Source organism: Vulpes lagopus, chromosome 8, assembly GCF_018345385.1.
Source record: "Vulpes lagopus strain Blue_001 chromosome 8, ASM1834538v1, whole genome shotgun sequence".
Classification (NCBI taxonomy): Eukaryota; Metazoa; Chordata; class Mammalia; order Carnivora; family Canidae; genus Vulpes; species Vulpes lagopus.
This window is the reverse complement of record NC_054831.1, coordinates 36,246,116-36,489,908: the sequence shown is the minus strand read 5'-3', so window position 1 is coordinate 36,489,908 and position 243,793 is coordinate 36,246,116. Positions and strand designations below refer to the sequence as shown.

General features: G+C 40.6%; 2 protein-coding genes and 1 pseudogene across 4 annotated transcripts; 2 read left to right on the top strand and 1 right to left on the bottom strand.

Moving 5' to 3' along the window:
* The first annotated feature begins 689 nt into the window (after positions 1-689).
* On the top strand, positions 690-13,469 carry LOC121497197 (complement C1q and tumor necrosis factor-related protein 9A). Its single transcript, XM_041766487.1, has 4 exons — positions 690-897; positions 6,183-6,369; positions 10,943-11,005; positions 12,371-13,469. Exons 2-4 carry the CDS (start codon positions 6,204-6,206, stop codon positions 13,141-13,143), a joined length of 1,002 nt encoding a protein of 333 aa, XP_041622421.1. The 5' UTR covers positions 690-897; positions 6,183-6,203; the 3' UTR covers positions 13,144-13,469.
* On the bottom strand, positions 6,891-8,511 carry LOC121497196 (annotated as a pseudogene).
* Positions 13,470-19,714: 6,245 nt separating the features above from the next.
* LOC121497195 (mitochondrial intermediate peptidase) lies at positions 19,715-195,314 on the top strand. 3 transcript variants are annotated; one of them, XM_041766485.1, is made up of 19 exons: positions 19,715-20,040; positions 23,003-23,176; positions 27,098-27,186; positions 30,081-30,167; positions 38,229-38,292; positions 42,713-42,814; positions 43,557-43,713; positions 49,022-49,070; positions 51,039-51,099; positions 55,288-55,340; positions 90,813-90,966; positions 92,620-92,697; positions 93,336-93,540; positions 95,113-95,222; positions 116,950-117,024; positions 119,800-119,919; positions 167,627-167,748; positions 170,849-170,922; positions 195,064-195,314. In XM_041766485.1, exons 1-19 carry the CDS (start codon positions 19,852-19,854, stop codon positions 195,159-195,161), a joined length of 2,061 nt encoding a protein of 686 aa, XP_041622419.1. In that variant the 5' UTR covers positions 19,715-19,851; the 3' UTR covers positions 195,162-195,314. The 3 variants fall into 3 exon arrangements, with proteins under 3 accessions (XP_041622419.1, XP_041622417.1, XP_041622418.1); XM_041766483.1 differs by having other exon boundaries at positions 42,632-42,814; XM_041766484.1 differs by lacking the exon at positions 195,064-195,314 and adding an exon at positions 173,860-174,721 and having other exon boundaries at positions 42,632-42,814.
* Positions 195,315-243,793: the final 48,479 nt, after the last annotated feature.

The window sequence follows — 243,793 nt, the reverse complement described above, 5'->3', positions numbered from 1 at the left end:
TTGGCCTGCAGTGCAGATGAGGATGTTGAGGCCTGGCCAGGAGAGAGCATGTTGCCTCTGTTCCCTGGGACTCGCCCTCCGCCCGCGTTCCCCATTCTCCATGTGGCCTCTGCAGGCCACCTAGGTTCTCCGAGTCCGTTCTCAGCACCTCGGAAAACCAGCGTTGAGGAGTCTGTCCTCCTGATGCTATTTTCAAGTTAGAGACCCATGTTCATAGACTCTGATTGGGAAAAATTAAAAATGAATGATTACATAGCATCGAAGAAATAGTTGCACCATGTTTCTCTCAGTGGCAGGTGGCGTGTGTGTGTGTGTGTGTGTGTGTGTGTGTGTGTGTGTGTGAGAGAGAGAGAGAGAGAGAGAGAGAGAGTGTGATGAGAACAGCATGACATTCTAACATACACAGTGTCTAAGACCAAAGGACCTACTCAGAAGCCTGAGACATCTAGTTAAACGATGCCAGTTCCAACGGTCTGGAATTCAAATAATCTGTTGGACTTCGGTTTAGTCCTGTTGGCCCATAATTCGCCCAAGGTCAGCAGGGGAGCTGCTCCAGCAAAGGCGTGAGCATCACTTTACGGAAAGACGTCGGCTGTGCGGATTCCTTGGAGAGTGTACCTGATTTCTGTCCCTTTAGTCACAAGGACAGGGAGGGGGGTAAGGAGCTAAGTTTTCTGCACTGGTCCTGGGAGAAGATGCTACCTGACTCCTGTGTGGCTGCAATTTTTGAAGCTCTTCCAAGACATCTTGTGCCTTACTCTGCTCCCTCCCCTTCCTGCTGTTTTGCAGACAGGCCCACTAGGGAATTGTACGGCAGGAAGGCGTGATTTTATTTAGTTAGCCCTTGATTCCTGGTGTGTGCAGCACCTGGGTGCAGCCTGCAGCCCTGGGGGTCAGGTAAGTGCATTAGGAAACGATTTCTTGACATTCAACCTAAGGCATCGGAGTCCTAAAACAGCTCGTAAGTTCTTGGTGTGCGATGACCCTGCTTAATTATTTGCAAAATAGGCAGAGTCTACAGAGTTTGGGTGGGGAAAGGAACAAGCTGGTCTCACAATTCATTCTTGAGGAAGAGAGTGGACAGGAGAGAAGAGCAGATTTTGAAGTTCTTCTGCCAGAACATTGCAGACTGGCTGGGAGGAGGGATGACGCTATAGAACAAATTGTAAGAAGAGCAGACTTTCCTAGAGAGCTTTCTAGAGAAGCCTGCCGATTATCTGGCACAAATTTCAGTGTGTACATTTTTATATTTATGGCTATACTGATTTACATGGTGTAGCTTAGAAACAAGCCCCTCCACATATGTTGAAGAAGAAATACGTGAAGTGTACAATGTATGGGACATGTGGAAGAAAATGTATTTAATGAGGAAAAGTCTTGATTTTTATATTCTTAAATTGTTGAATCTGGGAGGGATGTTAGGGGTTTTTTCATCCTTTGAGTTTGATGCACTGATGCAGAGGCTCAGAGGCTGGGAGATCCATCACGGATTGCTCAGCTGGCCTCTGGCAGGTCTTTTATTAAATTAGGTGACCTCAAGGGATGCCTGGGGTCTCAGTGGTCAAGCATCTGCCTTCCGCTCAGGTTGGGATCCTGAGGTCCTGGGATTGAGTCCCACATCGGGCTCCCCACAGGGAGCCTGCTTCTCCCTCTGCCTACGTCTCTGCCTCTCTGTGTCTCTCATGAATAAATAAATAAAGTCTTTAAAAACAATTAGGTAACCTTTTATCAAGAAATTTAGTGAAGGAGAAATACAGGTTAACATAGGAGAAGCAACCCAGAAATCGGAAGTTAACTGAGTCAGGACCTATTGTGTGTGTCTGGGTGGGTGGGGGGTCCTATAAAACAGTAACTCCAAAGCCCCTTGCAGTCTTGTGCCTCTGCTCCTGACGTGCCAGTGTGTCTGGTTGATGAGATCACAGCAGAAGGCCAGGGTCCTTCACCTCGGGAACTTGACGTTTAGCAGAGGGATTGCATCTATTCTCTCTGATTCATAGGCTTAGATGGATCTGTCTGAGGCAGTGATATTTTCAGTTTTTTAATATCCAGGGAGGGCTCGGCAACTCTGACAGTTGGGCTATGTGTCACAAACCTCTCTCACTTTGGATGAGAGCGTACCCCTTTGACACAGAAGCCTTGTGTTAACCAAGACGTGGGCTTAGTAGTAGGGAAAAGAGACCCCAAATAAACACGTTTGTAGCAGACTTCCCTCTCTCTCTCTTTCTTTTTTATGATTTTATTTATTTACTTGAGAGAGAGAGAGAGAGAGAGAGGGAATGCACAAGCAGAGGGAATGGCAGAGGGACAGGAGAAACAGGCTCCCCCAGGTGAGCAGGAAGCTGGACTTGGGGCTCGATCCCAGGACCCTGGGATCACGACCTGAGCTGAAGGCAGACACTTAACCGACTGAGCTACCGAGGTGCCCCTATACTTCTCTCTCATGTCAGGGATGGGCTGATGGGCAGGTCTAATCTGTGCTGGCATCAGAGACCAGAATTTTTCTATCCCCAAAGTGTTGCTCACCTTCAAGGAGTCCTAGATGTCTCAGCCATGCTCACTCCAGCCACAGGAAGGGAAGGTGCCCAGGGAGAGTACAGCCCTTCCCTTCGAGGCTGTGGTCCTTGCACAGATCCCTCTTGTTCACTTCCCACTGGCCAGAATCTAGTTTCATTGTATTATCTGGGCTGCTGCAAGGGAGACTGGGAAGTGTCCACTGCGGGCAGCCACCTGCCACCTAAAATTTCTATTACTGGGAGCAAAGAGAGGAGATGATAAAGAAACTAGTAATCTCCACCAAAGACATTGACATGGATTAAAATTAAAACCCAGTCACTTTCCCAAAGTGATGCTTTGCACACTTTTGGAAATATCCTGGAGCCAGGATATTTCTATCAAAAGTTCTTTTTCTCTCTTTCTTTTAAAATCATTCAACAAATATTTGCCTGCGACGCACTGAAAATAAGTGAGTGAAAAGATGCAGCTGCTATCTTCAAAATGCTTTAAGTCTAGGGTGGCGCCTCATAAGTGACCCCCAGCCTAGGTGCAGTGTGGATGACAGATCGGGGGTGGCGGTGATCCAGTGAAGAGAGAAGGAGGGAGGAGGGAAGGATGGGAGATGGGAGTTCCTAGCTCCTGTGCATTCTGGAGAAACACCAGACATAGGAACGAAGAGTTGAGTGTATCAACTAATGAGCCATGAAACTAATGAACTGAGGAGCCAGTCCATGGCTTTGTGAGACCACAAATGTAACTTTTAATTTTTATAAATAACATATTCATATGTTTACTATATGCATTCCCTGTGCAAACCCTCATGTCCCTCTTCTTAATTTTCTTATTCGAGACAGTGCCACAACTTATTTCACTACTTATTTGGGAGCAAAGCATATTCGGTGATTCAAAATCATTTATTAAAGGTTGTCTATGTGCTAGGCATGAAGTATATGCAAGGACACTAAACTAGAGAAAGAAATTACGGAAGGATACATGCTTGCTTCGATCTTAGTTCTTATCTAGCTGGAGGGCAGAAGGGAGTTCATCCTAATTTGACACCTTTATGATCCTGTGATCTTTGTGTTATTGGAAAAATTGTAATATATATTTAAAAAAAATTAAAACGGAAAGATCTAAACCTCTCAGAGGTTGGTCTATGCCATTTAGATTTGACTACTACTAGTCATTTCTGAGTTAAACAAAAGAGGATGATGTAGATTATTTATGGAATTTGGCTCTAAGAAAACAACTCAATTTCCTGAAATGGTGCAAGTCTGTGACTTCAAAGGGAAACATCTGTATTTCCTTTTCCAAAAATATTTTATTTGCATCCAACTGGACCATGTGATATTTAGAAGCTTCCATAAGATGGCGATCTAATCCTTTGGGTGACAAGTCTGCTGGGTTTAAAAAATACATATCTAAAAAAAAAATACATATCTACAAATACTGTAATAGACACTGTAAAGAAAAGCATTTTTTAAGAAGGAAAAACTCCCATCATTCCATCATTCTAAAGCAACCAAGTCACTTGGATATACTTGCTTCTAGCTTTTGGCACTATGCATCCATAATGACAGGCACATTCAAAATGTGCACATTTTAGTCTACTTTTTACAGATTCAACACAACATATACCTTTTACATATTTCTATGTGACCTACATAATTATTTAAGTGGTTACATAATCTACTTTTGAACCGCTTATTGTTGTACATTATGTAATACGCACTTTTTCACTATTATGATAATGCTGTGGTTAATACCTTTGGCACACAAATTTGGGATTATTAAGAAGAATTTTCAGGATGAGATCACTGGGTTTAAGATGCCTTTTCTCTTTAACTTTCCAAAGGGCTGTGCAGACGTCTGTTGTCCTCAGCACTGTATGAGACTCTGGGTTCTGACATGTTTCACTAGCGTCATGTTATTTTTTTAACATCCTAAGATACCTGCCACCACACATTCATCTCATTTAACACATATTTATTCAACACCCTCTTCCAGGGATCCCTGGGTGGCGCAGCGGTTGGGCGCCTGCCTTTGGCCCAGGGCGCGGTCCTGGAGACCCGGGATCGAATCCCACGTCAGGCTCCCGGTGCATGGAGCCTGCTTCTCCCTCTGCCTGTGTCTCTGCCTCTCTCTCTCTCTCTCTCTCTCTCTCTCTCTCTGTATGACTATCATAAAAAACAATAAAAGATAATGTTAAAAAAAAAAAAACACCCTCTTCCAGGCTTAATATTGAGTACTAAGAATACAATGAGGAGGAAAATACAGTCAGATGAAGAGTCAGACTTTTACCCATCCAGGGACATGAACACATGTAACCCCCAATTACGGCACCACAAGAGAGAGGGACGCGGTGGCCCTTCCTGGGGTGACTCAATGTAGTCAAGAAAGTCCCATGAGTCTCGTGTGCACACTGCCCTAGGGTCTTACCCGTGTGTTCTCTTTGTCTAGAGCACTTGACCTAATTAGCTGCTCTGCTCCTTCAGATCTGATTGCAAACCTCATCATCCAGCATTGCCTTCACTCCTCATGGGGCTGGAAAGCAGACCAAAAACTTGAGAGGGGACTTGAAAGTGTACTTTACAAACTGTGTGCCCCATGTGTGTGTATGTGTGTGCGTGTGCCCTTCGTAGTGCTCTCCTGTAGAAATAAAACCTTAAGGAATATACATGTGATCATACCAGGACTGCTTGGAACCCTTTACTATTTTTCTTTCCATTTTATTCTTTTTATTGTGGTAAAATATACATTACATACAATTTACCATTTTAGCCACTTTTAAGTGTCCAGTTCAAGGGCATTATGTACATTCACATTGTTCAGTGTCCCCACCATCTACTTCCAGAAATTTTTCATCTTCCCAAACTGTCTCCATTGACCAGTAGCTCCCACTCCCACTGTCCCAGCCACTGGCCACCCCCATTTTACAGAAACCCTGTAAGGGTGACGACTCTGGGGACCTCATGCGAGTGGAATTGTACAATAGTGGTCCTTTTGTGTCTGGCTCATTTCACTTAGCATGAAGTCTTTAAGGTTCATCCATGTTGTGGTAAGTTTCAGGATTTCCTCCCTTTTTAAAGGCTGAGTCATATTCCATTGTATGTATGTGCCACGTTTTGTTCAACCATCCATGCGTCAGCGAACATGTGGGTCATTTCCACCTTCAGGCTGCTGTGAATAAGGCTGCCATGAACATAGGTGTACCAGTATCTGCTGGAGTCTCCACTTGAGATTCTTGCATCTATATCCAGAAATGGGATCGCTGGATCAAATGTGAATTGTTTGCTTTACTACTGAAAATGTGCTTTCAGGCACACTGACCAAATGTGGTTTTTACAGCAGCCCTGGGAGATAAGTATTAATCTCTTCTTTGTCTCTGAAAAGCGGTTTACCCAAAGTAGAGTGATAAATGGAAGTTTCTGACCTGGGACTTGGCTTCCTTCTTGATCACTCACCATCAAGAGTGGACCCAGTCACATGTTTCCTTCCAAGAGCAATGGCCTTCTGACTGCAAGCAGCTCTGTTGGCTACCCGCTTCGCCCTCACCCCCCATCTGTCCTGACTGTTCTGTCCAAGGCTGAGCAGGGGTGGGTGTGGGTCCCGTGACAAGGAATGGAGGCTATGTCTTGTGACCCCAGAAACAAAGCCTTCCCCTTCTGGTCTGTGTTTCCCTCTTACAGTTCAACTGCGCCGTCTGAACCATGAGGATCTGGTTGCTCCTGCTTGCCGCTGGAATCTGCATGGGAAATGTGAAGTCCCAGGACACGTGCAGGCAAGGGCACCCTGGCATTCCTGGGAATCCTGGTCACAATGGTTTGCCCGGGAGAGATGGACGAGATGGAGCAAAGGGTGACAAGGGAGAGGCAGGTACTTGCCAGCTAGTGGCCTTCCGGTGCCCTTCCATTTATACCTCCATTCCTCTTAGATCATTCATTCATTCATTCATCACCAGTGTAGTCATTGTCTGCCTGCTTCCCCCCTTCATTTGTGCATCCATTGCCCAGAAAGCAGTGGTGGAGAGCCTGCTCCAGGTCAGATTCTGGGGTATGTGGTGCAGGCCAAGACCAACAGGGCCCCCCTTCATGGATGTTCTTTTTTTTTATGCAGAAATTACTTCTATTATGTTAGAATATTCCTTAATGGGTTGGCAATTATTCATGTGAAGGAGAGTTCAGAAAACAGATTTATGACTGTATTAGCCTTGTCCTTGATTAGAGATTTATGAATTATACAAAAAATATTATTCCCCAGAGAAGATTACTCTAGAAGTAGTAGTAGAGAAGGTCTAAGAGGCTGTGAACTTGGAAGAGCATCTCCTTGCTTGTCTGGCTGTTTCAGTTGGACCACAAGACTTCGGTACAAGGATGGACATGTTTTCTCTGTTGAATTTAAAGCTTTACAACAGTTCAAATGCTCTTTCCTGCATGCAACAGGTCAAAGGCTTTGTTAATTTGGTCAAAAGACAGACTGTGAGTCACAAATTCATCAACTTTTATCTTTTTGGACATATATTCAGACACCAACTTTGGGATACTTTCCACACTCTTCCATCCTTCAAAGGCAGTGCCTTTCCATACACACCCTGTTACCAGCTGAAATGGATGAGTGGCGATTTCTTCACCTGAAGCACCTACTCCAACTATGACGCTGACACCCCAGCCTTTGGGCAGGCCTCTAGCACTGCTCTCATGACTTTCACATTACTAACACTCAAAGGAATAGTCCACTCCCTCGTCAGTCATTTCAATGAGCACTTCCTGGTTGGGTTAACTGAAGTCCTGGGGGTTGATACATTCAGAGGCTCCAAACTTTGGCCCTTGAGAATTTATCTTTATTGATGTCCACACCAATGATCCGGGATGGACCAGCCACCTTACAGCCCATGATAGTCGCCAGTCCAACTCCTCCTAGGCCAAAGATGGCACAAGTAGAGCCAGGCTCCACCTTGGCAGTGTTCAGAGCAGCACCATAACCAGTTGAAATGCCACAACCGAGAAGGCAGACTTTATCCAAAGGTGCTAAAGGATCCATTTTAGCAACAGAGATATCGGCCACAACTGTATATTCAGAAAATGAGCTGGTTCTCATATAATGTAAAATTGTCTTTCCTTTGCAAGTAAGTCTGCTAGTACCATCTGGCATTAATCCTTTCCCCTGTGTAACTCTTATCTTCTGGCAAAGGTTTGTTTTAGGATTTAGACAAAATTTGCATTCTCCACACTGTGGGATGTAAAGTGGGATGACAGTGTCACCTGCCTTCAGCTGAGCAACCCCTTCACCAACACTTTCCACAATTCCAGCACCTTCATGTTCCAGTATCACTGGAAAACTCCCTTCAGGATGCCCCACTCAGGGTGTAGGCATCAGTGTGGCAAACTGCAGTGGCAATAATCTTAATTTGAACTTCATGGGCCTTTGGGGGTGCCACCTCTACCTTTTCTTAGAGAGAGGCTTTCCTGCCTCCCAGGCAACTGCAGCCTTGCACTTGATAACCTGGTTCGCCATGTCCTCTCTGCTCCGGGTCAGTGAGGGGGGGACATCCAGGGTGGATCTTTCATGGATGTTCTTATCTAGACGGGACAACTGTTAGCCATCACCTCTGTTATTAAAGGCCATCTTCAGAAGTATATGATGTTGTAGATCCTTCTGCCTCAGATGGCAGATACGATGGGTCTTTGGAACATGGGGCCTATAGAGAAATCTGGTTGCTAAATATTTAGCTGAGAGCACCCAGCTACAGTGCAGGGAAGAGTTAATGCCTTGCCACACAGTGAGGCAGGTGATGCAGAATTACAGAGTATACAAAAGTAGATGATAGTACAGCCACAAGCTGTACTTGGGTGTGTGTGTCCTGTGCTGGAATCTGCCTTGGGGCTTGAAGATTTGGGGACAGGATCTAGTCTCTGGGAAAGAGATTTGCAAAAGTCGGAGTATATGAGTGGTTTCCATAACACCTACTGATGGGTCTGGTTCTTGAACGGGGTTCTTGAGTCTGGCTCTGACCATAGGGTCTTATACCTGAGACATAAGCAGACTGATCTACATGGTGCAGGGAGAAAAAAATCAAAACTACTATTGACATTTTATTTCTTTTTAAAAAATATTTATTTGAGAGAGAGAGCAAGTGAGCATGAGTCAGGGTAGGGAGGGAGGTGGGAGAGAGAGAGAGAATCTCAAGCCGACTCCGGCTGAGCTGAGTGCAGAGCCCAACATGGGGCTTGATCCCAGGACCCTGAGATCACAACTTGTGCTGAAATCAACAGTCAAACACTTACTGGACTGAGCCATCCAGGCGCCCCTACTATTGACATTTAAAAAAATAATTTAGATGAAGAAAAAAATTGAGCTTTAAAAATATTTAATATATGACTTGGCGTGGATAGCCTTGTTTGGTCTCTTTGCAGATGGACATGTGCCATTTGAGGCCTGAAGTGGGTCCTGTGGGAGGAGTGTGAGCTCTCACAGGCTCACTGTCCATCACTGTGCTGTGGCGTACCGTGATTACATGTGCCCAGCCAAGGGATTTTCAAATTGTCCTATCGAACCATCACAGACAGGTGCCTGAAACCCTTCTGCAGAGGAATTGAAGACTTAAGGTCGACTTGACAATGCAAACATTAAAGAACCAACAAAAATAGCAGAGCTGTCATCTATCTCTCAGTGTGAATTCTTCTACCGTATGTGAGTGGGAGATAACGATGATGAACTAGTTAGCTCTGACAGGAAGCTTGACAGAAACCTGGAGACTTTTAAGACTTTGGCCCTATGAATTTACATTTACACTCATTAAAATGAACCTCATCCTATGTGTAAACTGTGCCATGAGGTATCAGTTATTAATAGAAACGCTCCCATTAATGAGACGTTCCAGGACTCTGTGTGGAACGTGAACACAAACCACTGTTACTTTTCCTAAACAATACATTATAGTATGAAAACCTCACTAAGCTTAATGATGAACATTTAGAAGCCTTTTTGATATTTCATAATTATATCATAGGATTAGACATTCCTCTGGCTGGACTAAAAATGGTTGAAATAGGGGTGCCTGGGTGGCTCAGTCAGTTAAGCATCTGCCTTCAATAAGCTCAGGTCATGATCCCAGGGTCCTGAGATCGAGTCCTGCATTGGGTTCCCTGCTCAGCAGGGAGTCTGCTTCACCCTCTCTGTCTGCCACTCCCCCCACTGCTCGTGCTGTCTTGCTTTCTCTCTCTCTCAAAAAAAAATCTTTTAAAAATTATTGAGATAATACACAGGAAGCAACATCAGGATGGACTAAAATTAAGGCTTTGCCAGCAAATGCTGTTGGCATATGGATTTTTAAAAAGTCTTTGCTAAGATCTGGAGAAACAAGTATTAGAACAAATTACTTAAGGGAAGTCTACTCTACAGATGAATGAAAGTCCAGGTGTTTCCCTGCTTGTGGCATTTGGTGTCCCAAGGGGGTTGTGGGGTGGGCTGGATGCAGCAGATGGTCACCAACCATCTCTCCAAACACTCCCCTGCAAATCTGCTCTGTGGAGTCTCCAATGCGTAACATCTCCAGTGAGTCTGTGTCACTTTTTGGTGTTAGGCCGATCTCATTTCTGGGTAGTAAGAAGCCCAGTCCCAGTGAAAGACAGAGCCTCACTCTTAATGAAATCCATTCCCCTACTCTCCCACTGGGACCACAGTGCATGTGCATGTGTGTGCGTGTGCACCTGTGTGTGCATATGTGTGCATACATGCATAGGATACACTTGTGTCTTCATGATGCCCTCATCTTTTGATTCTACTCTTCTTCCTTACAGCAAGGACTGCCTTTGACTATAGATGTGTTGACTTAGGACATGGAAGCTGGAGCCCAGGGTAGCCTGTTCTGAGCTCCAAAGTCATGTGTGGTAGGCAAAACCTCACTCATCCGATGTTCCCAATGGGGTCTGCCATGCCAGCTTGATCAGCAACACTTACCACCGCTTTAAGGTGCTGGAGATCCTTCCAGAATCCTTCCTTCCATCTCAAGTAGTGCCCGGTAACCCCAGTCATCTTGTTTTCATAGGAGGTTAGTGAACTCTATGCAAGAGTGATAGAAAAGGAGAATCGAGAAAGCCACTCCGTGCCTCCAACAATCTGTCACTACACAAGTTCCTCTCACAAGAGAAGGGTGTAATTGTGACCATCTGTGCACACACTCCCTCCCTTCCGGTCCTGCCTTCCTAGAACTGGGTGCTTAGGAAGTCTACCCAACTCATTTCAAAATTCGCTTCTTTTACACCACTCAGCACCCCTGCCGCTCGCTCACATCTGCCTCTCTCTAACTGCACTTCTGTGAGGGGCATGTGTGTATCAGAGCCAAACACACTCCCAGTACTCTCCAATCTACACCCCTGCCTGAGACCAATGTCTAGGAAATGCAGAATTGGAATTTTAACTCTTGTCTGTTTTCTTCTCTACTATCTAGGAGAACCAGGACATCCTGGTGGCCCAGGGAAAGATGGAATGAATGGAGAGAAAGGAGAGCGAGGTTAGAAACTGTGTTCCATATTACCATGCTCTAATTCTGAGTCATTGGTGACTTAATAACCAAGGACTAGTCCTTTGCTAGGTTCTGAGAACAATCCAGCAATAAGGGCAACACGGCTCTTGTTCTCTAAGAAGCTCAAGATTCTTTTTCTGTAAAGGGCCAGATCACAAGTAATTTCAGCTTCACAGGCTCTACGGTCTCTGTCACAACTGTAGAGAAAACCAGCCACAGATGCTACCTAAGTGGGGCTGTGTTCCAGTGAAACTCTATGAAAACGAAAATCTGAATTTTGTGTAATTTTTACGTATTGCCGAATATTATTTGCGACATTTAAAAATGCAAACCATTTTTAGTTTGTGGGCCATAAAAATGAGTGGGAGGCTGGATTTGGCTTACGGGCCATAGTTTGCTGAGCCTGGTTTAGTGGATGAACATTGAGGAGTACCATTAAATTTTGACTCAGTGCTTCTGGCAACACTGCATGGAGGAGGTGGTGATAGAATTGGGTCCTGAAGGTAAGGCGAGCTCTGGACGTTGTGACTGAGGGGGAGACTGAATGGTCACAATAGCAAACACAAAAAATGTTCATTTTGTGCTAGATTGTTCTAAGTGCTTTTCATGCATTGACTCAATACGACAGCCTAGAAATGAGGTAGTAATTATTATACCAATTTCACAGATGAGGAAAGAGAGGTGTAGGTAGCTAATCAGCTGCCTAATGTCCCATTGTGCTTATGTGGAGGAGACAGGCTTGAACCCTGGCTTTTAACCCCAGACTTCGTGCTCATAACCACTGGAAAGCATGGAGAATGTACGCACAGCGACCATCAGCATGATCTAGTTGGTACAACGGACAGCCTCAAGCAGACAGCAGAGAGCAATGACTGCCACACTATATGAAGACTTTACTCTGTGTTCACTCCCATGAGGAGTTTTTTAGGGAATGTCACAGACCCAGGGCTGAGAGTCAGCTAACTAAAAGCAGCCTGAGCTCATCTGCCTTTGATTGTTCTTCCCTATTCCAAAGACATGTTCTCGAGGATCAGCATTGTTTAGTGGTCAGAGAGTAGACTGTGATGGCAAAGAGCTATAATTTCTAATGTGAGCCCCAACACTAGCACAGTAGGGTCAGAAGGTGTTTCTCAGGCACACACGTGTGTGGGCATGTGTGCGTGTGCTTGTGTGTACACTGTGCACTCAATTTAGGAGTAAATTAATATTCAATGTTCAGACTCCGAGCATCTCCTGAACCTGGGCATTGCTTTATCCCATCCATATGCTCAATAATGCAAAAGTCAAAGTTGGTTTTACAAGGTGCTGTTTCACAAATTATCTTATTCCTTTATTCTTTCTTTTTCCATGCAGGAGCAGATGGAAAAGTTGAAGCCAAAGGCATCAAAGGCAATCAAGGCTCACGAGGACCCCCAGGGAAACATGGGCCAAAGGGACTTGTTGGTCCCATGGGAGAGAAAGGCCTCAGGGGAGAGACTGGCCCCCAAGGGCAAAAGGGGGATAAAGGTGGTGTGGGGCCCAGCGGTCCAGAAGGGCTAAAGGGCAGCACTGGGCCTTCGGGCCCAATGGGTCTACCTGGTCCCATGGGCCCCATTGGAAAGCCTGGCCCCAAGGGAGATGCTGGGCCCTTGGGGCCCCAGGGAGAGCCAGGAGTCCGGGGAATGAGAGGCTGGAAAGGTGACCGGGGTGAGAAAGGGAAAATTGGCGAGACTCCAGTCTTGCCCAAGAGTGCTTTCACCGTGGGCCTCACGGTCCTGAGCAAGTTTCCTACTTCAGATGTTCCTATTAAATTTGATAAGATCCTGTACAATGAGTTTAATCATTATGATGTAGCCACAGGGAAGTTCACTTGCCACGTTGCTGGGGTCTATTACTTCACCTACCACATCACTGTTTTCTCCAGGAATGTTCAGGTATCTTTGGTCAAGAATGGGGTGAAAATACTGCACACCAAAGACAGTTACATGAGCTCTGAGGACCAGGCCTCGGGTGGCATCGTGCTGCCGCTGAAGCTGGGGGACGAGGTGTGGATGCAGGTGACAGGAGGGGAGAGGTTTAATGGCTTATTTGCGGATGAGGATGATGACACAACTTTCACAGGCTTTCTTCTGTTCAGCAGCCAGTGACAGGGAGGCCTGTTGGGGTCTGCCTCCCTGGCCACTCCGAGCTGGCTTGGTGAATGTGTTCTCAGATGATTCCACTCTATGAATTGTTCTCATTACTGTAATAATTGTAAAGAGGCAACAATAGGAAAGTTATTCCTAAAGCTGATTTTTTTGTGACTTACATTGTTGTTTCCAAGGGTTTAAAAATGCTTGCAGTGGGGTGGTTGGCTGGCTCAGTCAGTAAAGCATGTGGCTCTGGATCTCAGGGTTGGGAGTTTGAGCCCCATGTTGGGTGTAGAGATTTCTTAAAAATAAAATCTTGGGGTGCCTGGATGGCTCAGTTGGTAGAGCATGCAACTCTTGACTGGGGGGTCCTGAGTCCGAGCCCCACATTGGATGCAGAGATTTCTTTTAAAAAATGCAATAAAATCATAAAAAAAATAAATCAAATCTTTAAAAAACATTTGCGTTATTTATTATAATTTATTTGTGATTTTTTTCTCATTTCCCTTATCTGAAGAAATCTTTGCATGTATGTTCCTTGTGGGACTAGTGTTCTGATGGCATTCTAGCGCTTGAAGGAGCCATATCAGGACTTGGCCCTCATCTGAATTTCTGACGACTCTGGGACACAGAAAGGGGAAATTGTTCAAATGTTCATTCCATTTAGTGGGTAATAAAAGTTGCAAGCAGGTGACAACGAGACGTCCTAGAAAGCTGCAGGGTACTTTGCTCATCATGCTACTTAGGTTTTAATCACCATTCAGTCTGACAAGTAGTTGTTTCTGAGACCCTTTGCCAGACTTGATCTGTGCTAGTTTCCTGGGACAAAAAGTATACACACTGGGGACTTTAAGACAACACAAAGTGTTGTCTGCCGGTGCTGGAGGCTAGAAGTCTAAAATCAAGGTGTCAGCATCACCCAGCCTCCCTCTGAAGTCTCTGAGGACAGTTCTACCTTGCTGCTTCCAGCTCCAGTGGACCCAGGCATCTCTGGCTTGTGGAAGCATCCAGGCCATACCGCCATCCTCACATGGCCGTCTTCCCTCTGTGTCTGCCTGTATGCAAACATCCATCTTCTGATAAGGACACCAGTCATTTGGAATAGGGGCCACCCTAATCCAATATGATCTCATCTTAACCTGATGACATCTGCAAAGACCCTGTGTCCAAATAAAGTCACATTCATAGAAACCCAGGGTTAGGACTTTGACAAATCTGTTTGGGAGACAGTTCATCCTATAACAGACTGCTCTGGTCCTCCAAAATTCGTGATCCTCCCCAGTGCCAAATCCCACATCCCCTAAAGTCTTAACAATGTCAGCATCAATGCTAACTCTAAGAATCTCACGTAAAATCTCTCCAGCTCAAAGTCCCCAATCTCGTCATCTAAATCCTTTATGTCAGCTACAGGTAAGATCTATTATGTAACACATCCTGGGGCAAAATCTCCCTCTGTGAACCTGTGAAACCAGACACATTCTCTGCTTCCAAAATACAATGGTGGGGAAGGCACAGGATAGGCAGTCCCATTCCAAAATGGAGAAAAAGGAAGGAAAAAAAGGGTCCCAAACGAGTCCAAAACCCATCAGGGAGAATTCCATTAGATTTTTTTTCACTATTTATCTTACAAAAATTTTTTTAAAAAGATTTTATTTATTTATTCATGAGAGAGAGAGAGAGAGAGAGAGAGAGAGAGAGAGGCAGAGACACAGGCAGAGGGAGAAGTCGACTCCTTGCAGGGAGGCCTGACTGGGACTAGATCCCGAGACTCCAGGATCACGTCTCCGGCCAAAGGCAGGCACAGAACCACTGAGCCACCCAGGGATCCCCTATCTTACAAAATTTTTAAATGAGTTACACAGAAGGAAGAGGTACCTGGACAGAGACATCAAACAGAGTTACGGTGGAAACCAGAGGATGGAGATGAATATACCAAGAAATCTGGGAGGTGAAAAGAAACTTGCCTTTTGGGCCACAGAGGATATTTCTTGTTCAGAAATACCTCTCATCTGGTAAAAAGCATCCTGGTGTGCACTCTCAGACAAGTCTTTCAAGTTGTGTAGACACTGGAGATTCAGGCCTGGCTAATAATAAGAATAGTACCTTCTTCTGGCCATAGTGACTATTTCCAAAATGGTGACGGATCCAATCAGAGCCAATGAGATGCAAACTGCAACTTTGGAAGGCCTGTGGGGGTGGGGGTGGGAGGTGGGGAAAGAAGACAAGATCTTCTTCAGGTGAAGCTAGAACTTCAGCTGGCAGCCATTTAGCTAATCTGGAGAGCCCCCAAACAAAATCAAACAAGGCTGGAGAAGACCCAGTTCCCATGGCATTGTTTAGAGCCCTAAATCCAGCTGTTCCTGAAGACAGAGATACTAGAGATATTCCTGAACTATTGTGTCACTTGAGCCAGAATGATGCAGGGTTTTTGTTGTTATTGTCATTGTTACTACTGCTCTTGTCTAAAAGAATATTAAGTAGTCTAAGGCCCAAGGAGAGGGAAAGCACGATTGTAGTGGAAAATGCCCAAGACTAAGAGTAGAGATGTATGAGTTGTGGTTCCAGCCATGACAAAAGAATTTGAAGTGGATACGTTATTTAGCTTTTCTGTGCTCTAGTCTATCATACAGTAGTGCTGGAATGGAATAACTTCATATGGTCCCACACCTCTAAAATTCTGGAAGTATCACATATGCCTAAGTTAACTCAATATACTTTTCTATGAGTTAAAAGCAACTAATAAAGAAGCAGAAGGATGCAAGCTCAATGCATATTCAAGCTATGCTATTTTCCAAATCACAGTCTGGGGCCAGTTTGCCTGACAGGGGCGCCTCTAGAAATTGGGACTTAGAGCCATTCTTTCCGTACGCCAACGGAGTCAACACTGACGTGATGATATCTTTGTTCCCTGGGAAAAATGGGATTTTTCTGAATTACAATTATGAGCAGCACTGCTGTAAATGAAATATTGAAAAATTACTCAATGGTTATGGAAAATTCTGGAAATGTACAGAAATACTTTGCTTGCAGGCATTTTAATGGCCTTCCTTAGTTTGTTTCTTCTAGAACAGAGCCAGGACTGGGGTGAAGCAAGTGAGGCCCCCAGGGTGCAGCAGAGAAGGAGAGGCTCCCTTCCAGGTGCTGACATTGCAGGCACATGACCCGGACACTGAGGGTCCTCTTCAATTTTACATCCCAACCCTAATGTCTCCCTTGCTGCCCTACTTCCGCTCAGCTGTAGTGTGACTGATCACTCTATTTATTGAGCCACAGTGGCCTCATTTTTTTGCTTCTGTGGCTTTCTCAAATTGTAATAATCTAAGCTATTTCTCCCCAGTGTAAAGCCTGGTTTTGTTATGGACTGAACAGTACAAACTCCTTTCTACTTAGGAATACAACTTTATAGGTTGAGATAGACATAAAGAAAAAACACATTTATGATGCTACATAGGATAGAAGCTTTTCTGAAATTATTTTTTTAGGTCAAATACAGAAGATGAGATATAAAACATATCTTAAAGGATTTCAAGAAGATGAAGTTGACTGGCAGGGGTGGAGCGTGTCTAATCTGCCACTTGGGGGTATTGTTCATTGGTTGTCTACGAACCTGGACTGCAGTTTTTATTTTTATTTATTTTTAATATATTTTATTTAAATTCAATTTGCCAACATATAGTATAACACCCAATGCTCATCTCCTTAGTGCCCAACACCCAGTTACCCCATTCCCCCTTCTGCAACCCTTTGTTTGTGGACTGCAGTTTTTAAAAGTCTAACTATGCCAAGTCTCTCTGAAACACCAGAAACCTTGGTAATTTAGGATAAGTCATCAACCCCTGAGGACACTTTTAGGCTTAAATGTTGCATTACAATGGTTAGGTATCCTTGTATGACAACCATTCTGGGCTAAAGGAAGGCTCTCAGATTTGAAACACCTTTTAAGAAAATACGACAAAAAAAAAAAAAAAAAAAAAGAAAGAAAATACGACAAAGTAAGCATTTTTGTCAAATATTTTGATGAAATTTCTTTTTTACATGTCACATCTGACATCTTTGTAAGGGTCTGCTATATAGGCATTAGGTCTATCATGTGGGACAGCTGCCCTAAGACCCAGCCAGTGACCAAGAATATGATATTACCATGGAAGTGGGGATTTGGGGATTTTAAATCATTTTAAATCTTTGATTAAAGAATCAGTAGAGGGGCACCTGGGTGGCACAGTCAGTTAAGCATCTACTTTCAACTCAGGTCATGATCCCAGGGTCCTGGGATCGAGCCCCATACCCAGACATTGGGCTCTCTGCTCAGTGGGGAGCCTGCTTCTTCCTCTCCCTGTGCCATTTGCCTTTCTTGTGCTCCCTGGCTCTGTCTCTCTGGCAAATAAATAAAATCTTTAAAAACAAACATACAAAAATTAGTAGACATAGGAAACAAACTGAAGGTTGCTGAAGGGGAGGAGGATGGAGGGATGGGGTAACTAGGTGATGGGCATTGAGGGCATGTGATGATGTAACGAGCACTGGGTGTTATGTGCAACTGATGAATCACTAAATTCAGTATAAAATGAAATCACAACTTATCATACAATCAATTAGGTTTTTTCTCCCTTCCAGGCTATACTGAAAACAAACTTTTTTGCTGTGTGTGTGGAGGGTGGAAAGGAAGGAGGGAGGCGGGATTAGAAGCTATCTATAGAAAGCATGTACCACTCCTGGCTTTAACTTCTGACTCTCTGGAACTTTCCAGAAGGTTCTTAGGACTCCTCAAACCCAACAGGCAATGTTAAAATGAACATAGATTTACTCTAAGCCCAAATACTCTGGTGAGATAAAGCTCTGGAATGACTTAAAAAAGGAGTTTAAGAAAACGTGACTATGCGTTGCCTGGGAACAAAAATGTTCACTTGGGTTATTTGCTCCTCTGCACAAGTCACACTTCTGGCACCCAAGGCAAAGGAATCAACCTTCTGGGGTCACAGAAGACCACAGCCATCAATACCCTCTGCACTCATACTGATTTAACAGAATCACTTGGTCTAGTTCCTGCATAAAACCGAGGTGGAGAAGGGCAGCTGGGTGGCTCAGCAGGTTAAGCATGGGACTCTTGATCTCAGCTCAGGTCTTGATCTCAGGGTTGTGAGTTGGGACCTGCATTGGGCTCCACTGTGGATGTGGAGCCTGCTTTATAAGAACAAAACAAAAACTGAGGTGGAGAACAGTATTTGGAGGACAGTAGCCAGCCTCCCTCTTGCTTACTTCCTTAGTGTATGTGTGTTATGTGTGTGGGGGGTGGTCTTCTCAGAACCCACACACCTGGCTTCTCTTCTGCAGAAGGGTCAATTCTCAAGGGGCCCATCCCATATGGGTTTGCCATTCAGCAGCACCCCGTTCACCCTGAGAGACCAAGAAGCCGCAGGTGCGTGGAATGAGAGCGCCAGGCAAAATGTGAGGGTCACTGTGGCAGCCTCATGTCCCCTCTGTCCCTTCTCCAACTACTGATTTTCTTCCCTCTCCACCTACAGAACCTCTCAAAAGAAACACCTTACTGTGACCAAACCCTTTCACTTAACCTGCATGCACTTCAGGGAGGTAAAGGAGCAGGCGCCTTGCAAGAGTCCCTCTCTGCACAGGAGGATGCTGAAGCGGAGCAAGGCTGAGCCTCCCTCCCCGAGGAGAACCCCACCCCCCACCCCACTCCAGCTGTGGCTGCTTCCCGTTCATCTAGGGGGATGAGGCCCCACCCTTTTCCACACTCGCCATCTGAAGCCCCAAATCACAATTTCCTCTTCGCCTTCTGCCCCCCAATGTTTTTTTTTTTTTTTTTTAAAGATTCTATTTATTTATTCATGAGAGACAGAGAGAGAGACATAGGCAGAGGGAGGAGAGGACTCCCTGAGAGAGGCTGATGTGGGACTCGATCCCTGGACTCTGGGGTCACGACCTGAGCTGAAGACAGACGCTCAAGCACTGAGCCACCCAGGCACCCCCTGCCCCCAAACCCTCTCACTCCCTCGTGGTTGAGTGAAGTTTGGTGCAATCCTCCCTCTGCAAATGTATATTGTCGATTATCATCACAAATTGTACAAGGCAGGGGTCCCTGGGTGGCTCCGCGGTTTGGCGCCCGCCTTCAGCCCAGGGCGCGATCCTGGAGTCTCAGGATCGAGTCCCGCGTCGGGCTCCCTGCATGGAGCCTGCTTCTCCCTCCTCCTGTGTCTCTGCCTCTATCTCTCTCTCATAAATAAAAACAAATAAATCTTTAAAACAAAAAGAAAAACATGTACAAGGCGCAGCCGATGGAGGCTCGCTGCAGGTAAGTCAGTGGGCGCCGCACGCCCGCACAGCGCAGGACCCCTGCAGAGCAGGAGCGTCGCCCGCGCGGGCGGGCGGCAGGCGCTCGGGTAGTTCACGGAGCCGCGGGGGCGCCCGCAGGAGCTCACCTGCAGCCGCAGCCACACGGCCCGCCCGCTCCGGTCACGTGGGGAGCAGGGGCACCCTCGGCCGTTCCTCACTCCGGGCACGCGGGGGCGCACGACCGCGGCGCTCGGCGGCCGGGCGGCGGGGCCACGCTCTTGCCCTCTGGACGCCGACGTGCTCCCGCGAGGGACCGCGAGCCCCGACCGGAAGCGCCGGCGTCCGCTGCCGCCGCGTGGGCCGCTGCCTTGGAAACGCGGCGCGCGCGCTCGCGGCGGGGCTGAGGCTCAGGGGCGGGCCTGCGGCGGGGTCAGGATGCTGTGCGCGCGGAGGCTGCGAGGGCTCGGGCCCGCGGCGGCGGCTGGGTGGCGGGGGCGGCCGGGCCCGGGCGGCCTGGGGGCTGGGCGCCGGGCCCGAGCGGTCAGCACCAGCTGGTCCCCGGTGGGCGCCGCCTTCAACGTCAAGCCCCAGGGCCGCCGCCTGGACCTGCTCGGCGAGCGCCGGGTGAGCGGTGCGGGAGGGGCTCCCCGCGTGGCCGGCGGGGTCGGGCGGGTGGTTTGGCGTGGGAAGGGCCGGGCAGCGAACCACCTCGGACGGCAGGGGCCCGGGCGCGCTCTCGGCGACCCTGCGGCTCAGCTGCTCCTGCGGGGCGGGCGGCCTTCGGGGTGCGGCCCGAGCTGCGCCCGGGACCCGTCTCCTCGGCGCCGCCGCTGCGCTCCCCGCGTCAGTTCCTCCTGTTGGAGGCGGCGCGTCCGGCCGGGAGGGGAGGGTCCTGCCCCCGCCCCCGCCCCCGCCCCGCCCTCGCTCCGAGCGGCCCCCGCCGCCGCGCACCTGTGCCCTGGGGGGGGGGGGGGGGGGGCTCGCCCTGGACCTCGCGGTGGCATCCGGGAGGCCTGTGATGACTCGGTTCTTTGATTCTCGAAATAGGGTCCTTAATGTTTTGCCAAGCTTTGGGCTCTTGTTATAAAACACAGAACTTTTTTTTTGTTTGTTTGTTTGTTTTTTAAGATTTTATTTATTTATTCATAGAGACACAGAGAGAGAGGCAGAGACACAGGCAGAGGGAGAAGCAGGCTCCATGCAGGGAGCCCGACGTGGGACTCGATCCAGGGTCTCCAGGATCGCGCCCTGGGCTGCAGGCGGCGCCAAACCGCTGCGCCACTGGGGATGCCCTGTTTTTTTTTTTTTTTTTAAGATTGTATTCCTGAGAGACAGGCAGAGACCCAGGCAGAGGGAGAAGTAGGCTCCCCTGCGGCGGACCCGATGCGGGCCGATAACAGGACCCCGCGACGGCGCCCTGAGCCACCCAGGCACGCAGGCGCAGAAGTGGTGAGAACAGTGATTTCCTGCCCTGCAGTGGCGTTGATGGCGTTGACCACCTTGATTGCCCCCCCCCCCTCCCTGGGAAGTCACTGGCCGAATTCTTCATTCGGTTCCCATTTATTTCTGTGCCCACACACCCAGCGTGCTGTCTGGCATTCCCTAGGCGCTCGGTGTGGACTGAGTGACTGAAGTAAAGGTGGCAGGAAGGCAGGCTTCGAAGGGACTTGCCTGGTGCCTGTTCTCCTTTGCATTTGTGGATTTTACCCACTTGAGGTTATTACTTTTATTTTTGCCTTTTTAATTTCTCGCTTATTTCTAACACTGCCCCTCTTATAAGCAGTCTTGGACATGGTCACACCATTAGAGCCTAATGATGTGTTTTCTTATTTGAGCTCTGTCATTAGCTTTGTTTTAAAAAATACTTTCATACGGAATTGGCTCCACCAACTCCCATACGGTTAAATAACATAGTATGGTTTTGACATAATTGCTGTGAGGAGGAGAGCAACTATCTATAGGTACTGAGTAGAAGGATGAAAGAGTAAGCTTGATTATGGACGGATGAAATATAGCTAATTTTAGCTTTATTTTTTTTTCTTTTGCTTATCATGATTTTAGACACTGGTATCAGATATGTGAATTGTTTTTGATTAAACAAGAACAACAAACACCCCTAAAGGTTTATGTAATTTTTTGTCATTACTGTAACTAGTAGTCTGAGGTGTAGAATTCCCCAGAGCAGTATAGGCATGTGTGCTGGGAAATGAAAAACAGCCTGTACTTGAATCAAATTAAATCAGTGGAAAGAATCTAATTTATTTTTGGTCCCGATTCTGCTCTGCCTGCAGTGTCTTTTTTTTCTTCAACTTCTTAATCATTTTGGCAAGAGTTTAATTTCATGCATCCCTTCTTGCAGAAACGGTGGGCCTTCTTAGTCCTGAAAATTGTATCTCTTGCTAATTTAGAAAATCAACATGTTAGTCATCTCCAAAGTTAATCTACGGGATTAAGCACTGGACCCTTTAATTTGTTTCATTCATGAGTTTCTCCATGTGGTAGGCACTATGCTGGGCAGCTAGTTTAAATGATGAACAGGATTCCTACCTCTAGGATCTTCTGCCTTCTCAGGAGAGAAGACTTTCAAACAGATAAATTGCAATACAGAAGTAGGGAGAAAGTGTGGGATTTAGAGATGTATGAAGCAAGCTCAAGTTCTTTCTTTCCCACCATTAATGACCTCAAACATGTTTTTGTTTTTTTTAAACTGTTTTCTCATCTGTAAATGGAGGATGGTGTTTCCTACACTAGGGTTATGTGATTTAAATGAGAGGACCTATATAAAGCACATAGTTCACTTCTTACATGCAGTAAATGCATAGTAAATGCTTCGTGTTTTTTACCTGCCTTCTTGAGGGTTAGTGATTTTTGTGTTTATCAGTATATTAAAATATTTTTGGGAACATATAAAATTTGCTGCTTTCCACCTAAGAGTTGGTTTTAACATGTTTATGAAATCTTTCAGAAATATCTGTGTGCTCAAAAATCAGCTCATCCTCCCTACCTTATAGTTGTGGAATACTTGGTACTGTGAACTGGACCTGACTGGATGGCCAGCAGCATCCCTAAAAGACATTATATATACTTTCTAACCTGGTACTTGTATCCATGCTGTGAGATATGTATTGTCATCCTCATTGTGCCTGATGGGAAAATTAAGCCCAGGAGGAGAGAGAACTTGGCCAACCAAGATCACACAACTCTTGGTGATTATAGCTACCATCTATTAAATGCTTTCTGTGTGCCCCACACTGTTAAAATGTTTTTCAAACATGTATCATCTCATTTAATCATTTTAACCACTTGATGAGGTAGGTTCTATAATAGTGGCTGAGCTGGATTTTGAACCTATACCATTCTGTTTTTGTTTTTTATGAAATAATTAAAAAGGAAAGACCAATTCCGTCCTTAAAATATTTGTAGTCTAATTTATGTGGAACAGTGTGGGGAATGTGAACGTGGTGTCTGTGATCACAGGTATTACATGATATACCAATGAAAACCAAGATTTCCTTTATGAAAAGAGGACTTAATATGAAAAAATCCTATTCTTCATTACAAATTGGAAATGTTCTCTGGATTGCAGGGTCTTTTTGGAGTTCCCGAGCTCAGTGCACCAGAAGGATTTCGGATTGCACAAGAAAATGCCCTGAGAAAGGCAGACTTGCTGGTGGAGCGCGTGTGTTCCATGCCGCCTGGGCCCCAGACCGTGCTCATTTTTGACGAGCTCTCCGATTCCTTGTGCAGAGTGGCTGACTTGGTAAGATGCTTGATGTGAGCCTTGAAGCTACCTCTCTGTCAAGCTGTTAAAATTTGAGTAAAGTTTATTAGGTTTACTGTTACAGACTATAGAGCTCAGAGCATCTGATGCTCACTTTGGCATGTATACTAACAACATCTGACCTATTTGAGAGCTGTTGAGTATAATTTGTTATAGTGGGAGTAAGTCATTAGGTATGGGAAAAATGTATAGGAAAAGGTGATATGTAGAATCTGTACTTTAATATGTATAGTTAAAAAAATACATATGTGATATATAATAAAAGAATGACTACTCACTCATTTGGCAAAGAGTCTTCATTTGACAAAGATTCTTCATTCATGAAAACTTCTACCAGAATTTTAATATGACATTTACCTGTACATTTATAATAAATCTTAAGAAAAGCCACTGCTTATAAACCTTTTCAGGAATGTCTTTTTCCAATGAAAACTGTTTGGATATGAACCTGTATTATAGACTTTCTTTTTTCACATTTTGAAACTGGAATAGACAACGTACATAGGGTCTTTTCGTTAAGAAGCCCATTGTCGACGTAGAAGGCATGATTTTTTTTAGCTGCCCAAAAGAGCCACCTTTGCTTTAGTCATGTCAGTGAAGGAATTTTTGTAGTGCACATAATCCAAAATTGTGGACCCTCTTGATCTTGTCTATTTGGTATGGGACTGTATATCTTCACACTCATTCAATATTGAGTCCCCACCATGTGCCAAGCACTCTTCTAGGCATTGGGAATGAAGTCATGACAGGTGCAATCTCTGACCTCATGGAGTTTATATATTTTTTTTTTTTAAAGATTTTTTATTTATTTATTCACAGAGACAGAGAGAGAGAGAGAGAGAGGCAGAGACACAGGCAGAGGGAGAAGCAGGCATCATATAGAGAGCCTGACGTGGGACTCGATCCAGGGTCTCCAGGGTCACGCCCTGGGCTGCAGGCGGCGCTAAACCGCTGCGCCACCGGGGCTGCCTGGAGTTTATATTCTGATGTTAACTTTTTTTTTATTTTTTTAGATCTTATGAGGCACTAGATTCTGGTAAGAGGTTTGTTTGGATTAACTAAATTAACCTTCTTAGTATATCTCCCATTTTCAGATGAGGAAAGAAAGGCTGTAAGAGGTTAAGTGATATACCTAGTCAGTAAATGGTGGAACTGAGCTCAGAGTCCAGGCATTTTGGCTGAAGAATTCATGTCCTCACCTGCTGTTCTGTACCTTTTACAGGCTGGCTGGCTGCTTAGGTCAGATGAATAGGCCATCTGTACCTGGAGAGGTTAGAAAGTCAGCATCCCCATCTTTTTAAAAAGTATTTATTTATTTTTAAAATGATCCTACTGTATAATTGACTCCTTTTGGGGGATGATACAGTTCTATGAATTTTAACTCATGTATTCATGTGGCCACCACCACAATTAAGGTACAGAACTATTCCATTGCCCCAGAAAAGCCCCTGTACAGTCAGACCCAGCTCTCCCTTCTTAGCTCTGGCAACTACCCATCTGTTCTCCATCCCTATAGTTTGTCTCTTCTAAAACATCAGGTAAACAGAATCATTTGCCCTTTGGGAATGACTTCTTTCACCTAGCATAACACCTCCCCATCTTTTTTTTTCCCCCGTTTGGAACATTCTTCCCCTCCCATACACCTGAATTGAGCAGAAATACCTTTTAGATGGTCATACTGTCACTGTGGGCGCCCCCATTTTAAGAGAAATTTATTTTTTAAGATTTTATTTATTTATTTGAGACAGAGCATGAGAGAGCACGAACTAGTGGGAGGTATGGGCAGAGGGAGAGGAAGAGGAAGAAGCGGGCTTTCTGCTCAGTGGGGCTCCATCCCAGGACCCTTGAGTTATGACCTGAGCTGAAGGCAGATGCTTAACTGACTGAGCCCCCCCAAGCAACCCCCACCCTATTTTAAGGAAACTGATAGTGTTTTAAAGGGTTTTTCCCAAGAGTGAAGTGAGGTGTGTTGCAGACTCCTTTTTGTCACTTCTTGGTTTTATAGGATCTTAGTTTTGTTCTGAAGTGTGCAGGTACTGAACACTGAACGACTGAGGACACGGGACATGCACTGCCCGAGGATGCCTCATACCTTTGCTTACTTGTGTCACTGAAATCTGAAAAGGAAAATATTTGTCAGGGAGTTTCACTTACGTGCAGTCAAGTATTGACTTTGTTGGTGGTTTATTTGTTGTCTTAGCCTCCATTTTAATTAAGTAGTGTTCTAGGATTTTTTTTTTTCCTTACATTTTTGCTTTTTGCTCCTCTCTAAAGAGATTTTAACTCTGCCCCATAGCTTGTCCTATTTTGGAAGTTTTTAGTATTTATGAGGTATAGTAAAATCTCATTTAAAAAGTTCTAAATGTGATCTCTATGTGGAAATCTTTGGGTAAAAAATTCAAAGAACCGTTTTCCTTCTGAATTTTTAAGACTTTACCTGCCAGTAAGATCAATACTGTAATAAGGCAAGGGCTTCATAAACTGTTATTTCCCACCAAATGATCATTTGGTTTTGCTTTCTTTTTCTTTTTTAATACAATTGCTATCACTATTTATAAAGAATTTTTTGAAAAGATTTTATTCATTCATTTGAGAGACAGAGTGAGAGAGCAGGGGTGCTCAGTGGGGGGAGGGGCAGAGGGAGAGGGAGAAGCAGAACCCACGTGGGGTTCTTTTTTTTTTAAATATTTTTAAAAATTTATTCACGAGAGACACAGAGAGACACAGAGAGAGAAAGGCAGAGACACAGGCAGAGGGAGAAGCAGGCTCCATGCAGGGAGCCTCACGTGGGGCTCGATCCCGGGACTCCAGAATCATGTCCTGGGTCGGAGGCAGGCGCTAAACCGCTGAGCCACCCAGGGATCCCCTCCCACGTGGGGTTCTATCTGAGGATCCCGACATTATAACCTGAGCTGAAGGCAGACCCTTCACCGACTAAACCACCCAGGCGCCCCACAAATGAATTTTAAAATATATGCCAGCATTTTGAAATAAATATTGATTGTAAATTCTGCAACATGTACATTAGTAATTTATACAAATTGTAAATTTTACATGGCTCATTTTTCAAGTACTAATGTCATTGTTATATCAAATGTATAAAACTGTGGATTTAAATGTTTTTATATTAAAAATGTTTAATAAAATTAGGAAATTTTATCTTGTGGTGATTTTATTTCATATTATAGTCACACATGTTTTCTTGAAGACTGAAGAATGTGTAGTTCCCTTGGGTTTTTCTTTTGCAGTATGCTACAATTAACATGAAAACTAAAATCTAGCTTTACATAATTTCATTAAAAGAGTAAAAATAATTCTAGCTCAGCGTAATGCTTAAGTCAGGATAGCAGCCACTGCACCACTATTAGTCATGAGTCATTTAAGCTGAGACTGGGAATTCATATTTATTAAAAGGCCTATAAAGAGAGAATGTGCCTTTGTTTTCTGTACAAAGGCTAGAATGTAGTTAAATCAGTCTTGAAACTATGCTGTCAGTTGAAAAAAAGCCTCTATAGTTGTTCTCTGGAGCCAGGTTGACATGTGAAGACCATATTGCCAACAGTTTTAGAATATTTGAAATAAAATTCTGCTTTTTTGGACTGTAGAATTAGGAGGAATTCACTTGGTGTTTATTTTTGAAGGAGAAAGACTTCTAAAATAAAGTTAGTGCAAGTATTTTCTTTGGAATGAAACCCACTCGATTCTAAGGAATAACAGAATTAATAAATGTTCAGAAAGTAGCTGCTTTGCCCTTCTAGTTTAGGAAAATTTCAGTAATGGAAATGCCTATGTCAAGCCAAATGGCACACTTGAAAGCACAGGTTTTCATTTTTACCCTCAGATCTTGGAAGAAAGCTTTCCATCAAATTCCCTCTTGGTTTTGTCTTTCTTCTTTATTAGGCCGATTTTGTGAAAATTGCTCACCCTGAGCCCGCATTCAGAGAGGCGGCGGAAGAAGCTTGTAGAAGTATTGGCACCATGGTAGAAAAGTATGTTCTGTTCCCTTTCATTACAATCTTGGGTGATGTGGTTTTGTTGATTTTTGCTTTAGGAAATTTGTCTCTAGGGCTCCTCCCTGCAGGTTAGGGGATGGTGTGCTACCCTGCACAGTGCCCAGGGTGCTGGGGACGAGGGGGGCCCTGGGGCAGGCCACTGTGGTCTCCTTGGCACCAGCACTGTGACTGGCTATTCATCAGCTTACTTATCTGTTCTTTTCCTTGTCTGCAAGTGAAGTAATAATGTGATTTGCCTCTTAGATGTACTGTGAGGAAAATGAGATAATAAAGTGCTTCTGGTGGTATCAGGCATGTAGCAAACATCCACTCTCATTATTATTTACATTAAGTAAGAGTTATTTATTTATTTATTTATTTATTTATTTAATTATTTATAGTAAGAGTTTTTTAGTATCTCAGTGGCAAGTTGGAATTTCTTGATTATCCTATAATGAAACTGCTATTGCATTGATGGCTGTGGGCTCTAGGTAAGAGGCCAACACTGTCTCTGCAAAGTAGCCTTGTGGTCCCTTGAATCTGGGGTGGGGAGGTTGTCTAAGGAGATCATAAAACTGTCTGGGAGGGCTGAGGCAGGCTGGGGCTTTGATGAAATGAGTTATTTTCAAGCAATCTTGGGGTTGATTTAAATATTTTAAGCCTTTACCAAGAGCTTGAAAGTGCTTGTGAAAATGACTTTGAGGTGGACAGTGCCATATTCAAAGGCACTTAAGTGCATGAGGCCATGCCAGACACTGTCGAAAGCGAGTGAGCATGGCAGGGGCTCGCTGGGCATGAACATACCACTGGAAAACATCGGAGGGCTTTTTCACAAGCCAGAAGTTGGAGGAGGTGTGTGGTGACAGAGTGCGGTGGCTTCTCTGGTTTTGACCTGATGCTTCAGGAGGTGCTACTGCTGCTTCACCCCCACTGAGCATCATTTGCTCTCTTTGGGACAATACATGTACGTTCTCTTGGAGCCATTGAAAATCTACTCGTTGACTGAGATAAAACAGGTCCCTGCACACTCCAGACACTGAGCATGAGGAAGGGACTGCAATTGTGGCCTCCTTGGGAGGGACAGCACTGCCCAGGGAGGAGCCCCAAGAAATGAGTATGAGCTGCTGGGGTGCCTGCCTGAGGCACCTTGAACACTGTATCGGGCCTGAGCTGAGATACAGCTCTGGTCTGATGCATGTGGGTTCTTAATTTTGCAGCAGGACAACAAGGAGACCATAATTGGTAGCAAATGGTTGTCAAGAGTATCTGTGCAAGGTCTTCACTTCATCCTGGAGAGTGTTTCAGTTCTCTCCTTCTTTGCCACACCACCGGCTGCCCTGAGGCCCGTCGAGGGCCTGCAAGTGGGTCAGGGCACAGAACTAATGGCCTTCACCCGTGCTTTGCTCTTGGTTCTCCCTGAGCACCAGGACTCCTTTTCCTCTTGAGTCTAACTGAATCATGCCTTAACTACTGGAGTTGATCTTTGAGAAATAGGATGATTTCAGGTGTGTGTGTAGAATTGATTTGTTCCCCAGTAGTGGAAATAAAAGCCTAAGGTTAGGTGTGTTTGTTTATAGTTGATGCCAGCCATAGACTAAAATAGAGAGTTTATCTCAGGATCTTATGACATAAAACATAATGCGGGAGATGTGCTGAAACTTCTGAAGAGGATACAGCACAGGCCGTGTCAGAATGCCTGTCCTTTTGACATGTATGTAGTAGCTTGTTGAATGAGCCATCCTGGAGGTGGTGGGGGCCCACATTGATTTTCTTCCAGTTTCCTGGGATTGCTGCCTGGGTGCAGGAGAGGTGGTGTGCCTGCCCTTCTTGTTGAACATTTTCCCACTGGTGGTGACTGCCTCAGTGCCCTTGGTCTTTGGGGTGGTCCACGAGAGCCATAGCAACAGAAACTCTTCAATTTCTACAGAGCTGTAGGTTTTTGACTCATTAGGGAACCTGGCCATCCTTGAGTTCCTGAGTCAGAATGGGCAGACAGTTCTTACAGCCTCCCTTCCCTGGAGATCTACTGGGCAGGGATCACATTATGTCTGAAACCAAGTCACTATTTAGTTCCGAGAGTGGCAGGGCTTTCTGGCATCCAGGAAAGAAGAAAGAACTCAGGACCTGGTAGTGGGACTGTGGCTTGGGTTGAGGGCAGTACTCAGTTGGGGGGCTGAGAGCAGGCTGGCAAGGCCACTTAATCATAACTACTATTTCTTCATTCATGGCGGGAGCATCTCATTTAACCCTCAGGGTGACCTGCAGTCTAACAAGCTGGAGGAGTTCAAATCTTTGCCCGAGGTCACCAAGTAGTAGTAGGGCTGGTGTTGTAACTCTAGTGTGTGGCCCTGAAGCCTGCGTCCTTGAGCTTTCCTCACTGTGTGGCCATGTGAGCCTGCCACTGTGGCCCAGGTGGGCAAAGGTCACCCATGTTCTAGGCTCTTCACTTTGGAACTGCACAATCTTTGTGTTCATGCTTCCTCCCATCTTCATTCCCTTTTTATTAAACAAACAAATGGCCATCAGCATGTTGCTCTGAATGAATTCTCAGTGGCAGTAGGCTCAGATCACTCAGCTCACCAGCTACTAAATTCCTCCCCCTCGCCTCTCTCCTGTCTGCTTTTCTAGTTCCAGCTGTTGACCGTGGCTTTACATTTATCCTTTTACCTTTCACAACACTTAGTACCCTGACACTTTGCTTGAGGGACTGCCTGTTTCTGTACTAACTGTGGTTTGTACTATTTCTATACTAAATAAAGAAACAAAACAAAACCCCAAACCTTTGGCCTGTGGGCGTGTGTATGCTAGGATGTGACACCGTTCTCTTAATGTAAAGTTAAATAGAAGATGCTAGAAGATTGTTTAATTTTTTTCATTTGTAATTTTTCTAGGTTGAACACAAATGTGGAATTATATCAGAGTTTGCAAAAATTGCTAGCTGATAAAAAACTTGTGGAGTCCCTCGATCCAGAAACCAGGTACTTATTCCTTTGCATTAATTATGGTTGTGACTATTGAGGCAGATTGGAAGGACAACTAGTGTCACTGTACTCACAGCCCCCTCTGCAGTATTGCTCCCAGGTCACTATATGACTCTGGCACTTTCTTTAGGACTTCACTCAAATGGTGTCTCCTCCTTCTCTGCTTGTTTTTTCTTCTCAGTCCTTATTTCCAGCATTATCTGTTTGCTAATTTGATTACATCTCTCTTCCTCTTGGAGGGCAGGCATTGGGTCTATTTTGTTCAGGGCTGCATCCCAGCACCTGCAGCAGTTCCTGGCCTGTAGTAGGGGCTTCACAATGGAATGACTTCCTATTCGCAGTTGGCAATCACACTTAGCTTCATGTTTGAAGTTCTATAATTGATACCACCAGAAGATAGAAGCAATTTGATTTTATTGACTGGTTGGATGTCATGATCCTTGAAATGGTTTCCTTTGGTTTATTCAATTGCATTTATTATGATCTGAATTGAAAAAGCTGAATTTCTAAGTCAGTGCATAAAAATATTTCATGTAGGATTTTGGATACCATGTTTCTTTGCTCAAGCTTATTTATTTATAATGATTTTATAAGTTTGTCACTAACCCACCTATATATTACTTGTCTTGTAGCACAGAGGTTAATATTTTTTCTTACCTGTTTGTATTTGCTCATCTACTTTGTATTTTATGGGACACTTACTTCTTTTCATTCCTCAGTCTCCCTCTTGCTTCCTTCTCCCCTATCTCTGTTATGTGGCTTATGACTCCCATGTGAAGCCCTGTTCTGCAGGGATCAGTTGATATGGGATCTCACTGTTAATCTGATACACAAGCACCATGCCATAGAAATCATACAATGAGGCTGTCTTTGGGGGATTATTTTCACCTGACTTCTAGTATGCAGGTATAGGTTTGATCTTAGTTCACTACATTGATCCTGAGCCTCAGGATACTAGGAAAGCTGGTTATACCGTCAGAATAGTTTGTCTTTATCATACTTAACACTGTCTTTGAGCTTAACACTGTCTTTGAGCTTAACACTGTCTTTGTTAACAGAACAAGTCAAAGTTGAATGCCTGCTCATTGTGCTGGATTTATACTCAATTGGTATGGGCATTGAGTAGAGATAGCAGGTTATTCATAACCTGACTTTGCTAATGATCAACTTTTCTATATTTAACAGAAAAAGTATAGTGGACTGGAAGACTATTTAGGTGCAAAGAACTTGTTCTAACAGAATATATCCTCATTTCTAGATGTTACTAAAAACACCAACAGGATCTTTAAAGTGACAAAATGATGACTACCTTGGAAAAAATGAGCAAGGGAGAGTATCAGTATTCTAGAAAGGAGACTTGGAAGTAGAGGAAAGCAAGAATTTAAAGTAATAATTATTGAAATATCATGGCACTTGTGTATCATCGAGTGTTGGCTAGCACTCAGAGAGGACCTTGTGTGCAGTAAGGTATGAGACAAGAATTATAAATTGTACATATAAGCCAGAGAATTATAGATTTAATAAATTATCTTGTCATAACAAGTTACTATATAAAAGAAATGATTTAAATTGAGTAGTAGATCATCATCTTATTCTTTGATAAATTCCTTGAAATACTAGTTCTATGAGCTATTCAAAAGTATTCCCAGAAGGGTTCCATTAGTTAAGTTTGGCCTGCATTTATGTATGGTCTCCTCTTGAAGAGTTTTAGTTTATTAGAGTCTGTGAGAAGCCCAACCATAAAGAAACCTGTTTTACTTGGGTTTTTCCAAAACCATTAAGAGCTTTCTTATATGCAAGGAACATAATCTCATCATCTTCAGAAAATATAATGGAGGGAAAACCCCAGTCACAAGAGCAACAGAAGCTGTAATATACCTTGAAATAAACTCAGGAATGCAAAGCATGCAGAACCTCAACACCCACACATAAGTTTAAATATGAGAGACAATTAAGTGGAGAAACTTACATTGTCTTAGATAAGAAGAAAGCTCAGTGATGTTTTCTACTAGGTCCATAAGTTCAGTGAAATACAATCTATAAAGAACATATTTCTGTTTTACTTTAAATGATTTTGAAGTCATAGACAATAAATGTGGCTGAAAAGACAGGAAAAAACTGGTGAGAAAAGTACTAAAAAGGGATTTGTACCAGATAGTAAGACATATTACAAAAATGCTATATTTAAAAGTCTTGTACTTAAACCAGCATAGTCAATTAGATCAATGGAAGAAGAGAGAAATTCAGTCACGAATATATATAAGACTCTATTTAGTATATGATAAAAGTGTCATTTAGTATCAGTAGGGTTTTCAGTAGATGATGTTAGGCCAGATTCCCTGCTATTCGGAGAAAATAGTAGATTACTTAAAGTTATAAATCTTTTTAAAAAAGGAAATCATAAAAGTATTGAAAATCTTGGAATATGGGAAGTCTGTCTTCTCATGATAACAAAGTCTGACCACAAAAGATTGATTTGATTATCTGAAAACTGCAAACTTTGGTACATCGAAACTTTTCCACATTCACAGTCAGAATACAGAATACAGAATACTGGGACAAATGTTACACAATAAAGGGTTAATATCTTTACTGTGTTAAGAGTCCTTACAGATTACTAAAAATCAACAAACGTGTATTTCCTTTTAGAAAATTAGATAAAGGATTTTTTTTTTTTGTGAAACTCTCCTTTCACAAAATAAGGAATAGCAACAGATGGGCAAGAAATCTGGAACAGGGCAGCCCGGGTGGCTCAGCAGTTTAGTGCCGCCTTCAGCTCAGGGCCTGATCCTGGAGTCCTGGGATCGAGTTCCACATCGGGCTCCCTGTATGGAGCCTGCTTCTCCCTCTGCCTGTGTCTGCCTCTCCCTCTCCCTCTCCCTCTCTCTCCCTCTCTCTCTCTCTCTCTCTCTCTCTCTCTCTCATGAATAAATAATAAAATATTTAAAAAGAAAAAAAAGAAACCTGGAACAGTGTAATAAGTGTGATACATGTAATCAATGTGAAGCAGTGGCTGCACATGTGGCCTGTACTATTAGACTACTTTGGTTGGATATTAGCTCCTTGGCTCTCCAGGTCTTGTTTTCTCCTCTGTAAGAAAAGAGTTAAAAAGTACTTCATAGGATTTTTATGAAGTTTAAATGAAATAATGAAAGTAAAATGCTTTGACAGTGACTGGCACATAATAGTCATTCAAAGAACAGGACCCTGCCATCCTTAAAGAACAAAGAGCCCATCACTTAACCAAGTTGAAACAGAGCAAGGGTAGTTTGAATGGCTTAGGATAATGGGTCCTGTCTAGTTAAGTGCAAATTGATAAATATTTATGGAGGACACCTTTTTGATCAGTTTCGTTTCTTGGAATGTGTTCTCAGGAAACAAGAATAAAGAGATGTATGTAACAGGGACTTTTATCATAGCATGAATTACAGGAATGGGAAAAATGAAAATATTTTTAGTCCATAAGACCAAATATTACAAACATTAAAAGCCATGTTTCTGAAGAGTATTTAAAGAGATAGGGGCGCCTGGGTGGCTCAGTCATTTGGACGTCTGCCTTCGCTTTGGGTCATGATCCCAGGGTCCTCAGATGGAGCCCGCATTGGGCTTTTTTCCTGCTCAACAGGGAGTCTGCTTCTCCCTCTCCCCTGCTGACCTTCCCTCCAACTTGTGGTCTTGTTCACTCTCTTAAATAAATAAATTGAAAAAAAATTTTTAAAAAGAAATGTTCAATGTTTGTGGTTTAATTTTAAGAGAAAAAGCAAGATAAAAGTCTGTTACTTGGCTCCCAGTTATTTTAAATAAGTAGTATAACATACTCAAGTAGATTGGATGGAAGCCAAGGGAGGGTCTTTATTGTTGTTGATGTTAGCCACAACTACATTTTCACCGAGACAGTGTCTTTATGAGACTGCAGATGCTGTCTCTGCTTCTCAGGATGCGGTCCTGTTGCGTGTCCCCCACCAGTCCACCTGGCCCTCCTCCATCAAGTGGAGTTGGTGTGAGGGAATTAAGTGCCTCTTACATCCATTCAGAAACTCTGCAAACATTTTTCAAGTATCTACTATATGCTAGGCACTGTGCTAACTTCTCTAACTTTATGTTATTTAATTTCACATGTTCTGCATAGCCTTAAAAAATAAAAATAAACAGATTGGAGGGAAATATAAGAATTTTAGTGGTGGTTATCTTTTGTGAGATTAGTGATTTTCCTTTTTCCCTACATTTCTACACAAAGCTGTTATACAATGAACTTATATAATATAAACTTGCTTTATACATTCTCATCCCCGTTTATCAATGCCTGTTGTTTTTTTTCCCCTCTTAATAAATCAAACAAAATACTGTTGCTAGAAGAGACAGAGTGGAATGTGTTTTAGGTTGACTGTTCAGGATGGGAGATCACTGTGAGGTAGAGATAATGGGGATATTTTAGGGGCTTTGCATTATTTAAGAAAGAAGGTAAGTGACTAAATTATTAATGCGGTCTATTGAATTTTCAGAAATTTAGAAGAACTTTAATTCTGTCCATTCAAGGTATACTGGCACAATAATCAAGAAGATAAATATACCCTTTATGAAAAGTCAGAGAAAGCCAGGAGAGTAGATCAAATATTTGGATAACTTAATTCCAGAAAACTAGTAGTTTAAAAAAATTATTGACAGAAAGAGGTGTTACATTTGAAATTGGTTCCAAGCATGTAGCAGGATTAAAGAGAAAGAAAATGATTCTCATTAGCCAAGAAACTCAGCTTCCAGCATAGCATCAAAGAATTTAATATTCTAAGTAGCTGCTACTAGTTGGAAGAAAAACTGAAAATCTCATGCAGTAGAGCCTTTGAAAAATTGTCTAAGTGCACACTGTTTTATGTTTTTAATTATTGGAATTTGGATGGAGTTGAAATAAGTAATTATCGTGGTGGTGTTCTCAGGTTTGTACTCTATGAATAAAGGAATAAGCTCCTACATGTAAAGCTAGTCATAATTATTTTTCATGTTCTGCAGTACATATATTGACTTTTTAAAACATTGGTTGAAGTTATTCTTTGTTCCCTCTTTGCTTATTATACTTAAATTCCTTATAAAGCATTTACAACCCAAGCATTACAATTCATGACTTTCTTTTTTTTTTTTTTTCATGACTATCATACGGCTCCAGTACAACCTTTTTAAAACATTCTATGTTCTCCCTATGTTTTTTTTTTAAATTAAGTTTGGTAAGTGGAAATCATAAATGCTATTGGAGTCCATAGTAGAGGCCCCTAATTTGGTTAGTAGTGAAGGACAGCCTTCAGAGACCTCGCAGTGGAGGACAGGTGTTTCATGAGGTGCTAGGTTGATCACGCCAAGGGATTCTGACCTTGAGAAAGGTCATCCGTAGGGATGCAGGACTGGAGGAAGGTGATGCAGTAGGGCTAGCTACAGTATATCAGGGGAAGGAGGACTGCTGCCTGAACTAGGACAGTGGTATTAGGAAGGAGAGAAGGGGTTATTTTATTTTATTTTATTTATTTTATTTTTTTACAGAAAATAACATTTTTATTGTGGGTGGCTAAAATGCACAGAAGAAATGTCATAACTTTAAATAATTAGTAATAGGAAAGAAAAATATGTGAGGAACATTCAACTGAAGTTAATTGAAAATAAAAGTAATACTTCAATTTTTCTGTGAACTTTAAACTAAAGCACTTCTGAATTTTAAAAGAGAAAAGACAAAAAGAAGAAAAATGCAAATAAGCATTAGGAAACAGACAAATGATAAATAAACCCAAGTGTTGACTCTTTGGAAAAATGAGTAAAATGAAGAAGTCGGTAGATAATATAATTTAAAAGTTGTTGAAAGTTACAAATCCAAAATTTGAGATAAGATTACAGATGTAACAGGGAAAGTTAAAAATATAGAAGGAATTATGTTAACCCTAGTCTGTGGAAATAAATTTGAAAACTTCATAAAAACAGATAATTTTCTAAATAACAAGGTACATATGCAGAACTATTTTGATAATTTTTTTTTGCATGAAAGGACAGTGATGAGTATGTGTTTCTGAAGAGTTTCCTCTGTGGGTCTCAATGCATTCTATAGTATTCAGATTAAATCGGTGAAAATGCATATAGATAATATATGGCAGTGTGTCTATATTGGTCTAGGTAGACACACTGCCGCTTATCAGCAGGTGAGAGAAGTCGGTATGGAAGCTACTCAGACACAAACACTGTGCCAGGCACTGAAGAGTCAGTCATTAGAAGGCAGAAACCAATACCCCAGTCTCCAGAGGGGCTCACAGCGTAGTGTTGAGGAGAAGCATCCAGTATACACACAGACACACACAGACACACACACACACACACACACACACACACACACACACAAAGAGAACTGCATTGCACTGTAGGGAATTAGAAGTACAGGGCTCTAAGAACATTTTATAACGGGCCTTCTCATTAGGAAGGTGGTCTAGCCAAAACATCTAAGCTGGATTTTCTTGAGAGGACTTACTGTCCTTGAAGCACACCACCTGCATGGAGGGGATGGCATGACTGGAAGGCCCTTGACAGGAAAGAAAGTGTATTTATTAAAGGATGAAAAGGTGTCTGGAGGGTCTGATGCCCAGAAGGGGTTAATTTGGTTGATTGCCCTATTTCTTTCTAATCCTTTTCCCCCTCACCACCAAATAAATAGCTACCATTTACTGTGTAATTTTCATATCGCTAAGAAAGTGATGTGTGATTACTTCTTTCTTACAGGTTAGTAATACTAGCATAAGCTCTATAAGATACACTCTTGTTTCCTGATCCCCTGATACATATTTATCAGTCAGATTTACTTAAGAGTGATATTACACTCTTATTTTTTGGACATCAGGGACCAAGTTTTTCCACTCTAATGTACTGTGTGTACCGGTCCATGCTTTCGTGGCACAGCATGATGACATCTTGTTTCCAGCACACACATAATTCTCTTCCATTTAGGATATGGTATGAATTCAACATTTTAATTCCTCTGGTGTCTAATGGGAAGTAAAATATATCATATTAGCTTATAACTAAAAAGGGAGAAATGTCCTTCTAAATATAAGATATTACAGGAGAAAATTAATGAAAAATTGCCCCTTACTTTAGATACTATCCAAGATACTTTCTATTCCACTATTGTTTTTTTTATTGTTCTGATGAAATTGTTACATCAGGGAAAGGGTAGGAAAATTAGGGCTTGCTCTTAAGTTTGCAGATGCATTCAGTGATTATTAAAAATGCTCCTCTCCATAGTGCAAACTAGTACTAGTTCTGGAGATGGTGAGGAACCTTCCCTCACAAGTCTTAAGCCAATTTAGCACAAGGTGAATGGAAGCTGATAAGTGAGGAGCCTGCCTGATGGTCTCTCTTAGAACTCCCCAAATACTTTATTTGTATCCATGTTAGGAAATTTACTTTATCTTTACCTTGTATTCATTCATTCAAAAAGTATTTATCCCTTTATGGGACCATGCCTTATGAAACATTCATGTCTTTACCCACAAGCATCTTAGAGTATAGTTCTGTTAAATATACACGCTAGATATAAAGTATATTATAGTTATATGTATACAGGCTTATCTAGTTGCAATTGGAAATCATGTGTGTGTCCCATGAGTATTTATTTGGTGGGTTGCATAAAGTATGTGACAAATATTTTTGAAGGAAAAGCAGTGGATAATTGAAAGGATGTCCATCTCTTCTAGAAAAAAAACAGAGCAGCAGATAAATTTGGCCTATTCGAGTAATCATCATTCCCTTGGTTCAATTTAAGGCTTATTATACCACTAGCATGATGTATATGATGCCAAATCATCCATAGGAGAGCTTAAATGCCCGGTCAGTCAGCTGGGTATTTTGCCTGATTTCTAAGATGTTAATTCCTGGTTTCAAACAAATTTATCTGTATGTGTGCATGCATGTATGCATGTGTGTATGTAAACATTTGGCTTTTGGGGAGTTTGGTTGAAAAAGTCCAATTTATTTAACAAGAAAGTGATTTTATTTATTATTATTATATGTTATAACCTGGGTTCTTATTTACAGGCGAGTGGCTGAACTGTTTATGTTTGATTTTGAAATCAGTGGAATCCATCTAGACAAAGAAAAGGTGAATCTTTCCTCTCTGCTTTTTTATGCTCATTTTACTAATATCTGGTTGGTATCTTTATTGCTACAGTCCTTGTACATTGCTTAAATATGCAAATCACAGAAACTTTAGGTTGTTTGTGTTATGAAGTTTTTTTATTAGTTATATTTGAATGTAGCACTCTCTGGAAATTTGTCCATTATGCATGATAGTTGAGAATTATGAAATTACACGAGACAGTTGAGGTGTTTGAAGTGTTATGGCATCCTAGATGGGCAGGAAAGAGAGGCAAGTGAACAGGAAAGCTGAGAATGCTGAAGATTGAGGTCTGGGAGTGGAAGCACAGGGATTATCGCTGAGACCTTTACATGTGTGTGTTCATATTGTACGTGTCTTTGACAGATTCATGTGGTTTTGTTCTGGAAGCAGGAAGCAGGGGTTCTACAATGTTTACCCTGGAACAGGAGGGACCTTAGACATTGTTCAGACCCCTCCTTTCACAAATAAGGAAATAGGACAAAATGATTTGTTCAAGTTCCCATCCTTTGTTTCCAAAATGTCTCACCCTGGCTGTTTCTCTTTCTAGAACACAGCATCCTAAGAAAATGAGTGCCTCATTTCTATATTAAGCTCAGGGCTGGGAGAGTGGGGTGACTGAGCACCACTGAAAGATCTTCCTGCTCCATAGTTATCTCCTCTACTTGCCTGCAGTCTGTTATGGTTATGCTTTTTTTTTTTTTCATAGGTATGTTTCTCCTAATAAATAGAGCATAAAGCCGTTTACTTATGAATAGAGATTAGTTTGTCAGAGTACTTTGGAAAGTCGAGGTCAGGGTCTTGGGAATATGCAGCACCTACAATAGGTAATACCATTTTGCTTAGTGCTGGGTTTGAGTAATGCTGGGGCCACTTGCACACCTGTGTGTTTTTGTGGCTTTAAGGGCTCAACACAAGACTCCTAACTTCAACCCTGAGCTGAGACATGCCGCCCAGCAGTCCCCATGGCTAATAGGCTCTACTGTAAATGTATGTTGTTTAAAATTGACACATTGGCTTCTTTTCAAGCCAGTTCTTTAGTACTACTTCTCTGCATAATAAATCCACTAGTTTCTGTTTCACTCAAATAAAAATTTGGGGTCAGTTCATATTTTTTAAATTCCCTATACTTTCATGTCCTAATCAGTGACAGAGTCCTTGGATTGTTTCTGTAGAGCTCCTACGTCTGTCTGCATCCCCAAAACAACTCACCCTGAAGCTTATCACCATGTACCTGGCCTGTCCTAAAGGTCTTTGTCTTCCTGTCTCTCATTATAATTAATAGTGATTAAGCATTTGCTATTTGAAGCATGAATTCTCATCAGAGCTTCATAATAGCTGTGAGGTTGTTTGAGTATTGCTATCATTCCTGTGTTGTAGACGAGGAACCAAGGCACCTAGCATTTATGTGACAACGTCACAGAGCTCAGACTCCAGAGCCTGCTCAGCTCTCCCTGCTCAGGTTTTCTGCTGGTCAGTCCAACCTCTCTGTGAACATTGGTGTGATTTCCTTAAAGTATTGATTCAATCATTACTCTCCTGCCCAGAACCTCTCAGTCACTTTCTGTTGCCTATAGCAGCTAATATGTAACAGAACAAACATGGTGATGCACTCCTAGCTGTTCCTTGGCTCCCCTGTAACTCATTACACTGTGCCTTCTCTCTGTGGCCCTGATGTGGCTCTTCCTTCTCCTCTGTCTGCCCACCAGGCCTGCCTACCTTAAACACCTGCTCATCTTCAGACACTGTGTCTGTGAAGCTTTTATCAATCCCCCACCTGGAGTTTTGTTTTCGTCTGAATTCCCTTTTGACTTCTTTCATGCATGTGGCATTTATCTTTAAGTGCCTGTTACTGAAGCTGTTCCTATTGCATTATTTAGCTAAATTATGGGATTCTTAAGGACCAAGAATGCCAGTCATGTTTTTCCAGTTTTGGCCTCAGCAAATGCTGAATGACTGTATGATGAATCATAATAATTCTAGCTAATACTAAGTTTGATATTCAGAAGGAAGATAGTGGAGAATAGTAGACTTGCTAGTAGAGAATCTAGGTGAATAGTCTTGTTATTTTATATAATCCTCAGGAAAGATGTTTTTGAAACTTTACTCAAAGGTATTATGTGTCAAGTCAAGGTCTATTTCACCAGCATTGAACCTGCTGCTTTTACTTCTTGAGTGTTCTTAAAAGGATAGCTGCCCTTCCTGGCATGTCACTCCCTGGAACCCACGAACCTTAAAGATGCAAGTAAAGTAAACCTGCTGAACTCCTCTCTCGTAACCTCTGTGTCTGTTCTCCAAGGTGCTCCACTAGGACAGGATAAAAGGAGACATGTTACGCTTTTTGAAAGAAACCCACCAACATAATGTACAAATTATAAAGGCCTGTATATTCTTTCTGTATTCTTCCTAGGTTATCTTTTATTTAATTTTTAAGGTTTCTTATGAATATAACTTAAAAGTTTAAAATTGATGGAGGTATATGTTTTTTAGCAGTCATTTGTTAAATAACACAATTGCATAGAATTCTTAGAGTATCAAATCTTTACCTCAGAATGATGGAATGCTATGCCTAGAAAATTGGTGAATGCAGGAAGTAACCCAGTTTTTAATTTTCTGGGGATTTTTAAAATTCTTTGAAATAGTTTTATGACTTTTTTTTTTCCCATTAGTAAAGGCTTTGGGGAATATTTTTGGAAAGTAGTGCAATTTCCAAATCTTTCACCTTTTTGGTTATTCTGCTGGTGGCCATTAGGTGGCGATAGATGGCCATAATAGAGACAAAATCGGTAAAGAGAAACTTGGACTGTAAAGACATTGGAGTATCTGAAAACTAATTTTTTTCCATGAAGTTTGATTTCTCTATATTGTGATTTTTTTTAAAGTAGGCTCCACACCAAGTGTGGAGCCCCACATGGGACCTAACGTGGCCCCCATATGGGGCTTGAACTCAAAACCCCGAGATCAAGATCTGAGCTGAAATCAAGAGTCTGATACTTAACCCATGGAGCCACCCATGTGCCCCTATCTTGTAAAATTTTTGGTGGTTAACATATACTTGATTTTCCCCCAACATCTTATCAAGCATATGTCGGCATCTTAAATACCTTTTTAAAAATTGTTAATGCTGCTTAACCATTTTTAAGGGTCATACTACAATTAGAATGTGTTGAAGGCTAGTGACCACCATCCCAGAAAGAGGTGCATCTGATTTCACCAGGTGCCCATCTAGTTTTCTAGTAATAACAACTGCAGATTCCTCCTTGTCCTCCAGTAGATGGGATTGATTACATGAATCAGTTTATGTTTTTTCCAAAACATCTGTGGGCTCTCCCTTTGATAATACATCTTTTCTCAGGAAATTGTATGTCCTAAAGGTGTGACTGCAAGAAAAAGCCCACATGGGTGTGCCAACGCCATCCACATCCTCTCCCGTGAGTTGGCGGGGTGACGGGTACCGGGCACGGAGCTGGAAGACAGGGCCTGCCCTGTGGGCTCTGTCTGGCTCTCTTCCCACTGTGCTGCTGTCCTTCTGTAGCTGCTCAAGTGTGTGCACACTACAGGGCAGCCCCCTCTGGGTGTTCACTGTGCTCCTGTGAAGACTTGCAAAAATTCCTTTCCTTTCCCTCTACTTTTTTATCTCATCATTTAGGACTGAGTATATTTTCAAATTTTCCCTTCCAATACTTGCTTTTTTTCTTAAATATTTTATTCATTTATTTGACAGAAAGAGAGAGAGTAAGAGCACAAGCAGGGAGAGTGGCAGGCAGAGGGAGAGGAAGAAGCAGACTCACCGTCAGGCAGGGAGCCCGAGGTGGCTCTGGATCCCAGGATCATGACTTGAGCCGAAGGCAGACACTTGACTGACTGAGCCACCCAGGCACCCCTACTTGCTCTTTTTAGTCTACAACTACTTATATCGATACTTCAACTACCTACTGTACTCCAATTCATTTAACTAAGAGGTTATTTTGGGGATTAGAGAAGAATTCTGTACTTCCAAATGTCGTTAATTTCAAAGATTAGTTATATAAAAGATTATAGGTATAAAATAGAACCCTGGAATTTATGTAAATCTCAAAGCATAGAAATACCATAAAAACTGTTAGGATATTAAGAATCTATCAAAAATAGATTTATACTATTTATAGGATATTATTATATGTTTTATAGATAATATATAAACAACATAGTATTCCTTTTATTTAGTATCTCAATTAATTTAACCATATATGTTGCTTTACCATCTTTATAGATGGTCTGTTAAATCAGTTGTGAAATATTACTTTAAATGCCTTTAAATAACTTTTACTCCCTCTGCATCTAGCGTAAAAGAGCAGTGGACCTGAATGTTAAAATCTTGGATTTGAGTAATACATTTCTCATGGGAACTAACTTTCCCAACAAGGTTGAGAAGTATCTCTTACCAGAACACATTCATCGTAACTTTGTAGTCACTGGAAATCATGTCATAATTGATGGTCTACATGCAGATGCTCCAGATGACTTGGTACGTGCATTCCACTCTCTTCATAGTTCGGCTTCTGTCTGTATGTTGCTCCTGTTTTAACTCAAAATTCAGTGATAATGTCATCATACCTTTAAAAATACTTGAGTGTTACTAAGGCCTAAAATTTGACTGTGAGATTATTACTTCTGCTAATACTTTGAATGATGAAAATGGTTTATTCATGTCTCATAAAGAGCTCATTACTTTTTTAAAGATTTTATTTATTTATTAATGATAGACACAGAGAGAGAGAGAAAGAGAGAGAGGCAGAGACACAGGCAGAGGGAGAAGCAGGCTCCATGCAAGGAGCCTGATGTAGGACTTGATCCCGGGTCTCCAGGATCAGGCCCTGGGCTGAAGGTGGCGCTAAACCGCTGAGCCACACGGGCTGCCCAAAGAACTCATTTTTAAAGTATGATAGATAATAATTGACATTTGAGACTACTTAGATTCTTAATACCTGTAGTTTTAATCTGATTATGGCACATGCATTGGGTGAATGTTTGTTCCACCATAGCCTATAACAGAGAACTCCAGTCAAGGATGTGTTTATATCCCATACTACAGAAGCTTTGTAGTATGGATCAAAAAGCTTTATTCATCCTGTATAAAACCTGACTTTATTTTTAAAGCAATGATCACCTATACAATAGAGAAGTGAGAGTTAGCCTATATTGTCATTGCATGGGCCTTTGTGTCATGACACTTCTTATACCTTCTACCATTTACATTTTAAATATAGGTTCGAGAAGCTGCTTACAAAATTTTTCTTTATCCCAATGCCGGTCAGTTGAAATGTTTGGAAGAGTTGCTCAGCCACAGAGACCTTCTGGCCAAGTTAGTGGGATATTCCACATATTCCCACAGAGCCCTCCAAGGAACAATAGCCAAAAATCCAGGTAATCTTGTTCACCTACCCAACTTTTCAGGGTAAAATAAGATTTTTGCAAAACTGAACTTCTGATTTTAAATAGCTGTAAATTAGTGTTCTCTTTTTAATATACTCAGAGACCCATTTATTGAGATTTTCTACATCTTTATATAAAACTGACTTCTAAATAGAGCAAATAATTTGACATATATTCTCTCCAACCATGGTAATTTATGTCTTGTGCATGTTGAGAGTAAGTCATACTTAAATTTTCATTGATGCTGATTTCAATTATTTTCATTTTATTTATTTATTTATTTATTTATTTATTTATTTATTTATTTATTTATTTATATTATTTTCATTATAACTCAGCTAGTTTCTGTGGTCAGCCTAACCAACTTGGTTAGAATTAGTGTGAAAGAGGAGGAAAGATCAGTGTATGTGCTGAAGGCAAGGTTGAATATAGGCTAGTGCTATAAAAACATATAGTTCTATAAACCTCCTTTTTAGAGAGAAGAGTACGAAATGGGAGGATTTGTGTTGGGGAAAAAGCAACCTAGGGTTTGTGAGAGTCTTGCCTTGTGTTCTGTTGAGTTCTTTCTGATTTGTAATGTATCAAAGAAAACCTTACACAATAGTACTAATAATGTAAGTGTCTCTAGTGGGTTTTCTCAGAGTCAGGAGTAGAGTAGCTGTGATGGTGGCATTGTCCTATTCAAGATACCTTTTAGAGGTTGAATCTCTAAGCCTTGGTGATGGGTTGAGAGGGAGGAGGAGATGGTGTGCTGGGTACCCTTGGTTTCTGGTTGTGCATCTGGGCTGGCGTGCCCTTTGTGGACAGAGGGAATACTAGAAGTGAATTTTTTTTTTTTTTAAAGTGATTTTTTTTTTTAATTTTTATTTATTTATGATAGTCACAGAGAGAGAGAGTCAGAGACACAGGCAGAGGGAGAAGCAGGCTCCATGCACCGGGAGCCCGATGTGGGATTCGATCCCGGGTCTCCAGGATTGCGCCCTGGGCCAAAGGCAGGCGCCAAACTGCTGCGCCACCCAGGGATTCCTAGAAGTGAATTCTGCGTGGGAGGAAGATCACATTGTTCATTCTGTTCTGTCTTTATTCATTCCATGCATATCCCTTCTCACTCTAGTATGTCCCCATCTTCTCCAAAGCGTTCTTCAGAAACATCCATTTCCTTCACCTGTCAACGCTCTCTGCAAAATCATGGGCTCATCACACTCATTCCTTTCCTTATGTTGTTCCCTGCATGGGCAACAGCTCCCACCTCCCAGTCTGTTAAATCTTATATGGTTTTTCATTGCTCAGCTCAAAACCTACCTCTTTCACAAAGCCTTTTCACTTCCCCGAGACACCGTTGTTTGTCTCTGAACCCCTTATGTGCATACAATTTGTTTTCACCCCGTTTAACTCCTAAATAGATCTTATGTCATTTTTGTATGTTTTTCTGTAGTCATTGTTGTCACCAGATTGTTACAATACTTTATTATTATTATCTGTATCATTGATCCGTGAATGATGCAGGGCTGTGGACATCCCTGCAACCCTGCACAATCTAAAATTCACATGTAACTTTTGACTCCCCCAAAACTTAACTATGAATATCCCACTGTCGACTGGAAGCCTTACTGATAACAAAGGGTCAATTAACCCATATTTCGTATGTTGTATGTATTATATACTGTATTCTTACAATAAAGTTAGCTAGAAAAAAACATGTTATTAGGAAAAACATAAGAAAGAGAAAATACATTTATAGTACTGTACCATATTTTTCGAAAATACCTTTGTATAAGTGGACCTGCACAGTTCGAACCTTGATGTTCAAGGATCAACTGTAATAATAGTAAGATACTTACTCTGGGCCATTGGCCATTATTTCATTTAATTACTGCACAGCTGTGTGAGGTAGATGTTTGTATCCTTCAAGGTTAGTTATAGTGCTAAAAAGTGGCAGAGCTGAAACCTAAACCCATGCTCTAAACTTATGGTCTTCATAAGCTGTTTGAGACTTAACAGATAATATAAAAGACATCATCTTCAGTCTTTGTTTTCATCCGTTGATTCAATATTTACTGAGTGCCCACTACATGTTGGTGATTATCCCAGGCCCTAGATATAAATCTGTGTAAGACATGAAAATTTCTGCTCTTGTGCTGTTTATATTTCTATAAGGGAGATAAGAACAAAATATATAGGTAAGGATCACAGTATGATATTAGTTACTACAAGTTGTGGAGAGAACTGAACAGGTTAGGGGATAAGGAGCATGAGCATGTGGGGGTGGTGCTGGATTTTATTTTATTTTTTTTAAAGATTTATTTATTTATTTATTTATTTATTTATTTATTTATTTATTTATGATAGACATAGAGAGAGGCAGAGACACAGGAGGAGAGGGAAGCAGGCTTCATGCAGGAGCCTGAAGTGGGACTCGATCCCAGGTCTCCAGGATCAGGCCCTGGGCTGCAGGCAGCACTAAACTGCTGCGCCACTGGGGCTGCCCTGGTGCTGGATTTTAAACTGACTTGCCAGAGAGGGGCTTGCTGAAGATGAGGCATGTGCACGTTGATTTGGAGGAAGTGCAGAAATAAGCCTATGGCTCACTAGGGAAAGAAAGTTCCAGATGGACACACAGTGAGTGCAGCGGGCCCTACATAGGTTGACCTGGTTTGAGGAAAAACACAAAGGGCAAAGCGGTGGACAGAGTGAGTGAGGGGAGTGGTAAGAGGCAGAGGCAGATAAGGAGGGGCTGTGTTCAGCAGGGCTTTTCCTCGAGTGAGGTGGCAAGTCGTTGAGGGATTTTGAGCAGAGAAGGAAGGTGACATGACTTAAATTTTGATGGCAGGTCATGTGCTGCTGACTCTGAGATAGACTGCAGAGAGACAGGGGTGGAGGAGAGGCCATGTAGAAGCTGTTTTGTAGTAATTATGAGAAGGATGGTAGCTTGACCAAAATGGTGGCAAAGGAGGTTGTGGGAATATGTCTGATTCTGGATATGCAGCATTTTGAAGGGGAAACCAAGGCTTTTAACCTGGTCAACTGAAAAGACATAGTGAGTTCCTGTTAACTAAAATGGGGAGGACTGGAGGCTTGGTTTGGTTCAAGTTAAGTTGAGATACCAATTGGTGTTCACATGGTGATACTGAGTAGGCAGTTAGATATGTATCTGTGGAATTGAGGAGAGAGCTCTGAGCCACAGATATAAATCTGGGTCTTTATTTATTTATTTAAAGATTATTTATTTTAGAGAGAGCGTGTGGGTGGGGGAAGCACAGGGAGAGGGAGAGAATCTCAAGCAGACTCCCTGTTGAGCATGGAGCCGTGAGCCAAATGAGCCAAACTCTCATGAGCCAAAATCAAGAGTCAGACACTTAACCAACTGAGCCACCCAGGAGCCACCCAAGTTTTGAGATTGTATGAGATCTCAAAGGGAGTGAATGCATCTAAGGAAGAAGAGAAGTCTGGGAAATGGGGTCTGGTGCCCTCCAGGTTTAAGAGGTCAGAAATCTGAGGAAAAACCAGTAGTGGCCGCCAAGAACGAGCATCAGTGAGAGGAGAAAAATGAACAGAGGAGGTGCTCCTGGAAACCACATGAAGAAGTGTCTTAAGGAGGGAGTGATCAGCTGACTCAAATGCTGAGGGCAGGTGCAGTCTGAAGAAGGCTGAGGATTGACCACTGAGGTGAGCAGTGTGGATTGGAGGTCACTGGACCTGCTGCAGCTAATGCCAGATGTCATCGCTCACTAGAGGGTTAGTATGGTCATATTTCGGAGTTAGGCTATTGTGCATAGAGTCACATTGGATGTGACTTGTGTCCTTAAGGAATTTAAAATTTACTTGGTGAGATCAGTTATATAAATATAAAGATAAATAATTGTATAGGTCAATGCCTTTTCAGTGTCAAAACAATGCTGTAGGATTTGAGGAGTGGGGGAAGTTTGTCAGATGCTCATGTGGTTGTCAAGGGTTTCGTGAGGGAAGTGAAACTAGAAATTGGAGGTGAGGGAATGGTGAGCTTTCAGCAAGAGGCAGAAGGAGGGCAGGACGGAAGCAAGGTTTTAAGGTGGCCATTCCTGCAACAGGTGAATTAGGAAATAATTCTCCAGTGAGGCATTTATCTTCAAACTCATTCTTTTTAATATGACAATTTTTCAGGTAGATGAATTGAGGTAGATTTTTCATGTACAAAATAGCTAGAAAAACAAAAATGGGTGAAAGTGAATAAAAAATGTTTAGAAATAAAAAGCATGCATAGACTTACTTGAGAATACTTTTCTATGCAGCTGGTATGGTGTCCTGAAATAAGGTTTCATTTTTAATGAAATAACCGTTTTTTTCTTAAAGGTCTAATACCATTTTATATGGTACATGAGGCACTGTTTTCAGGATTACTGTGTACGAGGCTTGTTAAGGATCAACAGTGGCAGGAAACCCCATGGCTTCTTGGTTTAGGTTAACCTCCATTCTTTTCTCAGGCTTGTATTTTACTCAGAAAGAAGATAAATTGGAGATGGCAGGAAACTTAAAACCATATACAAGATCATCTGGAAAATATAAAAACAGTGTTTGTGGCAAACTCTAAAATACATGTGAAAGCTCTCTATACATAAATCAATGGCAAAAAGTGGTAAATTCAAAAATACACATGAAAAATTCCCTATCATGGAAAATAATCGTTGCTGTACTATGTTGCCTTTATGAGTTTGTAACAAATATATAATGACTAGATGGCTGAAATATTTAAGTACTTAAAATCCTAGCAGAGCTTAAATTTCTAATGTTCTAATTTTGGCATATTTTCTTTTGGTATTGATCCTGAATCGATTATTCTGCAGCTATATGTGAAAAATAAAAATAGTTGTCCAGAAAAAAACCTGATTTCTAAAATATAATTTTCAGTGAATCATGCTTCTAAATTGTACTGATATTTATAAATAAATCAAAATCCAGCTATCTGTTTTTAAAACTCAGGAAAAATTAGAAAGCTCTAAAAAACTTATTTTTCTCTTACACATATGAGTAGATAGAAACACACTGAAATTTTGACTCCCCATTCATTCCTCATTTTGGAGGATAATGGAAGGCTTTGGATTATTACTATATTTGTTTAATTCGTTTTCTGTTAAATTGATCATCATCATCTGGAATTATTTATTATATGACTAGTATATGTTAGCAGCCCTGGGACCTTTTGAAAATGATCACTTAATGGCATTGTAGTGCATAGATTATAACCATTACATCCCAACTTTAACAGGTATGTTCATTTTATTTTATGTAATTAAAGATATTTTCTTTTGGATTTCATTTTTAGAGACTGTCATGCAGTTCCTTGAGAAGCTATCAGACAGACTTTCTGAAAGGTTAGTTTTTTTATTCTACTCTTTAGAGTGTGTATCATGTAGTTTTTTTTATAAAATAAGACTTGATTTATAAAAAATTAGGAGGTAGAAGTATGGGAATATTGGGTCAGATCTGTGGACTAGTCAAGAGATTGGATTAACTGTGAGGAAGATTTAGCAAGCACACAGCTGTCTTTCTAAGGTGATAATCTTGAAAACTGAGGCTGACCCCTCTGATTAACTACTTCATTGCCATTGGAACCCCTCATTGATGTGTAATTAAAACATTTGGTGGTATGAGTTGAAAATATATTCTGTCTCCCTTTCTGATATTTCCCACTCATTTTTTCTCCTTTCCCATTTATTCCCTTTCACTATTTTTTATGTTTCCCCAAATGAATGAGACCATATAATGTTTGTCCTTCTCCGATTGGCTTATTTCAGTCAGTATAATACCCTCCAGTTCCATCCACGCCGAAGCAAATGGTGGGTATTTATCGTTTCTAATTGCTGAGTAATATTCCATTGTATACATAGACCACAGCTTCTTTATCCATTCATCTTTCGATGGACACCGAGGCTCCTTCCACAGTTTGGCTATGCCTTTCCATCTTTGATAGAATTTCTTGTCTTCCACTGGTGCTTTCTAGTCCTTTGCTGAGAGGCCACATTCCAGTAGCCTTCAGATACCTAGGATTCCAGGAAGAGACATGTCATGGTTGTCTCATAAAGCTGTCTAAATTTTCATTTGCCTTTTTGACTATACTAGCATGTTAAATTTTAGCTCAGATTTCCATTTTATTTTATTATAAACTCATGCCTTTATCCCAATCCTCTCTAATTTGGATTATATCTATATACTCTAAGCTTTTCTTTTAATCTGGTGAACCATTGTAGCTTTGATTTAATGAAGAGGCAGTGTTAATTATGTGGTTAGTTGAGAATTTACTTTTTTTTATTAGTTAAGTGTTAGTATTCTTTCTTCCCTTGTATGTAACAATAGATTATATTTTGAGCAAGCATGCCATCAGATTTTTACAGGTGTATATAGGAGTTAATTCTAATAAAAAAATTCACATTCTATTGACATTAAGCACATATTTGATTATTGCCCAGCTAGAGGTTTTCTGTAGGAGAAAAATTATGAAAAGTAACCTCTCTTTATATTTTTGTATATAATTATATATTTTATATAATCTCCATATTTTTTTTAAAAAGGTAATTTGTTAGTCTCTTACCTTTTTAACGTATAGCAAAGAGCGGTGATTTAAAGTTTGCTGGTTGGGATCCCTGGGTGGCGCAGCGGTTTGGCACCTGCCTTTGGCCCGGGGTGCGATCCTGGAGATCCGGGATCGAGTCCCACGTTGGGATCCGGGATCGAGTCCTACGTCGGGCTTCCGGTGCATGGAGCCTGCTTCTCCCTCTGCCTGTGTCTCTGCCTCTCTCTCTCTCTCTGTGACTATCATAAATAAATAAAAATTTAAAAAAAATTTAAAAAAAAATAAAGTTTGCTGGTTGTAACCTTTACATGTATCTGTAACATTGCTAATTTTTCCAAGCTTTAATACTTTCAAGTCCTGTATCTATCTGCTAGGATGTTTTCAAAGACAAATTGTGATAATTTACTGATGCTATATTGCTGCCCCTTCTAACACAGGTAAAATTTGGACTAATACTGCTTTACATTTGCATTACAAATTACTTCTGATTTTATCATGAATACTGGGGAAAGTTACATAAGAAAACTAGTTCTTTTTTAAAAAATTTTTTATTTTATTTAAATTCAATGAAGTAGCATATAGTGTATTACTAGGTTCAGAGGTAGAGTTTAGCGATTCATCAGTTGTATATAACACTCCCTGCTCATTACATCAAGTACCCTCCTTAATGCCCATCACCCAGTTACCCTATTTCCCCAGAGAACTAGTTGTTTAATAATGTAATTATTAAAATTTTCTCCTAACAATGAATGATAAACCTATTTTACAGAACTATAAAAGACTTTGAGATGATACGAAGGATGAAAATGAAACTAAATCCTCAAAATTCTGTAAGTGACAATTTTGGAATATTTTGATTATAATTTAAACAGTCTATCAGCTGAAGTCCTTATTTTTTGACTCTAGAACTCTTGTGATATATTAAAGGTGTGTGTATTCTTGTTTCTGATCCTTGGTCTTGGTTCTGAATCTTGGGTTTGGTGAATAAAGTATTGAAATACTTGATCCATATGTCTGAGTTTGACATTTTCAGGAAATCCAGTATTTTTGTTGGTTAGTTGACATTAATGCACACATATGCTCATACACATATACACACCTATAAATGTATATTAACAACATATGTTAATATACAGTCACACGAAGGCTGCTTCCATTCTACCGAAAGTGGCCTTCTTAGTTTGAAGCAGCCTTTGAGGAAGCTCAGTGGAGGATTGATCTGGCACGTGGCAATTTAACCATCAATGTTAACATTGCAGTTTACTTTTTTATTTGCTAATTTATGGAGCTCAACTAAATAGATCAATATTGACTTCAAAGTATACCCCAACTTAACACACTTAAGTGTTGTTTTTAATCATAAGGTTAAATGGTCACTTGGTCTTACTGTACAGGCTTAAATGTCCTTATGTTCAGAAGCTGCCCAAGTGATGCCATGCCCTGAAAAGTGATGGGATTCCAGGTACGAGGACCCTGGTTCTCACTTGGTTCAAGGACACAGCAGGGTTGCTGGTTGCATCATTTTCCTGCAAGTGCCATTGTTGGCAATTCTTGGTTTGGTGCTGCTGCCAGGGCCAAAATCATAGAGAACATTTAGGGGAAATGAGCCTTGCAGATTTAGAAATTATTTACCAATTTCTCAGATATAGCTACTAAGAAATAGATTAATCTTATCAAATTCACCAATTTCTGGAATAGCATGTCAACTTGTTAATTTATGGTAGGAGCTGTCTAGCAAAGTAGGATTAATCATCTGCATATTTTGGCATGGTAGGTAGGTCCACTTAGGAAACTAGATACAGATTAGAATTTATTTTGGTGAACATAGAAACAGAAAAGATAAGGTATGTTGTCAAAAGCTAATTCATTAAAAGCTAATATGGAACTATCCTCTCTAGACGTTTTGTATACCTTACCGATACAGGTTATTTTGCAGATATTTGTGAAATGCCTCATTTTCTCCTGAATTCCCTGTTTTCACCTTGCTACCATAGCCAGAACCTGCACTCACTCTAGGCCAGTGATTCACAAAGTGTGTTCTCTGTACCAGAAGCTGTAGCATCAACTGGAACTTGTTAGAAATAGAGATTCTTGAGCCCTACATGAGACCCATTGCATCTCTAGCCTTATAATCCTTGTTTTGACAAGCCCTTCAGGTTATTTATCCCCCACCCTCCCATCAGTTACTAAATCCTATATATTCTTCCTTCCTGAGAGCTCTGTGTTCTTGTCTCTCCATGCCCATTGCCGCGGTGCTGGTTGAGGTCATTGTTACTTCTCACCCAGATTATCATTGTAGTTGCCAAACTGATTTTCAAGCCTTTTGTTCTGGCTCCTGATTTGGACTACTTAGCAATGTGCCTAGTTCAGGGTTAGACATAAGGTAGGTACTTAGCACTTAATTGAAATAGGGATGAATGAATGAATGAATGAATGACTTGTCACCAGAGGGATTTTGCCAAAAGGCAGATCAGATCTTGTCACTTTTTTTTTTTTAAATATTTTAATTATTCATTCATGAGGGACACACACACACACACACACACACACACACACACACACAGAGGCAGAGACACAGATAGAGGGAGAAGCAGGCTCCATGCAGGGAGCCCGATGTGGGACTCGATCCCAGGACTCCAGGATCACGCCCTGGGCCAAAGGCAGGTGCTAAACTGCTGAGCCACCCAAGGATCCCCCAAGATTTTGCCACTTTTTAAAGATATTTTAGTGGCTTGTGTTAATTCTCAGATTTACTTTCCTGTTTCTTAGCTTTCCCACCAAGCCTTTCCACATTTTGTTTCTACCTGTTTCTCCAGCCTTGTCTTCTGCTGCCCTTTAAGCTGTGTCTCTTGTTCCCTACTAAGTAATGCCTGTGTGATGCTCTTGTGCTTCTTAAAAACTACTTACCACTTTGTTTCTTTGCTTGTCTTTGCTTTTCTTTCTTTTGTTTTAAAATTCTGACTGGTATTTATGTGCCCACAACTGTGGTAGGTAGCATGCAGTCATTTACAAACTTTGTACACAGGAATGCCTTTCCCTCTTTCTCATCTGGATTCAATGTGCCTGGTCTTCAAAACTCAGCTCAGGCTTTATCTCCTCCAGTACCCTTCTCATGGGCTCTGTTTCACATGGTACAACATCACAGGCATAACCTACTGTACTCTGATTGTGGAGTCTAGACCATTACCGGCTCCTTGGTACAGGGATCAGGTCTTACTGGGTTTTATTTCCCTAGAGCCTGCACTCTCTGGTATGTAGCAGGTCGTAAATGATCATCTGTTGGAGGAAATGTGTCCCAGGAACTGAACACTTGGGGGCCATAGTTCCAGGGATGCTGGGAGAAGGATAGTAAGCCTAGAAGTATCTTACATTGGCTACATTCCATGGTCATGGAATAAAATATAAAAAAGAACACCTTGCTATTTGAGGACATGATGTCTGACCTGAAAATTTAAAGGATAAATCAAAGGATAAAAGAAGCCAACATTCATGGAGTTTTTACTCAATGCCAGGTATTCTGTTTAATAGTCCAAGTGCATTAAGAAATGGTATTTGGAAGATGCTGTTGATTCGTTCAGCAAATAACTATTGAGGCACTACTGTGTACCAGGCAGTATTCAAGCTGAGGATATAATAGGAAAAATGCGAACAAACAAAGTCCCTGTCCTCAAGAAGCTTACATTCTAGGGGAGGAAAGCAGATAGTAAGTACATGAAAGAAAGAAATACGTGCCATGTTGTATGGTGATAAGGGCAATAGGGGAAAATAATGCAGAGCAACAAGGATGGAGGTTGCTGTTCTGTAGGGATTGGTCAGGGAAGACTTCTCAAGACACTTGAGCAGAGGGATCCCTGGATGTCTCAGCGGTTTGGTGCCTGCCTTTGGCCCAGGGCGTGGTCCTGGAGTCCCTGGATCGGGTCCCACATTGGGCTCCCTGCATGGAGCCTGCTTCTTTCTCTGCCTTTGTTTCAGCCTCTCTCTCTCTCTCTCTGTGTCTCTCATGAATAAATAAAATCTTAAAAAAAAAAAGAAAGACACTTGAGCAGAGACTTGGAAGAGATGAGGTAGTGCCCCACAGAGTAACTCGGGGCAGAGCTTTCTCCACAGAGAGCGCACCTGCCCCTTGTGGTCAAGGAATAGGGAGGGGACCAGTTTGGCCAGACTGGAGCTCGGGAGGGTGGAAGTGGCAGGAGATGGGCTTGGGGTACAGAGGGGTGAGATCAGATGGTATAGAAGGAAAACAGGAAAGCATTGACGAGCAGAAATACTTTTTCCATGTTGTACAGTAGTGTGGATTGAAAGCTTGAGCCCAGGCATTCTGACTTCACAGCCTGGGCTTTTAGTCACTCCTGTCACCTGGACAATTTGTGGGGAGGAGGATCTTTCAGGTATTCAAGCTTTTCTTCCCTTCAGTATTCTGTACCAGTTGTCAAAACCAACTTCTGTGACAGTGCTCCTTCTTCTTCTTTTTCTTTTTCTTCTTTTTTCTTTTCTTTTCTTTTCTTTTCTTTTCTTTCTTTTCTTTCTTTTTTTTTTTTTGTGACAGTGCTTCTTTATGACATATTTTCTTTGGCAAGATTAGAGGTAATTCTCCCTTCATTACACTTGAAATTGTTGCTTTCACTTTGGCAATCCACCCTAAGCTGCCTGCTTAGATTTAGAAAGAACTTTAATCTTATCTTTAGAACCCTAATCTTACCTGCAGCATGTTTTATGGATTGATATGTGGGTTGCATTTTGGGAAAAGTTTTGACATGGCTATTTTAATCTATTAATGTTGACTTTTATGTTTACTTTTTGCATTATTTACCTTTTCCCCAAATTCTGGGATTATGTTTCATTTATACCTTGTACTCCTTGATTATGGGGAAGTCAAAATAAAGAGGTATTTCATGAATATTCAGGATTTTTATAAAACTTTTCTGATAACAGGTTTACATTTTATAAGCTGTCTAACTTGTTGGTAAAAACTGTGGCATAGTCAATAACTTTCATAGCAACGAATTTTTCCATTGTAGGAATTAATGCCTTGGGATCCCCCTTACTACAGTGGTGTGATTCGTGCAGAAAGGTAAGGTTTTTTTGGAGAAATCTTCATATATGAGAAGGAAGAAAAAAGCTAACCTTTATTGAGCACCTTGCGCATTAAGTATGCAACTAGTCTACTCACTCAGTTGCCTGCATTTTAAGCCTGTATGCTCTCAAGTCCAGGCCTCGTGCTGGCATGGTCAGCATTTGCCCACATGTTTTTTATCTGGATTAAAATCGTGCATAGGATCATGCTCTATCCCCTCCTCATACCCCCGCAGCCTGTTCTATGGCTCATATCATTTCCTTGTTTAAAACTTTTAAATATCTCCCTGTGGGGTCTGGAATCTGGCTTCTTCCTGTGTGTACCTTCCAGGTTCTTTTACTACAATGAGCATTTTGGGGGCTGAGACTCTACTCGAACCCTGATTTTCTCTCATTTCTGGCCCAGGATGGGTGCTCAGCAAATATATGTTGAACCAATAGAGGAATAAAGTAGTGCTTGGGATGGGGCTGTGTGATTTTTCTTATGTTTCCTCATTTTTGTTTGAATATATTGTGGGCACTTTCTTGGCATATCTGGAAGGATATATGTGAAATAAGGATTTAGGACAGTTAACTTGATGTAAGTACTCCTTTGGTTTCCATATTCTCCTGTGTTTATTCTGTTATGGGCAAACTAGTAGGAATGCTTTTTTTCCTGAAATATCCTCTAGTTCTGTCATTTTTATATTTGCATGTAAACCCAAGAAATATGGAGGCCTGTTCAAAGTGAATAAATTTAGAAATGTTTGTGTCCCAAGCAACTATATGTATGCAATAGAAATAAAAAAAAAAAACAAACTTCCAATTCTACACTTCAACAGATCTTTAACATTTTTTCTCTTATAGTTCCTTTTTGAGATCCTCAGCTTTAACCCAGAGTTAGATTGATTTAGGTAATAGAAGAAAATAAAAGCTTTGTGCCTTTTTCTTCATAAAGCATGTTGGTATATATCATGATAATATGCTTATTTGATTGGTATTTAACTTTGAAATCTTTTTGTTACTATGCATTATTTAAACATGAAGTAAAGGGTAGTACATATCTCACTGAAATTAGGCTTTTTGTTTATTTTAATGATTTTTTTTTTTTTTGATATTTGTTATAAAAGCAGAAAGCAGTAACTTTTGGTGTTCTTTTCTGCACTGGTAGGAGGAGAGGTGCCCTGAGATCAGTGTCTTGAAGAGTTTACCCACTTAATATTCATTCATTTTCCTCTTTGGCTTCTCTGTGTCATCTCTGTTCCTTAGACTAATCTTACAAAGCATATTGTCTCCTGATATTTTTTCAGCTGTTTTTTATACATATATCCCAAATTCAGCATGAGCCACCTTTTCTATGGAAGCACATAAACCATTACTCAAAATCTGTAAATCATTTGGTTACAATAAACAGTGAGTGCTTAGAATATATGATAGGTTAATGTAATTACTTCACAAATGTGTTTGATGGCTGCAAAACCCCAGACTTTGCTCCCTATCATTACATAAAACAAATGATTTCTCTCTTCAAACTTTTTCAAAGCAAGATTTGACTTGGTTGCTTGGCCAACCAAGATGTAGCATAAGGGAACACTAAAATTTTATGAATGCCTTCCATATCAAAAAAGGGTTTTAAAAACTTTTGACATTGGAAAGTAATGTAAAATAGATGAATTTGTTTCTTTCTGATTTTTGCTACTGTGATTTTTATGTGGTATTCCTCTGTTTTATGTCACCCATGAATGTCTTAGCCTTATATTTAAGTGATATTCTTGTCATTTAGTCTTATTTTGAAAGTGTAGGATGCCCAAACGGTAGTTCTGTGAAAATTATATATGAATATTTGAAGACTTGGAAAGCTATACTCAATTGTAAAGTATATGCATTAATTAGGAGTATGGGATCCCTGAGAAGTTTGGGAGTAATCCTAAATAAAAGACCTTGACTAAAGGATAGTGACTTTCTCTTCTCCATTTCTATCAAAGTTCAATATTGCAAAGATTGCAAAATCTTCATGTTGCTGACTGACTCTGGAGTTGGTACTTAGAGATCACTGAGGTCTGTCCCCTGTGCACAAGCCACAGAGACAGGGTCTTGCTGTCCACACAGGCCAATGGAAAGAGTGGGAACACCCGAGGTAGGGTGGCAGTGTGATCTGGAGCATGTTCCCCAAGGTCTGGGGGGCCTTAGGGGGAGCTCTGGCTCAACCACTAATGAGCTATACACCATCTTTGGAAAGTTACTTGTCCTCTCTGAAGCCTCTCAGCAAGGGTATCTATAAAATGGGGGTTATAATAGTCCCTCCTTCATAGGACTAAATGAGTTAGTAGTGAAATAATATTATTATATGGAACTGGACTTCTCTGGACACTGTTCCAGAAGATGATCTACTCTAAGAGATGCTTTTTAAGTGTTCTCTAAAATCTTTTGGGATCCCTGGGTGGCGCAGTGGTTTAGCGCCTGCCTTTGGCCCAGGGTGCGATCCTGGGGACCCGGGATCAAGTCCCACATCGGGCTTCCGGTGCATGGAGCCTGCTTCTCCCTCTGCCTGTGTCTCTGCCTCTCTCTCTCTCTCTCTGTGTCTGTCATAAATTTAAAAAAAAAAATTAAAATCTTTTGAAGGAGTGGTCACTTCTCCCTGAAGCTTTCTCTAAACACTTATCTAAAGTATGATGAATGTATTGAGTTAGTTGTAGAATGCTTATCAGAGAAGCTTTTAATGATGGAGAGAGAACACGGCCAGAGAGGTCCACTTTGCCTGTGCTTCCCAGACCATTACTGTGTCCAGCGGGGAGGAGGACTGTGCTTGGCTGGCAGGACAGCTTGTTTCTGGTCCTTTTTCTCTTCAAGGTCATGGGATAACTACTGCTTTCAAAATAGAATTGGAGCCGTCATTCATGGTTTCTAGGATCTGGTCATAGCCCACTTTTCTTTAACAACAAATGCATGCACACCCACAGTTATTTGTTGGGTATGACCTATCCTTCTGTTTTTTTTGTTTTGTTTTGTTTTTTTCTACCATGCCTCTTCCTTTACAGCTTTCCTCAGCTGGACTAGGGTCTCTGTCCCAAGTCAGATCCCTTTCTGTCTCAGGCAGAGCCTGTCTGGTGGCTACTAGTGTTCACCTTGCCTTTTTTTGCTGTCCTACTTGAGAAATTTTGCCAGAAGTCCACCAGACATCCAGGTCTGCTACAGCCACTGTAGTTCCTGCCACCACTGTGCTTACAGCCACATGTGGCACACTTGATCTTTAACAATGTGTTCTGTTGGTCTTATGTGTTAGACATGTCTCATCAACCAGACCTTAAAGCTCTTAAGAAAAAAGTGTGACTTGTTTCTTCTATTTGCAGTAAATTGTGGAATACACACTCTGGACTCAGTAAATACATATTGGTTGATAGCCACTGTTCAAGACTGTATCTAAACCAGTAATTGGGGAGACGAACTGGGGGTGGTGGAAGGGGAGGAGGTGGAACTAGGGATGGGGGTGACTGGGTGGCGGGCACTGAGGTAGGCACTTGACGGGATGAGCACTGGGTGTTATTCTGTATGTTGGCAAATTGAACACCAATGAAACATAAATTTATTATTAAAAAAAAAAGAAAAAGGGGAAAACAATAAACCAGTAATTGAAAACCTTATTAAAAACAATCCAGTGATTCTCTCCCTCTCTCTCTCTCTCCCTCTCTCTCTCTCTCTCTCTTTTAAAGAGGATATCATATTTTGGTGAATGGCTGTTTTCATCTGTCAGATTTATTGAAAGCAGGGTGACCCTCGGGAGGCCTTCATAATACTCTTTTGTTGACAAAGGTTTTTACCAGGCTTGTTGGCTCTTAGAGTTAAGGAATCACCAGGTATTCCAGGAACACAATGTAACCTGCCTGGTTACACCAGGGGCTTTAGTTAATTTACTTCAGGTTTCAATACTAGGTCATTTGTTAGGCTATTAACTCAGTAAAAGCACCAAGCAAAGGGATACATAAATGCTTCAGATGAGACTGTAAGAAGTGAGGGTTTTAAACATCTATTTTAAGGTGCTTAAAAGGCAAATGACTGCATTTTGGTTTGAGGTTTCAATAATCTTGATTGACAAGAGTTGGCCGAGAAGCACAGGTAATGGATGACAAAAGAAAATGAAAATATAATAGTTTGGGTTTGAGGTTAGAAGGGAGCAAAGTGAAGACTGCTAAATCCTTGTTAAATTCCTCTGCTTTCAAGTAAAGACTTAAATATGTGTTTTGACACGAAACAAAAAATAGAAGGGGCTTTCCTTGATTTGAGTTTTTCTTCAAGTTAACCCCAGGGACCCTTTTTTAATTTTTTTTTTGCTTTTATGTTCAGATGCATTTTAAGTTTCTTAAATGTTCGCCTAAAGAAGGAAAGAACCTCTTAGAAGTAAGATAAGAAACAAATGTGTTTTAAAACCACCAAAAGTCAATCCTGGGAGATAGTGGCATGAGTGATCGATAGACATCTTAAAGAGCACAGAAAAATCTTAATTTTTTTTCTTCAAGTTTTAGTGTCCGCAGTTGGAGTCCGCATGTAAGAGGAGAAGTAATTCTTTAAATTATGAAAAGTATATATTCAGTTGTTTTGTTTAAAATGAAATGTGATTTTTGATTAGGCAGTCCATTTGTGTGAATCCAAAAGTCAGAACAACATTAAAAAGTACTCAGTGAGAAATTTTGGTGTCACCCCCATCCCTGCTCATGGCATTCCCCCTTGCTTTGTCCCCTATAGAGGTAATCATTTTAAAGTTGTTTAATGTGTCCTTGGTGTTTGATTTTTAATGCTCAGTGAATTTTTTCTTTTCTGCTAATAGTGAGTTTCAGTGAATCATGCTTCATTAATTTTTTTTTTAAATTTTTATTTATTTATGATAGTCACACAGAGAGAGAGAGAGAGGCAGAGACATAGGCAGAGGGAGAAGCAGGCTCCATGCACTGGGAGCCCGACGTGGGATTCGATCCCGGGTCTCCAGGATCGCGCCCTGGGCCAAAGGCAGGCGCCAAACCGCTGCACCACTCAGGGATCCCCATGCTTCATTAATTTTGATGCAATTTTATATAAGGGTATTATTGGGAAGGAGAATTCAGTATCACTTGTTCCTTGCTAAGGTATATCCTCAAAAAAAAAAGAAAAAAAAAGTTCAAGAGCATTCACATAATGAGATAAGAATGTTTTATGTTTTAAACTCTTTAGAAAACCCTGGATTTTCATGGACAGCTGACACTGGTGTTCAAGATAATAAAGACTTATTTGATGTGTGAAGTTGTATGGTTTATTGGCTAGTGTATGTGCAGTGAGCTGGGTGCTGTCAGTGTTTAAAAAAGGATGCTTTATTATGAAAACTTTCAAATAAGTGAAGATATAAAGAATAATGTAGGTTACCTGCATATATTTATTTTCCAGATTGAGTAACTATTAAAACTGTGCTGGATTTGCTTCATTTCTATCTTTTGTTTTCTTTTCTTTTCTTTTTTCTTCCTTCTTGTGACTAAAGCAGGCCCTACACCTCATGTCCTTTCACTTTGACGTTTTATTACGGCTCTGTCAGGAATATGGGTATTTTCTTACAGCAGTCCCAGCACAATACAGGAAGGTTCACAGCGGCCCATTGGCATCATCTGGTACTCAGTCTGTATTCCTGTGTCCTTGATAGTGTCAGGTCCGTCTTCTCCCAGGCAGTTTGTTGGAACCAGACAAGGCCTGCACATTTCCTTTGGTTTGTCTCCTGATTCTTACTCTAGAGCACATCTGCGCCCCTCCTGCCCCCACCTCACCTCCCACCTTCTTCATGTTACTAACTGGCTATAGACACCAGGTTACTTTCCTTTTTTTTTTTTTTTTTTTTTTTTTTTTAATTAACTTTTATTGGTGTTTAATTTACCAACATACAGAAAAACACCCAGTGCTCATCCCGTCAAGTGTCCACCTCAGTGCCCGTCACCCATTCCCCTCCAACACCCGCCCTCCTCCCCTTCCACCACCCCTAGTTCGTTTCCCCGAGTTAGGAGTCTTTATGTTCTGTCTCCCTTCCTGATATTTCCCAACATTTCTTTTCCCTTCCTTTATATTCCCTTTCACTATTATTCATATTCCCCAAATGAATGAGAACATACACTGTTTGTCCTTCTCCGATTGACTTATTTCACTCAGCATAATACCCTCCAGTTCCATCCACGTTGAAGCAAATGGTGGGTATTTGTCGTTTCTAATTGCTGAGTAATATTCCATTGTATACATAAACCACATCTTCTTTATCCATTCATCTTTCGATGGACACCGAGGCTCCTTCCACAGTTTGGCTATTGTGGCCATTGCTGATAGAAACATCGGGGTGCAGGTGTCCCGACGTTTCATTGCATCTGAATCTTTGGGGTAAATCCCCAACAGTGCAATTGCTGGGTCGTAGGGCAGGTCTATTTTTAACTCTTTGAGGAACCTCCACACAGTTTTCCAGAGTGGCTGCACCAGTTCACATTCCCACCAACAGTGTAAGAGGGTTCCCTTTTCTCCGCATCCTCTCCAACATTTGTTGTTTCCTGCCTTGTTAATTTTCCCCATTCTCACTGGTGTGAGGTGGTATCTCATTGTGGTTTTGATTTGTATTTCCCTGATGGCAAGTGATGCAGAGCATTTTCTCATGTGCATGTTGGCCATGTCCATGTCTTCCTCTGTGAGATTTCTCTTCATGTCTTTTGCCCATTTCATGATTGGATTGTTTGTTTCTTTGGTGTTGAGTTTAATAAGTTCTTTATAGATTTTGGAAACTAGCCCTTTATCTGATATGTCATTTGCAAATATCTTCTCCCATTCTGTAGGTTGTCTTTTAGTTTTGTTGACTGTATCCTTTGCTGTGCAAAAGCTTCTTATCTTGATGAAGTCCCAATAGTTCATTTTTGCTTTTGTTTCTTTTGCCTTCGTGGATGTATCTTGCAAGAAGTTACTGTGGCCAAGTTCAAAAAGGGTGTTGCCTGTGTTCTCCTCTAGGATTTTGATGGAATCTTGTCTCACATTTAGATCTCTCATCCATTTTGAGTTTATCTTTGTGTATGGTGAAAGAGAGTGGTCCAGTTTCATTCTTCTGCATGTGGATGTCCAATTTTCCCAGCACCATTTATTGAAGAGACTGTCTTTCTTCCAATGGATAGTCTTTCCTCCTTTATCGAATATTAGATGGCCGTACATTTCAGGGTCCACTTCTGGGTTCTCTATTCTGTTCCATTGATCTATGTGTCTGTTTTTGTGCCAGTACCACACTGTCTTGATGACCACAGCTTTGTAATACAACCTGAAATCTGGCATTGTGATGCCCCCAGCTAAGGTTTTCTTTTTTAAAATTCCCCTGGCTATTCGGGGTCTTTTCTGATTCCACACAAATCTTAAAATAATTTGTTCTAACTCTCTGAAGAAAGTCCATGGTATTTTGATAGGGATTGCATTAAACGTATAAATTGCCCTGGGTAACATTGACATTTTTACAATATTAATTCTGCCAATCCATGAGCATGGAATATTTTTCCATCTCTTTGTGTCTTCCTCAATTTCTTTCAGAAGTGTTCTATAGTTTTTAGGGTATAGATCTTTTACCTCTTTGGTTAGGTTTATTCCTAGGTATCTTATGCTTTTGGGTGCAATTGTAAATGGGATTGACTCCTTAATTTCTCTTTCTTCAGTCTCATTGTTAGTGTATAGAAATGCCATTGATTTCTGGGCATTGATTTTGTATCCTGCCACGCTACCAAATTGCTGTATGAGTTCTAGCAATCTTGGGGTGGAGGCTTTTGGGTTTTCTATGTAGAGTATCATGTCATCGGCGAAGAGGGAGAGTTTGACTTCTTCTTTGCCAATTTGAATGCCTTTAATGTCTTTTTGTTGTCTGATTGCTGAGGCGAGGACTTCCAGAACTATGTTGAACAGCAGTGGTGAGAGTGGACATCCCTGTCTTGTTCCTGATCTTAGGGGAAAGGCTCCCAGTGCTTCCCCATTGAGAATGATATTTGCTGTGGGCTTTTCGTAGATGGCTTTTAAGATGTCGAGGAAAGTTCCCTCTATCCCAACACTCTGAAGGGTTTTGATCAGGAATGGATGCTGTATTTTGTCAAATGCTTTCTCTGCATCTAATGAGAGTATCATATGGTTCTTGGTTTTTCTCTTGCTGATATGATGAATCACATTGATGGTTTTACGAGTGTTGAACCAGCCTTGTGTCCCAGGGATAAATCCTACTTGGTCATGGTGAATAATTTTCTTAATGTGTTGTTGGATCCTATTGGCTAGTATCTTGTTGAGAATTTTTGCATCCATGTTCATCAGGGATATTGGTCTGTAATTCTCCTTTTTGGTGGGGTCTTTGTCTGGTTTCGGAATTAAGGTGATGCTGGCCTCATAGAACGAATTTGGAAGTACTCCATCTCTTTCTATCTTTCCAAACAGCTTTAGTAGAATAGGTATGATTTCTTCTTTAAACGTTTGATAGAATTCCCCTGGGAAGCCATCTGGCCCTGGACTCTTGTGTCTTGGGAGGTTTTTGATGACTGCTTCAATTTCCTCCCTGGTTATTGGCCTGTTCAGGTTTTCTATTTCTTCCTGCTCCAGTTTTGGTAGTTTGTGGCTTTCCAGGAATGCGTCCATTTCTTCTAGATTTCCTAATTTATTGGCGTACAGCTGTTCATAATATGTTTTTAAAATCGTTTGTATTTCCTTGGTGTTGGTAGTGATGTCCCCTTTCTCATTCATGATTTTATTAATTTGAGTCTTCTCTCTCTTCTTTTTAATAAGGTTGGCTAATGGTTTATCTATCTTATTAATTCTTTCAAAGAACCAACTCCTGGTTCTGTTGATCTGTTCCACAGTTCTTTTGGTCTCGATATCATTGAGTTCTGCTCGAATTTTAATTAACTCTCTTCTTCTGCTGGGGGTGGGGTCTATTTGTTGCTTTTTCTCTAGTTCCTTTATGTGTAAGGTGAGCTTTTGAATTTGAGATCTTTCCAGTTTTTGAATGTATGCTTGTATTGCGATGTATTTCCCCCTCAGGACTGCTTTTGCTGCATCCCAAAGATTTTGAACGGTTGTATCTTCATTTTCATTAGTTTCCATGAATCTTTTTAATTCTTCCTTAATTTCCTGGTTGACCTTTTCATCTTTTAGCAGGATGGTCCTTAACCTCCACGTGTTTGTGGTCCTTCCATATTTCTTGTTGTGATTAAGTTCTAATTTCAAGGCATTATGGTCTGAGAATATACAGGGGACTATCCCGATCTTTTGGTATCGGTTCAGACCCGATTTGTGACCCAGTATGTGGTCTATTCTGGAGAAAGTTCCATGTGCACTTGAGAAGAATGTGTATTCAGTTGAGTTTGGATGTAAAGTTCTGTAGATATCTGTGAAATCCATCTGGTCCAGTGTATCATTTAAAGCTCTCGTTTCTTTGGAGATATTGTGCTTAGAAGACCTATCCAGGGTAGAAAGAGCTAGATTGAAGTCACCAAGTATAAGTGTATTATTATCAAGGTATTTCTTGAGTTTGGTTATTAATTGGTTTAAATATTTGGCAGCTCCCACATTCGGGGCATATATATTGAGGATTGTTAAGTCCTCTTGTTGGATAGATCCTTTGAGTATGAGACAGTGTCCCTCTTCATCTCTCACTATAGTCTTCGGGGTAAATTTTAATTTATCTGATATAAGGATGGCAACCCCTGCTTTCTTTTGAGGACCATTTGAATGGTAAATGGTTCTCCAACCTTTTATTTTCAGGTTGTAGGTGTCCTTCTGTCTAAAATGAGTCTCTTGTAGACAGCAAATAGATGGGTCCTGCTTTTTTATCCAGTCTGAAACCCTGCGCCTTTTGATGGGGTCATTAAGCCCGTTCACATTCAGAGTTACTATTGATAGATATGAGTTTAGTGTCATCATATCTATTCAGTCCTTGTTTTTGTGGATTGTTCCACTGAACTTCTTCTTAAAGGGGAATTTTAAGAGTCCCCCTTAAAATTTCTTGCAGAGCTGGTTTGGAGGTTACATATTCTTTCAGTTCCTGCCTGTCTTGGAAGCTCTTTATCTCTCCTTCCATTTTGAATGAAAGCCTTGCGGGGTAAAGTATTCTTGGTTGCATGTTCTTTTCATTTAGGACCCTGAATATATCCTGCCAGCCCTTTCTGGCCTGCCAGGTCTCTGTGGAGAGGTCTGCTGTTACCCTAATATTCCTCCCCATAAAAGTCAGGGACTTTTTTTCTCTTGCTGCTTTAAGGATCTTCTCCTTATCTTTGGAATTTGCAAGCTTCACTATTAAATGTCGAGGTGTTGAACGGTTTTTGTTGATTTTAGGGGGGGATCTCTCTATTTCCTGGATCTGAATGCCTGTTTCCCTTCCCAGATTCGGAAAGTTTTCAGCTAGGATTTGTTTAAATACATATTCTGGCCCTCTGTCCCTTTCCGCGCCCTCGGGAACCCCAATTAAACGTAGGTTTTTCTTCCTCAGGCTATCATTTATTTCCCTTAATCTATCCTCATGGTCTTTTAATTGCCTGTCTCTTTTTTCCTCAGTTTCCCTCTTTGCCATCAACTTGTCTTCTATGTCACTCACTCGTTCTTCCACCTCGTCAAGCCTCGTCGTTAGGACTTCTAGCTTGGATTGCATCTCATTTAATTGATTTTTAATTTCTGCCTGATTAGATCTAAATTCTGCAGTCATGAAGTCTCTTGAGTCCTTTATGGTTTTTTCTAGAGCCACCAGTAGCTGTAAAATAGTGCTTCTGAATTGGCTTTCTGACATTGAATTGTAATCCATATTTTGTAACTCTGTGGGAGAGTGGGCTGTTTCTGATTCTTTTTTTTGAGGGGTTTTCCTTCTAGTCATTTTGCTCAGTGCAGAGTGGCCAAAAACAAGTTGTATTGGGAAAAGGAGAAAAAGAGAGAGAAGGAAAGAAAAGAGAAAAAGAAAAAAGAGAAAGAAGAAAAAAATAGGGGAAAAAGAGAAGAAAAAGAAAGAAAAAGAAAGAAAGGAGAAAAAAGAAAAAAGGGGGGGTGGGGGAAGCAATCAGAAATCAAGAAGAAAGAGAGAAAAAAAAGCACAAAACAAAACAAAAAAAAAAAAAAACAAAAACAAAAACAAAAAAAAAACAAAAAACAAAAAAAACCACGGGGGAGTATCTTCCGATTCTGTGTAGTTTAAGTCCCTTGACTTCCCTTGGAACTGGTCCGTCTCGCTGGTCTTCTGGGGGAGGGGCCTGCTGTGCTGATTCTCAGGTGTTGGCACTTGGGGGAGCTGCTCTGCCCCTGCCTGGTGCAGGGCTCGGTGGGGGTTGTTGACCCCGTGAGGCCCCGGGAGGAAGCCACAGTGGCGGGGGCAGCTCTGGGACCCTGGATCCAGCCCCCGCAGTAGCTCCGGGGCTCTCCTTCTGCAGGGCCTGGGGGCTCCGGGGCGGGGCCGCTGATCTGCTCAGTTCCAGGCAGGAGCGTCCTTGCTGTCCTGGGCCCTCCCGGCCTCTGCCTGTCCCGGGGGAGGCCGGATCCTGGGCTGTGTCCCGGCGCCCTGTGCTCCGGGGCCTGCGCTGTTGGATTCGCGCTCCCGGCCGCAGCCCCCTCCGCGGAGCCGCCGCCCGAGCCTCTCCGAGCTGTTCCCGGAGCCGCGCAGCCCCCTCCGCGCGGAGCTTCTTCCTCTGCGCGAGCCGCCGCCGCTGAGCTGTTCCCGGAGCCGCGCAGCCCCCTCCGCGCGGAGCTTCTTCCTCCGCCCGAGCCGCCGCCGCTGAGCTGTTCCCGGAGCCCCGCAGCCCCCTCCGCGGAGCCGCCGCCCGAGCCCCTCCGAGCTGCTCCGGGTCCCGCCGAGTGCTGCAGCCCTTAGGGAGCTCGGCGCATCTCCCGGGGCGCAGTTCCTCTGTCACTGTCCCAGGGAGCCCGAGGGCGTCCCCGCCTTTCTGGGGATCCTGCTCCAATTCCCCGGGAGGCCTTTCCGCCGGGAAGGTTGGTGCAGCTCCTGCTCCTCCGGGACGGGGCTCTCCTGTCCTGGGGACACTCGCCCCGGCCTCAGCCCGGCTCCTCGCGGGGCCCCTCCCCCTCGGAGGCCTTTTGTTTCTTTATTTCTTTTTCCCCGTCTTCCTACCTTGATAGAAGCGCGAACTCTTCTCACTGGAGCGTTCCAGCTGGTCTCTCTTTAAATCTCAGGCCGAATTCGTAGGTTTTCAGGATGATTGGATGGTTTTCTAGGTAATTTGCTGAGGACAGGTGACCTGGAGACCCTACTCCTCCGCCATCTTGCTCCTCCCCCCTCCCAGGTTACTTTCCCTACAGGTTTCTTAAACTTCTGGACCTATGTGATTGCTTTCTTGTGGTGTCATTTTGCTGCTTCTTACAGTCTGGGTGCTATACATCCCCCACTATTTTTGGGTATTTTGTCTTACTACTGCATCGTAGGTGTGACTAATTTTATATGTTGATATAATTTAGGAATCTGAATGAGAGACTTATGAGTAGAGGTCTCACTGCCATCCTTAAATTTAGCTTCAGCCTCTTTGATGGGGAGGGGGCATAATATCCAGATTGGTACCCCAGCAGGTAAAGTGATCATCCTTTTTTACATCAGGCATGCTGCTTCACTTTCCCACTTCGCTAGGGTCATGATAAAATTGTACTTTGTTTCTTCACTTATTAACTTTAGTTTTGATTTATGTTGAGTACAGTTTCCAGTGAACTAGGTATAGTTAATTGGCACCATTGAGGAACATTGTTCTCTGATTACCAGGAAGTTTGGCTGCAGAACTTTTCTTGCCTTTAGCCTCAGAAGGCAAGATAGAAACAACCAAACTGGCAATGGCTGATTCTTTATAAACCAGAGAGGGCGAATGATCTTTTTTTTTTTCAGTACAATCCAATTACCTGAAAGGTAAACCAATTTTAGTATGTTCACTTCTTTTACTACCTTCCCTTTGTTTAACTCAATGAAACAGTAGCTCTCCCTATGGCTTTCAAGACTAAACATTTTAAAATCCCATCACCTTAAAATCATGCTGAGACAGTCATCCCTGGTGCCAAAAACATTCTTATTTCATTTTCTCTTGATCAAGTTAGAAATAGTTTGCCTGACAGCATTGTCACCTACTCTGCTCCTGTTCAGCGTGTGTTTCCCCCAGTCCACATGTCCCTCTGGCAGGCTGGCTGGCTTCTGCCACCCTGAACCTCCCCAAGGTTTGCCATTTGGTGCAAAGCTTCTCTCACACCCACCTTATCCTCCTGACTAGCACAGGGGAGGACTGAAGCCCATGTTTACCTGCAGTTTCAACCTGGATTCACTGAATCTATTTAATTGTGTCTCTATGTTTTCATGAAGTTCACTGCCAAGATGCGTTTAGAAATAATGTCCAAGTTCTCTCTTTAATCCCAGCTGCATCAGAGATTGAAATATAAGTCTGACTCATAGATTGTGCTTCGTAAGTGCAATGATACATTGACTCTTTTTGTTGTTTTTAAAGACCTCAAATTACAACAAAGAATTCTTCAGTTGAGAATCTCTGACTAATCTTTTTGTACTTGTTGCAGTGATAATCAGTGTCTCTGATGGGGATTTTGAAACATTGCTAAATTCTATGGCTCCTAATCAGAAAGACCCAATTTTTTTTTTATTTTTTACTATTTTACCATGCCGATCACAGTAAGTTCTAGTTCTTTGAAAATTGTGAATTTGTAAACCCATAGGTAAGCATATTTTTAAACAGAACAAATAACAGAGCATTCATTTGTTGAGCTTCACTTAGTAGCCAGGGTAGATAACAGTAATTTCCTTCCTATTTCTTTCTGAGGGAGAAGAATAACAGGATTCCAGACATATCTTATTTCTGGATTCAAACCAGTGGAACATCTTTAACTGTAAATAGTAGTAAAACTCTCTTGTAAAACTATAAAAGAGTTTGAGGTGATGAAAGGGATGGGCAATGAAACCAGATCCTCAAAGTGCACTTCGGTTTTACTCTGTTTCTACTGGGTTGTGGCTCTGAGGCCATAAGGTTTTCCATGCTGCTTGTAGCACTTTTCTGCCATTCTGGGACTCTTTAGATGACAGAGGAGGGATTTTGCAGACGGAGATGCTGTGAGCAGGTATTCACGGGCACACCAGTAGCTCTCGTGCTGTGGCTGCCAGCTGTGACTTGGATGAACACTGGCATGGCATCGAGTGCCTCAGTGACCTGTGGCCACTGCCACATCCTACGTGTGATTTCACACTGTGTTGCAGGTGTCAGCTGAGAGCATGAAAGGCAGGGGCCCACACGGTTGGGGGATTGATATTTTGTAGGGATGTGCCTCGAGGTGCCTCAGGTCTGACTTATAGCTGCTGGAAGTCCCTTTACCTCTTCATTTCTTTTGCAGCTTTGCTAGACTTTTTCCCCTTCTGGCTGTTCTTTGGGAGGGAATCGCCTCCCACCTGTGGGAGTCACAGAGGGTGTGGAGCAGCATGCAGGTGCTATGAGCTCTCTTCTTGCTGTCTTGAGGTGGCTGAGTCAGCTCCAAGGGGATCTTGGCTTGATCGAGCTTGTGTGCCCTGTTTGCTGGAATGCCCGTGAGCCTTTGCGGGTGCTGTTTCTCCTCCTAGAATGCACTTCCCCCTCCACCAGGGAACTCCTCTTTCAACATCCACCCCAGAGGCCACCTCCGTCTTGAACTTCTCCGCGATCCTTACATGTTTATCCTTAACCCTTTGGTGCGCACAGTTAACCATAGTCTCGTCTTTGTTCTTAAGCCGCTTGTATGTTCACCTGATGCCCCTTGTCACTTGCAGTGATGTTTTATGGTCACGGTGCCTGACTATCTTGAGTTATCGGGCACTCGATATTAATGAATGTTCACTGCATTGCCTCAGTCTCCTTGCCAAAGTGTGGCTGTAGCTTCTGCAGTGCCTACTTTTCTGCAGGCACCTTGCCAGCACCTTGGCAGGCATTGTCTGAGTGTTGGAGGAGCCTGGGAAGTATTATCCTCATTTCCTTGGTTAGGAGATTGAGGCCCCTGAAAGCCAAGTAACTTGCCCAAAGCACAGAATCAGTGAAAGAGAGATCCAAGATCTTAACTTCAGGGCTCTTTCTCCTACACTGCCTTGGATTCCCACAAACCTGTCTGGGCCTCAGTTTCCTCGAGTAAAATTAAGTGATAGTTCATGCTCTACCTGGCTCATAGAATTATGTAAGGAATATGGGAGACTTGTGGTGTGAAAGGGCTCTGCAAATTGTAAAGCAATATGCAAATGTAAGATAATATCCAAACTATCACAGGGATTGCTTCATCAGTTATTCTTTCTTAATATATCATCAATCTCTTCCTTTCTGTTAACTTCTTTCTCTATGTCTGCCAAGTTGCTAGGATATCTCCCGTCTTTTTTTTTTTTTTTAATATTTATTTATTATTTATTTATTTATTTATTTATTTGAGAGAGAAAAGGCAGGAGGAGCATGCATGCAGGAAGGGGAGGGGAAGAGGGAAAGAATCTTCCTCCCTGGCTGTGCATGGAGCCTGACCCAGGGCTTGATCTCCCCCCTCAGATCATGACCTGAGCTGAAACCAAGACTCTGATGCTTAATGGACTGAGCCACCCAGGAGCCCCTCCCACATCTTAAAATACAAATAATCAGCTTACCTCTCCCATGACCCTTGGAAAGACGGTAGTCCTCATTTCTCTGCCAGACCTCCCCTGACAGTGGTCCACACTAGATGTTTCCTTTTTCTAACAGCCATAGTCTGAATCTTAGTCCTGTCCATCTGTCAGACTGGTCTTCCCGAGTTATTCAGCAGCCTGCCAGTCATCACTGTTCAGTAACTGGTTTTAGCCCTCAGCACCCCCTAACCTCTGCAGTTTGTGAGATCGCTGACTGGTTCCTGTTTCCCCAAATTCTTTCTTCAGTACATACTCTCAACTCCCTCTCCTTTTCTTTCTCACCACCCTCTCATTTGTTTCTCTTTCCTCTTCTCTAAATTGGCAGCCTTAGGAATGCCCTCAGGGTTCTGACACCCCGGTATGATCAGGAGGTCCTTTCCTCTTGCAGTGGTTTGGGAAATAAAAGGAAGAGTGAAAGATACAGTGTCATCTTCCTTTAGTTCTTGAACTTGTAGCAAGTCCTTGGGGAAAAGACTTATGTACTAAGGTACTAAACAGAATCATGTCTTCAGTTTTCTTGTACGGGATCATTTTTTCTCAACTCCCATACCATTACCATCCTGTTAGAAAGAAAGCCTTATTAGCCCTTTTACTTACTATATGTTATAACTGCAGGGAGATTACTTTTCTTCCTGTAAATCTTCATGTAAATCCGGTAACATGGGGCTAAATATTATCTTGCAAGATTGTTTTTGCTCTTGAATGAGATACATATAAAGGGCTTAATTAACCTAGTGTCAGAGTGAGTGTTACCATTATTATTACATCATCATCATCATGACTTAGGGATAAGTTTTTATTTTACAGATTAAATTGAAGGGAAATAGACATATTTGTAATATTGAATCTCCCCTAATCTTTCATAATAATGAATCTTTGCATTCTAGGCTCTGTCCTGTTTACCACTGCTAGAATACTCCTTCTGTAGCACAGCCCTTTTTGATTTCTCTCTTCTTCCTACCTACTGATGGTGGCTGCTCCCACATTGTGTATATTCTTAGAGAGATCTAGTAAATGGTGCAAAATAAAGGCCGTAAGCTCTATTCCCATTCCTGGCACCTAGTAAAATTAACAAAAAGACCATCAGTATAGTTATACCTACATCTATATACAACAAGAGAAAAGATTGGCAAGGTGAAATAGGAAATCGGATGATGTGATAGTGGGAATCACAGAGAATAGATCTTATTTAAAGTTGATAAACCAACAAATAAATGCTTAAGTGTTTAAAAAAATGATAGTGATAACCACCAGAGGAGGGAAAAGCAGACTCTTAACACACTAAATTATCAGAAATAAAAAGAAAATACTACCCATAGAGCCAAAGAAAGAAATGAAGGAAGTATTAAAAAGAACGTTACAGAATTACATTGGCAAGAGTGAGGACACTGACCATTTTTATATACAGTTAATAGGAATATATACAGTTTGCTTCAGAGGATGATTTGGAATACCTATTTAAAAATATAAAGTCTCCAAATAAAATAAAAGTAAATTTACGTTTCTAAAATTTTTTTTCTAAATCTCATACCTTTTTTTTTTTTTTTTTTTTTGCTTTAAGATTTTTAGTTATTTAGAGAGAGAGAGTGCATATGAGTGTGGTAGGGGAGGGCAGAAGGAGAAGGAGAGAGAATCTCAAGTAGACTCTGCACTGAGTTTGGAGCCCAGTGAAGGGCTCAGTCCTATGACCCAAGATCATGACCTGAGCCAAAATCAAGACCCAGATGCCCAACTGACTGAGCCACCCGGGCGCCCCTCTAAAACTCATACTTTGTACGACAAGGTTATTTCTACAATCTGTCCTGCAGATAGGCTTGCCTCATGTGACAAGAGTGTTTGCGGAAGCATCATCTGTAGCAGAGATAAATTAACAGCAGGCTGACTTACTCAGTAGGAGGAGAGGTAGAGCAGTGTAGGGAGGGTAGCTGTGGGTGTTTTCTGTAGAGAAGTTACAATCAGTAAAAACATGATTACAAGTCTAGCTTCTTTTATCATCACCATGTGTGAGCAATTCCAAACAATGTCAGTGATAGGATACTCCCATTAAAAGGTACAGCAATACTGGTTTTGCCTCCCCTACCCTGTCCGTACATATTAGAGTAGGAGACGTGCTATAGAAGTTATGGAAGGTGCTTGTCATAGATGACTCTGTACCCCTGAGAGAGAGTGAGATAGAGCTTTGTGTACTGAAATGGACAGTATTTCAAATTATATTTTTGTTAAAAAAGGAAATTGCAGATTAGTATGAATGGTATAATTCTGTTTTTTTATATATATATGCTCTGTATGAGTGTGTGTATATATATATACCTATATTTATGTATATGTATATGTATATGCACACATGTATACATAAACCTTGATACCCAAATAGAATCAGGATATACAAGAAATGGTTAATAGTGGTTACCTGTAGATTGTGGGCATAGGGAGCCAGGAGATACTATTTGAGGTTTTTGTTTTTAAACAGGGAATTTATGTTACTTTATAATACATTTTTTCTTAACTCATTTCAAATTAATATCATTTGCTTTTTAGCATTCGTAATAATTTATACAGAGTTGAAATTGTAGAATATTATATAAACATATTCTATACTTAATTTTTTTTCTCCAAGCTAAATTGTCCAAGCTAATTGAATTTTACCTGAATACCACCCATAGGTAAATCAATAAATATATGTAGGTTATGGATAGGTTAAGTTGTTGTTGTTAGCTTTACTATATTTCTTTTCTATAAACATAATTGAGTAATTTATATGTTTATTATAACCTAAGAAGGTTTAATCTTAAGATTTAGATTCTTTTGGAACACCTTGTGGCTCTGTGGTTGAGTGTCTCCCTTCCACTCAAGGTGTGATCCTGGAGTCCTGAGATTGAGTCCCACATTGGGCTCCCTGTGGGAAGCCTGCTTCTCCTTCTGCCTATGTCTCTGTCTCTCATGAATAAATAAATAAATCTTTAAAAAAAAAAGATTTAGACTCTTTTTACTCTTTTATTTATTTTTCCCCTTTTCCTTTTTTTCATGGAGTTAAAGTTCACATAATACAAAATGTACTAACTTAGCCATTTTTAAGGGCACAATTCAGAGGTATTAATTTCATTCACATTGTCGTGCAGCTCTCACCTCCGTCCGTCCCCTAATTCCTTTCATCTTGTAACTCTGAAACCCTGTACCTATTAAACACTAGCTCCACATTCTCCCCTGCTTCCAGCCCCTGGCCACCACTATTCTCCTTTCTGTCTCTATGATTTTGACCAGGTACCTTATGTAAGTGAAAGCATACAGTGTTTGTCTTTTGTGCCTGGCTTGTTTCATGTAGCAGAATGTCTTCCAGGCTCATCCCATGTTATATAGCACATTGCAGAATCTCTTTCTTTTTTGAAGCTGAATAATATCCCTCCGTGTGTGTGTTTGTGTGGTGTTTCTGTGTGTGTACACCACATTTTACTTACCATTCAGTGGTAAATGGGCACTTAGGTTGCTTCCATATTTTAGGTTTTTGTGAATAATATTGTGAACCATGGGTATGCAGATACCTCTTAGAGAGCCTGCTTTCAATTCTTTTGGGTATATACCCAGAAATGGAATTACTGGATCATAGGATAATTATGTTTTTAATTTTTGGAGGAACCTCCATACTATTTTCTGCAGTGGCTACACCATTTTATATTCTCCCCAAGAGTGCACAAGGGTTCCAGTTTCTCCACATTCTTACCAACATTGTTGTTGTTTTTAAAGATTTTATTTATTTATTCATGAGAGACAGAGAGAGAGAGAGGCAGAGACATAGGCAGAGGGAGAAGCAGGCTCCATGCAGAGAGCCCAATCTGGGACTTGATCCCAGGACTCCAGGATCACACAGAGTCAAAGGCAGACACTTAACTGCTGAGCCACGCAGGCATCCCCAACATTGTTTTATGTTATTGTTTTAAGGTCTCTCTCTCTCTTCCCTCTCTCTCTCTCTTTTTAAATGTGAGCATCTATAGCTGTAAATTTCCCCCTTAGCACCACTTTTGCTGTATCTCATAAATTTCGTAAGTTTTGGTATGTTGTGTTTTTATGGTCATTCATCTCTAATTATTTTCTAATTTCCCTTACTATTTCTTCTTTGATTCATTGGTTTTTTAAAAGTGTGTTGTCTAATTTCCAGTTGGTGAGTTTTTCTGTTTTTTTTCATGTTACTGTTATGGTCCGAGAAGATGCTTTGTATGATATCTATTTTTTAAATCTATTGAGACCTAATTTGTGGCTTAATATATACGGTCTATCCTAAAAATATCACGTGTACACTTAGGAAGACTGTGTGTGCTGCTGCTGTTGGGTGGAGTGTTCTATTTATAGCTGTCAGGGTTAGATGATTTATTGTGTTAAGTCCTCTGTTTCCCTATTTATCATCTATCTTGTTGTATTCATGACTGTGTGGAGTATTGAAGTCTCTGTTATTGTAGAATGTCTATTTCTCCCTGTGATTCTCTCCATTTCTGCTTCATATATTTTGATGCGGATGGGATGTCATTGTGTAAATATTTTTAATTGTTATATTTTTTAACTCTATTGAATCTTAGTTAACATATTGTGTCCTCCTATGTCTATTCTATAACCACTCCTGTTCTCTTTTGGTGACTGTTTGCATGGAATATCTCTTTACATTCTATCACTCTGAACCTGTCTTTGGATCTCAAGTTAATCCCTTTAGACAGCATAGAGTTGGATAATGTGTTTTTATCCATTCTGTTAATCTTTGTCTTCTGATTGGAGAGTTTAATCCATTTGCATTTAAAGTCCTGATAAGAAAGGATTTACTTTGATCATTGTGCTTTTTTTTTTCCCTCTATGGCTTATAGGTTTTTATTTCTTCATTTCCTGCATTCTTATCTTTTTTTGTGTGTTCATTTGTGTTGTGGGTTTTTTTGTAATTCAATGTTTATATTCATTTGTAGTTTTTTTGGAGTACATTATATAGTTATTTTCTTTGTGGTTACCATGGGGATTACGTTTAACATACAGAATTATAACATTTTACTTTTATAGCAGCTTAACCTCAGTAACATACAAAAAGTGCTCCTTTACAGTTCTGTACCCACCCCTTTCAATTGTAAATGTCACAGAATTACATCTTTACACATTGAGTGCCCCAAAACATAAACCAGTAATTCCTTCAACTGCATTGGTCTCCTTGATTATATAGAAAACAAGATTTAGAGTTACTAACCAAAGCTATAGTAATACTAGATTTACATTAATAATTGTTTTTTTCTTTAATTGGTTTCTTAAATACTGTAGAAAACAGTATATTTACATACTACTGTTTTAATAACAATAGCTTTTGTGGTTGCTCATGTATTTACTGTAATTGACATTTTTATTTCTCCATATGATTTCAGTTACTGTCTAGTGTCCTTCATCTCACCTTGTAGGACTTCTTGATCATTTCTTTGCAGGGCAGGTATAGTGGTCATGAACTCCTTACCTTTTGTTTATCTGGGAATGTTTTGATTTCTCCTTCACTTCTAAAGGACAGTTTTACTAGATATAAGATTCTTGAGGGGCGCCTTGGTGGCTCAGTTGGTTGGGTGTCTGCCTTTGGCTCAGGTCATGATCCCAGGGTCCTGGGATCAAGTCCCACATCAGACTCCCTGCTCAGTGAGGAGTCTGCTTCTCCCTCTCCCTCTGTCCCTCCCACAGTGCATGCTCTCCCCAGCTCATGCTCGCTCGCTCGCTCGCTCTCTCTCTTGAATAAATAAATAAATCTTTAAAAAAGGAAAAAAGATGAATCCTTCATATTTGGCTTTTGAAAGTTTGATGATATTATGTCTTCGTTTGGTTGTCCTTGAACTCATTTTTCTTGTAATTTGGTGTGCTTCTGAATGTTTATATTCATGTCTTTCTTTAAATTTGGAAAGCTTTCAGCTATTATTTCTTTCTTTTTTTTAATAATAAATTTATTTTTTATTAGTGTTCAATTTGCCAACATACAGAATAACACCCAGTGCTCATCCCATCAAGTGCCCCCCTCAGTGCCCGTCACCCATTCACCCCCACCCCCCGCCCTCCTCCCCTTCCACCACCCCTAGTTTGTTTCCCAGAGTTAGGAGTCTTCATGTTCTGTCTCCCTTTCTGATATTTCCTACCCATTTCTTCTCCCTTCCCTTCTATTCCCTTTCACTATTATTTATATTCCCAAATGAATGAGACCATATAATGTTTGTCCTTCTCCGATTGACTTATTTCACTCAGCATAATACCCTCCAGTTCCATCAGTGTTGAAGCAAATGGTGGGTATTTGTCATTTCTAATGGCTGAGTAATATTCCATTGTATACATAAACCACATCTTCTTTATCCATTCATCTTTCGATGGACACCGAGGCTCCTTTCACAGTTTGGCTATTGTGGACATTGCTGCTAGAAACATCGGGGTGCAGGTGTCCTGGCATTTCATTGCATCTGTATCTTTGGGGTAAATCCCCAACAGTGTAGTAACTTCTTGCAGGATACATCCACAAAGGCAAATGAAACAAAAGCAAAAATGAACTATTGGGACTTCATCAAGATAAGAAGCTTTTGCACAGCAAAGGATACAGTCAACAAAACTAAAAGACAACCTACAGAATGGGAGAAGATATTTGCAAATGACGTATCAGGTAAAGGGCTAGTTTCCAAAATCTATAAAGAACTTATTAAACTCAACACCAAAGAAACAAACAATCCAATCATGAAATGGGCAAAAGACATGAACAGAAATCTCACAGAGGAAGACACAGACATGGCCAACATGCACATGAGAAAATGCTCTGCATCACTTGCTATCAAGGAAATACAAATCAAAACCACAATGAGATACCACCTCACACCAGTGAGAATGGGGAAAATTAACAAGGCAGGAAACCACAAATGTTGGAGAGGATGTGGAGAAAAGGGAACCCTCTTACACTGTTGGTGGGAATGTGAAATGGTGCAGAAACTCTGGAAAACTGTGTGGGGGTTCCTCAAAGAGTTAAAAATAGACCTGCCCTACGACTCAGCTATTATTTCCTCAGATATTCTCTCTGCCCCCTTTTCTCTATTTTCTCCTGCTTGGATGCCCATAATATGTATGTTGGTCCTTTGTATGTTTTCCATTGGTCCTTAGGCTCTGTTCACTTTTCTTCAATCTTTTTCTTTCTATTCATCAGCGTCTTTAATTTTCATTTTTATTTTTTTAGTGTCACTGCTTCTTTCTTCTTTCTGTTCACATCTGCCTTTGAACACCTGCAGTCAATTTTTCATTTTAGATATTGTGCCTTTCAGCTTCAGGATTTCTTACTGGTTTCTTTTTAGCTTTTTCTCTCCCTTTATTGATATTTTTATTTTGGTCACACATTATTTCCTTGGCCTTCTCCACTTCCTTTAGTTCTTGGGCATATTTAAAGCAGTTCTTTTAAAATCTTTGTCTAATATATCTACCATTCAGTCTTTTTCAGGGACAGAGACAGAGCTGTTGAATTATTTCTTTCCCTGAGTAGGCCATACTTTCATATTTTGTTGTATGCCTTGTGATGTTTTTATTGAACACTTCCCCAGTGTTTGCTGGTTTTTATGTTATTCTAGTTTATTGTTTTTGTGATTTTGACTGTTGTAAGCTGCTTCTGTGCTGGGGATCACTTGAGGTATAAACTTAATATTTTCCCAGATCTTTCTGAGGTTTTCTTTGGATACGTGCACTAATTTTCCTCATATATATAATTGTTTTTGAAAGTTGTTCCAGTTTTTGATGTCTAGTTCCGAAAAAGGGAAAAGTAAAAAATGAAGAAGGGAAAAAAGCACGAATCCTTTACATCTGGAAGTCACTTGAGCTGAAGAGGGAGGCTTGCAACAATAGGGGGTGATACAACAATGGCTGCTGGCCTCTTTGCACCTTTAAGAGCAAAGCAGCAATCAACTGTCAGAGCACAGATCCCCAGTATTTGGGGAACAGAGTCCTTTTTGCCCACCCTAATCCCACAAGCTGTGTGTAAGCTGCTCCAGGAACAGATGCACAGCTGCCTGCCATGTGGCTATGGATGGGGATAGGTAGGCACTACTGTATTACTGTATTAAGAGCTAAAACTGACCACAGTTTACACTCTAGGCCTTCCCCTGGAAGCTGAATGTCTTCGAAATACCCCAGAGTTCCAAAACAGTTTCATCAGACAGATTGTACCAATACAGTTTTCTAAGTGGGGAGACAGACTACTGATGCTTCCTTCTTGGAATCTTCCCAGAATCCTTTACTTTTTTGTTTTGTTTTTATATTTATTTTTATTATCTGGCCATTAAAAAGTGAATTATTTTTATTTTTTATTTTATTTTTTCTTTTTGTATGTTTTTTATTGGAGTTTGATTTGCCAACATACAGCATAACACCCAGTGCGCATCCTGTCAAGTGCCCCCCTCAGTGCCCATCACCCAGTCACCCCATCCCCCTGCCCACTTCCCTTTCCACTACCCCTTGTTCGTTACCCAGAGTTAGGAGTCTCATGTTCTGTCATCCTCACTGATATTCCCACTCATTTTCTCTCCTTTCCCTTTTATTCCCTTTCACAAATTTTTATATTCCCCAAATGAATGAGACCATATAATGTTTGTCCTTTGATTGACTTACTTCACTCAGCATAATACCCTCCAGTTCCATCCATGTCGAAGCAAATGGTGGGTATTTGTCGTTTCTAATGGTTGAGTAATATTCCATTGCATATATATAGACCACATCTTCTTTATCCATTCATCTTTTGATGGACACCGAGGTTCCTTCCACAGTTTGACTATTGTGGACAATATTACACATTCCACTATTGTGGACATTGTTGCTATAAACATTGGGGTGCAGGTTTCACTGCAACTGTACCTTTGGGGTAAATCCTCAGCAGTGCAATTGCTGGGTCGTAGGGCAGATCTATTTTTAACTCTTTGAGGAACCTCCACACAGTTTTCCAGAGTGGCTGTACCAGTTCACATTCCCACCCACGGTGCAAGAGAGTTCCCTTTCTCCACATCCTCTCCAACATTTGTTGTTTCCCGTCTTGTTAATTTTCCCCATTCTCACTGGTGTGAGGTGGTATCTCATTGTGGTTTTGATTTGTATTTCCCTGATGGCAGGTGATGTGGAGCATTTTCTCATGTGCTTATTGGCTATGTGTATGTTTTCTTTGGTGAAATTTCTGTTCATGTCTTTTGCCCATTTCATGATTGGATTGTTTGTTTCTTTGGTGTTGAGTTTAATAAGTTCTTTATAGATCTTGGAAACTAGCTCTTTATCTGATAGGTCATTTGCAAATATCTTCTCCCATTCTGTAGGTCGTCTTTTAGTTTTTTGACGTTTCTTTTGCTGTGCAAAAGCTTCTTATTTGATGAAGTCCCAATAACTCATTTTTGCTTTTGTTTCTCTTGACTTCATGGGTGTATCTTGCAAGAAGTTGCTGTGGCCAAGTTCAAACAGGGTGTTGCCTGTGTTCTACTCTAGAATTCTGATGGATTCCTGTCTCATATTTAGATCTTTCATCCATTTTGAGTTTATCTTTGTGTCTGGTGTAAGAGAATGGTCTAGTTTCATTCTTCTGCATGTGGCTGTCCAATTTTCCCAGCACCATTTATTGAAGGGATTGTCCTTTTTCCAGGAGATGATAGTCTTTCCTGTTTTGTCGAATATTATTTGGCCATAGAGTTGAGGGCCCATATCCGGGTTCTCTATTCTGTTTCATTGATCTATGTGTCTGTTTTTGTGCCAGTACCATACTGTCTTGATGATCACAGCTTTGTAGTACAACTTGAAATCTGGCATTGTGATGCTCCCGGCTCTGGTTTTCTTTTTCAATATTCCCCTGTCTATTCAGGGTCTTTTCTGATTCCACACAAATCTTAAGATGATTTATTCCAACTCTCTGAAGAACTTCTATGGTATTTTGATAGGGATTGTATTGAATGTGTAAATTGCTGTGGGTAGCGTTGACATTTTCACAATATTTATTCTTCCAATCTATGAGCATGGAATATTTTTCCGTCTCTTCGTGTCTTCCTCAAGTTCTTTCAGAAGTGTTCTGTAGTTTTTAGGGTATAGATCCTTTACCTCTTTGGTTAGGTTTATTCCTAGATATCTTATGCTTTGGGGTGCAATTGTAAATGAGATTGACTCCTTAATTTCTCTTTCTTTAGTTTCATTGTTAGTGTATAGAAATACCACTGATATCTGGACATTGATTTTGTATCCTGCCATACTGCTGAATTGCTCTATGAGTTCTAGCAATCTTGGTGTGGAGTCTTTGGGGTTTTCTATGTACAGTGTTACATCATCTGCAAAGAGGGAGAGTTTGACTTCTCTGCCAATTTGAATGCCTTTTATTTCTTTTTGTTGTCTGATTGCTGAGGCTAGGACTTCTAGTAGTATGTTGAATAGCAGTGGTGAGAGTGGACATCCCTGTTGTGTTCCTGATCTTAGAGGGAAGGCTCCCAGTGTTTCCCCATTGATAATGATATTTGCTGTGGGCTTTTCGTAAATGGCTTTTAAGATGCTGAGGAATGTTCCCTCTATCCCTACACTCTGAAGAGTTTTGGTCAGGAATGGATGCTGTATTTTGTCAAATGCTTTCTCTGTATCTATTGAGAGGATCATATGGTTCTTGTTTTTTCTGTTGTTGAAATGATCTATCACCTTGATTGCTTTACTAGTGTTGAACCAGCCTTGCATCCCAGGGATAAATCCCACTTGGTCATGGTGAATAATCTTCTTAATGTACTATTGGATCCTATTGGCTAGTATCTTGTTGAGAATTGTTGCATCTGTGTTCATCAGGGATATTGGTCTATAATTCTTTTTGGTGGGGTCTTTAGTTTTGGAATTAAGGTGATGCTGGCCTCAGAAAACAAATTTGGAAGTATTCCATCCCTTTCTATCTTTCGGAACAGCTTTAGTAGAGTAGTTATTGTTTCTTCTTTAAATGTTTGATAGAATTCCCCTGGGAAGTCATCTGGCCCTGAGCTTTTGTGTCTTGGGAGGTTTTTGATGACTGCTTCAATTTCCTCCCTGGTTATTGGCCTGTTCAGGTTTTCTATTTGTTCCTGTTCCAGTTTTGGTAGTTTGTGGTTTTCTAGAAATGTGTCCATTTCTTCTAGATTGCCTAATTTATTGGCATATAGCTGCATAATATGTTTTTTAAAATTGTTTGTATTTCCTTGGTATTGATTGTGATCTCTCCTTTTTCATTCGTGATTTTATTGAGTCTTTTTTCTTTTGTTTTTAATAAGGCTGGCTAATGGTTTATCTATCTTATTAATTGTTCCAGAGAACCCACTCCTGGTTTTGTTGATCTGTTCCACAGTTCTTCTGGTCTCTATTTCATTGAGTTCTGCTTGAATCTTTATTAATTCTCTTCTTCTGTTTGGTGTAGGTTTTATTTGCTGTTCTTTCTCCAGTTCCTTTAGGTGTGAGGTTAGCTTGTGTATTTGAGTTTTTTTCTAATTTTTTGAGGGATGCTTGTATTGTGATGTATATCCCTCTTAGGACTGCTTTTGCTGTATCCCAAAGATTTTGAACTGTTGTATCTTCATTCTCATTAGTTTCCATGAATTTTTTTAATTCTTCTCTAATTTCCTGGTTGACCCATTCTTCTTTTAGCAGGATGCTCTTTAACCTCCACGTGTTGAGTTTCTTCCAAATTTCTTCTTGTGATTACGTTCATGTTTCAAAGCATTATGGTCTGAAAATATGCAGGGGACAATCCCAATCTTTTGGTATTGGTTGAGACCTGAGTTGTGACCCAGTATATGGTCTATTCTGGAGAAAGTTCCTTGTGCACTTGAGAAGAATGTATATTCAGTTGCATTTGGATGTAAAATTCTGTAAATATCTGTGAAAGCCATCTGGTCCAGTGTATCATTTAAAACTTTTGTTTCTTTGGAGATGTTGGGCCTAGAATATCTGTCATATGCAGAAAGTGCCATGTTGTAGTCTCCCAGTATTAGTGTATAGTTGTTTAAGTATGTCTTTACTTTGGTTATTAATTGGTTGATATACTTGGCAGCTCCCACATTAGGGGCATAAATATTCATGACTGTTAGGTCCTCTTGTTGGATAGATCCTTTAAGTATATTATAGTGTCCTTTTTCATCTCTTATTACAGCCTTTGGGATAAACTTTAATTTATCTGATATGAGGATTGCTACCCCTGCAATATATACCTATTCAGTCCCTGTTTTTGTGGATTATTTCTTTGGGCTTCCTCTTTCTTTTACAGGGTCCCCCTGAATATTTCTTGCAGAGCTGGTTTGGTGGTCTCAGATTCTTTCAGTTTCTGCCAATCTTGGAAGCTCTTTATCTCTTCTATTCTGAATGAGAGCCTTGCTGAATAAAGTATTCTTGGCTGCATGTTCTTCTCATTTAGTACCTTGAATATATCCTGTCAGCCCCCTCTGGCCTCCCAGGTCTCTGTGGAGAGGTCTGCTGTTTAATCTAATATTTCTCCCCATACAAATTAGGGATCTCTTGTCTCTTGCTGCTTTAAGGATCTTCTCTTTATCTTTGGAATTTGCAAGTTTCACTATTAAATATTGAGGTATTGAATGGTTTTTATTGATTTTAGGGGGATCTTCTCTATCTCCTAGATGTGAATGCCTGTTTCCCTCCCCAAATTAGGAAGTTCTCAGCTATGATTTGTTCAAATATGCTTTCTGGTCCTCTGTCCTTCTCGGTGTCCTCTGGAACCCCAATTAAATGTAGATTTTTCCTTCTGAGGCTGTCATTTATTTCCCTTAACCTTTCCTCATGGTCTTTTAATTGGTTTTCTATTTTTTTCCTCAGCTTCCTTCCTTGCCATCAACTTGTCTTCTGTGTCACTCACTCTTTCTTCTACCTCATTAATCCTCATCATCATTAGGACCTCCAGTTTGGATTGCATCTCATTTTACTGATTTTTAATTTTGGCCTGATTAGATCTAAATTCTGCAGTCATGAAGTCTCCTGAATCCTTTATGCTTTTTCCAGAGCCACCAGTAGCTTTATAATTTTGCTTCTGAATTGCCTTTCTGACATCAAATTGTAATCCAAATTCTGTAGCCGTGGCAGAGAGTACTGTTTCTGATTCTTTGTTTTGTGGTGAGTTCTTCTTTCTAGTCATTTTGCTCAGTGCAGAGTGTCTATGAGTGGGCTGCATCAAGAGTATCAACTATGACCTAAGTAAACTTTACCCTAGATGATTCTGCCGAGGTCAGAGACCAGAAATTGAAACCAAAGATCAGAATGAAATAAAACAAAAGGACCACTAAAGTGAAAAACAAATTTTAAAACAAAGTAGTAAAAAATAAAAGGCCAACAATCCTAAAGAAGAAGAGAAAAAAAGAAGAAGAAAGTGGGGGGACTGGGAGATGGTGGTGGTGAAGAAGCTGTAGTGGAGGGAGAATGTAGTCTACCTGAGGGGTTCTAGAGGGTGATCCTCTTGTTTCTGAGTATATTAAGTTCTGTGTATTCAAAGATGCTCAATTCCCAATTTATATAAACCAGAAATACTTGTAGAGAGCTCCAACATTGACCACCAAAACATAAATGAGATAAAAGAGGGGGGCCAAATGGGAATGAAGAATCTCACAGAGTGAACCAGCATGGTATACCACTTGGTTCTGGGTGCATACTGGTCATGTTTTAGAAGGTATTAACTTCTGCCACTGTAGAACAAAATGAGGCAGAGAAAAAACAAAAACCACAAAACAAAAGAAAGCATGTCTTGTATATCTCCCAAAATTCACTTGAGTATGTTGAAGGGAATCTTGAAGTGGAAAATATATCTAAGACCTGTAATTGTAGAAATATGAAAGTCAAAAAGGAAGAATCTTAAAAATGGAGAGGTGGTAAAATATTGTAGTTAAGGTGGGAAAAGAGAAAAAAATTAGAAATTTACAGTCTGAAACGAGTTGTACTCAAAAAAGGTAGAAAAAAGAGGAGGAGTACCCTCTGGTTCCATATACTGTAAATCCCTCTACTTCCCCTGCAGCTTTCCAGCGCTGCTTGGTTAGGAACTTGCTCTTCCCCTGTCCTTCCAGCTGGTCCTCTGGGGAGGGGCCTGCCGTTATGATTCTCAGGTGTGTGCACCTGGGCGAGTGCCCTGCCCCCTGCCAGGTGCCTGGCTCATTGGGAGCTGTTTACCCCGAGAGGTCCCTGTTCCCTGGCGGCCCCGACCCTCCCAGACACAGGGTGACACCAGGAGGGACACCACCACTGGCGGCAGCCAGCTCTCCAGCCCTGGAGTCAGCTTCCACAGTAACTACTGCAGCATCTAGTCTGCACTGGCCTGGATGCTCCGGGGGTGGGCATCGCTGATCAGCACAGCTTGGGGGCGCCAGGTGGCAGGAGATTCCTCATTGTCCTGTGCTGGGGAGGGGGGTGCGCAGGATCTTGGGCTGTGTCCCCTGACACCCTGGGCTCCGGGGCCTGCGCCTCTGGAATCGCGCTCTCGGGGCTGCACAGCCCCCTCCGCGTGGAGCCACCCTTGAGCTGCTCCCGAGGCCCCATCCGGCTGCTCTCCAGCCCTTTACCTCACTGCCCCGCGGGGTGTGGCGCACTCTCCCCGGGCGCCCCTCCTCTGTTAGTGACCCCGGGAACCTGGGGGCTCCACTGCCCCTCTTGGGATCCTGCCCGAGTTCCCTGCGTGCACCTTTCTCTCCGGGAAGAATCCGGTGCTGATTTTTTAAAGTTCCCGCTTCTCCGGGGCGGGGCTCTCCTGTCACAGAGGCTCCTAGCGCCGCCACCCCCATTTGATTCATTGTCGGTTTTTTTTTTCCGCCTTCCTACCTTGTTAGAAGCGAAAACCCTTCTCTCTGTAATGTTCCAGTTCTCTCTTTAAATCTCAGGTCAGATTTGTAGGTTTTCAGGATTGTTTGAAAGTTATCTAGGTAAGTTGGTGGGGCCAGGTTCCTTGGAGACCCTGCTCCTCTGCCATCCTGCCCCATTCTCTGTTGTGTAGTTTCTGAAGAGAATGCAGATATACTTTTTATTCTTGCTCCTCTATAGGTAAGGTGATTATTCCGCCCTCCTCCATCTTCTTTGGGGATTTTTTCCTTGTCTTTGATTTTTTTGCAGTTGAAATATGATATTCCCAAATGTGTGTGTTTCTTTTAAAGATTTTATTTATTCATGAGAGACACAGAGAGAGAGAGAGTCAGAGACACAGGCAGAGGGAGAGGCAGGCTTCCCGCAAGGAACCTGATGTAGGACTCAATCCAAGGACCCCAGGATCATGACCTGAGCAGAAGGCAGGTGCTCAACCACTGAACCACCCAGGTGCACCCCCCTCCTCCAAATATGTTTTTTGTCCTGCTTGGTGTTCGCCCTTCATTTGGAAAGTTTTAGCCATTAAGACTTCAAATATTTCTTCTGTTCCTTTTTTTCTGTGTTCTCCTGTAATTCCCATTACATGTACATTACATTTTTTGTAATTATCCCACAATTCTTTGGGTCTTCTCTTCTGTCTTTTTCATTCTTTTTTTTTCTTTACATCATATTCTTAGAAGTTTTTATTGACATTTCTTCAGGCTCACTGAGAGTTTCCTTGGTCATGCCCAGTCTACTGATGAGCATTTTCTTTTATTCTTTTTTAGAGTGTCCATATCTTTGTTTATATTACCCATGAATCTTGTGAATTTCCTTATAGAACCCTTAGCATGCTAGTCATAGTTGTTCTGAATTCTCAATCTGGTTATTCTAACACCTCCTACAAACCTGAATTTGGTTCTAGTGCTTGTTCTGTTTCTTCAGACTGTGCTCTTTTATCATGACTTGAAATTGTTTGGTGAAAGTTGAACTTCAGTTAGTTAGACTCTGTTTACTTTTGCTGTAACTGTGGTATTGGAGGCTAAACATATTTTTCCCTTTTTCTTTTTTCTTTCTTTCTTTCTTTCTTTCTTTCTTTCTTTCTTTCTTTCTTTCTTTCTTTCTTTCTTTCTTTCTTTCTTATCTCTGATGTGTTTGGGTTTCTCTGGAGACTTCTACTTAAATAATATCTGAGATGTGCAGTTTTTCAACTGTATCTCCTGTTATATTTTATAGGGTCTCTATTGCTGTGGTGGTGAGGGTGGGGTGGGTGGGATGCATTCTAAAGTTCTGTGATTAAGTCTCAGACTGGTACGAAGCCTGTGCCCTCAGCTCTGACTTCTGCAAGTGCTTTTCAGTTCCCCTTCCATGTTTGGATGAGACGGGGACTGGGTTGGATATTTCTTTTCTCCTAGGTAAATTATGCTCTGGTAAGATAGTTTCTTTTGAGGGCAGCCTTGTTAGGAATAACAGAATTCTTTGGTGTATTTCAAAGGGCTTGTTTCCCACCCCAACCCCCCACCCCCTGCTGGAAGCATTGCGAGAATTTTTCTCCATCTTTACTATGAGAACCTAGTAGGGCTATTGGAAAGAAAACTCATGAAAAGTGTGGGAATCCCCCCTAAACTGGGCCTCCCTAGAGTTTTTAACTCTCAGATTTGTCCACACTGAGCCTCCCGCAATTTATCAATTTTAGTTTAAATTTTCCTACCTTAATGTTTGTCTACACTGGAGAGTTCTATGAATTGTGATTCTTGTATGCCTGCTTGTCTGTATATTTTTTGGAGCAGCATTTTGCTCTGTGACCTCAATTTTATGCTGGATACAAGAAGAGTTGGTGATTTTTAGTTGACTGTTTTACTTGTTGGTAGGATAGAAAAATACCTTCCAGGCTCCTTACATGTCAGGACACCAAAGCCTCCATTATTTCCTGTTCTTACAATACATTTTCTCCCCCATTTCCATCATGTCCCTTTCTTTCCATGCCCTAGCAGCTCCGACTTTTCTTCTCTGTCTTCCTTTTCATCTCTTCATCTGGAAGATCTGTTGACCCTCTTCTCAGGCTGCATCACCCTTCCCGGTGATGCTTCTCCCTCAGCAGTTAACTAACACCTGAGCAGTAAAGCCTCTGACTTAATATCCTGAGTGTCTGACACCTTATGGGCACTTCACAGTCAGTGTCTCCAGAATTGAATTTATTTTCTGTGATTCCTCTGCCCTTCTCCCACAACTGCACCCCACCCTCCCTTCCTCTCCCACAAACATACCCACCCGCCTTTCTTTCTTTTTTCCTGTTTAGTGCTCTGATCAAATGACTCTGCCATCCCATGCACCTGGCTCAAGCCAGAAACCTATGTGTTATTCTAGACCATTCTTTCTCACTCACATAGTCCCAAAACATTTTCATCTCAAAGAAAAACAAATTCATATCTGCCTCCTCTTCCTTGACCCTACCTGCTTTTGCTTAGGTTCAGACCCTAGTTTACTGTCTGCGCTCCTCACCTCTCCTGCATTCCTCCCTCCACTGTCAACTTCGCAGTGTTCTTCCATGTCTCCCAATCTGTAAGCAATTCACCGAGAGTGTGGACATACTGCATTAGAAATTTTGTTTAGATTTATTTTCATTTCAACTTGTAAAAATGTATCCTTCATTTTGTTTTGATTTTAGTGTATGTGCTGCCAAAGCGAGCACTTTTTTTTTGTTTTGAAATGTAGAACAATAGCACATGCATATAATTTATTAATATACATATATTAAGGTTGAATACTTAAAAATTATTTTAATAATTGGGGTACATAATCAAAAAGTTGAGAGACCACGTGCCTACAATGTGAAGTCCTAATCCCTCAGTTTATGTTCTCTGAATCCTGCCCATGTGTGTCCAGACTCCCCTCCCTCTCTTTTCCTGTTTATCCCCATATCAACTCACTCATGTTTAGCCACTGGTTTAGAAGTTACCAGGCTGTTTCCTGACTTCACACTGTTGCTTCTCCCTAGAATTGTCCTTATTCATTGTCTCCACCCCTCCCAGCAGACTCCTGGTCCTGAGTTTCTTTCTGTGACCCCTTCCTATTCCTACCTTCTCTTCCACAAGTGAAGTCATCATACCCCCTTGCTAGCCCTCCGTCTGTGTCCTTCACTGAGTCCTCTGATGGTGTCTCTAGCACCACTCTGCTGCTACCCCACGTTTGGGAGACCAGAGTAGTCTGTCCACCTCTCTGCCTCCTTTACAGTGAGCTCCAGAGAGACAGACACTCTCCTTATTCCCTAGCTCCAAAAACCGGTGGACTCTTGACAGCCTGCACAAGTATGTGAATCAAGTGACCAAGGACACTGAACTGCTGATATATCTTTCGCCAGTGAGATCCTTTTTATGAAAAATTGATCAGGAACTAAGTTGTAAATTTGTGGATTTCTAGAGTCAAAATTTCTTTTTATTTTATTTTATTTTATTTATCTATTCATAAGAGATACAGAGAGAAAGGCAGAGACATAGGCCGAGAGAGAAGCAGGCTCCATGCAGGGAGCCCAATGCAGGACTCGGTCCTCGGACTCCAGGATCACACCCTGGGCCAAAGGCAGGCACCCAACCACTGAGCCACCCAGGCATCTCCAAAATTTCTTTTATGGTATAATTTATACATGCTTACTACATCCAATCATTCACTTAGTAATAAGCATGCATTTGTATATGTTTTACATGAAGGTTTATATATATTTTGTTTTGATTTTAGTTGATTTTTTATTAAAGTATAGTTGACACACAATGTCATCACAACAATGTGATGATAGTTTCAGGTGTACAATATAGTGATTCAACAAGTGTATACGTAATGCTAAGCTATCTTCTGTCACCACAAGTATATATTTTGTTAATTCCAGAGACTAGAAATAGAATAAGCTATTCTATTTCTATTATTCTAGAGCCATTCTTTCTAGCTGTGGTCATAAAATTTGGCCTGACCTAATTACCCAAAAGTGAGCACTCACATCATATATTCTGGATGTGCTTTGGCTTATGTTGGAAGAGGACATAAAAAGTCATAGTTGAGTGAAGAATAATTAACCTTGCCAGTACATTATGCTTCATTTAAGGTATAGAACTATAAAACAGGTAAATTAAGATCTGATTGTTTATGTTAGAGACTTTTTCCATTAACAAGTGTTTTACTAGAGATAGAATTTAAATTCACTAAAGATAGTGAATTTATTTACTAGATTCTAATCTAGTAATTCTTTTTTTTTTTTTTTTTAATTTTTTTTTTATTTATTTATGATAGTCACAGAGAGAGAGAGAGAGGCAGAGACACAGGCGGAGGGAGAAGCAGGCTCCATGCACCGGGAGCCCGACGTGGGATTCGATCCCAGGTCTCCAGGATCGCGCCCTGGGCCAAAGGCAGGCGCCAAACCGCTGCGCCACCCAGGGATCCCTAATCTAGTAATTCTAATTCTAGAGATACTAATTCTAATTCTAGAGATAGAATTTAAATTCACTAAAAATAGTGAATTAATTTACTAGAGATAGAATTAAATTCACTATGCCTCAGGACTTGAGTTTGTTATTTATGTGATAGAAGTTGCAATTTTTTAGAATAGAATATATTTCATATTTCATTATAGCTCACACTGGTTAGATTCTGTCTGTAGGTATGCATAAAGGAATGTGTGTAGTGTGGGTAATTGAGCTGGATTGCCTAATTAAGTCAGTGCAAGTAAATAGTAGTAGTCTGTCCACCTCTCTGCCTCCTGAAAAGAATGAAGTTTAGGGAATGGTATGTCTACCTAAATTACTCATTACTAATAGTACTCTTGCTTCTAAGAAGTACTACTTACTACTCTTACTACTAAGAATAATCAGACTGCCTTTCTTCTGAAAGTTCCTTGCAAGATAGAGAGATGTACTTTTTTGTTTTCAATTCTTTTTTTAGCAACCATGATCCTGAATTTTAAATGAAGAAGTTAAAGGAGTTAACTGGATTTACCTGAAGAAGCTGAAGTAAACAAAAATGCTATTAAACCTCTTCTCTTTCTTTTAGGTATAATATTGAACCCAGTTTATATTGCCCATTTTTCTCTCTTGGAGCATGCATGGAAGGCCTAAATATTTTGTTTACCAAACTATTAGGAATTACGTTATATGCAGAGCAGCCTGCAAAAGGAGAGGTATGGTGTGAAGATGTTCGCAAACTGGTAAGTATCCAGTTGGTGTAGAGTTACACCACATCATCTCTTGGGTTCAGTAATTGAGTTAACAGCAGTTTCATCTTCAAGTTAGCTCTACCCTGATGGAGTGTGTCTCACCTTATTTCTGTTTCATGAAAAATCCAGGTCACTGCTTCTGACTTAGGACACTGTTTAAAAAAACATTTTTCTCTAAAATCAGTTGTTGCCCTAAGTTGATAGAAACATATAATAGTGAATTCTCTGAAAAATTTTTTTCAGGACTTGATAAAAAGTTGAGTCTTTGTATGTGGACAAATTCTAGTTAAAGGGAAATTTGTCATTACTCTTCATATTCCTGCAGTGCTCAGTGTCCCTTTTGGTTAATTTCAGAGTCCTTTGTGTCTAACCTTTCCTTTTTTTTTTTTTTTAAACCCTCTTCCCATCTTGTGGAAGATGGAACTTATTTGCATAATATATTGATTTATATCCCATGTTCTGATGTGACTTAAAGCTTGATGTCCACCTTTCTCCTACTAGGGCCCACTTTATTTGAGATGTGAATGTTTATTTTTTCCTGGTAAGATTATGAGGGTTTATGGACTTGTTTGTGTATCACAAAGGCTCTGTGTAGTTGTTACGCTGTTTTACTTTCTGCCTATATGCGTACTACACTGTACTCTGTTCCAGTATTTCAAGAAAAGAAAGCTGTCTCATGGCCTTCTGGCTGTGTTCTGTGAGAGTGGAATAGGCGTGGTGGTAGAATTGAAAGGATAGAGTAGGAGCACACTTTATAACTGCACTAATTACCTGATTATCTGTGTACCTCACAAAGTGGTGGAGCCTGATAAAGTGCAGAGATACAATGAAAGAAAACTTGGCAAAAGTGAAAGGATGACAATGCAAGTAATGAAAATGTTGGTTCATTACAGGGTGTGAGCCCACCCAGCTTCCCCCAGTGTGGGGTGTAGGCCTCACTTGGACAGCAGTTATTTGCCAGTTTTATTCATTGCTAATATCCGAATGCCTTTATAAATTTCAAACACCTACTCGGTGCTTAAGAGGTATTTGTTGAATTAATGAATATATGCCTGTACGAAGTTGTAATGCACAAAGCTTAGGTTCTCTGTGGCAGATTGCTTGAGTTGTGACAAGAGAAAGGAGGCAAGCCAAAGGCTATCTGTTGAGATCTCCACAAGCCATTCGTCTTCTATAGGCCCAATTTGAGGGAAGGGCATAAATAAAATTACTTATCTTCAGCTGAAGCGAGAAGTAACCTTTTGTTGTATCTGAATTCAAGGTTCGCATTTTGAGGCATATGTCTACACTGTAAGATTTAGATCTAGAATGGTTTAGCTAGCGCCTCTTCCCAAGTGTCTGGGGAGGTTTCAATGTGAACAGTCTGAAGAGGTGTGTTTGGTCGTGGTTATCTTGGGGCACTAGCGTTTGGGATGAAGGGCTCAAACAAGGAGGGTTTCCTCTCCTGGGAAGAATCCCCAAATCAAAATCCTCTGAGAGGGGAAAATAGAATGTGTCTCTAGATAATGTGGGATGGAGAAAGTAATAAAATATCTCTACTTACAGCTATGGATGTTTTATATATAGATTCTTGTTAGTGATGTTTTTCTACTTTTAGAGTTTCTGGTGGCTTCATTCCCCATTAAACGTATTTTTTTTTTCCAGGCTGTGGTTCATGAATCTGAAGGATTGTTGGGGTACATTTACTGTGATTTCTTTCAGCGAGCAGACAAACCACATCAGGTGATGCTTTATGTGACTTTCTTTATGTGACTCAGTGTTTCCAAGGCTCAGTTTCAGTTTCTCCATCTGGATAATGAGAGAGCTGCCTTATGGGTTATTGTGAAGAATAAGTGATACAATGCATGTGAATCTCAGCCTGTTAGCAAAAGCTACTCCAAAATCCTTCCTTTGCTATGGTTCAGAGTTCGTCACTTCTGAGCAATGAAGATAATTAGGTATGAGAAGTGTCTCCCTGTTTATTGCCTGACACATAGAAGGGGTTCAGTAAGCATTAGTATCCCTACCCCCAGTGGTTCGGTGTCTGTGCCCTTCCCACTTGCTTGTGTACAGTTGAGTGTGTGGATCTAAGGTCTTTGATGACTGTGTTTCCAGCATCAGGTATAACATCTCCTCAATACATATTTTTGGAGTGAATGAATGAATGAATGAATGAATGAATCAACACAAGCTTAAGGTAAAAACTTAAAATTTTAACAAAATAAAAAATGTTAGGAAAAAGTACCTGTGACTAAATAGAAGAGTAGGACTAAGGTAAATTTGAACTGAGACATCTTGGTGCAATTTTATATTCATTAAAACTATTTTATTCTTCAGATTACCTAATACTTTCTTCTCTGTTTTTTTTCTGACCCTTCAAGGATTGCCATTTTACAATCCGTGGAGGCAGATTAAAGGAAGATGGAGACTATCAGCTCCCAGTCGTAGTTCTTATGCTGAATCTTCCCCATTCCTCAAGGAATTCACCAACTTTATTAACTCCTGGAATGATGGAAAATCTTTTCCATGAAATGGGACATGCCATGCATTCTATGCTGGGACGAACTCGTTACCAACACGTCACTGGTGAGCCATTAAGAGGGCGCTTCTGTTTAACAACCATCTTTTAAAAACATGTGTTTTATTTTAAATTGGGAAAAAAAAGCTCTTTATTTAGAAAATTTGATCATTTCATATTGTCAGGTGGTCGTTTCTTGCAGGTTGCCTCATCTCATCCTTCTACTTGTTATGCAACCTGTTCATCTTACATTTTTCTCCTTCTTCGCTAATAGTTCTGACTGAGGACTATCTCAGTTGTCTTCTGAATTTTCACTTTTACATTTTATCTTTTTTTTTATGGAATTGAAGTTTTTGGCTATGTCTGTGTGAATAAATTTGTGTTTCCTTAGTACCTAGAACAGAGTAAGTGAAAGAATGTTGCTGCTTTTTCTCCAGAATCAGTTAGAATACATATTAAATCATACTTAAAAAAAAAAAAAAGATACTTCCTGTGCTTTCCCCCTGTGTAATGTGGCATTCTTTCAGCTGGTATGTGACCATGTTTGATGATATTATATGTAGGCTTTCCTCTTAGTTGTTTCATCTCTAAGTCTTAAGCTCCCTATCCCAATTGGTCAGCTTTAGATCACCTGCTAAATTTCTGTCATTCAGTATTTATTAACTAACTTTGTATACCCAGTATTTGGGGGGAGAAGAAGATATTTGAAAAGACTGTAGATTAGCTGGACAGAATCATAAAATGTTACCAGAAAGTTCTTACAGGATTTTGCTTTAAGTCATTTTAAGTTTAAAATATTGTTTTTTGGCATTGAGGGTTGACTTTGTTACAAGAAGCAAACAACTGTTTTAAAAGGTACTTTTAAAACAAATGAAGGGTTGGATAAAGAAGAAGTGATGATATATTCTATGAAATAGTACTTAGCCATGAAGAGTGAGAACTTCCATTTGTAATGACATAGATGGAGCTAGAGGGTATTAAGCTAAGTGAAATAAGTGAGAGAAAGACAAATAGCAGATGATTTCACTTATTTGTGGAATCTAAAAAACAAATGAACAAACAGACAAAAAAACTAAACAGTCTTTAAAATACAGAGCACAAACTGGTGGTTGCCAGAAGGGAGGGCTTTGGAGGATGGGTGAAATAGGGGAAGGGGATTAAGAGGTATTCACTTGCAGTTATAAAAGAAATAAGTCATGGAGATGAAAAGTACAGCATAGAGCATAGAACAAGCAAACAAATAAATGAAGGATAAAAGCATTCTGTGGTAGAATTCAGTGAATTGATACAAATGGTTTATTAATTACAAGAATGTTTTAATTTGCGTCTTGTGTGTAGACCAGCAGAGCTGAGGTCGGATTTATTTGTAGAGAGTGAGGCGTTGCTTTATAAGGTGTTTTATCCAGCTGTGCAAATATTTTGTTTTACTTTTGATACACAGGGAAATATATGGGATTATAATAAACTTTTCTGCAAATATGTGCAATAATTTTATAGAAGCAAAATATTGATTTAATGAATTAAATCTTATAGTTCATCAGAAGTACAAATAAAAGTTTTTAAAGAGTACATAAAAAGTAAGATAAATATGTTGATTTGATTCATGCTAACCTTTTTTTTTTCTTTCCTCCCCATTTTAGGGACCAGGTGCCCTACTGACTTTGCTGAGGTTCCGTCTATTCTGATGGAGTACTTTGCAAATGACTATCGGGTGGTTACCCAGTTTGCCAGACACTACCAGACCGGGCAGGTAGGGCAGACATAAGCAAAGTGCTGTCCTCTGGGTGGTGGCGGTCAGCTTTCCCAGCCCATTGCATAATGTGGAGCCCCTCAGGACGGTCACCCTCTCTTGCAACCAGAATCCTTCTGCTGTGTTTTTATTGTACTTTTAGTTTTTTGCCAGCCAGTAGAGCTGCTCTGTCTTACATGCTAAGTCCTAGCTTATTTAGTCCTCACAACTCTGCCCTGAGGGAAGTGCTTCTTTCTGTTTTCTGGAGGGGGGAAACAACCTGATTCCAGACAATAGTCCTTCAAACCTGTCTCGCTTCAGAAAGCCATTGGTCTTTCCTCTTCATTTATGCCTTTGAGTATTTGTTTTCTTGGTTTAAATTTTTCCGTTGTTTTGTAAAACTGATGAGCAGTGCCCTCTTTTCCCATCATGCCTTGCACAGTAGGTCTAAAAATTCTTCAGCTTCAGAGTTTTGATTTCAATAGTTGGATTTAAAGTGGAACTTGAAAGATTTTAAAGTTTTATAAACTAGGAAGACAATGAGAAAGCTCTTATGGTGAGTTGGCCATAAACCTAACTATGGACATAGTGCCGTGTACTGTCCACCTGCTTTGTGAAATATCTTCTTCTCCTTCTCTGAGAACTCGGATTATATAATTACTGTTACATTAGTTGATGTTTCCTCCTTAGATTGGACCTCCTTGAGTGCAGCTGTGAAATTACAGTCATCTTTGGATCCTTAGCACTTAGAGTCCCATAGCACATAAGAAGCACTAAAAGAAATTATAAATGAAGGGATGAATGGAATCAGAAAAAAATCACCAAACCCACCTTTATGTCTGAGTCTTTTTCTAGTGCAATTTGGTCATTTCTAATTTGGGAGCTTGATTTCATCTGTTACTGTCAACAGGGGAGTTTCTGGCTAACTAATCTGACTGGGTCTTTGTCATAATTTAGCTCCATTATTAAGGTGACAGAATTGAGATATTGGTAATCAATGAGCTACCTGTCCATTAACCTGCAGAGAGAACCCAGCCAGTAACAGAAACACAAACCATCAAATAATAGCACATTCTGCTCATGGGGTTTACATTTTGGGGTTTGGGAATGATCCAAAAGACCTGATTAAGCCCTTCCTTTGATCCCCGGCCCCCCTGCACCTGCTGTAGGGTGCAGAGCCAGGGGGTGCCAGAAGAGGCTTCATGCAGGAAGTGCTGGAGTTGCTGGGTCTGGAAAAAATATGTAAAAGGGGCAATTTGCCAGTCGGCTCTCTCAGCCCCTTTCCATCTCATTAAAATCTATTTACTGAGAACACTAAGGACATACATAGGGAAGTAGTCAGGAAGTAGTTATTAAGTTTTTATTATGTACCAGGCACTGTTCTCAGCATCTGAGAAACATCCTGAGAAACAGCCAGGAGTAAGTGAGACAACATTCTGACATTCAAGGTCTTTAAATCTCAGCAGAACTAAGACAGAGCTAAAGACAAGGTCATTCCAGCCAGAAGGAAAAGCCTGTAAAGTCACAGAAAAATCTGAGACCATGACAAGATGCTGGTAGTGGCAAGAACAGAAGGAGGAAAAAGGAGAGACAGGAAAACACTGGAATGTTCTTGTTTCTAGGATTCACCCCCAATCCCTGCAGTCCTCTTGCCCCCACACACTTTTTAATCCCAGCTCATTTACTAGACCACCGTTTGTGACTTGACTGGTTTTTCTTGGCCATTGTTTACACTGGGCTTTGCTCTCACATTTCCTCTTGGGAGTTGTGTCTGGTCCTCTTGGCTCTCAACTCTGCCCCAGCCCATTTGTTCCTTAGCCTTTGGCAGACACTTCCCTGGGTTCTACCTGTGAACCCGTGTCCTTGCTCAGCCCTGAGCAGGGCTCAAGTGAAGACTTGCAAATATGTAGTGAAGCAATGGTGAGGGCCAGAATGAAGGCATTGGCTGTCCGGGGCCTGGAAGAGCAGAGTTCAAGAGCTCTTGGAGACTTAATTGGAAGAATTTGAGGATAGTTGGATACAGGGGTGAGAGAGGAGAATAAAAAATGGAGGCTACATAAAAAGAGAATTCTGGAAGAGGTCCAAGTTTGAGGAAGGAAGAGTTCTTTTTTTGGCCATATCCATGGGGCCATTAGTAATACAACTCTAAAATCCAGAATCCAATAGAAACTGCAATGTATGGAGGTAGTTGGCAATTAAAGTATGGCCTGTGAGAGAAAAGCAGGCACTTGAAGAAGCAGCATCACCAGGAAAGGAGCTGAGGAGCTTAGATTGCAAAGGGGATCTGAGAAGAACAAACATAGGTAAGAGGTTTGCCATGAGCCTCTCAGAGTAATACTTAAAGCAGAAAGTTAAATCTCGTGCTGAAATTCACCATGATTACTAAAATCAGTTTTAAAAATGTTATCTATTTACAAAATAGAACCATCAGAGGAGCAAAGAAAGGCAAGAGCCACTAATAATGTCATGTCCCCAAACAGGACTATTCTTATTTTATTATTGCATTCTTCTGTAAGAAGAGCCATTCTTGAACAAGATAGTTTCAAGATAACAACAGTAGGTCCAAAAATACACTTGAAACTGAAAGAAAATGGAAAGAAACAGTAAGCTTCTTTGAATTAATTCAAGTTTCAGATTCAGAAGACACATCCAGTGGGCTAAAGGGACTTGCAGACACAGTCTTTAAAGAATTTAAAATAATTTTGCGATTCATATGGAGAACAGAGAGTGCCAGGAGGCCAGAAACATGTAACTGCCTTGAGTTTCGCAAAGGGCTTGCCTCTTCTTGTCACTAATTAAGATACCAAGTGGCTAGATGATTTCATTTTAAGGGCAGTTTTAGCCTTAAGGACAAGGAGTTAATTCCCTAAAATCCAAGGCTTTGTAAATAAATGACATTAAAGCCCATAAGAAGAATAACAGGGTTGCATCTTTATGCTTCATTTCCTATTCTGCTACATATTAGGAAAGGATTTTTTTTTTTAACCATCATGTGGTATATTTCAGAGAACTCTCAGAGTAAGGATAATATATCAGTGACTTATTAACACCTACAAATATTTTATCTTAACTAGAGCATGGCATAGCCAATGAATTCCTTGTGGTTGAGGAATGAGAAGCATGCTTATCAGATTTGTAGGGGCCATACAGCTGTCAGAGATAACAAATGCCAGGGGTCCTCATTTGAGATTCAGAACTGTCTTGACAAGCTACAACATCAAAGTTGAAGCAGAATTTCTTGTCCATTAATCTTAAAATTAATAACACAAGTAGAGGAGTACAGACTTGGTAGCTGCTCATGTGAAAAGCGCTCAGGTTTTTGGACATAGTAGACAGAACTGAATCAACAGCCTGATGGAGTCTCCCCATTGATCTTCTAGCTCAGGCTACATTAGGGACTTGTACCATACAAGGAGCTGGAGATGACTGGCTCTCTTCTTGGTGCTTATTTCTTCCCACCTCAAGCCTAACCCTTTTCCCGTTGCTCCCAGTAAGCAGAAAATTATCTACAGGTAGGCCTCACACTTCTGGAAACGTGATCCTTATTCTCCCTTAAACATTATTTTAACTTCTTTTTAGTTGTACTAAAAATAATGTAAAAGTTACCATCAGAACCTTGTGTAAGTGTGCCCGTCAATGGTATGAAGTACCTTCTTATTTTTTGCTCCTATCCCCACCATCTGCCTCTAGAACTCTCTTCATCTTACAAACTGAAGTTTTGTCCTTGTTAAACAACTCCTTAGTTGTTCTCCCCCCGGCCCCTGGCAACCATCTTTCTACTTTCTGTCTCTAAATTTGACTATTCTAGGTACCTTGTATCAGTGGATTCCTGTAGTCTTTGTCCTTTTCTTTTCTTTTTTTTTCTTTGTCCTTTTTTTAACTTAGCATAATGTTTTTAAAGCTCATCATGTTGTAGCCTCTGACAGTTTCCTTCTCTTTAAAGACTGCATAGCATTCCACTATGGTATAGCACATTTTTTGTGTCTCTTCATCCACAATGGATACTTGGGTTGCTTCCACCTTTTGACTATTGTGAACATTGGTTTACAAATAGCTGCTTGAGTCTCTGTTTTCAGTTCCTTTGCATATATATCCAGAAGTGAGATTGCCCGATCATATAGAAAGTCTATTTTAAATATTTTGAGGAACCACTAGACAGTTCTCCACAGTGACTGCATCTTTTTTACATTCCTACTTTGTACACTGTTGAGCACAAGGTTCTAATTTCTCCACATCATCATCAACACGTTATTTTCTGATTTTTTTGATAGTAGTCATCCAAATGGATATGAAGTGGTGTCTCATTGTGGTTTTGATTTTCATTTGCCTGATGACTAGTAATATGAAACATCTTTTTATGTACTTTTTGACCATTTGTATATCTTCAAAGAAATGTCAGTTCAAGTCTTTATTATTATATTATAATTAGATTATCTCTTTTTATAGTTATGGGATTGTAGGAGTTCTTTATGTATTCTTACTGTTAATCCCTTATCAGATATATGATTTGCAAGTATTTTCTCCCATTCTATGGGTTGCCTTTTCAGGATGTTGATTGTGTCCTTCGATGCACAGTTTTTAATTTTGATATAGTCCAGTTAATCTATTTTTCTTTTCTTTTGTTGGCTGTGCTTTTGGTGTCATATCCATGAAATCATTGCCAGATCTGATGTTATGAAGTTTTTCCCCTGTTTTTTTCTAAGACTTTTATAGTTTTAAGTCTTATGTTTAGGTCTTCGATTGATTTTGAGTTAATTTTAGCAGATGATGCAACTTATTTTTCTTATTTTAGTAATTCTGAAACTGATATCTCTTGTTAACTATCTATTTATTTAATGGTGTAAGCGTGCCCCCACCCTATGTATTATAATGTGCCCCAGGTACATTTTTTTAATACAATTATTACATTCCTGGATTCAAGAAAATAAGATAGTCGTAGCCCCTACACCAAAGTTAAAAACACTAAGCACTTTAATACAATTATTACATTCCTGGATTCAAGAAAATAAGATAGTCGTAGCCCCTACACCAAAGTTAAAAACACTAACACTATGGTGTAGTTTAAAAGCCTGACCCTTGACTCTCATCCCTGTATCCATCCCCATGAGGAAGGTAGGCTGTCCCTGATTCTCAGATTATTTGGAGTATCCAGAGTTTTTCTCATTGTTATTACACAGGCAGGGATAAAGATCAAATATATATTTCTTATATCACAATATCACACCACCCTATTTCCCTTCAGCAGTGTCTGCCTCTGTCCCCTTTGTCCATAGTTTGCAACCAGTAATATCTAAGCCCCCCTACTCCCCAGCAACTCTCCCCCCACATTTGCATTGTTCCCATCTTTTCCCACAATACTCTTTCTGCATATTGTATGGAGCAGGTGGCAAACCCCAGTGTATTTCAGTGTGTACTCAAGTATTTGGGATGCCATGTTCTGCAGTGACATTGGTGAGTTAGAAAATATTCTGAAGAGTAGCCTGCTACATTAGTATAAAATTAGAAACCATCTCACATTGGGAATGATGTAAGACTAGAAAAAAGAAACTGCAATGTGTTGTATAGTATCTGAAGGATGCCATGTAAGAGTAAAAAGGTAATTGTTCTATGTCATTCCAGAGTAAAAACCAATGGTACTGGTAATAGTGGATGGGGGTTATAATGAAGCTGATTTCAATTCAGTAGATTCTTCTCATGAGTGATTAGAAAGAAAGTGCCTCTGAAAGTAATAAACTTTTAATTTAGTATTTAATGTTGAAAAATAACTTCTATAAAATGAACAGGTGTGAACTTAAACCCAACTTAAATTACTATATGCTCCTCTCTGAAAGAAAGGACAACCCTGAATTCTTATTAATTTTTGTTTAAAAATTGTTTTTTGCCACATGAGTTATTGATTCATAAGCAACATGGTATTTAGTTTTGTTTTTGAGCTGTACAAAAGTAATATTATACTGTTTATAATCAATGTGTGCTTTTCCCAGTTATATGCCTAAAGCTTATCAGGGGTGCATGTAACTGCGATCTGTCTACTTTCAATTCAGTATAACTTTCCATAGTTTGTTAAGTCATTCTCCTGTCATCGGTCACAAGGATTCTTCCAGGTTCTTGCTAGTTCACCCAATTCTGCTGCGAGCATTTTTATACTTTTTGTATTCATGTGAAAGACTGGAATTGCTGGATTTGTAGGGGATGTGTGATTTTAAGTTTATGTGATAACGCCAAATTACCTTTCAAACTATTTGTATTTATTTGCCTTCCTCTTAGCAAGGGTTCCCCTCACACCACATCCTCACTAGCATCTGATATTGTCAGAGTGACAATATCAAAGTGGATTTGTCAGCTTTATAGTTAAGAAATACAATGCTATTGTGGCCTTTACTGGTAAGCAGCATTCCCTGGCTACTTTTAAAGTTGAATAGCTTTTTATGTTTTTATTGTCTGTTTTTGTTTTCTTTCAATGTCTGTCTTATGTGCATTTTTCTATGCGGTGATTTACTTTATTCTTTTTTTTTTTTTTTTTTTTTAAGATTTTATTTGTTTATTCATGAGAGACACAGAGAGAGAGAAAGAGAGAGGCAGAGACACAGGCAGAGGGAGAAGCAGTCTCCATGCAGGGAGCCTGACGTGGGACTCGATCCCGGGTCTCCAGGATCAGGCCCTGGGCTGAAGGTGGTACTAAATCGCTGAGCTACCGGGGCTGCCCGATTTACTTTATTCTTATTGATCTCTCCTCCTTCTTGCTATGTTAGAACAGTAACCCTGTGGTAGGCATATGTCTCCTCTCAGTTTGTGGCTTGTCTTTTCACTTTCTCTGTGGTATCTTTTGATGGATTTAATTCCTGCATTTTAACATTGTTGAATTGAGCAATCTTTTCTTTATAGTTAGTGCTTCTTAGATCTTATTTGAGACATTTGTTTCCTTAAAAGCCATAAAGATATTCTTTTGTTTTCTTCTGAACATTTTAATGCTTTTTCTTGATTTTTCCCGTCTCTGTAATCCAGTTGGAAATTCTCTATGTGTTTAGTACAGGGTAGAATCCAGTTTCCTTTCTGGTCAATGGATAGCCCTGTCCTAGCACTGTTACTCATTCTCTGGTGACCCATCATGAAGCACGTACCCACTATATGCAATAAGCTGTTTATGGGATTTTTCTTTTATTTCACTGTTTACATTTTTTGCCCTGATACTAGTACCATTCTGTCTTTATTATGGCAGCTTCATCAAGTCTTCCTCCATTTGTTTTTCAGAAATTTCTTGTCTATTCTTGAATTTTTGTATTCATTCATATACATTCAGAACTAACTGACCTATTTAAAAAAAACAAAAACAAACAGAAGAGTTTGGCTAGGATTATTAAATCAGTAGATCAATTTGGAGAGAACTGATATCACTCCATATTGATCTTCCGATACATGACTGGTATACTTCTTCATTTCTTAGGTGTTTTTTGTTTTGTTTTGTTTTTTAAAGATTTATTTATTCATGAGAGACAGAGACAGAAGCAGAGACATAGGCAGAGGGAGAAGCAGGCTCCCTGCAGGAAGCCCATGCAGGACTTGATCTTAGATCCCAGGATCACACCCTGAGCTGAAGGCAGACGCTCAACCTCTGAGCCACCCAGGTGTCCCCATTTCTTAGTTTTAAATTTTTTTCCTAAGGCTCAACTTTTGCTATACTTAATCTTAGATGCCCTACTTTTTTGAAGCTATTATAAATAATATATTTTTTAAAATTATGTTTTCTTTTTTTTTTTTTTTAAGATTTTATTCAATTATTCATGAGAGACACACACACACACAGAGGCAGAGACATAGGAAAAGGGAGAAAGGAGGGCTGCCTGCAGGGAGCCTAATGTGGGACTTGATTCCAGGACTCCAGGATCATGCCCTGAGTGGAAGGCACCCCCCCCAACCACTGAGCCACACAGGCATCCCTGAATTATATTTTCTAATTGTTACTATTGTTTAAAGGAGCTATTGGGCAGCCTAGGTGGCTCAGCAGTTTAGTGCTGCCTTCAGCCCAGGGCGTGATCCTGGAGACCTGGGATCAAGTCCCATGCTTCTCCCCCTGCCTGTGTCTCTGCCTCTCTCTCTCTCTCCGTGTCTCTCATGAATAAATTTAAAAAAACCTTTTTTTTTTTAAAGTAAAAAAACAAAGGAGCTATTTATCCTTTTTTGTATATAGATTTTATTTCCACTTTGCTAAACTTTCTTTTTATTTTGGGTAACTTACCTATAGAATTTGTAACCTTTTTAGCCAGTTAACTTTTGCTGCAAAAATGACAATTTTATTTTTTGTTTTCAACTCCTATCTCTTTTTATTTCTCTTTCTTGCCTTATTTGACTTACCAGAACCTCCAGAACAGTGTTGAATAGATGCTGTAATATGGTCATTATTTGCCTTTATCCTGATTTCTAAAAGAAATGTTTTCAGTGTCTTATCATAAAGAAAGATATTTGTAGCACTTGACGGGATGAGCACTGGGTGTTATTCTGTATGTTGGCAAATTGAACACCAATAAAAAATAAATTTATTATTAAAAAAAAAAGATATTTGTTGTAGATTTGGTGGAGATCTCAGGAAAAGGAAATTCTTTCCTATTTCTAGTTACTTTTTTTTTTTTGATCATTAGTGGGTATTGCATTTTAAAAAATTATTTAAATTCAGTTAACATATTATTGGTTTCAGAAGTAGAGGTTAGTGTATTTTAACAGATTTTGTGTGTGTGCATCTTTTCAGATAATTGGGTTGTTTTTTTCCTTCAGTCTCTTAATGTAGTGAACATTGCTGTTAAATGTTAAACCATTTTTGCATTGCAGGATTAGATAGGCTTGGTCCTAACTTATTTTTAACACAGCGCTGGCTTCGGTTTGCTAATGTTTTCATACAGAAGATTTTTCATCTGTATTTATGAGAGACTGGCTTATGATTTTTCGTTATCCTCTTGTTCTTTGCTTTGTTAATATTAAGAATATACCATTTCTTAAAATGAGCTTCCAAATGTTCCTTTTTTTCCCTTCTGTTCTTTAAAAGTGGTTTATACAATTGTATTAATCTGTTTCTTGAAACTTTGTCAGAATTCATCTCTAAAACCATTCAGGACCTATTATTTTCTCTGTGGGAAGATTTTTTTTTAAAAGACTGATTCCTTAATAGTCCCAGTAGTCTTTGGGTCTTCTTTTCTTTTAAGTAAGCTTTGCAAAGTTGTAATTTTCTAGAAATTTACCCATTTAATCCAAGTTTTCAAGTTTATTGGCATAAAGTTATTTATATCATTCTTTTTTATCCTTCAAATCCTGCTAAACGTGTAGTTATATCCTTTTCATTTCTAATACCGTTCTCTTATTTTTTCTCTATTAATCCTGGCAGAAGTTTGTCTGTCTTTTTAATGTTTCCAAAGAACTAATGCATATTTTGTTTATCCTCTTTGTTTGTTTTAGTTCACTTATTATTCTTCTTTCCTTCCTCTTTCTTTGTTTGTATCCCTCAATTAAGGTGGGCACTGAACTAATTCAATTTCAATATAATCTAACATGTCTGTTCACATTTTAATGCTATAATTTTAAATTGTGCTGATACAGCGCTTTAGCTGCATGCCATGCTTTTAATATAAAATCTTTCTAATGTTGCTAATTGCATTGTAATTTCCCCTTTGATCCACAAGTTGTTAGAAATATAGTTTAAAAGTTTTAAACCTGGGATCCCTGGGTGGCGCAGCGGTTTGGCGCCTGCCTTTGGCCCAGGGCGCGATCCTGGAGACCCGGGATCAAATCCCACATCGGGCTCCCGGTGCATGGAGCCTGCTTCTCCCTCTGCCTGTGTCTCTGCCTCTCTCTCTCTCTCTCTCTCTCTCTCTGTGACTATCATAAATAAATAAAAAAAATTAAAAAAAATTTTTTTTTAAGTTTTAAACCTTTGCTTATCTTTTTCTTATTTATATTTAATTAGTATACCTATTACTGATTCTTTGTGGGTTGTTGATATTTTATACCTTAGTATGTCCTCAGTTTTTTGGGAATGATTTGTTTGTGCCTGAGTACATTGTGTATTTTCTGATTGTTGGGTCTGGGGTTACATATAAGTCTGTTGTTAAGACAATCTTTTCATTGTGTTGTTTAGGTTTTTGATATGTAACTACTTTTTTTGAACTAGCAAAAATTGAGAGGTGGAAATCTTCCAGGATGATGGATAATACTTTCACCTTAGTTTTACCTATCTTTTTCTTTTTTTTTTTTTTTGAAGTTAGGACTTTATTTATTTAGAGCAGTTTTAGGTTCACAGCAACACTGGGAAGATGGTACAGAGATTTCCCATATACTCCCTGCCATCCCCCCACAGGTAGAGCTTCCCCCCATTATATTCCTCCAGCAGAGTTGTATGTGTTTGTTATAGTTGGTGAACCTACACTGACACATAATCCTCCAAGTCCATAGTTTATATTAGGGTTCACTCTTGGCGTTGTACATCCTGTGAATTTGGACAAATGCCATCATGGCATCATACCCAGTATTTTCACTGCCTTATAAAATTTTCTTTCTTTATTCCATGTATTTTGAGTATATTTTATTAGATGCATAAATATACAGAATTGTTAAATTTTCCTGATGAACTATTCCTTTCTTCCTCATGTGTTGTCCTCTTAATCTTCATAATGCTTCACCTGAAAGTTTTTTTTCTGATAGTCTTGCAACCCTAACTAGGTCACTAATCATTAAATAGAGTCGTATGCAGGACGCCTAGTTGGCTCACTCAGTAGAGCATGCGACTCTTGATCTCGGGGTGTGAGTATAGAGATTACTTAAAAATAAAACTTTAAAGAAGGAAAAATACTGGGGTGCCTGGGTGGCTCAGTTGGTTGAGCATCTGGCTTCCACTCAAGTCATAATCTTGGGGTCCTGGAACTGAGCCCTACATCAGGCTCCCCTCTCACTGGGGAGTCTGCTTCTCCCTCTTCTTCTGCCCCTTCCCCTGCTCGTGCATTCGCTCTATCTCTCTCAAATGAATAAATAACATCTTAAAGAATATATATAATCATTTGATTTTTGAGAGAATCTACAGCTTTTGTACAATTTTGTGCATTGGCCACCACTAAAATTTGTTGCTCTAGGTAACTTTCTCACAAAATATTTATCAAATAATAGGAATGAACATTTATTATTTTATATGTTTATCGTATTTAATCCTATCTAACCATGAAGTAGGTACATGGTTATCCACACTTTATAGAAACTGATTTAGGTTAATTTGCCCAAAGATCACACGATAGTAACATGGGGGTTGGTCTCTTAGTTTCTATTTGTGATGTTAGTAGACCTCTTAGTTTCACATCAGAACTTTCTTAAATTTCTGTCAGTTGCTAAAATCAATATTATAACATATGGGTGTTTTCTCTTTTCCAGTTTTTAGTGTGGTAGGAAATGGCTTATACTTCTTTTACAGTATGTCTTGGAAAATCAAAGACCTCTTTCCATTTTGTTATTTTTAGAACAGTAGAATTCTAGTGCTTTCATTTTAGAATGTTCTGTGCTGCGTCATTGTTAGATTTAGTTCGTGAAAGTCAGCCCAAGGGTAAAATTGCTTAAGATCTATTTCCAAGGAGACAGATAGGCTTGTAATAAATCTTCTGTCATTCTCTCTCAGGAGATATGAACAAGGATTGAAGGTAAAAATCATAGCGCCACTGGAACTAGATTAGTTTTGGCAGGTTTAAGTTGTTTTGAAACTTATTTTCAGCTTTCATGCTTCTCAATTATGTCTAGACAAGAACAGTGAGCTGGGAGGCGGAGGCGGGTCTGAGCTTGGTCTTCCACCACACACACTTGACCTCTGATGAGTCCCTGAACTTGTCTGAGGCTTCTCTGCTTTTCTTTATTTTTTAATATCTTTTTAAAAAAATTTTATTTATTTATTTGAGAGAGAGCATGAGCAGGGGGAAGGGGCAGAGGGAGAGGAGAAGCAGACTCCCTGTTGAGCAGGGAGCCCCAATGTGGGACTCGATCCCAGAACCAGGCAGATGCCTAACTGACTGAGCCACTCAGGTGCCCCAGCTTTTTTGTATAAAATAAAAATGCAAATTTAGAAGTTAAAAATTAATACCCCCATACTTACCTCAAAAACTAGTTTTTGAGTCAAATTTTGTAATATATGTAAAGTGTGAACACGGTATTGGAGTTTTTTTAAAGAATAAAATGGAAGTTAGAACTCTATCACACATTAAAATATTTAACTGAACCCTGTAAAAGTCAAAGTACTTCTGTCTATTTCTCTGAACCATCAGTGAGTCTGTGATAACATATAAGCATTTCTAAAGATTCCTTTTTCTCATTTCATCTTAGTTTGTCAGAAGCAACACTACGAGTCATGGAAGCTAAAAGCAATGTTATTTCCTGTGGATTTAGATCTGAGATTTTTGTCTCTTTGGGAGTAGGCAGCTTTTTCATTATATTGATTATGTGCCATCTGGATTATAGGATAATAGCAAAACAGACTAGTTGATACATGCTGAGTCCAGTTGTTTTCCCGTTATAGGCACGTGTGGAGATTTAGTGCTTGGGGTGGTATGGGATCAAGCTGCAAAATTGAGGCTGCCGACTCATACCCTGGACAGCTTTGATGCTCGGCTTTCTGCCTCTGAAGGCTTTTCTTGTTCTGGATGACCATGTCTCAACAAGTTTATGTCATTAGATCCAACATGTTCCTAAAGGATATCAGTGCTAGGAGTTATTTGCTTTGGGAAGAGCTGAATTTATTACCATAACAAGGGTTTGTACCAGAGAATGTCTTCACTTCTAATATTTATGCAGCTTTTACCATAATGCATTTTCTAAATGGTCATAAATAAAACAAGCTATTTTATCACAGTGACTTGGCTCTAGAAAAGTCTGATGCCAAAACTTTTAACAAGACATTATTTAAATTAGACTGGTGAGATTGTGAAGTGATAGAAAATGTCTGGAAAACATATGAGGTTATATGCTTACAAGTTGAGCTCATGAGGAAACATTCAGAGAATTCAGGTAATGCTGAGTTCGTTAAAATATTTGCATTTTTTGATGATATTCTGAAACCTTCCAAAAATGATGTGCTGCTTTAATGTAACAGCTAAGCTATTACTATTCTAACGGTTTTGTTGGTGTGTATGGTCAGCCAGCAGTGCAGCTTGTGTCTATCCTATAGTAAACACCTCCCTTCCTTTGGGAAGACAGTGTACATATGCTCTGCACAACTCAGTGTTTGACTCAAATGAAGCTCTCAGAGAAGCGTGTTGTTACCTGGACAGTGATGTAACCTGTTGTCCAAGCCAGAGCACTTTTTTTTTTTCTTCCACACCCGCCCACCCTAAGAAGGAAGAGGGATGCTCTTATCAATTAGAACAGAACAGTAGTCCCAAACCAAGATGGCCAGGCCCACCTGCCTGTGTGGACACCCTAGCCATGATAGATAGCCCTTAGGCAAGATAGACATGTTAGGTGCAGGGACTTGAATTTCATCTAGTTAGTTAATCCTTTCCACAAATTGACTGAATAACTATTACCACATTAAATCTTTATACCAATTTTTTACAGTGGTATTTTAATCCTTATTTCACAATTGAGAACACACAATACCAGGAGACTTGCCTGCCATCCCAAGCAAGTGAGTAGCAGCTTGAAAACACAAGCTGCCTGATCTCAGACACAGTCCTCTGGCTCTCTCATGGTGCTACCTTCCCAAAGGCAGTTCGACTTGTAAAATCAGGATGATTTAATTTTGCTCACCTTTGTTGTTCAAGTACTCATGATGCTTATGTTTTTCTAAGTCAGGATATCTCAGCCTTTAATGGGCATAAAATCACCTGGGGACCTGGCTAAGATGTGAATTCTGACATGGTGGGTGTGGAGCACCCATGATTTTGTATTTCCAAGAATCTCCCAGGTGATGCTGAGGCCGCTGGTCTTTACTTGCTTCAGGCTTCATGTAGTTGGTAATTATTTTCCTTGTTATTCGTATTTTAATTATGAATAGGAAACCAGACTTTACCTTCTTGACAGAGGGAAGGATCAATTTTATGGTCTTTTGTTTTTTCTTTTCAGCTATTAGTTGTGTTGTGGCGTTAAAAAAAGAAGAATTGAGAGCTGGGACTGGGCTCTAGTACAGCCATGTACTTTGGGTACACAGAAAAGGATGGGGCTTTCTGTCCCCTAGGCATTTTCAAGGGACCTTTCACACCATGATGGCTGTGCCTCAGAATGTAGTTGGGGCTCCAAAAACTGAAACGGAAACCACTGGATGCATCAATAAGATGGATTCATCAGGATAGGATGAATAAATGAACTAAATACTAGAAATAGGAACTGCTACTCTGCACATAGCAGAACTGTGGCTTGGGGCAGTGCAGCCTTCTGGACTCTGAGATGGAGGCTGAGGCCCTGTGGTTTATAGGGGACTTGGCATATATTATGAGACAGGCTGCACTGTTTCTGTTTTAGTCATACAAAGTCAGATCTTACTTCTTTACAAATAACACAAGCATTTTTGTTTTTAAATAAAGAACAAAGATAGTTGTGGAAAAATTCATATTGATTTTTTTGGGGGTTGGGCAGCAAAGCAGGGTTTATTGAGTGATAGTGAGGCAAAGTTTATTGAGTGATAGTACAAAATGGCCAAAGAGGGAAGGGACTCGAGAGGGTTGCCTCATATTGAATTATTAAAATAAATTCTGTCACTGTAGTTAATTATTAGCATATTATGCCCCAGTTGTGGAAACAACAGTTCTGCTGTTTTCCTATTTACCAGTGGAGGGTAAAGATCACAGTGACTTCCTATATTTTATAGCTAGAGTGAATCTTTGAAATAGAAATACTACCACTCAAGTAATACGGAGGCATAAGTAATTGCCTTTTAGACACTAAATAATTGCTGTCTTTTAAATTCCTCCATTACTCTCTCTGTATCTCTCCTGTGGTACTGGGGGCATATTCCCTTGCATTGTTAGTGTCAACATACATTCCTTTTCCTGTTTGTGGTAGCACGGGTGGGAAGGCTTCATTGTTGTGTGACCTGACTGCTTAGTAGGGTCCCTTGCACACCATGGGATGCTTCCCAAGATGAGCTCAGTGGGTCTCCCTAACTAACCTGACTTGCCTTTATGGCTTTGTCCCCTTCCACAGGCAGAGCCTCTGCTCAGGGAACATGGGAGTGAGCCAGCATCAAACCAGAGTTACTTCACACCTAGCAGCCTTCGATAGAGACAAAATCACTATAGGTGTTTTTATAAAAGAAACTCAGGCTAGGGCATAAATGATCTGACATATAAAGTTTAGTCAGTAAATATTATATTGAAATAAATCTTCATTCATATTCTCAAACCTTGTTCCAAATAGTCTTCCCTTGTTGAGGGATACAGATTGCTTCTGAAAACCATGTCTGAATAGCTCTATGTAGGGTTGCAGATTGCTAAGCTTTGTTAAGGATATAACTAGATGTGCTGTTATGTTTAACAGAGATGGCTCCTTGAAATAAGTATTGATGCAAAGACATGCCTGAAAAAGAACAAAATGGCAATTTGCCTCTTGTTGCTGTAGAAAATGAATTTTGCAGGGGAGAAACATGGGACTTGGGCCTAAGATTACTTGGCATTTTCAGGGTGGACTCATTGTGTGAGGCTGGCCTGTCTTCTGTCTGTGGCCTGGCAGAGAGCAGCAAGTGGTTTGCAGTGGAGAAGTCAGAGGAACTTTGGGACGTGCTAATTCAGTGAGGAAAGTAGGGACATGTGTCCCTTTGGAACATGGCCTGTTTGTTTCCTGGCCAGAAAGGAAAGCAGGTTAGTGTGTTCTTCATTAGCTCATCAGCTCACATGTGTTAGAGGAGACTGTTCTGACCAAGGCCCTGAACTGGTGGGGCTGAGGAAGTAGCTGGGGCATCCTGGAGGCCAGTTTCCAGAAAATCCAGGGAGTCTGCTGGCCTCCAGAGAGGTGAGTGCCAAGATGAGATTGAAAGAGCTGAAAAGAAGCTTTCTGAAGAAACTGGGTAAATTTAGGATCAGCAAGAAATTTAAAGATTAGTGAGAATGGTATAACTGCATTTGTATATTTTTAAAGAAATTTTCTTTGTAATAATTTTTCTTGTATTTATAGTTTACATCTCATTTCCTTAGCAAATTATTTCCCAACTAGTGTCCTAGGTATTAAATCACTTGGTTGTATAAAGATGCATTATGGTATAAAAGCACATTTTATGCTCAAATAATTTTAGGAAATGAATGTAGAAATTAAGTTTTCTGTTCTTTAAAGCTAGGACTACTCATAACTTTTAATATGCTAACTTGAACTGGGAATGTCCAGGCAAGTAATTTATTTGAGGAGAATCTCATGGAGAAACCTGACTTGCTTTTATTGCTGTATCCTTCTATCATAAGGCAGGACCTCCCCTCCGTAAACGTGGGGGCATGGGAGTCAGCCAAAGTCCAATGTAAGGCCAGTAACTTCAGATAGAGTTGGGTTCCATAGATAAAAAATGAAGAATGTAGGAAGAGTTTCTCACTTATTTGGTTATTTAACACATTGTTAATGGATGTCATACAGAGGTACATTGTTTTCTGTCTACAACTTTGAGATTGCATACCTTGGAATTGAGTATATTCTGGATTTTAAAAAACTATATTGTTGTATATTTTGAATTTTAAAAACTAGTGGGTTCTGACAGAGTATCCTGTAGTCAAAGGAATTCGTATTTCTGCATATTTACAAAGTAGAATTAACACTTTGAAAACTTCACTTTTGTTCTGGCCACATTTTGCCATCAAGTGTGTTTTATCTAGTTTGTGAAAAGCTTTCAGTCTTCATACCTTTCTGGATTATGGAACCCCAGGTAAAGGATCTAGACCTGTGCTCATAGCAGTTTGAATAGGCACCTCACTGACTTTCTCTCTCTAACTAGAGCTTAATTTATGGCCCACCTGTGAAGATGAATGAAAGTGTGAGATGTATATCTCTGTGCCCAATTTCCATTCTGACCTCATTTATTTTCCCACTTTTGTTTCATCATTTATTAATTATATGCTAATTAATATTGACTGGAATTTTTATTATCATTGCTAATCCTTTTGGGGAGGAACTTTTAGAGTATTTTTTAAAAAAGATTTATTTGACAGAGAAAGAGCAAGCAAGCAAGCACACATTGGTGAGGAGGGGCAGAGAGAGAGAGAGAGAGAAAGAGAGAGAGAAACTCAAGCAGACTCTGCTGAGCACAGAGCCCTACTTGGGGCTCAATCTCATGACCCTGAGATTAAGGCCTAAGCTGAAATCAAGAGTCAGACACTCAACCAACTGTGCCCCCCAGGTGCCCCTATTAGAGTATTAATAAAACAAATTTTGCAAAAGGTTATTTTTACCATCAAGCCACAGTATACCTGAATTGCAGTATTGAATTTGGAGGGGTACGTATATAAATGGAAAATAAATGTAAAAGCCCAAAGTCATACAGCTACAACATACCGCACAAACTTCATTGTGGGAAGCAGGTATCCGATTGTAATTCTTTTGAGGGTAGGAGATGGTGTTGTCTTCTTCCCGTGGTTTCTAGAATGGCACCATATACTAAGAATTTATTGAGTGAATGCAAGAATAATTGCTGGTGCTTTTAGTATACATTGAGATCATGTATTTGCATATTTTACCATTTCATTCCTTTAGAGCATAGGAATGTGAATTATATGCATATCTAACCTTCATTCACTGTTTGTTGCCTATTTACTCTTATTTAAACATGAGATAACTCACGAATGAACTTAAAGTGTTTAGAGATTGCATGTGTACACAGCACAGTTGAATCATTTTGGTCAACCTAAAGGAGATGGTGCTTTAAATCTCTGGTACTTTATTCTTTAAGCCTATAGGAGCTGAAGTAATGAAAAGTGTCCCCTCCTCCCTCCATTAGTAATTTAAAAATAATAATGACACGGTTTCCTAGAATATAAGTTCCTTGAGAACTGGGATGTTTTATCAGTTTTATTCATTGATATATCAGCTTTGCCTGTCACATGATGGGCAATGAATAAATATTTGTTGAGTGAAGGAACTGTCTTTTGGCTAAAACCCACTAACTGATACTCCCAGATGCTTCCTTGACAATTTTTTTTTCTTCTTGACAGTTTTAAACTGTCTTACCACACATGCTGATACATTGTAGGTTTCTTTTCTTTTCTTTTTTAAGATTTTAAAAATTTATTTGACAAGCAGAGCTAAAGAGAGAACACAAGCAGGAGGAGTGACAGGCAGAGGGAGAGGAAGAAACAGGCTTCCTGAAGAGCAGGGTGCCTGATACGGGGCTCTATCCCCGGACCCTGGGATCATGACCTGAGCCTAAGGCAGATGCTTAACTGACTGAGCCACCCAGGTGCCCCCCAGGTCTCTTCATAATAATCTTTAATGATTTCTGATTCCTGACTTAATGGGCAGTAGTTTCCCTTTCCAAAACTTTTTTGTGTTTCTTTTTCCTTTGGAAGCTAAAAGCATAAGTGGTCTTACAGATAACATCATTTTGGGAGTTTTTTTTTTTTTTTTTTGGTACTTATCCTTTTATTTTGAAACAATTACAGATTCATGGGAAGTTGCAAAAAAATAACATAGAGGTCCCATGTCACCTTCACCAGCGATGGTACTCATTTCCCCCAGCAGTAACATTTTATACAACTATATAGTATGTGTTTTCCTTTTATCAAATCATTTTTGATGAACTCTTTCTGGCTGCCCTCATCTTTCCATGCTCTCTTTCTTTACATCTTTTGTTTTATTGTAAACCTGACAAGGAAAGAATCAAGCTTTATTAAATTTGTCCCTTTAACGTTTACCATTGCTGAGTGGGTTTGAATCTCTGAGGTATTGCCCTCTAAATAAATGAGCTACTTCTGAATGGAAAGGCGTTAGGCTCTGAGATCCATTACTTGGCATTTCCATATCATTGTCTACAGGGCAGAAGTCATCATCAGCCTTTCAAAGATGCCTGACCCCTGCTATGGGCCCTGGGGATGCTTGCTTCCCCGCCTGGCAGGGGACCTTCCTACCTCCCTGCTGACTGGATGATCCTCCTCAACCACCTCCCATTCCCCCATCTGCCCTATCCTCAGATCTGCCCATTCCCCAGGCCAGATTGGGATCCCAGGATTCTCCCGGGGCTGACAATGCTGCTGCGCTTCTCAGTGGACCACTCTCCACCACCTTCTCTCACCTCCTTAAGCCTGGGAATCCAACTCTTCTCACAGCCTCCTGTCTGACCGCCCATCTGTGGGAGCCCTACATCGGAGATCTGAGCCACCTCTTGCCTGGTCTATGCCTCTTCTCCTGCCCGGTCAGGAACCTTGTACTCTCATTGTTTCTTCTCCTCTCTACATCTCCAGCCTGTATCCCAGGGTTCATTGCCATCAGCATTTCTTAAGCTTGCGTGTGCATTTTTCCAGCCTCAAGACTTTTCCCTCCCTGCTTTTTCCCTCTGCAGCTACCACCCTTCCTCTGTGCACCTCTCTGGCACACGTCTGGAAACTGTGGTGTCCTGTGTACTCATTGTCTCTGGGCCTCACCTACTGCCTTGCCCCAGCCCTCTCCAGTGGTGCCCCTGCCCAGTGTCTCTGGTAGTTGCTTGGGTTACTGATGTGCGTCACTGGTGCCCTAACTCTAGCCTCCTGTGTTTTTTCCCTAAGCCACTCCTTTCTTCCCCTTATCCAGTGTCTACACTGCAGCCAAAAGTCTTTCAAAAACACAAATTTGACCTTGTGACATCTTTGCTTAAAACTCGCCAGTGGCTTACCATGAGGCAGAGACTGAGGGTGGAGACCAGTGTCCCTGCTTGGCTCCGCCTGCCTCTCCTGCCTGGTGGAGCCCTGCTTGCCTGCCCTTGGCTCTTTTCACCACTTGCCAAGGACCCTCTTCTTTTCTGCCCTTCACACATGGGTTCCACATGGGGTGCTTCTTTCTCCCTGCAGCCGGTCCCTTGTCTCCTTAATGCCTGTTTGCTTTGCAAATTTCACACCTATGGCAGTTCCTCTGCTAAGCCTTTCTAGGTTATGGTTCTCATACCCACCTGCACTGCTTTTCCTTCTCAGAACTCATGATAGTTGTTAACTCTCTTTAATATTGTGCTTACATAGGTAGTGTCAGCCTATGAAGCTTGAGGGGCCAGGACCCTATCTGTTCACCAGCTTCTGTCCCTAATGCCTAATGCAGTGCTTGTCCACAGTACTTTTCATTGTTGGAAAAATGAGAAAATGCCATCCTTCCACATACTTCTTTTTCTATGAAAACAAAACTAGTAAAGCTTCATGAAGCATAAAAAATCCAAGTATAGCACAATACCTGTTAGCTGAAGGTATAATGTAAAGTAAGGTTTAAAGAAATTGAATATTCTGATAGAGACTTTTGGCATATATGCCCTGACTAAATCTTGACTTTTTAAAATATTGTCTGAGGACATTTTTATTTTATACAAGATGGTTGCCCCTGGTGTGAGAAAGCTTCAAGCCTTCCACCTGTGCCAGAAACTATACTATACAACCTCCTTCAATCCACATCTTAACTCCTCAAAATTTTCTTTTTGTCCCGTATCCCTTTCTTATACCGGAACAGGAAGAAGAGAATAGACTTTGTTGTTTGAGCCTTCATCATATCCTGCTGTAGTCTTTCACATAAGCCTTTTTAAAATGATCATTCTAGTGTTCATCCATTCTTTCTGGACATGTTTATTGAGTGTCTGCTGTGGGGTGGGCACTCTGAGGAGATACACACATGTAAATATGGCAATGCGCAACCCCCTGCCAGCAGATAGCTCACTGTGTCCATTCATTGGTTAATTTACACAATGGTAGTATTAGGAACCTAAACAGATTTCTTTGTAGAGGAGCTTTTAGCTTCATTTAGATTATCCATAGAGCTGTATAAAGTAGTAGCTGTCTTCAGTAAATATCAATAATAATTTTTAAAGTAGAGTAAGTTGACTAAAGTGCTTCCTTGACTACGTTTTCAGTTTATTTCTAAGCGAATATATGATGTTATGTGATTAGGCCTAATTAGTCTCAGAGAGGAAGCCTTAAACCAGATAGGGTCATTATACCGAGTTTCCAAGCTCTGCAGCTCTTTCAGGTTGGAAAATAAAAGGATGTGCAATTCATTATCATGGTTTTTGTTAGGATATCAGTTCAGCTTTAATACTGGCTGATACCATGGATTATCATCTATTTCTTGACACTTGACTCCCTTATTCCTATCATCCATTATTACATGTACTTAAAAAGTCATTGGGGTGCCTGGGAGGCTCAGTCAATTCAATGTCTGTCATCAGCTCAGGTCATGATCTCAGGGTGCTGCAGTGGAGTCCCACATTGGGCTCCTTGCTCAGCAGGGAGCCTGCTTCTTCCTCTGGCCCTCTCCCTGCTCGACACCCACAAGCTCATCCTTTCTCTCTCTCTCTCTCATAAAGAAATAAAGTCTTTAAAAAAAAGTCAACGAGCACTTGAACAGGCTTTCACTAGTAACAAAGGAACAGAGAAGCATTCACTTTTTCTAAGGTTTTAAACAGATTCTTAAAGATCAATGCCACTGTCTCAGTTCCCTACAAGAACTGTTTTTCATGTATAAACCCTAATTTGACAATCACCGTGATTAAATTCTGTTACTAACTTTTTTGTTTGATGTCGTTTTTAACTTTCCCACTTCATAAGCACACAGTGCAGTGACTTATGAAACAACTTACATATATGTTCTTTTGTTTTTCAAGTCACTGCCCAAAAGTATGGTGTCTCGGCTTTGTGAATCTAAAAAGGTGTGCGCTGCAGCTGATATGCAACTTCAGGTATGTATGTACCTTTGTTCTGAAGTTTTTCAGAGTAATTATTCAAAATAAATATATAACTTTAAATTCTTGCCAGTGCTGCACATTTATTATAATAATTATGCTTCTAAGATCTCTTTCATCTTAGTTCAAAGAACTTGACCAAAACCGACTTGTTCAGTCCTCACACTGTCCTTGTGAAGTGGATGTTAAATAGGGTTATTTCCCATTTTTAGTTGGGAAAATCAAAGCTTGGGAAAGTCACATGACTTCTAAACCATACATTTCAACAATCATGTTATATTTTATGTCACTTTGTATCTTTTTAAAATTGTGTAGTTTTGATGTGAAGTTTAAACAGTAATGACTGTTAGTTTTAGATAATATTCAAAGCCAATTTTCTGGGTTTCCAGATACAGACTAGAAAAATCTTATGAACCATCTGTATGTCAGGTCTACATGATACCAGATGTTTCAGTTACTTGTAATTACTGAGACTGTTTATGGAATTCTTACTCTTCATCAGGTCTTGAGAATTCTATAAACACAGCCTAAATACCCGTCTTTCATCTCAGGCAATATTCACTTTATAATGACCCAGCTACCTATTTAAAAGTGTGGGCATTATTTAATTGCTTTATGGTTTTGTAAAATTCAGCCTTTATGAACTCTGTTTATGTTGTATCTTAAAATATATATTTGAAGAAAATGTATACTACAGAAAAAACTGTGGATTTATATTTGATTTATATTAATGTCTGTGCATATCAATATAATTTTTAAAGTATTTCTGAAGTATTTGAAAAAAATTTGCTTTACCTAGCAAAAGTCTTTTGATATGATGGTATCTATAGTGGAAGTCCTACCTTTTAAAAGCCTGAGTTGTGGCTTTCTTTTTGAATATTTGTTGCAAAAACTTTCTTTTAAAATGGAAAAACCTACCTTTCCTTCTTTCCACTCTCCAAAAGAATAACCACCACCACCCCCTCCAAGAGACAGAGAGGAAGAGAAAAGAGAGGGAGGCAAATTCTTGCCCAAAGAGCTCCCCGTGCCAGCTTTCCTATTCTACAATAGCCCCCTTGTACAGTGCACACAAATAAGAGTGGAAAGGAAATGAATTGTTCCAGGTTTCTAAAAGGGTATACACAGTGTTCTTAAAATTGCAATTTTTTTTTTCTCTTGTGCATTGTTTGAAAAATAGGCTTCTGTTTTTCTGTGGCTCTAAAGTTGTTGTTCCCAGACAGGCATGACTCCCTGGGTGGGCAGATAGGCTCATTGCTTTAGAATTGTTTGGTTTATCAGCAAATAAGCACGAAACATGCACATTTCATTTATTTTTCTCTGTTTTTATCATTAAAGTCATTCCATGTTTATGCCTTTGAAAGGCATAACTCTAGGAATGAAACTTTTGAATTCTGGTCTGTTTACAGATTAGCAATTAAAAAAAAAAAAACCCAACCCCCAAAATAAAACACCTTTGTTAAAGTTAGAATTTAAGTTTCAATTCCTAATAACCTATTCTGTTAGAATATAGACAAGATGTGGATGAGTAATTTTGGCTTCTCTGATTACTTTATGCATCGTTACTCATTACAGAATAAAGAATTGAAAGAGCTGTATTTAGCTATATGTTTAGATTACCAGTTAGAGTAAAACAATATTTATATTTAGGAAATGTCTGTATTTTTCTAGGGAAGGTTTAAACTTGACTTATAATTTAGAACCATAATTCTATATCTAGATGAAGCCAAAAGCTAGAGGTCATTTGAATTTTTTCTTTTATCCAAACTAATCCTCAATTCTTTTAAGTCAACAGCTGCACATTCTCTACAAATTCCATTTTTAAATCAGAAAGATACATATCAGAAACATAATTGCATGTCAGATTTTTTCCTTTAAAATAAAGCATTTTCTGCTTTCTTGCTTTAGGTGAACTCCAAACAATGTTAATACTCAAGCCATATGGTCCAGTGAAAAAGCACTTTGTCTTTACTTTAAATTTGCTATGTAAAATCTAGTTTTCAGAACTTTGTAAGCAGCAAATTTCATGTTCAAACTAATGTTTATTCTTCTATCATATTTTAATGGCCTCTTCCTCTACTCAGAGGTGAGTGGTCCTTCTCTCTTGGTCACCTCTGTAAGGCAGAGTTGCGGGAGCACAGCAGCTGCTTCCTTGGTATCTCCCGATACCAGGTGTAGGGGCTGGGTTGGCTCCCCTAACTGGGCAACAGCTGCACCAGATTCTTTGTAACATCTGTACCCCTGTCAGACACAAGATTGCTAGTCCTTTCTTCATCTCACCCCGACTATTTAATGTTCTGTCCCTTCTCCTCGCAAAACTGGGATTTGGGCCATTTCTTTGCTCTCATTTTAGAGAGAGCAGGATTCTATGATGAAACCAAACAGGATTTATTAGATCCAGAGTGTCACAAGTTGTGACTTTATTTTTTCATTGACCCACCTACATATGTTAAATATATCTATAGATATCTATGGGCCAAATTCCAGTTTTATGGTCACAAATTTAATGCAACATAAAGAATACCTTATAGATAAGTTCCAGTTTTTAAAAATATCCTTAATGATGAAAAGATTGAGAGCTTTCCTTTTCATTATTAACGTGGTCTTAAAGGTGGTACAAAATACATCCCAAGCCATATACACTTCTATTTGTGAATGTTTTCAACAGGGTTATGTATAATTATTACTTTGACACACTTCTAACACCTTTGGCCCACAATGTCTGAGATGTAAGGATGGACTGACACAACTGAGTGAATGTTTTCATCTACCTAGGTCTTTTACGCCACTCTGGATCAAATCTACCATGGGAAACACCCCTTGAGGACATCAACCACAGACATTCTCAGGGAAACACAGGAGAAATTTTATGGCTTACCATACGTTCCAAATACTGTGAGTCTTGCATTTTGATTCTGTTGTGTGCCATTGAATGGTCCAGCTAGTGTCTCTGTCAGAGTGAGTAGGTTGTGGTCACCTTCCCCCGTGCAGAATTTGAATTCTGTACATTTATGTCAAGGGTTCCTATGAGGCAAATGCTAGAAATTACCTAGCTCATTTAGTATATCCAACCATCCATTTATATGTGTTTGTTTACTTCCTGCTAGATTCCTGGGAAGGAAGGGGTGGAAAAGGTTATTGGAGTTAGTCTGAATTCTTTGTTATTTTCCTATAGTGAGAAAAATGATTTCCTATATTTTCCTATAGTGAGAAAAATGGCTAGCAATATAAGATGAATATGATTATCAGCCTCACATTATTTTCACTGCAAAAGAAATTGATATTCATTGAGTACCTTATTTGTATCAGGGGTTATAATAGAATTTTTGCATATCTTATCTCATTTAGTATGGCCTATCAACACAGAAAGCAGGAATATTGTTACCACTCAATGAATACTAAGTGCCACACTCCATCTAGCTGCTTTCCAAGAGAATTTCACTCTCAAATTTCACTCTCAAACCACCCTGTGAATTAGATAATATTCCCATATGTGGGGCTCATATTGAGGTTCATATGCATGATCATGTAGGTTGTGTTGGGATTCATGAAACCATGCTGTTCCATTGCTCCAAGGTTCCCGAAGGGAAACTGGGTGTGATGGAGAGAGTGGTGGCTGGTGCAGTTAGCAATGCATCTAGCCCTTATGTGATTCAGGGCTCTCAGGTGCAACTGGTAGAAACCCAACTCATACTGCTTAGGCTAAAAAGAGAATTTATTGAGTCTCATAACTGAAAGGTGCAAGGGTATATCTGGTTTCAGGTAAACTGGATCTAGTTAGTTCTTGTAGAATATTGTTCAAAATGTATTTCTCGGGTCTGTCTTTTTTAGGATGCACTTTGTTCTCAGGCAGGCTACCCTGACTGAGTGGTGTAGTGGCTGCTGGTAGGGCCTGGCTTGATCCTTTCTGCTTAGCTAGTCTGATAGGAAGAGAGTGCTCTGTAAACTATAAAATGCCGAATAAATGTTATGGTATTGGGTAGCAGTATATCTGCTTAGAGGCTTATCAGTAAATGCTGATTGTCCAGTGGATCTTCAGGTCCCAGTACTCAAACATACATGGGAATAGTTCACACTTACCAGACAAGTAAAATAACAGTGTATTTTATCTTCATAATACTTCTTATCAATAGTTTTTGTTGTCTTAGAAGCGTAATCATCTCCATATATATAATGCTAGTCATACTACATACCTATTTTTGACTTTATATGTAATTTATTGTTCTATGTTGTATATTATTGCACTCTGGATTATCTATTTTAGTGAAAATTTGTGGTAATGAGAATAAACTATTCTTCAGTGGAATAAATTATAATAACAATGGCCTAGTTTTAATAGCTTTTTCCAGTTTACAGAACACTACCTGATTCATGTGCTGTTATGCTTATGTGTTTTTGTGCTCATTTTAGAGTCTTTGCTTAGTTTTAAGAATGGATGGTACTTAAACTCCATGTAATTATAACATGGCTGGAAAGTGATAAAGTTCCAGAAAGGCTAATAGTAGGAGGGACTGAGAAGCTTTCCTATGCAGTAGAACTTGAACTTGGCCAAGCTGCTTGCTACCCCTCCCCTTTATTTTAAGTCGTATAATGATGTAGCTCTACTTCTCCTTAGAAGAGAACTCAAACTTCCCTACCATCCAGGATTCTTCTGTGCAATAAATAAATATACAAAGATGAGGTAACAGTAGCAACTAAAATCTGAATCAACTATCAGTAAATTATTTTAATTTAAAAGGAAGGATGATGTTACTAAGCCCATTATCCTTGTCCTACTTCCTTTTGAGAAAATATAAAGATCTATTTCTTCTCTAGGATTATCTCCCTTGTTCATTGTCAAAAGCCATAGCCCTTTGAGTACATTATTTTAAATGGTCTTTAGAAGAAACATAGCTACATTTAGAGCATTTAGAGAAGAAAGACTCTTTTAAGACTTGTCTTCTCCCCCACCCCCAAAAAAGAGTTTGTTTAGGTTTTCATAAATATTCTATTCTTCCTACTTAGAAACATTTGCATTTCCTCATTCAGTTCATCATTAAGCTTGTAACAAACATTTCCATAAAAATAAAGCATAAAATGAGGATGCTCATTAGAATTCTACAGTGCAACATTCATCAGGGCAATAAGACAAGGAAGAGAAAAGATGTAAGCATTACAAAGGAAGTCCCAAAACTGTCATTATTTGTAGATGATTGATTGCTGAGAAAACCCAAAGTATGTATAGGGAAATTATTGAAATCAATGAGAAGTAAGCAATTTTAAAGATACCACTGTGGAAATAAAAAGTATGAGGTACCTACTAAAAAATCTAAAATATGAACAAATATTGTTAAGATGTCTGTACTACCCAAAGTAATCTATGGATTTAATGCAATCCCTATCAAAATACTACCAGCATTTTTCACAGAGCTAGAGAAAAACAATCCTAAAATTTGTAGGGAGCCACAAAAGACCCCAAATAGCCAAAGCAATTATGAAAAAGAAAGCAAAACCTGAGACATCACAATTCTGGACTTCAAGTTATATTACAAAGCTGTAGTCATGAAGACAGTAAGGTACTGGCACAAAACAGACACAGATCAGTGGAACAGAATAGAAAACCCAGAATTGCATCCACAACTCTGGCCAACTCATCTTCAACAAAGCAGAAAAGAGTATTCAATCGGAAAAAGACAGTCTCTTCAACAAATGGTGTTGGGAAAACTAGACAGCAACATGCAAAAGAATGTAACTGGACCACCTTCTTTTTTTTTTTTTTTTTTAAAGATTTTATTTATTTATTCATGACAGACACAGACAGAGAGGCAGAGACACAGGCAGAGGGAGAAACAGGCTCCAATGCAGGAAGCCCAATGTGGGATTCGATCCCCGGTCTCCAGGATCACACCCAGGGCTGAAGGCGGTGCTAAACCGCTGAGACCGGGCTGCCCTGGACCACCTTCTTAGACCATACACAAAGATACATTTAAAACGTCTGAAAGACCTGATTATGAGACAAGGAACCATCAAAATCCTAGTGGAGAATACAGGCAGTAACCTCTTTGACCTTGGCCATAGCAATTCTTACTAGACGCATCTCTGGAGGCAAGGGAAACAAAAATAAACTATTGGGATTTCATCAAAATTAAAAGCTACTGCCTGAAGGAAACAGTCAACAAAACTTTGGAAGGCAGCCTATGGAATGGAAGAAAATAATTGCTAATGACATATCTGATAAAAAGTTTAATATCCAAAATGTATAAAGAACTTATAAGACTGAATACCCAAAAAAATGAATAATCCAGTTTAAAAAATGGGCAGAAGACATCAATAGACATTTTGCAAAGAAGACGTCCAGATGACAGACATGGAAAGGTTCTTAACATCACTCATCATCAGGGAAATTCAAATCAAAATTACAATGAGATATGACCTGCAAGGTGGTATCCCATTTAGTCAGAATGGCTAAAATGAACAACGCAGGAAACAACAGGTGTTGGTGAGGATGCAGAGAAAGGGGAACCCTCGTGCACTTTTGGTGGGAATGTGCACTGGTACAGCCACTGTGGAAAACACTGTGGAAGTTCCTCAAAAAGTTAAATATAGAACTACCCCACAATCCAGCAGTTACACTACTAGGTATTTACCAAAAGGAAAGAAAAGTACTGATTTGAAGGGGTATGTGCACCCCTGTGTTCATAGCAGCATTATCAGCAATAGCATGGAAGGGGCAAATGTCCATCAACTGATAAATGGGTAAAGAAGCCGTGGTATATATACACAATGGAATATTACTCAGCTGTCGAGAAGAATGAAATCTTGCCATTTGCAATGACATGCATAGAGCTGGAGAATATTATGCTAAGTGAAATAAATCAGAAAGAAATATCATTTGATGTTACTCATATGTAGAATTTAAGAAACAATACAGTTGAATATGGGGGACAGGAAGAGGCAAACCAGGAAACAGACTCTTGGCTGTTTATCTCTTAGTTTTCTGGAATAAACTGAAGATTACTGGAGGAGAGGTGGGTGAGGGGAATGGGTTAAATAGGTGATGGGGATTAAGAAGTGCACTTGGTTGCAATGAGCACTGGGTGTTGTATGGAAGTGTTGAATCTCTCTATGTTGTACACCTGAAACTAATATTACACTATATGTTAACTAACTGGAATTTAAATAAAAACTTGAAAAAAATCTAAAATAAAAAGTATATTATCTTTATTTTCAAAATGCTAAGTAAATGAGGACCTGAACCAAATTTATAGATAAGATTTAATGCCAAAAACATTTTTATCTCTAATTAATGTATTATTTTCCAATTAATTTAATGTTATTTTATTGGTTTGTTTGTTTGAGCTTATACTGTTTTATATGGAAGAGCAATGGCCTGATAATAGCCAGGGCAATTTTGAAGAATAGCAGCAAGTTGACAGGCTTCCCCACTTGGGATTAGTGTCCAAATAAAGCAGTGGGAACTGAGGCAGGGTAACACTGATGTGGAAGGGACAAGTAGAAGAGTAGAACAGAGCCAAGCGCCCAAATGCTACTTTAACACATGTTTGGACTCCTGAGCCTAAGCTGGTGGCCATATAGGTCTTGGGCCAAGGAGAGACTAGTCTTTTTAGAAGATGGTGCTGTAAAGATTAATCATCCATATGGATAAGATGAAACTTCTATCTCGGTCTCATTCTGCACACAAATATAAAGTGAGTTGAATACCCAAATGTGAGAAGTAAAGCTTTACATTTTTAGAAGATGATACAAAAGAATGTCTTTCTGATTGTCCCCCTCCCATTTTTTTTTTACTTGCCCAGACTATCTTAAATCTTATTTACAGTATCAAAGGTGATAACCATAAGATAAGACTGATAAGTTGAACTGTATGAAAATTTACATCTTCTTTGTATCAAAAGAAATGAAAAAAATGGTGAAAGGAAAACCACAGATTGAAAGTAGATATTTTCAACACCTATAACTAGGATATTTTCTTTTATTTAGTTAGTTATTTACTTTTATTATGGTAAAAAACCCATAAAACGTATCATGTTGGAAGAGAAGTATTTTTGAAGTACTTTGAGCGAAAAGCATAGATGTACAGGGAGCCATATAAAGTGACCCACATTCATCAGTAACTGATAATTCAGACCACCTTAGGATAGCATCTTAGTCTCACCAGTTTGACCAAAAAAAGAAAGAAAGAAAGAAAGAAAGAAAGAAAGAAAGAAAGAAAGAAAGAAAGAAAGAAAGAAAGAAAGAAAGAAAAAGACAATTGACAGTACTCAGTGACTCAGTATTGACAAGGGTTTGGAGTCACAAGCACTCTTACCTGTGCTGGTAGGAGTGCACACTTGGTGTGGCCACTTTGGAAAACAGTTGGGCATTACTGTTAAAGCTGAAGATGACGTTCCCTATGACACCGCAGTACAGCTCATATATCCAACCTAGACAAAGTGTTGTTTCATGAAGAATAGGAAGGTTTATAATGGCACTGTTTGTATGTGGAAAAAGAAGACTCTGGAAAGAACCCAAGTGACTGTCAGTGGAAAAATAGGTAAATAATTTGTGTCATATTCATTGACTAGAGTACTCTTCAGTGGAAATTGAGGGACACAAATAATAAACAGGCACAGTGTCAAGTAAAAAAATGAGTTTCAGAAGAATTAAACTGTATACATTTATTAAAAAGTTCAAAATCATGCAAAACTAAGCAGTTCATTATAGGTAAATACGTAAGCAGTAAACCTATAAGAAGTAAGGGAATAGTGAGCATAAAATTCAGATGGTGCTTACCTCTGGAGCAAGGAATGGGATCATAGGAGTTTTAGAAATGTCTTATTTCTTAAACCGATTAGTGGGCATAACATTGATAGTTTCATCATTCTCCCCACCTTAATAGTAAAAATGGTAGGAAATTAGTATGTAGAAAATATTTTTAACTGTTAAGAGGTTATTTTGGCTGTAACATATGTGGTAAAGGATTGATTTAGGGAGACCAGTTGGGAAGTTATTCAGGCGCCAGATAGAGTTGGTGCCTTGGACTAGGAGAGTGGCCATGGAAAAGCTAATATTGAAGGGGGTAGGAGAACAGAAAATAGGCGGAATCCAGAAGGCAGGTAGGTGGTCGGCTAGACGTGGAGGTGGAGGTTATGAGAATGATTGCAGGTCTATCATGAATATCAACTGGGGAGGAGGACTTCAGAGCATCCTGCCGTGCAAGCTGGAAGAGTGACAGTTTTCCTATAAACTTATCTCCAGAAAGTGTTTCTCTCAAATGAATCCTTTTATTCTCTCAAATGAAACCATGTGAAGAAGAGAAAATAAATTAAACAACAACCTACAGAGTATTCATAATATTGATAAAAGCCTGCACAAGTTACATGTATGTAATATGGTCTAAACTTTTAGATGGTGATTATATGTATATCTATATTAATTTCTCTTCTAGTGCATTAATAGCTCGTCTTGGGAATAAAGTATCCCATCAGTTATGTTTGAGAATACTCATTTAAATGATGTTAAATGGGCTTCTCAGGATCTGAGATGTCTCCAAATGTACATTGAGTCTCTCGTGCTGTGTTCCCAAGCTTGTTGACCATGAAAGTCTTCCTGATTCATTTCTAGGCATTAGCCTCATATAGGTCATATTTTAGCAAACCCCACACTTATGTTATGCAACTGTTTAAGAAGGGCAGCTCCATTAATATTCTGCAATAAATAGTGGGTGCTTATTTTTCAAGTGAATAAATAGCCTTATTATGTCAGCAATTTGTTAATATTTATGAGAGAGCTAAAGTACTCTATGATATATGAATGAACAGATTTAATTTGTAATTGTCTTGCTATTCTAACAGTAGTTTGTTAGGAACGCAAAAAGCTCTTGCTCCGTTGTAGAGGGCAACTTTACAGCATATACCAATAGACTTGTCTTCTTCTATTATCACTTTTATTCTATTCGGAGCATAATGTTTTGTTTTTATATTAATGACCATCTCTTCTCAGAATATTTTGTTTCTAAATGATTGTGTATTTCCCACATTATTAATTCAGAGTTAGAAAATGCTGAATTTTTTATTTTTATAGTATTTCAGGTTTATATTTTACACTGTCACTTAGCTCCCTTGAGCAGTTGACAGTCATGTCTGGGAGAGTATGGGGTGAAACCTTTCTCTAGCCTTATGACCCTTCAGTTCTATCCTTGTGAGTATTTTTCAAATTCAAAGCATGAACAACTGGCTCTGCTGATAGACTGCAGTTTTCCAAGATTTGCTAGTGACTCATTTGTATCTCACCATTTGAACTAACTTGTAGATTTGTGGTTTGGTAAAGTTGCATCTTACATGCAGCTATCCCAGGAGTAACAGTATTCTCTGAATAAATGTTGTTGCCAGTCAGACTTTCTTGGTCCTTTTTACCCACTTCAGGTTGAAAACAGTGATGTGGGGGCGCCTGGGTGGCTCAATTGATTAAGCATCTGACTCTTGGTTTTGGCTCAGGTCATGATCTCATAGGTCCTGGGATTGTGCCCGTCATCTGGCTCCCCAATAAGTGAGGAGTCAGCTTGAAGAGTCTCTCCCTTTGCCTCTCTCCCACTCATGTGCAAGTGCGTTCGCTCACTCTCTCTCTCAAATAAATACATCTTAAAAAAAAAAGAAAAAAGAAACCAGTGATGTGTACAGGACAAGAAAGTCCCAAGCACCTGTCTTTGTTTCATGAAAATATAATAATATATCTGAGAAGAGTGCCTTTCTTGTCCATTTTAACTTAAAATTTATTGTCTTGATTGAAGCTAAAATAAAAGAATTATTTTAGGAAAGCTCTTACTAGGATTGAACGACATGTTCATATCTGGACATTATTCCTGTTAGAACAAGCACCAATAATGCAAAAAGAAAGCATGTTTCTTGTAAATATTATTCCTTCCAGATTTAAAAGCTCCAATTTTTTAAATCCAGTGACAAACATATTATGGCAGTTCAGTGTTAAACTAAGTAAAAGTGGCACACCAGTTGTAGTTTACTTGAGCTGGGGAGATGGGAATTTGTATGATCTGTACACATTGCTTGCCTGTACATCTCATTGGGTGGGTGTGACCTGCAGGCTTCTTGGGGAACATACCTGATTGGCTTCCACCTGCTCAAGGCACATCATTTCAAAAAGGCTTCTGCCACGGGAGACTGATTTCTATTGAGACTTATTTCTATGATGTCTAATCACATGGAAGAGATATATATAATTCACATTCAGTGTAATTATCTATAGTATTTCTCCATATTAGAACAGCTGAAATTTGTGCTAGTCAGACATATCAAAAAGCAAGCACCCTTTTGTTATTTGGTATAAATAAAACCATTTCCAAATTCTAATTTATATATTTGTACATTCATTCAATTATATTACTTATATTATTATAAGTAACACTTGTAAATTATTTTTAACAGTTGATATATTTAAAATATATTATTCTTATTAAGTGCCTGCTATATGCCATACATTAGGAAATGGGGATATAATATAGTGTGGATGAAACGGACCAAAATTCTTCCCTCATGAAGCCTGTATTAGCAATGGCTTGTTGGAGGGTATGCATACATAATTATTATTATGTCTGGCTAGCTGCCAAACATTTCATTATTAAGCAAAATATTCTTTGAGCCCTTCAGATTGCTTTGTGAGCAGATGGACTGAATATAAAAGATTGAGACCTTTCAAAGCATAAAACAGCTAATACAAATGATATGTTGAGACCCTGTTTTTTATTTTCAAAGGGGGGCGCTTTTTACCTGAAATATTCATAAGAAAAAGAGAGACTTTTGGTTTTTCATTTGGTTCCTACATTCTTCCTCATTCTTGCTGATGTGGTGACTCGGCATCAGTAAAAATTTGTGTGGATGTAGACCTGCTCAGACACCTGGAGGCCAAGCAAAGATTAACGGGTGGCTAGGAGGAACAGAGGAGCGGTTTAGGGGCTCGGGTGGGCCATCAGACAGATCTGGGTATGTGGTGTTTGATAGGTTGGGAGAGAAGAGAAGAGAAGGAGGAATGAGGAATGATGGGAAGGAGGCCATCTGAGGGGCTGGGGGACCAGGATGACATTCAGTGGAATATGGACTACAGGAGGGGTCACTGCTTAATCGCATGAGGGATGCAAAGATGTTGAGTACAGTTTGAAGTGACAGTGGAATATCCAAGTAGAGATGCCTCTGAGCAGCAGTTGGATCAATGGGTCTGAAGCCCAGAAAACAAATCAAGGTGGGAGCTATATAGATTTGAAAGACCTTCACCTCAGAGAGAGAGAGAGAGAGAGAGAACTATAAGCTATGGTCACAGACAGCACTGAGCCAAGAGAATTTACTGACTAAGAAGGGAAATTTAGAAGATGACTCAGGGGAATATTTAAGCAATGGACACACAGTGGATCAGCCAGTGTGGTTGGAGAGGATCTAATAGGAACAGTTTTTTTTCCAAGTACCAGCAAAACCCAAAGTTTTAAAATACTGTTTTCTGTTTCTGCTACTACAATTACAACAATATAATGCCCTGCTCTTTTCTGTTATTTCAGGGTTACATTGACTGTATAGTAGCTTGGAACGTTGTTTATAGAACATTTATTTTGGATGTGTGTTCTGAGTTCCAAATAACAGGCTAATAAATGAACTTTTAGCATAAGATTTATGTGTAATTTGAGGGCTTCCCATCTTGAAATTGCTCAATTTTTAGAGCTGTTTCTTAAGCTGACATTGGTGTGTCATGATAATACATGCAAAGGAAAGTAACCTCTAATTTGCCAGTCGGGAAATAGGAGTGCAACCAGTGGTAAACCCAGTTGTTTATATAGTGTGCTCATCCCAGATTAACTTTCAAACAGACCTCTTAACCATGTGGAAGGCTGTAAATAGGGAGATGAAATCAATGTAATGGAAGAGTGCAGAGAGATTTTGAAAGAGCTTTTACCATATTTATTTTACTGTATAGAGTTTTGTATTATTTTCCTTTAAGTCTCAAAAAGAAAAAAACCAAAAACACTCATTATGAGAACATGGCCTTGCTATACATGGCTTGGATGTGAAAATTTTGATTTATTGCTCTTAGGGTTTATTTTCTTTCCTCCTTGATAAGCCAATTTTGAAGGGCTACTTTCTTACAAATATATAAGTTGAGTGTATCAGGATATTTGTATAGAAATCCATGTAGATATCTGATATTTGTGCATTCAGATATATTAAAAATTATGTTTTAAAAGTTTTAAGTTTAGATTTCAAAGATTTTCATAAAATAATTCATAACTTTAAAATTATATTACAGGTTATTGATCTTATATAAAATCAAGTATTGATGATTTTATATTAAAAGCTTTAATTTTAGAAAAACAAGTAAATCATGAGGATAAATAATTAGCTCTTAAATGATTTCTGTGATCTAGATTAAAATAGCAATCAGATTTTTTCCAATTATTTTTAAAGTAAGCCTCATAAGAGAAACTGATTACATGAGAGTCGTTATATAGAAATCTGAGGTCTGCTTTTGACCTTCACTATTCTTAACCTCATACTTGCTCAGATGTTGGTGTAAAGCATGACATAAAGGTCTTTCCTTTTCATGTGAAAAAGATAAATGCTATCTATTACATGTTAGATCTAGAACCCCTGGATGGTTAAAAGTTCACCATTCTGTCTCCAGAGAACTCAACCTAAATCACGTAATAAAAATCTTCATTCCTCCTATTTCGTTTATTTATTTTTTCCTTCCTGGGGAAGAAGTTCCATTTCCCTTCGTTCTTCTGTGCTAGCTCTTGTACAAATGGAGAAACTCTTCCGTGAAAGTGAAGGTGCTGCCCACGTTGCACGAATTTGGAGTATTTGGTGTTGCTAAGCAAATGTTAGATTAAACAAAACAATATTTATTTTTTGCTTTCTCTTAAATACAAAGACCATATGGTGCATATCGAAAAAAACCCTAAGTAGTTAATTGCATGCTAAATTCCTTTCCTCTTTGGCTGAATAAACAACTGAGAAAATATTTACCTTCTCTGTCATGCTAGATTTATTTACGACTTTGTAACTAAAACACAGAAGTGTTATAAATTGAAACTTTAATCTCATGATTGACTCATTTTCTAAAAATTTGTATGGTTTCAGTTTGTGGGACAGCTGCAACTCTAGATTTCACTGATTTGAAACAGGAGGAAATTATAGGACTTCCCTGGGTTGTTTTTATAATAGAGCCTTTCAAGCCAAGTCACCGGCTTTCATTTTTGTCTTGGTTTTCATGAACAGACCTATACTTTTTTTTTCCTGCATATTTACATAGGTTAAATATAATGAAATAAAAATCCAGGATATTAAGTTTTTCCTATACCAGGTAAACTGTGTATTTTAAATGATAATGTGTGTATTTTAGATTTTAGGCAGTTTACATTTCAGGAAGCTTTTTTCTCTGGTGATTCTCTAAGGTGAATCGAGTTCTCATCCACAGTGAATGTGAGCTGTGAGCAGGACGCAGAGACCTTGCTATTCTTCATGAGTGACAGTACCCAGAGGGGCTGGTTACAGTGTCTTTTCATCTCTATGCCTTGTGACCAACAGGGAGGCCAAGGGCAACATTAGTAATGTAAGGAAGCCACCCGTTGAGTGATATTAATTTTACATTTTAATTATTTTTTGAGTAAGAATATATGTACATGCCTAAAAATCATTAAGATGTAAGAGGGTCCCAGTGTAACATCTCTGCTATACTCTGGCCTCCTGGCCCTCGGCCCCTCTCTATAGGTGTTAACTGTGGTTTCTCACATACTGCCTGAAGTTGAAATCACTTGTCTTAGATGTAAAGGTATATCAAATCTGCTTCCTGACTGCTCTTCCTACCTTCTCTTCCCAGGTAAGCTGACTCTACACTGGGCAGTTACAATTCTCTTAACGAGTATCCCCTTACCTACTTTCCCACTCTCATATCCACACAGCTATCAGTGAGATCTTTTCTGAATACACATTTGATTATGACACCCCTCCCTTAAAAGCCTTCAGTTCCTTCTGTCACTCTTAAGCTAAAGGCCAAAGACCTTTGCTGCCCATGGGTTCCTGTGTGGTTGGGTCACTCCAGCTTTGTCCAGCTGAACACACTCACCTTTTCTTGTTGCTAGTTCTTGGCACTTACTTCCCTCTGCCTGGAGCAGGCTCTTCTTCCTTCTCACTTTACCACTACTGGAAATGTCACTCCTCTGGGCCGAGCCAGTTCCTCTGTTGCACACTTCCACAGAACCAAAGTCTTTCCCTTCGTATCAGTCATCTTACTTCTTAATTTCTTGATGTCATTTGATTAGTTTCTATCTTCCCAATGGGAGTAAAATTCTCACAGCAGCAGGGCCCATTTCTGTTTTGTTCATTATTTCTTTGGGTTACTTATGCATGGTAGGTGCCCAAAAAATATTTATAGACAGTTTTTTTTTAACCTTTTTACTGAGGCATAACTTCCATGATACACACAAATCTTAATATACAGCTCCATGAAATTGTATATATGTCTATGCCTGTGTAACTGCTACTCAGATCAAGATATACACCATTTCTAATACCTCAGGAGGCCCCTGCAACCTGTCAGTCAATATACCTTATCCACAAGGTAACCACTAGTTTTGCCCTTTTCTGACCTCATCTAAGTGCCATCATATGGTATGTACTCTTTTGAGTCTGACTTCTTCCATACAGCATTATGTCTGTGAGAGCCCATCCATCTTGTGTATGTTTCAGCAATTCATCTTTTCCACTGCTTTGAAGTATTCCATTTTTAACATACTACAGCTTCTGTATTCCACTATTGACAAGACATTTGCACTCTTTCCTTTTGGGGTTAAGGTGAATAATGTTCTATGTCTTCTGGTGGATATAAGCATTTATTTCTGTTGAGTATACACCCAGGAGTAATACAGGATAGACTTTAGTTTTATTGCAGCTCTTGCCATACAGTTTTTCAAAATAGTTCTCCTGAGTTTACATACCAACAGGCAATGTTTGAGTGTAACATTTGCTTCATATCCTGTCCAATACTTGATATTGTCAGTCCTTATAACTTTAGACATTCTGAGAGTATGGAGCCATATCTCATTGTGGTTTTAATTTGTACTTCTCTCATGACTAATATTAATGGGCACTTTTTCATATGTTTGTAGGCCACTTGAATGTTTTCTTTGTATAAGGATTTTGGCTCTAATGAGGACGAAATAGGAAGCCATCTGAGGGTTTCAGATGTAGGGGGCAGACAGAATTTGTAGTATAAGAGAGGGAAAAGAGTCAAGGGTTTTGGCCGCAGCTGCCAAAAGGATAGCATTGCCATTAACATGGAGAAGACTGTGGGAAGACTAGGTCCCTAGGGCAGTCAGGAAATCAGTTTTAGAAATAATAAATGTGAGATACCACTACTCAGACAAGAAGAGATGTCTTGTAGACAGGTGGATATGCAAATCCAAAGTTCAGAGGAGCAGTCTCTGCTGGAGATTGGGATTTGCAGCTACCCACACATAGATTGTATCAAAGCCAAGAGACTGGGGAGGTCACCCTATAGTGTGAGTATAAATGGAAAAAGTTATGAATAAAGATGAGCCTGGGGCCATCATTTAGAGGGCTGGAAAATGAGGAAGAACCAACAAAGGAGAATGGGAGAAAGAAACCAATGGGGTAGGAGGGAAAAATAAGAAAGCACGCTGACCTGGAAACTGATGGTCTCACTTGGAGCCTCTGGCAGTTGGATGGGGAAAGCTCAAAATTGATCTTACTGAAACAATTGGGAATTGAAGATCAAGGTGTGGAGAATGAGACATGTATTCACGTTAGTTTGCAAAATGCAAGGACGGTTTTCTGTTTATTTGTTCCTGATATTTTCAGTAGTGGCAGAGGCCAGGATGACCATTCAGTTTTGTATTGAAGTTAAGAAGCTTTCCAAACTTTGGGAATATGTTATAGGGACAGAATAAAATGAAGATTCGTGTACGTATTGCCTAGCTTTATACTTACTGTCATGAAATAAACTCCAAATGTAGCAAACACTTAAATAGAAAAAAATGCCATTAAAAAAAAAATCTCCTGTTTCATTTAGAAAAGGGCAGTAGGTTAGAAATAGAAGTCACAAATGGGAATACAAATGAATAGATTTAATCACAAAATTTGAATTTCTCACAGAAAACATGAATAAGATTCACAGATAAGCATACTGGTTTTCAAAAATTATAGCATTTATGACAAATGGTTTACATTGTTGCTGCATAAAGAGTGCATACAAATACAAAAAAAGGGCAAAGGAATAACAATAAAGTCTGAAAACTCGCCCAAAGTAAAATGGACAAAGAAAATTAAAGGCAGTCACAAAAGAGGACAATGCACATGATTAATATATAGGAAAAATGGTTTGCCTTTCCTAGCATGCAAAAATATGCAAGTGGAAATAGCAGCCAAATGATACATTCGTTTGTCATATGACTATATTTTATTAAAAGACAACCACTAGTGATCATATTGATACACTGATGTATATATTATTTTATTTGTTCATAGGGGAGAGAAATTGGTTTGGCGGGAGAGATCAAAAACATGAAGAGCTTACATACCTCTTAAGTCAGTAATGTAACATGGAGAAATTTATTCTAAAGGTATACATATATTTGATGATCACCACATTTACCCAAAATTAGAGAGGGTCTAACATTGAAGGAACAGTTAATCCAACAATGTTGTGCCCAGTGCTTGTCATCAGGCCTGTTCACTAACACTCCACTGCTGTCTCTGACATGTGGTAGAAGTGCATGTTCTTGCTCCATGCAGTTTATTGTCACGTGACTTGACTCAGCCAAGTCATGGAGCAGAAGTGATGGTTCTCATTGCTGGGCCGCAGCCAAGTCATGGAGCAGAAGTGATGGTTCTCGTTCCTGGGCCGCAGCCTCTATGGGCCACTCTGCGCTTGTGTGTATTTCCTTCCCGTTGGCCCAGCAACCAACCACCCTCTAGGTGGTGGAGACCCTGAAAGTGTAGATATCTTCATGCCGCTGACATGAGAAGAGTCTGTTGACCTGAGAGAGAGGTGTCATCTGCTCAGGGAATGAATCTTTGCTTCTTGAAGCCACTGAGATGTTAGGATTCATGTTATTGTAATCGTAACTTAGTATATCCTGACTCATATAGCCCATATGATGAAGTAATACATACCTATTAATGTTTATAAATAATTCTTAAAATCAGTTTAGTGAAAAACCTATAATGAAATTGTAGATAGCGTGACTTTGTCTTTTGAAAACAGACTGAAGAGAGCTTTCACATTAACAAATGTTTATCACAATCATGGATTAGGGTGAGTTCCATTTTCTCTTTTAAAGATTTGGGTTTTTTTTTTTTTTTTTTTTTTTGAGGGGGAAGGCAAGGCTCTCTCACCAAGTACAGAGCCTTGATCCCACAATTCATAAGATCACTGCCCAAGCTGAAACCAAGAGTCGGAGGCTTAACTGACTGAGCCATCCAGGTGCTCTCATTTTCTTTTTTATATTTTTTATTCCAGTTTTTCTATAATGAGCACGTATTCCTTGTAAAATTGGAAGGGCAGACATGTATACAAACACATAGCTTCAGTTGGCTTTCAGTGACACAGGCATTCAGTTCTTTCTGTGCCATTAAAGATGGCAAAGGTCATTGAAATGACCATGGTCGCGTGGCTCTTCTAGTCCTGGGAGCCCAACTGAGATGAAGGAGCGGGGCTCAGCTTAGATTAGCTTCAGAGTAGAAGCTCTCCCTCCCCCTGGATATAAAATGCCCTGCCCCAGAGCATAAATACTTTCCCTGTTTTCTTTAAGTGATCTTGGAGGTTGAGAATGCAAGGTCTCTGGCCTTGTAAGAGGTACATCCTCAAAGAGATGGCTTTGGAAGTGCCACCCAGTTTCCTCACAACATTGAGTAGTTTCTCATCGCCCAGCACTATGCACATGTACTGGGATAGAGGACATAGAGCAGAGAGAAAGTGTGTTTCTCACTTGGAAAAAACTTACACATATGTTAATAGATGAAAATGAATGGCTTTCTTTGAACCCATTTCTTTGTAATGTGATTCTCTTACTTTCGCAAATCACCTTGAAGTCTCAGATGTCTTTACTGGGATTAAACTCAATCCTCCATGAAATGCAGTTTAGACTTTGTTCATTTGTGTTCTATCAAAAATTTTCCAAGGACCTCTCTATTCCTGGGTGCCAGGCACAATAAGTTGATGCTACGTGTGCAGAGCAGACAATGTACGCTTGACTCTCATCTATATGCCAAGCCAAGGCCTCCCCTCACCCACCGTGTGTTTTCCCAGGCCCCATCTGGTACTCACACTCCCTCCTCTTGTTCTGAAACTGTGCCCAGAACCCTATCTCCTATCTCTTAACCCTAACTCTTGCTCAAGGTTCTGAACCCAGTTTTCAAGGTTATAGGAGGACTACAGTTAGCTCTGTGGATGCATAGGTCTTGTACACTTGACTACTCTAGCCTTAAAATAAATTCTTAAGGTTGGGAGTGGTTCAATAGAAGATTCATTTACAGATTTGATTTTAATTTTTGCCAAGCTGATAGACCACAGATACTGTAATTTATTTCTGCTTGCAATTATTTTATTACTAGGGAAACCAAGAGCTTCCCCTAGAATATTTTACCATCTTTTTGGACGATTGGAGTTGAATTTTGCCTGTTGTTGCATTTTCTCATCTTTATATTGATCTTTTTGTTAGTGATTTTTATAGGATTTTCAGGCTTTTATTCTTTTTGTCATAAACGTTTCCTCCATTTTGTTATTTATCTTTCAGCTTTTATTATTATTATTTTTTTTTAACATTTAACGACTTTCCTTTCAGTGTTCTGTCAGGCTTAAAGAGAACTTGCTGGCCTAACCATATTTAAATTTTTGCCCGTATTTTCTTCTTGCACTCTTGTGTTTTATTTTTCACTTTCCAATTTTTGTTTAAGTTTGTGGCGGTAGAAGGTATGAAATTTGGAACCAGCTTTAGTTCTTCTAATTGGTTTTTCCCTACTGATTTGAAAAGGCCTCTTCTGTGAGATACAAAGTTTTCCTGCACAAGATTTGGTTCTGGCCTTTCCATTTCAGGGGTTCTTGCCCAGACTGCATAGTCATTTGTGAAGGGTTTGTTGTTGGTTGTTTTTGAATAGACATGCCTTTGCTCCACTATTCCATTTTTCTATCTCTTCCTGTTACACTGTCATATATTTATAATATTCTTACTGGAAGTCCCTCATATATCTTGTTTTTTTTTTTTTCCTCATATATCTTGTTAAGTGTATTCCTGTTTTAAGTTTTTTTTTTTTTTTTCTGTTGTGAGTGGATATTATATATTTCCTCCTCCCTCCTTTTTCTAGCTAGTCTCCATGGGTACATAGAAAGTTATTTATTTTAGTTTACTGCTTTTGTGGCTGACACTCTTTTTTTTTTTTTCCTAAGATTTTATTTATTTATTCATGAGAGACAGAGAGAGAGAAAGGGAGAGAGACAGAGACACAGGCAGAGGGAGAAGCAGGCTCCATGCAGGGAGCCTGATTTGGGATTCGATCCTAGGTCTCCAGGTTCACACCCTGGGCTGAAGGCAGTGCTCTAAACCACTGAGCCACTGGGGCTGCCCATTTGGCTGACACTCTTAATGAACAGCTTACTGTTTCTGATACTTATTCACCCTATTTTAGGGACTTTCTAGTTATGTTTATGTACATAAATGTTTATGTAGAGATACATGTAATATATCTCCCAACATATATAAATAATATTTTTGCTGCCCCCTCCCAATCTTTATGTGTCCATATGTCTAGGTTCACTGGCTTGAACTTTCAAAATAATGCTAAATGTAATAGGGAAATTGAGCATGCTTGTTTGGTTTATAGTTTTAATGAGAAAAAATTTTAAATTCTTTATTTCAGTTCAATATAGTTAACATATAGTGTATTATTAGTTTCAGGGGTAGAATTTAGTGATCCACCAGTTGCATATAACACCTAGTGCTCATCACATGCCCTCCTTAATGCCTATCATCCAATTACCGCATCCCCCTACTCCTCCCCTCCAGCAACCCTCAGTTTGTTTCCTATTATTAAGAGTCTCTTATGGCTTGTCTCCTCTGATTTCATCTTATTTTATTTTTCTTTCCCTTCCCCTATGTTCATCTGTTTTGTTTCTTAAATTCTGCATATGAGTGAAATTATATATCTCGTCTTTCTCTAACTTATTTTACTTAGCATACCTTCTAGTTCCATTCACGTCATTGTAAATGGCAAGATTTCATTATTTTGGATGGCTAAGTAATATTCCATTCTTCATACATTCATCTGTCAAAGCACATCTAGGCTCTTTCTACAGTTTGGCTATTTTGGACATTGCTGCTATAAACATTGGGGTGTAGGTGCCCCTTTGGATCACAACGTTTGTATTCTTTGAGTAGATATCTAGTAGTGCAATTACTAAGTGGTCATGGGGTAGCTCTATTTTTAACTTCCTAAGGAACCTCTGTACCATTTTCCAGAGTGACTATACAGCTTGCATTTCCACCAACAATGTAAGAGGGTTCCTCTTTCTCCTCATGCTTGTCAACATTTGTTGTTTCTTGACTTGTTAATTTTAGCCATTCTGCCCATGTAAGGTGGTATCTCATTGTGATTTTGATCTGTATTTCCCTGATGCTGAGGAATGCTGAGCATTTTTTTATGTGTCTGTTGGCCATGTGTAAGTATTCTTTGGAGAAATGTCTTTTCCTGTCTTCTGCCCATTTCTTGACTGGATATTTTGTTCCTTGGGTGTTGAGTTTGGTAAATTCTTTATAGATCTTGGATCCTAGCCCCTTATCTGATAAGACATTTGCAAACATCTTCTCCCATTCCATAGGTTGCCTTTTAGTTTTGTCAACTGTTTCCTTTGCTGTGCAAAAGCTTTTTATTGATGAAGTTCTAAAAGTTCATTTTTGCTTTTTTTTCTCTTGCCTTTGGAGACATGTCTAGCAAGAAGTTGTTGTGGTCTAGGTTGAAATGTTTTGAGTTTGATCTATGATTTGAAAGAGGGCTAGAGTGTGTGTTGTAGAGAAGAGGACGTGGCAGGATAAAGAGTCACATATTCAGATTGCAAAGACAGGAGTGACAAAGTTCTGTGGGGAAATAGAATATACAAAGCCAACGTTCTGTGTAGGGGGATGACAACCTGAGTAAAGATGGCTCCTCTACAGAGGGTAAGTTAAATCGATATGGTAGGCAATGCAGGAATAAGGGTACAGAGCTCCAGAATCAAATGGGCCTACATTGAGTCTTAAACATCAGATCTTTATCCATAAGATGGTAATATTAAACCCAGTATGGTTATTGGAAGGTTGAAAGAAATAATATTTGTCAAAAGCATTTAGCCCAATGCCTGGCACATAGTAAATGCAAAACAAATGGTAAGCATTATTATTATTGTCAGTAATAATAAATATTTACTGAAAGGGGGAGTTGTTTTTAATTTGAGTATAGTTGACACAGAATGTTATGTTAGTTTTGGGTGTACAACACAGTGATTCAACAAGTTTATATGTTATGCTATACTCACCACAAGCATAGCTCCCATCAGTCACCATACAACACTCTGTCAATACCATTGCCTATATTCCCTATGCTGGTTTGTTTATTCAAAAGAAGGAATTTATATGATCAAACACATTTTGCAACAGCGCGTGCCACATTCTTTTGTCAATGACTTTTGAGGATGATTCCTGTTCCTGAAAGATAGCCAGAGGTCCCTGTTAATAATGCACAGCTAGTGTCTCGAGCACCATTATGGTGGATTTGTGCCCTTCTAACTGCTTTCCATGTGGTTATTAATGTATGAGAATAGCTTATCTTGGTGTCTTTTACACGTCTTTACATATTTAATAATTACAATACCGAGGACCCAGTGTTGCTTTCTTTAATACTATCTTCAGATCCTTAGCTTAGTGATGGTGCAATCATTCTTTTCACATGTATATATTTTTCTATGTCTCAGGGAAGCTTTGAAATACTTGGTGATTTATAGAGAGTGAAAAGTGAACCAAACTTTCTCCGAACACTTAGGAAAACCCAGACTCTTAAAAGCTAAAATCAAACAATATTTGGGATGATTTATACAATTTCAGCAATAACTTTTTTCCACTTAAGCCAAAGTACAGTCTAAACAACCCTTTCCTGGTGCTAAGTCCTTTAAACGAGAGCAGTGGAGGTCTATAAATCAAATGATAGTTTACATTTATTTTGTAGCCACTTTTTGAAACCTGTTTTCCCTCTTAAAATTTAGTAACTCCTCTGAAATGTTCCCAGTCCTATGCTGAAATTAAATTAAAGTGAATAAAGAAATAAATAAAAAGATTTTGGAGAATAATGCATGGCCACAGTTTAGTTTAGAAAAGCACAGTATTGAAAAAGTGTGGAGTAATACTAGATGCTGCTGAGCTGGCTCATTTGAAATAAGAGAATTCAGCCGTAAGCTGGTTTGTCTCCATCATGAGTAATAAGCACAGTCACAGAGGTGGAGTAATCTCAAATTAGCCTACTGGCATCGATCCTAAGAATCCACAGAGCACTTTAATCCTAATTATTTTTAATAACCTCTTATCTTGAATTAAAACATCATAATATTCATTCAACATTTTCATAAGTTGCAAACATAGTTGTCATGTACACTTCAGCCAGGTTCCCCAGTGACAATATCCCAGATAACCCAGAGTACATTGTTCAATCCAGGAAACAAGCACTGGTGCCATACTGTGAACTCCATGTTCTGAATTACTTCTACCACTGTGTTTGTTATGATTACCTCTGAGGTTGATTGTCTTTCATATTTTAGGATGGGATGTCTCAGAGTGGTTAGCTAAAAGTGATTCATAATTTTAATCTACAACCTGTGACTTCTTTTGTTCTGTGTAGATGATAACCAGATTTCACAAACATGGTGAACACAGGACCAGTAGGAGTAGAATCAGTAGAGACTGGCACATCATTCCAGAGCCTGCATTCTGATTACATATAATGTTAGAAAAACACAAATATTTCAAAGTGCTAAATGTAGAGAGCCACAGAGGTGATTTATCTCCTTATAATCTACTTCCCTGCATTTTACTATTGTAAAATCTAGTTATGTGTTATGAGATCAACCATCTTAAGCTTTTACATCTATTGTCATATCCTTGGCTTCTCTCTCTACTTAGAGTAACACTGGTTTTCTTATCCGTATCCTTGAAACTATTAACTCTTTGACTTTCAAGCATTCTGACCAAGCTCACAGTAAGAAATGTACTATATTATGATCTGTTATACAAATATTTGTATGTATATGTAGGTGAGTGTATTTGTGTGTAAAACTAAAACAAAAGTACCCCTAACTAAAAGTTACCCTATGTACATTGTGCTCCAATAGTTTCTATTTTGCATTTTCATTTTTTAAATGCTAGTCACAACCTATTATATTGATTTCACAAACCACTAGCAGACAATGGCTCCATAGTTTGAAAAACACCATGTTAATTTATTGTGGCTCTCTTTATTTTTGTTTATTCTTCTCCACTTTTCCAAATCAACCATAAAACCTTTTTCAGATAGAGATATAATAAACTACAACTCCTATTAAATCCCAACAGAGAAATAAACTACAACTCCTATTTAATCCCAACACCACCATTTCTCCTCATGTGGGTTAATTCACTTATAGACATTGCCTTTTGAGGATGAGTATGTACATATATCAGTGTGATGCACTGTGGTGCAGTGAGAGCTCTGTTCTATACCGGGAGGTGTTTAATTGTGCCTTAGGCATCAGAAATTGCATTTTATCTGTGCTTAGTCATTTCTTTTTTCTTTTTTTAAAAAATTTTGTTTAGAAGCAGACTCCCTGCTGAACAGGGAGCCTGGTGCGGGGCTTGATCCTGGGATCAGGACCTGAGCCAAAGGCAGACACTTAACTGACTAAGCCACCCAGGTACCCCTATGCTTAGTCACATCTAAGTCAGTTTTTACCCCAGTTTAAGGAAGTGTAGGGAGGAGGGGAAAAGGGACAAGGGAAGTATGATAGAGGGTCGTTAGTGGGTTACTTGATGTTAGGGAGTGTGGTATGAGAAGAGAGGATGGATGTTGAAAATGAAGTTAGGATTAAACGTAAAGACCCCTGTATATCTGCACAGAGGTGTATACATGATCCCGGAGGGAAGGGGGAGACCCTGGAGGTTTGATGTTTGTAAGCAGAGTAGTGACACAAACAGGTAGAAGCTCTAGGGAAAAGTGAAGGTTTCAATACGGAGACTGGTTGGAGGGTAAAAATAGTGAAGACAGGGAAGAAACAAAAACAAAGTATAAAAATACAGTGGATTTTAACAGATGCTTAACATCCATTTTTATTTGTAAAAATGATCTACTTGATCATTTTGATAAACATTTTATTGTCTCCTATCTCAGCAACACATTCACAAATATTTTTTAAAATATATTTACCCAGCATTTTAGTTGTTTCATTCAAGACAGTTGTTTGAAGTATCAGATCCACCATGCTGCAGACCTGAAGCCCCTCCGTCCACTTTCTCCCTTCCTTTCTTCCTTCAGTGATTCCTATTCGGCTTTGGATCTATGTCCTGTTCTGAGACATTACCTTGATTTTTTTTTCTCCCTACTCTTTTCACTCATGTTCTAGTGAAAATGAATTCTCTTACTACAAAATCTGTTTTTTTGCCTTTCACATCTATCTTTTTTATCACCAGTAGCTGCTGCTGCTTCTTTCTTTTCCATAGCATCTTGATCTTGTTGAATGAATGTGATTCTTTTAGGCACTGTATATACATATATATATATATACACATACCATAGCTCCTGCTTTAAAGGTCTTACCATCTAGTCAGAAGATGATAAGGGTCTAATAAATCTGGGCATTGATGGTAGGCATGTACATAAGGGAGGAAAACCAAGAAATATATTGAGATAAAATTTTCAGGACCTGAGGATCAATTGAGTGTAACTGAGAATAAGGAATCCCGAGTTAGTGCTGATCAGCAGCAACCCAATAAAGAGCATTTAGGAAAAACCCACAGTTAATACCATACTCAATGCTGAAAGATTGAAAGCTTTCTCCTAAGATAGGAATAGAACAATATTGTCTGCCATTACCACTTCCGTTAAATATTATATTAGAGGTTTTAGCCGGAGCAATTAGGCAAGAAAAAGGAATAAGAAGTATTCAGATTGGAAAGGAGAAAGTAAAATTATTTCTATTGCAAGTGACATGATCTTATATATAGAAAATCCTAAGGAATCCAGGATTTGTGGCTCAAGCATCTGCCTTCAGCTCAGTTCATGATTCCAAGGTCCTGGGATCAAGCCCCACATCCGGCTCCCTGCTTCTCCCTCTCCCTCTGCCTGCCAGTCTGCCTACTTGTGCATGTTCTCTCTCTCTGCCAAATAAATAAATAAAATCTTAAAAAAAAAAAAAAGTAAATCCTAAGAAATCCATGAAAAACTACTAGAGCTAATAAATGGATTCAGCAAGGTTGCAGGATAGAAGATTAATAACAAAACTCAATTGTATTTCTATACGCTAGCAATAAACAGTCCAAAAATTAAGAAAATAATTCCATTTATAATAACATCAAACAGAAAAAAGTACTTAGGAATAAATTAAACAGAAAAGTTTTACATTTGTGTATTGAAAACCATAAAACATTATTGAAAGAAATTAAAGAAGCCCTAAAGAAAGGAAAAGATGTCTCATGTTCATGGACTAGAAAGCTTGTTAAGATGACAGTACTTCCCAAACTGACCTACAGATACAATGGTGAAATCCCAGCTGTGGATTTTTGGTTTGGGGCTTTTTTTTTTTTTTTTTTGCCAAAATTGACAAGCTGATCATAACATACATTTTGAAACCAGGGGACCCAGAATAGCCAAAACAATCTTGAAAAAGAAGAAAAAAGTCGGAGGGCTCACACTTAACAGTTTCAAAACTTACTACAAAATCTGTAGTAATCAAGCCTGTGGAATTCCAAGAATGACATCACCCAAATGGTCACATAAGAGACTCCAGTCTCTATCCCCTTACAAAGCTCAATAATCAGATAGCTACCCACAAACAAAAATGGATCTGAGGGAGCCCTGGACTCCACTTAGGAAACTTTGGCAACATGGTAGAACAAAAAGACCTGAGAATTACCTCATAAGAAGAGAAGGAAGACAGCTGAATTTTGCCCACATTATATCCTACCCCAAGTCAGCATTGCTCAGCGCCACAGGGAACTTCCCAGCTAGGAAGAGTCCACCTTGCCTGAAGAGGAAGAGCAATGGGTAGCTAGCTTCCTCCACCTTTCAGGGCACCATGCAAAGGTCGCACTTCAGTGTCACCCCACCTAGACTGGCAAAACTGAGACAGAAAGACAGACGGCTAAGAAAAAGGAGGAAAAATGGGCTACCAAGAGCAGCCACACAGGTAGAGTGATTGTGGGTGACAATGACATTCTCTGCAGACAGACCCAGCTCATACTGCCACCTAAGCCAAGGCATAGAAGTGGACCCCTGTGGATTTCAGCAGCGTTTGCCCCACAGGAATTCATTTTTGCTGACACCAGCCACCAGAGTCTCTCCCTGCTCTTTTTCCTTCCCTGCGGGAACTACACTAGTTTGAGCCCATGAGCTCAAACTACATGAGCTCAAGACACCATTCTAGAGACCCTGATGGCTGACTTCCATGTCTGCATGCATCATTAGTGGCTAGCCCCCTCCTCACCTGTGCACTTACACACTGCCAGCCTAATACCTGTCACCAGCTTCAATTATGTGGACATGCCTAGGGTGACACCATGTAAACTTGGGAAAGCACACCAACAGCCAGGGACTCTGCAGCTACTGCAGGCCCAGTTCTGGCCCTGTCTTTTGTCATTGGCCTATGTGATCTGCTCACCCACATGCCCTTGGCCCAACCCCTGTGATCTGTCTCCATTGGAGTGCACATGTCTGAGGAGACACTGTTCAACCTGGGGCAGCATGCCAAGAGCCAGGGCACTGATAGGTGCAAGTAAGCCCAGAGCCAACCCTGGCCCTTGCTGCCTACCCTGCTCCCCACCACTTCATGTGTCTGCATCTGGCCTTTGCCAGCTACACAAGCACCTGCAGCTGGTCCCCGTAACCAAGAATATCTACCACCAGCTCAGGCCACTAATGCTACCTACCTTGGTTCCTAGCTGGTGTGGACCTGGAGGTGCAACTAAGGACCCTGACACCCTCTCCTCTCCCACCCTGCCACACCTGATAGACAGCCTCATCAGGACTAGCACCCCTTCAAAGTGACTTCTGCCCTGGGGAGGGGGAAGTCAGCCCCTCCACAGCATTTGTGGCCAGCCCTCTTTGCCCACTAGTGCTCCTGCAGTAACCATAGTTTATCATTGCAGACAGATGGACTGTGGTAGAATTAGAACAAATAATCCTTTCAGTTTGTATGGTACCGCAAAAGACCCTGAATAGCCAAAGCCATCTTGAGAAAGAAAAACAAAGTTGTAGATATCACACTCCCAGATTTAAAACTACAAAACCATGATAATCAAACAGTATGGTACTGGCACAAAAAAATACATATAGATCAGTGGATCAGAACACACAAGAGTATTATGGCCATTTAATCTATAACAAAGGAGACAAGATACACAATGGGAAAAAGACGGTCTTCAGTGGGTGGTGTTGGAAAAATTGGACCACTTTCTTATATCATACACAAAAATAAACTGAGAATGGATTAAAGGCCTAAATGTAAGACCTGAAATCATAAAACTCCCAAAAGAAGACATACACATGAATCTGATGGACATCATCTTTTCTGGATTTGTCTCCTCAGGCAAGGGAAACAAATGTAAACAATTGGGACTACATCAAACTAAAAAGTTTTTGCATAGCAAAGGAAACCATCAACAAAATGAAGTCAACTTATTGAATGGGAGAATATATTCACAAATGATATATCCAGTAAGAGGTCAATATCCAAAATATATAAAGAATTTATACAACTCAACACCAAAATGAATAATCCAATAAAAGGGCAGAGGAAGACCTAAATAGACAGACACACTGTTCCAAAGAAGACATACAAATGGCCAAAAAACACATGAAAAGATGCTCAGTATCACTCATTATCAGGGAAATACAAATCAACCCTCAATGAGATACCACCTTATTTCAGTCATAATGGCTAGTGTCAAAAAGACAATAAAAAGTGTTTTTGAGAATGTGGACAAAAAGGGAACCCTCATGCTGGTGGGAATGTAAGTTGGTACAGGCACTATGGAAAACAGCATAGAGGTTTTTCAAAAAGTTAAAAACAAATATCATACAATCAGTAATTCTACTACTGGGTATTTACCTTAAGAAAATGAAAATGCTAATTCAAAAAGATGTATACATGCCTGTTTATTGAACCATTATTTATGAGACGTGGATGCAACCCAAATGTCCATAGGTGAATGGATAAAGAAGCTGTAGGGTATGTGTGTGTGTGTATATATGTGTGTGTGTGTGTGTGTGTGTGTGTGTATACACATACCATGGAGAGAGTATTAGTCATAAAAAAGAATGAAATTTTGCCATTTGCAACAACGTGGATGGACCTAAAACTACTGTGCTAAGTGAAATGAATCAGACAAAGATAAATACCATATGATTTCACTCATGAATCTAAAAATCAAACCAAACAAGTAAAAAAAAGGAAATGGACTTATTAATACAGAGATCAAAGCTGGTGTTTCCAGAAGGGTGGAGATTGGGGAATGGGTGAAATAGATGAAGGTGATTAAGAAGTACAAACTTCCAGTTATAGGTCATGGGAATGAAGAGTACAGCTTAGGAAATATAGGCAATAATATTATAATGATTTTGTATGGTGACAGGTGATAACTACATTTATCTTGTTGAGCTTTGTCTAATTGAATCTATGTTATAAACCTTAGATTTGTATAATATTGTATGTCAGCTATACTTCAATTAAAAATAAAGAATATCACTCCTTCTCAAACTCTTCAAAGAAACAGAAGAGGAGGGAAAACTTCCAAACTCTTCCTAAATTCTTTAAGGCCAACATTAGCCTGACACCAAAGCCAGACAAAGACACTACAAGAAAAGAAAATTTCAAGCCAATATGCCTGATGAACATAGATGCAATAACATGTTCCTCAATAAAATGTTAGCAAACTGAATTCAACAGTACATTAAAGGGTCATACACCATAATCAAGTGGGAATTATTCCAGGAATGCAAGCATGATTTGCTATCCACAAATCAATTAGTGTAACAAATCACATTAATAAGAGGAAGGATAAAAATCATATCATCTGAATAGATGCAGAAAAAGCATGTCACAAAATTTAACATTCGTTCATGGTAAAAACTCTCAATATATTGAGTGTAGAGGGAATGTAGCTCAACATAAGTGCCATATATATGGCAGACCCACAGCTAATGTCATACTCAGTGAAAAACTAAAAGCTTTTCCTTGAAGCTCAGGAGCAAGACAAGGTCTCCCTCCCACCACATTTATTCAACATAGTAGAAGTCCTAGCCAGAACAATTAGACAAGAGAATTACATAAAAGATATCCAAATTAGAAAGGAAGAAGTAAAACTGTCTCTGTTTGCAGATGACATGATTCTTTACATAGAAAATCCTAAAGACTATGAAAAAGTTAGACTAATCAATGAGTTTATTAAAGTTTCAGGGTACAAAATCAATATACAAAAATCTATTACATTTCTTTTTTATTTTTAAATTATTATTATTATTATTATTATTATGTTTCTATATACTAATAGTAGACTAAAGAGAAATTAATGAAATAATCCCATTTACAATTGCATCAAAAAGAATAAAATACCTAGAAATAAATTTAACCAAGGAGGCGAAAAATCTATACACTGAAAACTGTGAGACCTTGATGAAAGGAACTGAGTAAGGCACAAATAAATGGAAAGATATGCCATATTTATGGATTGGAAGAATTAATGCTGTTAAAATGTTTGTACTGCCCAAAGCCATGTACAGATTTAATGCAATTCCTATGAAAATCAGCGGCCCAAATAGTCAAAGCAGTCCTGAGAAAGAACAAAGCCAGAGGCATCGCATGACTTGATTTCAAACTGTACTACAAAGGTATGATAATCAAAACAATATGGTACAGGCATAAGAGACACATAGAGCAATGGAACAGAATCGATCCCAGAAATAAACCTTCACATATACGGTTAATTAATATTTGACAAAGGAGCCAAGAAATACTCACTGGGAAAAGAATAAGTGATGTTGGGAAAGCTGTTTAACCACATGCAGAAGAATGAAATTGGACCCTCATCTTACAACACTCCCAGAAATTAACTTGAAATGGACTAAAACATAAGAACTGAAACCATAAAACTCCTAGAAGAAAACAGAGGGAAAACGCTCCTTGACATTGGTCTTGGCGACAAATTTTTTATTTGACACCAAAAGCACAAACAACAAAAGCAAAAAGTAATGAGTGAGACTACGTTAATCTAAAAAGCTTTTGTACTACAAAAGACACCATCAACAAAATGAAAAGGTAACCTACAGAATGGGAAAAAATGTTTGTAAATCACATAATCCAGTAAGGAGTTAATACACAAAATATATACAGAGCTCATATAACTCAATAGAAAAACAATCTTATTAAAAGATGGGCAGAGGATCTGAGTAGACCTTTCTTCAAAGACATACAAATGGCCACCATGTACCTGAAAAGGTGCTTAGTATCAGTAATTGTCAGGGAAATGCACATCGAAAGCACAAATGAGATATTACCTTGTACCTGTCAGAGTAGCTATCAACAAAAAGACACAAGATAACAAATGCTCAACATCATTTGTCCTTAGGGAAATGCAGATCAAAACCACAATTAGATACACTTCTTTCCCACTGCTGGGATGGATATAATAAAAGAGGTGGGCAATGATAAGTATTAACAAGGACATGGAGAAATCAGAGCCCTGTATACTTCTAGTGGGGGTATAAAATGGTGTAACGCTTTGGGAAACAGTTTGGCCGTTCCCCCCAAGAGTTAAACAGAGTTATCATGTAACCAAGCAATTCCACTTTTAGCTATATACTCAATATATATATTGATACATGAAAACACATGTCCACCCAACAATTTGTACACAAGTGTTAATAGAAGCATTATTAATAATAGCCCCAAAGTGGAACAACCCAAATGTCCTTCAATTGACATTTGGATGAATGGATAAACAAGAGTTATATATGCCTACAATTAGATATTTGAACACAAAAAGGAGTTTAAATGCTGACATGTGCTACAAAATCAATAACTAAAAATATTATGCTTAGAGAAGGAAGCAAGCAAGCATGAAAGGCTATCTATTGTATGACTGAATGTATACAAAATGTCCAGAATAGGCAAATCCATAGGTAGAAAGTAGATTGGTGATTGTCAGAGGCTGGGAGGGAGGAGGGAATACAGAGTGGCTACTAATGGATAAGATATTTCTCTGGGGGAGTGATGAAAATATTCTGGAATTAATGGTGATGGTCATACAGCTTTGAATATACTGAAGCTCACTAAACTGTACACTTTAAAAGGATGAATTTTATGGTGTGTGGATTTTACCTGGATTTTTAAGAGAAGAATGAATACTGACATCATTTAGACTTGGAGGGTGATACTTGATGGGTTTGACTCCTTCCAGCAGGGGAGGAGACTGAACTGGCCAGCTTGCCTCAGAAGCCTGTTCTGGCTATGGTTATGTAGAATAAGGTTTACCTTAGTAACCTATAGATTTAGAAGACCATCAACCTTAGACAAGCCATCACTATGGCTGATGCTTTTGAAGATTACACCTTAAACTTTCAAACTTTAGGACATGTGAGAAGAAGAAAGCCAATATGTAGCTCCTATTACAACATTATAAGATAATGCTGGTTGATACCATTTTTATACAAAGTTATAATACTTAGGTGCTCCCCCCCTTTTTTTAATAGTGACTGCAAACTTTTAACTAATGGTTAGTCGATTCTTTTTTATCTTACCCTGCTTTTGAACTGCAGTAATATGTACTGTTTATCATTACCCATATTTTCCATATGTTTCAACCATAACTCTGGCAGTTTCTTTTTTTGTAAGAAATTGCTAAAAGCTGTTACATCAGGAATTTTGGAAATTCTTCAGACGAGATCATCAGAGAGGATTGATGACATGTTGATAGAAAGCAGGCAACCCTCATAATTTCAGTGGATCAATCATGTATTTTATTTCTGTTGGTTATTCTGTACAAAATACAGGTAGTAACATGACCTACAGAAGATGTACTGTCACAAGCCCTGAGCGGCCCTTCAGAATATGCCCTCACTTCATAAACTTCCAGAGTGCCTTCACGGTATTGCATAGGGGTGGTGGGGGGTGGGGTGGGGTGGTCAGCATGCATTTCTGGAGGTGAAGGTGTTCCTCAACTTTACCAACTCACTTTGATCTCACCAAGAGCATAACCCTTAGTAAGACATTTCCTCATGTGCCTGTCTAGCTATGTGTGTCTTAGGCAACATAAAGGAAAGTTCATAGGATGTACTTTCTCATGTGGTCTGGAGGGATCTTTCACAATGTGAGTTAGAAAATAGATTTGGGGGGCACCTGTGGGTCTGTTGGTTAAGATTCTGCCTTTGGCTCAGGTCATGATCCCAGGGTACTGGGATTGAGCCCCGCACTGAGCTCCCTTCTCCACGGGGAGCCTGCTTCTCCCTCTCCCTCTGCCTGCTGCTCCCTGATTGTTCTCACTCTTTCTGTCAAATAAATACATACAATCTTAAAAAAAAAAAAAAGACAATAGATTTGGAAAGCAGCAGTCACTCAGATCAAGGAAGCTGAGTAAATACCACTTAAACATATTAGGCATAAGGTTTAATAGGTGAAGGTGTTACTGTACAGACACCAGATTTCACAAATTTCAGGGATGAAATAATAGGACTTTGGGAGCATTATCATAAATTCTTCGGTGTTAACTGTATCCATTGGTTCAATCCTATGAGAAGTTAATAAAAGTAAGTGACAATCTTTTTTGTGTGTGTGATAGTGTTATTGTATCACTCCAGAATTCAGACGTGTATGTGGGTGTGTGCATGTGTAGTCAGTAAATTAATTAGTATTTTTACCTGTTTGTTGACATTGTTATGATTTTAGTGATTATTGAAGCTAATTAATTATAGGAAGAAAATTTGGACTTACTGATGTGAATTGTGTCTAAATTGCAGTTGTTTGATTCTAGTTTTCCTACTCTTTTCATCATCTTTTTGTGAATATTTTTTGAGGACACTGGGCCAGGCAGGAGATGCAAAGAGGTACATGCTGTTCTCCCTGTTTGCAAAGAACAATGTTAGTAGCTGACAAACTGAGCCATCCGTAAAGGCCAACACAGTACAGACTTTTTCCTTACTTTCTATCATTTAATCCATGAAGCAGTCCTGTAAAGTGGGTATGATCATGGTCATGCTCCAGATGAGCACTTACTTAGTGAGGTCATCTTTCACATAGCTGGTTGGTGCCAAGCCCGGACTCACATTGCACTTGTCATGTTGTAATCTTTCTGGTGACACTTTATGTAGTGTATGTCTCTCCAGTAGGCTGTGTCTGAGAATGCTCAGGGGGCAGTGTCTGAGAATGCTCCCCTCTGTAGCAGTGCCTGACATACCAGGAGGATTCAGTCAACTTTGAAAAGATGGATGGTTTTTGTTATGCGTTGTGCCCAAGGTAAGGAGGAAAGGAACGTGGGTGTCTGTAAGTAGCCCATGCTGTAGGTTCAGGTTCCAGAGGCTCTAGGGGTTCAGGGAAGGAAACACAGCCCCTCTAGCTTTCTCTGTGAAGACTTGAAAAGGACAATAAAAATTCATTTGTATTTGGGGTTGTATTTTGAAAATATTAAAGTGTGTTTTTAACTTTCACCTCCACAAATCATTTTCCCCTGGGCCATTCCACTACAGAAATCCCAGGTGCTGACCAATGAACTGAATGAGGACCAGGTCAGGTGTGGTCGTGGTGGTGGGGCAAGGGGGCCCTGCAGCTGAGGAGCTTGGGTCCAGGGTCAGGGAGATCTGCCACCCCAGAGGGCACTGGGGTGAGATGGAGGCAGCAGGCAGGTGAACCAGGCCCTAGCCAAGTGCCAGGGCGAATTGCCCTCCGTGATGAGGACTCAGATGAGCAGGGACCCAGGGGACAAGCGGGCTTCTCCTGGCATGAGGGCTCAGCCCCCTGGGAGCAGGAGGGCAGCAGTAAAGCTGAGGACTAGCCTTCATTCTCGGCCTTCTAACGTGCCCACGATCAGCACTGAGTGAGACAGTGTTCCTTTTTTAACCTCAGAGTAGGCTGTGCCAGTAAAGGATCATTTGAACAGAAACTAAAGAGAGTGAGTTAAGCCATCCAGATATCTCTGAGGAAAGAGTATGTGAGGCAGACAGAAAAGGAAGGACAAAGACTTTTTTCTGATGAGCCAAAAAGCAGAGAAAGGAGGAAAAAGTGATAGGACATGAAATCTAGCAGCTAAGAGTCCTAAGGAAGAGATGCCAGGATTCTCCTTGCCTGCTTAATGTGAGAAGTCTGTGAACCCGTATTTGACATTAGTGTCCTCCCCCTTTTCATGTCACACCTTTGTCTCATGGGCTAGCAGTGTTGTCTGCCTGTTCCAAGCCAGGCTGGACGTGGTTATAAACCTATAAATGCACTGGTTCCTTGGAGGAGTCGAGTTGAGTGGCTCATGCAGCCGGATTATGTCCACTCACCCATCTGAGTTCCCATGTGGAGCCCATGGGTGATGTACCCGCTTTTGGATTTTCTTCCACACTGAGAAGTCACTGTCCCATCTGCATCACTTTTTTATGCATGAGGAGAAAATTCCATTGTCTACAAGAGACACTCACGTTCTTTTCCAGGTTTGCTTTTGTGGGTTTTGTCTCAATGCCCACAGACTCCCACTGCTTTTCTTGAACTCATAATCACAGTGAAGACAGAAATAGTATCCCTCTTCTTCTTTTTTTTTTTTAAAAAAATATGTGTATGTTCCTTTTTTCTCTTTATTGAGGTATAAGTGACGTAACTCTAAGAGTGTAACAACATGGTGGTGTGATCTATCCCCCCATATATGTATACATTGTGAAAGAATCCCCTTCCACTGCATTTAATTAACACATTCATCACCTCACATATTGGTGAGGTGAGAATATTTAAGTTCTACTCTTAGCAAATTTCACTTCTACAATACAGTATGACTCTAGTCACTGTATTATACATTAGATCCTCAGACTTTATTACTCCCATAACTGAGAAGTTTGTACTCTTTTACCAATCTATTCTGACTTCTCCCACTGCTTGTCCCCACTACCCCTGAGCAACCACTTTTTTACTCTCTGTTTCTATGGGTTTGACCTTTATTTTATTTTATTTATTTAATTTTTTAATGGAGTTCAATTTGCCAACATATAGCATATCACCCAGTACTCATTCCATCAAGTGCCCCCCTCAGTGCCCATCACCCCGTCACTCCCACCCCCCGCCCACCTCCCTTTCCACTACCCCTTGTTCAATTCCCAGAGTTAGGAGTCTCTCAGGTTCTGTCATCCTCACTGATATTTTCACTCATTTTCTCTCCTTTTCCCTTAATTCCCTTTCACTAATTTTTATATTCCCCAAATGAATGAGACCATATGTTTGTCCTTCTCTGATTGACTTATTTCACTCAGCATAATACCCTCCAGTTCCATCCACATCGAAGCAAATGGTGGGTTTTGTCATTTCTAATGGCTGAGTAATATTCCATTGTGTACGTAGACCACAGCTTCTTTATCCATTCATCTTTTGATGGACACCGAGGCTCCTTTCACAGTTTGGCTACTGTGGACATTGCTGCTCTAAACATTGGGCTGCAGGTGTTCCAGCGTTTCACTGCATCTGTATCTTTGAGGTAAATCCCTAGCAGTGCAATTGCTGGGTCATAGGGCAGATCTATTTTTAACTCTTTGAGGAACCTCCACAGTTTTCCAGAGTGGCTGCACCAGTTCACATTCCCACCAACAGTGCAAGAGGGTTCCCTTTTCTCCACATCCTCTCCAACATTTGTTGTTTCCTGTCTTGTTAATTTTAACCATTCTCACTGGTGTGAGGTGGTATCTCATTGTGGTTTTTATTTGTATTTCTCTGATGGCCAGTGATATAGAGCATTTTCTCATGTGCTTGTTGGCCATGTGTATGTCTTCTTTGGTGAAATTTCTGTTCATGTCTTTTGCCCATTTCACGATTGGATTGTTTGTTTCTTTGCTGTTGAGTTTAATAAATTCTTTATAGATCTTGGATACTAACTAGACCTTTAATGTGTCATTTGCAAACATCTTCTCCCATTCTGTAGGTTGTCTTTTAGTTTTGTTGACAGTTTCTTTTGCTGTGCAGAAGCTTCTTATCTTGATGAAGTTCCAATAATTCATTTTTGCTTTTGCTTCTCTTGCCTTCATGGATGTATCTTGCAAGAAGTTGCTGTGGCCAAATTCAAACAGGGTGTTGCCTGTGTTCTCCTCTAGGATTTTGATGGATTCTTGTCTCACATGTAGATCTTTCTTCCATTTTGAGTTTATCTTTGTGTCTAGTGTAAGAGAATGGTCTAGTTTCATTCTTCTGCACATGACCGTCTAGTTTTCCCAGCACCATTTATTGAAGAGACTGTCTTTTTTCCAGTGGATAGTCTTTCCTGTTTTGTTGAATATTAGTTGACCATAGAGCTGAGGGTTCATTTCTGGGTTCTCTATTCTGTTCCATTGATCTATGTGTCTGTTTTTGTGCCAGTACCAGACTGTGTTACATAAAACTTGATGATCACAGCTTTGTAGTACAACCTGGAATCTGGCATTGTGATGCCCCCAGCTCTGGTTTTCTTTTTCAATATTCTCTTGGCTATTCGGGGTCTTTTCTAATTCCATACAAATCTTAAGAGGATTTGTTCCAACTCTCTGAAGAAAGTCCATGGTATTTTGATAGGGATTGCATTAAATGTGTAAATTGCCCTGGGTAGCATTGACATTTTCACAATATTAATTCTTCCAATCCATGAGCATGGAATATTTTTCAATCTCTTTGTGTCTTCTTCAATTTCTTTCAGAAGTGTTCTGTAGTTTTTAGGGTATAGATCCTTTACCTCTTTTATTTTCAGACCATAATGCTTTGAAACTAGAACTAAATCACAAAAAGAAATTTGGAAGAAATTCAAACATGTGGAGGTTAAAACACCATCCTGCTAAAAGATGAAAAGGTCAACCAGGAAATTAGAGAAGAATTAAAAAAGATTCATGGAAACTAATGAGAATGAAGATACAATAGTTCAAAATCTTTGGGATACAGCAAAAGCAGTCCTGAGAGGGAAATATATCTCAATATAAGCGTCTCTTAAAAAACTGGAAAGAACTCAAATACAAAAGCTAACCTTGCACCTAAAGGAACTGGAGAAAGAACAGCAAATAAAACCTACACCAAGCAGAAGAAGGGAGTTAATAAAGATTCAAGCAGAACTCAATGAAATAGAAACCAGAAGAACTGTGGAACAGATCAACAAAACCAGGAGTGTGTTCTTTGAAAGAATTAATAAGATAGATAAACTATTAGCCAGCCTTATTAAAAACAAAAGAGAAAAGACTCAAGTTAATAAAATCACGAATGAAAAAGGAAAGATGACCACCAATACCAAGGAAATACAAGCAATTTTAAAAACTTATTATGAGCAGCTATATGCCAATAAATTAGGCAATCTAGAAGAAATGGACACACTTCTGGAAAACCACAAACTACCAAAACTGGAACAGGAAGAAATAGAAAACCTGAACAGGCCAATAACCAGGGAGGAAATTGAAGAAGTCATCAAAAACCTCCCAAGACACAAAAGCCCAGGGCCAGATGGCTTCCCAGGGGAATTCTATCAAACGTTTATAAAAAAACAGTACCTATTCTACTAAAGCTGTTCTGAAAGATAGAAAGGGATGGAATGCTTCTAAACTTGTTCTATGAGGCCAGCATCACCTTAATTCCAAAACCAGACAAAGACCCCACCAAAAAGGAGAATTATAGACCAATATCCCTGATGAACATAGATGCAAAAATTCTCAATGAGATACTAGCCAATAGGATCCAACACTACATTAAGAAGATTATTCACCATGACCAAGTGGGATTTATCCCCAGGATGCAAGGCTGGTTCAACACTAGTAAAGCAATCAACGTGTTAGATCATATCAACAAGAGAAAAAACAAGAACCATATGATCCTCTCAAAAGATGCAGAGAAAGCATTTAACAAAATACAGCATCCATTCCTGATCAAAACTCTTCAGAGTGTAGGGATAGAGGGAACATTCCTCAGCATCTTAAAAGCCATCTATGACCTTTCTTTCTTTTAAGATTCCACATATTAGTAGTATCATGTTGTATGTCTTTCTCTTTTTGATTTGTTTCACTCAGCACAATGCCTTCTGGGTTCATTCATGTTGTCACAAATGATAGGATTTCCTGATTTTTAAGACTGAATGATATTCCACATATAGGCCAAATTTTCTTTATCCATTTATCTGTTGATGGACACTTAGGTTGTTTCCGTACCTTGGCTGTTGTGAATAATGCTTCAATGAACTTGAGAGTACAGATACCTCTTCAAGTTAGTTATTTCATTTCCTTTGGGTTTATCCCAGGAGTAGGATTGCTAGATCATAAGGTAATTCTATTTTTATGTTCTTGAGGAAACTCCATACCGGTTTCCATAATGGCTGCACCAATTTACATTACCACCAACAACTTTTCTCCATATGCTTAGCAACACTTGTCTCACCTTTTTGATGAGAGCCATTCCAACAGCTGGTATATCATTGTGGTTTGATATATATTTCCCTGAGTGATATTGAGCATTTGTTCATGTGCCTGTGGCTATTTGTATATAATCTTTGGGAAAATATTCAATCGGATCCTTCACACATTTTTAAATTTGTTTTCTGGTTGTTGTTATTGAGTTGTAGGAGTTATTTGTATGTTTTAGATATTAACCTTTTATTGGATATGGGGTTTGCAAATATTTTCTCCCATTCCATAGGTTGCCTTTTAATTTTGTTGTTGGTTTCCTCTGCTGTGCTGAAGCTTTTTAGTTTTATGCAGCCCCACTTGTTTATTTTTACATTTTTGCCTTTGTTTCTGGTGTCAAATCCAAAATATCATTGATAGACTGATGTCAAGAAGTTTACTGCCTGTGTTTTCTTCTAGAACTTTTCTAGTTTCAGTTCTTATATTCTAGTCTGTAATTCATTTTGAGTTGATTTTTGTAAATGGCATAGGATAGCAGTCTGGTTTCATTCTTTTGCATGTGACTATCCATATTTCCCACCACCATTTATTTGAGAGACTGTCCTTTCTCCATTGAGTATTCTTGGCTCATTCATCATAAATTAACTGACCATACATGTGTAGGTTTATTTCTGGGCTATTTTGTTCCATTGATTTCTCTCTCTCTCTCTCTCTCTTTGCCATTGCCGTACTGTTTTGATTACTATAGCTTTGTTATATAGTTTGAAATTAGGAACCATGTTGTCTACAGTTTTGGTCTTCTTCAAGATCACTTTGGCTAAGACCCCACAAGAGGTCTTTTGTGGTTTCATACACATTTCAGGATTGTTTTTTCTAATTGTGTGGAAAAATCCCATTAGAATTTTGATAGGGACTGTGCTGAATCTATAGATGGCTTGGGTAGTATGGTCATTTTAGTGATATTAATTCTTCTAATCCATGAACATGAAATATCTTCCCATTTGTGTCTTCTTTAGTAGCTTTCAGTATACAGATCTTTCACTTCCTTAGTTAAATTTATTCCTAATTTTATTCTTTTTCATGTAATTCTGAATGGGATTGTTTTCTCAATTTCTCTTTCTGAGAGTTTATTGTTGGTATATAAATGTAACTGATTTTTATGCCTTGATTTTTTTTATCTTGCAACCTACTGAATTGTTTGTTACCCTAACAGGATCTTTTTTAGTGTGGAATTTTTAGAAGTTTCTGTATATAATATGTCACCAATAGAGACAGTTTTACCACTTCTTTTCTGATTTACATGCCTTTTATTTATTTTTCTTGCCTTGTTGCTCTGGCTAGGACTTCTAGTACTACAGTGATAAAAAGTGTCAAGAATGAGCATTTAAGTCCACTTCCTTATCTTAGAGGAAAAGATTTCAGTGTTTCATCATTAAGTATGATGTTAGCTATGAATTTGTCATATTTGGCCTTTAATATGTTGAGGCACATTTCCTCTATACCCAGCTTGTTGAGAGTTTTTATCATGAGTGGATATTGAATTTTGTGTGATGCTTTTCCTGCATCTATTGAGATGATCATATGATTTTAATTCCCTCTTTTGTTAATGTGATGTATTGCAATGATTGATTTGGGGATGTTGAACCATGCTTGTATCTCTGTAGTAAATTGATTGTCGTGTATGAAACTTTTGAATTCAGTTTGCTGATACTTTGTTGAGGATTTTTGCATTTATATTCATCAAGAATATTGGCCTGTAATTTTCTTGTACGATTTTCAAATCCTTGTCTGATTTTGGTATTGTCACAATGCTAGATTCCCAAAATGAATTTGGAAATGTTCCCTCTTCTTCTTCTTCTTCTTTTTTTTTTTCTTCGAAGAGTTTGAGAAATATTGGTATTAGGTCTCCTTTAAAAATTTGGTAGAATTCACCTGTGAAGCCATCTGGTCTTGGACTTTGGTTTGTTAGGAGGTTTTTAGTTTCTGATTGAATTTCCTTACTAGTAATTGGTCTGTTCAGATTTCCTATTTCTTCTTGATTCAGTCTTGGTAGATTGCATGTTTCTGAATGCATCCATTTATTCTAGGTTATCTAATTTGTTGGTGTATCATTACTTGTAGTCTCTTATGATCCTTTATATTTCCATGTATCAGTGGTAACGTTTTCTTTCATTACTAATATTACTTATTTTATCCTCTCACTTCTTCTCTTGTTAAATCTAGATATGGTTCTTCTATTTTGTTTATTTTTTAAAAACTGCTTTAGGGGCTCCTGGGTGGCTCATTCAGTTGGTTGGCCAACTCTTTGTATTGGCTTGGCTCATGATCCTGTGGTCCTGGGATCAAGCCCCGTGTCAGGCTCTGTGCTCAGCAGGGAGTCTGCTTGAGGATTGTGTCTCCCCTCCCTCTGCCCTTTCCCCCTCCCTAAAATAAAGAAGTATATTTTTAAAAAACTGCTCTTCTGCTCTTGTGGGATGGAGTGTTCTGCATATATATGCCTATGTTAGGACCATTTGATTTAAATTCAAGTCTAGTGTTTCCCTATTGATTTTCTGTCTGTTATAACTGTCCATTGTTGAAAGGTATCGAAGTTCCCTGCTGTTACTGTATGGTTGTGTGTTTTACTCCTCCAATCTGTCAGCATTTGCTTAAGATATTTAGGTGCTCTGATGTTGGGAGCATATATATTTACAACTGTTCTATCTTCTTGGTGAATTGACTCTGTTAACATTAAATAATGGCCTTCTTTGTCTCTGTTACTGTTTTTGTCTTAAAGTTTATTTTCTCTGATGTAAGTATAGCTATCCTTGTTCTCTTTTGCTTCCTATTTACATGGAATACCTTTTCCCATCCCTGCATGTTGAGCCTTTATGTGTCCTTAAAGCTGAAGTGAGTCTTTTGTCAGCAGCATATATAGTTGGGTCTTATAAAAAAAAAAAAAATCCAGCCAGCCATTCTGTGTCTTTTAATTGGAGAATTCAGTCCATTTTCATTTAGAATAATTATTCTGATATATGGAATTACTGTTGCCATTTTATCCATTGTTTTCTGTTTGTTTTAGAATCCAGCTTCTTTTGGTGAGTGTATTAACACCAGAGCTGTGCCTGATTGTGTCTTGTTCTCACAGGGATCCCTCTCATCCCCTTGGTGCCTCCTGATCACAGAAGCCCTCATATTCTGTGGCAGTCCTCATTACCTGACCATAGTTCCTTTGGAATGGAGAGGAACCTCCTTTCTCTCATGAGATGGTACAGACAAGGGGGAAAGCAGTATTAAGGAGCTATGATTAGGAAGAAACATGCCAGCATGTCTTGGTTCCGGTTCCATGCTTGTGGTTTTTATTTATTGTCTCATTTACTTTGATTAATATCACTTTACCATGTTTCATCTACTAAGCACTTTAATAATATGAATGTTTGAATCAGTTACACCTTTGCTCTGATAATGGAGTAGCTTTGACAGGCACGATCCAGTATTTCTAAGGTTTTGGGTTTTGTTTTGTTGAATTTTTCTTTTTAAATACCCAAATGTAAAGAAAACTGACAATTGAGGTTGACATACTAAAGAGATATACTCCTAATTAATATATTATGCATTAATAATGATTATGACTGATATTGCTATTGATTGCCTGAAGAGAGTTGGTCAGTTTGTTAGAAATTTTTTTCTTCTGACACTGGGTCTTATCTCCTGAAAATAGGCCGTAATTCTACCATTATCATAGAAAATGTCTTCCAGTTGTCATTAGTATTTGTGTCACAAACACACAAATATGGCATAGGAGTATGTTTGGGGGTTACACATTCTCTTAATGGCACTTTGGGAAATCAAGTTTGAATGGTAATGTGGAAAAGGTTTTATGTAATGAAAATAAATATTTTTACATATTGGAGAGGAGTGTTAGCATTTTAACTTACTCTTAGTATTATATGCAGGTTTGGTATTAATATATGCAAGCCAGCTTTTCCCTAGCTATCAGCTCTAGGCCACTCAAAGGTCCCAGAGGCCTCCTTCAAGTCCAGAAGTGTTAACATTGTTGACTTATTATAACACTTACTCTTATTATCATTTGTACAAGGTCTTTTTAGCTGTAAGAATAGCTACCTGGTCTATTTTTGATGTGTTTAAGCTGGTATGATAGAAATTAAGTTCTCAGTCACGGTGTTAAGTAAAAACATGCAAGTCATACATAGGAATATGTTCTGAGGGTCCAGAATTTGAAATAAAGATGATTATAATTTTCCCATTCATGGAAAGCAGTAGGTCACATAATTCAGTTCAATACTTTAAAATGTGCAATATGGAGTAGCAAGAGACATGGGCTTTGATTTTAGGAAGACACCTGGCTGTGAATTCTGTCTCCACACATGTGACCTGTGTAGTCATCAGTTGGAAATACAAAATACAATGACTTAAATGAGATACAGTTCATTTCCTCCTGCATGACAAGGCAAGGGTGTGCAGATAGGGCTGGTGGACTGGTAGCTCCTCCACATATGGCTTTGACCTGTGTCCAAGGTGGTGCCACTTTTCACTTTTCAAGGCTAGCAGAGAAGGGGAAAGAGAAGAAGGATGAGCAGCATTCTTTTGAAGGACATGGTTGTACACGTTACCTCCCTTCGCCTGTGCGTGTGAGAACGTAGTGTAGCCACCCTGCCCCTCGAGGAAGCCTGGGAAGTGTAGTCTCTACCAGAGTGACCACAACCTTGGTCAGATGTGTTAGGGAAAAGGTGTGATTCTGTTTCTAAGAGGAAGAAGGAAATGAGGTGGGCTGCTTAACAATCTCTGCCAGTAGCTGTGACCAAATTACTCTTTCTTGATTCTTATTTGTAAGATGGGAAATGTTAAACTATTTATAAAAATTTACAGAAATATCTATAAAAACGTCATTCTCAAAAGATTTTGATGAAGAGACACTTAAAAAATATAGGTATTTCTTCCATATTTTCAGGCGTTCATTTCTCTTAGTGGCACTTCTGAATACAATTCTCACTTTTTGAAATTAATAATAATATACATTTTCTATTGCCATGTAACAAATTACCACACACTTATTGGCAATAGCCACCTCTCTTTCTGTTTGTCAGGAGGCAGAAGCACAGCATAGCTGCGTCCCATGCTCGGGGTGTCACAGGCTGCACCTAAGGTGTCAGCCAACTGCAACCTCTTGTAGGGCCTGACTGCTTCACCTGGGTCATTGGCAGAATTCATCTCTTTGCAGCTGTGGGACCCAGGGTCCCGACTTCTTGCTCTCAGCTCTAGGACATCCATATGTCCAAGAGGCCATTCCCACATCTTAAAGCCTTCCTCCCAGATCTGGAAGGGTTCACCTGGCTTCCTGCCAGGTGGGCTTCCCCAGGATGGTTGCCAACTTCCTCAGGTCACGGAGGGTTTTTAGAGTGAATCTGCTACCCAGACAAGACATGATGTATAGCACAACTAACCATGAAGGTGACATTCCATTGCCTTTGCCACAATCTGTTAGCTAGTAGCAAGGCACAGGTCCTGCCCACACTCAAGGGGAATGATTTCACAAAGGTGTGAATGGGATTATGGGGGCCACCTGAGAGGTTGTCAGACACAGTTGCTGTGTTTCATATAAAATCACTTTATATTCCAGATGGAGAATTCCTATTTGTTTGGCATAGTCATTTCTCAGGTTTTGGTGAAGTGTCAATAGGAACTTTTTATCACATTAGAAATACTAGTCTGGGGATCCCTGGGTGGCGCAGCGGTTTGGCGCCTGCCTTTGGCCCAGGGCGCGATCCTGGAGACCCGAGATCGAATCCCACGTCAGGCTCCCGGTGCATGGAGCCTGCTTCTCCCTCTGCCTGTGTCTCTGCCTCTCTCTCTCTCTCTGTGACTATCATAAATAAATAAAAATTAAAAAAAAAAAAAAAAAAGAAATACTAGTCTGTGTTGATTCACAGAAAATGTATACGTACACATACATTAAGAGATAGAGAATATAGGGGATCTTTGGGTGGCGCAGCAGTTTGGCGCCTGCCTTTGGCTCAGGGCACGATCCTGGAGACCCAGGATCGAATCCCACGTCGGGCTCCCGGTGCATGGAACCTGCTTCTCCCTCTGCCTGTGTCTCTGCCTCTCTCTCTCTCTGTCTCTCTCTGTGTGTGTGTGTGTGTGACTATCATAAATTAGAAAAAAAAGAGAGAGAGATAGAGAATATAAACATGAGAAGGCAGATGGAAAAATATCTGCTTCTGCTACTGCTTTCCACTGTGGTTGAACAGTTTGGATGCCACAGATTTGGTATCATAAGAGGTACCCTGCGTGTAGAGAATGTAAAAAGTCAAAAAGGTCTACCCATAAAGACTAGCTCAGGAATTTGCTTCTGTCTTGTTGTCTTTTAGTTACCCGAATTAACAACGGGTACACATTGAACAGTAGGCCTTTATGAACTGGCATGGTATTGCTAGGCTCGTTGTTTAATGTTTAGAGTCTACAAAGCTTGAAGGAGATTGAAGTCACATGCTAGGAAACACTACACAGATTGTGTACATAGTTCAGACCTGGAGATCTGGTGTCTTCAAAAATCTTATATTATCTATCAAATGATGTAGCAAAAATATTTAGTTAAAAATTGTTATTGATACCATAAGATCCAAAGTTTGCTTTTAGCTCTGTAATATCTTCTTGTTTGTGATATGGATATTATTCCTGGCCTCCTCATTGCAGTCAGAGGCTATTTTTTCAATAACATTGAGCATCTTCCTGAAAGACTCCTATAGTGTCTGTCCATCTGTCCATCCATTCATCCATCCATCCATCCATCCATCCATTCATCCACTTATCCAGCAGACGGCTATTGAATTCTTGTTGTAGTCCCCATACTGTGCTGAGTTCAGATGTAGACATAGTATTGTGGTCTTTGCTCTTAAGGAAATTTCAGTTCATTTGACACACACCAAAGAGGCAATGGGTGTCATTCCTGTTCTCAATTTATAATGTCACTGATTAGATTGTATTAAAATAAATTTTAGCTAAAAGCATTTATACATAAATAGTTAGAAATGAAGAAATGATGTGCTATTTGAAATATAAATTAAGAGAAATGATTACTTCAATCATTGAACATTGAACATGTAGTTAATGAGTATTTACTCTGCTCCAGCCCCCTTTGAGGTTCAAAACCAAAATAGATAGTAGATAACCAGCTACTTTGCTGTGTTTCCATTCCTGGACCTGTCTCTCATCTGGATGGAGGAAAATCACATGATGAGGAAGGGGCTATAGCGAATAAGAATCCTCAAAGAGCCTACCCTTCCCTGAGTTCTAAAGCAAGTGATAGTCTCCACAGAGTTTCTAGATCACTCTTCACCTGCTCCACATTCCTGTCTATGGGATCATTGTGAGTGTCTGACCAAGAAGTTTGTAATAGCCATGACTTGGGATAGTGTCAGGGTTGGAAGACTACACCTCTGGTCAAAATAAAAGAAACGCTGTAAAGGGATTTGTGTCTTTTGTTTTTAAGACCAGATCCGCACATTACACTTCAAAGGAAGGGTGAAGTTGTCCATCCAGTAGTGTCCCTTGGAAAGAAAAGAGGTTCAACTTCAAAGGAAGAGTGTGTCATAATTCCTGAGCTTAAAATGAAATGCTGTCTTTCCTTTTCCTGATGAATGGGTGAAATTATAACAAAGACTTAATATTAGGGTGAATAAGAAGGAATTCAGCTATTTGTGGTTAAATAGCAGTAGAACCATAGGTCTTATCCTACCAGAAACTTGCAAACCACTGATGAAAGGTGTCAGGTGGGTGTAATTTCTCTAGCGTGTCTTGAGTATGGAAAGGGTGTAGTACCTAACTCAAACCTGTAATTAAAGAACAAGACACAACGAGGTGAACATCGTGCCAGAACATCTGTATCCAGGTAGGCATGTTGCTATAAGGCAGACGCCGTGGCAGCTCAAGAAATTGAGCATTGCACAAATCCCAATGTCTCTTTCTACACTTCTGAAAGGTCTTATTTTATTACTCTGTTTATGTGAGGACTTAGTTATGAGCTGATGACACGAATGAACTTAGAAATTTCTTAGCTTGAATCCAATGCCTCTGTTCAAGTAGGCCTGCTTTCAAGGTAAGACAAATTTGCATTCAGCTGGAGTCTAAACAAAATTAAACTCTGCTCTGTACTACAAAGGCTACCAAACTAGTTATGGCAGATCAGCAAGAAGAAGTCTCAAAGACAGGACCCCTTCAACTCTGTGCTTCCAATCTTGAGGCTTCCGCCTTGACATTATCAGTAGCATGAGAACCAGTATCAGTGGAGTATCAGGTTAAAACAGCAGGTGAAATGCCATTACAAAAGATATCATTGTATCCCAATCAGTGGCTTTATATGAGAAAGATTACCAGTGGTACATTAAGATGTTGGCATAACAGAAAAATTGACATAGATCCCCTTTTTTTAATAAGACAGATACAGAACTGTTATGTTTTATAAATGAATTCTGAAAGACCCAACCCTTTGACTAATAATTTAGCTTCTCCAGGTTTATCATAATGGAATTTAGCCCATAGATGGTCCTTGGCTATTTGCCTTCAATTCAAATACCACTTGCATAGGAAACAGAATGGGAAAGAAAGCCTTTCTGTACTTTCCACCACCCCGCAGCCCCACTGAGGGTACCTGTTGGCTGGAGAGTGTGCAGTCACCTTCTCCCATCTGGGGCGAGGCCTCAGTTGAGCTTCTGGGGCCTCAGCTCCAGTGCCCTTCATGTTTTCATGGTGCTGGCATCTGTGCCTGGGGCAAATGAGGAGGGATCCAGGTCTGGTTACTGTAACAGACCCCAGATAACAACCTGTGAGGGCACCCACCCTGTGCTGGCAGTGGCTACACAGAGTCAGAAACCACACTCCTGGCTTGTGGCTCCCTACATCTAGGATCTCCCCTCCACAGTTGGCCCAACATGGGGACCAATGGGGGCCACATCTCCTTCCTTCAATAAGAAGCATCACTCACAAGGTGCTCACTTTATTTCCAAGCATAGCCATTTTGAAGAACAGGGAAAGTGGATATGCAGGGTAATTGTTTCTCCCTGCCATGATAGCCTCATGTTCAAAACTAGTTTCAGTGCTCCAGTACACCTCTCCCCCCTCCCTTTTTTCCCATTTGCAACTTTCCATTTATTTGTGCTGTTCCTTTTTTTTTTAATAGTTTTTTAAAAATTGAAGTATGGCTGACACACAATGCCACATTAGCACACCCTCTTTTATAATAGCTCCTTTGCCCAATCCAGACAGAATATTTGTCTTACCGTGTTGGGCACAGGCAGAGAGTAAGTAGCGCTGTGACCTCACCGTTAGAGTCCCTGTGTAGTGGATGTAAGACTTAGATAGACTGTGTTCTAAAACTTGCCACACACTGTGATCAAGGAATCATTGTTCTTTTTTTTTTTAATATTCTTAATCAGGTAGGATTTGTTCATCTAGTTTATAGGTTTATGGTAAGGATTATACCTTATATTTTATTTCCTGGGGAATTAAAAGATTTGCTAGAGAATGCTTATCTTTGTTAAAAAACGAGCTTCTAGACTTCCTGTAGTGATCGCTTCAAAATACATACAAACATCGAATCATAATGTTGTACACCTAAAACTAATGTAATATATCAATTACACCTCCATTTAAAAAGTGAAGAAATTAAATTAGTAATGAAAGAGTAATAAATCTGTCATTATGACTAAGGCTCAGTTTTTTGTTTATATCTTAAAAAAAAACCTCAGGCTTCAATTTTTCTTCCTCAAAAAATGTGAATATCAACTAAAGCATACATTAGAAGACAGTGGATTATTGCATGTTTGTTTTAGAAAAGCAAAAAAAATTTAGGTCATAAATATGTCTTTTGAGGACTGCTGTGGTAATTCTAGCTTCTGTTGTAGCAACATTACCATCAATAGGCTGTGCTAAGTTTATGTGCTGGCACTTGGATAACCTTCCTATTACTAACAGCTCAGAACGTAGGTGTTTCAGCATTTAGGTACCCAGCAAGAACAGTAGTTGTAGGACAAGGATTTTCCAGTGGAACAGTATGCTTCCATGAAAACTCACATGGCCTTTCTTACAATAACAACATCGTTGTCCTTATTAAAAAAAAAAAAAATGACATGCTCAGTGCCAGACCCATAACATAATTCCCTCTCTTGGTGTCAATGACAGGCAGGCTACACCAGATATGAAAGCTGTCCCCATTCCACCATCTTTGCTCCTCCTGCTGGGTGTGAGCTGTCCTCTCTCCATGTCTGTCACAGAAATGAATCTCAGCAGTGATGAACTTGTGAACAATTAGGTGTGGCAGGTTTGCTTTCCTCAGGGTCCCTCTCCTTGGCTTGCAGATGACCGTCTTCTGGCTGTGCCCTCAATGATTTTTCCTCTGAGCCCATGCCTGGTATCCCTCCCTTCTTATAAGGACTCCAGTCCTACTGGATTAGGACCTACCCTCACAGCTTGATTTTAGTCTAACTACCCTTTTAAAGCCCTGACTTCAATACAGTCACATTCCAAGGTATTAGGGTTAAGCTTCAACATATGATTTTTTTTTGGGGGGGGGGGAGAGGGACACACTTCAGTCCATAACAGTGTATAAAATGTGGAAAAATATTAATATCATGAGTGACACGGCCCTCTAAAGTTAAATCTGAATTAAAACCTTTGCGGATTTCCTTATTGCGGTTCCATTGTGTTCTCATACATAATATCTGAAAATACAAAGACTTACTATTTCCTGTGTTATGTTTCTGTTTTGGCAGGCCTGGCAGCTTCGATTCAGCCATCTTGTGGGCTATGGTGCCAAGTACTACTCTTACCTGATGTCCAGGGCAGTAGCTTCCATGGTGTGGAAAGAGTGTTTTCAACAAGATCCTTTTAACAGGTAACAAAGGGGAAGAATTCTCTAATGCTAGTGATCCCCAACCTGCTGTGTCTAAAGCCAGGCTGAGAAGCTCACCTCACCCACACCACCCCACCCACACCACTGCCAGGACTTCCGGGTGGGCCTCCCTCGGGCTTCCAGTGACAGAGCCTGGCCCTGAGCCTCTGACTTGCTCCACAGCACCGCACAGTTGCCACACGCTGGTGATGGCATGGCGCCCTCCCATCATGCCCGTGGGGACCTTTGTGTGAGAGCTCTTTGCTTCTCCAAAGTGGGCCTAGACTGCTCTGCTTCCATGCCTCCCTGGTGGGTTTTCTTAGTTGTTCCAGCCTCCCTCCTTGTCTTTACCCTGCTCTCTGTTACTTTTGACAGTATTCTTTATTTTCAGTGCAAGCTTCCAAGGATTCATTCATGGGGAACACCTGATTTCCTTCTTATTGCCCAGCAAAGGATTAGCCACCGTTGTTCATTTGGGAGCGGCACCATTAGAAACTTTGATTATTGATTCTAGCATCCACTTTGTTCCGGAAAGTTCCCCTCCCCCTCCACCTGACTTTGGAACACTTCCATTCCGTGTAGGACAATGGCAGTCTGAAGAAGGGGAGTGGCTCCCTTGATCATTTCCTCCATGGCATCCCATTATGGGGGCCACTGACCACCCCTTAGCATTGGTAGCTGCAGAACTCCTGCCCTGCATCGCTCTCCACTGCTTGCCTCCTGGGTGCCCTCCCGAACAGCCTTGTTCACCATTGCCAGCATCAGGATGGGGCAGGAGTTCAACAGCAGAGGCCACAGCTGTCATGAACGTAATTGTGTGGTGACTCTCAGCCCTGTCCAGAGCATATTTCATCAGCTCAGCTGGTGACTGTGTGAGCCTTTAACAATTCCGTTAGGGACTCTGGGGAGGTTGATTGATTTCAGCCAGGGATACATGGTGCCCACCCCCATCCCCACTATGGAGGTGGTCACGCACAGTGGTGGGAGAAGGAGGGAGAGTGGGGTCTGGGAGGGGCAGCCTTGCATCTCAGTAAGCTCCCCCCCGGCCACGGAAGAAGCACAGGATTGCTTCCATTGTGCCCTCAGTGGGCTCCCTGATTCTCACAGGCTTCCCTCAACGCCGGGAACCTCGGGGAAGTCAGGGAGTTCTGGTCCCGTCGAGTCCTTAGAAGGAGCTTCCTTTGAAAGCAAACCACTAATGATGATCTGGTCTAATATTCATTTAAAGCATTTTATCTCCTCACCACGCAAATAAACACATATCCAAATACTTCTCAGGCAGCTGTGGATGATGACTAGTATCTTTACTGCTTTCATGTGGTTGTGGTTTAAAATTAATGGCACCTGGGATGTTCAGAGTGCCCAGAAGTTCCCATGTGGCACATTATTTTACATTTGCAGCAGCCTTGGCAGAGCAGGTGCTTCTTGTAAGAGGGAACTAAGGCTCAGAGGGGACAAGTGGTCTGCCCAAGGCTTCCCAGTGAACAGACTGGACTTAGATAATAAAGCAGGTCTGTTCATTCCGACCCCTTTTCCTTCCCTGTCTCCTGCCCAGCCCCCAGCTTTTCATGCAGTTTGATGTAGGCTTGGATTTTCTTAGCTTTTAATAATCACATTCAGTTCCAAGGCCTTTTGAACTTGAATCTGATGTAATCGAATTTTTAAATGTTTTACAGCTTGGTACCCACATGTTATTTTGTCTTCCGCCCTTTGCACACTGCAGACATTTGGTCTGCTTTTCAGATTTTATTATTTTCAAAGGACCTAAAGCCAAAATTGACTATAATAAATCAGTTTGGGGGATTATGATTCTTTACTGGAGATTTCTATAAACCAGGGAAAATATTATCTTGCTTAAAGGAACTGTACTTTACTAGAAAACTGCATACTATTAAATACATATATTTCCAGGCATTTATATCTTGTTTATATGTGCATTCTTGCCTAGACATGTAGTTCACCATACTTTTATAGACATGTAAAAGTAAGCTAGTAAAAATACTCACTGGTCTAGAAAATTTCTAACCCATGTCAAAGGATCCTTTTTGATCCAACTTTTGAAAAATCACCAGACTGGAAGCCTCACCAGAAAGCCAAGGAGTGCAGACCTGAGGCCTGAGAACAGGGTCCAAGGGGAGGGAAACTGCACACTCTTGGCCACCCCGTCCCCTCCCTGGGTGGGCCCAGCCTTCTGTCCATGTTTCCTAATTCATGACACACTTTGCCTTTGCATCCACAGAGTGTTTGATATCAACATATTTTTGATACTGTAATACTATCAAAACTTCTGATTAGAAACTATGTTCACAAAATTGCCCATACATAAAGATACTCCTGAAATAGTGGAATGAAACATCATGTGCATTTGTGTAACTTAGAGCATCATGGTGTGTAGTCATCTGGCATTAAAAGAATTGCATTTTTCATAAAATACAAACGTAGTGTTAGATAGCTTGTCTCCAGGTGCTGATAAGTTGGAGAATTTCTATCTGTAAAAGTTCTCCAAAATCTGCCTGCAAGTATTATTATAGATAGTGTTCCCTATAGAACCCAGCAGAGAGAGAGCATCAGAAGATGCAGATGAGCTGTTCCTGCCTTTGCCTTCACCCCTGGTGCACTCAGGAGTCAACTTCCTGTTCCCAGGCTTGTTACCCTCAGCCCCGGAGGGGGTGTAATTAACCCCCTCCTGCCAGCTTTGTCTCCCTCACTTTCATTTCACAGTGTTATTTTTCTCTCTGTTTCATCTCAGTGTAAATAATTTCAAATCGCACTTTAAGGGAACTCCAAAGGTAATGGAGAATGGGATACCTTTTACTTAACTATATAATACAGAAACTAAATGATCCTTTCTTTGAAGAGAGATTGCTTGCTCTGAAACAGAAAGATGAAAATACAGTTCTCCTTTTACAGTAAATATTTCACACCCGGTTTTACTTATTAGAATAATTTAAATTTGGAATTAGAGTTTTAGAAGCAAGAAAACAAAGGACTGAATTGTCTCAAGGTAGCAGCTTTTCTGAATATGATGTCAGTGGCTTCGTTTTGAGAAACTAAGACAAGTGTGACCTGGGACTATAACAGAGTGTTCTCTCCCCTCCCATAGGGCAGCAGGGGAGCGTTATCGCAGGGAGATGCTGGCACACGGCGGGGGCAAGGAGCCCATGCTCATGGTGCAAGGTAAAACAAAAGGATTGGTAATTTTTCTATGATCCATTTTTTAAAAAGGTTTTCTGGGTTATATATATATTTTTTTAATTATTGAAGTATAGTTGACATAACAATGTATTAGTTTTGGGTATGCGACATAGTGTTTGGACAAGTCTGTATATTACACATAAGTGTAACTACCATCTGCCACCAGAAACTGTTACTACAATATTATTGACTATATTCCCTATGCCATACTTTTCATCTCTGTGACTTGCTTATTTTATACCTGGCAGTTTGTATCTCTGTCCTCTCCATCTATTTTGCCCATTCTCTCCCTACTCTCCCATTTTATGGGCTTTATGTTTTAGTATTGGATCTTTGAGTTATGCTTTTGCACCATCTATAATAAAAGCTGCTCATATTTTCTCTATACATTTTTCCCTTTAGAGATGAGGCTTCAGCTGTGTACTTTGTTCTGAGCATCTATTTATTGTATCCCAAACAACAATTTAATTTTTAGTTACTGCAATTTATTTAAATTCCAACATGAATTTCAGGTTTTAACTTTTAAAACGTTCCTAATGCTCTAATAGGAAATTTGTAAATTTGTCATAAATTATCAGAAAATTTGCCTTTAGGTTTTAACAGGCCACAGTGTATGTCTTTAGCCTAAAGGACTCATTTTTTTTCTTATTCCTTTATTTCTTTCTCCAAAAGCTTAGTTAAGCCTTTGCTAGAAATCCCAAGGCATTGGGCTAGATTTTTTACCCACTGAAAAAATGAGAAACTAATTAAATCTCTTCCAGATTACCACAATGCTTGTTTTCCTGTGTAATATGGGGGGTTAATTTTTTTCATTTAAGTATTTTCCCTGAAAATTTAACTGTAGATGGAAATGACCATCATTTTTTCATAAAATATTCTCACAGATATTTTAAGGAAAATGTGAATATTATTGGATATTCTCAACATATCAACAATTATATTTGCAGCTGACACCTCTCTCTAGCTGATAAATATTGCTTTTAGGAAATAACATCCAGTATTGGAGAAGCAGGATAGCAATGGGTCTGACATCAATGTTTCCTTGCCTAGATCTTTTCAATCTAATACCTATTGCCCATTTTCTCAGAACTCCTTTCCTTCGTCTGTTTTTTACTCAGCAGCTACGTGCTGAGTGCTCCTGGGTGCCCGACCCTGTCATGGTGCTGAGCTATGCTGAGGGCAGTGCTGAAAGACTCATAGACAAACACCTGGTTCTTGTGGAACTTGGCCACGAAGGTGCTTTCTCCCGGGCACCATCTGCCCAATGCCGTGTTCTGTTTAGAAAACAGATCAGCTGACCCAGAGAGCCTACAGTTTCAGGTAGCCTGGCCCAACCGCCATGACAAAAGCCCTTCACAACATCACTCTGGTCTCCCGTCGGTACCCTGTGCCTCAGAGTTGTCATCCTGGGATGCAGAAGGTATGCCAGTGGTACCTCTCTTCCCACTTGTTCCTTCATGGCCTGTCTTGAACTCTGCTACACCCAGGGGCAGGTTTTACATGGTTTACATGCATCAACTAATTTCATCGTCTAGTACCCCTATAAGGTACTAAAGATCACTATTCCCATGTTACAGATGCTGAAACAGGTCAGGTCTTTGGCCTGTGTTAGAGGCAGTGAGTAAAACAGTCAGGAATTAAACCTGTGTCTTCTGTCTGCAGAGAGAATGCTCTCCAGCAGTCTGTGGAACAGGACGCCAGGGTAAGGGTCTCTCATGGACCGACCCACATAAAAGAGAGATGACCAGGCTCATGATAAGAAACCACCGAGAGTGTACATTGTGTACTTCTCAGCTGGTGGTTTGTGGTGTCTCACAGAAAGCCCACTGTGAGTCAAGAAGGGCTGTTGCTGTTTGCTTCCTCCTGTAGCTTTTCTGTGACATACACTCTCCTGGCAGCGTGTTTAGCTTTTCCTCTTTGAGACCAGGATCTAAACACTGTCTGCACATAAATATTAGCATACATACGGTTCCCTCAAAAGAAAAAAAATCAAATCCTTTTCTATGTTTGTCCTTTGGCTGTTATATTTTTCTACTGGCTTCCAAGAATGTTGTAACAAACCTCTCTAAAAATTCTGTTCTTTAGATGAAACATCATTGTGTTAAGAAACTTAATATTTTCCACACTGAAATTCGCACACTTGGGAGAGAAAAACAAGACTGTGGTTCAAACCAGAGACGATAAAGTATTCAGATTCCAGTTAACACCAACAATGGGAGAGTTCTGCTTTTAAACTTTAATATTTTTCTTAATGTTGTTCCGTCATATCTCATTAATTCACATGATTTGTTACATGTCAAAGATGAATGGGAGACGTGCAGAGGAATTATGGCTGTTGTCACTTTATAGGGCTGGATTTGTAAGACAAGACCAGCAGTGGCTTCTCATTTTCTTGTAGGCAGTCAGCCCATACCCCTAAACAGGAATGTCTTAGGGGATGGCTCATAGCCAAACTCCGGGGTGCCCCAAGGAGTAGTGATTGGTGAAATTACTAAGAGTTGTGATATAAAAGCTTAAACAATCCAGTAGGTAGTATTCTTGTATGAAAATGTAATTTTTATAGGTGTTTATATATGTTACTTAACTACTTACTAGGTAAATGTAAAGAGTTATAAAGTTACATCAAGTAGCAGAAGATAAAGAAAGAACACCTTTTTTTAAGCTATGTGCCTCCCTGACCAAACGACAACTTGATTACCCGTGCTTTAAGGCTTATGTTTCAAATGAACTCCAGGCAATTCCTTAGAGTCAGAATACCTCTCTGCTTTGTACTCATGCTCTTTGAATGATACATAGTCAAAGGAATCAAGTATGCCATGCTTTTTTGGTCTTTGAATAATCAAAACAACACAGGACCTATTTTTGGAATGAGTCGTCATTAACCCTGAGTCCGTTGATCTTTTCTGGTCCCACCAACAGATGAGCACCCTTGTGGCCAAAGCCTGGTCTGAAGGAAGTACCGGAGAACACAGCATTCCTCCTCCTTTTCTCCTTTGCTCCACGTTCATCAGTTAAAGGCTGCTGCCTCGCAGCCCTGTGTGCTGACTCAGCTCTGTTCCCAGGGAGCCCCACAGGGAAGTCCAAGTCAGGGCCACAGAAGCCTTTCCTAGAGTCTGTATTTGTTTCCACTCAACACTCTAAACCCATTTGAAAACAACGTGGTAGTTAAATAGTAGTTAAAACCACATTCCCCTCCTGGGAGAAAAAGGGGAGGTCACATGGTACAACCACCTGGGATCTGCAGCCCCTAGCTCCACTACTTCTTAAGAAAGTCACTCACCTTCCCTCGAGGAGAAGAGGGGTGATTTAGCATCACAACTTAATTTCCTTCTAATATGCTTGTCCTTAGCTCTTGCCCCAGTTCATCTCTGAAGGGGCGCTTATGTGTACCCAAGGGATAAAACAGATGGAGTAGAAGGAGCTACAGATTGAAGTTATGTCCTCATCTGCTTTTAAACACATTCATGGCATATGTAAAAGTAGATGTTATAAACACAATATTCGTTTACTTATTAATCCCCCCACTCAACAGTTTGGCAATACATGACTGAAACCAACTTTTTTCATTGCCAGGAACTCTGGGGTGAGATTGAACTCTTTGTATAGTGAGAGTTTTTCTGCTCTTCATGCCATCTGCTACCCGCCAGTATTTTTTGGTTTATGTTAAGTATCACATTTCTGAGTAATAAAAGAACTTAAAGTTTTTGCTTAAAAGAAACAATAACAATAAACAGCATTTTCATTCATTTTGCTATTTTTAAAAAGTATACACTGGAATACTTTTAAGTGTGCTGTGGTGGACACGATCCAAAGTTCAGTTTCTATTACAATCATTTCAGAAAATGTATGGTTTTCTAGAAGACAAACATGCAGTAAAGGTTTGTGAGTAGCAGGGGAGTAATATTTCATACCCACTGTGAAGTGGAATTGTTTCTTACTATACCAAATACAAGACTGGGATGATATGGCTAGTCAGGGTAGAAGTTATAGGATTGCAGCAGTTTGTGAGTGACAGATTATTTATTCACCCGTATCTTCCTTTGTAAACTATCTTTTTGTGTTTTATGTCATCTAGAAGTTTGAATAAATGGCCTTGTTGAGTTTTTAGGTTCGGAATTATCTCTTAGATAATCAGGAAAAAAACCCTAACATTTTGAGAAACTGTTACATGCCAGGTGCCTTCTGCTGTGCTACCTAATTTAGTTCCCATATGTAGGTCACATGGTCCCCATTTCTATAGATAATGAAACTTAGAGGTCATTCTCTTTCTGTGCTGCCTCACTTCCTGACTCCCATGTCTTCCTCAGTTGATCTCTAAATTCTCTCTGGAGATCGAACTGGTCTTTAGAACATGGGATATATAAGTGACATGAGTCTTGAGGCCTTAATGATCCCCCAAAGCCTGCGGTTTGTTGTTTTAAATGTCACATCCTAGCTATTCCCATTGACATTGGAGAGGCCTGCCTGACATCCACTGATGAGCAATAAAATTTTCCTTAATCTGTTTTTGTAAGAGCTCCTTTAGACTTTTGTGGTAAAGCTATCAACTTAGTTTATAATCATTTTTAATCTTGATGCTTCCAAGAGAAAGATTCTCACCACAGCCAAATAAGCCTGATGCCCAGTGAAGTTTCATGTTTCTGCCTCTGGTTATAGCATTCTTGTGCTCTACCCTTCAACCTTTGCACAAAGAATTTTGTGGGGGAAAAGAAAGGTTAAAGTCCACGACTTTCGCATTCCAGAAGGTTATTTCAAACACAGAACAACTTTACTTCTCTGCTTATTTCCAGAAAGGAAACTCTCAGCTTCATTTTTATGTCTCTGGGGCCAAAAGCAGTATGAAAGGGATCCCTGGGTGGCTCAGAGGTTTAGCGCCTGCCTTCAAAAGCAGTATGCAAGGAGATACAAAGTAAAAACGTGACAGAGTTTTTAAAAAGACCAAACATCAGATAAAACTAAAAGAAATAGTAGATAAATGAGTTCATTCACAGTGGAACTCCCTTCAGTTTGTTTTCCTGTTGCTGAACTGACTCATGAAACCAAAGGCTAGAAGCCCACAGGGCCTTACCTTAAGCTTAAAATCGTAATACCTTACATTTCTGCAAAGCTTTATAGTTTTCAAAACACATTCATTTTTGCTACAATTACCCTGTAGCATCTATTCTTGCTTATTACATATTATTTTTGTCCAAGAAACAAACCAGAGGATTATAGTTTATATTCCAAGAGATCATCCCTGATCATCCCCAGGGAGATTAATACAATCTATAGTGATAACTACTGTTTTCTTTAAAAATCTTCTTTGTCGGGGATCCCTGGGTGGCTCAGCAGTTTAGCGCCTGCCTTTGGCCCAGGGCGCGATCCTGGAGTCCCGGGATCGAGTCCCGCGTTGGGCTCCTGGCATGGAGCCTGCTTCTCTTTCCTCCTGTGTCTCAGCCTCTCTCTCATAAATAAATAAATAAATAAATAAATAAATAAATAAATAAATAAATCTTTAAAAAACAAAAATCTTCTTTGTCCTAGTAGCAATGAATGCACCCAGCACCTGGATCTTGGTTCCACACCATTCTCCATTAAGAGGAACCAGGGCTCCTTGGAGAATGGTTTATTTTAGGTTTGAGTGTACAGTGTGAGCTGGGAGCACCAGAAAATAGGAAAGTACTCAGAAACACACACAAGATGTCAAAGGGAGGCAAACACTTGCTAAAAGAGTTCCCAGCGGCCAAAGCTGTAACAATTTGCGCAACAAAATAAATAAGGCAATTACTGGAATATAACACAAAGTATAAAATTTATATCCAGGAGTTCTAATGATGTAAATGATTGAATGAATGGATGAATAAATAAATAAGGAAAATAAATCTCTCAGGCAGAAGAGTTTCAAATGATTTATATAGGTGAAGTACTCCCTCAAGGAAGTAGAGTGTAACTCCCCACCTCGTAAGTGGGGGCTGTGCAAAATGACTTCCTTCCAAAGGAATCCAATGTGGAAGGGGGTGAGGAAGAATTACAATAACATTTATTTATTTATTATTTATTTATTTATTTATTTATTCATTCATTCATTCATTCATTCATTCACTCATTCATGAGAGAAACAGAGAGAGAGGCAGAGACATAGGCAGAGGAAGAAGCAGGCTCCCTGTGGGGAGTCCGATGTGGGACTTGATTCTAGGATCCTGGGGTCACGACCTGAGCCAAAGGCAGAGGCTCAACCACTGAGCCACCCAGGTGCCCCTACAATAACTTTATAGATAAACTGAGAAGTACTTACTCAGGTGTTCATGATCAGCAACTGCTGTGAAGCCATGCTGAGACAATGTTCCCTTGATATGACATAACAGAAGGGGCACTTCATCTCTGTGATCTTCCTTCCCAAACCCATAACCCAAACTGAGGGACATAGTACAAAATACTTGAACAGTACACCCTAAAACCATCAAGGTCAGGGAATCAAAGAATCTTTCAAAATTCAGAGGAACCTAAGGAGGTGTGACAGCTATGTGCATGGTGGTGTCCTGGGGAGCAGATGTGTATCCTTGGAGCAGAACAAGGGCATTAGGTAAAAACTAAGGAAATGTGAATAAAATATGACTTTAGTTAACAGTAGTACTGGTTACTATTGTGACCAATAGGTATTGGTTAACCAATTGTGACACACATGCCCAACCAAGAGGAGATATTAATGCCAGAGGAGTTGGATGGACCAACTGGGTGTGCTGCGTGGGCATGCTCTGTCCTCACCATTCTTCAGTAAATATAAAATCACCTTTAAATTGTCAGTATAAAAACAAAAAAAGCCTCTTTGGTAAGATTTTTTTGGTAATGGCACAACCACCTGTGGTTTGACCCCTCCCGCCACCAATTCTACTTGCCACATTTCCACACATTCATCTTGAGGACCATGAGAAAGCCCTGGGAGTATTTCCAAGGCAGGTAGTGACAAAATTGGATTTATGGTCTATGGTATCCATTACGTGCTGAGGAGGGGCCATGGTAAGGCTGATTTGAATGGGCCCCTTGTTGTTAGCAGCAATCGTGGTAAGAGATGAGGGCAACCAGCCCAGGAGAGCAAGCAGCTGGGATGAAAAAGAGGTTTTCTAACTTAAGACCATTTATGACGTAAGAACAACTGGTCTTGGAATTGATGCTATGTGGAAGTGAGCAAGCAGGAGAGATGTCAAAGATGACTCCCAAATTCCCTTCTCTTGCTGCAGGAGAGGTGATTGTGCTCTTGAGAGCCTTGGGGACCTGTTGATCGGAGCAGTGGAGCAGTGACCGACTAAAGTGTGTTGTATTAGAAAGGAAGAGAGAACAGAGAACCAATAAGGAGGCCCACTGCCCTAAGACAGTTCAGCCCCCATGTGGAATTCAGCTCCAGAAACTCCCAAGTCAGGGGGTTTTGATTCCAGAATTATCTAAGGAACCGTGTACTGATTAGCTTCCAGAAGCCCCTCCTTCCCAGACAGTTCGAATGATGGGAAACCCACTTTGTCACAAGGCAAATTCATTACACTTTGTGACAGTTCTCATTGACGGGGTGATACAAGCATTAAAACGGACTCAAAATATTCTGTCTGCTTGAAAAGATTGATGTCTTGTTGATGTGGTGTCTTTAGGTAATGAGCGTTGATACTTTTTTTTTTTTTTTTTTAAATAACCTGATTACTAACCGAATTGGCCAAACATGCTTAGCATGCAGCTTTACTGTTGGTGTTATTTGTACAGTACAAGCATGACAGCAGGGAAGGAGCAGGAAGTCCTGTCTGTCAGCAGAAATACAGCTGATGTTTTAAAAGTAAGAAAGCTACATAAACAGTCCTTATTCAACATTAGCTTGATTGGTTTTTCCAATTGTCAAAACGCGTACACAGTGTCTTCAAGAGAAATGACATTTCCCATTGGCTTATGGTACTAAGAATTAGTTGTAGTTACTACTTCAGTTTTAAAACATGCTATTAGCATTTAAGCATGTAATGTGGTTAGTCCCTAAATATTGCCATGTATGGCACAAAGCTGGCAGGCCTAACACCGTATGAGAATAATAAATGCACGCAGACTTTGGATGGTTATTCCTGCATTTGTTTGTTTCTTTTTAAATATGCCTCTTTGCTTTTTATTTTTTTAATTAAGTGGGACTTTGAAGGGAGAGATTAACACATGACAGGTTCTGCCTGACTTGGCTGACATCTGTGCCCCCTGGGCGTGTAGGGACTCCCAGTAAATAAATGCCAGGACATGCTCCAAAGATATGCCCTGTGGCGTACGAGTGAGTGCCCACCCCAGAATGTATTTTACATTTGTGACTTTTAAGGGAGCCTCTCCCATGTATTAAATATTAAAAGATAAGATGATTTAAAACTACTAGCATGCCAAGTAGGACTGTGCTGTTCGAAGTGAATCAAATGACTTTGGATGCATTGCTCAAATGTTTAGAAATCTAGATCATCTTTATTTCTCCCTCGTTGTCAGGCCTCCCCGTCACCCTCTACCTCCTTACTCTGCCATGTTTTACTCTGTTTCTTTTGCAGCACGTATTTACTTCAAATTGCAACCTGTATTATTTCATTTATTGGCTTGTGGTCTAGGTTCTGTGAGAGGAGGGGAACTGTTCTGTGCGCCACCAGATCCCTAGCACCTGCAGTCGGCAGTCAGTAAACATATGTTAAATGAGTGAATGCATACATATTAAAATATACTTAAAAGGTGAAATATTTCTTGTGCCATAAAAAAGCAGTGGTTATTACAAGAGGGACAGGTTTTCATTCACCTTGTCTGAGAAGTTTTATATGACATAAATACTTTTAAGGGTTTCGTGGGACCAAATATTTTTGCAGAGCTCTTTTCTAAAGTAAAAGAAAAATATATACAGTGAAAGTATTCTGTATTGTCACCTGTGTATTCAGTGCCTTCCCTCTTTGATGCCATGGCATCGTGGCTGCCCTGCTGTCTAGACATCAAGTTTTCCTTGGCCTTCCTGCCACTCATTCTGGCTTCCGCCACCCGCCACACCCACACCAGGACCCCAGCTTCATGGGCCTCAATCCTTTTTCTGATCAAAGAGGCTTCATCCACAGGTAGAAGGGAGCCACGGCTACTAAGTGAATATCATCTTATTTCTCTATCCAGCATATTTTGTGTTCTCGGTAGAGCTTTTCCCCTAAAGAGCACCTATATTTATTACACTGTACATAACCAGTATTCTGCAGGGTAGAACAAAATAGATCATTCCTTGTGTTTTAGAATTCCTATAATGCAAGACTAAGTCCATCTGGTGAATTAATAGTTATTTAGCAAATAGGCATTAAGTGGAAAATGCTTTCCCTACTGTGGGAGGTTAGAGATAAATTCTGCAACTTGATTTATGGCAATGAGTAGTGGGCTCTGTTATAGGAGTTGAGTCGACTCTTGGGGCTTCATTAAAGGAGGACCAACTCTAAGTAAACCCTCCCTGAGGCCAAGTGGTCCCTGGGGCCTCAGCCTACACCACCACCTCCATCTGATGTCTCCTCCTCTTCCTGGCCACCTGGTGTATTTTGGCATCCAGGACCCTTTGCTTTCAGCCACACCACCCTTGTAGCCTAAGACCAAAGGGGCTGTCCCGAATTCTGTCTTTTGTTAGAATGTACCACTTTAATATCCTTGGGTTAGTGAGCAGTAAATAATGTGAAAAAGCATTGTGAGTTGTTGGCAGTGTTAATCCATTTGAGCTTAGTGAATATTTATTGAATACTGCTAAGCAGGCACTTTAGAGACATGAAAATAAACAGGAATAATATAGAGGTCCTACACTTATGTGAGAGGGATAACATCCTATCAGATTTAGAAAAAGGAACCCCTTCTGGGAGGTGGGTTTGCAGAAAGGTGCCCACTCTGGAGCTGAGCAGCCTGCACCAGGCACGGTCTGGGGTTCCTGCAGGGCTCCTGGGTTTCAGCCTTTCCTGTCCCGAGCCAGCTACCTTAGTACTGGGTACTGACTGGACAACTAGGCGAGGCATCCTGGAAAGGGGTGTGCTGAAGGTATAGACCTATGTAAATATGCCAGGATGCTGACCTTTGGGAAAGCTCTCTACATACCTATTATGTTAATGGACAATACATCTGGGAATCTGCAGCCTGATTTCACCAGACGCTTTAACCAAAATACACCCCGTCTAATCCTGGAGATAGGTAGCATTCTGTAGCGATCAGAGGCACCCACCCTGGGAACAGCCACTCAGATTGTCTTTGATAATAAAAATACAAGGTCAGTATTTCAATGACACAGATAAACAAAAGAGAAAATATGTGGGTATGATAAGTGAAATGCCCTTATGGGAAGAGTGGCAATTTTTTTACTTAATAAATTGACTTTGGAGCACCAGGACTAAGTAATACTCTTGGGTTATGGTGTTTTGTTAGCATATCAAAAAGATAACTTCATACTACTGTACCAGGAACCGATGAGCATTCTGTATCATTTTTACAGTGTAGGGTAAATAGAAACTACAAGGCATATTGATTTCTTTACACCAGTAAAAGGAAGTCAGCCTTTACCAGGAAATGACAGTTTTTTTTCTTCTGCGAAACAACCCAGAAGCATCTACTATCCTTGGATTTTTTTTTCCCCTCTGTTTCACTGTCAACGTTCCACTGACTGAATTCAACAGCATAATTTTTGCTAGCAAAGAGGATGAAAAGCCTGTAGGGAAATAACTTTTAAACAGAATTTTATTTTATTTTTTTCAGAATTTTAACTTTAACCTGCCAGTGTATGCTACATTATATATAAAATGTGCCATATGTATACATGTGGCACTTTTCATTTCAGTACAATGCCTTGCTTGCCAGTGAGGGTTAATTATCAAACAACTGGCTAGAAGGGCTAGTTAGAGAACCTCGTTAGACAAAAGGCCGTGGCACTGCATGTTCACTAGTGCTCACAGTAGAGCAGCTCTTATTAAACCCTGGGCATCACAAGTTCCTACCCAAATGATCTCAGATAGTCAGCATGCAGGCAGGAGATTCAGTATGCAGAAGAGGTCAAGGAGCAATGACATACTGGAAGTCACAGCAAAAATGTTCGATGCAGACCCAGACAGTGTCTGTAAGCCACCTAACATTAATCTGCAATGTAGTGTTATGCCCACTCCACATATATGGGGAGCAGGGCCTAGAGAAATTGAGTAACTAGCACAGTGTGCCAAGCTTCTAAAGGCCTCATCAGAGATTTGACTTGGGGCGTCATATCTTCACACCCCTGGAGGTGTTCCCTGCATCTGCCCACTCATGGCACTCCTCTGTTGCCCTCTTGGAGCTTTGGACTTCTTTTTTTTTTTTTTTCAAGATTTTATTTATTTCAGACAGTGTGAGAGAGTGCATGAGTGGGGTGAGGAGAGGGGCAGAGGGAGAAGCAGTCTCCTCACTGAGCAGGGAGTCTGATGAGGGGCTCACAACCTGAGCCAAAGACAGACACTTAAGCTGCTAAACCACCTAGGTTCCCTGGAGCCATGGACTTTTGATATGCTTTTTAGTTGCTGTTTACTTTGGGTGGGCAGTGCTCCCCTTGGTAGTCTCTGAATCCTAATAAACTGTCCTTCTCCACTGGCCGTGTAAACGTGATGGAGCCCTCCACCACTTGTGTAGTCATCAGAGACAACGTCTCTGGAGTTGGGCTTCTTTTGAGATGTGAGAGCCTTTTTGTTTCCAAGTAAATAATTTGTAGTAGACTCATTCCAGGAAGTACACTAGCAGTTCCACTTCGAGATTATATCAACTCTACTTTCTAGAAGGAACGCAGATGGTATTCTTCAGTTCCTTTTGATTACTTAATGGAAATGTTATAAAATCTTCTTTAAAGATGGTCATTATAGATGGTGTTCTTAACGTGTGGTCACAAATGTGTGCTGTTGGCAGTGGGCTAAAAACAGTTTAGGAAAGCTGATGTCGTATCCCCAAAGCTCTTGATGGAGATTCTTAGCCCGGTACCCCAAGGCACCAAGCTTGAAGGGCAGAGCAAATTAGAAGCCCTAAGTATCTCAGGCAGCACCGCTGCATTTCCATCTAGCAAGCATACCAATAAAAGGTAAAATAATAATAGCAGTGGCAGAGATCTAGAGCACAGTTTAGTGGAACAATTGAAACTGGCATTTGCTAACCCACTCTTGTTTGAAATGTTGCCAGGGAACGTAGAGACAGGAAAATGTCTCTTGGTTTAACTGGATTGTTTCCTGAAAGATCATTTTACAAGATATTTTCCAGTGTTTATTTGAGGCTCTCAACTATCTAAGAGAAATTGTTTTCCCTTTGATTATTATATAACATTACTAATAACAAAATTAGATCAAGAAACGATCAAGCCAAACCTAATTTTCTTTTATTTATTAGTTCTTCTTGATATTAAAGGTTTTTTTAAAGATTTTATTTATTTATTCACAAGAGACACACAGAGAGAGGCGGAGACATAGACAGAGGAAGAAGCAGGCTCCCTGCAGGGAACCCGATGTGGTACTTGATCCCAGGACCCTGGGATCATGACCTGAGCAAGAGGCAGATGCTCAACCACTGAAACACCCAGGTGTCCCTAAGGCTGTTTTTTAAATAGAATAATCCCTTTTTAATCTCAGAGTGTTCATATCTCAAATATTTGAATCACATTATCAAGTTCTTTTTCTCTACCTCATCACACAAAGTAGGGGTTGTCAAGTAACTCATGTGTTGTTTTTTTATCTTTTCCGGTATAGAACTAAAAGTATGTTTAGTTCAGTTAAGGCATAGGGTCAGGAGGATGGCTAAACTCCACTTCTATTTTCCATCCAAGCAGTTTAAAGAAAACAGAGCTTTAAAAAAACAAAAAACAAAAATCTCTTGAAATCTTAAATCACGCACTCAGAATAACTGGAATTCTGGTACCTCATTCCCCTGTGTCTTCCCTTCTGCACACATTCTTTTTTCATTTTAGGACAGGAATTTTCGCATACTAATTTTTTCACTTTAGGACAGTCACCTTCGCATACTAATTTTCCTGAGCTAACTATTACTTTATGTTGGATATTAACCACTGAAGACTGATTTCTAGTGCTGTTTGTATTTCTGGAGCTGGGTGGACAGGCAGAAGTAACAAGAGCGGGAGCAGCAGCAAGAGTGAGAGTGGTAGCACTGACTCCTGCTACAAGCACCTGTGCTGTGTGTTGGTGTGTTTGTGTGTTTGCTGCGCCCGGGGCTGTGCTCAGCCCTCTGCATGGAGTCACCTCATTTCCTGCTCTGGGGGACCCTGCAGTGCTCACGTGGTTGACTGTCCAAGCTCATGCCAGAGCAACTGGTGGAACCCTGACTCCCATTCAGGCACTCTGACTGGTCTTGGGGCACTGCAATCTCTTAAACTTATTTTTCAGGTTGTGTCAGGAAACTCTGGCTTTAGAAATGATTGTGCGCATCTTCCACTGTATTTTCCTGCTCCTTCTTTTACAATGTTTGGCACTGAGTTGCTCGTCACAAACACACTGATGCTCAAGAAAGATCCCATTGAGTTTGCAGAGCAGGCTGTCACAGGGACAAACGTGAAAGGTGGTGGATGTTAAGTAGCATCGATAAGGTATCAACTGGATTGCATGTAGTAAAGTGGTTCTGTAGCCAAATAAGATTTGTTGAGTGAGAACACATGAGTGTCCAGCAAGTTTTAGGGCTTGACGACACACTCGATGGCAGCAAGCTTCTTTTGCATGGTGCAACAGGAAAAAATGAGGAAAGCATGTCATGGAACCAGACTTAGAATTTAGTGGCTCCAGGATTATGACATAGTTTCAGTAATAGAGGTAAACGGCAATCCGGAATAATAGCCAAGTAAATAGAATCCCTAATCTTTGGCTTCTTTGGATATTTACTCAACGTGGCCTCTGAAATAGCTGAGAGCTTTCTGGAAGAAAGAGATGGAAGAGAAGGGAGCACCTGCGTTCTCAAGGCTAGGACCTCCCTTTTGTAAATGCACTGATTTTTGGAGAGGGTGTGTGTGTGTTTAATATGTGGGTGTGTTTGTTTAAGGAAGACCTGGAGCTACAAAAGGCAAAATGTTTTGTAACCCAGAAGCGTAATTGTAAATGGAATTATTACATCTGAAAATGAAATTAAAGTAAACCAATTTGTAAGCAGATCATGTATGTGGAGCTCGCCTGGCTGGATCAGCTTCTGTCCCGGACGAAGTTCAGACGCTCTGTGTCGATGCAGTCAGCAGCCCCTCAGACAGAACTGCCTGTTTGACCAGAGACAGATATTAACCCAGCCTAGGAGGCAATCGGGTTTTTTCAGTTCAAAGGAAGAAAGGAATTTCACTTTTTGGCTGATACTCTGATTTTCCCAGGAACTGATTGTAGATAGTGGGAATCCACCTTTAGAAGAAGGTGTGGGTAACCACAGCCTTGTAGCAGAGAAGAACTTCAAAGCAGAGAAGGTGAGCAATACAGTCGCCCTAGGCTTGGGAGAGACAGATCTGGAATGAGAGTTCTGATCTCGTAAACTTCACTTCAGACTTTCCAAACTGCCAGGCCAGCCTTTGACCTGTAATTCTTCATCAGGCTGCACTGCATTTGGCACATATAATTATTTCAGCACACACACAGAATAGCCATTTGCTCTTATGATGGATTTTTAGAACTGGAAGTGGTGTTGGGAGTACACAGACATGCCTTTTCACTCATCCCTAGATCTGGACAGAGAATCTGCCTGTTGGCATATCCCCCTTATTAATAACATTTGCTAACAGAGGCGAGGTTGGCAGAGCCAGCTGACTGGGTAAATCAAAGGCTCTATCTTAGTACTTCAGGCCCTCTTCCTCATTGTTTTTTAAATTGTGGTAAAGTTACTTATGGTATAAAATTTACTATCTTAACCATTTTTAAATGTGTTTCAGTCACAATGTTGTGTATTCATGATTCTGTGTAATCATTACCACTGTCCATTTCCAGAACTTTCCCCTCATCCCAGTGGTCTCTTCTCCCAGCTTTTCTCACAGCTACTAATAATTAGGGAGAAAAATGGATCCATTTTAGCCGCATCTTTTGCTTCATTCTTTTAGCAGATAAACAGTTATCTCCTAAAAAGCAGATAGCAAAAAGTGGAAAAAAGTAAAGCAAGGAGTGATTCTTTTGCTGGATAATTAGCTTGTGATTGTGAGTTTGATGATCATATCCTAAATAAGTAATCATAGAGCAATGTTTTAGAATTGAACTTGTGCAAATAAATAAATAAACAACCTCATCCTTCAACTCACTGAACTGGGAAGTAGGCTTTCCTTTGGATCTGATTGTTATTACTACCAATTATGGAGCATTTTCTGTCTTAAATGCACCATCTTTTAAAATTCTTACAGCAATCTCGCAAAGTAGATGGCACTGTGCCAATTTTATGATCTTCAAACATTGTATTACACTCTAGCATTTTACCTTTACTCAGATTGCTCTTAGCAGAAGTGAGGTATAGGTGAAGTGACTGGTAAGGTCTCTTAACCAGTTTGTCAACTCAGGTAATCACTCACTAAACCATCAGGATTTTAGTACCTTGTTTAGGGGCATCTAAAGTTGTGTTTAGAAAAGGAAGAATTTCTCTTTCCTTTCTATTCTCCCTTGTCAACCCTTCAAAGGAAAACTTTTGTATAGTGAGAAAAGGAGAATTACACTGAAATTTAAGTTATAAAATGCTATGCCGAAACAAATACTGTTCCATTCAGCTTAAAATCCTAACCTGCACATTGCCCCTGAAGCTGTTTATGGAACCACATGGTAGTGACTCTGCTGGGTTTTGTAGAGCAGGCTGTGTGTCCCGGTAGGGAGTGTCCAGGACATTTCCTCTGGGAGCCTAAATAAAGCTTTTCTTGTCCTCCAGCCTGACCCCTAAATAAGTACTACCTGTAGGTCCTAACTATAAAATGACTAGTATAATTTAGACCAAGTACCAGTGTCTGGAATGTAAGATTATGATTGACCTTTAGCCTTGATTTTATAAGAACCAATGAGTTATTTTTCCCCTGTCATCTTGGGTTCTGGACCTGGCCATTCCAGTGGATATCAGGCTTATGTCCGCCGGGCTCCCAAATATACCACACCCAGACCTCATCTCTGCTGGACAGCTTTGTACACACGTCTAGTCCACAAACTCTCAGTGCACCTTTGAGAGTGCACCACACTCTCTCAGTGCACCACAAACATAAGGGCGTTTTCCCCCTTGATTCTACAAGGAAGGAACCCAAAGACTATGGAGACAATCCCACCCCACCTCTTAGCAGACCTCCCAGCCACACCTGGCCAGGATTGCAAGGCAGTGGAATACTTGTTCCTCTTCTTTGGCCAGGAAAGCTCTCCTTTCCTCCCCAGTGAACTGGGGGAGAGGAAATCTGACATAAAGCTTGCAGTATATCACTCAGACTTTATGAATCTGAGGAAAGATAGTCATTTAAGTGGAAAAAAAAAAAGACCATCTAGTTCAAGCTCTGGTTCTAGAAAGTTGATTCTTAAACAAAAATATCGGTGTCCCCCAGGTGTTACTCAATCCCTTTTAATAACTTGTTAGCTGATCTTTTTATCAACTGGGAATCTTCTTGAAAAAAAAAGTAGAACCTACTCTGGCTTACCAAAGCAGAATTTTTGGGAACGATGTGGAGGTGGGCATAGAATTGAAGGGGAAGTCACAGCAGAGTTCAGAAAGCACAGCTTCTTGTGTCTTGGGAGAAGGAACGGATGTTGTCTTTGGGATGCTGGTGCCATGATGAGCCACTCCCTTCTTTGTACCAATTTTGTATCTTATGTACACCTTTGTTCTACCTAAACAATTATGTATTTATATGGTTTTCTCCTCAAATAATCAACTTGTCAAGAGCAGAAAACATGTCCCACTCATGTCTATGTGCCTCGTATCTCTAGCACATAGTGCTTGGCACACGGGTACTCAAAACAATTAAAATTTTTTGTCAATGTTGGAACACTTTCTGTCTTGAAGGAAGGAGGGTATAGGCATGGTTCTGCTCATTGCCGTGGTGTGTGGAGCTTGGCAGCCAGGTGTGGGCATCCTTTCGGAGCCTCTCAGAGGGGGGATCTTGCCAAGTCTACGGAGTCGACTTCAGCAACATCCAGCACCCCCTCCACTCTGAATCACCCTAAGATCCCATTTGCACAGAATTCATGATGTTGCTGTGGACCACTGGCTCCTGTGGTGACTTCCCAGTCTCTTTGCTAGAGAAAGAGCCCCAGGTGGCCCCTCTGCATTCCTAGCAACTCAGATTTGATGACAGTTCTCAAGCTCAGACCAGTCAGAACTGCTACAGGAAAGAAGCCTCTGAGATGTGTTCTGAGCTGTCCTCACAAGAGACAATAATCAATAAACACAAAGCACCATTTCCCAGGGGATTTCTAGTAAGCAAAATATACTCTGCTTCCTTTTCTAAAATAAAAACCCTGCCACCAACCCCTGGAGCACACCTCCCATCTGGGAGACCTCTCAATCAGGGCCAATCACAGCGTGGCCCTCCTCCCACAGCTTATGGCTTATGGCAGCTTCCCTTCTAGCCTCCTCCTCTGCCCCAGGTTCTCAGACTCCCTTCATGCCAAATCCACTTGATCCTTTTACGTGCTTTTCCAGCCAGCTGTGTCCTCTCTCTTGAGGCTTGGTAATCATAACTTTGAACAGTGTCCCAAACAAACCCTCCTTTTTTTTCCTACGATTGTTTCCTGAGATTGTTTCCTATTTCACTTGAGAAACAAGTATTTTTCAGTTTAGGTAAATAGAAAACTAATTACATCTTTCTTGCCCCATACTTTTCAAACGATGGTTGCCAGCGGAGAGAAACCAGATCTCATTTTCCACTTTAATCAGTTTCCACATGTCCATCTGGGCTGTGATTCTCACACTTCATCAGGGTCGCTGACTGCCGAGCCCACTCCCAGTTCCTGATATTAGGCCTGGGGTCCAGACCTAAAATTTGTATTTCTAGCAGGTTCCCGAGTGATACCCATGGTGTTCATCAGAGAACTATGCTCTTAGAACCAGGAGACCATATATTTCTATAAAATAGATTCTTAGTAATTTTTATATATGATATATACACATACCGAATCTTCCTAATAAATAATTAAGTGATCTTTTTGCCTTCCTTCAACTGACTTTAAGCACTCTAGCCCACATTGAGTGAGTGAGTGAATGAATGAGTGAGTGAGTGAGTGAGTGAGTGAGTGAAAGAAGGAACCCTCACAGAGATTTTACTTATAGTTCCTTCAGTCACCCTTCTTTGCTTTCACTAAACTTTGGTCACAAACTCAACCAGTTTTATTTGATTGGCCACCCTTGCTTGGTGTTCAGCAATATATGAAATAGACCCAAAGAGGAGGTGTAACTATTCTACTTCTCTTCCAAGGCTCAAAATAACAATGATGTTTTTAAGTGCCCCAATAATCTCCTGTATTCTTGAGGTGCTTCGTAAAGGGGGCCAGAACAAGAGTCTGTCTTTGCCAGGTTGTCTTAGAGCCATGAGCAAACTGCCAGCCAGGCACCCAGTCATGTTTTCAGACAGTTGTATTAGTTGCACATCCAGATGGGCACTCAAGGAGTTAAAGAGATCCTGCCAAGAATATGTTGATATTTAAATGATGGTCTGGTTAGATGATATATTACATATTACAGACTAACAGGGCGTGAATGTGCAGCTTTGTACACGTATAGCTGACATTCTGTTCATGGTGAAAGCATAGAAATATGCAAAGTCGGGAGCCCCTTCAACATGTAAGGGCTTTTGTTTGCAAGGGGTTACCACAGATACTTGGAGGCCAACCAGAAAACATCCTGAAGTGTGGAACTCCTAGGTGTTTTTTCTGCTGGTATCATGCCTACAACTGCAGCAGCAGCCAAGCGTGGCTGAGCACCGTGCCCTGAGAGGAAGAGCCATTTTCCTGGTACCAGCCTTTTCGACAGAGCTCGCGCCCTGTGCTCTACCTCCCTGGATAGTTAAGTAGTTGGGAGGGTTGGTGAAATGTGCTCGGTAGCACCAAAACCAACCTGCCCAAGAAACAGTGGCCATTTGGGCCCTGCCCCAAGGCCGTACGGGGCCAGTTAATAAGTGGAAGACCATCCAGCCCTGGGGGACATCATAAGGCCAGCAGACTCCCTTCTCCCCCACCCCAGTATCTCCACACAGGTGGGCTTTGTCATATCCAGGATGCTGATGTTTAAATAGGAACCTTTTTAGAATGTGTTGTTTTACAGAATCCTAGGGCCTGAGGCAGTATAATAAATCACAGTGCTCTGCGAGCATGGGCTCTGGCACCAGACTCCCAGGGTTCAACAAAAGTAAGAGTTGCGTGACCTCTCTCCGCTCTCTTTTCTTATTTGTAAGATAGGTTCCTCACAGGTGTGTTTTAGCACAATCCCTGGCGCACAGTGAATGCTCAGCAGATAACTGCCACCGTCACTTGGTTGTTGGTTTTCTGATAAACCTTTTCTAGACCAGCTGTGTGGGGGTCAACTCCTCATGCCTCGTATCTTTATCCATGCTTTATTTCCAGCCCTGTGCCAGTAAGTACTAGAAGGAAGAGCACATCGTGTGATTCGAAACCCTTATTGCTTCAAGAGTCAGTCTTGGAATCCTTGTGATATCATAATTTATTTCAGTCAGGCTCAGAATAATTGCCCCGGTACCTCAAGGTTATGAAACACACTCATTTGAGCAGAGCAGTCGAGACAAAAGTGTTCTGGCTTGTACCAATTTTTATTAGCCCATTTGCCTCTCAGGTAAAATGAGGAGAAAAATAAATTAAATCATCATTCTTCAACTGCTCATTATACAGTCTCTCTTCGTCTAGGACAGGTAGGTGAAACTCAACTACCTCTTTTCCTTGTTATGAACTGATATATGCAAGTGTCTGTCCTAATGCAGCTCTTTCTTACAGTGCTGTCAACACTTTTGTTAGCTGTGAAATTTCAGTCCTTTTGGCAAAGTCAGGTGACTTCCACAGTGAAATATGTTTGTAAATTCCACCCACTTCTGGACTTAGCAGCCCCAATCTAACTCCCAGAGGCTTCCAAGAAACTGCAGACCTAATCATCACCCTTGAAGATCAAGACTTGAAGACAAAGGGGGCATCTTTGTCAGCTTCTTAAAAAAAAAAAAAAATCAAAGAGTTCCTGGAATTTTTTTGACCATACATGCATATAAAAGCTAATTTTAAGTTTTCTGACTTGGGGAACTGCCTGAAAACACTGCATTTTTCTTTTAATTCTCTGTGTAGAAGTCCGTTCATGTTGCCACTTGCAGAACAGTTAAATCTAATTAAAGCAAGGATACCCTGACAATATGCCAAGAGAAGTCTTGCCTCAGGAGCTACTCTTTATCCCTTTGGGTCTTGGTTTCCTCTCTTGGAGACCTTCCTCTTTAGCAGTCATATCAAGCCATTTGCTACTGACCAGATTCGATTGAAAAATACCATGAGTGTAAATATTTTTAAAAGCTTTCTCTGTGGCCGCGATGGACATTCTGTGAGATGTGAGCATGGCTGATGATGGGAAACTGGAGAAGGATGTGTGCTAGTTAGGTCCATGTCCCGAGAAGGACAGAGCAAGGTCATCTTTATATTGGCAGCTTTTCGAGTGAAAATGAACCACTTCAAAGGGATGGGAAGCCATGCTTAACTGAATAGGTTGGCTCTGCATAAATGGGTTTTAACTTCTGACAGCTCCAGGCATTTAATTATAAATGACCAGTCATTTAATTATAGAATGTTTCACATACTAAAAGGAAGAAAAGAGTATAAAGGTTAACACATTTGAGCAAAAGCCATGTTTAAATGTTTTCCCCACAGCTGTTCCCTGCGTTAAGAAACTTGGTGGGTAGAAAATGCATGAACCCTGATTTATTAATCAGATTGCTTCCACTTAAGCAATAACCTGTATCTGAAGATCTAGTGGGAAATGTGCTACCTTAGCAATCATCGAAGGCTCAACATTTCTATCCTTAGAGATACAGCTGGATCAGAGGAAAGGTCTTCTTTCGCCCATAGAGATTATTTTACCATACAAAGAAAATTGTGTTTTGAACTTTCGTTTGGTAAATAAAGACAAAGCAATGACATTCTCTTCCGGCAGCAGCTTGTTATTTCTCAGTTAGTTCCTAAATGGAGATGTTAGAATTTGACCTCGAATGAGGATGAAAATATTTTGGTCCTCGGTTGAAAATATTACAATATTCTTATTGTTCTTAACTACTCTAGGTCTAGTTAGTGGTTTAAGAGTGTGTGTTTAGAGCTGCTGTTTTTATGTCTTTCACACAAACCAGTTCTTGGGCAGTTTCCCACCCAGTCGCTCCCACTGATGGGAATGAGCAAGTCCATTGGTCCTGTCTAGGCCCACCCCTGAGCTCTGTTCTCACTGCTGACTGAAGCCTGGTGGCCTGCAGGTGGAGCACCCCCTGGCACCTAAATGTAACAGGCTATTGGTTTTCCTCCCATGCTCTGGCTCAATTACCTTCCCTTCCTGGTCACTCTAGTGCCCAATCTTAGAGTCTCCACAACACATGTGCCCTCAGAGCCTCCTCCAGGCTTCCTCCAGCCCTAAAGGAGTATACATCCTGCCTTTTCCCACCTTGGTGCCTTCCTGCGTGGTCCTCTCCATACAGAGGGCCCTAATTTGAATATGACTCTTCTCTATCCCTCAGATTTCTACTCAGATCCCAGCCCTCCACAAAGCCTTCTGAATCTCCATCAGAATTCATCTCCCACTCTCTCCTCCCACCAACTGCACTTTGTATACTGTTAACACCCACAGTTGACTTTTTCCCAAACGTTTTATATTGAACATTTTCAGACATTCAGAGAAGTTGAATGCACAGCACAACACTCATATACTTGCCATTCAGATTCTACAATGAACATTTTGTTGTTTTTGTCACACATCCAGCCATCCATTCCTCCATCAGTCCTTCAATCCACCATGTATATATATTACATCCACGTCGGGCTCCCGGTGCATGGAGCCTGCTTCTCCCTCTGCCTGTGTCTCTGCTTCTCTCTCTCTCACTGTGTGCCTATCATAAATAAATAAAATTAAAAAAAAAAAAATATATGTAATTTTTCAAAGCATGTGTCAAACAGCAGTAAATGTGTATTTGTTTACTTTTCTTTTTTAGATAAAATTTATATACAGTGAAAGGCACAAAGCTTTAATGTACCATTTAATGAATCCTGACGCGAGCATGCACATTACTAATGGATCACTATCCAGATAGAGAACATTTACCATCACATCAGGAAGTTGGTTTCTTCTCAGTTGGTTGTCATCTCCACTCCCCAAAGTAGCCACTATTTTTTTTACCACAGATTAGTTGGGCCTGCTTTTGGACTTCGTATAAATGAAATCAAACCGGATGTACTCCTTTGTGTGTAAGGCTTTTTGAGATTCATCCATGTTGTTGCATGTGTCATTGAGTTGTTCTTTTTTATTGCTGAATAGTATTCCATTTCTGAATATACCATATGTTTATCCATATCCTGTTGGTGGAAACTTGTGTTGTTCCTAGTTTAGGGTTGTAAAGTCCTTTTTTGTTGACATGCCTTCATTTCCCTTGGGTAAATACCTAGATGGAAATTGCTGGGTCATAGGGTATGTGTGTGCTTAGTTTTATAAGAAACTCCTAGGTCTTTTTCCAAAGTGCTTGTACCATTTCAGCCTTCCATCACTGATGTGTGACAGTGCAGGCTGGCCCACAGCCTTGCCCTACATTTGGTCTTTGTAATTTTAGCCATTCTAGTGGGTGTGTTGTGGTGCCTCATTGTGGCTTCAGTTTTCTTTTCCCAGATGACAATGATGTTGTATCTTTTCAGTACCTGTTTGTTTATTTGGTTTTTTTTTCTTTTGTGAAAGGTCTGCCCAAATCTTTTGTCCATTTTGAATTTGTTTAAATTCTTTTTATGATAAGTTGAAGGAGTATTTTATGTATATATTGGATGCCAATGTCATGTGAGATATATATTGAGCATTTTCTCCCATTCTTTCATTAACTATTCATTTTGTTAATTATTTCTTTTAAAGAGAAGTTTCTTATTTTGATGAAACCTAATATTGCAATTTAGGTTATTACTTTCTTATCCTAAGAAACCTTTGCGTACCTCAAAGTTGCAAACGCATTTTCTTCAATGGTCTTCATAATTTTAGCTTTTACAGGTAGTCATATTGTGACTTAGCCTGTTCATCTTTGACTGTTCATGAGCTGGCCTGGTCATTACACACACCAAATACTCAAGATATATTATATTGAATTGCATTAAAGATTGAGATGGTAATATAGGACTCTGGCCATCCTTTAATGTCTCTGTGTTGGAATGAGTTTTATGAGATCCACCCCCAAATTAAATGTCAGTGTATAGAGCCCTGTCCAACCCTTGAGTTAGCATTATCTGCCAAGAATATAGGTCATGGCAACAAGGTTGATTGCTTAAATATTTGTCCTTTACTTCCTTGGAGTAAAAAGAGTAGAGAGAGATTTAGCTTTTTACTGAATTGTTAATATGTTTTAGATATGATGCCTCATTGTTTTCTACTACATCTTCTCATTTTATCTTGATAGCCACCTTGAATGCTAGATGAGGAAATCTGAGTACCAGAGATTATAAGTGACTTTTTCATTACCCAATTAGAAAGTCACAAAGCTAGGAGTTCTCCAAAATAGGAAAATCTGGAGGAAAGCCAGTAACTTATCTCTGTTATAAGATTTCTGCAAAAGAATAACACTTGATTGATTTTAAAGTGTATGGAACTTGATAAGCAACTAAACATTTTAAGTTCTGAACCAACACACTCAACCAAAAGTTCGGTCTTCTAACATCACTTTATAGTAATATCTGCAATATAAAAACCCTTGGGAAATGAATTTGGTCCTAAATCTCTGTACTAACTGCTGACTAGATAGTAAAAATATATTAAAATCATAAATAGCCTCAGGGCCCACCCACTACCCAAGAATTCTTTTCACGGGTGACTTTTTATAATGTTTACATAGGCAGTTATGTAATGAGCCCTTATTTCAAAAAGCCAGAATGTTCCCCTAATGTATAATGCCTTTGTCCCTCTTTATTGTCTCCAGGTGGATATGCTGGCTCATCTTTTCTTTGTTCGCAGGTATGCTTCAGAAGTGTCCTTCTATGGATGACTTTGTAAGTGCCCTTGTTTCCGACTTGGATCCAGATTTCGAAACTTTCCTCATGGATTCTGAATGATAGAAGCACCTTGGATCTTTTAAATCAAGATCGTGTAGATATGAACTTGGTTGTAAATGCTACAGCTGTGAACACTCATTTCTGATTTCAGTATTCTAATTTCTGAAAAACCTTATACCGATGGAACTTGGAATAAATAATTTGTTTTAATTATGCTGGCTTTTAGCCTGTTTGGCAGAGTTTTGAACATATGGAAATCTACTCAGTGAGCTAATAAAAACTAGAACCTAGTGTTAAATTCAAGGTATGGGCACTCCCTTAATCCAACCAGTCTCCTGTTGAACTTTTCCCCCCATATTGATCTCTAATTGATTAAATTAGCGACTTAATTAAAAGCAAACGTGTTTTAGTTTGAAACAGTCTTCAGAAGAGTTACACATATTCTTTTGAATGATTACCATTTGAAAATGCACTTAGAGCAAGTATGATTTCCAAAGTACTCATAGTTGACTGCACTGGGCTAGTCTTAGTGCTGAGGCTACACAGATGGACTCGGATTTGAACTCGTCCTTTCCTGGCTTGACTATGAATGTACAAAGATAAGTGCAATTAACAAATGGTGTGTCAAGATCCAGCAGAAATGAGGAAAGGGAGATTCAGACCATGTCTGACTTCATCCTGAACCCATCTGCTTTTCATTCTTGTGTATCGTATCACTGTGTGTTAATAATAGAAAAGGAATTCTTCAGTGGGGTTTTCCCACCATCAAAGTCAAGAATTTAATTATAGACTTTAGCTTAAAATGGCATCTGCTAGCAGCCTCTTCTGCTTCTCACTAAATGACCAAAGATGGTGCCAAAAGACAAGATTTGAAATCCCCACAACTGGGACCCACATCCAGCCTATTCACAGGATCTGAAAGAATTTCTACAAGCTCAGAAGCAGACGAAGAAATGTCAGTGACCCATGCATGCTGGATCCCCCTAGATAGGAGAGCTTTTGTTCTGTCCCCTCCCCTTGCTCACACTGAAAAACCCAAAGTGGGTACCAGCCAGAAAGCAGAGCTGCTGACATACCACCAGGGCAGTACTTTTACCTTAGCCACAGTCCTGCCATTTATCCTTCTTTCAGCTGCTCCACATTTGGATTTCTCAGTCTATGAACACTTGGAAACAGTATCTCACAGAGAATACTTGGGTAAGAAGTATGGCAAGCCTGGCAGCAGAGCCTCCTCTATACTGAGAAGGTAGAGAGTGGAAGAATGGACAAGTCTTAGAGGGTTGATGGCCACAGGAAGAGCCCTGAAACAAGTACACAGGGAGGAATGTAGCTGTGTGTATGCTCCACCCCATTTATTCACAGTCTCTAAGCCAAGGTGAGGAAAGATCTTACCTACAAAGTTGCACTACACAAACGCCAACTCTGTTCCAGGAATGGGCTTGAAGAAGCTGACATCGACCTGCCAGTCAATTAAAAGTAAATCTTAAAAGGTTCTTTGGCCAGTTAGCAGGTCCACCAGCAATGAGAAACCTCTGGGTTTTTACCAGTCGCTTTTCAGTTGAAGGTGAAGGAGAAGAAGCTGTGTGGAGCCTGTAAGCAAACATCTCCTGGAAAAGGAAAGGGAAAGATCACCTGGAAGATCATAACTTGAAAAACTGTTTGTTCAAGGAAGTAAAGCACATTGTGGAAAACCTCTCTGGTATTCCTGGTGAGATTTGAGAAAACACAGTATTAATGAAACCATAGAAGAAATGGTGAGCAGAAATAAGGTAATAGAATAAGCTAAAAAAGAAGATGGGGGCAGCCCAGGTGGCTCAGCGGTTTAGCACTGCCTTCAGCCCAGGGCCTGATCCTGGAGACCTGGAATTGAGTCCCACGTCGGGCTCCCTACATGGAGCCTGCTTCTCCCTCTGCCTGTGTCTCTACCTCTCTCTCTCTCTCTCTCTCTCTCATATGAATAAATAAATAAAATCTTTAAAAAAAAAAGAGAGAGAAGATGAGCGGAAGAAGAAAGAAAGAAATACAGAGAAACAGAAACACTAGTGCAATGATTTTAAAACCTTATTGTAGCAAAGCAGAAAAGAGCAAAGTTGTAGAGGTCAAACTTGAGAAACATCTGAGAATGCAAGTCAAAGGGATATGTTGAGAGCTAATGGCCAAGAAGCAGAAGAGTCACCTCCTTCGGATGATAGGATTCCTGAGGATGAAGCCAGAACGGTTGGAACAAAGGTGACAACAAAAAGTAAATTCTTATGTCCTCCTGTATTCCCATTGCTAAAACCAACATCTAGCACATTGGAGGTGCCTTGGCGAATGAATACATGCTATTCAGTGAATTTAAGGAAACTTTTTTGAGATGGAAAGAAAAAATGAGTGTGCAATTTAAAAGGAAACCTGTGATGGTCACCCAATAACGTCAATGTACTTAATGCCACTGAACTGTACACTTAAAAGTGGTTAAAATGGTAAATTGTATGTAATGTATATTTTACAATTTTTTAAAAGAAAAAAGGAATCCTGTATTCCAGACCAAGACAAATAAAACACTGAAAAGAGACCCTTGCCTAGACACAATCTGCTTTTTCTTTTGAGAATTTAATTATAAATATATTAAAATTACAAGCCAGTGTATCTCAAATTGGGCTTTGCAGAGCACTCCCTAATAACTGTTATGTAGTATTCTATGAACTCAAAAGGGTCCTGTTGTCAAAAACGTTTGGGAAATGCTGAGTGTTGAAGGTTAGCAAGCCTACAATCACAGAACATCTCTCGCATTGCATATGGGCACCAATATTTCCCAAACATTTGGTTGTAGATACCCCTTTTTTGGAGTATCTATGGATGACCTTTTTCACAAAAGTGGGAAGTAACTGTTAAATACATTCAGCTGGAAATAATAGGCTTACACATAAAGGAATAAAAATTACAGTGATCCCAGAATGCAATTGTTCATCTCCATTAAATGCCAAGGGACAAGGAAAAAAGAACTTTTGAGAGGTAAAGGCTGAGATGCAAAATGGCATTCTCAGATATACAAGGGCTCAGGAAACACCCCAGCTTCGTACCTTTCTTTAAAAATTGCTAAAAGAAAAAGTAATTTAGACCAAGCATCAAAGGAAAGGAAATCTCTATGGAGCTTCTAAGAATGCAGAGGGGTCATTGCCTCTTTTCACAATAACAGCTGGATAAATCATAATAGCAAGTTATTTTATTCTGAATGCTTTTCCTTATGATGGGAATAAGCCCATAATTGCACAGCAATTCCTCTGGGAAAAATTCTCTCCTGTAGTTACGATACACTACCAGGTTCCAAAAATCTAATTTAAAGTGCTTATGAATATATGAACACTAAAAAAATAGTGTAGCAAAAGAACTGTAGGATAATGACTAAAATGTTAATGTAGTTATCTTTAGTGTTGGGATATTGGCCTTTTCTTTTTCTCCATTCTTCTTCTATTCCCAAACTTTTTAAATAGGTAATGTGTTAATTTTAATTATTTAAAATTTACAAAAAGTTTAATATTCATGACAGAGCCAAATTTAAAGCATTCTTCCAACTCCAAAGAATGCTCAGCTGATGTAAACAAGTTCAGAAAACATCTCTGGGACAGTTCAGGGAACAATTTGTATAGTCAAAAATTGTATTAATACTCAATGTTTAGTCTGACCTGGTAAAGGTGATTGAGATAAAATATTAACAATAGTGCTTGATGTATATGTGGCATTTTTCAGTTTACAAAGAACTGTGTCATGTACTAGATACAGAGTGTTGCATGGTCACATGACCCACACAGGCCATAGGGCCTTATGTCATACACTGTGTTTCTGCTTGAGGAGTCCAATGCCCATGGGCAGATAGACAGGGAAATAGAGTATGATACAATGTTAAAACATCAGACCTGGAAAGATGAGGACTTGCATTAGAGCAGGTTGGGGTTGGATGGTGAAGAGAGACAGAGACATCCTGGAATGTTCATTGACAGAACTTGGTATTAAATTGTGTGGTGGTGGAGGGGGAAGAATTAGGTAAATATGCCACCTATGTGCTCATGTAAATCATGACTCAAATCTGATTTTAGAAAAAAAAAATTGTGGGCAAATAAGAACTAGGCACTAGTGGTGGTGAGCCATTAGTGACTGTTCTCTAGGTTGATATATTAATCTTCATCTTTTGAGTACGATCATCCAGCAATTGTGAGCCATCCTCTGGGTACATTTCTGTGTCTTTTCCACACACACAGAAGATCATGAAGAATTGTGTCAGATGCCTTTCTGAAAATCCAGATACATCAGCATAGTACTCCCTTGGTCTGTGGTTAATTGCACTTCTGCACATACTGTGTTCCTGTTTTTAAATATTTTATCCTTACAAGCATTCTTTGGGGTGGGTGAAGTGATCCCGATAGAGTGACACTTGAAAAAGGCCATATAAAAGCCAACTCTTGAGCGCATGGAGTAGTGTGGATGGTGTAAAATGTTGATGGTGAGTCTTCATTCCCACAAGAGCACTGGTTAGGGAATGCTTCCAGAGGGATGGGTCCTAAGCAAAATCTTGTAATAGATGGTAGGTATGGATTGGAAAAGCAGCTCAAAGGAGAGCTCATGTGGTATCAATGTGGTTAATTCACCTTAGCAAAGCACGGGGCTCTAATTTGCCCATAGTCACAATCAGAATTCAGCTGTTTTGTATTATGAAATAACGAAGGACTTGGGAATATAAAAAGTATCTAATACATAAAAGACCCAGAAAACATAAATATATTTACTATTTAAACAAAATGCATTTGACCTAGGAAGGTCCCCAAGTAGCACACAGAACATTTTAGACATGTTTTCTTCCATGATGCAAACACTGAGCATCAAGATGCCATGTGGGATGTCAAGTAGCATGCCATTTTTAGAACTTTCATCTTAAATTCCAGGTGTTTTTCAAGCTGTCTGCATTACCTGTTTATCTTGAAGACACTCCAGAATCAAACTCATCTTCTGTCCCAAATATTTGTCCTGAGTCACTGTTTTGGTTAGTGACATTCCATTTTTTCCAGCTGCTGAGTAGAAACCCTACCAAAAGCGTTAGTCACTCTTCTCTGAGCCCTCATTCTTGAAGTTCATACTTCCTTCCCTGTCGCACTTGACTGATTCCTTATATATCTGGCTCAGTAAGGCCTGAAGCATTCTGACTCAGCTGCCTTTGGCCAATCTCAAGTGCCAGATATGTATCAGAATATCAGTAAAAGCCTCCGATGTGGTCGAGCGTAAAGTAATAAGCGTCCAAGGACATGAAAAGGAGGAGCAAGTACAGGCAATATTGTGCAGGTGGGCTTGAACCATACAAGTAATGGAAGCTTGTAACCTGATCCTTCTGGAAACTTCTTTAAAATCCATTGGATATAGTTACCATTTACAATGATGAGATTTATGGAAATTTCTGGTTGCTCCTATTGCTGCTTTAAGAAGAATCCACAAAAGGACCAGTGAGGAAATGTGGAATGGTTTTTTTGGAATTTACGATAAAAGTAAACACCAAGGAAATCAGGACCAAATCAGCCTCAGCAAAAAGTCTCAAGCACAGCTGTGATGTTTGCTTTAGAATATGTGTAGAAACCTCTTTTGACCCATTGTTCTCGTTAATTTTTACTCCGGCGTCCTGTACATGGCTAGTTGCAGAAAAGGCATTACTCACTGGGCAGGAGTGCGCTGTGGCTGAGCCAGGTCTTTGTTTAATTCTGAAATACAAGTTGTATGCTAGTCTGCAGATATTTAGCAGGAAGAAGGAAGCCTCAAGAAAGCAAATGTCATGGACATTTGGGGGAAATTGCTTTTATGGCTTTTTATGTTGACTCAACATTGAATGCAAAGTTATTTTTATTCTTTCTTACCAATCTTTTTGGAGGAGCCATGAGCAAAGAGCTTGGTGCAGCAAGTGAGGGCCCCTGGGTGAGCTGGGAGCACGTAGAAAACACCTGCCCTTAGAAAGGGTCAAACTCTGTCAAAACTTCCTGCCTGTGTTTTGAGGTCAAGCTGCTCTGAAGACCTCCATTTTTAACTCAAAGAAATATTTTATGGTTGATTTAGTAAAAATAAATTTAGAACCAAATTGTGTTTATATTTTTTCAGTTAATACTTCTCACATTCAGTTTTTAGTAATTGCTTATGCCTAGCTACTAGAAAAAAAGGGAGCGAAGAAGGCCTTGTTGTCCTACTTACTCTTGCCTAGAAAAGTGGTGACAAAACAGCATGTCGGGGACCTGCTCACTGACACAACCGTATACAGGCCACAACTGAACCAGGATTGTTTTCCTGCAAAGCCATCCTAAGTTACACAGAGTTTAATAGGAATGAAGCATAGAAGTAAGCACTTAGGCTCAATCCACATGTCAGCACCCTCACTGTTTCCATGCCTCTCATAAGGCCAGTAAACTCTCCTCTTCACCAGGACAATGGCATCTTCTGAAGTACACGCACTAACATCGAAGATGCTGACACACATACATCAGAAGAGGTGAGACTTGCATTATCAATTTGTCACAGTCAGAAAAAGCATGTAGACTGAGGGCAAAGATCATAAATGCACACAAAGAGATGATGAAAGATAAGCAGTGTAAACAGCTCTGTAGCGCAATATGTTTTTAATAGTCTGCAGATTGCTTACGGAATAAGCCAGTTCCATACGACAGACAGCTCTTTATTGGCAAGTTTATAGCTTACCGTGTTTCTCAAAGTCCCTTTACTTTTTAGTTTGGAAAGTTAAAGAATAGTAATAATAATAAAGAGCCAGAACACATGCCATAGTAGAACACTTGTGTTCTCCCAAAATTCATATGTAAAATGCAATACCATATCTTAGACCCCCAGCCTCCAGAACCATGAGAAATAAATTTTATTTGTTGATGAGTCACGTGGTCTGTGATATTTTCATATAGGATCCTGCAAGACTGAGATGACAGATGGCAATCTGATTGTCCACAGTGCTTCCAGAGCAATGAAATTGGAAACTTCGGATTGCATGGAGCACATCTTCAGGATGTTGGGGGGAATGCTCACCACAGCTGGCCAGCAATTCTTTGGTTTGATCATTAAACATCACATTACAATATTTAGCAAGCCCTATCACTCCTGAGAGGTCAAAGGCCAGGGGAATTTATTCATGACAATATTAACTGAACTCCTTAAGTGAGAGCAACATTAACGTCCTGTGGGGGCTGATGGACACAACTGTACAGTCCCTCGGGTACATACAGTAGCTGAGCTCCTGAGAATCACTTTGAAGCAACACATAAAAACACGATAGGAAGTGTGACGTGTGTAGTATGTATGTTTGTCTTGTTCATGCCCAACCATGTGTGGATTCTCAGTACAGCTGGTAACTGTTCAGACTGAATCATTTACTACTTGTTAAGCACTGGGCTGGGTGCTATAAATACAAAGATGAATACAATCTGAATCCTGCCCTCAAGTTGCTAACACCGTAGTCAAGAGGTGCTGAAGAACCAAGGCACTTCCAGCGTGTCATTGCAGGTCAGGCGAGGATATGAAGAGCAAGTAGGTCTTCAGGGAGCTCCTGCAGGAAGTGATGGGTGAGAACTAGAGAGTGAAACGAACACTCGGCAAGGCATGCAGACGGTCAGCCTGTGTCCACCGTCAGGTAGGCCAGTCCACTCACGTGAAGCAAATGAACGAAGGATCTTAGAACAAAGAAGGGTTGCTGCCCAAAAGAACCAGAGAAACTCAGAACCAGACAGATTATTTTATATTCATGAGATAAAAGTTGCTGATTTTCAGGGGGCTTCAAGTACGTTCATAGTTTACAAACTTTGAAGGCCGCTTGGGTTTCACATGGTCATGATTAAGTAGCTTTAGGTTATGACAAGTGTAAGTTGGAAGATGCTTCATCCCTGTCCCCACACCACCAGGGGCTGATCACCTTCCTTCGAGAACTTCTTGAGAGGCCTTTTGGGCCTCCAAAGAGGACTTTGCAGTCTGCCTTATGTCCCTGAGTCAACCTGTGTTCTCTCAGGGGACTTTCAAATCACCATGCCTACTTGATCTTCATTCTCACATTCCCTACATCTCCTGCCACACCTGACCCTGTTGACAGACCCATGTGACCCATCTTCTGTTCCTTTGGGTCAGTGTTCCCGGCTGTGGCACACGCTTCCTGGTTCCTCTCACCATCCAGTGAGGATGCACACTGTGCCCTGGGGTTCAGAGAAGGGAGCAGAACCCACACCACGCATCTCACACAAGAAAAGATTCATTCAGGACACTGGCTGTGTCTTAGTTCTGGCTGCTATAACAAAATGCCACAGACTGGGGGCCTGAGACAGAAATGTGTTTCCCACAGTTCTGGAGGCTGGAAGTTGGAGCTCAGGGTGCCAGGTGGGCGTGGTTCTGGTGAGGGCTCTCTTCCCGGTCTCCTGCCTCTTCTTTTGTGGGCACTAATGGGGTTCCACTGTCATGGCCTGATTACCTCCCAAGGGCCCCGCCACCAAATAGCATCACATGTGATTTGGGGGGGGGGGTCATAGACAGTCCAGAAGTCCATCTCCTCAGTGGTACCTCATTCGCACACAGAACTCAAGCAGTAGTTTCTAGATACCGAGGCTGTATCCAGGAGAAAGCTTTTCCTCTTCCTTTAAGACATCACTATCCACACGTGTAGCTTTAATGCCCCACTTCTGTTTCAAGCAGTATCTCTTCCCAGTCACTGAATTGCTGAACCCAGAACTCACATTGTTTCCCTCACCCCAAATGGGTCCTTCCCTGAAGAGTCTCCCTCTGCTGGGTCCTCCAGTTCTGTCTTCCCACTTCGCCAGGCCTCCCTCTGACTCAGCCCGTTTGCTGCCACCTGAACTGGCTCCATCACTGCTCAATCCTGGTCATCTCAGTGGCCATTAGAGGACCCTTCTAAGGCATGCTGCTCGCCACGTCGTGTTGCTACCAAAAAACCTTTACACCAAGTCCCTATTGAACATTTGAAAAACATGCCAAACTGTTTAGGGTGAAGCTGACAGCTGCCCACATTCTGGGCCCTGTGGACCTTCCGTCTCACCTTGCGAGTGCCTTCTTTATGCAGCTGCTTCTGCCTGGAATGTCCTTTCTTCTGTTCTGTGTGCTCAAATCCTGCACTCACATTTGGTTTCAACTCAGATGCCACTTGCCTGAGACCATAAGCAGGCTTCTCTCTCCTTTGATCTTGACTTAGGGCATATAATTAAATCTTTTTTGAGAGCTCTTGTACTTTCTACTTGATAATGTATGCATTTGTGAACATGTCTATCATCTCTGCTACTAGACTATTAATTCCTCAAAAGTGAAAGGCTACATCTTAGTCATTTGTGGGTAGGTCCCTTTCAGTGTCTTACACAATATAGGAGCTCAGTATTTAGTTAATGGATAATTCATATTTTATGGAGTTCTGTGCAATCTATATATTACTGTGCTTTTTCTTCTATACCTTGAAAAGAAAGAGCCCAAAGAGAGACAAGAGTCAAGAAAACTGAAGGGGGAATGAGGTCTGAGTGGTTTCTATGTCCCCAGTACCCAGCAGTGGGTGACACACAGCCATTGAAAGTTGTTGAACTGAACAAAATGGGAAGAGAGGGTGGATCACGTTGGCAAAGGGAGGGAAGGGTTTCCAAGGTTGAAAGAGTGATAGTGTCCAGCGTGTGAAGGGTCAGGGGCATGCTGGGTCATAGCTGCTATTAAATTTGGGAATCAAGTGGAGAAAGAAACCAGATGAAAAGAAATTGAGGAATAACATGAAGAAATGGAATCAATGAGTGTAGATTATTCTATCAAGAAACCTGGTCCGGCTAATGGGGAGAAGAGCAACAGGATGGCATATGGTGCCCATTGGATCTCACGATCATCTGCCTGAGGAGCATAGAGATGGGTCAGTCCACATCATCCCAAGAGGTATGTGAAAGGTGCAGAATACACCCCTGCCACCAATCACAGGGCTCTGTAGTTGTGTGGCTGGCTTGATGTGTTCATGTTTATGTACCACATTCTCAAGACAGACACAGTGATGGCTAATTTTATGTGTCAAGTTGACTGGGCTATGATGCTCAGATAGGTTGTCAAATATCATTGTGGATGTTTCTGTGAGGGTGTTTTTCGGTGAGATTAATGTTTAAATTTAATGTAAAATGTTTGAGTAAAGCAGATTGTCCTCCCTCATGTGGGTGGTCCTCATCCAATTAGTCAAAGCCCTGAATAGAACAGAAGATGAACCTTCCTGGAGCAAGGATGAGTTCTGCAGCAGACTGTCTTTGGACCTCACCTGCAACATCAGCTCTCCTGGATCTCCAGCCTGCCGACCCGCCCTGCAGATCTGGACTTGCCAGCCTCCATTATTATGTGAGCCAATTCCTTACAATCAATCCATCTATCCATCCATCAATCTCTGCCTCTCTCTCTCTCTCTCTCTCTCCCCATCCCCAATGTATATTTATTAGTTCAGTTTTTCTAGAGAACCCCAATTCAGATTTTAACAAAGCAGGTCTCATCCAAGGAAGAGAGTCAAATGGAAGGTTTATTAGCATGATAAATGAGGCATAAAGAAAAGAATTGGACAGAGCCTGGAGAAGAGACATGAGGGCCTTCTGCAGACATTTTTAAAATTGCCATGTAGGAGGAGGGATCAGATTTATCTACAATCCTAAAAATTAAAAACTGTCAGTGAGCACTGAGGCAGGCTAGTTTTGACTCAGTATAAGGGATATCTTGCTAATACCTTGAGCTGCTAACAATGATACAGGGATTCTGATAAATGGGCCCCTCCATCACTGGAAATGTTGATAAGCATCTATCATGGATGCTTCAGGAGTCCTGCATGGGTAGGAAGGTTAGATTAGCTTGTATGTCTTCTCATTTATGCTTTGACCATCAAGACTGTTATTTTAACAACCTCATCTCTGCACTTCCCCATCTTTAGACTCCCATGTTTGGAAGGGAAAAGACTCTGCATTTCTAGGATATTGTGCAAACTCTTCTCAATACTTCCCTAAACATTGTTGGTTCTTTCTTACTAAAGTGACTCATGGGTACCAAGTCCTGCTAAGAATACCTAAGAGGCATACCCTCGTTCCTGTGATTTCTGTGCTTTGCCAATTCCCCTGTCTCCAGCTTCAGATATATCTTCCCTATCTTCAAAACAGCTGTCTCCTTTGCTAAACAGCCTGGAACATGTCTGCACATCTTTCAGAGTCTCAGCTGCAGCACGAATTGCTCTGGGAAGTTTCTCACGACTACTCCAGACAGAGGCACATCTTCTCCCATACTCCACTGTGTTTGATATATACCTCAGTTAAAGAATAGAAGGAAATTTTACTAGATATAAATTTGCCTTAATTCTTCACCTGGCTCTTGCTTGATAAAGCCTAAGTTCATTGAGAGATTTATGTTCTATTGCCTGAAAGGAAAAGGTATGGTTGGGAGTCCCTGAGGGGCAGAGGCAGCCACGATGAGGGAGAAAAGGGTAAAAATAATATTCTTGGGGAATTTCCTTCAGGATATAGAGCTTGGTGCCAACTTGGCTGATCATGAGGGGATCGGGCAGCTGAATGAACATCAAAGCTGGCCTGAGGATAATTGGACATGAACTCTGTGTCCCAGTTCAGCCTGGAAGCCAAGGAGCCTGTGAGAGCATATCGATCACATTATGTTGGCCTCTCTGCCACATGCTCACCTCGGCTGGGAAACAGTGGCCATCAACCATGTGCTCTGAGCCCTGGCGACCCACAGCCCCCCAAGTGCAGATGTAACTGCAAGGCCCGGTTCTCCCGCCCGGGGCCCAGGGCCATCTCCAGCCCTGGAGACAGGGTCAGCTGCACTGCCAGGGAAGAGGCAGGTGAGCCGGGGGGCCCCGCCTAACAGCCAGGCGTGGGCTTGGCGGGCCCTCGGCTCTAGGACACCGGTTTATGATGTATGCAAGACTCTTACCACGTCCTCATTTTCCTTGTCATCATAGTCTATTCTGCTACAATGTGCGTTTTCATCACACAAATTATGTCATACTTGCTTGGAAGACAGGGCAGTGATAACAAGTAATGTGGATGATGGATTGGTTCATGGGAGATCTTTTTCTAAGCAAGGGGATCCAAAATAGTGGAAGTTGGCTTGTACACATCAGCAGAAAAGGAGAAAGCCCTCTGCTTTGCTGAGAAGGAGCCTTGCAGCTCTAGATGAAGAACATAAAACCAAGTACCTGAATGCAAGTACCTCTCCCTCCAGCTTGTGTTGGGTCCTACTGAGTCCTGCGTTCCATAGGCCACGGTCCAGCACTGCCGCCTGGTTACTTTTGTGCTCTGGGAGTATGCACCGAGATGGCTTTCCTTGGCTGTAGAAGGGATCCTTGTGGTACTCGTCAGTCATGTACATTTGGTGAGTGGTCACTTCCTGGGCTTTGAGTTTCTACCCCAGACAACTGTTCTCATAAAACCCTATTATGTTTGTGGGATTTTTCAAATTTTGAAATCTCTCTTCAAATCAATTTTTCAGATTGTGTGTGTTTTAAGACCATGTAAATCATGTTAGACTTATGATTAACTTACATTGTGTGTGTTGTGTGTGTGTGTGTGTGTGTGTCTTGTCTTGTCTTGTCTTCGATTAGTCCCATCAGAAGTTTGTCAATCTCAGTCATCTTCCAAGAACAAATCATTGGCTTTGTTGGTCCTCTCTTTTTGTGTTTGTTTTCTTTTTATTAGTTATTGAACTATTTATTATTTTCTCTGACTTTCATCATGTTTATTCTGCTGTTCTTTTTCTTATTTCTTAGACGGATGCCTAGCTCTTTAATTTTTAATTTTCAACCTTTTGTCTTTTCTAAAATATGCATTTAAGGCTGTAAACCTTCTTCTAAGTACCTTTTAAATTACATCCGAAAGATATTTGCATGTAGTATTTTCATTATTGTGATTACTCAGTTCAAAATATAACCTAATGTGGTATAACAGGTGATTCTTTCTTACATTTAGTCAGAACACATTTTATATACCATTTCAATATCTTGAAATGTATTGAGGACTGCTTAATCATCCTGTATTTGGTCAACATAGTTAGCATGTTATATGTCCTTGAAAAGAATGTGTATTTACTAGAATGCATATTGTTAGGTGCAATGGTCATTTTCTTTATCTTTTGTCTGCTTACTCTACTTACTGAAAGATGTGTTAAAAATCTCTTGCCATAATTATGGATTTATCTGTTTACCATTGTAATTTGGTCAATTTTGCTTTATTGATTTGAGGCCATATTACATCAAATTTAGGCTGGTTATATCTTCCTGATACTTAATTTTTTTTTATCATTATGATGTGATGATCTCTAATTATACTTTTTTGCTTAAAATCTGTTTTGCCCAATTTATTATTGCTTTTAGTTTTCTTCTTTTTTGGAGATTTTATTTATTTGAAAGAGAGAGAGCAAGCACAAGTGAGGGAAGTGGCAGAGAGAGAGGGAGAAGCAGGCTCCCCGCTGAGCCAAGAACCTGACTCGAGGCTTGATCCCAGGACCCTGAAATCATGACCTGAGCTGAAGGCAGACGCTTAACCAACTGAGCCACCCAGGCAGCCCTCCTAGTTTTCTTTTGGTTAATGCTTACGTGCTGTATTTTTTATCCTTTAACTATATCCTTAAATGGTTGTGTGTCTTTTATCATAGTATATTGTATCTTACTCTGATATTCTTTGTCTTTTACCTGGATCACCTAGTTCACTTATGTTTTGTGTAAAATACTAATTCATTCCTGTTAAATAAATCATCTTACTATATGATTTCTTTGTTTCACCTATTTTAAATTCTTTTAAAAAATAAATTCTTTTTTTCTCCTTTCATTCTTCTATTGATATCTATTATTACTGCATTGTTTATTTTATTATTCCATTTTGTTACTTCTATTAATTTGGAAACTATATATTCTTTGTTTTATATGTATATATAATTTTTATTATTCATATAGTTAGTACTCATAAAGATTCAAGTGTGTGTTTACCATTTTGATTGCTCTTTATTCTTTCCCATACCTTTCACTTTCCATGTCGGATTGAAGATCACCTTCAGAATTTCTTTTAACATGGATCTGCTTAAGAGTCCATTTTCATTTGCCTATGAAGTCTTTATTTTATTTCATTCATTTTTTTTTCAAATGTTTCATCATGAGAATGTCTCATTTTATTATAAGAGCATACTTTTATTGGGTATAGACTTCTGTTGGCAGCTCTTTTCTTTCATCACATTCTACATTCTGCACCACCACCTTCTGGCTTCACTGTTGCTATTGGAAAGTCAGTAGTTAATCAGAGTCTTGCTCCTTTGAAGGTTACCTATTTTTATTCCCTCCTACCCTGGTTCTTTTTAAGACTTTTTCTTTGTTACTTTTTAGTTTTACTATGATGTATCTAGCTGCATATTTGTTTATCTTATTGCTTACTTATTTAGCTTGCTTGAAATTTACTGATTCTTAGATCCAAGAATTAACTATCTTTTCATGTTTTGGAAAATTTTGAATCATTATCTCTTCAAATATTGTGCTGGCCAGTGTCCTTTTGGGACTCCAATGAAATGTATGTTAGACTTCACTGTATCCTCTGTGTCTCTTATTTTTTCTTCTCGTTTTTCATCCTTTTCTGCTTCATTCTAGATAGCCCCTACCTGGTCTATATTTTCAATTTGCTAATTCTATCTTCAGCTGTATTTAATATGCTTGATCTATCCAAGTTCTTTTTTTTTTTTTAAGATTTTATTTATTTATGAGAGAGAGAGAGTAAGAGAGAACATGAGTGGGGGATGGGAGGGGCAGAGGGAGAGGGATAAGCAGACTCCTTGCTGAGCAGGGACCCTGACCTGGAACTCCATCCCAGGCCCCTGGGACTGTGATTTGTGCCAAGGGTAGAAGCTTAACTGATTGAGCCACCCAGGCATCCCCCAAGCTCTTAGTTGCTGTATGTTTTCAGTTCTGGAATTTGTTCCTGTTTCTTTTTCAGATCTGCTGTGGCATTGTTAATAGTTTGCAATTTCCTTACGAACATTTCACATTTGACTCTTCTTCACTATGGTAAACATAGCTTCCTTGCAGCTGTTTCCTTGCAGTCTGATAATTCCAATATCTGTTGTTTCTCTGGTTCTTGTTTATATATGTCTGTTGCTTTCATTGAGTACTAGAAATGGTATTTGCAAAATTACTTCTAGAAATAAGTTGATGTCATCTTTGGAGCACATAAAGCACTAGTAATCTAGATAACATGCTTCCAATTTTAGGACTAGTGATTTTTCTGGGCAACCCACGTGACTCAAAGCTGCTAAAATCCATGCAAGAGCTGTTTCATTTCTATTTCACTCTTCTAAATCCTAAAGCAGAAGGGATGTCATCCAATCCTAAAGCAGAAGGGATCCAATCCTAAAGCAGAAGGGATGTTACCTGTACTCCTAGTTTACCCTTACTCCGTGGAATGGCCCTGAAGGCCTATCAGAAGTACAATTCAAATGCACAGCAGTCTTTTTCAGATTGGCAAACATTTTCCGAGCAAAAATCCATGAGTGCCCAAGCTCACCCCTGCAAATACCTATTCTCTCCCAGATCTCAATCAATTTCATATTAGATGGTTAGTTTTTGAATGCTTTTAAGATTTTTAAGAAATATTTCATCTGATTTTTAAAAATTATCTTCTATGGAAAGTTTGGCCCAAATGCTGAATCCACCATTACCAGAAATCTGTAATTATGTCTCTCAAAGAGCTAAATACACAATCACCCATATGACCTAGCAATTCCACTCTTAAGCGTATACCCAAAGAATTGAAAGCAAGTATTAGAATTGCTATTTGTACACCAACACTCATTGCAGCATAATTCACAATAGCCAAAACATGAAAACAGCCCAACTATCATCAACTGATGAATGGATAAACAAAATGTAGTATGTCCATTATCATGGAATGTCATTCAGCCATAAAAAGAATGAAGTTCTGATACACGCTGTAAATGGATGAAGTCAGCAACATTACACTAAGTGAAAGAAACCAGGCATAAAAAGACAAATACTGTATGATTACACTTATATGAAATATCTAGAACAGGTAACTTCATAGATAGAAGACAGACTAGAGGTTACCAGGGGCTGGGAGGGAAACCAGGCATAAAAAGACAAATAATGTATGATTACACTTATATGAAATATCTAGAACAGGTAAATTCATAGACATAAGACAGACTAGAGGTTACCAGGGGCTGGGGAGGGAGGTAATGGGATTATCTCTTAATAGAATTTCTATATCAGGTGATGAAAAAGTTTTGTCCAAGGATAGTGGTGATGATTGTAAAATAATGTGAATGTAATTAATGCCACTGAATGATACACTTACAAACGGTTAAGGTGATAGACAAATTTTGTTATAAATATTTTATCATAATATTTAGAAGCTGGTAATGTAATATACCAAAACCATTCCATTGCATACTTTATATGGGTGAATTTTATAGCATGTGAATTCTATCTCAATAAAACTTCTTAGAAAATAAATCTAGAATTATACTTTATTAGTATTTATCTCCCCACTACGTTTGAACAAACTAAAGCCAAGATGTGTATCCTTTCATCCTTATTTATCCAGTGACTAATAGGATGTCTGCTATGTGGTAGCCCAGCTGGCTGCATCTTCACTGAAGCTTCGCTGATGATTAGCAAGTTTGCTAAACTACCTTTTGCCATAACAATTTTCTTTACTCATGTGGGTGACAGGCTTCAAGAGATAAGGTTTGATTGGAAGTGCAATTATTTCTGTATGCTTTCCTGATTAATGAAACATTTCTATTTTGTTATAAAATTTTAACTTCTTGAAAGTACCTAGTGCATATGAATGCTCATAATTCTTATTTCTCCTCACTTTCCTTCTAAATTTCTATATAACCACTTTTTGTGTTTACATTTTCAAAGATAGATTAAATATTCTCACATAGAGAAAGTTAGGATGAAGATTGGTTTTCATTTGCTGTACAAGATAACTGTCAATTTATTTTCTACAGGATTTTTAGAAACACGGACATTTTATTTATTATTTTGACTGTAAATGGTAGAATGCAAACTTGAACTTCTTGAGTACAGTTATTGATTTCTTATAAGAATGCTTCAAAGGTGTCTCACAGCATCCAATGGCTGCCAAAAGGGATTAGGATGCTTTGGGCTTCAAATAACATAAACCTGGAATCAAATGGGTTAAACCACAAGGAAAAGAACTATCATGTTACATGGTTGTTGGTGATCAATGAAAAGTAGCCCATTAGACTTACTTCATCTTCACCTGAGATATTGATTGCCCATTTCAGCCCTCACTGTTGAAGGGCTATGGGTTGGGACATTCAGAGCTGAACGGCTTAGTCTCCTTATAAAGAGGATATTGGGCCCCTATCACTTAAAAGAAGTGTTATCTAGAAGTTTCCATATCTTGAAATTTCTCTTCCATTATTAGCTGATATATCTCCAAGTGTATCAACAGGTTTGGAGTGGGATTTAGAAAATACTAGCTTAGGGAACAGAGCCAGTTCAGGTCCTTTGAGAAGCAGATGGTGAAACAGGATTAGAAGTACAGGAGATCTGTTGGGGGAAATGCCTGTGAAGGATAAATAGGAGGGAGCAGGGACAGCCTTTAGACACTGATGCAGGTCTGACATCTGTGAAAGGAGAGGGGTGGGGTAAGAATAGCAGGCAAAGTGTGCGTTCTTATGACTTGGGTTAAGTAATGGCTTCTTAGATAGGACACCAAAAGGACTAGTGACAAAATAAAAAACAGATGAATTAGACTGCATCAAAATTTTAAACTTTTCAATTGTGCTGCAAATTATGCCCACAAGAAAGCAAAAGGGCAATGCACAGAATGGGAAAAAACATTTGCAAATTCTGTCTCTGACAGGGGACTTATATATAAAGAAATTTTGTAACTCAGTAATAAAAGGACAAATAACTCAATTAAAAATGGGCAAAGAATCTGAATAGATATTTCTCCAAAGAAGATATACAATTAGCCAGTAAACACGAAAAGATGTTCCATGTCATTAACCATCAGGGAAATGCAAATCAAAACAATAGCATACCACTTTACACCCACTAGGATGCTAGAATAAAAAAGACAGTAACAAATCTGTGGGGTTGTGAAGAAGCTGGAACTCTCATTATTTCTGATGGGAAAGTAAAATGGTAGAGCTGCTTTGGTACAATTTGGTAGTTACAAGACAATTTGGTAGTTACTCAAAAAGTTAAATATAGAGTTATCATATGACAATTCTACTCCTAGGGATATACCCAGGAAATGAAATAGGAATATACTGAATATATTAAATATATTTGATATTTATATGATTACATATGAATATAACCCATTCATATGTATATGTGAAATCTGTCCATCCCAAAATTTATACATGAATGTTCACAGAAATTTTAGTCATAATACTCAAAGAGTAGAAGCCACCCACAATTCATCCACTGATAACTGGATAAACAAAAGTGGTATATTATTTGGCAGTAAAAGAAGAAAAAGTATTGTTATACATACAACATGGGTAAACCTTGAAAATATTATGCTAAGTGAAAGACCACAAATTTTGTGATTCCAAACATAAAATGTCCAGAATAGACAAATATAGAGAGAAAGTAGATTAGTGATTGCCTAGGGAATATAGGGAATTGGCGGGGGGGTGGGGGGGAGTAGAGGAAATAGGAGGTGAGTGATAATGGGTGTGGGGTTTCTTTTAGAGATGATGAAAATGTTCTAGAATTAGTGGTGATGGTTACACCACTCTGTGACTATACTAAAAACCATTGAAGTATTTACTTTAAATAAGTGAATTTTGTGGTATGTGAATTATACTTCAATTAAGCTGTTAAAAATAGAAGCAGTAGTGGTCCAGCACTAGTGCCTTCAGCATGCTCAGTTGCTGAGTGGAGGACCCCAGGGAAAGCATAGCCTACCAATACTGCTAGATCCCAAGACTTAGCAACTGGTGCTGTCACTCAACTATAATTCCCACTGCAGACTCTCTTGAAGAAGAGCTAAACAGTGCATTTCCACAGCCCCCACAGAAACCACGAACAATCACATCAAATTTGCATGAAATTATTTTCAGAGAAACCATTGTTCTAGTGCAATGAATCCTTCTGCCTCGCATTTCATTAATTTAATAAACATTAATTCTGAGTGTCCTGCTATGACTCAGATGCTATGCTGGGTGCTGGGGAAAATCTCCTGGTCACAGCTCCTTACAGTTTTGTCTTCTTCCTTTCAGTTTCTCCTCCTACTGATACACACAATACATACAGAGTTATAATGATCCACTAACTTTTAAATGAAAATGGCTTCTTACAGTGTACATTGTGTTTCATGTACATCAGCTCATCTGATCCTCACTTAAACACTTCATAATTATCAATATTAACCAAGGATACACTTAAAAAATTTAAATTTGTCCAAGACCAAAAATCCAATAAAAAGTAATTACTGAGTACCTGGGTGGCTCAGTCAGTTAATTGTCCAACTCTTGATTTCAGCTTAGGTCATGATCTCAGGGTGATGAGATCGAGCCCCATGTCGGGCTCCACACTCAGTGCAGAGTCTGCTTGAGATTCTCTCTCCCTCTGCAATGAACTACATCTTGTTTTATAACTGTTTCTTTTTTTTTTTTTTGCTTTAAAATATGACCAATTTGATTGTAAGTATTTTTCTATACCAGTTTTAACAGCTACATAGTTCTACTGAATGTTTTTGAGGGTCTCTGAAAGAAGTCAGTAAGTAGTACCCAGCTTTTTCACCCCAGTCCATTGAGACTGGTTTTCCACAACAGGTGGAGAACCAAAATCTCACCCTCTCTCCTAATTAAAGCTAAATTGGGAGGTGTAGCTCACCACGAGAGACAAATTGGGCTTGCCAACTCTGTCCTTCTGTTCGTACGCTGGAAGAACCCACCTCAGAGAAAGCTTCAAGCAGACAACCCACTGGTTCGCCAGCTCCCACACTGGCCCTAGGGGAAAGCAATGAAGAAAGGAAAAAATGCTCCAAGCCCAGGGCCTTTGATACCTTCACCCAGTGCCTATATCTAACCAACCACTGTGTTTCTCTCTCTGAGGTAGAAGCTGGGAAGATTGAGGGAGAGCCCACAAAACTAGAGGATGTGGAAGAGGCATTCCCTTGGACAAAGCTGTTGCCAAACAGCATAAAAATTAAGTACCTTTTCAATTAATCTTCGTGAACATTTATGGTGACTTCCTCAGGATAAAGTCCTAGAAACACAATTCCTAGGCCTAACAATATCAAAATTGCTTGAAGCTTTTGGTGTTTTGCCACATTTCTTTCTAGAAAGTTTGTATCAGTACACATTACTGCTAGCAGTACAGCTGACCCATGAATGTCAGTTTGAACTATGCAGGTCCATTCATATGCAAATTATTTCAAATGAATATATGTTCAGAACTGTAAAGGTATTTTTCTCATGATTTTCTTAACACTTTCGTTTCTCTAGCTCACTTTATTTTATTTATTGTAGAAATATAGTATATAATACATATACCAAATAGTGTTGACTATGGTACCGGTAAGGCTTCTGGTCAACAGTAGGTTATCAGCAGTTAAGCTTTGGAAAATCAAAGTTATACATAGATTTTCATCCGCGTGGAGGAGGGTCACCCCTCCCTGCCCCCATGTTGTTCAAATGTCAGCTGAATGTGAGAATGGGTACCTTAATGTGCACCCACTCTGGATTAGTCTTTTTTGTGCTGATCTTTGTGAAATCATTGGGCAAAACATCTATACCCACAGTGCAATTTGAGATTTGAGCAGTCTTAATAGAGGAACTTTCCTGGAGGATGATGGGATAGAAGGTGTGAGAGAAATTCTTGAACAGGCTAGACAATGTTTCCAGAGGCATGGAGCCCTAAAATTGCCCCTATCCTTACACTTTGGTATGGTAGATCTTGTTTTCCAACCCTGGGGCCACCATAGTGAAGTTGAGAGAGGATGATTCTGGGAAAATACAATTCCTTAAGAATTCTGGAGCTTGAGGCAGCAGAAGCTTAAGTGTTCTCATATAACATGTGAATAAATAGACCCTGCTTTTTGAATGAAAGTCATGTGGACATTGCTTGGCCCAACAGTGGGCAATGAATGAATTGTAACCCTTCTGAAATCATCTTAGAGCCCTCTAGGGTGACAGGAAGAGGTGGATCAATCTGACAACATCCTCCCTTCTCCCTCCCATCTTTGTGTCTGTATCTGTCTCAGCTGAACCACAGGGAAAAGGGGTGATTGACAGAGTGATGTGGGCATTCCCAGGATTTCTGAGCACAATACCGCATTCTGGTATTCTGAATTCTGGTCACTCTCCTGAGTCACCAGGATTTCTAGCAGCTGGTGGTCAGCCTATCAGCCTGTTACCTGCCTCTCCATACCCTATATCCCTCACACCTGGGGCTGGTGGTGATGTTCTCAGGATCCTTCAGGGTGTGCTTCCACACCTGTGTGAATTCTTGCCAAGTAAGCCCTTCCCAGTCCCCACCCTCACCAGCAAAGGCCAAGCCAGGCAAGGGAGTGCCCAGCCGTCCTTGCTGCCTTCTTTGTTTGACTTTGGTTCCCCACCTACAGCTCACCTTTGTCATCAGACAGACACCTTAGGAAAGGTCTTGGACTCTATCTCCAGTGGCCCATGGGCGTCCCCGTGGCAGGAGGCAGGCCCAGGCCCAGGCCCACCCTCAGGCACCTAGTCCATTATTCTGGGCACATTTCTTTCCAGGAGCTGCTTTGGCTTAGAGTTTTAGAATCCCTTCTGTTTCTTTCTGGAAGTTAGGAAGACAAGATAGGAAACCAGCATACAACTGTCCATTTGGAAGACCAGTAGCTGTACAAGGGCAGGGGGAAGATCAAAGCAGCTAAGGTGTAGGACCATGCCCCAGATGGAGAGGTGCCAAGCCAGAGAACTAGCCGGCCTGCGTCTCTGGGAAAGGGACTCACTGTGTTTGATGTCATTTGCTGTTATCTAACCAGTGCTCTCTCTCCATCAGCAACACAGGTGTGTGTGCACGGGTGTGTGTATGTGTGTTGTGAGAGAGAGACAGAGACAGACACAGAGACAGAGAAGAATGTCCTGGCCCCAGGTATCATCTTCATAAATGCCATGGGCCAATTTTTCGTCTCTCACTATAGGAAATCTCAGCCACAAATAGCCCTAAAAGCTTATTTACTTACCCAGTTAATGGTTTACATAGTTAATAAATTTGGTTTATAAAATTCACCACCTGGCACAAGGACATGTTTAAAACACTTGCACCCTATGATGGTAAATAAATCACCTACTAAAGAGTGAGGCCTTCGGGTGGCCCCACAGAAGCCAGCCTCTCTGCTTGGTGTTCATCTGAGGTTGATCTTCAGCTGGTCAGGCGTCACTCCAACCTTAACACAGTGGAAGGCCTGAGCCACAGGGACACCAGCTGCTTTCTTTCAACATTTACGGGAGCTAATGGTTGACAAGTTCCCTGTGTGCATCGCCATAGGAAATGCACAGGGGTGAGATGCTGCCTCTCCTCAAGGAGAGAAGACTTGGACCAGAATGAGCCCATTTCCAGGAAGAAGGGAAGGTGCTCTCTGGAAAGAGCACACGGAATAAGGCATCAGGGGCAGGCGAGCACCCGGCTGGTTATATGCGGTGCACGTAAGCAGGGTGCTCTTATCCTTCCTCCAAGCCCCAGACATATTCCCTTAACCTAGTAATTAATCACAGCCCCTCCAGTGTGTCCTCTAGCACAGCTTTCCAGGCACACTCGCTTTCTTGCTTTCTTCTGGGATTAAGAGGCTCCTCCTCACCCATTTCTACACTTGCTGCTCCTTCTGCCTGGAAGGCCTGGCCCCAGTGCTCCCTAGGGGAGTCCTCTGGGTCTCCCAGAGAGAGCTTCCCTGCTGCACCTGGATGGGTTCTCACTCTCGCCAGCACCACCTATGATGCCTCTTCATTCCCTTAATCAGAATCAGAACATATCGATTTATTCGACTGCTTTCATGGTCTTTTCCCCTCTAACATACATGTAAGCTCTCAAATGGCAGAGATTTCATCTGAGTCCCTGTTGAATCCCCAGCATTTAGAAAAAAACCTGACTCATTGTGATTATTCAAGAAGCTGATTTCTAACGTGTCACCTACAATCGAAGATGAAATTGCTTCCTTAAAGGAGACCAGTTTGCAGGGATGGTGCTGCAGCTGAACTGTATGGATTGGCCTCAAAGGGTCCGTGGAGCACTTAAATCTATATGTATAATTTTGCATGTATGTACACATTCCTGGTCTGAGAGTCCAGAGCTACAAATTCCCAAAGGAATCTGTGATACCCTGCCTTCCCTCAACAGGGCAGAAACCTCTGCTGGGTTCCAGTGCTCCTTTAGGTCTGAGTCTGCATGGGGGAGGGCTATAGAGGGCAAGAATAGAGGCTAGCATGGGGCTGCTCCTGGGTATTTCTCAGGGTCAGTGTTTCTCAGACAGGGTCTGCTGATTTCCGGGAGTTCCACTTTGGGGATCATAAGGGGATCATAGGGGGATCAGGAGGATTGACAACCTTGGGGGACAGACTTTACACATTGGGTTTCTGTCTAAAATGCCATTTAGGGAATGTTTTTCACTGCTTTGGAAAAAGGGAGGAGGTGAAATGCATGAAAGTCCCTCTTACAAGTACTTATATCTCAGTTTGGCTTATGTGGAGAGAATTTAAAGAAGAATCTGTTTTCCCAAGAATTTATTTCAACTCAGCTATTCCAAAATCTGGAGAAACAGAGCCTGAGGTTGTTCCTATGGTGCAGAGGATTTTGCCTACTCTGAAGGGGGGCAGGGAAGAGTCCTCTGAGATATGCTCTGGGCTTTGCAAAGCTCTACCCCAACCTCTCCAAGAATACATCCTAATAGGAAGACTTCAGTGACCATAGAGGACCTGACCTTCCAGGTGTCCCCTGCCCTGTGTTAGCCCAGGTACCTGAATTGGCCAGGAGAAGGAAGGAGCAAAGACAAGAAGCCATGGAAGCATCTAGGCACTGGTTGCCATATGTAAGGAGCGCCCCCCCCCCCACTCCCTCCCCAGGAGATGCTTTATTCACTGGCTGTTGCTCGCCATGTCTTCCAATCCTATTACTGGCAGGTCACATCACCTAAAAGATCAACCAGCACCTTCTCTAAGGAAGCAAATAATCTCCTAATGCCATAAAGTGAAAAGGGCAAGGACAGGATTCCTCCCTGGAAAAGGAAATAAAAAATAAAACTGTAATGAGCGGCCTGTGTCCCATATTGGAATTTATGGGATCTTAAGGCCCCCTGATACAATTTTGTTTTGTCTCTAAACGACTGCAGAGCCTGCATCGATGGTCTCCATCTCCCAGACAGGGCTCCAAAGGTACTGGGTCTGTTAGCCCCACCCCTGCGCTCCCACCTGCCCCCCTCCCAGGGGAAAAGCAGGACCAGCTCTAACCTGGGCCTGGGGTGAAGGGCAGGGACTCCCAGACTCCATGGGGCACACACAACCCCGCCACTCTGTTGGCTACAGTTTCTATCAATAGGTGACTGTCATCCTGCAGGGATTGAAAGACTGCATCCATGTTCTGTCACTTTCAAGCTAATCAGAGGCAAGAGGATTTGGAATTGGAGAGAAATGTGCTGATAAAGTATATTTAAATGATACCAAAATTTTATTGAAAACAGCCGTCACATCTTATATTTTACATTTAGTGTGGCTTTCATCCATATTTTATTTTCCCAAAATTAATGTTTTGCTTTCAAGGAAGTGAAAGGCCAAATTTAAAAGAAAATTTCACCAAGTTTTCTTTTTACTGATTCTGTGCCAGTTATATTCTTGAAGCACATTATCTGTATCACCAAAAATTATTTTGATTTCAGTGTTTGACACTGGAATTGAAAGAGACTTGAACTAACTTCAATCGATTTGAAATAGGATTTTTTTCACACACATTCACAACCACATTTTTACTTATAAGATGTCCTTTCCAAGAACATTAATGTGTCAAAGACATTGCCTCATAGAATTTGGAAAGAACACTTTTTTTTCCCAACATAACATTCTGATTTGAATTATTTCTTCATTTAAAATAGGGGGAGGCCAATCTGTTGGCAAATTAAATTTAAAATATATTTTTTAAAATAACAAAATAAAATAGAGGGGAGGCTTTTCATGGTCAGTAAGACACAAAGGACTTTGTTGTAAGAAATGGTGAATGTTCAAATATAAGCAGATTTTCCTGATACTGGATGTTTCCCACAGACACAATCAGTATTCCAAAAGCAAATTTATTAACCATAATCATGTACTATGTTAACAGGTCTTTAGATGATTCGAATATAAACCCCAGAATAAAAACATATAACAACCTTCTTTTTTTTCTAAAGAGATTTGGGGTGAAATTAAAGAAAATAGTCTCCACTTAACGTAGTCACTTTTTAAAGAATAAAGTTGCCCAATATTCCTTAAAGATGAATATTGTGGGGTAGGAGAAAAAGGAACGATACGGAAAAACAACCTTCTGTGACCCACACATTTGTACACAGACACCAACAAGGTGCCTTGCTCTGCTGCCCACTGTCAGGGTCAGCCTGGAGACCCGGGCGCATGCGCAGGTGCAAGCCGGGGTGTTGGGGGAGGGAAGGGCGGGATGAGGGTGGGAGGGTGGAGGCTGGGCGGGGGCAGGGGTGAGCAGTGGGAGCCTGGGCCTGGGGTGCAGACAGAAATTGCTACACGTGCATATTTTCAGTATTTTCTCAAATTGTTTCCCGGATAGAAAGCACAAAAGGCAAACTGTGAGGCCCAACAGGATGCACCTGGTTCAAAAGGACCCACCTGGCCCCTCACATTATGCCTCCCTCACCTCGCTGTGCATGTGGGACATCTCACTTGTTTATTAAATTGAAGTAAAATAAATGACAAAAACACACGCTTCATTTGAAGAGAACATTTCTGAGTTCTGCGGGTTCACTTTTGTGACTCTTAAAAAATTGGGGTAAAATATACATAACATAAAGATTTACCATTTTAGCCATTTTTCAGTGTACGGTTCTGCGGCGTTCAGTACATTCACACTGTTGTGCCACCATCACCACCACCCACCTCTGGAACTTGTCATCATCCCGGACTGAGACTCCCACTAACTCATTTTGGCCGCTCCCTAGATTCCGCATTTAGGGAGAAGGGAGGAAACCTGACAAATGACCAACTGGTTTCCCAGAGTGATTGGGTTAAGATAGCACCTATTTTTCCTCCCTGCCTAACGATTTTGTCACCCCATGATGAAAAGACTATGAAATTATCAAAAGCTTGAATTTCTTCTTTTATTGTCTCACTTTCAGGTTACTCATCTCATAAGTAAGAACTTTTATATCTTGTTACTAGATTGTTATTAGATGTTCACTTTATTTTTTTAAATTTTATTTATTTATTTAGAAGAGACACACAGAGAGAGGCAGAGACATAGGCAGAGGGAGAAGCAGGCTCCCTGTGGGGAGCCCAGTGCAGGACTCAATTCCAGGGCCCCAGGATGACCACCTGAGCCAAAGGCAGACAATCACTGAGCCACCCAGATGTTCCCTAAAGAAAAAATTTTAGGATTAAAGAAGACTGAGAACTACTTCACTAAGGGAGTCAGAATATTTTCTCAAGTCCTGGGGGCGGGGGTGTGAGGAGTACTGGGCAAGGCAAGATCCCAGGGGAACAATGGAGCTGTCAAGTTCCTCAGAACTGGAATTGGACTGGAAATTTTCTGAGAAGTATTAGAGACTTCACCAGCTCTGAACGACAATCTCAGGCCAGGGTTTGGTTGTGGAGCATCACTCTGGCTCCCTGCTAAACCCTGTTACTGTGAAATTTTCCTGCTCCGAATATGATTTTGTCACACATGGCAATTCTATCAATTTTTAATTTACTTTGGTTTTTAGGTAACTCTTTAAAAAACCCTATTTAGCCGTGTCAAAAACAAAGGTGGGTTTTGTAATTAAAAGTCTGGAGAGGAAAGATACAGATGCAGTGAAATGCCGGGACACCTGCACCCCGATGTTTCTAGCAGCAATGTCCACAATAGCCAAACTGTGGAAGGAGCCTCAGTGTCCATCGAAAGATGAATGGATAAAGAAGATGTGGTCTATGTATACAATGGAATATTACTCAGCCATTAGAAACGACAAATACCCACCATTTGCTTCGATGTGGATGGAACTGGAGGGTATTATGCTGAGTGAAATAAGTCAATCGGAGAAGGACAAACATTATATGGTCTCATTCATTTGGGGAATATAAAAAATAGTGAAAGGGAATCAAGGGGAAAGGAGAAAAAATGAGTGGGAAATATCAGAAAGGGAGACAGAATATGAGAGACTCCTAACTCTGGGAAACTAACAAGGGGTGGTAGAAAGGGAGGTGGACGGGGGGTGGGGGTGACTGGGTGACAGGCACTGAGGGGGGCACTTGATGGGATGAGCACTGGGTGTTATTCTATATGTTGGCAAATTGAACACCAATAAAAAAAAAAAAGTCTGGAGAGGGAGTGGTTCAGGGTCCTTTATAGCCAAGCAAAGTTGTAGTGATGATAGTGGCCCTTGGATATTCTGGTGAGAGTACAAGGAAGAAGGATGCCCTGTTCCTGCCTACACTTTGCAAAAGAAAATGCCCACCTAGCCATATTATAGGGATTCCTGGAACTCTTGAATTATGGGAATATTTGAGGGCATGTGGTAAGTCTCCCAACCAATGCAAACTAGTGATCTATTCAAATGCACCCAGGACAGAGACCTCAGGATGACAGCTTTCTAAAATTTTAAGCAGTCAGGTATACTTTCCATTCAGGTCGTGGTTTTTAAATATGGTTATTGTGTTATGCTATGCCAATCTTGCAAAAGCATTCTGAAATGCACCATGGAGAGCATACGCCTGACTTTCTTGGATGTCATGAATGAGTTACGATGATTATGAATTAATCATGATTATTACTGAAAGACTTCATCATAGCTCACATGTATCTTATGGTAATAGGCACAGTGTTTTATAGGCATGTAAATGAAGAAAATGTTAGTAGAAAACATGTACGCAGATGTGAAACATACACATCATTCATTTGATAGATTAAATGAAATGCTGATTTAGAGGCACCTGGGTGGCTCATTGGTTGAGCAACTGCCTCTGGCTCAGGTCATGATCCCAGGGTCATGGGACTGAGGCCCACATCGGGCTCCTTGCTCAGCGAGGAGTCTGCTTCTCCTTCTCCCTCTGCCCCTGCTCCCTCCTTGTGCTCTCTCTCTCTCTCAAATAAATAAATATTAAAAAAAAATAATGCTGATTTAATATCTTACTGCTCATGTGTATGTGTATGTGTGTAAATCTTCCTGGTAGCTCAGAGACAGGGGCTCTAATGCCTGAGGACCCTGCTGCAGAAAAGCTACATTATTTAAGTGGTAAATAACACTTATTAATTTGATGAGTTGGGAAATCTGCAGAAATCTGCAGTATTTTTTTTACAATAAGGTATTAAATTCTTTACACATGTATCTTCTGCTGTGTGGAACACTCTTCTGAGGATAAAGATAATATCTGGGGTGGCTGGGTGGCTCAGTGGTTGAGCATCTGCTTTTGGCTCAGGTCGTGATCCCAGGGTCCTGGGATCGAGTCCCACATCAGACTCCCCTCAGGGAGCCTGCTTCTCCCTCTGCCTGTGTCTCTGCCTCTCTCTGTGTGTCTGTCATGAATAAATAATTAAATCTTAACAACAACAACAACAACAAAACCGGGTGTTTGGAGGCAGCTTCATTGGGAAAATGACTTATAAGAAGACCATAAAAGAGTCAGATGTCTGGGGGGAGAGCAGAGGGAACAGCATGTGCAAAGGCTCCGTGGTGGAAACGAGCCAGACTCTTTTAAGGCTGAAGATGTCTCTCTGAAAGCACTGAACTCTATTAACGACTAACAATATATTTTAAGAAACAATAAACAAAAGTTTTCCTTCACCTTGTTGTCTGACGTTCTACTGCTTTGATAACATAGCACCTGTCTGTGAATTGGTTCTTGTACCTAGAAAGCTCCCATAATGTGAACTCAGACAACTGTGCTCTTCTTTCTTCTAGGTTTTATTTGGAAAACACTTAAATGTCACCTATTACATGCTGGATGTTATTTTTTTTTTAAAGATTTATTTATTTATTTATTCAGAGAGAGAGAAAGAGAGAGAGAGGCAGAGACACAGGCAGAGGGGGAGAAGCAGGCTCCATTCCGGAAGCCCGACATGGGACTCGATCCCGGGTCCCCAGGATCACATCCCGGGCTACAGGGGCGCCAAACCGCTGCGCCACCGGGGCTGCACTGGCTGTTTTCTAAACACTCTAAAAATGTACACTCACTACTCATACCAATCCTGAGGTACCCTGTTATGCCAGGGAGATAAACTAAGGCACAGAGAGCTAAGATTACTTGCCTAAGATCACACAGCTAATAAGCCTCAGAGCTGTGATTTGAATGCAGCGTGTCCAGCTTTAGTGTTCATCCCTTTAGCCTTACACTACACATCCCCTTAACCTCCTCACCTCCCAGCGGAGAGCCTGAGCCAGCTCAGACCAACTCCGAGGAGCCAGTGTGTGCTTCTCTTCCCAACTCCACATTGGATGGCATCACCTTAGTAACGTGAAATCTGCCACGGAGGGAGTGTCTACACCACAGAAATCTGCATGTGCCATAACCCAGGGATTCATTGAGAAAAACTGGTAATTTTTTTTTAAACTACTTTTTGAAGCAGCAACTATGAAGTCTGAAAAGCGATCGAAGAATTGGTTATTAAACACCAACTAGCATATGACCCCTCTGATTTCTGCATTCCACGTTAGGCTTCATCCCCATTGGCGCTTCTCCTGACTCTATTCTATCAGGCCCCGGTTCCTCTGGTTTTACCCCGGCACCAGCCATTGTTACATCACACCATCTCCCTCATGGATCGCTAAATCCCTTGGTGGAAAAGCAGTATTTTATTTGTCACTGTGTCCCCAGCTCTCAGAAGAGCATCGGGCTTGATGGGCCTTCAGCAAAGACCTGTTGACCGATGACCGGTTGATATGAAGTGCGAGGCCTAGTGCTAGGTGTACAGTAACTGCTCATCCACGAGCTGTGTGAGTGTGTTGAGGAGCACCTTTTGGTCCTCTGGACTCCCACGGAGTAGAGATGGGTGGGGGCTCTGGCCCTGTGTGCAGCTGGCCTGTGCCAAGGCTAGTGTGTACCCCTATCCCCTGCAGACCAGGGTCCCCTATGCTTTATCCAGGCTGAGGGGAGGGAGGGCAGCGCAGGAGTCATGTCAAATATTTATCAAAGGCTTTCGATGTGCAGACTTGCAGTTCCAGCAAGCAGGGAGAAAACCACTCCCTTTCAAGTGGCATCTGGCAGGGCTTCAGCCTGTCACTGGATGGTTAGTGGGAATGTGTGGGCCAGGGCAGGCCGCTGTAGAAATCCAGTATCGAATTTCTTGACCTTTGAGCATTTTCTTTTTAACTCTTTACATGTCAGGCCATTGCAGTCAGAGGAGGGATCCTTCTTGGTCGCCAGCCTCCCCTGGAGGTGTCAGGATATCCAGTATTTTGCCTGGAGGTAGTCAACTTGATAATTAGTCATCAAACACCTCCTGCCCTCCTGGAGTCACTTCTCCAAACCTCAGCATTTTAAGAGGGCTCAAGAATTTCCAAGTAACCCCTGATAAAGTGGCTTATAATTTTTATGAAGCCGGTGTGGAAGAGTGGTACAGGAAAGGCCTGAGGGAATACACGTTACTTGTGCGAGAGGCCAGGTAGGTATTCATCAGACTGGGGCCTGCTTCTCATTTATGGACCCCCCGGACACTCAGCGCGATTTGGGCTGATGGTCCTGGGCCCCTGGTGGGAACTGTCCTTCCTCAGGCCTCGCTCATGTCTGTTGTCTCTTCTCGTGCTCACAACATTTTACTCTTCTTCAGACCCTCGTGGCATTATGTGGGTGGCTTGGCTTCCAAGTTCCAGAAGGTTGTCAGAGGGCAGGGCTAAGTTTTCTTTTCTTTTCTTTCTTTATTTTTTTTATTTTTAAGGTTTTATTTGTTTATTCATGAAAGACAGAGAGAGAGAGAGAGGCAGAGACACAGGCAGAGGGAGAAGCAGGCTCCATGCAGGGAGCCCGATATAGGACTCGATCTCAGGACCCCAGGGTCACACCCTGAGCCAAAGGCAGAAGCTCAGCCACTGAGCCACCCAGGTGCCCTCCCTCCCTCATTTTTTTTTAAAGGGCTACATTATATTTTCTGAATCCATCCAGGAAGCATTTGGTTTGCAGCCAGGATGCGGGGTGGGGTGGGGGGAGAGAGGGTGCCTGGTTGTGGTAGAGTCTGGTTCTCTAGACATCTGCCATGTTCTTCTCTCGTATCCTCATCATTGGCACTAGTGTGATGGAGGGAACCCTGTCCAGTACTGGAGTGTCCAGCTATGATTGGGAACCTAGATGTGCTTCGGCTTGTTGGTTCTAATGGTTTTAAGAGCCTGTAATGGCCATCAGAATGCAGAGCCTGGCTTTGACCCAGCCTTCTCCAGGCTCCAGGGACTTCAGGAAGGAGGCCTCCACCCAAACTACAATGGCCAAGTAAACCGAAGTAGCATGTTATTGCTTGCTAGGCTTCGAAACACTCTGGAAACCAGGCTACAGCACACAGCTGAGGCCTCAGGCCTGATGGGGCTTCCTCTTTCCACGCCTTACCTCAAATCTTAGCCAGCGGGATAAATGAAAGAGATGAGGATCCATGCCTGTTGGGAAGCAGAGAAGAGAGAACTGGCCCACCAGGGGTCACCACGCAGGACAGGTGAGGGGCTTTGACCCGGCTTACCAGGACATGTGGGCTGACGGACACCCAGCCCCACCTGCTATCCTGCTCCTTTGTGCAAGAGCTGGGAGGAACAAAGGCCATGCCACCCCCCACTCCCCACAGCAGCTCAAGGCTTTGATCCCTCACTTGTAGAAATGTAGCTTTTGGGGAAGGGATGTATATATTTTAAAGAAGCACAGGTGATGGTATTATAAATTAATTTAAAAATCAGTGACTTCTTCAGCATCTAAAAGATTTACTTAGATTTCCCCAGAGTGTAGAAATGGGTCATTCTTCTCCCAAGGCCCCCGAGTGCCCTTTTGCCGTAAATTTCCAGGCCGAGAGCCTGAGAGGGTGGCTGGCCACTGGAGCATTTCGTTCAGGGGCAGGACCCCGTAGGCATTCAAATGTCAACTATTTTTATTTTGATTGCTAACTTAATGATTTTTGGTAACCTACTTTTGTGGAACTCATTTTTTGTTTCTCCTAAGCTGCCCTAGCCTTCTGTGTTTTTTTGAGCCAAATAATTAGACTCTGACATTTTTTGTTTGTTTGTTCTTTTAGCCACCAATAAATGCATGTTTAAGCGATAGCTTCCTACAGCTCTTGAATTATGCAATAGAAAAAATACCAAAGTGTTTTAATTTTAGTTTTGTAGGTCATATAATTGGAACATGATTTCAAAAATAATGGAAAAAATGTATTTTTAAATCTGCAAGTTAGAAGTAGAAAGCTATTTCTCCTCTGAGTCCCTGGAAGACCAGGGGGCTTGTGCCTCCCTGGGGGTGCCTTCAGAGGCTCACCCTCCCTGTCAGTAGCCCCCACTGCCATTCCAGCCCTTTTGCCCCTGGGCATGCTGGCTCCCCATCCCCACTCCAATATACTGAATTTCTCCAAGTTCTGCGAACCCACAATGGGAAAGACAATCACTCCTATTTAGCAAGTACTTCCTTTGTACCGGACAGGGTGCTAAGGCTTTCCATATATTAACATGTTTAATCCTCAGAGCAACTCTGGGAGGTGGATACTCTTTTTTATTCTTTTCATTCTAAATGAAATTCTATTTCATTTTACGGATGGGGAAACTGAAGTACAGAGAAGTTAAGTCACTTGACAAAGGTCACACAGCTTCAAATCCAGACAGAGTGAATCAGCATCTGTGCCATTCATTGCCATGTGACATGCTTCATGCCTTGCGCCTCCTGCCTGGCCTTGGCCTTCCTGTAAGTGACCACCACTAGACTTCCATTCCCATCCCCTATCCCCACCCCCTGTGTCCATGTCCCCCTGAGGTTCACACTATTCAGTTCTGCACTGTCTTTTGTTTTGTTTTTATTTTATTATTAAAAAAAATATTTTATTTAGGGACGCCTGGGTGGCTCAGTGGTTGGGCATCTGCCTTTGGCTCAAGTTATGATCCGGGGGTCCTGGGATCGAGTCCCACTTCGGGCTCCCTGCATGGAGCCTGCTTCTCCCTCTGCCTGTGTCTCTGCCTCTCTCTCTCTGTGTCTCTCATGAATAAATAAATAAAATCTTAAAAAAATAACAGAAATAATAAAATAAAAATATGTTATTTAAACTCAGTTTGCCACCATGTGGTATGACACGCAGTGCTCATCTCAAGTGCCCTCCTGAGGGCCCCTGAGGCTCGGTAAGCATTTACTGGAAGCACGAAAGCCTGACGTGGGTCCCAGGGCTGATGAGGCCGAGGGCGCTGGTTACCCGCCCGCAGCCTGCTGTCCGGCGCCTTCGGAGGTGCTGGGCGCCGCCGCTGGCCCTCCTGCCAGGGCCCTCGAGGCCGACAGGCCGCGGTCCTGGGCTGGCCAGCCCGGCTGTGCCCCGCGTGGCTGGCCCTGCAGGCTTCCTGTGCTGTCCCAGGCCCGCTGCTGTCCCCAGGCGTTTCCGCCCTCTCCGCCACGCTTTCTCCTTGTTGTCCTCCACTGCTTTCAGCTCCTCTCTTGGCTCTTAGTGAAGACACAGGCAGAAAATGGGTCACGAGAAATTATAGAAAGGCCAGGCGTGGCGGGAGGGCGAGCCCGCGGGACATCGCGGTTGTCACGCGTGTCACCGAAGTCCGGGTGTTGGTGAGGGAGGGAAGAACGGGCAGCCTGGCCCTTGAGAGTGTTCACCCTGCGATGGAGGCTCGGTTCTGGGTCCCTGGACCGGCCGGCAGGAGACGCCCAGCGCCTTTCCCACGGGGCAACCCCAGGCTGCTGCAGGGCTGGCTGACGCCTCGGCCTCCATGTGCTCAGCAGAGCCACTCGGCCAACGGGCCACGGCCGCCAGCTGCCTCCCTGCACCTTGGTAGCTGGCCTCCCCGCCCTGGGCAGGACGTGCGGCGCCCTGGGGCCTGGCGCTCAGCGACCCCACGCAGGGCTCCGGGTGGCTCGCCCCGCAAGCCCCTCCGTCTCATGGAAATCTCTCCACTGAGGGCCGTGGCTGCGGTCTCCGAGGGCTCAGGGAGCGGCTCTCCCGCCCTTGCTCCATGACCTGATACCTCAACTATGCAGCTCAGAATTACTTGTGTTTCGCGCGGTTGTTCCGGCCAGATCACGTTACCAGCTCACATATAATTTGTTGGCCATTTTCGTTCCCCTGAGGTCTCTTCAGTGTTTGTATTTTCCAAATACTTTATCTCCTTGCCATTAATAACTATGTGTGGGATTCTCGTCCTCCTTAGTGTGAGAGTTTGCATTTTTTCCACATTGGCCTGCCTTTGATTTACTGCCCTTAATTATCGCCTCTTGCTATTGGTATCCTATTCTCATCCTTGAGTGGGGAGCTTATTTAGTTTCACTTAATGGGCGGCAACCTCCCCCGTCTTCTCCCCAGGGAGGCAACGTCAGAGAGAATTAACTGTACTGCGGCGGATGGCCTTCGGCCTTCTGCTCCTGCCTCACAGAGTGTCGCTTATTCAGGGACCTGGCCAACTGGGGCCCATCATGGCAAGAGTGATGGAGAGACTCAGAGATATGATCTGTGATGAAAACATAAAATAATTGGGAGACAGACTCAGTGACCTAAATGTTCTTGTGGGGGAGGCATTATCCTATCCTATCTAATCTATCCTATTAGATTAGCTCTAATGTTCCGTCTCTTTCACATGATGTAAATGCGTTAGTACCAGAATAAGAGGTTGCATTTAGATTTGAGAAAAGCTTGGCAGTAGTTAATTCTGAGGCATGGGATGGAGGGGAACAAAGAAAGGGGCAGAACTTGGGGTGGGTAGAAGCTCCTTTTGCATGATTTTAAAAATAAAACAGAGATTGTTCTACCCAGAAGGGCTCCAGCCTAGCCCTTGTAAAATAGGATCCTTACCACATTTAGACTTTATCAAAATCTTCTGGCTTTGATTCCAGCCCTTTGGATCTTGTTCTCAACGATACAGTTTCCTCCTGCATCCCCATATCTTTAGAGTTATTTTGGTTTAGCCGCACACTGCGAATTTCAAATGAGCAGGTTTATAACAAGCATTCTTGACCCTACAAACTCATTTGATCTCCATGAATCTCATCTCAGACTTTGAGAATGGTTTACGTGCAAACGGTTTACATGTGCTGCTCAACTCGGATCTCATACCCCACCTTGAACCGACGGCTTCAGAACTGACCACCTTGGCAGTCAGTAACTCCGGGAGGGGGCTCAGCTGTGGGACAGTGTGAACTGGGTCCCTACGCTACTGACACTTCCTAACGATGACACCCCATTGCCTGCTACCTGCGTCGGTTGTGGAGGGAAAAGTGGCAAAAGCAGTGTTTAGAGCAGATTAAGTTGGGGGGATGTGGATGTGTTGGTGGTTTATGGGGATGATAAATGTGAAGAAACAAATGATCTCACATCAGTGGTTTTCCCTGAGTCACACTTCTCCCGTATATTAATATTCAGGACTTCATTATATAGAACGTTCTTTTCAGCTGTCATTACTCTACAGGCAGTACACCTGATCCCACCCCTGCCCAGATTAAGGCTCAAAGAATTGGCTGGATTTTCATAAAATGGGGTGGATTTGTCAAAATCCTATACTTTCCCTTAAAGTGCGACTCTTCCAGCCTTTACAATGTTGGAGGAAAAGTGAACTAAAGCATCATAAGGTCTGAGGAAGAGAGCTCAGAGTCTAGGATTCTCTTGACCCGTGTTTGGAGGTCTCCCCAAATTCCCATACCTTCCTTCTACCACAACAGCTTGCCACAACACGGATCATCGGAACCCCTTTGTAAAGCATAGGAGGTAAAGACAAGCCAACCTGTCTCCAAAAATGGATGTAACCATAAATTCACAACCAGAGAAAGGGAGTCACCCTTTGGGCTTTCTCAAGATAGCCTGGACCTCAGAGCATCACAAATGCCACCTGATTCTTCATTCAAAGCTATCATCAGATGCTTTTGCTCTACTTAGGAAGGCACTTGATTTTCTCTGATTAGGTTATATCAGGAATTCCAAAGGAGGCTTCCTCTTGCTTTTCAAGTTGTAGTGATTCAAGATGCTTCAAACAGAGATAAACCAGAGGTAGTAGTGTCCACTCCTTGATCCCTTGGTAGGGGGTTACTCAGCTCTCAGGACAGGGCTGTCAGACATCCAGTTCTAGTTGGCATGATGGGTGCTTTGAAATGAGAGGCTCAGGCAGGGTAGATGCAGGGAAAGGAGAGGTGAAAAAGGGAAGCGATGTTTCAGCTCACAGCAGAGCACCCCCTTCACTTCACCTCCATCATATCATCCCTCCCACCTCCTCTCATCTAGTCATGCCTGTAACCCTGCCATTCCGATGCAGTCCAGGCCTTGGAAGGCGGGGGCAGATTCAACACGAGAACATGTTGGGGTCCCTTGTTAAAGAGTGACTGATGGTTTTCAGAGGGTGACTGCAAGCGGAACATGCAACCAGACAGGGGCCCATCTGAGCACAGGATCCTAGATGACTCCTGGGTTGTACAACCTTGATGTCAGCCCTGGTCCAGGACATCATCAAAATAGCTGCATGGCCCAGAAGAGGCCAAGGCAGGTTTATCAACACGCAGGCCCAGGCTCACTGTAGATGGTGGTGTCTCCTGCATGCAGAGTTCCACTCGAGGCTAGGTTACAGGTGCATGGCCTGGCTTCCTGCCTTCTCCCCCTAGGAGGCTCCCCCAGACACACTGGCCTCTGAGAAGGGGCCTTTGTTCAGATGCCAAAATACAGTGGTCTCTGAGGTGGGATGTGCTGCAGGTAGAAATCTAAACCTCAGCCGGCAGAATCAGGGAGAGGAAGAGTGAGCGGAACACACGTGGCCTGCTGCTCGGATGGCCTTCCCAGGAACGTGAGCCGCAGGCCCGCAAAGAACCCACAACAAAGAGCAGATTCCAACTCCCCACACACACTTCATGCCAAGATGACTAGTATCAGATGAATAGCCCAGCTTACTTGCTGAAAAGAATCCCTGCAACGGTGAGTTCAACAGTTTCCCTGGGGCAGAGGCTCCCGGGCCCTCCGGAACTCAGGCAGCCCCACGGGGCCAGGTGTCTGGAGTGATAGGTCACCAGGCAAAGGCCCTGTAGGCAGTTTGGGTGATCACCAAAGTACCCCTGGTTTGGTCACTGTGTCTGAGTCAGTGCTCCATGGTCTAACACCCTTCTATTAGAAGAGGGGTCTGTGTCCCCCGCAGGGTGGGAACACTGCAGGTCATACAGAGGGCAATTCTTGCCCAGCTGGGCTCCATGTGTTGTTCCAATCATGCAATAACGTGTACTCATTTACATGTACTTATAAGTCCACTTTGGGTCTGGGTATGTATTTTGAGCATTACATTATGATTGAAAAGGGGAGTATGTGGACAGACAGCTTTTAAGAAGGTCAGCTTAATAGGAAAGATGCCCACACACTAATTTCTGTCTTGGCTCCCTAAAGTTTCCCACTTCTTACTCATTTTCCCTACCATGCATTCCTCCTATACCCTCTCTGAAGGCACAGGAGACACAGGGAAAGCCATCCATCTATATAACCACACTTGAGATTACAGACACGCTGGCTTTGTCTGTAGTTGCTTCAAGGGTCTTTAACAAACAAATTAGAGTCTCACCATTCCCCACCACCACCTCCTATCTTTTCCCTCTCTTCTTCTGGAGAGGTAAATATACCTGCCAGCTTGAGAGGTGATTTTTTCTTTTTCTCATCGGTGAGGCTACCAATCCTTGATTGGTTATAGGCCTTGCAAGTTCTCTTCTCCTGGTCTGTGGTTTGGCTTACCAATTTGTATCTGGTGACTTTTGTGATAGGCTAGTCTTAAATTTGAATGTACAGTTGGCCCTTGAGCAACATGGGTTTGAACTGCATGGATCTTCTTATACATGGATTTCTTTCAACAAATATCCACACAGGACTATACATGGTACTCTCTCTCCCTTATGATTTTCTTTTCTCTAGCTTTCTCTATGGTAGGAATACAGTGTATAACACATATAACATAATCAGGAAGACTTGTTTACATAATCAGGAAGACTTCCGGCCAATAGTAGGCTATCAGTAGTTACGCTATTAGAGGGTCATAGTTATATGTGGATTTTCGACTGCTCAGGGCTTGGGGGAATGCCCCAGCCCCTGCCTTGTTCAAGGGCCAATTGCAGTCAAATTTGTCCATCTTCTCCTTCACAGTTTGTGTTTTTATGTCTTATTAGAGAAATATTTCCCTACCCAAGGCCAAAATGGATTTTAGCCTAAAAATTTAGAGTTTTGCTTTGAATGTTTAGATCTTTAATTTACAATAGGACTTATTTTTATGCATGACATGAGCTAGATCTCCAACTTAATTGCAAATTTTCCTACAGATAACCAACCCTGCTGTCCCCCCCACCTCGACCCTCTGACCTGCAGTGCCACCTGTCATGTGTCACATCCTCAGGTAGTATCGTCTGATTTCTGCTGCTCACTGCACTGGCATAATTACCTTCTCTTTATTGTGCCTTCACTGTATTCGTCTTCAGAAATGTCTTGGCCATGCTTGATCCTTTGCTGTTCTAGAAAAGGTTTAGAATTGGCACAATCAAGTTCAATTAAAAAACTATCAGTATTTTGATTGGAGCTTCATTGAATTTATTGTGAGAAATGTGTTAAAATCTCCCACTTGCAGAGGTCAATTAAACAATTTCACTGTGTAGTTCTGTCCATATTATATTTCTTGTGTGTATTTTAATCATCCACTTATATATTTGAGCCTATGCCATTAGGTTCATACATTGCTATGTTTCCTGCTGCTTTTTTCTGATTATACAATGGTCCTCTTTTATAGCTCTAATAAATTTATTTATTTTGCCTCAAAGTTCATTTGATCTTGTGTTGATATCACAATCCTGGCTCTCTTTCAGGCGGTATTTACCTGGATATTTTTTCCTGTCTGCTTATTCTTCGTCTTTCTTTTCTTTCTTTTCTTTCTTTTCTTTCTTTCTTTCTTTCTTTCTTTCTTTCTTTCTTTCTTTCTTTCTTCTTTCTTTCTTTCATCTTCTTTCTTTCTTTCTTCCTTCTTCCTTCCTTCCTTCCTTCCTTCCTTCCTTCCTTCCTTCCTTCCTCCCTTCCTTCCTTTTTTTTAGCAAGCTCCATGTGCAGCATAGAGCCCTACGTGGGGTTCAAACTCATGACCCTGAGATGAACACCTGAGCTGAGATTAAGAGTCAGATGCTTAACCAACTAAGCCACCCAGACCCCCCTGTATATGTTTTTTATAAATAAAAAAAAACAAAGCTGGATTTTGTTTTTTATTCAATTTCTAGTCTTTGCACTTTATTGCCGAGTTTAAACAATTTACACTAATTGTGGTCATTGAGACATTAATAATGTTATTTTGTGCTCCTATTTACCATCTTTTTTCTTCTTTAACTCTTTGTCCTTCCTTCTCTCAGGTTTTTCAAAAGAAGAAGTTTTGCAGTTTTCTTTATTCCTATTTTTTTCCTCCTCTAGTGGTTTGGAAGTTATGTAATCTGTTCCATTTTTTTTTAAAGTGGGTTACACTTAAATTTTAAAACTACATACTTGCCTCAGAGTCTAGTGTGAATATCTTTAACCTTCTTCTGAATAACATAGAGATCTTAGCAGTCGAAACTGATTCCCTCTCCCATCCTTCAACTATTATCATTATGGATTTTAGTTCCACTTCTTCTCTTTCTTTATTCAAAAGCTTTATTGAGGTATAATTGACAAGAATAATAGTGTCATGTTTAAAGTGTAAAATTTGATATATTTTAACATGTTTGCACACTTCCCAAACTCAAGAGAATAAACTCAACCTCTCTCCTAGTTGTAGCTATCATTGTGATTTTATCATTCATTTACCCAGATATTTATTTTTATTATTTTTTAATTTGTCCACACTTATTTCTTTTACTTTACTTTTTCCATCTAGGTTCATTTCTTTTTTTTCTTTTCTCTTCTTTTCCTTTTCTCTTTCTTTCTTTTAAAAAATTTTTTAAAAATAAGCTCTACAAGGAAAAAAAAAATAAGCTCTACACCCAACATGTGGCTCAAGCTCACGGCCCTGAGATTAAGAGTTGCACATTCTACCAAGTGAGCCAGCTGGGCATCTCTTCTTTCTTCTTGAATAAAAATCTTTGGCTCCTCAGCAAGACTCCATGAGTAGCAAATGTTCTGTTTTTGTCTTAAAATTTCTTTATTTTACACTCACATTTATTTATTATAAGATTTTATTTATTTATTCATGAGAGACACAGAGAGAGGCAGAGAGACAGGCAGAGGGAGAAGCAGGCTTCCTATGGGGAGCCCGATTTGGAACTTGATCCCTGGACCTGGAAATACGCCCTGAGCCAAAGGTAGATGCTTAACCACTGAGCTACCCAGATGCCCCTACCCTTGCATTTAAATGAGATTTTAATCTGGATACAGAATTCTAGGCTGAGGATTTTCTTCAGTGTTTCAAAAATATTATTCCAAAGCCACATGACCTCTATCCTTGTAGAGGACTTGGGCTCAGGCTGCTGCCTTGCCTTTGTGGTCAGATGTTTTTTCCTCTCTCATGGCTTTAAAGATGGTCCCTGTCTTTTATGGTATGCAGGCTCACACTAATGGTTTGACTCATGGCTATCGCTGATAAATGATAAGATGTGTAGGGCCCTGAGCAAACACTTTTTGTGGGTCCTTGTCCATATAAATCACTTGTGTCAACAAAATCAGCATGTCAACATCATTTTAGCAGCTCAATCACATGTGATGTTCTGCTGTGACAAATGGGAGAGACCCCACTCATGAGGCTACCACCCTGGGTCGAGGATCTGGCCCTGGGGACTCCAAGACAGCCCATAGGGGCAAGACCTGAGGTCTGTGGGAGCATCTGCTTGAACCCTAACACAGATAGAGTCAGAGAGTGCCTTGCAGGGTAAAGGTAGGACCATGGTTCACATGAGCTTTGCTCTGGGCTCAGGGCACCATGCCTAAACACTGCCAACTCTGCTCAGTCCTTGCCTTTGGAGGGGAATTTAGAAAACCTCAAGGAAGGCACTCCAAAGCACCAGGGCTCCCTGAGGGGCAGGGATCATAGCAGGGCGCCTGCTCACCTGGGTCTAAGGATCTGCACTTGGTTCTGGAAAATGGTGTCTGAATATCCTCTTTCATCATCCATGTTCTTTCTTTCTGGAACTCCTATTAGATATACATGAGACTTCTTCATATTATTTTTCATGCATTCTATCACATCTCTTCCATTTCCTCAGATCCAGGCTCCAGCCCACTAATTTTCTTTACAGCTGTTTTTTAAACATCTGTTTAAGCCATCTATTGAGTTTTAAATTTCAATTATATTTTGCATTTTTAGAAGTTGTAGTTATATTTTTCCAAATCTGCCTATTTTTCGTTTGCACAATTCTCTTTTCTTGTTTTATAACTTGAATCATATAACAAAACTTATTCTAGATTGTGGCTCAATGGCAGCAAATTCTTCGCGATGTCATTTCGCCCTGTCATTGTCTGCTGGTTCTTGTTCATGGTGGCTGGTTTCGTCTTGTGAGATACTTTGGTGGCAGACAGGGCAGGAGGGCTTTGTGTTTGTCTTTCATAGGTTTTCCTGTTTCATCCCTTGTCGCCTCAGCTCTTTCTTCAGGGGCTCCTCTGTCCCTGCAAGTAGACATGTGTAGGTATTGGCATGGGCAGATCCTCATCTTGGGGTGAAGTGGGTGCCACCCCCATTCCTGGCATTTCCTGGTAATTGGTTTTCCCCAAGCCAGCCTTCATTCCCTGAGGGAATATAGGGAACTGGCTTTATCAGTGACTGGTAGAAATCCAGCTCCCACAGAACATGTGGATGGTGGCAAACACCCTGGCCCACACGCTGATACCTGTTTCTGCTGTTACCTCTGCTGCCTCTGCCTCTGACACTTGCTGCTTCCCCCACACCTGCTGACCTGGCGCCTGCAGCCCGCTCAAAGGCAGTGGCTGTGACCTCCCTCCTGGATGCCAGGTACTTGGAGGGCCCCCTGGGAAGCTCCGCCCAACTCCTCCCACAGTCTCTCACCCCAATGTCTTTCTTTCACACTCTGCATTTCTGCATTCAGCCCCAGAGGGGCCTCTCCTCCCCAGGCTGGCTCAGAGGAGTTTCTCACAGCAGCACCCATGGGAAACCGTCACAGACAGGGAATGAGGCGCTCCCTGCCTCCCTTCCAGCAGGACTCCACCTCTACACACACATCCTAGAGTGAATGAGGCCAGGCTCCTAAACCACTGCCTCACTTTTCTCTTCTTCCCGTTTCCATATTACTTCCCCCACCTTCAGATTACTGCAGATTACTGTGGGTGCCTTCTGAAGTTCCTCCCCAAAACTCACAGCCCCAGATGATGGGGCAGATTCGACTCTTACCATTTTTGAAGATTTTATTTATTTACTTGAGAGAGAGCTCAAGTGAGGGGGAGGTAGAGCCAGAGGGAGAAGCAGACTCACCACTGAGCAGGGAGTCCAACTACAGACTTGAACCCAGGACCCCAGGATCATGATCTGATCTGAAAGCAGAGGCTTAACTGACTGAGCCACCCAGGCACCCTCGACTCTTACCATTTTGCTTGCAGACTCTTTCCATACTTGATCACACTGACAACAGAAGTAGAAATTATAATGATAATATCTTCCGCTTACTGAGCAGCTGCTCTGTGATACAATGTTACATGTTTTATCTCTGATTCTTACTATATTCTTTCTGGAGAATTACCAATCGTCACCCTTCTGCACAGGAGTAATTAAAACGCCCTGAGATAAAATTCTAACACAGCCTACAGCATGGATGAAGCTTGAGGACATCATGATCAGTGAAAGAAACTAGTCATAGTAGGACTAATATTGCATGATTCCATGTATATAAGGTACTTAGAGACATTCATAGAGACAGAGGAATGGTGGGTGCCTAGGTCTGGAAAAAAGGGGGAGCAGGGTGTTGTTGTTTAATGGGTGCAGAGTTTCAGTTTGCAAAGAGAAAAAAATCCATAAGTAGATGGTGGTAAGTTTGCACAACAATGTGAATGTACCTAATGCCACAGAGCCATATAGGTAAAATAGTTTAAATGGTAAATTGTATGTTCTGTATATTTTGCCACAATTAAAAAAAAAAAAAAAGACAGAGAGTTCAATGACTTGCTCAAGTCCCTGCATCAGGTGAGCGGCTGAGCCTGCTCTGGACTCTGGCTCTCCCTGACCCCATGCCAGGCTCCTCCCTGGCACCCACTCATCCACCACTTCCACTGTCCCTTACCATTCTGGCACCTTTCACTCACTCTGGACCTCAGAGCACAGCACAGACCCTGGCACACTAGTCAAACAAATAAAGCAATGACTACACATAAGATGACTATGAACATAGTAGAAAAGTTGTCTATCTCTAGGGCTGGGCCAGGGAAAACTCAGCTGGAAGTAGGCAGGGAACAAAGGGGATTCGCAATCAGAGCTACAGGGGAGCTACGTTCCCCTCTGCCCTTTCCTGCTCCCCGGGGGTGGCCAGTGAAGGTGCTGCCAGAGGCGGCAGCCACCTGACAGCCCCCTGGTGCCTCCTGCCTTGCGCTCACCTTGCAAAGGTGAGGCTACCTCGGTGGGTACTGTCCTTTCCTTGTCCCGGGATGAAGTTTAAGTGGTAAGAAAGTTGCAGGGTGGCTCCCACTGGCCGAGGTCAACTGAGCTTTCCTCTTAGTGTCCTAAGTGGAGGCCTTGTGGGCACTAACCTGCCAGCCCCACACCACCTCCTGGTGGTCCCACAGGCCCTCCCTGCTGGTCTTGCTCCTTGCTGGAGCGTGTCCCCAGAGCCATGCGTGTTGTGACAAGTGTCCTGCTCCAGAGGCAACACAGTATGGCTGAGTGGGTACTCTGTTTCCTACCAGCTGTGAGGTTTCAGGAGAGGGGGTAGGGCTCTGGCTTCAGACTCCCCATCTCATCCCCAGGGATGAGTCATCCCTGGACTTCTGTTTTATAAGAATCACCTGGGAAGTTTGTTTCACCTGCAGCTTCTGGGGTCCATCTCGAAGATCTCAGGTGGTTTGGGCTGGGGCCCTAGGAATCCTAATTTAGATAATAGACTGCATTTTTAAATTTTGCTGTGGGAAAATATACATAAAATAAAACTGACCATTTTGTCCATTCATAAGTGTATAATTCAGTGGTATTAAATACATTCCCAATGTTGTAACCATCACCACCGTCTATACCCCAAACTTTTCCATCTTCCCCAAGAGAAACTCTACACCCATTAAACACTAATTCCCCATTTCCCTTCCCCACTGCCCCTGTAACCTCTATTCTACTTCTGTCTCTGTGTATCTGCCTATTCTGGGTATACGTCGCATAAATGGAATCATACGATATTTATCCTTTATTTCACTGAGTGTCATGTCTTCAAGGTTCACCCATATTTAGCCTGTGTCAGAATTTCCTTCCTTTTTATGACTGAATAATATTCCATTGAATGTACTTGCCACATTTTGCTTATCCATTCATTTGCTGATGGATAAGATAGATTTTTTTTTTGAGAGAGAGAGAGAGAAAGAAAAGGATTTGATGACCTCCCAGGGGCCCATAGCAGTTCTAGAATTCTGTAACATGCAAACTTTCAATGAGGAGTGTTTCTGCTCCAACAGCATCCAGAAATAATAGGGGGCGGGGGGAGTGGTCACAGCCAAGTCCTGCTCTTTCCCTGAGACGACAGTGAGAGGGGGATGGGACCCTAGGGCTTGAGCTGGAAATTTGCCAGCCATGGTACACTACAGGTATGGTGAGAACAGGGATGAGCAGGCCATGTTACAGCTTCCCCCTGTGTGTATGCAGCATGTTAGAGTCTCCTTAAGCCGTGATCTCAGATCCCAGAACCCAAGGGCCTGAAAGAGCTTATGAAATTGCATTTATTTACTTTATAGAATAAGAAAAATGAGATCCAGAGAAGGGATGTGCCCAGGGTCACTCACCTGCTTGGTGGCAAAACTCAGACTAGAATCTACCCTCTTTGTTTTTGTCTCAGCATCCATTTCCATCAATTCACTGCCTCCCTTCTTGGACACTTGGGTTGTAGTCCTTGGGGACCTGGAAAAATATGTATGATAATAATAATTGTTGAATGTAAACTATGTATGGGCTTTGGGTGCATTAAGTTCTTTTTCAGTTCTCACAACTCTCTTGTGAAGTAGAGACAGTTATTGTCTCTTTTTGGCAATGGAGGAACCTGGTTCTCAGGGTCTGGTGATGCTGACAGGGCACCCCAGCTGTCACATGTGGGGGTAGGATTCGCTTCAGCCCCTCTGCCTTCGGAGCCCAAGCTTTTAGCCCGCTATGTTGTGTTGCCTCTGTGGAAATCCATCCCCTCTTCTGGGGAAAAAAGCCCCATGAGTCTGGTAGGTCACTACTTACCTCAGCCCTCAACTATTAGAGATGACATGTTGTTTAGTCTCATGTTGGACACAGGGAAGGTCAGAGTAAATATGGCAGGGGTCAGGAGAGCTCACAGGAAACCAGGAACTCCGTCAATCACACAGATGGAATCACTGTTCAATAAATGTTTAAGCATTTACTATATGCCACATAATGCTCCAGCCTTGGGATTTAGTGATGAATAAGGAAGACGGAGTTCTCCACTTGGGACGTGATCATTCTATCTGGAAGTGGATTATGAACAAATCAGCAAGTGCCGTGCATTGATAAATGTTGAGCATTGAGAGGGAAGTCAGCTGGGTGGAGGAGGTGATGGGGATGAATGCATTTTAGAGAAGCATGGCCAGGGAAAGGGTCTTGGTGGAGGGGGTGGTACACCTGAGCTGAAGTCCTCAGATTAAGACTGAAGCAGCATCGAAGTTCAAGGGAAGAGTAAGTGCAGAGGCCTGGGTGGAGGAAAGCAGGGGGCTAGCAGGAGAGCAGTGTGAATTACAGGGGTGGGCACTGAAGGGACAGTAATTTATTCTAAAGACCATACGGTTTCCAGGCATTTGAGAGTCATTAACCCATGCAATAAATGTATGTATGTATGTATGTATTATTTAATTTTATTTTTTTAAGATTTTATTTATTTACTTATGAGAGACACACACAGAGAGGCAGAGACACAGGCAGAGGGAGAAGCAGGCCCCCTATGGGGAGCCCGATGTGGGACTCAATCCCAGGACCCTGGGATCATGTCCTGAGCTGAAGGCAGACGCTCAACTGCTGAGCCACCCAGGTGTCCTGAGTGTGCAACTCTTAATCTCAAGCACGGGGTAGGATGAGAGACTGAGATGGAACGGGAGCCTGAGGGATGTGAAGCTGAGTTGATGATCTGGGGCCAGGTCATGAAGAGTCTTGCTTGTCCTGCTGGGGAGTCAGGACCTGACACTGAGAGGCTGGAGAGGCACGGGAGGGTTCTGCAAGGTGGGATGCAATCATATCAGAGTCATTAGAAAGGCCGTGGGCCGTGCCTGGGCGGCCCTCAAATTCCATCTATTAACTGAAAAGAGAGAAATTTAGGATGGAATTCAGCCTGGAGTAGGAGGAGGATCAGTGGATTTGGAGCCAACAAGGATGAAGATGAGGTTCTCCAGGCCCATGTATCTCCATTTCCAAATGAAGAGGTGAATAGTCCCATGTTCTCCAGCTGGGCATCTCTCTCACTCCGTGGGCAGCCTCCTGGGAACTCTGGGGACCCACGGATCACCATGCCGAACTGCTGGACCAGACAGCTGCTAAGGTTCCTTCCAGCTCTCTCTTAGGGTTGCCAGGTGAAGCAAGGAGGCTCTGCCCTGTTGTTACAATCTAACCCCTTCACTCTGCACAAATATGGTCACACGGTGTGGCATCTTTTCTCGGTTTGCTTCAGTATGAATGGTCAGCTCTGAACGGCACTGCATGGCCGAAAGATTATGGTTTACAGATCAGAAACTCAGAGTTCAAATCCCAGCTCTGGGATTTACTGGCTGAAAGCTCTTCTCTAACATGCTTTCTACCACTTTCTACTGTTTTTTTTTATAATGCATTTTTAAATTTAAATTCAATTAATTAACATATAGTGTATTATTAGTTTCCAAGGTAGAGTTCAGGGATTCATTGGTCTTATGTAACACCCAGTGCTCATTCCATCACATGCCCTCCTTAATGCCCATCACCCAGTTACCCCATCCCCCCACCCCCTCCCTTCCAGCAAACTTCAGTTTGATTCTTATGGTTAAGAGTCTCTTATGGTTTGTCTCCTTCTCTGGTTTCGTTTTCTTATTTTTTCCTCTCATGTCCTATGAGCCTCTGTTTTGTTTCTTAAATTCCACATATGAGTGAGATCATAGGATAATTGTCTTTCTCTGATTGACTTATTTCACTTAGCATAATACCCTCTAGTTCCATCCATGTCATTGCAAATGGCAAGATTTCATTGTTTTTTTGTTTGTATGTTTTTTTTCCTTTTTTTTTTTTTCTTATGGCTGAGTTCTACCGTTTACTGACTTCAGGGCTGGTTATTTAGTCTCCTTGAATCTTCATTTTCTCATCTGTAAGATGAAGCTAATCATACCTCTCAAAGGATAGATGTGAGAATCCAATAAAATAATGGTATAAAAGTGCTCAGGAAGAGAGGAGTTGTTTTCAAATGCTACACATTATCATCAGTGGGTCCTCAAATGAAGAATCTGGTTTTGAGTTGATTCATCACTTCTGACAGAAGTGTCCAGCGTACAAAGCCTAGCTGTCAAGTATTGGGATTTTTTTTAAAAAACAAACAAGCCTTGAATATCCATTAACTTCAAAGATGTCTCTTCATTGGGCAATTTGTTCTTCTAATAATATTACTGTTACTTAAGACTTCTTTGAAATGTATCTTTTGAAGCTGTCTCCAAAGTTGCTATATCCTTGGTGATGGTAACTCTTTATTCATTGGATTGAATTTTGGTGAATAACCAATGATTATACCCAGAGAGCTATAGCTTGTGAATATAGGTGCAGATCAAGCTAGATAAAATGTGTTTAAAAATGAGGAATACCTTGTATGCAATGAGCATGTTTTCTTGTGTGGCAGATTCCACTGTACTTTTTAATGTATGATTTTTCTAAAATTCAGCCTCCTGGTCTACATTAACAAAATCAATCATTTGCTTAAAGATGCGTGGGACATCAGCAACTGAGTTTGTTTGCTTAAGAAATGGCACACTGCACCTTTGGGCCAATGAGAGAAGCGTCCTGGAGATGCCATTCCTAGGAACCCAAATCCCAATGCTAGAGAGCAATGCAGAACCTGTTTTTAGAATGAAGACAGAGTTCCCCCTGGAGTGATTTATAAGATCATGTAGGTGGGGTTGGCTTTTGGGGATGGGAGAGGCTTCGCTTGCAGGGACTGTGCTTTGGGTCTTGGGGAACAAGTTTCTACTGGATTCATGAAAA

Excerpts from the sequence above, each read along its gene's own strand:
- LOC121497197 (XM_041766487.1), top strand. The coding sequence starts at position 6,204 with ATGAGGATCTGGTTGCTCCTGCTTGCCGCTGGAATCTGCATGGGAAAT. Across the intron at positions 6,370-10,942 it reads GGGTGACAAGGGAGAGGCAG|GAGAACCAGGACATCCTGGT; the intron begins GTACTTGCCAGC and ends TCTACTATCTAG. Across the intron at positions 11,006-12,370 it reads TGGAGAGAAAGGAGAGCGAG|GAGCAGATGGAAAAGTTGAA; the intron begins GTTAGAAACTGT and ends TTTTCCATGCAG.
- LOC121497195 (XM_041766483.1), top strand. The coding sequence starts at position 19,852 with ATGCTGTGCGCGCGGAGGCTGCGAGGGCTCGGGCCCGCGGCGGCGGCT. Across the intron at positions 38,293-42,631 it reads TCCATCTAGACAAAGAAAAG|CGTAAAAGAGCAGTGGACCT; the intron begins GTGAATCTTTCC and ends CTCTGCATCTAG. Across the intron at positions 167,749-170,848 it reads CAACAAGATCCTTTTAACAG|GGCAGCAGGGGAGCGTTATC; the intron begins GTAACAAAGGGG and ends CCCCTCCCATAG.